At 42.8% G+C, this 221,028-nt stretch overlaps 2 protein-coding genes and 1 long non-coding RNA gene across 7 annotated transcripts; 1 reads left to right on the top strand and 2 right to left on the bottom strand.

The window, feature by feature from the left end:
• Positions 1 to 7,529: 7,529 nt before the first annotated feature.
• ttll2 (tubulin tyrosine ligase-like family, member 2) lies at positions 7,530 to 23,635 on the bottom strand. Of its 2 annotated transcripts, none has more exons than XM_048536393.2 (3): positions 23,532 to 23,635; positions 15,462 to 15,630; positions 7,530 to 9,949 (listed from the first exon to the last, which is right to left on the bottom strand). In XM_048536393.2, exon 3 carries the CDS (start codon positions 9,924 to 9,926, stop codon positions 7,995 to 7,997), a length of 1,932 nt encoding a protein of 643 aa, XP_048392350.1. In that variant the 5' UTR covers positions 9,927 to 9,949; positions 15,462 to 15,630; positions 23,532 to 23,635; the 3' UTR covers positions 7,530 to 7,994. The 2 variants fall into 2 exon arrangements, with proteins under 2 accessions (XP_048392350.1, XP_048392349.1); XM_048536392.2 differs by having other exon boundaries at positions 15,494 to 15,630.
• Positions 23,636 to 23,671: 36 nt separating this feature from the next.
• LOC132210008 (uncharacterized) lies at positions 23,672 to 130,815 on the top strand. Its single transcript, XR_009446134.1, has 3 exons — positions 23,672 to 23,730; positions 129,322 to 129,364; positions 130,517 to 130,815. It is a non-coding gene; the product is annotated as an uncharacterized LOC132210008 (long non-coding RNA).
• On the bottom strand, positions 48,867 to 197,786 carry unc93a (unc-93 homolog A). Of its 4 annotated transcripts, XM_059648434.1 has the most exons (9): positions 197,551 to 197,654; positions 161,914 to 162,049; positions 140,422 to 140,603; positions 128,964 to 129,193; positions 126,160 to 126,294; positions 96,867 to 97,078; positions 67,316 to 67,451; positions 63,565 to 63,696; positions 48,867 to 51,502 (listed from the first exon to the last, which is right to left on the bottom strand). In XM_059648434.1, the coding sequence occupies exons 3-9, from the start codon at positions 140,526 to 140,528 to the stop codon at positions 51,150 to 51,152; spliced, it is 1,305 nt and encodes a 434-aa protein (XP_059504417.1). In that variant the 5' UTR covers positions 140,529 to 140,603; positions 161,914 to 162,049; positions 197,551 to 197,654; the 3' UTR covers positions 48,867 to 51,149. The 4 variants fall into 4 exon arrangements, with proteins under 4 accessions (XP_059504417.1, XP_048391484.1, XP_059504418.1 ...); XM_048535527.2 differs by lacking the exon at positions 161,914 to 162,049 and having other exon boundaries at positions 197,551 to 197,786; XM_059648435.1 differs by lacking the exons at positions 161,914 to 162,049; positions 197,551 to 197,654 and adding an exon at positions 140,789 to 141,912.
• Between the last annotated feature and the right edge of the window lie 23,242 nt (positions 197,787 to 221,028).

Here is a 221,028-nt window from a genome sequence, read left to right as displayed (position 1 = left end):
GGTCAAGGAGGCGGAGATGAAGCCAGTAAAGGTGAACGTAAGTAGAGAGTTGGAATGGGGGTTGGTCAGTGAGGAGAGGGGGTTGCGGGTAGGTGGAAGGGAAGACGGACAGGTCAAGGAGGCTGGGACGAGGGGGCAGACTGGTCTTGGGATGAGGTTGATGGTGGGGAAATTTTGAAGCTCGTAAAGTCCACATTGAGACCTTTGGGTTATAGGGTTCCCAGGCGGAATATGAGATGCTGTTCTTCCAGTTTTTGGGTGGCATCCTTGTGACACTGGAGGAGGCCCAGGATGGACATGTCCTCTAGGGAGTGGGAGGGGAAGTTGAAGTGGTTCACGACTGGGAGGTGTTGTTTGTTGTGAACCGAGTTTAGGTGCTCCACAAAGCAGTCTCTGAGCCTCCGCTTGGTCTCCCTGATGTAGAGGATGCCACATCAGGAACAGTGGACACAATAGACGACATTAACGGATGTGCAGGTGAACATCTGTTGAATGTGGAAGGTTTTCTTGGGGCCTGGGATAGAGGTGAGGGGGGCGGTGACGGGGCAGGTGTAAAATCTCCTGCAGTTGCAGGGAAAGGTGCTGGAGGTGATGTGAGGAGGCTTAGCAGGGATGCAAGTAAGAGCTCTTTAATTCTCTTTCTGTCTAGACTGAAGGCAGTGGCATGCTCCTCTTGCAGGATATGGGAGATCAGGGAGACTTCCAGGGTCCCTGGTGGCTGCACCTGTGAGAAGTGCACCCTGTTGCAGCTCCTGACAGACTGCACTAGGAAACTGGAGCTGGAGCTGTGTCCATTCACGAACGTCCGGGGTGCAGAGAACATTATTGATAAGAGCTAGAGTAAAGTGGTCACTCCCAAGGTGCAGGCTGCAGGTGACAGCCAGAAGAGGTAAAGGGGGAAGGCAGATAGTGCAGGATTCCCTCATGGTCATTCCCTTCCATAACGGATATACTGCTTTGGATACTGTTGGTGGTGGGGAATGACCTTTCAGAGGCTAGCAGCAGCAGTCAGGTCAGTGGCATTAAGATTGGCTCAAAGGCTAGGAGAGAAAGTGTGCAATCAGGCAGAGCGATACTGAAAGGAGACTCAAATATGAAGGGGACAGACAGGAGATTCTGTGGCTTCAGAAGGGGCACCAGGATGGTGTGTTGCCTCCCAGGTGCCAGGGTCAAGGATGTCTCTGAGCGGTTGCAGAACATTCTGAAGGGGGAGGGTGAGCAGCTAGATGTCATTTCTGCTGTGACTCCTGAATTATCCCCAGAAGCTCCTGCCATTGCTGCTCCACTGTTTTCCCTGCCAGGATTCCCTTCGAATCTAATCTGTACTGCTCCTCCGCCAATCTTTGCAATTACCTTCACTCAATTGTAATATTATTACATCAGATTCCAACTTGTCCTACTCAAACACTGAAGGGTGAACGCTGTGATATTGTGATCACAACCCCCTAGCAATTATTTCACTTAAGCTCCCTAGTCAAGTCTTCTTTGTTACACACAGCAAATCCAGAATTGCCTATTCCCTCACAGACTCTATCACAAGGTTCTCCAAAATAAAACCAACTCACAGACAGTCCATAAATTCTTCTTCTTGTGTTCTGCTATCGACCTGATTTTCCTGGACCACCTGCATATTGAAGTCCTCCATGATTATTATAATCCTGCAGATTTAATGAAACCATTTGGGGATTCACAGTATGTCAGCCAAGGAGCTGCCCAGAGATCTGTCAAAGGTTCAGTCACTCATCAGTCAGAGCTTGACTACATGTCAATTTAGTAAGTGGTTTCACCTGATAAAGGAGGGCTCGAACCTTTTACCCAGATATTCCTCCCTCTTGTGACAGGCGAAAGGCAGGGAACAGAGTCAGAACTTAATTAAACAACCCTTCTTTATTTCATAGTTAAGAAGTTGTGGAGCTGGGCGAACACAGCAGGTCAGGCAGCATCAGAGGAGCAGGAAAGCCCGCTGTGTTCATCCAGCTCCACACCTTGTTATCTCAGACTCCAGCATTGGCAGTTCCTTCTTTGCTTCAATTGTTTAAGGACTCATACTCAATATAAAACATACATTCTTTGCAATATTTACTTCTTACTTTTATCGAACAAACTCACTTCATTTAACTTCACTTTACCTTCCTTTACTTAATTCACATGAACCCTAATGTTAACTTTACAAGTTTGGCTTGAAACAAATATGACCCCAATTTGAGTGAAGGGCCAACTTTGCTCTCTGTGTAGGTTTCATGGTTCTTTTGCCTTCTCTGAATGTATCTTCAGGGCACATGCTTCTCAAATGTCGGTCTCAAAAGCCTCTGAGAAAATCCTTTGTTCTGCTAACTTATCTCAAAATGTGCTTGGTTTCCAGAAAGTTCTCTGGCACTCAGCCAATGGAATTCACTGGTAAACAACTCCCAAATATTTACACCAACTCTAAACAGTGATATTCTATGCTCCATATAAGATATGGTGCCAGTATGTCCATTGATGCCATGTTACTGGCCTTATTTGGTCAACACTGGAAACTGCAGGTCACAACATGTCCTGACTGCAGTTTAACTGACGTCAGTTTAAACTAGCTTGACCAAAATTCCTAACATGCTTGATTGTAGCTCTTAACCATTTCTATTGCTGGCCACCAGACCACAGTGGGTAACAGCCAGTCCTGGAAGTCAGCTCACTGAAAATCATGTGGGATCATTGGGGCCACTATGTGGTAAGGAAACTGTGGAATTCAATAATGAGGATTGGTGGAAGCTTGCCAGAATGCTGAGGATGTAATAATTGTGACAGGAGGCAACTCACACATAATGGTATGAGACTATGGTGCTCTGGGGACATGATTTACTGCAAAGAGGGTTATCATCAATGCTCACTGCCACCCTGGACCTGACAGCTGGGCAGTGCATTACAATGGATGCTATGCTAAGCTGCAAAATTCGGACTTAGTTGGCAATGTTGAGAGATGAAGCCATAAATAAAAGAATATAGGGTTAGAAGATATGGAATGTCAGAACTGATGGGGTCAGCAGGGAGTGCAAGGAAGAAAGGAATTTGAAGGTTTGGAAGATCCCAAGAATACCAGGTTGAGCCTATAATTCACTGTGCCAAGCGTGATCTGCATTTTCTTCGATCCTCAACCATACGTAATGGAAATATAAAATGGCTGTGACCAGGCCCAGTGTGGATGGAGTGAGTTTTTTTTTCCAGTTTGAGTATATGTGCTCTGAATGCATGCAATATGAGGCCCTTCAAGAAATAGTTGCATTTGTCAGGCACTTAATTCAGGCTGAAGTCAAGTGTAATCACAGTACCCTGCTTGTAAAATGCATTCAGTACCCACTGTGAGGGATACAAATCCTGGCCACAAGCTTGACCATGTCATTGATCATTACAGATTGATCACAGCCACCCGTGTAAAGCACAAGTAAATACAGGTGTTAGCAAAAGTGCCACCTGTAGGTTATAAGACATAAAGACAACTCAAGATCTCAGTCTGCACAAGGGCACAAAGCTGATTACCTGCCACCTTGAACTATTTGAAATATATTGAAGTATTTGCCAACATACTCTAACATGCATTTCTGTCTTTTTTGAGTGGGGTGAAAGTGGGAAAAAAGATACCAGTAATCCCATTACATTTATAATCTCCTACTATATTTGCTTCACATGGCTTGTGCTATTTTCATCAAAGTAGGGTTCACTATTTCAAAGAGGCATTCCATGGACTTCCTCATGTAGTCCCCTATGTCTCATTGTATCAAGGACATTGCAAAACTGTAATTTGTGTGTGATGCGAACAATACTGAGAACCTGCTTTACTTCTGACAATCCCCACAAATGTTCATTGGAGTCATGAATAATGGAGCCAGCCACAACAGGGATCATCAACTGCAGTGCTATGAAAACACAGAGAAATCGAGGAGCATGGGATACTCCAGCAAGCCTAAGACGTGCACCAATCTCCAGTGACAGATGAATTGGTTCCACAAGAAGTTAAAGCTGAATGGCTGCCCCTAAACATGGAAGAGAAGAAGGAGGCCTGGAACCTATCATCCTTGATGCCATTTCTTTTAGATGAATGAGGTACGTTCCCTTGGCAGACTGTGAATATCCTATACATTGTCACAGAAGTATACCATCTGTGGCAGTGGAACTAAAGTTCTGAAAGAGTGGGTGGCCATCCTAGCCTGGTGACTATCAAGGTCACAGCTGCACTAAAACGTTATATGATTGATGTTTCCAAGGATCCACTGGAGATCTGTGTGGGATCTCTCAATCCTCAATCCACAGATCTGCTGCTGATTCAGTTTGTGCCAGATCATACATTATCTTGTTTTCATGTGATGAGGTCAGTGCTGCAGCCCAGACAGTAGGCCTTACCCAACTTCCCCCATGTGTCATGGACTGTACACACTTCATGTTGAGAGTGTCATGGTGGTCAATAGAACAAAGTTCCATTTTGTAAATAAAAGATGAAAGAACTGCGATGCTGAATAAGGGTCACCAGACCCAAAATGTTAACTCTGATTTTTTCTTCACGGATGCTGCCAGACCTGCTGAGCTTTTCCAGCAACTTCTGTTTTTGTTTCATTTTGTTACTGTAAAGTCATTGGTGATCATTGATACCACATCTTAGAGGTTTGTGCCAGGTACCCTGGAAGCTGCCATGATGCCTAAGTCCTTGAGAATACTCATTTTCACATGTAATTTCAAGAACTGGATGTTGTACAAGGATCATCATTGGAAAATAAGAGCTAACTTCAGTAAACACAGCTGATGATCCTTATGGAGACCTTGAAATCAACTGTTGTTAAAATACAGCCCATTCTTCCACAATGGATCACTCTGGGAAAATGTTGGGGGAGTTGGGGAGGGGTGCAGGTGGTTTCCAGTGTACTGCATAATCTTGTATGCTGTGCTCTGCACACCTTGAACTCATAAGGAGAGATGGGTGCTGATGAGCTGGAAATGTGGCAGTCGTCTTCTGACAAGGAAAATGATGCCATTTCCAAAGGGAACATTGCCTTCGCCATGATAAAATTCTCCAGTATTAGGCACTAAAAAAGAGCAAACCACAAAGGACGTGGAATCATAGAGCATGGAAACAGACCCTCCGGTCTAACCAATCCATGACGAACATAATCCCAAACTATTCTAGTTCCATATGTCTGCTTCTGGCTCATATCCCTCCAAACCTTTTGTATTCATGTACTTATCCACACGCCTTTTAAATGTTGTAATTGAACCCACTCCATCATTTCCTCTGGAAGTTCATTCCACACGCAAATCACCTCTGTGTAAAAAAACTTGACCCTCATGTCTTTTTTAAATCTCTCTCATGCTTAAAATGTACCCCCTAAGTCTAGATATACCGCACCCAAGGGAAAAGACAACTACCATTAACTCTATCTATAACCTTCATTATTTTATAATCTTTTCTATCAGGTCATCTCTCAACCTCCTACACTCCAGTGAAAAAAGTCCCAGTTTATCCACCCTTTCTTTATATCTCAAACCTTCTGTACCTGGCAATATCCTGGTAAATCTCTACTGAACCCTCTCCAGCTTAATAATATCCTTCCTATAACTGGACGAATAGAACTCGGCACAGTATTCCAAAAGAGGCCTCACTGATGTCCTGTATAATCTCAATATAACTTCCCAACTCCTATAATCAAAGGACTGAACAAGGAAGGCAAGCATGCCAAATGCCCTTTTAACCGCCCTGTCTATATGCAAAGCAAACTTCAACAAATTACGTACATGCACCCCTTGCTCTCTCTGTTCTACGACACTACCCAAGGCTCCATCATTAATTGCATAAGTCTTACACTTGTTTGTTGTAACAGAATGCAATACCTCACATTTATCCAGACTGCTATTTTTCAGTCCATTGACCCATTTGATCAATGTCTCTTTGTAATCTTAGAAAACATTCCTCACTGTCTACTATGCAACCAATTTTAGTATTCTCCGCAAACTTACTAACCATGAATTGCATAATCTCATCCAAATCATTTACATCATAGATTCCCTACAGTGCGGAAACAGGCCCTTAGCATGGCCAATCCACCTAACCTGCACATCTTTGGACTGTGGGAGGAAACCAGAATACCCAGAGGAAATCCACACAGACACAGGGAGAATGTGCAAACTCCACACAGTTGCCCAAGGGTGGAATAGAACCCGGGTCCCTGGTGCTGTGAGGCAGCAGTGCTAACCACTGAGCCACCATGCCATCCCAATTATACAAATGATAAACCAAAGAGAATACAGAACCAATCCCTGTGGAACACCACTAGTGACAGGTCTCCAATCTAAAAAGCAACACGCCAACACCACTCTGTCTCCTGCTGTTAAGCCAACTATATATCCAATTAGCAAGTTCATCCTGAATCCCACGTGACCTAACATTACTAATTAGTCTACCATGCGGAACCTTGAAAGCTTTACTGAAGTATGTGTGTATATACTAGCACGCACACAAACACACAAGCAAGCACACAAGCAGCCATGTGCACATGTATACACAGTAACACAACCATGCACATAGATATGCATGCATACAGCAACAGACATAAACACACACACACAGCCATACATACACAAAGCTGTACAAGTACATATCTATTGTGGCCTTGTGTGAGATCTCTCAATCTTCAACCTGCTAGGTGTATCAAAAGCGGTTACGGGTGCAACTTGAGCTAGATCACACTACTTCATCACATTTTCCTGTGACAAGATCAATGCCTCAGTCTAGCAGCTGGCTTTACTGACATAGTTGAATTTTGCAGGTACACGGGGCTATAGATTATACACCCAGAGAGGCCCATCTCATGATGTAAGTGTCATCAATAGAAAAGGATTCTTTTCTGTTAATGTCCAAAGTTATTTATGATCTGAATACTACATCATAGAAGTCTGCACCAGGAACCCTGGAAACCTGTATCCTTGAGAATATTCCTGTTCATAAAAACTCTCACAATGTGCCACATATCCTTGCATGCTGTCTTGCTCAACTGGAGGGCAAGTGGATCTGATAGGTGCTGAGGAACTGGGAATGCTGCAACAGTTTTGAGAGAAGCAAGATAAATATACTGAGGAGGAATATCATTTTCATAGATGCGAACACTGCGCAGAGTTGGCACAACAAGCCAGACAGAACTTAATTGACACTCAGATCCAATAGATCAGAGTTGGGTTCATGGCCTGTAAATTTTTTGTTGTTCAAAAACAAGCATTTCCTGTTTAGATCCAGAAACAGATGCAGTTTTTTTTGGTTCTATCTTAGGTTTTCTTGTTGTTTAAAAGAGAGAACCTGATGCATTAACGAAGTCTGGTGTGATAACGAACCTTTTGTGGCACTGTAGGTCATTGTATTAAGGACAGCTTGCATCTCAAAAGATATTTTGAATATGTAGGAACATTAGCTCATCAAACTGAAGGATATCAGTGTATGTTCATTTTTTCATTCTCCCATAGTCCAAATGAATACAGGCATGCAATATAGAGAATTATTGTAGGTTATTTTATTTAATAAAATTCATTAACCACTCCTGAGAGCTGTTGTAAGAAATGAGTCATACAGCCAAAGTTAGACAAGCAGTGAAGCAGATTAAAGGTTGGATTTCCACTAATTTACTGCAATAACAATCAGAAAATGCTCATAAAGTGCATTATATTACATTAATTGTAAATAAGCAGAACATTATTATTCCACTTACTGCATAGCACAATAGCCATCTCCTGTTAACAACTATCATGTAGTACTGTGTGAAACTAAAATTTGTTTCTATCACTTGTGGTAACTGGTTCAATAGCACCCAACGGGTAGTTCGGTTTCCAGATAAAAATAAATTAAACCAATACGTGTAAACTATTTTTAATGAAAAATCATAAATAAGTTATCCCAAGAACTCTAATTCCATTTGTGAAGAATTTAATATCTTCATTTATAAAATTAAAGTAACTAAGGTTAAAACAAAAAGTTCAATTATTTAATTTTGAAAGCAGCATTCACTGATCAACGGAGGATTCCGTGGACCCCACAGAAAAGAACCAAAACATTCTTTTCTATTAGAAAAGCCAAACAGATGGGGCTCGCTTTTTCTTCTTGCACTCTTTGGTTGCTGTAATATCTTCAGCATCTTCTGCAATTCCTGCATTATTATCCTTATGTTTATCAGGTCCCGAGAAGCCTTTAATGTTATTTCGTTAAAAGGAAACGTCAGTATAAAGTCACCAATGCGGCTCATAGGCTTCTTATCAACTTCTGAAAGACTGTACTGAGGAAAAGATGCTAGTTTGTATCTTTGGAGATCAACAGAAGGAAACCTCGGGCCTATTTTACGAAAATACCCAGCAGACTGTCCAGATTTTGCTTCTAGCAACATTATTCTGCCCATCTGTGTATGTAAATAACTTCTGTTCATCTTTTCCCTCATCTGTGAAGTCAATGTTTTCTTTGGCAGTGATCTAGTGGGCTTCACATTCTTTGTGCATTCCTTAGCGTTCAAGCAACAGACAGACACAGCACCACTAGAACCATACACCTTCTTGATATTTTTCCCAGAATCTTCCCCAGTGGAATGTGGCATATGAGAGAACTGCTGTTTGTTGGTGCAGGATGATTTGTTCTCTTCTTCTACTTTCTGGGAATCCATCTCTTGGTCTTCACTTTGGTTGTACCCATTAGATTGACTACAACTTTTACGATAGACTAATAGAGAATTATTTTGAGTACTGGACCAAATTTCTTTTGCTTTTTTAGAACTGTTGGAGTGAAGAGGCAGTACATTTCCAAATGAGTTAGTCACATAAAAAGAAGGATGGCTCCGAGAAAGTATATTATATTGCCAGGGACTTGGGTAACCACGTTGGCGCAATCTATCAACCTCTTTATAATTCAGCAGATCAATGAGGTCATATAAAAGCCCTTTCTTCACTATTACATCAGCATTACAGTCTACCATTAGTGCTGGACTATAATTTACTTCTAAAAGCCATGGCTTTATGTTGTCATCTATTAGGATATCAAAACCAAATAGTTCAAGACAGTTAGGAGGGGATGGAATGGAGGGAGTAATTGTTAACAAAGTCATTGTCACAATATTGCTTATTCTCTGCCACATGAGTGGTTCATTTATATTAAGACTGTGCAAAAAAGCACGGAATTGACTCATTGTCCATTTGCAACCAGAACCAACCCGTTCTTTATCCACCGTGTAAGAAGGTCCAAATCTATTGATGCTGGTATTTGTCAAATGAGCATACACATTATCTAAAGACGCAAGATTATATTTTTCTGTCCCAAATCGCACCAGACCTTCTTGATAAATATAAACCATCAATGGACAGAAACTAGTGACACAAACATAGACTCGTAAGTCAAATTTGTAACCAGAGATGAGAAGAGGGTTGCTGATATATTTTTGTACTATAACAGAACAGCTGTAAGTCAAATCTTTAATATCTTGAAATATAAATATTCCTCTACCACGAGAGAGATCAACAGGCTTGCATATCCAGTATCCAAGCTTTCCACCATTTGCCTTCTTGTCTTTCGTATACTCAGCGACAAATTTGGTATAATCATTGGGGAGAATGAAAGCTATAGGGCTAAAGTTATATGTTGTAGAGCCATAAACCCCTGACATACGTTTTAAGTTACGAGCAAGATTGTCTTTTCGAGTTATACCCATGATTTTTGGGTAGTGGATCAATCTTTGCCAAGGCATAATGTTTTCATAGTCCGCATTAGAAAAACCAGATCGCCAATACAAGTTCCAATCATTTTCATCCTGTTCTTCCTCATTAAATTCCACCCAACCACGCTCAAGGAGAACATGACGCACAATTTCAGGTGTGCCTTCATGGAGACGAAAGACCAATGACTTGGTTAGGTCTTCTGATCCAGATTGATACGACATGATTCAATGCAAATGTTACTGTCCTTTAAAAGCAGAAATACAGAGAGGAAAAGAAGAGAGATTAATAATTCTATCTTATATTACAATATGATGTCAAGTACACTGCTGAATCTAAACAAAGTCAATTTATATTGGGCAAGTGAATTTGAAAACTTAACTTAAAACAATATTCCAATCTAGTCAATAATTAAGCACATATCTCACTAATTACAGTGGAATAAGTGCATTAAATTGATGTACCTCCAGCATTCCATTTCTGAAGGTGCAGATTTTAGAATTTGTCTAAAAATGTGAAGACTGAGTATAAAGAAATAATTTGGATGTGCACATATTGGGTATGGTTATTAAGCTTGTAGGTGATACAAAAATTGGATAATGGAGAAGATTACCTCAGAGTACAACGGAACCTTGATCAGATGGGCCAATGAGTGGCAGTTAGAGTTTAATTTAGACTAATGTGAGGTGTTGCATTTTGGTAAGGCAAATCAGGATAGGGCAAGGAGTGTTGCTGAACAAAGAGACTGTGGAGTACAGCTTCATAGTTCCGCAAAAGTGGAGTCACAAGCAGACAGGGTAATGAAGATGATATTTTGTATGCTTGCATTTATTGATCAGTGCACAGAGAATAGGAGTTGGGATGTCATGTTCCAGCTGTACAGAATATTGGTTAGGTCACTGTTGGAATACTCATTCAGTTTTGGTCTCCCTGTTATAGGAAAGATGTTGTGAAACATGAAAGGGTTCAGAAAAAAAATTAAAGATGTTGCTGGGGTGAGAGAGTTTGAGCTATTGGGAGAGGCTAAATAGGCTGGGGTTATTTTCCCTAGACAGTCAGAGGTTGAAGGGGGACCTCATTGAGGCTTATAAAATCATGAGAGGCATAGATAGAATGAATAGTCAAGGTCTTTTTCCCCAGTGCAGGGAAGTCTAAAACCAGATGGCATAGGTTTACAGGTGAGAGGGAAAAGATTTATAAAATAACCTAAGCAGCAACCTTTTTATGCAAAGGATGGTACATGTATGGAATAAGCTGCCAGACAAAGTGGAGTATGCTGGTACAATTGCAACATAAAAGGCATCTGGATGGGTACATACAAAGGAAGGGTTTAAAAGGGATATGGGCCAAATGGGACTAGATTAATTTAGGATATTTAGTCACCAGTTGGACGAAAGAGTCTGTTTCTGTGCTGTACATCTGACTCTAGAGTCTGAATTCTGGTGGCACTATTGGGTGTTGTGTTGTGTTTATGAACAGAGTTACCACCCTCATACAGGATTGGTAAGTACCATAGGTTCAAGTTACTTGAAAATCAAGATCAATTTACTTAACAGAAAATGATAACTTGCATGTATAAAGCAACTATGTACTTATCTTTAGCTGTGTATGTTTTTGATTGGATTCCTTACAGCTATTGGTCATGGATGTCATTCTCATTTTTGGGTCACTAACATACTCAACTCAAAGCAGTGACAATGGAATGTGTAGCTGGCTCCCTGCCCTCACCTTGTGGTTGAGGGAGGCCATAATACCTCCAAAAACGACAAACTACTGCCTACCAATTGATTTGGAAGATATTATAAAATGCAAGAAGCCTTTCAGTGAATCCATCCACTTTTACACTATTTTCTGAATGAGAAGAATAATATAAACAAAAATAAAGAGCTACATTTTAAAGATTTACACTTACATCTGACCTTAGCACAATTCATATTCTGGTTTTGCGACCATCCACTTGATTCTTAGTTTTTTTTTTACATAAAATCAGGTCTTGAAGTTCCTAGCTGAAAGTTGAGCCAATGACCTACAGTTTTCAATCACTGTCAGTATCTCATGGGAAAAGTCAGTTACATACATGTTGGCAGATGCAAATCTCAAAATTGGAGTTGTGCTTGGCTGCTCAAATTATGAAAAGCCAAGTTTGACAGAATACTGGAGCACCAGACTGAAACAACAGGAGATAAGCAACAAAACACTGAGTTAACTGTCAGAAAGCTGGAAAGGCTGGTGTTGCCCCCAAATTTTGCAGATTAACCCCATCCCTTCAAGAAAGTTAGAGTTGAAAATGCAGAAGAACTTCTCCAAGAGGAATGAGATGAAAAGATGATGAGATTGATTTCAATGATTGTGTAGGATATACAACACAGAAACAGGCCAGTCAGCCCAATGTATCAATGTGGACCTCTATGCTTTACTTGATCCTCCCATCTTTCCTCATCTACAACTCCAAATGTAACCATCTATTCGCTTCAACATCAAATGAGTTCCCAGTTCCCATATAAATTTGCTTTAAAAGCATCCAGGGAGGGGGAGGAGGAGGAGGAAGAGAGACAGAGACAGAGACAGAGACACAGAGACATGTTCCACACCCTTGCCACTTTTTCTGTAAAATGGTTTCTTCCCAAATTGCCTGTAGGATTTCTTGATTACCTTATATTGATGAACTCTAGATATGTTCTTCCTAACAATTAGAACCTTCCTCTCTGCATTCACTCTCCAAAAGCCTTTCATAATTTTGTAGGCTTCTGTTTGATCACCTCTTAGCCTTCTATTTTCAAGAAAAAAGATACACGGCCTGTCGATCCTTTTCTGATATGCATACCCATATATTTTTGGCACTGTCCTTGTAAATCCTCTGTCTCAGCTCTGCAGTTGCTCTATATCCTTGTCATATGGTGATCAAAGCTGTACAGTACTGTAAAGTATGATCTAATTAAGTTTTGATACAGATTTAGTACAACTTCATTACATTTCAATTCAATCCTTCTAGAAATAAAGCCTAGTACTTGTTCTTTTCATGGCCTTGCTAAACTGTACTGCAACTTTTACTGATGTGTAACTGTACACCTAGATTCCTCTGTTCTTCTATCCCACCTAGAATTGTACCTTTCAAATGCTATTTAATCTTCTGATTCTTCCTTCCAAAACAATGTTGAACTTTATTTACAAACTATTTGTATATTCTGCAAGTTCATTAACGTCCCCTGTAATTTGTTGTAGTCCTCTTCAGAACTGACCACTACTCTCCTCGCCAGAAACTGGTATCATGTACAAATTTAGAAATTTTTCTTTGATTCCACAGTCCAAATCATTCATGTAAATTGTGAACAATTGTGATCCCAGCACTACTGCTGTGGGTGAACATTTCTCACCTTTTGTTACTCTGAATAACTTTCCTTAATCTCACTCTCAACTTTGTGTCTTCAGGCCTCCTAGTAATCCATTCTGCAACTTCTCATCTGACTCCAAAGTCAGTGATTTTTATTCATCACTACATTCATTTTCAAAATCTGGATTCACTACATTTACTGCAGTACTGGTTTCAGCTATCACTGCTAATACTGAAAATAAAAATCAAATGAAATCAATCAAGTTTTGCCAAAATTTATACTAACTATTCATTATTATTCTTGTTTCTATAGATGTTCTACTATTCTTTCCATGAGTAAGAGTACCACATTTCTCCTTACCACTGACGCCAAGAGGATGTCTATAATTCTCTGGACATAGAACGTAGAACAGTACTGCACAATACAGGCCCATCGACCCACGATATTGTGCCGACCTATTATTCTACAAAGATCAATCTACCCTGCATTTTACTATCCTCCATGTGCCTTTCCGCGAGTCGCTTAAGTGTCTCTAAAGTATCTGACTCTACTGCCGCTGCCGGCAGCACATTTCACATGCCCACCACTCTCTGAAGAACCTACCTCTGACATCTCCCCTACTATTCCTTCCTCCAATCACCTTAAAATTATGCCCCCTGGTTAATAGTCAATTCCACCCTGGGAAAACATCTGACTATCCACTCTATCTATGCCTCTCATCATCTCATTCAAGTCATCTCTCATCATTCCTCGCTCCAATGAGAAAAGCCCTAGTTCGCTTAACCTTTCCTCATAAGACCTGCCCTCTGGTCCAGGTACCATCCTGGTAAATCTCCTCTGCACCCTCTCCAAAGCTTCCACATCTTTCCCATAAATGAGGTGACCAGAACTGGACACAATATACCAAGTGTGGTCTAACTGGAATTTTATAGAGCTGCAGCATAACCTCACTGTTCTTAAACTCAATACCCCTGCCAATGAAAGCCAGTATGCCTTCTTTACAACCCTATTAACTTGGGTAGCAACTTTGAGGGATCTAAGGATGTGGACCCCAAGATCCCTCGGTTCCTCCACACTGCTGAGAATCCTGCCATTAACCCTGTATTCTGCATTCAAATTTGACCTTCCAAAATGAATCACTTCACATATTGTTCCCTTTCTTAAATGTAGCGGTTGCAATGGCTTTCACCCAGTCTGTTCATACTACAGCGTCAAATGAATTATTAAATATCAGTAGTAACTCCTCTGTTGAAAATTCTTCAGGTTGCCTTAAATTATGTGGCTCTAATTCATTCAGTCCAGGTGTTTTACCATCGGAACTTGTTTAACTTAGTCAATACATCCTCTTATTTTTATTTAAACGCACTGTTCTCCACCTCAACTAATTTTGTCCCCACTTGGAATATCTTCCAAATATTGAAGTTAACTTTAATATTTTTGTCATCTCACTATTGTTATTTATGACATTATCTTGTTTCTCCCTTAATGGTCCTATTCCCAACAGAGCATTTTTATAAAAATATTTACCTATTTTATATTTGTTGATCATTTGTATTCGTTTTTCTTCTTTGTCTTCCTAATTTTTGATTTTCAGCTGTATGTATTTATACCACAATACTAGAGGGAAGCACTCCCTGCACATGGTCTGATGCAGAGAGAGTCTGGGGGTTGGAGTTTTGCAAAACTGGAAGGAGACTGAACCTGTCTAAACATGACAAGTCGGTCCCAATTCCAGCATTCCCATCCTATTTCCAGCATCCCAATTCTCTATGGAACGGGATGAGGGCAGGCTTCATTGTGAGGGTACACATCTCTTTGACCACTCATGGCCCCATTGTCTGGATTCAGGAACCTTTTGAAAGGGAAGTGAAAACCATTTTACCATTCCACAATGGTTCCTCAGTGCCAACTCATATCCATATATCACCACAGCTTCTTTCAGTCCCCATGACAACGCTCAACCTGTCAACTCGCCATGCCAACTCATGGTCCTTCCATGTCCATTCACTCGTGCACAACCAACAGGCCTATAGTAACAATGGCATGTGTGGACCTGCTCAGAAAAAAAACTATATCATATATTCACAAATTGTGTTTTGAAAAAGAACTGCTGATTTTTTAACCCTATTAAAAAAGGGTCAATTAATGAAATCACTTAAGTATCAATAACGAAAGCTATCAACATAACATTAACAAAACAGATCACGAAAAGATAACTCATGACTTCAGTGACGTTTGTCAATCATGTTCTCTGCACCTAGGTAAACCTGCTAACAAGGTACTTTTGTAAGTGTTGAAGCTCCTAACAAAGCCTTACAATGTGTGCCAGACTTCAATTAGATTTTGTATATTAGTTCAATGCCACCTATAAGGCATCCCTCAACTGCCAGTCTTCATCATCCACTTAATCTTACAAAAGAAACTTACAGCCAGTGTCCACAAGATGTTGCACTACTCACAAGGTGTTTGCTTCACCGAGAAACAGGGCAAGGAGTTCTGGTTTCGAATTCCATTCTCGTAGCTAGGCGTCCAGTATCAGTGGTGCAGTGCTGGTACCAAGTCGATTGCACCATGACTATACAGTCATTACACAGCCCTGTGAAGTAGCACAAACCACAAATTTTCATGCCATTTTCTGTTTCGTTTATTCTAGCATATTTGGTTACACATTGTTGGTTTACGTAACCCTTTGCTATGGACTGATCCCATGAATGAGAGGGAATCATCAGGAGCTGTCAGAAGAAGTTGATGGTGATAATAATGAAGGGGAAGAAATACAACAGAGAATATTGGTCTCTTCCCCACTCCATTTACTACCAGGAAATATTTGTCCTAGCTTTTACATGCCTACCTAACCCAACTTTCTGCATCCATTTTGCTACTATAATGGATCCAAATCCATTATTACCATTTCCATTATACCATAATTACTTTTGACCCTGCTGTCCAGACATTTTACCTTTTTGATACCTTTTCACAAATCTCCATCCGTATCACAGGCCATCAATTGCTGAAACCCTGATCCACGTGACTTTCAAACTTGGCTATCCCCAATGTCTCCTGTCTAGTTTCCCATCTCAACACAAATTCATCTTAAATTCTACTACCAAATTTTTAAAATTTCCACCATATTTGCTTCCACTCATCATATTTATATTGTCTGTATCGGCTCCCAGTCCACCAACCGGTGTTTAAACCTTGCTAGGATCTTGACAATAGCCTGCCTCTATAAACCTTTCCTGGTTTACAATCCTCTGGTACATGTCTTTGCGTCCCACCACTGGCATACTCCAAACTCCAGAATTTTCTCCATAAATATCTTGAAGTTAAAATGTAAAAATTTTTGATTTCTCATTTGGTACATTCCTCAAAACACTCTCTATATAACCAAGCTATCAACAAGGATGAACTTTATTCCATACTCCAGTAGGCATGACATGGCAAATGGGTAAGGAATCTAAAATTGGGCAGAATACCATGGACATTATTCCTTGCACTGGTTTAGCAATTTCTTCAGTAGTGGCTGAAGGTCAATGCCAACTATCACAATGTGTAGCTTTTGTTAGGATGTGATTACAAATCCTCTCAGAATAGCAGTGTCCCCTTAAGATTTTCTTCCAACTCTACCAATTTTCCTTGCCTTCTGCTTGTCCACCCTCCTCATTGACCCCTGCTACTGTGACCTGGTAATACTTGCCACCCCATCCAAGTCATGTCAGCAATTAGCACCAATGGCAATCTCCAGCAGGGAGCCACCTCAACCTGGTGACACTGCTGGCGTGAGAAAGCAGTCAGGTGTTTGATTGGTGAGTAGCTCTGACATCTGACACACTCCCAGAAGTTGATGAAAGGCCTGGTTTGATCTAATTAACTGTCCACTGGCTATGAAATGGTTGCAGGGCAAGCCTCTAGAGGGACCTGTTTGCCCTCAGTTGGTATGGTATATGGTTGAATAGGGATCCCCAATGGAACCTAAAATTTCACTCAACATTTCCTTCCTTTAGTGTCAATTATACCTTAGTTGAATATGCTGCCAAGTTATTTCAGTGTCAATCATGAAGACTGATGCAAAGTATTTATTCAACTCTTCTGCCATTTCCTAGTTCCTCATTATTATTTCTGCAGCCTCATTCTCTTTGGAGTCTATGTTAACTTTGGTTTCTGTCGTTTTAAAAAATATTTAAAGAAACACTTGCTATCCTTGTTGATATTGCTTACAAGTTTATGCTCAAGGTGTATCTGCTCCCTCTTCATTTTTTTGGTTGTCTTTTACTGATTTTGAGAACATTCCCAATCCTCTGGCTTACCATTAATCTATGACACATTGTATGTTTCTTCTTTAAATTTCCATAGTTAACCATGGTTGGCTTATCACAAGGAAAGGCAGGAAAACGGAGTTGAGGATTATCAGATCCATCATGATCTCATTGAATGGCAGTATAGCTTCAATGGGCTGAATGGCATATTGCTGTTCGCTATTAATAATAGTGAGCTAACAGGTTTGCAGTTCTCAGTTTTCTCTCCCTCCTTTCTTAAATAGTGAGGTTATCCTGGCTATTCTTCAGTTTGCAGGATTCGATAGAATTTTTAAAGATGACCACCAATGAATCCACTGATTAAGAGATTCAACTGAACTGCGTTATCTGTATCTAAAATAGGCAACTGCATACTAACTAATGCATTTAGTTTTGAGCACTACCTCTTCATAAATACCATTATTTTCCATAAGTCTCTTGTTTTACTGGGAAATTTTCTGTATTTCCCCCGTAAACACTGACACAAAGTTATTGTTTAATTTTTCACCAGTTCCCTGTTCTCACTACAAATTCTCCCACCTTCATCTGTAATGGACCCACATTTGACTTTGCTAATGTTTTCACATACCAGAAATGCTTTTGGTATGCCTTTATGTTAGTCATGAGTTTACATTCATATTCACTTTTTTGCTTTATCAGTTTGTGGCCATTTGTTGCTGAATTAGAAATTGTTCCCACTCCTTGGGCTTTTTGTAGCAATCTTATAAGCCACTTCTTTTGATCAGATGAAATCTTTAACTTCTTTTTGTTAGCCACAGTTGATTCACCTTTCCTGTCTAAATACTAGAGAAATGTATATTCATTGTTGATCACATAACACTTCCTCACATATTAGCCATTGCTTGTCTATCAAATTCTGGACACAGGAAACAGAATTATGATCCTAATATGACCCAGAATTAACTTATCATTTCCAAATAGAATGTCGAACTTGATCATTTTGTAGTAACTATTTTCCTAATGTGACCTTAACTGCAAATTATAATTGGTCCTTCTTACATGATACTAAAATCTTCCTCCACTTTTGTTTCTTAACACAATTCTGCTTTCTGATCCTATGTAGTACTTGCTTTCATTTTTTCTGCTTTCTACTTTATTTTTCTATTTTCTGTTACCCATTATGCGTCTCTGCTCCCAGCTCCCTTGTAGGTTCTCACTTCCTGTAAATCTTGCTTAAACCCTCACCAACAGAACTAGAAAATCACCCTGTGAGGATGTCAGTCTTATGCCTGCCAAGGTAGGACCTGTTCATTTTATACAGATCCCACCTGCTTCAGATCTAGTCCCAATACTTCAGAAATCCTGTGCCCTCCTCAGTAAACAATTTCCCAGGTATGCATTCAATTGTTCAATCTTTCTGTTCCTGAGCACACTAGCATATAGAACTGGGAGTTGGAATGGTCTGCAGCAGCTCCAAGACACCTGTAGGATTGAGGTTTCTTTTCAATAATTAAGTATTTTGACATAAGAAAGTCAGGAATCAAAACTATATTTTGTTGAATTAAGGACATTCTGAAGTAGTTTTTCCCAGTAGTGAAGAAAGCCAGGTGAAAAGTAAGGTCAGTAGTTTTCTGGTTGCTATTTTATGACACAGGTAATACATACAAAGGCAAACATACCAGAATATTTTGAGAGAAAACATATTTACTCAAAGGCACAGCTGTGTTATAAAGCATAATTCAAGGTAAGTGATACATCTAAGTATATTAGTTTGTGTGATTATTTTGAGCTTTAATTTGTTTTCAGCATCGACAATGTTGTGGGGTCATATGGTTCATGTAGCCAAAGGACATTTTCTCCAAAAGCTCTGATTTAGATGTGTCAATTGCGACATTTAGGATGATAGTTAATCACTGGGCAGTGACACTACATATTTTAAGGAAATGCATTAATGGCTCCCTGATACACTTATCTTGGTACAGAACTATTGAATTACTAAACAAAGAAAGGCAGGTTGTTATAAAAAAGGATAATTACATAAAATGATTTGCACATGAAAAGAACGAATGAGGAGACAGGAGGAAATGGCATCAATAAGATAATTATTGCTTTTAAAGAAACCCATCCCAGAATTTAGGCATGGACCACCTAGCAAATTCAAGACTGATCAAAAACTATTCATGTACAAATAAGCTAATTATAGCTCAAGATACCTCTGATCATCCCCAGGGGTGTTGTCCCTAGTAAGGCAGGGGTTTTAATGGTGCAGTGCACAGGAAGGAAGAGCAAACATAGAACATTAATGCAAGGAGCAATGGTAGTAAATTCAGCCCTTCGAGCCTGCTCTGCCATTTGTATGATCATGGCTGATCTCATCTTGGCCACTCTATAACCCCTCATTACAATTCAAAAATCTGTCAATATCCCAGCATCCACTGCACTACAGAGTAGTGAATTCCACAGATTCACGACTTTGAAAAAGGTGATTTCTCCTCATTGTTCGGGCGGCACGGTGGCTTAGTGGTTAGCACTGCTGCCTCATAGTGCAAGGGGCACAGCAACTGTCCGTATAGAGTTTGCACATTCTCCCCTGTCTGCGTGGGTTTGCTCCTTTTTCCTCCCACAGTCCAAAGATGTGCAGGGCAGGGGGATTGGCCATGCTAAATTGCCCATAGTGTCCATAGATGTTTAAGTTAGGTGGGTTAGACATGGGGAAATGCAGGATTAAGGGGAATGAGTCAGGGTGGGATGGTCTTCAGAAGGGCGGTGTGGACTTGTTCTGCCAAATAGCCTGTACTCACTGTAGGGATTCCACGATTCTATGATTTGTTTTAAATCGGTTATCCCTTATCCTAAAACAATGACTTTTTGTTCTACATTGCCCCACAGAGGAATGAGGAAACATCTTTTCTATGTCTATTTTGTTAATGTCCTCTAGCATTTTACATACCTCAACTATATCTCCTCTTTCTTGTAAACTCAGACAGTACAGGCCTAAACTTCTTAGTCTCATCTCTAATAAGGTAAACCATTCATCTCTGGAATTAATCCAGTGAACTTTGTCTGAACAGCCTCCTAGAAGTAAGGGAACCAAGATTGTATGCAATACTCCAGATGTGGTCTCACTAATGTCTTGTACAACTGGAGCAATAATTCCCTAATTTTATATTTTATCCTTTAGCAACAAATACCAAAATTCCACTTTCCTTCCTTATTACCTGCTATAGCTTCTTATTAGTTTTCTGCAATTCACATACAAACGTACCTAGATCCCTCTGCGCCACAGCACTCTGAAGTTTCTCTCTGTTTAGATAGAAAGTTCTAACAAACTTGTGCCCAGTTAAATCAAAATTGTGAACTGGTATCCCAAAGCAGATAGGCTGACAACTATTGCTTTTATCATTTCTACTGTACTTATGAAAAACTTAAATTCTGCAAATTCACAAAAAATATCTGTATATGACATGGATATGATGATCAACAGGAACGAATAAATTTTGGATTGGCTCTGTGAAAATTCAGTCTTTGATTGTAATTAACCTAGGTTTGACAATGAAAGTCAAAATGCACCCCAAAATCGCAAACATCTGCAACCCTCACACTACAGAGTCAACCCACCAAACTGAAGTCATGTCTTTGGCCTCAGAGACACCTCTGATCTCCTATCAAATCCCCAATCACTACTGCCCTTACTCTTTCTTATCTCATATGGAGCTGAACAATACACAAGGCTATGGATATGGCTCTTGTTGCACACCCTTGAGCATCCATTGTTGTTACCAGCATCTAAAATGGAAAATCTGCTAGTAAGCCAGATTGTCTCACTGGGCTCTTGAGCTCCCTTTCTGGTTCTCGTAGCCCATCTGCGTGCACCTGTAGTAATGACCACCTCACTGAACCTGCTAGCTACATAGTTCTGACTCACAGATGCACCATAGCAACACTAGCAATTGTCCAAGTTCCAAAACCCAGGGCTCAAGGTCTTGCAGCTGGTGACAAGTCCTTCAGTTGTATTTGTGAAGGAACATGGTCTGTCCTCAAATTTCTACATACTATAGAGGGCACATTCAATCAGATTGCCCTACCAAATACCTCAATTTAGAAACTCCTTATTGTTAGTAGAATTACTTACCAGTTGTTCATCAGTGTCTTCCCTTATCAAAAGTAAGAACAAAATACTGGAGACAAAAAAAGTTGTCAAAAAAGAGCAGCTCCTTCAATGAACTCCCTAATTCACCAAACTGCCAGCTTCACTCTGCTCAGCTGCACTCCGCAATAAGAGTTTAGATCACCAGAAGGGGAATGACCTTTTAGAAAAGGCATACAAACACAAGAAAGTCACTAAATTGGCCATTTAGTTTGCTGACCACTGTTATGCAGGAACTGCTGACAGGTCCTGATCCAGAAGTGAATTTCCTTATAGATGATAATGTACTTCTGTTTTCTGATTTAATTCCAGGAAAGTCCTAATTTACGAAGTTGTGGCCATTCATCCTCCCAGACAATGACAGATGGGCTCATGGACAGGGAGCAAGAATATTGCCTCAAGTCAAAATGATCTGCTAGATGCCATAATAGGGTACCAGAAAGAGTAGGAGAAAAATGTTAAATGTCCATGGATAAAAATTAAAATGATTAAAATGTCAAATATAAAATGAGATATCATAAAGGAAATTGAGATGACATGTAGATCAAGGGCTAGTTATATATCTTTACTCCAAGTATAGCTACTGAACAGATGCAAAAGGAATAATGTCACGGTTTCATACCGACTGGAACTGCAGCCCGTGTCTGTAAGGCATTCTGTTGAATTCCCCCAAGTCCACTCCTTTTTTTTTTAAACATGCTGCTCAACAGCAAAATCAACTTAAAGTTTCTCAGGTTTCACAGGTACACTAAACACGAAGTTTTACCTGTCAAACACCCCATCAATTCTGCCACTGTCTCTAATTGACTGCTCATTTGACAGCGATGTAGGGCGATGAGGCAATGACATTAGAGGTCAAGTTGGGAATATTACATTTTGCAGTATTTGGAGGATTGGTAAGGTAGCCAGTATAAGGGTAAACATTTATTCCTCTTTCCTAGGGAGGAATTTCCCTTCTAGTTGAATTCTGGTCAGTGACAGGCTGAAAGCCAACTACCCTGATCAGCAGATGAGAATTGTGCAGCTTTTGCAGGGGCTTCTAAGCTGGTATTCCAGCAGCTCATCATAGCAGTCTTGCGACAGCATTTTTTTTTTAATCCAGTCTCAGGAGCCATGAATTGAACTAAAGGAGACTTTGTCTTAATGTTTTAAAAATCTATGCCTTCTGTTGTTAACATGGGCATTGTGGTATTGCAACCTAAACACTTTTCACTGTTTTTGTTTTTTTAAAAAGTACGTGACAATAAATGGCCATTCTATTCTATGACTGGCTTGCCCAATAATATCACCAGTAGAAACAATCTGGCTAAATATATACATGCAAAGGACAATGACAATGCTTTGCAACCTATGGTCCAATGTGACCCCATTTTGATTTGCCATCACCATCTCAAAGGAAATTAGGGATCAGCAACAAAAGCTGGCCTTGCTACAGATGTTCAGATTCCATGAACAACAACAAATACAAAATACATATTGAAAATGGATGACTCCAGACATCAAAAATATCACACAGTCTCCGCTCCTTACCACCACTTGCCCATCCTGCCATAAGCACCTCCCATTGCCAACACACATTACCAACCCTCACCACTTGCACCCACCCAAAGCTGCCATACATCCCTTGTCCCGTTGCCTCCACACACTCCATTATCCCACCACTGCCATGCATCCCTTCCATTTGACCCCATTTGCAGCCACTCCCCACTCCGCCTCAACTTCCATCGGTGTGGTCGCTTAGACCATCTTCCTTCAACCTCCAATAAACCCCTTCTTCAACACTCTCCCCCAAACAGCCCTCCCCCCTCTCTTCACCTAAGCCCCTCTCCCTTTTATTCCACCCATGCCACAATGCAAAGCTCAACTATACTCTGTGTAACTCCGAATGTTCCCACCTGCTCTCACTACCACATACTCTCGCATCCCCTTCACAGCATGTCCCCCACATCCTCCCCCCAACCCCTCCCTCCTTCCCTTAGTCCCAGCGGCTCCGGCTGACTGTCGCCTCACTCCCTACCTCATTACCCTCCTCTTCACTCTCTCCCAGGGCTGGGCACACACCGAACTCTCCTACCCCCTTGAGCCGTCACTCACCTTATACCGGTTCCTCCGTCACCGTTACTCGCAGTCGGTAACTCGGTCGCTGTTCTAAACTGTCTTTACGGTCGCTAGGCAACAGCGTGCGTCTAAGGTCATCACAGTAGCTTTAGCGTCACTTCCTGCGTTCCGGACGGTGGAGAGAGTATTGCTTCGGGGTCAAAGATCAGGGAGAGGATCTAGGTGGACTTGTCCGGTAACCAGCTTCAGTCTTATTTTCTATCTATTAACATGTGGTCTGGGATTTCAAACAAGGAAGCGACCATTTTAAAAACTAATCCTTTGCTCGTTTCCGTCTTAAATGGGAAGCTATTACTTAATACTCTGCTCCCTAATTCTAGATTCTCCCAAATTAGGGCATCTCCTATCAGTATTTATCCTATGGAACCTTGTGATTAATAATCACCTGTCATTCTTCTGAACTCCAGTGAATATAAGCTCAACCGTTCCTCACATGCCAACATTGCTCATCAACCGGGCGAACTTTTTCTGAACTTCGAATGCAATGTCTCTGTCCCGAAATAAAGAGACCAAAAACCTTCATATTTTTACCCTCTGTCTCAACGTGTAGAAAGAATTAGTTACATTGCATTGGCTATCTCATACTTGTTATAGTGTAGCCATTGTTCTAATCTAGGAAATGTAATAATCACTTTGATTTTGCTAACAGGCTGAGTACAATGTGATATTCACCAGAAAGCTTGCTTTATTGTGATGTGATAATGGGAACTGCAGATGCTGGAGAATCCAAGATATCAAAGTGTGGAGCTGGATGAACACAGCAGGCCAAGCAGCATCTCAGGAGCACAAAGGCTGACGTTTCGGGCCTAGACCCTTCATCAGAGATGTTCATTTAGCCCTAGTGAACTGGAGTCATTGAGAACGAGTGAGAAAATTCTCCATTGGTTGGTATCATATTTAGCACAAAGGACAAAATGGTTGTGACTGCTGGAGGTCAGAATATTTCAAATCGAGGATTTCTTTAGGGTAGTGTCCAAGGCCCAACCATTTTCAGTTGTTTCATCAATTACATTCCCACCATCATAAGGTCACAAGTAGGAATGTTTGCTGATAATTGTGCAACGTTCACATTTTGCAGTTCTTTAGATACTGAAGCAACCTGTGTCGAAATGCGGGACAATCCGGACAGTATTTAAGATTGGGTTAACAAGTGGCAAGTAATATTCATGCCATAGGCTATCTGTGCTTTGCAGGCTTTGACCAGTTTCTGTGTACATTTGAGATAACAAAGTGTGAAGCTGGATGAACACAGCAGGCTAAGCCGCATCTCAGGAGCACAAAAGCTGACGTTTCGGACCTAGACCCTTCAGAGAGAGGGGAATGGGGAGAGGGTTCTGGAATAAATGGGGAGAGGTGGGAGGTGGACCGAAGACGGAGAGGAAATAAGATAGCTGGAGAGGAGACTATAGGTGTGGAGGTAGGGAGGGGATAGGTCAGTCCAGGGAAGATGGACAGGTCAAGGAGGCGGGATGAGGTAGTAGGTAGGAAATGGAGGTGCGGCTTGAGGTGGGAGGAAGGGATGGGTGAGAGGAAGAACAGGTTAGGGAAGCGGAGACAGGCTGGGCTGGTTTTGGGAATCAGTGGGGGGAGGGGATGTGCTGGGCTGGTTTTGGGATGCAGTGGGGGAAAGGGGGATTTTGAAGCTTGTGAAGTCCACATTGATACCATTGGGCTGCAGGGTTCCTGAGCAGAATATGAGTTGTTGTTCTTGCAACCTTTGGGTGGCATCATTGTGGCACTGCAGGAGGCCCATGATGGACATGTCGTCTGAGGAATGGGAGGGGGAGTTAAAATGGTTCGCGACTGGGAGGTGTAGTTGTTTATTGCGAACCGAACAGAGGTGTTCTGCAAAGCGGTCCCCAATGTAGAGGAAGCCACACCGGGTGCAATGGATACAGTATACCACATTGGCAGATGTGCAGGTGAATATCTGCTTAATATGGAACGTCATTTTGGGGCCTGGGATGGGGGTGAGGGAGGAGGTGTGGGGACAATATCTTCTGTGTAAATTTGGTTTACTTGAATACTACTGAGACAAACAAAAGGATCAGAGTCAATTTGCAATTCAATACAATTTTATTCACAAAATACACTAAAGACACAAAAGGGGCCCTCGAAAACCCTGCTCCTGCTTTTAAAATGCCTAATTCTTACAAATAATTACTCTGGCTGCCAGACCAGAACTAGGTATTACTCATGCAGTTAAACTTGGCCAGGCTGCATAGTCAGCTCTGATGAACTCAATGAAGGTTGGTCTTGCACACAGTTGTCTTCTCTCTCTCTCTCTCTCTCTCTCTCTCTCTCTCTCTCTCTGTCTTCAATGAGCTCCGTGGCTGGGCCAGGTTGAGTCTTCACTGAGGGATTAGCTGCCCAGTGTCCCTTCTTCTCCCTCCCTACTGTATCCTTCCAGGATATTCTCTGGCCCTCAGCCAATTGATCTTCCAGGTCAACGTCATAGCATCCAATGGGATTCTGATGTCACATGAGGAAGACGCTGGGGCGACTCTTCATCTTCTGATACGTCAAGTGCTCGTCACCCTCCCTATACACGGTCATGACTGGAACCCAGGACTCCAGTGAGTCTGCTTGTCAAACTCCAATACACAAACCAGCTTTGTTTTTCAGGGCAGGTTGAGGCTTTTCCTTGCCTGTCCTTGTCTTGTGTGGATGCTTTGTGCTTGACCTGTCCTGAAAATCCCATCAAGCCTGCCAGCTGAAAGGTTGCGCAGCCTGGTTTCAGGCCTAGATGATCAAGCCATGGCTGTCCAGTCGCAGTCCCTCAACTTGATCCAAATGAACATCAGCAGAGTCATACAGCTCTGATCTTGATCTTCCACCAGGCAGCACCTGGGTCCCAGGCTGAAATGGTCAGCAAATGAAAATTTAAAAATAAATCAGAGCAAATAAATACAAAAAAGAACAACCAGTCATTTCCACAGGCTTAAATAAAATTCTTCCAGAGTGAAAATGCTATCTACATACCTCTCTGTGGAGACTTCAATTGAAGGGCCTCATCCATGTCAGATATCTGATATATGCAAAAATTCATAGGTCAAATGATAGCTTGCATTTCCATATGAAATCCAAACCAAGATGTTCTACCACTGGGTAGAGGGTGATTAATATGGCCAGATGAAGGCAGGTAGTATTACTCACCGCAAATCTTAATGGATGGTTTCCAACCTCACCTGTACATGTGCCATGAGTTCACATAGGGTCTTTTTGGGGTGCACCTGGACCATCAATATCACAGGGTTGTATAAGAACTCCGGTGTCCCATTAGGACTTGATGTGGTAGCCTCTGACCTTGCTTTCTACCGGGGGTCACTCCGCACTCTTCCATTTGATGCCACATTCACATTTTGGTGAGGCCTGATATTGTTATGCCGTAGGGTCTGTGTCTGCATGGGGATAGGGTTGGAAAGGTCTCTGGCATCCGCTCTGGAGTTACCACTGATAGTGTCATGGGTCCCTCTAGTGGCATGGTGAGATATCTCTGATTTTCTGCCTGCGCTTGTGGATGCGGTGTTCTGCACTCTGGCATAATTGCCTATTTGGCTATAGTTGTAGTACACTCCCCCTCCCCCCACGCCCGCCACCATGGCAGTTGGTCCCAACTTTTCCCTGCTTGGGTGTATAGGGGCGGTACATCTCAGTTGCCCTCCTCCATTTCCAACTCCCCCTTCATTTCTCCATACTGGACTTATCACATTCATCTTTCTAGCCTTGTGGGATTTGCTCCTTTCTGGACCAGGATGCCTTCTTGGAGCAGGATATTGTTGAAGACTTTAAGAACTATTCAGATCAGCCTCCTGCACCACTTGAACAGTATTACGATTTAGGTACCAGGGAAACGCAGGCCTTTTCAATCTTGAGGTGCTTTACGTGTTGGTAGGTTTCTTCTAGTTTTGTGTGCTTAACAATCACGAAGGCGTCATTTACTCCTGGACTTCTTTTCCCACATGCTGAACATTCTCCAGTGTACCCACACCTTCATGTGTGTTTTGGGTCAAGATTATTGCAAGTCTTCCTCCTTTTTTGTCGTAGCTTGTGAGACTACGGTCCTAAACCATTTGGCCCTATTCCATCTTAAGAGCTGGGTTCTGTCCAACCACCTGAAGACAGCAGTGAACTGCAGCCATAATCACCTGGTCAATGTGGTGGGTATTCTCCTTTCTTTTACTGGCACTTGTTTAGTTCATCTACGGGGTCCCCTCTATTGTGATCGACTGCAATTAAATTTGTGGTTTTCGTGTCCTTGAGTTTGCCTCTGCCCAATTTTTGTGGATGGGGCAAAGCAGAGAAGACTGTGAGGCTCAAGCATATTAATATTAGCTTGATTTCCTTGGGGCTGTTCGAAGGAATTCTCTATTGATAGGAGTTGCCAAAGAATGTATAGGGGTTCAAGGTGGTTTTGAAAGCAGGGTATTTTTTTGGCTATCTCTGCCGGTTATGCTACAGTGAATTATATGCTGTCGGTGACATTTTGGTGACTGGTGGTTAGTATGTCCATTGGGATGGAACGGCTCCATTGTTTTCATTGGATTTGGGTTCTTGGGGTAGGAGAAACAGCTGGGCATGCTGAGGGTACTGAAGCTGTTAGGAGACCCCAACCCTGATGGTTCTCAGTGTACCAATAGATTTCTTCCTCTGTTTCCCAGTCAGTCATTGTTTGGCTCTTTTCTTCCCTGTGGCCCTGCAGATGCTCATAATCCATTTTCAGACTTTAATCTGTCAGTCTCATGTTAGCATTTCCAAATGGTCTTTAATGTGGACCTAGTCTCTTGTTTTACTTGCTTAGAGCTGTAAGTACAGACTGAAAATCCCTATCTTTCTCACTAGCTGAGTCATTACATTGTGGATTGCATTTTGATCCCTAATCAGATGCTGTTCCCCATGGTAGGCCATTTTTCTCTGGGCCTGAAACTGTCCCATGATCAGCAAATTTGCCTGATTCCTCAATTACAGCTCTTGAATTTTGGCTTGCATTTGATTGATTCTGTTCTTTACATTCTCTAGCTCTCATTTAAGTTTAATATTGTCAATTTCTTTGTGTTTCACTTGTTCCATGCAGCTGGCTATCACTATAGCTTTACTTAATTTAGGGACATGCCTGTCTAAGTCTTTCTGCGGCCCTCCCAACAACTTTGACCTTCAGACCCCAGGACTGATACTAACATAGCACACCCAATTCTGCCAAATTGGGCCACTTCCTGTTCAAATGCTTCCTCTCACTGAGTGATCTGTCATTGCTCTGCTCTCCTATTCCTTTGGGTTCATCCAATGAGTTGGGAAGAGGCCAAGATAGGGGAAGGAATTGGGAATAGGGGATGGCATTTTTGTAGGAAGGTGGGTGGGAGGAAGTGTATTCTAGGTAGCCGTGGGAGTCGGTGGGCTTGAAATGGATATCGGTTTCTAGGTGGTTGCCTGAGGCCAATTCCTTCGCCTCTGCCGCATCTGCTCTCAGAATAAGGCATTCCACTCCTGTATACCTCAGAAGTCCTTGGTTTTCAAGGACCACAATCCCCACCCCCCCCCCCCCCCCCCCACCGCAGCCCTCGACTGTGCCTCCTGCATTTCCTGCAACTCATCCCTCACACTCCCTCCCCGCAATAACCACCAAAAGAGAATCCCCCTCCTCCTCACGTGCCACCCCACCGACCTCCAGATCCAACGCATCATTCTCCGACACTTCCGCCATCTGCTATCTGACCCCACCACCAAAGACATTTTTTCCTCCCCACACTTGTCTGCTTTCCACAGGGACCACTCTCTCCGTGACTCTCTTGTCCACTCCACACTCCCCTCCGACCCCACAACACCCGGCACTTTCCCCTGCAACCGCAGGAAGTGCTACACCTGCTCCTATACCTCCTCATTCACCCCCATCTGAGGCCTCAAGAAGACTTTCCACATAAAGAAGATGTTCACCTGCACGTCTCCCAATGTGGTATACTGCATCTGCTGTACCTGTTGTGGCCTCCTCTACATCAGGGAAACCAAGCAGAGGCTTGGGGACTGCTTTGCAGAACACCTACACTCAGTTCGCAATAAACAAGTGACCTCTCGGTCGCGAACCATTTCAACTCCCCCTTCCACTCCTTAGACGACATGTCCATGCTGGGCCTCCTGCAGTGCCACAACAATGCCACCCGAAGGTTACAGGAACAGCAACTCATATTACACTTGGGAACCCTGCAGTCCAATGGTATCAAAGTGGATTTCACAAGCTTCAAAATCTCCCCTCCCTCTACTGCATCCCAAAACCAGCCCAGCACGTCTATGCCTCCTTAACCTGTTCTTCCTCTCATCTGTCCCCTCCTCCCACATCAAGCTACACCCTCATTTCCTTCCTATTAACCTCATCCTGCCCCCTTGACCTGTACGTCCTCCCCAGACTGACCTAACCCCTCCCTACCTCACCAACTACACTTACCTCTACTGGCTCCATCCCCGCCTCTTTAACTTGTCTGTCTCCTCTCCACGTATCTTCTTCTCTATCCATCTTCGATCTGCCTCACCCTCTCTCCCTATTTATTTCAGAACCCACCCCTTCCCCCATTTCTGATGAAGGGTCTAGGCCCAATACGTCAGCTTTTGTGCTCCTAAGATGCTGCTTGACCTGCTGTGTTCATCCAATTCTACATTTTGTTATCTGAAAAGACACCAATGTTGTCCATGCTTTGAAAGCTTTGCCACCTTTCTATGTAAACCCGTTCACCTCGGGTACTCTGCTTATGAGATGAACTAAAGTGTCAGAGATATCTTGCAATTCAATGCAGTTTTATTCACAAAGTGCACTAAAGACGCAAAAAGGAGTGTATGTCCGACTATTATCTACAAACCTGCTCCTTCGCTATAAAACTCCTGATTCTTACATTAACTTCTGTACCACTTGCAACATTAAGTTACAATTTGCTGCAATCCTTATCTAAACTACGACCGGCTACCAGACTAGGACTGAGTATTACACGTGCAGTTAAACATGGCTAGGCTGTATAGGCTCTAATGAACTAAGCGAGGTCAGTCTTGCACATGGTCATCTTCTCTCTGTGTCCAAGCTCTGCTGCCGAGACAAGTCGAGTCTTCACTGATTCTCTAATAAGAGAGAGTCTAAGTATGGCCCCTTGATATTCAGTGGCATTATCATTGCTGATTCCCTCTTTATCAACATTCTGAGGCATACCATTGACCAGAAACTGAACTATATAATGAAACTGTAAATGCTATGGCTACAAATGCAGGTCAGAGCTGAGGAGTCCATAAGGCCATTCGGTCCATTGAGCTTGCCATCATGTCTTTCAATGAGATTATGGCTGATCTGATGATCTTCAATTCCCCTTTCCTATTTTTTCCACATAACCTTCAATTCTACTACTGATTAAAAATCTGTCTATCTCAGCTTTGAATATACTTAGTGACCTGCAGTAAAGAATTCCACAGATTCACTACACTCTGAGAGAATATATTCCTCTTCATTTCTGTGTGAAATGTGTGATCTTTCTTCTGTTTCAATAAAGTCACCACACGTTCTTCAAATTCGAATCAATCCTACCGACTCAGCCTCTGCTGACAAGAAAGTCCCTTCATACTTGGTATCAGCCTACTGAACCTTTTCTAGACTGCCTCCAATGTCAGAATATCTTTCCATAGATAAGTAGCTGAAAAAGTTCACAGTATCCCAGCTGTGATCTGACCCGGGCATTGCATAGTTGTATTTCTCTACTCCCTATTTTCATAGTCCATTTCCTTTGAAATAAAGGCCAACATTCCATTTGCTTTCTGTATTTCCCTGCAACAAATACAGTGTCCTTGGTTTTATTAATTGGAGCATATCATATAAGAGCAAGTATGTGACGTTGAACTTTTACAACCTATAATGGGCAGTTCTTGAAGGCTTAGAAAATAGAAAAGTTATAGTTATAAGTATTTCTGCCTTTATCTGACTGAACTCTAAAGGTGACCTGATCCACATGGAACAATGCATCTTGAAAAACTACTTAAGTAATCTGAGATAACAACATGTAGAGCTAGATGAACACAGCAAGCCAAGCAGCATCAGAGGAGCAGGAAAGCTGACGTTTCGGGCTTAGACCCTAGGGCCGAAATGTCAGATTTCCTGTTCTTCTGATGCTGCTTGGCCTGCTTTGTTCATTCAACTCTACACCTTGTTATCTCAGATTCTCCAGCATCTGCAGTTCCAACTCTCTCTGAAACACTTAAGTAATCTGTCCAGTTTTGTTATTTTCTTTTATTTATCCCTTAGCTTTGTTGTCTACCTTTTGTGTAAGTGGGATTGGAAACAAAGGTTTTTGGGTTTATAGCATAGACCAATTAGATTACCTTTTTAACATTTTACTCTGCTGAAGTTACTATATTATTAATAAATTGCTATTAGTTGCAATTGCTAATAGTTTAATATACAAATGGTGTCTGGTTAAGAACCAATTGAGTCCATTTTGAGTATCTTCGAAGGTTTTAATTTTACTGTGTCGCAAATACAGAAGTAGAAGGACTGGTTTGGTTCACCTGTCTGTCTCCTTGTCATAACAGTAGTGATGTTCTTTTGAAGACATAATGGGCTGAATGGTCTCCGTTTGTACCATAACTATTCTGTAATTCTGTGTATGATCCACCATCTGACTCACCTGAGCTCAACCTTTGTCTACGAGGCACAAGTCAAAAATGCGATGGAATACTTTCTACTTGCTTGGTTGGTAAAAGGATTCTGGGTAATCCAAGATGGAAGATGGGAGAAAATTGTGACTGTGAGAACTGCTCCTTTTTTTTTGAAGGTTTTTTCAATGTTGGAACTGATTTGCTTGATTTCTTGGAGCTGTGAATAGTGTTTTATAAACTGATGTATTGTTTTGGAACTGGAAAAAAATCAAAACAATGCTACAGTAAAACAAAGGAGGGAGCAGAGACCATGTGGGAGGTGAAAAAAAAGGAATGAACCCACACAGCCGACTTTCAGTACACAGCCTGTGCTGTTTAGTTTCAGGTATCTCTGGACATTGGTGTTCGCCTAAGGGAAAAAACAAACAGTGAAATTCACAACCAGTCTTGGAGAAACTCAGTATCAGGAGTTCCTCACAGAGGGGAACAGCTAAGTGTTTTTTTCTTTAACTCTGACTGTACTATTCTTTTTGTAAATCCATAATTCTGAGTAGGGTCAATTTTTTTATTATGGTTTATTAAGGTACACTTCTAGATTAAACTTTCTAACTATAAAACAGTTATCAAGTTACCCTAGAGCAGTGTTTCTAGAGCAGTAAGACTGTGCTATTTCCTAGGTCTGTACATTGTTCAGGTGCGAAGATGGCTTGTAGTAGAGTGTTGCATTCTTCCTGTTGGATGTGGGAGATCAGGGCGAATTTCGGTGTTACTGATGATTCTGTCTGCAGGAAGTGTGTTTGGTTGTGAATCCTATTGGATCGTACGGATAGGTTGGACAGTTAGAGGCAATGAGGAACTTACAGGGGCTAGGGAGTGTGATGAATGGCAGTTTCAGAAAAGTAGAAAAACTACAGACACAGTTGAGTAGATGGATTATCTCTAGGAAAGGTAGGATGGGTAAGCAGTGTTGATAGACTCTCACGGGATGGTAGCAATGACAGCCAAGTTTCTGGTACCAAAACTGGTTCTACTGTAATGAGGGGTATGCCAGTTTACAAGCAATCAATTGTGATCGGGGGCTGTCTAATCAGAGGCAGAGACAGATGTTTCTGTGGCCGGCAAAGAGATAACAAAATAGTTGGTTGCCTCATGGGTGCCAGGGTCAAGGGTGTCTCAGAGAGGGCGCAGAATATTCTCAAAGGGGAGAGAGACCAGCAGAAATCTATTGTACGCATTGGAACCATTGACATAGGAAGGAAAAAGATAAAGTTCAGAGGAGAGAATATAGGAAATTAGGCAGAAGGTTAAAAAATAGGTCCTCGAGGGTAATAATGTCTCGATTACTCCCAGTGCCACGTGCTAGTGAGAGTAGGAATAAGAGGATAGAGCAGATGAGCGCCTGGCTGAGGAGCTGGTGCAGTGGAGAAGAATACATGCTTTTGGATCATTGGACTCTCTCCTCAGGCAGCAGTGACCTGTATAAGAAGGATGAGTTGCACCTGAATTGGAAGGGGACTAATATACTGGTGGGGAGATTTGCTAGTGTCATCCAGGAGGATTTAAATAAGTAAGGGGTGGGGCCCAGAGAGATAGAGAGCAAGGAGATCAGTCTGAGGCTGATGTAGTTGGGAAAAGTAGCAAGTCAAATAGTCAAGGCAAGCAGGAACATGGCAGAGAACGAGGTGGGACTGATAAATTAAACTGCATTTATTTTGATGCAAGAAGCCTGACAAGTAAGGCATATGAACATTGGGCATGGTTCGGAATGTGGAACTGGGATATTACATAGCTATTACAGATGGATGGACAGGACTGGTAGCTTAATGTTCCGGGGTATAGATCAATAGGGGGGGGGTGGGCAAGAGAGGAGCGGGAGTGGCATTTTTGATTAGAGATAACATTACGGCTATACTTAGGGAGGACATTGCAGGGAGTATGTTCAGTGGAGTTGTTTGGGTAGAACTGAGAAATAAGAAAGGGATGGTCACCTTATTGGGATTGTACTATAGATATCCCAGTCGTCAGCAGGAAATTGAGAGGCAAATTTATAAGTAGATCTCAGTTATCTATAAGAATAATAGGGTGGTAATGGTAGAGGAATTTAACCTTCCAAACATAGACTGGCTCTGTCATAATGTTAAGGGATCAGATGGAGACAAATTTGTTAAGTGGTTTCAAGAAGAGTTTCTGATTCAGTATGTGGATGTACCTACTAGAGGAAGGGCAAAACTTGACATACTTTTGGGAAACAAGGCAAGTGACTGAGGTGTCAGGTGGGGAGCACTGTGCGGCAAGCAATCGTAATTCTATTACTTTCAAAATAGTGATGGAAAAGGATAAACCAGATCTAAAAGTTAAAGTTCTAAATTGGAGGACGGCCAATTTTGACAATATTAGGCCAGAACATTGAAAAGCTGATTGGGAACAGATATTCGCAGGTAAAGGGATGGCTGGAAAATGGGAAGACTTCAGAAATGAGATAACAAGAGTCCAGGGACTGTATGTCCCCATTAGGGTGAAAGGCAAGGGTGGAAGATGTAGCGAATGCTGGATGATGAGGCAAATTGTGGTTTTGGTCAAGAAAAAGGAGGAAGCACATGTCAGGTATAGGCAGCTGGGATCAAGTGAATCCTAAAGGAGTATAAGGGCAGTGTAAGTATAGCTAAGAGGGCAAAAAGGAGACATGAGATAGTTTTGGAAAATAGGGCTAAGGAAAATCCAAAGGTTTTCTAAAAATACATTAAGGACAAAAGAGTAACTAGGAAGAGAACAGGGCCCCTTAAGGATCAGCAAGGCTGCTCAGGCTAGGAACTGCAGGAGATGGGTGAGATATTTTGTATTTTGCATCAGTGTTTACTGTGGTCAAGGATATGGAACTTGAGGAAATGCGATATCTTGAAAAATGTCCATATAACAGAGGAGGAGGTGGTTAAAATGCATAAACATGGATAAATCCCTGGGACCAAAGCAGGTGTATGGTCAAACTTTGTAGGAAGCTGGGAAAGTGATTGCTAGGTCCCTTGCTGAGATATTTGTATCATCAATACTCACGGATGAGGTGAGAGTTGACATTGCCTAATATGGTACCAATATTTAAGAAAGGCAGTATGGAAAGGCTGGGAACTATAGTCTGGTGAGCCTGACATTAATGGTGGGGGAGTTCCTTTATTCATTAATGGGATGTGGGCATTGCTGACTATGCAGCACTTATTGCCTATTCCTAATTGTCCAGAGGGCAATTCAGAGTCAACCATATTGCTGTGGGTCTGGAGTCACATGTAGGCCAGACCAGGTGAAGATGGCAGTTTCTTTCCCTAAAGGTCAGTAGTAAACCAGGTGGGTTTTTCCAACAATTGACAATGGATTCATGGTCACCATTAGGTAAGGAACCATGGGAAATGGGTGAGATAGTAAATGACGATTTTGCAAAAGTGTTTACTGTGAACAAGGATGTGGAAGCTGGAGAACATGGGGAAATGCGATATCTTGAAAAATGTCCATATTACAGAGGAGGAGCTGCTTAAAAGGCATAAATGTGGATAAATTCCGGGACCAGATTGTTGTGGAAGGGATTGTGAAGGACAGGATTTATTTGGAAAGGCAAGGACTGATTAGGGATAGTAAACAGGAGGAATTGTGTCTCACTAACTTGATTGAGTTTTTTGAAGAAGTGATGAAGAGGATTGATGAAGGCAGGGTAGCAGACATCATCTATATAGACTTTGGTAAGGTGTTCAGTAAGGTTCTGCATGGTAGGCTGGTTAACAAGTTTAGATCGTATGGAATACAAGGAGAACTAGCTATTTGGATATAAAATTGGCAAGAAGGTAGGAGACAAAGGGTGGTGGTGGAAAGTTGGTTTTTGGACTGGAGGCCCGTGACCAACCGTGTGCCACAGGGATCGGTGCTGGATCCACTGCTTTTTGTAATTTATATAAATGATCTCGATGTGAATATAGAAGATATGGTTAGTAACTTTGCAAATGACACCAAAATTCATGGTATAGTGGATAGCGAAGAAGGTTACCTCGGAGTATAATGGGACCTTGATCAGATGGACCAATGGGCTGAGGTGTGGTAGATGGAGCTTAAGCTAGATAAATGTGAGGTGCTGCATTTTGGGAGGGCAAATCAGGGCAGGACTTATATAGTTAATGGAAAGGTCCTGGGGAGTGTTGCAGAATAGAGACCTTGGAGTGCAGGTTCATATTTTCTTGAAAGTAGAGTCGCAGGTAGACACATAATGAAGAAGGTGTTTGGTATGCTTGCCTTCATTCATCAGTGCATTGAGTATAGGAGTTGGGAAGTCACGTTGTAGCTGTGCAGGACATTGGTTAGGCCACTTTTGGAAAAACACGTTCAATTCTCATCTCCCTGCTAACAGAAAAATGTCATTAAACTTGAAAGGGTTACAAGGATGGTGCAAGGGTTGGAGGGTTTGAACTGTTAGGAGAGGCTGAATAGGCTGAAGCTACTTTCCCTGGAGTAGGCTGAGGGGTGACCTTATATAGGTTTATAAAATCATGAGGGGCATGGATAAGGTGAATACTCAAGGTCTTTTCCCTGGGGTAGGGGAGTCCAAAACTAGAGGGCATAGGTTTAAGGTGAGAGGGGAAAGTTTAAAAGGTACTTCAGGGGTAACCTTTTCATACAGAACGTGTGCGTGTATGGAGTAAACTGACTGTGGAAGTTGTGGAGGCTGGTACAATGACAATATTTAAAAGGCACCTGGATGAGTATATGAATAAGAAGGATTTACAGGGGTATGGACCAAATGCTGGTGAGTGAGACTACGTTAATTTAGGATATCTGGTCGGCATGAACAAGTTGAACCAAAGGATCTATTTCTGTGCTGTCTGTCTCTATGACTCTCTGAATCTATGAGTGCAGCTGAAACAATATTCATGTAGCTTGACAACTTCCAGGACAAAGACCACATCCAAAAATATTCACTCATTCCAGTACTATCGTATAGTAACAAAAGTGTTCCATCCACATGATGTACTGCAGTAGTTCACCAAGGCTCCTTAGACAGAACTTTCCAAACCCATGACCTCCACCATCTAGAAGGACAAAGGCAGCAAATGCATTACCACTTACAAGTTCCCCTCCAAACCACTTGCATCCCGACCTGAAAAATGTATCACTGTTCCTCCGCTGGCACTGAGTGCAAATCCTGGAATTCCCTCCCTAACAGCATTGTGCATGTGCCTGTACCAAATGGACTGCAAGGGTTCAGAGTAATGAGAGATAGGCAATATATGGTAGCCTAGCCAGCAAAACTACATCTGATGAATGAATAAAATAAGCATTAGCCAGAACACTGAGGATACATTTCCTGCTAAATGTAGGGTTTTTTTTATATCCACGCAGGCAGGAAGATAAGCTGCAGTTTCGAGTCACCTGAAAGATGACACCTTCAACAATGCAGTACTCCTTCAGCATTGGTGATAATGGGAACTGCAGATGCTGGAGAATCCAAGACAATAAAATGTCAGGCTGGATGAACACAGCAGGCCCAGCAGCATCTCAGGAGCACAAAAGCTGACGTTTCGGGCCTAGACCCTTCATCAGAGAGGGGGATTGGGTGAGGGTTCTGGAATAAATAGGGAGAGAGGGGGAGGCGGACCGAAGATGGAGAGAAAAGAAGATAGGCGGAGAGGAGAGTATAGGTGGGGGGGTAGGGAGGGGATAGGTCAGTCCAGGGAAGACGGACAGGTCAAGGAGGTGGGATGAGCTTAGTAGGTAGGAGATGGAGGCGCGGCGTGGGTTGGGAGGAAGGGATAGGTGAGAGGAAGAACAGGTTAGGGAGGCAGAGACAGGCAGGACTGGTTTTGGGATGCAGTGGGTGGAGGGGAAGAGCTGGGCTGGCTGTGTGGTGCAGTGGGGCGAGGGGACGAACTGGGCTGGTTTTGGGATGCGGTGGGGGAAGGGGAGATTTTGAAGCTGGTGAAGTCCACATTGATACCATTGGGCTGCAGGGTTCCCAAGCCCAGCTCATATTCCTCACCTTCCTGGACCTCTCAGTCTCCATCTCAGGCAACCAGCTTGTAACTGATGTCCATTTCAAGCCCACCGACTCCCACAGCTACCTAGAATACACCTCCTCCCACCCACTCTCCTGCAAAAATTCCATCCCCTATTTCCAATTCCTCCGCCTCCGCCGTATCTGCTCCCACGATGAGGCATTCCACTCCCGCACATCCCAGATGTCCAAGTTCTTCAAGGACCGCAACTTTGCCCCCACAGTGGTCGAGAACACCCTTGACCGCGTTTCCCGCAACACATCCCTCACACCCCGCCCCCGCCACAACCGCCCAAAGAGGATCCCCCTCGTTCTCACACACCACCCCAACAACCTCCGGATCCAACGCATCATCCTCCGACACTTCCGACATCTACAATCCGACCCCACCACCCAAGACATTTTTCCATCCCCACCCTTGTCTGCTTTCTGGAGAGACCACTCTCTCCGTGACTCCCTTGTTTGCTCCACACTGCCCTCCAACCCCACCACACCCAGCACCTTCCCCTGCAACCGCAGGAAATGCTACACTTGCCCCCACATCTCCTCCCTCACCCCTATCCCAGGCCCCAAGATGACTTTCCATATTCAGCAGAGGTTCACCTGCACATCTGCCAATGTGGTATACTGTATCCATTGTACCCGGTGTGGCTTCCTCTACATTGGGGAAACCAAGCGGAGGCTTGGGGACCGCTTTGCAGAACACCTCCGCTCGGTTCGCAATAAACAACTGCACCTCCCAGTCGCGAACCATTTCCACTTCCCCTCCCATTCTTTAGATGACATGTCCATCATAGGCCTCCTGCAGTGCCACAATGATGCCACCCGAAGGTTGCAGGAACAGCAACTCATATTCCGCTCAGGAACCCTGCAGCCCAATGGTATCAATGTGGACTTCACCAGCTTCAAAATCTCCCCTTCCCCCACTGCATCCCAAAGCCAGCCCAGTTTGTCCCCTCCCCCCACTGCACCACACAACCAGTCCAGCCTGTCTCTGCCTCCCTAACCTGTTCTTCCTTTCACCCATCCCTTCCTCCCACCCCAAGCTGCACCTCCATCTCCTACCTACTAACCTCATCCCACCTCCTTGACCTGTCCATCTTCCCCGGACTGACCTATCCCCTCCCTACCTCCCCACCTATGCTCTCCTCTCCACCTATCTTCTTTTCTCTCCATCTTCGGTCTGCTTCCCCCTCTCTCCCTATTTATTCCAGAACCCTCACCCCATCCCCCTCTCTGATGAAGGGGCTAGGCCCAAAATGTCAGCTTTTGTGCTCCTGAGATGCTGCTGGGCCTGCTGTGTTCATCCAGCTTCACGTTTTATTATCTCCTTCAGTCTTGCACAGAATTGTCAGGCTTGAGGTTTACATCAGAGTGGGACTTGAACTTGGAACCTTGTGATTTAAAAGCATGCTTGCTGCCAGCTGAACAACTCATGGAAAAAATGAGATAAATTAAATTTGCGTCCACTTTAATGATTGGTTGACAGGTTTGTAAACATTTTCCATGGGTGAGTTTCTGGAAGAGTAAAATTGAGCCACATGGTCTCTTATAGTTATCTTGTGATGCGTTATCATCTTGAAACTTACAAAGGAGAGATTTAGTCCTGAAGTAGACGTGGCCGCCATGAAGGTATACAGATTAGTTAAGATCAGTATTGCTCTCAAGACCACAGGAATTGGTGATTTTTGCATATATTTAAAAATCTTTAACTTTTGTGCCAACTTTGGAAATAGCAAGACTTGATTTCCAGCACACTGCCCAGTAAGGTGGACACAAGGAGAAAACATTTACATAAATGTTCCTAATGTGCCTAAGTGAATGATTTTTATGTCTGTGCTTGATAACAGCGATTCAGGTATCACTTTATTTTGTACAACCTTAGTGGTTATACATCTTTGCTTCTGAGAATTGTATTGATTCAACCTTCAACACTGTCCATTTAATTGTTCTTTCTAATCAGGGCAGCCAAAGGACTGGTAGATATTAGGATGTCTTTGGAGTTTAACTGATTATTGTCCACTTCACTTAGGAAAATAAATTTGAAGTAATAAGCAAACCAATGTTTCCTAGTCATATACCATGGTTTGATCTGATCAAAACATTTTTCTATGTGCCTGTCACCCAGTATCTGATTGTTTTTGATGGCAGTCAAGTATTCTTATATTGTGATTTGATAGGAAACTCACAACTGTAGCACTAGTGATATCCCTGGATGATTGATTGTTACTTTTTAGATTCTCTCATAACACAACTTGTTTTGCCTGGACTACTTGGAAATTCTGTACAAATTCAATGTTGAGTATAGCTCATCCCACATTTCATTAATTTGATTAGTTAATCAACTGATTAATTTCAATTGTACCCAATTAACTTCATCATGTTCCCATCAAACTTTCTTCCAGGCTGATGTACCTGTTGTTTATTACTTCAAATTTATTTTCCTAAGTGAAGTGGACAATAATCAGTTAAACTCCAAAGACATCCTAATATCTACCAGTCCTTTGGCTGCCCTGATTAGAAAGAACAATTAAATGGACAGTGTTGAAGGTTGAGTCAATACAATTCTCAGAAGCAAAGACGTATAACCACTAAGGTTGTACAAAATAAAGTGATACCTGAATCGCTGTTATCAAGCAAACAATCAAACTTTCTTCCAGGCTGATGTACCTGTTGTAGCTTGTGGTCCTTTACATTGTCCCAAATTAGACAAAGAATGGTGTTTGCTGGCTTTTTGTTGTTACAGAAGATCAGCAGTTCTGGCAGCATGTGTGAAGAGAAAGCAGAAGTAATATTTCAAGTCCAGTGACCCTTCTTCAGAACTGCTTTTCCAGCATCTCTTTCTATAATGTCCTTGTAATTTGTTGAAACATTTAACAGAATATCAGATAGGCTGTTGGTATTTAAATGGTTGGCATTTTGAACATCAACAGGATAATTTTATTAATCTCACTATATTGATTCCAATGATTACAGATTACAACTACCATAAACCGTTCTCAAGATGTTTGGCTGCCTCAGCAAAAGACTTATTCTCTCAGCCTGTCCTTTACTATTTTCATTTGATTAAAGTTTTTGTCATTATATTTTCCGTAGAGGCACAGTTTCTGTGCTACATCTGTCATCCTCCTTCCATGAAGCCCCGACTCCAGACTCACCTTTGTGCCTTGATCAAAAGTGTCATCAGTTCAGATCGTATGTTTTAGTGTTATACCAACTACTTCTTGTTTCATAGGGTATGCTCATTATTCTGGTGTGGTCAGTGAAGTATTCCAGGATGAAACAGTACAGCTGCAAGATCCCAAGGACACAAATATTGTACCTTCTAATTGATTTGGGCATGCTGCATGAGTCTTTTTGGTGACTCTAATTGCAAAGTTCAAGAAAGTAGTTTTAAACCCTTCTAACTACAAGGTCCTTTTTTGTTGGTTGTAAATCAATTGCACAATAACTGAGTTACAGCTTTTGCTATTTATGAAGGTTGCAGGCTGGTTCCAAGAAGCTCTGATTGCTTCATACAAGGATTAGCTGGAAGGCAAAGTACTAAGCTAATGGTAAGATTCTTAGTAGTGAAGATGAGCAGAGAGATCTCGGTGTCCATGTACACAGATCCTTGAAAGTTGCCACCCAGGTTGACAGGGCTGTTAAGAAGGCATACAGTGTTTTAGCTTTTATTAATAGAGGGATCGAATTCCGGAACCAAACTAAGTGAAGCTGTGCAAAACTCTGGTGCGGCCGCACTTGGAGTATTGTGTACAGTTCTGGTCACCGCATTATAAGAAGGATGTGGAAGCTTTGGAAAGGGTGCAGAGGAGATTTACTAGGATGTTGCCTGGTATGGAGGGAAGGTCTTACGAGGAAAGGCTGAGGGACTTGAGGCTGTTTTCATTAGAGAGAAAAAGGTTGAGAGGTGACTTAATTGAAACAAATAAAATAATCAGAGGGTTAGATAGGGTGGATAGGGAGAGCCTTTTTCCTAGGATGGTGACGGCGAGCACGAGGGGGCATAGCTTTAAATTGAGGGGTGAAAGATATAGGACAGATGTCAGAGGTAGTTTCTTTACTCAGAGAGTAGTAAGGGAATGGAACGCTTTGCCTGCAACGGTAGTAGATTCGCCACTTTTAGGTACATTTAAGTTGTCATTAGGTAAGCATATGGAGGTACATGAAATAGTGTAGGTTAGATGGGCTTGAGATCGGTATGACAAGTCGGCACAACATCGAGGGCCGAAGGGCCTGTACTGTGCTGTAATGTTCTATGTTCTGTGTTCTACATACCTGTAGGAAACGTGCAATGGCACCAAAGCCTATACTGATCTGGCGGCCTGGCTTTCTGGTTATATTCTGAAGTGCATGAAGGCTGTGGCTATTTTAAATAACACATTGATGATCCCTCTGATGTGTCACTGTCTTTGAGATGTCACCTGTTCCCTGTGGATTCTTGAATGCAGTACTTGTGAAGAAGCTGCACACCACCCTGGAGGAGAGCACTTTGATAGGAAGCTTAGTTCACTAACTGCCTCTTTAGATGTACTGAACTGGCTTTGACATTGTCTTTTTGTCATCTGCAGATAGTGTAAGATTGCATGGCATTTTTCATTGCTGCACTGATTTCTGGTTGCCTTCATCTTGACTAGCCGCAACATTTGTTGTTACCATTGCTCTTTGGATCTCTGGAAGCTGTTCTATCTGACGCAGTGTTATCCTTTCTCTTCGAAGCTCCACTGTGGAAAAGACCTAATTCAGTGGCAGAAAATGAAAAGAGGACTGAAATCTAAGGATGAAGATGAGGATGAGGATAGGTTGACTAGAAGGGACATTCAAGAAAGCATGATGCAGCAAAACACTGTCGAGCATGAGAAGCTAAGGAGAACTTAATTGAAACCCATATCCTGAATGAGCTGGATTTGAGCATTAAAAAATTCTCTAACCTTCAGTTAGTTACCGGCAAGCTTCCCTACTTAGTGTAAAGGACATGTGGATTTTGTTAGTTTTGCTGTGATCTTCTTTGTTACTAAATAAGTGTTTTGTTATCCATCTGATTGTATGCTTTCGGCAATCCTACTCTCAAGTATCTTCTTATTACTGATCTGAGTAACTATTAGAGAAAAAATAGTAGTCAGTAAGACAGTGCAATTAACATCACTTGGCGCTAAGGTTAGGTAGCACTTAAGGCTTTAGCATGTGCTTTCTGAGAATTGTGCAGTGAAGTCTGTCATAATATGCAGCAGATTGAGAAGATCCTGAGACATCTCCTTTTGACTTTTCCCTCTCACAACAAGAGGGGTCACGCTGTACTGCAGCCAACTCAAGATTTTTCTTCTCATATATCATGAGGAATTTTATGTCCACTACTTCCCTACTGGTCTTGGCCCACTTGGCCAGGTGTTGGGACCATCTTTTCTGCAATGAGTTGAAGGGGGAGGAATTGAGTATGATGGGTGTCGATGAAAGAGCTGACATAAGCAGGAGAGTTGGGGAGATATCCCCAGCAAGTGAATGGGAAGCTCAGAGGGGAGATAGGCTAATACTTCGGGAGGTTGAAGTGGATGAGTGCCAGTGAGTTGGCATAAGCATGCAATGGTAATAGTTGTTATCCTTGAGCTTTGGAGCGAGCACGTGCAGTGGTAAAGTTAGGGTGACCGGTGCCACTGTAAGTGTGAGGTAGCAGGAAGAAGGTAGAATGGCAATCACCTTGTGGTGCACAGAAGATCATTCACTTCTTACAATGCTGTGCATTGTTTTACCTGGGACGTAGCTTTGACCTGGGCTACCATTCTGGTCCAGGCTGACTTGGTGTAGTAGCATGGCTCATTTTGTGAGAAACAGCACTGTCCTCTTCTCCGCCACCCTGTTCACCAGCACCTGCAAGCTTCTGATCGTAGAGTGGGGTGCCTGATTCCCTTTATATTTGTTCATGGGATGCATGTGTTGCTGGTTAGGTCAGCATTTATTTTCAGTTCCTAATTGCCCTTGAAACTGTGGTGCAGAGCTGCTTTCTTGAACTGTTGCAGTCCTTGGGGTGTAGGGATGTTTTGGTAATGTCAGGACGGGAGTTCCAGGATTCTGACCCGTTAGCAGTGAAGGAATAGTGATACAGTTCCAAATGAGGATTGAATGTGATTTGGAGGGGATCTTCCTCATGATGATGTTCCCAATCATCTGTTGCCGTTGTTCCTTTAAACACAGGAACATAGAAAATAGGAACACAAGTAGGCCATTCAGTCCTTCAAGCATGCTCCACTATTCAATATGATCATGGCTGATCATCAATTCAGTAACCTGTTCTCACTTTTGCCCCATACCATTGCTCCCTTTAGCCCTCAGAGCTATATCTATCTGCTTCTTAGATCATAGATCATAGAATTTATACAGTATGGAAACAGGCCCTTTGGTCCAACCAGTCCACACCGAACCTCAAAGCATCCCACCGAGACCCACCCCATTATAACCCACCTAATCAACACACGTGCCTCAACCGCATTCAGTGGCAGAGGATTCCGCAGGCTCAGCAGTTGCTGGGGGAAGAATTTTTCCTCCCTCAGTCTTAAATGGTCTACCCATATCTTGAAATGGAGGCCACTTGTTTGGAAATTGGAGCTTTCAGACATGCCTTGATAAGTTACTGCAGTGCACTTCTTAAGATTGTACACAATGCTGCTACTATGCAACAGTGGTGAAGAGAATGAATGTTGAATATGGTGTATGGATGTCAATCAAACCAACTGCTTTGTGCTAGATGGCGTCAAGCTTGGTGAGTACTGTGGCTGCACTTAACTAAGCAAGTCAGGAGTATTCTATCAAAGTCCTGATTTGTGCCTCATAAATAATGAACCAGCATTGAGGAAGCAGGAGATAAGTTACTTGCCACAGAATTCCGAGCCACTGACCTGCTTGTGTAGGTATGGTATTTACATAGCTGATCAAGTTCAGTTTCCTGTCAATGGTAACCACTCCCTCCACCCCACCCCCACCACCACCAGCACTGAATGTTGTTAGTGGAAGATTTGTGATGGTAAAGTTATTATATGTCAAAGAACCATGGTTAGATTTTCAGTTGTTGAAGTTTGACATCTGTGCTGCTGGGAACGTCAGGAGAAGGCCAAGATGGAGCATTCACTCAAAACTTCTGGCTAAAATTGGATGCAGATACTTCAGTCTTGTCTTGTGCACTGATGCACTGAACTGCTCCTTTGATGAGGATCAAGGTATTTATGGAGCTTTCATGTCTCGTTAGTTGTTTAATTGTCCACCATCATTCTCAATGGGATGAATAATTCAATGGCAAAGCTTGCCCAAAAAGCTGAATTTGTATTTGCTCCAATTTGTATTTTTATGTTGGTCTGATCCTGTGCTCCCTCCAAGCGTTGTTCAAATGGAGTAGTATTTCATCATCAGATTGGGGGTGTGTGGTAAATCGTAGTTACGTTGGGTCAGAAGTCCATGTTAGGGACTATCAAGGTGATCCCTTTCCCAATTGCAATATTCTGCTACCTCTGACAGGAGGACTTCAATAGGATGATGACTAGTGGTGTCTGCAACATCGTTGTGAGATCACATAGCCCTCTCTACTGCATGCTGTTTCTGCTGTTTGCATATGAGTTATCTATTGCTATAGCTTCACCACAACAAAATAAAGAAAGGTAGAGATTGACACCTCATTTTTTTTTAGGTACACTCGGTGCTGTTCCTGGTGTGTTCTCCACACTCTTTATTGAATGGGTCGGTGCTCTAACTTGATGCTGATGGTAGGGTGGAGGATATGTCAGGTGATAAGATTACAGATTGTGGTTTAAGTTTGATTCTATTGTTAGTGATTATCCACATTGTCTCATAGATGCCTCGTTTTAAGTTGCTAGATCTGTTTTAAGTTTGTACTATTTAGAATGGTGGTAGTGCCACATAATACCATGAAAGGGATCCTCAATGTGAAGCTGGCACTTTTTCTCAAAAAGGACTTTACAGTGGTCACTCCTACTATACTGTCATAGACTAACATGTCTGCAACAGGTCAATTTGTCTCAAGTAAGTTTTTCTTACTTGTTGGTTCCCTCAATGCCTGCTGCAGACTGTGCAGCAGCCATGCCCTTAAGGACTTGGCTTGTACAGGTAGTAGTAGTGCCACCACGCCACTGTTGGTAAGGGACATTGAAGTCCTCCCACCCAGAGTATATTCTGTGCTACGGCCACCCACCATGCTCTCTCCAAGCATTGTTCAATATGGAGTTATATTTCATCATCAGGTTGGGGGGAGGTGCAGTAAGTGCTAATCCGCAAGAGGTTACCTTGCCCATGTTTGTCCTAATTACATGGAACCTTAAGTCAATGTTAAGGACTCCCAGGGTGAACCCTTCCAAATTGCATTCCAATGTTCTGCTACCTCTGGTGGGAGGACTTCAGTGGGATAGTGACCAGTGGTGTCTGCAACATTGTCTGTAAGGTATTATTCTATCAGTATGTCTATGTCTATGTCAGCTATTGCTCTGAAACAGCTCTTCCAAGTTTGCCACATGCTCTCAAATATTGGTCAGGAAGATTTTGTGGGCAACTTGGCTGAGTTTGCCATTGTAGCTTCTGGTGTCTAAGTTGATCCAGATGGTTTATTTGGTTTAATTCCTTTTTCTTGGGCTTTGTTACAATTTGATATAACTGAATGACTTGCCAGGACATCATAACAGGCAGTCAAGAAGCAAACATATTGCTCTGGATCTGGCTTCACATAAGGTGCTTTGGGAGTGAGATCCCTCAAACTGGAACAAAGACTCAGGAGGCAGACAGCAACCAGGCACCTTGCGGACTTTTATTCAAACAAAATCTGATTATTGTAGGGAGAGGACCAAAGGATCTGCCCTGAATCTGGCATCGACATGAGAACACAATCATTCTCTTAAATTGCAACTCAGATCAGAAGAGAGATCAATGTCACACTCTAATTTTTATGGAAAAAACAGTATTTTCATACATTTTGTGTTGGTTCCTGTGCCCTCGCCTTCCACTCTTTGGGACCAGGCCTTAAAACACCTGATCAATGATGGACATTCCTATAAACAACCCCAGGTTCCCTCAGGTTTTCATGATATTTAATAATCATTGTAATCTCTAGGCCTTGGGATCTTTTAATGTTGTATTCCAAAGTTACTGGCTGCCCTCCTATGCGCATATCTCTGATTTGCTTATGTCTAAGCACTGCTTGAATTCTGTTGTTCGTTGTACTTGCTATCTTTATCAAATTCCATTACCGTCTTTTATATTGTAAAAAGTTGATTGTTATAAAATTTGAAGACATCTCTAATGTTTTCCGAGTTTTATAAAGTTTTACGTTGAAATCTATCTGTGATTATTTTTTTAAAAATCTTTAACTAGAACCTGTTATTATTGTAAATAATTTCAAAGAAGCAGCTAATTTCTGCAAGATAACTTTAGCTGCTGCTTTTATAGCTGTCAACATCCTTCCCTTAATGAGGCTGGAATTAATTACTTGTAGTTTAATGATCCTTCAAAGTTTCTTTTTACGCATGTGTTTGTTACAAATCTATGAACTGTTCATCCTTGAATATCTCTTGTAACTTGTTGTTTAGATAAGGCTCCCTTTTGCCTCAGAATAACCCCTTCTCAAAGGCACTGTTGTTTTGCTAAAATGCTGAAGCAGTCTTTTAAATTCTAGCCATTTTGTGTCTCTTAAAACAGGCAGCTCCAACAGCCACCAGCAGCTGCAAAGTTTTATTCAATCTGTAACATCATGGCTATGTAAGGTAACAATGGCAGAGTTCCTTCCCTAAAAGGGTTTAGTGAATTAGATGGATTTTCAAGATAATTGACATTGGTTACATTGAAGCCATTAGGCTAGTTTAGTTTCAAACTCCAGATTTTATTGAATTCAAATTTCATGACTCAAATCCACATGCTGAGAATATTAGCCATGAGTTCTGTGTAACTAGTTTTGTGACTTTAGCACAATGCCAGTGCCAGATCATTTATGATGGTTGAGCACCACATTATGGAGGGTAATTCCTTGCTTACATCTTCTGAAGTGATGTGTGACTAGGCTCCAAATGTAGTGGCAGCAGCATAAGTGCCAAAAGGTACTGAATCCCTGAGAAGGCAGTTACATGATAAGGTGAAGAAAGGAAGATGATTCCTCTGGTTCTGGATTCTACAACCAGATGGCACTATTTAAAATGAATGGCAACTTAATTTGAAGACAATTTTTTTTATGCAGAGGCGTGTGATCATTTGGAATTCTCTATCACAGAGGGGTGTGGAAACTTGGTCTTTGAGTGTGTGTAAGGGAGAGATTGATAGATTCTTTGATTACTAGTGGCCTACAGAGTTATTGGAATTGAGTTGGTAAAAGCATCAGTTATGGTTGTATTGAATGGCAGGACATACTTGATGGGCTGAATGGCCCACACCTGTTCCTGTTGTGTGAGCCATGGTGGACTGGGCACCATGAATCTCACTCATGAAGCACTTTAATTAAAAATGAGAAAGTTCGGCCCCATGTACTTGTCCAATAGCAATCATAAATATCAGTATTTTTAAATATAAACAATTTTATAAGAATGGCAAAAGTTTATTTAATTTACTTTAATATGTCAGAAACATGTACATATTTTAAGTTGAAACAAAATCTGAAATAAAGAAGGATTTCGATAAGTACAGCTCTTTTCACAATTAGAGCATCCCAAAATACTTTACAGTCAATAAAGTACTGTTTTGAAATGTAACCAACCTTGTGCAAGAGCAACCAATTTATGCACTGCTGCAAGGTAATAACGACAAGATAATGTTTTGGTGATGTTGAGAGATAAATATTGGCCAGAACTTCAAGGATAGTTGCCCTGCCCTTTCTTTGAAATAATGCAGTGTAAGGATAGTACCACTTGGGAGGTCAAACAGGGTCTACAGTTTAACATCTCATCTGAAAGCTTCCCACTGTCAATGAATTTATGTTGAAGTCTCTGACATGGAGCTAGAACATATCAGCCTCTTATTCCAAGGCTAGCATGCAATGAACTGTGCCACAAACACAATAATGTAATGCCGTTGGGTTTAGAGCTTTTGGTCCCTCCCATCAGCAAATAAATCACTGTGGATTAACTGATCCAACATGAACCACATTGACACTAGAGTATTTGGAATTATCAAACTTCACCAAATATAAAAATTTCTTCATCAGACTCATCAACATCAATTTGTAACTCATTACTGCAGTTAGGAGTAACAAATGCTCACTTACCATGATAAATTGTTATAAACAGCAAGTTATTCCCCCAACTCCTCACCACCTCTCTCCCTATCTCTCCCTCAACTTTGGTGTTACTGTATCACCTTTAACAGGCTTTGCAGGTAAATTAATCAATTAGAACACGGGTGATTTGCTGCTGGTATTAATAGATTAAAAATGGGTGATTAGGTGGTGGGGAAAAAAGAAGTTCAGTTGTATGTGATAATACTTTCAGATAGAAAAGAAATAGATAGAAAGTCTCTCTTAATCTTTCCCAAATATTTCCACTGCAGCTCAGGTTATGGAGCAGTTAAAAAGTTGAAAATAACATCTTTTTGGCATTTTCACTTTTTATTTTACCTTTCTATGTTTTAGCAACAGAACTCCTCTGTGTCCTGTAATAATCTAAATGGCACTGATAATGGACACAAAATGAGTAACTGATTAAAGTATCATGCATAATTTATTAAATTTGACAAACTTAATATGGTAAAATTTATTCAACTAAGTGCACAGTACATGTTTTAGAATATTTCACCTATTGTTAAGAACACTGTTGCCTGTTCGTTATGTCCTTGTCGGTGTAACCTTCTTAAATAATGATAAAACACCAGAATTCAACTATAGAAACATTCCTTCTTTTGGCTTTGAAATCGATCCATTCCTGTTATTTCCACAAACCTCTACACCTGCTATTTAAGCAAGGGTATTTTGCATATATTTCAATCTAGCTAGCACCTGCAATTCACAGTGTATCTTAACCCAAATACTTAATGAACTCTGTCTTGAGTTTAAAATACATATCCTGATTTGCAAATCTGTACATGGAATTGCCTTTTCCTAGCTATGCATCCTTCTTCAAACCCATGTGCTGTGTGCACTCCATTCTGCGATCCATGGTAGAAGTTTCAGCCATTTTGCAATCACGTGTAGAATTTACATCTAGTTTTGCCATCATTTTTCCAAGCTCAAAGCATTCTGTCAGAGCTACCCTTTCAATTTTGGTTTTTAGTCATCTTGTCCCTTCTCCAGGTATTAAACAGTGCACAAATTAACACAGGTGCCTTTAATCAAATACTCCAGTAAATTTACTCTCACCCTTACGACAAATGTTTGTTTAGGGTCTAGCATAAGATCTTGTTTTTGATACAGAAGAAAATAGTATTACCATTTAAACAGGAATTGGAGAAATTTATTTCAGGTTACAAGCACTGCCATCACCATGAGCACGATAATAGGAATTTGTAGACTAATTTCCAAGGTAAAAGTACTAACATACCTTAGGATATTCAACAAGTTGTGGTTATGCATCAAAAGTGATAGTTATTTAAAGACCCTGAATGGGCTGTTGCAGTATAAGTTGCTGCAAATGTTTTTGTGACTTAGAGATTTGACATTTTCCTCAACACATTTACTTATGTTACTGAACTAGGTAAGAGTTTCAAAAAATAGCTGAAATATCCTATGAACTAAAGTCTATTTTATTCCAATTCATGGATCTACTAATGTTACAAATCAGTTACATTATCTAATTCTGTTAAATATATAATATTATAGAATACAATCTTGGTCATTATAAATTTAACACAATGTTTAGAAAATTACATTGAAGTGAATTGTAAAAAAACAATATTTTGAAGTGTATAGTTGATCTTTAGAAGAATGTAGATGCTGAAGCACCAAACAGAATGCTACTCATATAACTGCCTCAAAAATTTTGTTTTTAGGTTTCAGCATTATTTTCATCAACAGATTTTACATCAGTGGTTTCCGTTTCTTCTTTTCCTTCCTCTTCCAGTTCATTTGGCTTCTCTTTCGTTGTTTTTAGATGCTCGCCACGTAAAATTTGTGAAATTGTGTGAGGATTTTCACTGCCATGCTGAACATATTCAATATATTCTACAGTTCCATACATTATCATGCCTAATAACAGAACTACCACCAAGATAATGAGTTTGATTTCTATACACAAGAAGTTTGCATAAGCAAACGCTGTAACAAATCCCACAGATTCCCACAGTCGGTAGTTAGCAAATGCTGCCTCTTTGTTGTTCAGAAATAGGACTCCATAAAGAGCTTGAAGGAGAAAAAAAACAATTATTAAGTCAAATATCTGTCTTCATCCTGTGAAATTATTTCAAACTCATCTTATTTGGAAATTGAAAAGCTGCAAGGGAAATGTCAAGGTTCTACATTTTAGGGGAAAATAAGCAATGGGCCAGAAAGAGAGAATTAAGAATAACAAATGTTATTGACTAGTTGGCTTTAGGGAATATGAGAAAATTTCAAAACTGAAGACACTTTATCTAAATGCAGACGACATTTACAATGTATTACGTGGATTAGCACCCTGAAGACGAAGATGAACAGAGAGTGGTCATGTTGTGCATCCAACAAGATCGGCAGAAAGAGAGACGTAATCTTGCAGGCAGTGTTTAGAAAGCCAGAAAGGAAACCAATAAATAAGACCTCAAAAGGTAGTAAAAATGCAGATGGACTTCAACTAAACAAAGCCAAGACCAATGACAATTCAGGACAAATTTCTACTGCCATTGGGGAGGGTTTAAACGAACTTGGCAGGGTTGTAGGAGCCAGTAGTGATACTACATAAGAAAACTAAGGTGAACAGAGAATTAGGAGACAAAGATAACATTAAACTACGAAATACTAAAGTATGAAGGAGGCAGAGATAGCACCTCTGTAAGAAATAATAAGGAATCAGACATCAGAGTATAAGGGAAAGTAAATAAATTAGGCTTACTGTGCATGCATGTGAGTGCATGGGGTCTAATAAATAAAATGTGAGTAACAAGACTAGATAGTTAATTTGGACATTTAATCTGGCAACAACAGAAAACTTGTTTGAAGAAGAGCATTTCTGAGGACTAAATAGTCCTGGATACAAAATGCCAGATTTTCACAGTGGAAACAGGAAGCGTGAGGTGAAAAAAGGTTCCAACTTGGCAGACCCATTTCCTGTAAAACTGCTGCCGTTCACAATATTTTTGGTCTGGGGTGACAGGCAAGTGATAATGTACTACATGCTGAAGGTGGCAAAGGAGGCAGGTGGATAGTAAGATGCCTGCCTCTATTTACAGGAATATTGGCATGGTTGTAATGATAAATATTAGATTCTCAAATCCTCAACACTTAATCTCCTTTGCCCGTCCAATCTACAGATGTCCACTTCATACATAATCAATGACCCATTGGCATGACTGGCAAGTTTCTCAAATAATAGTTAAATTGACACAGTAAGGAGAAACTTTGAAAAGTTCCTTTTGAAAATATGGATTAATTTACAATCTTCAAAAGTGTTGATCAACCATAGCCATTCAGGATATTAATGTCAGAAAGTATACTTCACTTCAGACTTCATAGAATCCTGACAGCGTGCTTGCAGGCCATTCAGTTCCATTGAGTCCACACTGACCTTTTGAAGAGCATCCTACCCACATCTGTACATATTCTTGTAGCACTGCAATTTTTCGTGGCTAATCCACCTAATCTACATATCACTGGACTGTGAAACTTGAACACCCGGAGGAAACCCACACAGACATGGGGAAAATATGCAAACTCTGCACAGACAGTTGCCCAAAGCTGAGAACAAATGTGGGTCCCTGACAATGTAAGGCAGCAGTGGTAACCAATGTGCAAATAAACATATATCAAGTGGAAAAAAAAACTCTTGCAAGAAACAGCAGATTATTATAAGAAACAGAGAAATGAATCAAACAAAGCTTTCCCATTTCTATTCAGTTGCATAAAGATTCTTCGCTAAGATATAAGTTGATTAGCTATTCTTAGAACTAAGGTAGGCCTTCATAATGAGCCCATCTGGTAGAAAAGCAGGATCAGCAGATATTATTCTGGATGCCTAGCTGAGCTCAATGACTGTCTATTAGACATCAGTTCTACCCAGAAATGTTTATACAGCTGCAAAGAAAGTGAAATCTTTATAGACAATAGGTGCTGGAGTAGGCCATTCGGCCCTTCAAGCCAGCACCATCATTCATTATGATCATGGCTGATCATCCAGAATCAATTTGTTTATTTGATATCACTTTTATCTGGTAGTAGCTTGCTGCTTTGAGGAGTTTTGCATCTATCCTTACCAAGGAAGAGGTGCTGCCATGGTGAAACAGGAAGCAATTCAGACATAGCAGGAACTGCAGATGCTGGAGAATCTGAGATAACAAGGTGTAGAGCTGGATGAACACAGCAGGCCAAGCAGCTGGAGGAAAGCTGACGTTTTGGGCCTAGACCCTTCAGAAATGGGGGAGGGGAAAGGGGTTCTGAAATAAATAGAGGGGAAGGTGGATAGAAGATGGATAGAGGAGAAGACAGGTGGAGAGGAGACAGACAGGTCAAAGAGGTGGGGTTGGAGGCAGTAAAGCTGAGTGTAGGTGGGGAGTTAGAGAGTGGATAGGTCAAGGGGGCAGGATAGGCTAGTAGGTAGAGATGGGGCTGGGGCTTGAGGTGGGAGGAAGGACAGGTTAGGGAGGTGGTGACAAGCTGGGCTGGTTTTGGGATGCGGTAAGGGGAGCAGAGATTTGAAGCTTGTGAAATCCACATTGATACCATTGGGCTGCACAGTTCCCAAGCAAAATATAAGATGCTATTCCTGCAACCATCGGGTGGCATCATTGTGGCATTGCAGGAGGCCCAGGATGGACATGTCGCCTGAGGAATGGGAGGGGGAGTTGAAATGGTTCGTGACTGGGAGGTGTAGTTGTTTGTTGTGAACCGAGCATAGGTGTTCCACAAAGCGGTCCCCAAGCCTCCGCTTGGTTTCCCTGATGTACAGGAGGCCACTGTGGGAACAGCTGACACAGTATACCACATTAGCAGATGTGCAGGTGAACATCTGTTTGATGTGGAAAGTCTTCTTGCGGCCGGGTGAGAGGGGAGGTGTGGGGGCAGGTGTAGCACTTTGTGCGGTTGCAGGGAAAATTGCTGGGTGTAGCGGGGCTGGAGAAGTGTTTGGAGCAGACAAGGGAGTCACGGAGAGAGTGGTCCCTCTGGAAAATAGGTAAGAGTGGGGAGGGAAAAATGTCTTTGGTAGTGCGGTCAGATTGCTGATAGCAGAAGTGTTGGAGGATGATGCATTGGATCGGGAGGTTGGTGGGGTGGTACAAGAGGTTGAGGGGGATTCTGTTTTGGTTCTTATCACGTGTAGAGGGTGTGAGGGATGACTTGCAGGAAATGCGGGAGGCACGGTCAAGGGGGCATTCTCAACCACTGAGGGGGTGAAGTTGCGGTCCTTGAAAAACAAGGACATCTGAGATGTTCAGGAGTGAAATGCCTCATCCTGGGAGCAAATGCACTGGAGATGAAGGAATTGGGAATAGAGGATGGCATTTCTGCAGGAAGGTGGGTGTGAGGATGTGTATTCTAGGTAGCTTACAGAGTCGATGGGCTTGAAATGGATATCGGTTTCCAGGTGGTTGCCAGAGATGGAAACAGAGAGGTCCAGGAAGGAGAGAGAGGTATCAAAGATGGTCTAGGTGAACTTAAAGTTGGGGTGGAAGGTGTTGGTGAAGTGGATGAACTGTTTGAGTTCCTTGTGGGAGCATGAGGTATATGCTGATACAGCCATCAACGTAACAGAGAAAGAGATGGGGTTTAGGGCCAGTGTCGGTATGGAAGAGGGATTGTTCCATGTAATCTACAAAGAGGCAGGCATAGCTTGGGCCCATGCGGGTACCCATGGCCACCCCCTTTGTCTGAAGGAAGTGGGAGGAATTGGAAGATAAGTTGTTGGTGTGGAGTTCGGCTAAGTGGACAAGGGTGTCAGTGGAAGGGGAACTGGTCAGGCCTGTGGGACAGGAAGAAGCAGAGGGCCTTTAGGCCATCTGCATGGAGAATGCAGGTGTATAGGGATTGGATGTCCATGGTAAAGATGAAGTGTTGGGGATTAGGGAATCTGAAGTTTTGGAGGAGGAGAAGGGCGTGGGTGTTGTCACGGACATGGGTAGGGAGCTCCTGGACTAAGGGGGAGAAAGTGGAATCGAGATAAGTTCAGTGGGGCAGGAGCAGGCAGTGACAATGGGTCGACCAGGACAGTCAGATTTGTGGATTTTTGGAAGAAGATAGAAGCGGGCAGTGTGAGGTTGGGGAATGATGAGGTTGGAGGCTGTGGGTGGGAGGTCACCTGAGGTGATGAGGTTGTGGACGGTTTAGGAGATGATGGTTTGGTGGTCAGGGGATGGGGTCATGATCAAGGGGACAGTAGGAGGAGGTGTCAGAGAGTTGGCGCCTGGCCTCAGCGATGTAGAGGACACTGCGCCATACTACGACTGTGCCTCCCTTGTCCATGGGTTTTATGGTGAGGTTGGGACTGGAGCGGAGGGCTGCACGTTCTGTGGGGGAGATGTTGGATTAAGTGAGAGGTGTGGAGAGGTTGAGGCTATTGATGTCACGACGGCAATTGGAGATGAAAAGATCGAAGGAGGGTGGGAGATGAAGAGGTCGAGGGGTAGTGTCCAGGAGGAGGAGGTGGGAGAAGGGTTCAGTAGATGGAGAGTTAGGCTCAAAGAAGTAAGTGCAGAGGTGGAGGCGGTGGAAAAACTGTTCAATGTCCAAGTGTGAGCGGTATTCATTGATGTTTGGGTGGAGGGGGCAAAGGTAAGCCCTTTACTGAGGACTGACCATTCATCCTCAGTAATGGGGAGGTTTGGGGGCTGGTTAAGGCTGGGTGCTACAGTCTCCTCTGGAGCTGCTGGCTGTGAAGGTGGTGGGTGGCATGATGTTGGCGGTGGGTGGACTTGAGTCTGCATTGGCGGTTTGATGAGAGATAGTAGGAACTGCCGATGATGGAGAATCTGAAGTAATAAGGTGTAGAGCTGGATGAACACAGCAGGCCAAGTAGTAACAGAGGAGCAGGAAAGCTGATGTTTCGGGCCCAGGCCCTTCTTCAGAAATCGGGGAGTGGAAGGAGATTCTGAAATAAATAGGGAGAGACAGGGAGGTAGATAGAAGATGGATAAAGGAGAAGATAGGTGGAGAGGAGACAGACAGGTCAAAGAGGTGGGATTGGAGCTGGTAAAGGTGAGTGTAGGTTGGGAATCGGGGGGGGGGATAGGTCAGACCAGGGAGGACCGACAGGTCAAGGAGGTGGGGATGAGACATGTGGGTAGGAGATGGCGGTGGGACTTGAGGTAGGAGGAGGGGAGGAAGGACAGGTTAGGGAGGCGAGGACGAGCTGTGCTGGCTTTGGGGTGCGGTGGGGGAGGAGAGATTTTGAAGCTTGTGAAATCCACTCTGATACCATTGGGCTGCAGGGTTCCCAAGCGAAATATGAGGTGCTGTTACTTCTGGTGGCATCATTGTGGAAATGCAGCAGGCCCCAGATAGATGTGTCATCCAAGGAAGTAGAAGGGGGAGGTGAAATGGTACACGACTGGGAGGTGCAGTTGTTTGTTGCGAACCAAGTGTAGGTGTTCCACAAAGCAGTCCCAAGTCTCCACTTGGTTTCCCAAATGTAGAGGAGGCCACAATAGGAACAGCAGATACAGTATACCACATTAGCAGATGTGCAGGTGAACATCTGTTTGATGTGGAAAGTCTTCTTGGGGCCTGGGATGGGGGTGAGGGGAGAGGGGCAGGTGTAGCACTTGCTGCGGTTGCAGGGAAAAGTGCCGGGGGTGGTGGGGCTGGAGGGGAGTGCAGAGCGGACAAGGGAGTCCCGGAGAGAGTGGTCCCTCCAGAAACCAGTAAGGGTGAGGAGGGAAAAATATCTTTGGTTAGTGGGGTCAGATTGCAGATGGCAGAAGTGTCGCAGGATGATGTATTTGATTCGCAGTTTGTGGGGTGGTATGTGAGGACGAGGAGGATTCTGTTTTGTTGTTTTTGTGGGTAGGGGGTGTGAGGGATGAGTTGCAGGAAATGCGAGAGACACGGTCAAACGTGTTTTTGACCACTGTGGAGTGTAAGTTGTGGTCCTTGAAAAATGAGGACCTCTGGGATATCTGGGTTTGGAATGTCTCAGCTTGGGTGGAGGTGAAGGAATTGGGAATATGGGGATGGCCTTTTTGCAGGAAGGTCGGTAAGAGGAGGTGTGGGAATTGGTAGGCTTGAAATGGATATCGGTTTCCAGCTAGATGCCAGAGATGGAGACAGAGAGGTCCAGGAAGGAAAGAGAGGTATCCGAGATGGTCCACATGAACTTAAGGTTCGGGTAGAAGGTGTTAGTGAAGTGGATGAACTGTTCCAGCTCCTCGTGGGAGGAAGGGGATGTAACGGAGGAAGAGATTTGACATTGGGCCAGTGTAGCTTTCGAAGAGGGATTGTTCCACCTATCCTACAAAGAGGCAGATGTAGCTCGGGCCCATGTGGGTACCCGTGGCCACCCCCTTTGTCTGTAGGATGTGGGTGGAATTGAAAGAGAAGTTGTTAAGGGTGAGGACGAGTTCAGCTAAGCAGATGAGGGTGTCAGTGGAGGAGGACTGGTGGTGCCTGTGGGACAGGAAGAAGCGGAGGGCCTTTAGGCCATCTGCATGGGGAATGCAGGTGTACAAGGACTGGAGGTCCATGGTAAAGATGAGGTGTCAGGGACCAGGGAATCTGAAGTTTTGGAGGAGATGGAGGGTGTGGGTGGTGTCACGGACATTAGTGGGGAGGTCCTGGACCAAGGGGAAGAAAATGGATTCGAGATATGTGGAGATAAGTTCAGTGGGGCAGGAGCAGGCAGAGACAATGGGTCGACCAGGCAGTCAGGTTTGCGGATTTTGGGAAGGAGGTAGAAACATGCAGTGCGGGGCTGGGGACTGATGAGGTTGGAGGCTGTGGGTGGGAGGCCACCTGAAGTGATGAGATTGTGGATGGTTTGGGAGATGATGTTTTGGTCCTCGGGGATGGAGTCACGATCAAGGGGGTGGTAGGAGAAGGTGTCAGAGAGCTGGCGCCTGGCCTTAGAGATGTAGAGGTCAGTGCGCCATACTACACTGGGCCTCCCTTGTCCGTGGGTTTTATGGTGAGGTAGGGTTTGGAGTGGAGGGCTGCATGTTCTGTGGAGGAGAGGTTGGAATGGGTGAGAGGAATGGAGAGGTTGAGGCGCTCGATGTTGCGATGGCAATTGGAAATGAAGAGGTCAAGGAAGGGTCGGAGGCCTTGGAGTGGTGTTCTGGAGGAGGGGGTTTGTTGGAGTTTCAAAATCCCCCCTCCCTTGACCACCTCCCAAAACTAGCCCAGCTCGTTCCCGCCTCCCTAACCATTTCTCCCACCTCAAGCCCCACCCCCATCTTCTACCCACTAACCTCATCCCACCTCTTGACCTGTCTGTCCTCCCTCGACCGACATTTCCCCTCCCTAACTCCCCACCTACATTCACCTTTATTGGCTCCAACCCCGTCTCTTTGACCTGTCTGTCCCCTCTCCACCTCTCTCTCTTTATTTCCATACCTCCTCTCCATTATCCATCTTCTATCTGCCTCCCCCTCTCTCCCTATTTATTTCAGAATCCCTTTCCCCTTCCCCATTTCTGAAGAAGGGTCTCAAACCGAAATGTCAGCCTTTCTGCTCCTCTGATGCTGCTTAACCTGCTGTGTTCATCCAGCTCTACACCTTGTTATCTATAGCTGAACTGATGAAGAGGTTTTGAATTGTTTGTCTGTACTTAAAGCTGATAAAGTACTTGTACTGATGAGATGCACCCAAGGAGAGTAAGGAGAATGGCAAGGGAAATTGTCAAGGTGCCATAACTTTTGAGTTTCCTTAGACTCAGCGTTACTGCCAGAGAACTAGAGAATTGCATTTTCAAAAGAGGATAATAACAGTCCAAGGAATAATTGTCCATTCAATTCACCCTCATGAGCACTGCAGTGGCTGGGAAGGTTCTATTGATTAAATTGGGATTAAAATTAATACAGTAGTCACTTGGGTGAATAGGGATTAATTAAAGAAAGCCAACACATATTTGTCAAGGCTTCCGTGATGCCATGCTTGAAAGTATGATTGAGGCAAGTTCATTTGAGGCATTTAAGGGGGAATTGAACTGTAATCTGAAAAGAACGAATGTGCAGGGCTACTTGAAGAAGACTGGGGAGTAGCACTGGAGAGCTTGCTCCTTCAGAGAGCTAATGCAGTAACAATGGGTGTAATGGCCTCTTTCTCTACTGTACTATATCTGTGATTTGATGACTATTAAATGGAAGTTAGCCCTGTCTTCGGTCTTCCAAGGCTTCTGGAGTGTTTCCATGATAGGTTCCCTGTAAGGTCCAAGTTGATGCCAGCATTCACATTTAATGAAAAGTCTTTGCAGAAAAGGAAAAACCAGAGCTAGAATCTGAATTCTAAATCCATCCAGAAAGAGGAGATCAAAAGGACAATCAAAAGATAGCCCTGCAGTTTAGAAATTATTTGCTGTGTGAACTTCTCCAATGTGAGATGTATTTATCCTAGTTCTCTTAGCTAACCATAGATGTCTGTACAGAAGTCACAGCAGAGATGAGCAATCATGTGAACCAGGAGCAAGATGGGTTCAGTATAGAGAGAGGATGAATTGCCAACTTCAAACCCTAAGAGTGAGACTGTCTGAGTGAGTTGAACAAATGATGTGCAAACATTGGATATCAGGGTGGAGGCTACAAAGGCGTCACTCAATTTACATGGGATTAGATGGGCATTGATAGGTACATTGTTCCTCTTCATCGACTGGCTTAGGTGTAAAAGATGCACGTGGGTCACAGACATTTGTATCTCACTCTCTACCTCATGCATTTCCCATGGCAATCTTCATAGAGAGACATATAGATTTAGCTACCTTAATGGGGCCAGTGACAGCCCAGTGATAAATGGTTCTTCTCAATGCCACCTGGAGCAAAGCAAACTGTTCCCTTGTATTTACAAAGGAAAAGAATGCTCAATAGATGGTTGAGCGTAAAGACTGGTGGAGAAATGCACTCAGTCCATGTTCTCAATGAGATCAGCATGGAAAGTGAGGCGGATTAGTGTTTTACTTTCAACTCTGTAACAGTAGTGTACGGCACCTGCAGACTGAAGCAGTGCATTCCATATTAATGGGACCAGTTGTCTGCATTTTTCCTCGTGAATGCAACAGGGACTTGAGATGACCCACTTATACAGTATTTTGTATCTTCTCTCAGAATGAAAACGTATACTTCTCAGAGACGCACAGCATCACATCTCTCTCCATTGCATACATTGATGAATTGACTCCGGTTCATGCTCTTTTGAGCATCTCATAGGACACAGTTATAGATGGCTATGACAGTCAAAATTATAGACTGTTGGAGGATGGTTGGAGGTCAGGTCCATGCTGTGTACCAGGCTGATGAAGGGAGTTTGGTCACAACTATACAAAACCTATTGGAGATGCACAAAAAAGCAGGGGCTCAAGATGTGGAGCTACCATAGCAACATGGCTGGTGAAGCAATCCATTCAGACCATGACCTTATGTGACAGGTAGATGAATGCTTTACTTCATCCATGGAGAATTTGGTGATCTTAATCCAACAGACTATTCAGTGCATGTTTGGCATCAACACAAACCTGTAGATTATTACTGACTGAAGCAGTGGGACAATGGAAGATGAATAGTACCTTTTGTCAGCCCTCCAGGAAAACCTCCATTGATAAGAAGCAGGGAGACAAAGGAGTGAGAAGATGCAGCTGTCACAGTTGAGAGTTCCTCTCAAGACACCCTAAGGATTGCTAGGAGATTCCAATTCCCTCTGCCAATGACCCAAAGTCCTCTAGCGGCAATGTCCTCAGAATAGGCTCTTGTAGTATCTCAGGTATCCTCTAGTTGCTCTGAGCCCTCCAGGTCTGCTGCTTTTAACAAATGCCATGGTCAAAGAATGAGGGGCGTGGAAATCAACGATGTGACTATAAATCATCTGCAGACTCTGGGGATGCACTTCATTGCACCATTGGAAATATTTTAAAAAGGAATCTGGCTGGCACTGGTGTTTATATTGTCGGTTAAAAGTCTATCTAATGACCAGTGTAGATGGGTGTTGTGGTTGGAATCCAAATGGAATACCCGTTGTAGCAGACGCTGAAGGAATTGTCCAGGAAGTTGAAGATTTTGCTAGACAATTCCCAGAGACCTGGAAGTCTCTTAAAACAGAGAATTCAAGACATTTCTGATGAAATCAAGTAAATAATTGCTCAGGAAGAGTTATACTATTAAATACATAATCTTAACTCCTGAGTAACTATTCAGTTGACCACATACTTAGCTCTCACAACCCCAATTTCATCTCTCTCCAACCTTAAACCCTCTGACCCTGCCCTGATGCCCCTCGCTCTCCACCCAGAATGCTATTCTATTCCAGATCCACTCCCCTACCTCTGGACCTAATAACTCCTTCCACCACTTCGAAATTACCACCTCCAAACTTCCCCCTCTCCAGATCCACTCTCTCAGCTATCAATGTGGTATGCTACTCATCTGTTTCCTCCTCCTGGCACTTCACCTTTAACCAACATGCCATTTTATCCATCTGGCACCTTACCCTCCTATCTATTTGGCATCCAGCACATGGCATCCTACTCTCTACCCAGTTGCACCCTACTTTCTGACACACTATCCTACCCACCTAGCACCCCAATTACACTTGTACACTCTTACTTTACATATTTATTGTTTGATGACAGCTATCAAAGTAGCTAATTGTGATTCTGGACCTTTGAATGCTAGAATAAAGCTGCACATACTGCAATGTGAAAAAACTGTCAAGCTCAAACAATAGCACCTCATGGTTTAACTGGGCACTCAAGAGCCTTCTGGACTGAATATTCAGCTCAATGGTTTTAGATCATGAAGTCTTGCAATTTTATTCTCTTTTTCCTTGTTTGTTTTCTTTAATTTTGATTCTCCTTTCATACTTTTCCTTTATGTTCAGATGCTAGCTCTTCAGGATTCTGTCAATCATAATTTTTCCAGATAAAAGGTCTAGTGCTTCCTTATTTGTCACTATGGCCTTGCATAGTAAAACTCTGTTTCACTTCATACTGTTCATCTTATTCAGAAGTTTCTCTTTGTTCTTTCATTTGCTTAATACCTATTAACATTTCTAAAATTCTGAAGAAAGGTCACATAAATGAAATGTTGGGTGAAGTTAATGGCCGTGATGATGACTTTATTCATTGGCTGGGAAGTCGCAAACAGACCCTAGCATGTGTGTCTTTGTGGCTGTAAGTCTTTGGAGGCAGAGTGTGGTCAGTCAGTCAGAAAAGAGAAACGTGGCAGTAGGCCCAGTATGAGAACCAGCACCGGAAACTGACAGAAAAAATAATTGGAACGGCTTGTCATCAAGGCTAGTCTAGCACAAGACAGGGTGGTTTAAGTGGAGAGGACAGGGGAATGTTCCCTGTTGTTCAGGAATGGTCCTTACTGCCAATAGGGTCCACCATGTGGTATAACGTAGGATAAGGCTTTGCTTGGCTACTTTCCTGACCCTGACTTAACTGGCTGAGTCAGAAATATTGGGTCAAGCTCTATATCCCACATCTCTCACCTGATTAAACAGGCACCCTCAACACTTCGTTGAGTGGTGAGTATAACATTTAGCTCCCAGATTTGAATGCCACAAAAGGTTCTCTTGAAATATGAGCAGAGGATGCCCACTGAATCATTGACCTTTCTCAAGCACCACCATTCAGAATCAGAAAAATACCTTATCATGAAGGATGTTTGTCAATTATAATTGATCACTGCAGTGTGAATGTCTGATTGCAGCAAAATTAAAGCTTCCACCAAAATAAGCATGTAACAAACTATAATGGCCAGTTACAACTCGTGTTTCCATGTTTGCGGAAGACAGAAAGATAGACAAACAGATGTGCCCCATCTGCGGCATGACTCCAGATGGACCAGAGGTGATGGAGCTGACTAGTTGGCAGCTGCACAGCTCATTTTGTTGATGTTGAGTGGGTGTGGTGCACTGAAACAGTGAGTACACTAATGTGAACAGTGATTATTATATATATTTCTTTAACATTTCCAACTGATGAAAGCTTAAGTTGTATTGCCTATGGTGGGAAAATGGAAAACAATCTACTCCATTAACTTTCTTATAGTGTTGCCACAGTTATTTAGACACAATATTAAAATAAAGATCTATAAATAACAATTATATTATCTTGTCAGTTATTATTATCAACATACCATTAGTCTGTGTCTGCCAAATAGCATCAGCCATTCCCCAAAGAGAAGGGAACACAAAAAACACTGGCATTTGTTCTGGTCGTGGATTCCATAAAAACAATGCCATTATTGATGCAAGGTTTGTGATGGTTGCTATGACATGAAATAAATAAATACGGTTCCATATTATTGTACAAAGCTTGCAGTTAATCTTCTTAGCACATTATACTGGGCTTGCAACTATATGCCATAATGTGTACCAAGCCATAACTTACTCTACTTTTAAAATGCTTCAACATTGTCAAAAGAGCTGAACAACTAATAATCATAGTTTAACACCCCCTTTAAAATCAAAGCTAATCCTTCAAATGCACTCGCCTCATACTGCAATTTCACATGTGGAATCACAGATAACATCACAGGTAACTATCGGCACCAAAAATAGTGCAAATCCATGATAGAAAAGGACGGACACACTGTCCTTGCTTCTTGCCGTCCTCTGCATATCAGCCTCCTATTGTTGCTTCCTTCTGCACCACACTTTTTACCACTCCCTATCATTTACCTCACTCTGTTAGCTGCTCCTTCATATTCTTTACAGAGTCCTTCACAGAGTCAGAGAACTGTTCGTGTATTGAGTGAGGCCACTTAGCCCATCATGTCTGCACAAGCCCTCTCTGATTGACCATTAGGATGTTCCCATGTCTTTGCCTGGAAACCTGCAAACTATTTCAATTCAAAACATCATCTAATGTCTTCTTCTATGTCTTGGTTGAAGCTGCCTCCACCACACTTTCAGGCACTACATTCCAGATGTTAATTGCATTCTGTTTCAACAAAAATTTTCTTCCATTACATTTACCAGTTTTGCAGAAAATGCCTGTTGATCTATTTTATCTGCAGCAGTTTCCTCCATTCTATTTACCTCTTCGACTTTGCCTCACTCTGTCTAAGGTTGTCTTCACTGTTCTCTCCCATCTCCTCTCATCTCAGTCATCTGCTAGCTACATTGTTCTCATCCTGTAATGAAAGGAGCTGCAGTGAGAGTTGGGGAGAAGTGGGAGGAAACAGTGAAGTGAGCAGGGGAACCAGGAGAAAAGGGAGCAGTGGAATATATGACTGATAAGAAGCCACAAATTAAATTTAATGGAGGGATGTGTGGAGTGATTCACTTCAGTAGAAACAACTCAAAGGGACAACATAAAATAAAACGTGTAATTCTAAAGGGGCTGCAAGAGCAGAGGAACCTGGTGTAAATGTGTATAAGTCATTGAATGTGGCAGGACAGACCGAAAAAATGATTACTATAGCATACAATACCCTAGCTTTACAAGTAAGGGCATAGAGTATAAGTGCATGGAGTTAATGTATAAGACACTAGTTTGCTCATAACTGGAGTACTGTATTCTGGTTCTGAATACCACAACTTAGGCAGAATGTGAAAAGCTTGAAGATAGTGCAGAAAAGATTCAAAAGAATCATTCTTGGAATTATTTTATTTTATTTATTATGAGGGTGAGGAGCCGAGGCTACATGGATAAACTGGAGAAGTCAGGCGTGCTTTACTTGAAGAGAAAATTGAGAGAAGATTTGATGAGGATATTCAAAACCAAATTGGATGTGGCCAAAATAAATTGGGAAGTACTATCCACACTGATAATAAAAGCAAAAGTGATGTGAGGAAAAAATGAGTGGCAACAAGAGGTTTGGATCTAGAACATGTTGCCTGAGAATATGGAGAAGGTAGGTTCAACTGAGGCATTTAAGAGAGAATTGGATTGCCATCATAAAAGAAGAATGTGAAGTGCTATGTGGAAAAGACTGGGAGGTAGCACTAGGTAAATCATTCCTTCAAGAGCTGCAGCAGATAAAATAGATCAACTGGCCATTTTCTGCAAAACAGGTAAATGTGATGTAAGAATATTTTTGTTGAAACAGAATGCAATTAGCATCTGGAACGTACTGACTAGCAGTGTGGTGGAGGCAGCTTCAAATCAAGACATAGAAGAAGACATTAGATGATGGTTTGAATAGAAATAGTTTGCAGGTTTCCAGGCAAAGACATGGGAATGTCCTAATGGTCAATCAGAGAGCTCGTGCAGACATGATGGGCTAAGCGGCCTCATGCAATACAGTAACAAGTCTCTGACTGTGATTGTAATTTTAACTAAGATCTGTTCCAATGCTACACTGATTTTGAAGACTTGGAACTCGGATAATTTCAAGTCGACCTGTTTAGAGATGTTATTACACACCTCTGGAGCACGTAGAACTTAAACCTGGACCTCCTAATGGTAGGGACACTACCACTGCGCCACAGGAACCCACTGGGATCTCATAGATACTTTCCTGATCAACCTGCTCAGAGACATTACACACCTGTAGAGAAGGTAGGTCTCCTTGCTCAGAAGTAGAAGCATTACCAATGCATCACAAAAACCCTATCTGGGAATTGAGATTTTTTTTTGTCAACTTGTTACTACACATCTTTGGAGCAGACAAGACTTGAACCCAGATCTCTTTCATCAGAGATAGGGACATCACCACCTTACCACAGGAGCTTCTTGGGAACGCAGGTATTTTTATTCAGCGCATTCAGCTGTATTATGATACATCTCATGGAAAGTTTTTTACGCAGAGAGTTGTGGGTGTCTGGAACGTATTGCCAGCGGAGGTGGTAGAGGTGGGCACGATAACGTCATTTCAGATGTATCTACACGATAACGTCATTTCAGATGTATCTAGACAGGTACATGAATGGGCAGGGAGCAGAGGGATATAGATCCTTGGAAAAGAGGTGACAGGTTTAGATAGAGGATCTGGATCAGCGCAGGCTTGGAGGGCCAAAGGGCCTGTTTCTATGCTGTCATTTTTTTTGTTCTTTGTTCTGCTTATGTTCCCACAATTTCTGAGTGTTTTTAAAATGTAAAAACTTATTCCTTTGTGTCCAGTGCTATGGTGCTTTTGGCTGCCTTTACAACATTTATGCTAAAGCCGTGTAGGTGTATTTGTGGATTGATGATGAGGACCACAAAAAAAAAGCACCATGAGAAAAAGCATAATCCATAACATTGCTGTCATGTGGACCCAACACTTCACAACCTATTAGACGAAAAGAAGTCTTGCAGAAGGAGGAGTAGCATGAAGGCAAGCAAAAACGGGTATGGCATCAATCATCAGTTTCCTTTCTTCTAAAGAACAGTTTACTGAAGATTGCATCATTTGCGTCATTCCTTTCATCTTACAATACTCTGCTCTAGAAGCTGGGTCACGTTGCAATAATAGGCCTATTATGGTTTGCAGCAGCATGTTAAAATAATAGTAAAGTGAAGGCAAGACTACACTGAAAGATTATAAGACGACAGTATGAATAGTAATTATCAGGATTGTTTAACTGTAGCTGTTTTGTGGGTGAGAGGAATGATCCAGTTGATGTAATCTTCATTAAACTGTCCTTTGTCAGTTAGGACTTGGTGATTAATGTCACTCCTGCTCCTTCTCTTGCTGGATTTTTTTGTCTGCCCAGACGGTTTTAAATGCTACTCCCTCATGATAGTGATGTTGCAGAACCTCCTCCCTTTCATTCCAGATGCTTTTTCTCAAAGTCTTTGTCCTCAAACAGGGAAGACAAACATAATTTCAGTAGCTACGTGCAACAACCAGGTAATCTTTGCTGTTTGTTTCTTAGTAATATCTGACTTAGCTTATAAAACAGACTCAAACATTCCTATGAGTTTTGTCACCTTAAGATTTAAAATACAACTGAACTCACCAAAGGCAAACAGTGGCATTCGCCCAGTATATTTTGACATTTTTCCAAATATCACAGAGAAAATGGAATTTGAAGCACCAAAACAGATCATGACATAACCAACAAATTGTATTCCAATTGTACAAGTGACATATGCCTGTGGATAGAAAATAAAGAATGAGTATCCATTAAGCCTACATGTTTTAGTATCCTGTCAATCAGAGAAAATTCCTTTTCACTCCACCTTTGTTTCCAACTCCCATAAATTTATCAATATGTCACAATATTACCTCCATGTCTTTCATTTCTGGAAAATTGTGGTTAAACACACCTTCAATTTATTCACTTATTTTTTTCAATATTCTATAGCAAAATCCATCAGGTTCATGATGTTTGCATATATTATATCCCTTACCTTCACTATTAAAAAAAAATTTAAATCCATTAAGTTCATCCCAGTTCATACTGGTTTTTGAGTGAAGGGCTTATTATATGACTGTGCATCTGATCTAGGTAACATTGATAGTACTGCAAATGACATGCTGCCTGCTTATCAGCATCATTATCATACGCAGTCAACTGGGACATTCTGAGTGCAGTACGTACTTCACTAGTATGAGTTTCAGCTCTGCATTTCATAAAGGCAACTCACAAATTTTAAAAGTGAGGTGCATTCTGGTTGTAGCAGCTAGTGGAAGTATTTGAAGATATGTTAAAGAGAAGGAATAAACATTGTAATGGAGCAGAAGACAGATGATTACCAAGTTCTCAGATGTAATGTTGGTGGTCTTAACATTTCCACAGTGCGATGGGATCGACAAGGCATATATTGTAAATGAAATAGTAGTAGGTAGTCACAAAGTTTAATATAAGGAGCCGGGCTCTGAGTATTTGGCTACAGTGCAGTAAAAACTATAGTGTCCTCATGAGTGACTAAAAGTCAGGGAATGCATCTTCAAATACCATCTTCTATCTCCTACATCAGCAATCATCACATGACTCTGTGCTTCACACCCTACCAGATACTCCTCAGCAAACAAGACTTATGCTTAACATTTTGATGTTACAGTTCACTCTCACACTGTTAACAATGATACTAATTTCACACCCACATCTTGCAGCTTCCATATATTGCCAGGTAATCAGCAATGACAGCACGTTATTCAAACACATTGAAACAAACTCACTGATGCTTTTCCCTTCTGTTATGGGACAAAGTTACACATAACACTAACAGTGTAGCAAGTCAGCATCACTGTGAAGCAAATTAGGAGGAATATTCAGTGAATCAGCATTGTCACAGTCATCTTTGTCTTTCAATTGGACATAAAAGCAGAACATACTAGAAAAACTCAGCAGGTCTGGCAGCATCTATAGACACAAAGCTCAGTTCTGAAGAAGGGTCACTGGACCCAAAATATTAACACTGGTTCCTCTCCACAGTTGCTGCCAGACCTGCCGTGTTTTGTCCAGCAATTTCTATTATGGGTTTTGAGTTCCAACGTTCAGTGAACCTTCTTCATAACTTCTTCTTTCAATTGGACAATTAGTTTAAATCAGAAGATGTCATGACTACTGAAGAATACAGTTAAGAAATTCACCTTTAAACTACTTAACATCCGAATTAAATCGAGTAGAGTTGAGATGGCTGAGTAGGTGATGTGTTGACAGCAATAAGTGTGAGAGTATGCTACTGGACAATTCATAAGGGAGAATAGGGAAATGACAGATAATTTAAACTAGTATTTTCTATCAGTTTTCACTGTTGCGAACACAATGGACATCCCAAAGATAACACATAAGCAAGATTATTCAAGAAGAGAGGAGGGATAAACCAGGAAGCTGACCTCAGTGGTGGACAGACTATTGGAAACAATTCTGTGGGACAGAATTAATCAGCACTTGGAAAGGCAGGGATTAACCACAAATGATCAGCATGGGGGTTTTTTAAAGGGAGACTAAATCTAAACAATATGATTAAACTTTTTGAAGACGTGACCAGGTGTGTAGATGAGGGCAATACATTTGATGTGATATACTTAGATTTCAGCAAGGTTTTTTGTAAGGTCACGACGAGAAAGTGATAGCAAAGGTCAGAGCCCATGAATCCAAGGAAATTTGGTGAATTGGATCCAGAATTGACTGAGTGGAAAGAAGCAGAAGGTGATAAGCAAGGAGTGCCTTTGTATCTGGAAACCTGTGTCCAATAGGGTTCCACAGGGATCGGTGTTGGCACCCTTGCTATTTGTGGCATATATAAATAATTTAGATATGAATGTAGGAGGGATGATCAGTACATTTGCGATAACTCTGAAATTTGTACAGTGGTAAATAATGAGGAGGACAGTCTCAGATCATAGGGCAATATAGACGGGTTGGTCAGATGAGTCAATCAGTGGCAAAAGGAATTCAATCATGGATAAGTATGAGGTGATGCACTTGGGTAGAACAAATGATGATGAACATTAGGAGCCGGGTAAACGCCAAGGATGAAAGGGAACTCAGTGTGCATACTGAATGGACTCTTAAAGTGCTGGGGCAGTTAGATGAAATGGTGAAGAAGGCACATGGGATACCTGCCTTTATTGGCTGAGACATTCAGTTTAAGAGCAAGGAGGTTATGCTGGAACTTGGTTAGGCTACGGCTAGAGTGCAGTTACAGAATTCATATTATGGGAGGGATGTCATTGCACGAGAGAAGGTGCAGAGGAGATATATCAGGATGTTGCTTGGGCAGGAGAGGTTTAGTTATGAAAAGGGATTGGATAGATGGGTTCGTTTTCTTGAAGCAGAGGACACTGACGGGCCTCATGATTTAGATGTATGAAATTATGAGGAGCATAGATAGGGTAGACTGGAAGAAACTTGTTCCCTTGGTGAAGGTCAATGATGAGGAGGTATAGATTTAAGGTAAGCAGCAGCAGATTCGGAGGGGATATAAGGAAAATCTTTTACCTCCGGAGATTAGTGGGAATTTCCTGTCTATAAGACTGGTAGGGCCAGAAACCCTCATAATATTCCTATAGTATTTAGATGTGCACTTGCGATGCCAATGCATACAACACTGTGGGATAAGTGCTGGAAAATTGGATTAGAATACTTGAGTATTTTGTATTTAACTGGGACAGACTTATGGGATGGCAGGCCTTCTTCTGTAATGTAGACTTCTAAGGTAAAAATGAGACGGAAGTTCTTGTAGCAGTATTTATCACGACAGTCAAAGTATATAACAAATTAATGGGACTAATAATAGACAGGTCACCAGGATCTGATGGCCCTTAGCCAATGGGACGTGACTGAAGAGATAGTGGAGGAATTAGTCAAAAAATTCCAAAATTCTCTGGAAAATGGAAAGGTTCCAACAGCTTGGACAACTACTAGTGTGATGCCTTTGTTTGAGAATGGTGGGAGACAGAAAGCAGAAAATTATAGGCCATTTAACCAAATATAGATTCATATAGTTGTATAGCACAGAAACAGACCTTTCAGTCCCATCGTCCATGCTGACCAAATATTTTGCTAAGTATTCAGTCCTATTTGCCAACTTTTAGCCCATATCCTTTTAATCCTTCCTATTAATTCATTTGTTCAGTGGCGTGAGTCAGGAGAGAGCGTGAGGAAAGTGAGCTTTTCAGTTTAAAAAACTTACCTCATGAGTCTGCAGCCTCCATTTGTTCAATGGCGGGAGTCGGGAGAGAGCATGAATGGATTGCTGGGAAAGTAAAATCATATATTCTGGCAGTGGCAGAATTTTTTTTTCTGAAGAAGGGTCGAGGCCTGAAACGTCAGCCTTCCTGCTCCTCTGATGCTGCTTGGCCTGCTGTGTTCATCCAGTTCTACACCTTGTTCTCTCAGATTCTCCAGCATCTGCAGTTCCTACTCACTCTGTCTACAGAGTCAGTTTCGGTTGAGATCAGGAACAAGAAGGGAGCAGTTACTTTGGTTTTTTTTTTACAGACTCCCTAATAGTTGCAGAGAAGTGAAGGAGCGGATTGGGAGGCAGATACTGGAAAGATGCAGAAGTTACAGGGTTGTAGTCTTGGGTGACTTCAACTTTCCAAATGTTGATTGGAAACTTTTTAGTTGTAATAGTTTAGATGGAACAGATTTTGTCCAGTGTGTTCAGGAAGGACTCCTGACACAGTGTAGAGATAGACCAGCACGAGGAGAGGCCACTTTGCATTTGGTGTTGAACCGAGCAAGGGGTTAGACCTGTTGGTAGGAGAGCATTTTGGAAGTAGCGATCATAACTCTGTTACTTTTACAATAGTCATGGAAAAGGATAGGTACATACAGCAGGGTCAGGTTTATAATTGGGGGAAGGGTAATTCCAATTCTGTTCGGCAAGAACTGGATAACATAAAATGGGAACAGATGCTGTCAGGGAAGAGCGCTATAGAAATGTGGAGATTGTTACAGGAATGCATGCTGTGTGTGCTCGAAATGTTTGTCCCTAGCAGGCAGGGAAGATGCGGTTCAGTGAGGGAGCCTTGGTTCTCGAGAGGTCGAACAACTGGTTAAGAGAAGAAGGATGCTGATAAAAGATTTAGGAAATAAGGATCGGAAAAGGGTCTAGAGGGAAACAAGTTAGCCACAAATGCACTGAAGAAAGGGCTTCAGAGAACTACAAGGGGGCATGAAAAAACCTTGGCAGATAGGATTGAGGAAAACCCCTAGGCTTTTTATATGTACGTGAGGAATAAGAGAATGACCAGAGAAAGGGCAGGGCTGATCAAGGATTGTAAAGGGAATTTGTGTACGGAGCCTAAAGAGGTAGGCAAGGTCTTTAATTAATACTTTCTTTGGTATTCACAACTAAGAGGGACCTAGTTGTAGGGGAGGACAGTGTGAAGGTAGGCTGGCAGTGGTGGATGTTAATAAGGAAGATGTACTGGGAGTTTTGAGGAGCTTGAAGATAGATAAGTCCCCCGGGCCTGATGAGATTTATCCAAGGATTCTATGGGAAATAAGGTAAGAGATTGCAGGGCCTTTGGTGATGATCTTTTTGTCCTCATTGTCCACAGGTATAGTGCTGGAAGATTGGAGAGTGGCAAACATCATTCCCTTGTTCAAAAAAGGGAATAGGGATAACCTCAGAAATTACAGGCCAGTTTGTCTTACTTCAGTGGTGGTCAAATTATTGGATAGGGCTATGAGAGTTAGGATTAATGATCACTTGGATAGGCACAGTTTGATTCATGATAGTCAGCATAGATTTGTGACAGGCAGATCATGCCTCACAAACCTTACTGAATTCTTTGAAGAGGTGACCAAACATGTGGATGAAGGTAGGGTAGTGGATATAGTGTACATGGATTTAAGTAAAGCGTTTGATAAGGTTCATCATGGTAGGCTCATGCAGAAAGTAAAGAGGCATGGGAGGGGTAAATGTGGCAGATTGTTTCTGAATCTAAAGGGTGGTATTGGAAGGAAAATCTTCAACATGGTGCTCAGTTATGAGTGGTGTACCACAAGGATCTGTTCTGCGTCCTCTTCTATTTGTAATTATTGTAAATGATTTGGATGTAGGAGTGGAAGGGTAGATTAGTAAGTTTGCAGACCATACAAAGGTGAGTCGAGTTGTGGATAGTCTGGAGGGCTATTCTAGGTTACAAAGGGACATTGATAGGATGCAGAGCTGGGCTGAGAAGTGGTAGATGGAGTTTAACCCTGAAAAGTGTGAGGTGATTCATTTTGGAAGGACAAACTTGAAAGCAGAATATAGGGTTAATGGAAAGATTCTTGGCAGTGTGGAGGAGCAGAGGGATTTTGGGATTCATGTCCACAGTTCCCTGAAAGCTGCTACCCAGGTGGATAGAGTTGTTAAGAAGGTGTAAGGTGTGTTTAGCTTTTATTACTAGAGGGATTGGGTTCAAGAGCCGTGAAGTTATGCTCCAGCTATACAAAAGCCTGGTTTGGCCACAGCTGGAGTATTGTGTCCAATTCTGATACCTCATTACAGGAAAGATGTGGAAGTGTTGGAAAAGGTGCAGAGGAGATTTACCAGGATGTTGCCTGGAATGGAGGGAAGGTCTTACGAGGAAAGGTTGACAGAGCTAGGGCTTTTCTCTTTAGAACGACGAAGTATGAGCGGTGACTTAATAGGAGTTGTACAAAATGATCAGAGGTACGGATAGAGTAGACAGCCAGAGACTTTTTCTGAGGCTGGGGGTAGCTATTACGAGGGGACATGGTTTTAAACAGAGTGGAGGTAGATATTATGGAGACGTCAGAGATAGGTTCTTTACTCAGAGAGTGGTCACGGCGTGGAATGCATTGCCAGAGAGGGTAGTGGAGTCAGCCTCATTAAGGGCATTCAAGCAGGTATTAGAGAGGCATTTGGATGATATTATAAGGTAGGGGTGGAGATTAGATAGAACTTAGGTTTAGGGTAAAAGTTCAGCACAGGGGCAGCACGCTGGCTCAGTGGTTAGCACCGCAGCCTCACAGCGCCAGGGACCCGGTTCGATTCCAGCCTCAGTTAACTGTCTGTGCAGAGTTTGCACATTCTCCCCGTGTCTGCGTGGGTTTCCTCCGGGTGCTCCAGTTTCCTCCCACAGTCCAAAGATGTGCAGGCTAGGTGGATCGGCCATGCTAAATTGCCTGTAGTGTTCAGGGGTATGTGGGTTCTCAGGGGATGGGTCTGGGTGGGATGCTCCAAGGGGCGGTGTGGATTTGTTGGACCGAAGGGCCTGTTCCCACACTGTAGGGAATCTAATCTAATCTAAACAACAGTGGGCCGAGGGGCCTGTACTGTGCTGCACTGATCTATGTTCATGTACCCATGCAGATGCCTTTTAATTGTTGCAATTGTACCAGCCTCTACCACTTTTGCTGGCAGCTCATTCCATACAAACACCACCCTCTTCATGAAAATGTTGCCTTTATGCCCCTTTTATATGTTTCCCCTCTCACTTTAAGCCTACACCTTCAGGTTTTAGACTTCCCTCCTAGGGAAAAAGGCCTTAGCTCTTTACCCTATGCATGAATCCATAGAATACTTATAGTGTGGAAACAGGCCCTTTGGTCCAACAAGTCCACACTGACCCTCTGGACATTCGACCCAGACCCATTACCCTATACATAGAACATAGAACATAGAACAGTACAGCACAGAACAGGCCCTTCAGCCCACAATGTTGTGCCGACCATTGATCCGCATGGATGCACCCTCAAATTTCTGTGACCATATGCATGTCCAGCAGTCTCTTAAATGACCCCAATGACCTTGCTTCCACAACTGCTGCTGGCAACGCATTCCATGCTCTCACAACTCTCTGCGTAAAGAACCTGCCTCTGACATCCCCTCTATACTTTCCACCAACCAGCTTAAAACTATGACCCCTCGTGCTAGCCATTTCTGCCCTGGGAAATAGTCTCTGGCTATCGACTCTATCTATGCCTCTCATTATCTTGTATACCTCAATTAGGTCCCCTCTCCTCCTCCTTTTCTCCAATGAAAAGAGACCGAGCTCAGTCAACCTCTCTTCATAAGATAAGCCCTCCAGTCCAGGCAGCATCCTGGTAAACCTCCTCTGAACCCTCTCCAAAGCATCCACATCTTTCCTATAATAGGGCGCCCAGAACTGGACGCAGTATTCCAAGTGCGGTCTAACCAAAGTTTTATAGAGCTGCAACAAGATCTCACGACTCTTAAACTCAATCCCCCTGTTAATGAAAGCCAAAACACCATATGCTTTCTTAACAACCCTGTCCACTTGGGTGGCCATTTTAAGGGATCTATGTATCTGCACACCAAGATCCCTCTGTTCCTCCACGCTGCCAAGAATCCTATCCTTAATCCTGTACTCAGCTTTCAAATTCGACCTTCCAAAATGCATCACCTCGCATTTATCCAGGTTGAACTCCATCTGCCACCTCTCAGCCCATCTCTGCATCCTGTCAATGTCCCGCTGCAGCCTACAACAGCCCTCTACACTGTCAACGACACCTCCGACCTTTGTGTCGTCTGCAAACTTGCTGACCCATCCTTCAATTCCCTCGTCCAAGTCATTAATAAAAATTACAAACAGTAGAGGCCCAAGGACAGAGCCCTGTGGAACCCCACTCACCACTGACTTCCAGGCAGAATATTTTCCTTCTACTACCACACGCTGTCTTCTGTTGGCCAGCCAATTCTGTATCCAAGCAGCTAAGTTCATCCCTGAGCACTATGGGAAATTTAGCATAGCCAATCCACCTAGCCTGCACATCTTTGGATTGTGGGAGGAAACCAGAGAAAACCACACAGACACAGGGAGAACATGCAAACTCCAGACAGACAGTTGCCTGAGGGGGAATTGAACCCAGGCCCCTGGTACTGCGAGGCAGCAAGCTAACCACTGAGCCACCGTGGCAGCTTCATGACTTTAGAAAACTATACAAGGCCTCAGTCTTCGACACACCAGGGAAAATTGCCCCAGCCTATCAGGGTATCCCTATAACTCAAACCCTCCAACCCCAGGAACATTCTTGCAAGTCTTTTTTGAACCCTTTCAAGTTCCCTTCCAATAACGTATTTCCAATAGCACAAAGACTAGAATAGGATGCAGTATTCCAAAAGTAGCCTAATCAATGTCCCAAACAGCTGTAACAAGACATCCCAACTCCTAAATCCAATGCACTGAACAATAAAGGCAACTGCACCAAATGCCTTCTTCACCACCCTGTCTACCTGTGACTCCACCTTCAAGGAACTATGAACCTGCACCCCAAGGTCTCTTTGTTTGGCAACACTCCCCAGGTCCCTGCCGTTAAGTATATATGTCCTGCCCTGAGTTGCCTTACTAAAATGCAACACCTCACATTTATCTAAATTAAATTCCTTCCAGTCCTTGGCCCATTGGCCTATCTGATCATGGTCCCATTGCACTCTCAGATAACCTTTTTCACTGCCCACTACACCTCCAATTTGGTGTCATCTGGAAATTTACTAACCCATCCTCCTGTCTTCACATTCAAATCATTTATATAAATGACAAAAAGCAGTGGACCCAGCAACGATCCTTGCGGCACACTGCTGGTCACAGGCCTCCTCCAGTCTGAAAAACAAGCCTCCGCCACAACCTTCTGTCTCCTACCTTCAGTCAATTTTGTATCTAAACAGCTAGCTCTCCCTAGTTTCCATGTGATCTAATTTTGCTAACCAGTCTACCATGTGGAACCTTGTCGAATGTCTTGCTGAAGTCCATGCAGAAAACATTCATAATTCTCCCTTCATCAATCTTTTGTCACTTCTTCAAAAAAACTCAAAACATCTGTCCTTGGAAAATATTAGATCTATCGTTAGAGTCTATTATTAAGGAAGAAATAATAGGACATTTAGAAAAGCTTAATGCAATCAAAAGAGTCAGCATGGTTTTGTGAAAGGTATGTCGTTTTTGAGGATATTTCAAGTGGAATTGATAAAATGGAATTGGTAGATGTAGTGTATTTGGGCTTTTGTAAGGCATTTGATAAGGTACCACATAAAAAGTCATTACAAAAGTTAGGAGCTCATGGCATTGGAGGAAATGTGTTAGCATGGTTAACATACAGACAACAGAGTCTGAATTAATAATTGAGTACAACAAGGAGCCATCCTCAGGCCTCAATTAATGACTTGGAGGAGGAGGGTGTAATGAATCCAAATGTGCTGACAATTCAAAAATAGATGGGGGGCATGTTGTTATGGGAACATAAAGAATCTATAAGGGGGTAAAGAAGGGTTGAGTGAGTGCGCAAAACTTGGCTGATGGATCTTTTTGTAAGTCATGCACTTTATGAAAAATCAAAAGGTAAACCATTATTTAAATGGAGAGAGGCTCCAAAAAAGGTACAGCACAGAAAGTTCTGGATGTTCTTATGCATTAAATATAAAATTAGCATGCAGATACAGCAAGTAATTTAGAAGGCAAATGGACATATGGCCTTAATTGCTAGGAGGTTAGAGTTTTAAAACATTCTTGATACATTTATTTTGGGTGTTGGTGAGACCAAATCTGTGTACTGATTTTGTTCTCACATTTAAAAAGAATGTACTGGCATTGGAGGCAGTTCAGAAGGGATTCACCAGGCTGACTTCTAGGTTGAAGGGGTTGACTTATGAAGATCATTCTATGGATTAAACTATTGTTCAATCGAGTTTAAAGAATGAGGGGTAATTTTTTTTATATTCACTCAGAGAACATGAGCACTGCTGGCTGGCTAGCATTTATTAGCCATCCTCATTGCCCTCGAAAAGGTGGTAGAGAGCTACCTTCTTGAACTGTTGAAAGTCATGTCCTGTAAGTTCACCCACAACACCCTTTGGGAGGGAAATTCAGGATTTGACTGAGCGACAGTGAAGGAATGGTAATATATTTCCAGGTCAGGATGGTAAGTGATTTGGAGGGAAATTAGCAGGTGGTGGTTTCCCATGTTTCTGCTGCCATTGTCCTTCCGGACAGAAGTGGTCCTAGGTTTGTGAGGTGCTGTCGAAGGATTTTTGTTGAATTTCTGCAATGCATCTTGCAGAAAATACAACACTACTGCTACTCAGCGTTGGTGTTCGAGGACGTGGATGTGATGCCAATCAGGCAGGCTGCTTTTTTCCTGGATGGTGTCAAGCTTCTTGAATGTTGTTGAAGCTGCACACATCAAGGCAAGTGGGGAGTAACACATTACACTCCTGACTTGTGCCTTATAGACGGCTGTCAGGCTTTAGGGAATCAGGAGGTGAGTTACTCACCATAATATTCCTAGCCTCTGATCTGCTCTTGTGGCCATTGTATTTATGTGGCAAGTCAAGCTGAGTTTCTGGTCAATGGCAACCCCCAGGATGTTGATAGCGAAGGTAACACCATTGAATGTGGTGATTAGATTGTTTCTTATTGGAGATGGTACAACAATGCCGTGGCCTTAAGAGATGTATTTTGTCCTGGGTTTTAAGGCAGAGGTACTGAACTGACTGGTGCAGTTCCATAAAGTAAATAGTTTGGGAGGCCTTTGGGTTTTTTTTAAAGTTGGAACAAAAGACACAACGTGGATGGGAGTGGCCAGCTCTCTCAGACTAGGATTTATAGTTTTTAGTTTTTAGCTTTGAGATTCAGCATCAGTTGCCATTGGAGTCCCTTCAAGGTTGGAAGCTACAGTAAATGTGCCCCGGCTGCTACTCTCCCTAAGTTTTGTCTTGATGTTTTTCCTTTTGGATTGCTGAGGTTACCTGTGAGACAAATCTATTTTCTGAATTTTGCAAATGGGTGTGTATGTGATGTTACTACATTGGACCAGTCAATTAGTAATATTTACCGTACCTATTATCTTGTTAAGTTTTCCAATAAAGTTGTTATTCTAAGTTCTTCTTTTGTTTTAACTATAGTGTTTGAAAAGACTTTTTTGCTTAACGTTGAGTAGTTTGACCAATCAAATTGCATGTGGAATACAGCACCTTTAAAATGGGAAAAAGTTGGGGTCGAGGCTACCTTCTTAATATATTTTGAGCTGTTCTGGTCTGGTCCATAATAAATTAGGAGCTCTTGTGGGGATCAAAATCTATAATTCCACTTTGGATTTCAGGTTATTGGAGAGTTTTGCAGAAAGTGAGTTTCCGGAAAGTTTTCCAAATTGGCAAACAAGTTAGGGTTGGGTTTTTTCTGTGTTGGTGAAGAAAGGGGAGACAGTTGTGGCAATCGTGCAGCATTTACAATTGCCAGAAATACCATCAGAATCTTTTGAAATAGCTGAAATTCAATTGAACATAAAGCAGCTTGAACTTGAAAAGGAAATGAAACAGTTTGAATTACAATTAAAAACAGACACAAAAGAAAAGGAGAGGAAATCCCAAACAGAAGATAAAGAGAAAGAGAGAAGAAAGTGCCAAATCTCCTTGAAGAATTTACTTGTGAGGGTAAGTTTTACTCACATATGCTAGGAGGTGCAAGTAAAGAAGTTAAAATTTTATGAGATACGGGAGCATGTCAGTCGTTGATGGTGAGAAATGAGGTGATATGTAATTTGGAACGAGTATTGTCAGAAAAAGCGGTGATACATTGAATTCATGGGAGACATCAAGTGTTCCATTATATAAAGTGAGGTTGGACAGTTGGTTAGAGGCTGAAAGGTGAAGTGCTGTGAGGAGTACTAGAGAAACACTCAGTTCTAGGAATACAATTTGCCTTTGTTAATGATATAGTTGGATCAAAGGTGGGAGTAATATTTAATATATTTGAAAAGCCAGTAGTAAGTCAGTCATCTGAGGTATTATAGGAAGCATATCCTTGGATTTTTCCTGAGTCTGTGATAACAAGGTCACAAAGCCACAGGTTGAAGCAGGAGGAGAAATCAAAGAATAAAGAAAAGGAAATTGAAGTATAATTAACAGAGACCACGTTTGATTAAATGACTGAGAACAAGCAAGAACACGTGGAAGACAAAGTGGATATTTTCAGTTCAGAGAAATTAACTGAATTACTACAGCAAGAGAAACTAAAGCACCTGTATCAAAAGTGTACACAGAAGAATCTGAGTGTATCCTAGAATGTTACTATCTTAAAACCAAAGTCTTGATGAGGAAATGGAAACCATCACACATTCAGGCTGGTGAGAAATGGGCAGAAGCTCATCAAGTTGTATTATTAGTAGGTTACAGAAAGGAGGTGTTGCGGGTAGCACATGAATTACCAGCAGGAGATCATTTGGGTGTAAGGAAAACTCAAGCCAAATTACAAAAACATTTTCACTGGCCTGGACTGCGTAAGAATGAGGTTGAATTTTTCCTGGCATGTCATACATGTCAAGTAATTGGAAAACCTCAAGCAGCAATAAAAGCCAGCACCCCTTAATATCCATTCCCACATTTGAGGAACGTTTTACAGGGAACTTAATTGATTGCATAGAACCCCTACCTAAAAGAAAAAGTGGAAATCAGCATTTGTTGACCATCTACTAGATTTCCAGAGGCTAGTCTATTACGTAGTATCATGGCTAAAAGCATTGTAGAAGTTACTCAAATTTTATGCTAGATACAGATTACCCACAGAGATACAATCAGATCAAAAGTCAAATTTTACATCAAAATTATTCAAGGAAGTTATGGAAAGCTTAGGAATAAAATAATTCAAATCCATGCACACCAGCTAAAATTGCTGGGAGCATTAGAATGGTGGCATCAAACTTTAAAGACCATGTTGAGGGATTATAGTCAAGACTATCCAGAGGATTGGGATAAGGGAATTCCATTTGTGCTTTTTGCAGTTAGGGAACAACTGAAACATATAAAACACCGAGGAGGTGCTAAGACTTCCCATAACTGAGTAGCACAAAATGGCCAATGGCTGCCCATAACTGAACATCACAAAATGGCTGACAGTTGTCTATGGCTAATGCTGGCAGTAACATTTACACAAGGTTGCTGAATGTGCATAATATTTGATTAACGTGATTTCCATAAGTAGAAGAATAGCAGCTCTGTAAGACATAGATAATAACATTTAACATTTGATTCAACTAATGCATAAGTAACAATTGCAGCTCAAGGTTGTAGCTGACACATAAGCATGGATTAGTTGTTTAATCAATAATTATAGATATAAATTCCAAATTAATTATAGAAAAGCATTAAAGGAAAAGATTCAAACTATAGACAGTAAAAGCAACTCCCTTTATCATTACAGGGAGGAATAGATACAGAGATCATTGGAATGTGGATTGAATGAACACATTATGACACAACTTGTTAGCTATAGGATTCTAACATCAGGTGTAACCGCATAACTTTTTTGGAACTGGTCAAAAATCAATATTCTTTTGTATTTCCTGTAATGAGAAATCTAAAAGATCCTTAAGTAGTAGGCAAGTATCTAATTAATTGGCAGTTAACATGGTGCAGCTGGCAAATATTAAATGAAAACGTATCCATTGTCAAAAGCCTCAAGAAAGGAGATAAGAGTCTGGAAAACATCATGAAGGACCAGGGATGGACCACAAGCCTGTCCGTCTCTTGGTCGTTTTGTTGAAGCAAGTTTAAATTGTATAAGATGCTATACTGGAGAGCCAATTACAGAGGGATAATTCAGCTTCACTGACCAATAGTAAGCAATGCGAAGATAACAAAGTGTGGAGCTGGATGAACACAGCAGGCCAAGCAGCATCTCAGGAGCACAAAAGCTGATGTTTCGGGCCTAGACCCTTCATCAGGGGTTGTGTGCACTCTAAGTTTAAACTGTAAAAGTTAAGCCTTTCTGAAGCTTTTCGTGTGCCTTTTTGCTGTGCTATATCTGACGGGTAAATCGCAATAAAGATAACCCTAATCCGCCTTGTGACTCGGGCTCTCATTGAAAATATGAGATCTGACAGGGGGCTTGACAGGGTAGACGTGTTGATGCTGCCAGTATTTCAAACAATGGTATATTGTTACAGAATAAGGGGACATTAATTTGAAACTGAGAGGCAACTAGGCTGTCCTCCTAGAGACGAGTGAATGTCTGGAATTCTGACCTCCAAATAATTGCAGAGACTCAATTACTTGAAGTATTTAATGAAGCAGTAGATAGAATTTTGAAATATCAGGGAGTTGAAGGCTATGCTGAGCTGGCACAAAATTAAAGTTGAGGCCTGGAACAGATCAGCCAGGATCCGATTGAAGGGCAAGGCAGGCTTGAGGGCCCTGATCACCACCTCCTATTTCGTATGCTGGACAAGAGATGGCAGTGAGATTAGGCATGAGACAAGCACATCTCATCTCCTGAGCATCTTGGAATAGACAATGTTGTGAATGAAATAAACAATTCAAATGACCCCAAATGTTCACTGCTACCTAAACTTCAAGATTGCTGGACCTATTGAGAGTGCTATCGCAACATCTTACATCACCAGAGGAAATCTCAATACATTTTACAGCTGGTGAAGTAGTTTTGAAATGTGGTCACTTCCCTATTGTAGGAAATAACATAGTAAATTTATGTGCAGCGTGATGTAACAGCTGTGATGATCAGATATTCTGAAATTAGCAATTACCATGGGCAACAGGTAGGAGCTTATAGAAAGATGGCCCATGATCAGGCTGCAAATTGAGGGAGTCAGTTGTTGGCGGCGATCATGGTCTGTACATGGGTTTGTGGAGTACTGGCTATGGTTATAGATTGCTGACCGCAAGTTTGCTAATCTTGCAGGGTTTAAAGAGGGTGAAACTGGCAGAAGTGAGACAACTGGAATTCCGTGCAATTGGTGGCTCAGTGGTCAGCACTGCAGCCTCACAGCACCAGGGACCCAGGTTCGATTCCAGCCTTGGGCGACCGTCTGTGCGGAGTTTGCACATTCTCCCCATGTCACCGTGCGTTTCCTGTGGGTGCTTCGGTTTCCTCCCACAGTCCAAAGATGTGCAGGCTAGGTGGATTGGCCATGCTAAATTGCCCATAATGTTCAGGGGTGTGTGGGTCAAAGGGGGATGGGGATGGGTCTGGGTGGGATGCTTCAAAGGGCAGCGTGGACTTGTTGGGCTGAAGGGCCTGTTTCCACACTGTAGGGAATCTAATCTAAATGTGAGGTTAACTACCTTGAACCAAAAATGTATAGAACAGGGTAATTCTGAATTTCTAGGTGGAGTACTTACTAGTGCAGTTGGGAAGGGTTTAAACTAAAATGGCAGGACGTTGAAAACCAATGCAGAGAGATAGAAGAGAGGGAAACCAGGGCTAAAACAAAAGTCAGAACAGGAAATAAGAAAATGTGACAGGTCGAGAATTCAAGGCCTAAATCAAATAGAGTCACAGTACAAAATAATAGGTGCGGGTCTAATGATGTTAAAAAGTCAAGCCTTAAAAGGACATTTGCAGTAAAGTGGATGATTTAGTCATGCAAACAGTTATAAACAATATAATATAGTTGGGGTATGGAGAATTGGCTGCATGGTCACCAGGGATAGAAACTGATTATTCAAAGTTATTCAGTTTTAGGAAGGACAAGAAAAATAGAAAAGAATGTCGGGTAGCATTGCTGATTACATAGGAAATCATCACGATAGCGATGAAGGTTATTAGTTCTGAAGGAATGGAGCCTACATGTGTAGAATGTAACATCACCAAAGTTTAATAGTGGGGTCTGTATATACACCCCTAAACTATAGCAGTAATAGATGTAAGTTTGCTCGCTGAGCTGGAATAGGAATGAACCTCCGGTGAAGCGCTGATGTTCTGACCTGCTTTCTATTCATCTGTTTAGGTTTCCTCGGGTTGGTGATGTCATTCCTGACATCACCAACACAGGAAGTGACATCACCAACGCAAGGAAACCTAAACAGATAAATAGAAAGCGGGTCATAACACCAATGCTTCATCGGACACTCACTGTTGATGTTCCCCAGAATGGTGACGAAACATCTGGGAACAAACCTTCAAGATCAGTGAACCAGCTTACATCTGGAACACAATAAAGACCCACTCTCTTGTGGACCGAGAGGAGGGGGGGAGTGCTGTCTTGGAGGTGAAGGGAGGACGTCGGGTTGGCTGTGCGCCCTTGCGACCAGTGGATCTTAATGCTGGCTTCGGCCTAACGCTGGTTCAGGGGAGCAGCCAACCTGCAATGATGGCTGTGGCAAGTGCTCGTGCCCCAGGTCAGGGGGTCCGGAACACCATCCGCGTGTCCGTAAAGAAGGTGGATGAAGGTGCACCTGTGGACCGCACCTTCTTCGTGAAGAGGGTCCTGTTGGACTGTTGTGGGTTCGCTGCTGCGGACATTTACTGCCTGCAGGATTTCCCCGGAGGAGGTTTTTACGATGTGACCTTCAGGAGTGCCAAGCTTTGCAAGCGCTTCCTGGAGTTTTCAAGGAGAAAGGAGGTGAGGGCTCCCTCTCTGTATTGACCGCTGTCCCGCTGTTTGTGATGCCAGCACAGAGGAACCGTATGGTGACTGTACACATGTACAACCCGCATGTGCCAGCAGTTGATGTCCTGACCTTCCTCGGAAGGCACGTGAAGGTGGAAGGGGACCTAACTGACATCATGGACCCCTTTGGCATCTGGACGAGTAAGAGGCAGGTCAGGTGACGCTGAGGATGGGCGCGGATGGGAATGTCGTACACCCACCGTCCAGCTTTGCGATCGGCGGGAGCAAGGGCTACCTGACCTATGCAGGGCAACCTAAAGTCTGCCATGCCTGTGGTAGGTCAGGTCACGTGGCGGCCGACTGCAAAGCCACCATCTGCAGGAACTGCAGGGAGGAGGGACACCGTGCAAAGGATTGCCCACAAGAAAAAAGCTGCAACCTTTGCGGGGAAGTGGGCCACCTCTATAGGGCATGCCCGCAGCGGGGGACCACCTACGCCCAGGTCGCCGGCAGGGGCAATGCGGGGCCAGACCCCCACGGAGGAGAGGAAGGCACCAGGGCCCAGCAAGGACCCCACTGATGTGCAGGAGGGCCAAGTCGTGCAGGAGGGCCCAGCCCCGCAGGATGGGCCCGAGGCCAGTAAAGCACCCCTGCAGGCTCCGCTCCCCCCGGACAACTCGGAGTCAATGGAGGCGGCGACAGGCGACCCGGGGGAGTGGACAATGGTCCGGAAAGCGAGGAGGAAGGCGCGTCGACGGGCCCAGGAACCGCAACCATCAGGTGGGAAGAGGCAGCTACAGGGGGACTATTAGAGCTCAGCTGATGAGGGGGATTTCGGAGAGGGCCCGCCCGAAGCAGAAATTAAAGATCTCAAGGGAGAAGGAAAGCAGCACCCCACTTCCAGGTGATGGGAGGCGTCCTGAGGCTCCCTCCGACACCCAGTCAAGTGCTGCTGGGGCACTGGAGGGCCCCCCGGAATTTCCAGGCGGGAAGAAGGAAACAGCGCGTCCCCAGCCTGACCCGGAGCCGGACCCTCCTGCCTCCGCACCCCTGATGGGGGGATGCCACCCGGAAGGCAGCACGGACGGTTTCCTGAGCCCGGAGAGCATCCAGGAGTTAGCCCGGGCAATGGGCATGAAGTGACAGATGGAGGGGCTGGACCCTGGACTTGGGGAGGGTACTGCGGTCACTGCCCACAATGGGGGTACGAGTTGCGAGCAATAATGTGCGCAGTGTCAGGTCCACCGCAAGATGTGTATCCACGTTGGCCTACCTGACCACCATCAACGCGGACCTCCTGTTTCTGCAGGAGTGCAGGATACTGCACCTCGGCAAGTACGGGAAATGGTCCGGCGCCTGGACCTGAGGGCCTTCGATCTGGTTAGGGGGTAACGACTGTCGCTCCTCGGGCCTGGCTATTCTGCTGCAGCGGCGCGACTTCACCATCTCTCAAGTTCAGGAGGTAGTGGGGGAGCACATCCTAGTGGCTGACGTCACCTACAGGGACGCTCCCCTGAGGCTAATCAACGTGTACGCCCCAGCGGTACAGTGAGTGGTTGGCCGTCCTGCAGCGGCTTCCACCCCTGCTGGCTACGTCCAGGCCGGTCATCCTGGGCGGAGACTTCAACTGCATCATCGATGCAGATGGAAGATCCGGCGCGGGGACAGCGGGTGGGGGGAGTCAACTGGACATCACGTCCAGATTCCTGATGGGCACGGTGAAGGATGCCAAGCTGCTCGACGTCTTCAGCACCCCTGTAGACGGAGCGCAGCGGAGATACACCTGGTCGCTGCCAGACGGGTCTATTTGCTCAAGGATAGACTTCCTGTTTGCGTCATGGGCGTTCTCGGTCAGGTCCACCGGAGTCGAGCCGGTGTTCTTCTCTGACCACTGCCTCCTGCTGGCCGACTGTCACTTACAGGACGACCAGCCGGCCGGCAAGGGGACTTGGAAGCTCAACATGGCTCTGTTGACCCCAGAGAACGTCGAGGAGCTTAAGAGGGAGTACGCTGGTTGGAGAACCGTGAAACCCCTCTTTCAGTCTCCGGGCGACTGGTGGGAGACAGTGAAGGAAAACATCAAGAGGTTCTTTGTCCTCAAGGGTGTTCGGAAGGCGAGAGAGAGGTGGGGAAAGCTGTCGCGACATCAGAAAAGGGTGCAGAACCTGCTCCTTCTGCAGTTGATGGGGGTCGATGTCACGGAGGACCTCTGCAAGGTGAGGGGTCAGCAAGCCTCGCTCTTCGCCGCGGAGGCCTCCACGATAATCTTCCAGTCCAGGGTCCGCTCCGTGGTGCAGGACAAGACGTGCTCGCGTTTCTTCTTTCAGAAAGTGCATAAAGAGAGCTCTGTGTTTAGCCGGCTGAAGGAGGACGACGGCTCGGTGACGTCGTCTCGGCCCGACATTTGAGGATCAGCAGGTCCTTCTATGCCGGACTGTACGACACGAAGCCCACGCTCAGCACGGCCTCCAAGTTGTTCCTGTTGTCTATCACGGAGGTCTTAGAGGACGGTACGAGGGAGTGGCTGGACCGGTCGATATCCCTGGAGGAGCTGACCAGAGCCTTCAAGTCCTTGGAGAGGAATAGGACTCCCGGGAGTGACGGCTTACCGGTCGAGCTGTATTCCGCTCTGTGGGACCTGGTCGGCCAGGACCTGCTAGAGGTATACGATAGTGCGCTTCGGGCAGGGGAAATGTGCAAGTCCATGAGGAAGGGCATCGTCACCCTCATTTTACAAGAGGAAGGGGGAGAGGGAAGAAATTAAGAATTGGCGTCCCATTTCACTATTGAACGTGGACTACAAAATCCTGGCCAAGGTCATAGCCAACCGGGTCAGGTCTGTCCTGGAGTCGGTGATTCACCCTGACCAAACCTGTGCTGTGCCGGGCAGGAAGATCGCTCAGAGCCTCGCGCTCATCAGGGATACGATCGCCTACATACAGGACAGGCGGGTGGACACCCGCCTCGTCAGCCTGGACCAGGAGAAGGCCTTTGACAGGGTCTCTCATGCTTACATGAGGGACGTCCTCTCCACATTGGGGTTCGGGGAGGGCATCCGCAATTGGATCTGGTTGCTCTACACCAAATCGTTAGCGCAGTCTTGATCAACGGGTGGGAATCGGACAGTTTTCCTGTCAGATCTGGAGTCAGGCAGGGCTGCCCGCTCTCTCCTGCCTTGTTCGTGTGCTGTGTGGAGCCCTTCGCCGCATCCATCAGGAAGGACGTGAGCCTGAGGGGCGTGACTATCCCAGGCAGCGGAGGCCTTCAGGTCAAGACATCCCTGTACATGGACGATGTCGCCGTCTTCTGCACCAATCGTCAGTCGGTGAGTAGACTATTGGACATCTGCGGCCAGTTTGAACTGGCCTCGGGTGCCAAAGTCAATAGGGGTAAGAGCGAGGTCATGTTCTTCGGGAACTGGGACGACCGCTCCTTCATCCCCTTCACCGTCAGGACAGACTACCTCAAGGTGCTGGGTGTTTGGTTTGGTGGGTCTGGGGCGTGCACTAAGACTTGGGGGGAGCGTATCACCAAATTGAAGCAGAAGCTGGGCAGGTGGATGCTCCGGTCCCTCTCCATCACGGGTAAGAACCTGGTTGTCAGGTGCGAGGGGCTTTTGGTACTGTTGTATGTGGCGCAGGCCTGGCCTATTCCCTGGACCTGCACCGCTGTGGTCACCCGGGCCATCTTCCACTTCATTTGGGGGTCAAGGATGGACTGGGTCCGCAGGGACACCATGTACAAAGACCTGGAAAATGGGGGAAAGGACGTACCGAACGCCACCCACGCCCTGATGGCTACCTTTGTGTCCGGCTGCATCAAGCTGTGCGTAGATCCTCAGTACGCAAACACCAAGTGTCACTACTTACTGAGGTTCTACCTGTCCCCAGTGTTGCAAAGGATGGGCCTGGTCTCATTGCCGCGGAACGCTCCGAGTAGTTGGACCGTCTCGTACCACGTGTCCTTTGGGGAGAAATGTTTGAAAGGAAACACCTTTGACCACAAGGCCGTCAGGCAGTGGTCAGCACGTAGTATTCTCGAGACCCTTCGGGAGAAGGAGGGGGTGAATCCCGTCATGTGGTTCCCCACGCAAACTGCCAAAGTCGTTTGACAGAATGCTTCATCGCCAGAACTTTCAAACAAGCACAAGGACATTGCTTGGCTGGTGGTGAGAGGGGTGAGATCCTTTATGCATGCCCAGAATCTCTGCGCCACCGCACACTGCCCTCGAGGCGGCTGCCGGGGGGACGAGACTGTCTATCACCTCCTTCTGGATTGTGCCTATGCGCAGGAGGTCTGGAGGGGGATGCAGTGGTATTTGTCGAGGTTCGTCCCGAGCAGCTCCGTGACATGGGACTCCGTGCTCTACGGGCTGTTTCCCGGGACGCACACCAAGACCAACATCAACTGTGCCTGGAGGACCATCAATGCGGTGAAAGATGCTCTTTGGTCTTCCCACAACTTGCTGGTCTGCCAGTTGAAAGAACTGACCCCGACCGAGTGTTGCAGACTGGCGCACTCCAAGGTCCAGGACTACGTGCTGAGGGACGCGCTAAAGCTTGGGGCAGCCGCCGCCAAGGCACAGTAGGGAAAGACCATGGTATGAAACCTCTCGTCCAGAATAGAAAAAAGGGCCCTATCTGGTAACTGGGCCGAGCTGGCGCCTTCCCCAACTGGTCAGGGGGCCAACAGGGACTGTGCGGGGAGACGCCTGCCGGGGTATTTTCTTTGTTTTTTTTTCTTTGTTTTGTTTTTTCCTTTAGTTGGTGTACGTACCCCCGGAGCGGCTTGCATGACTGGGTAGGTGTATAAATGTTTTATTTTTTGTACATTCCATGAATAAAGTATTTTTTTTCAAATTTAAAAAAGTGTTGAAACGTCTGAAAACGAACCTTCCAGCTTAGCGCGCAAACTTACATAGAGAACCTCAACCTGAGCTACGAATCTTCTCAAAACTCACTATAGCAGTAACGTTGGGGGAAGGCATTAAACAGGAAATCAGACATCTAAGCAATAAAGGTACAGCTGTAATTATGGACAACTTTAATCTGCATAAAGGTAACAAAGTGTGGAGCTGGATGAACACAGCAGGCCAAGCAGCATCTCAGGAGCACAAAAGCTGACATTTCGGGCCTAGACCCTTCATCATCATCCCTCTCTGATGAAGGGTCTAGGCCCAAAACGTCAGCTTTTGTGCTCCTGAGATGCTGCTTGGCCTGCTGTGTTCATCCAGCTCCACACTTTGTTATCTTGGATTCTCCAGCATCTGCAGTTCCCATTATCACTGATACAATTTTAATCTGCATAAAGATTGGGCAAATCAAATCAGCTAAAATATCATAGAGGAGGAGGGAGTAGGTATGAGATAGTTTTCTGGATCAATATTCTGAGGAACCAAATGGAGAACAAACCATAAGAGACTGGGAACTGTGTAATGAGAAAGAAATAAGTGTGCATGACTCGTGGGGAAGAGTGACCATTAAATGATAGAGTTCTTCATTAAAATGGAGAGTGACATGGTTGATTCTGAGACTAAAGTCCTGGATCTAATTAAAGGAAATTATGTTGATATGAGGTGCAAATTGGCTATGAGAAATTGGGGAATGTTCCTTCAAGGGACGGTGAATAAGTGATGACAAACATTTTAAGGATACATGGAGGAGCTACAACAATTGTTCATTTCTATCTGGCACAAAAATAAAACAGTAAAGGGAAAGTATTAGATCCAGCACAAGGGCATACAAATTGGCCAAACTAAAACGCAGCTGAGGATTAGAAATAGTTCAGATTTCAGCTAAGGATGATGAAGGGATTGATGAAGGGGGTGGGGTGGGGGAAGTGGCGTAAAGAGTAAACGTGCAGAAAATATAGGTCATTTACAATCAGAAATAAATAGATGGTAGACAATTAAATACATTATCTTCATTCTGTCTTCCTAAAGGATACCACAAATAACATTTCAAAAATATTGGAGAACACAGGGAAAAACTGAAGGAAATCAACAGGGATATCATGAAGGGAAAATGATGGGATTGAAGGCCTATTAATCCCCAGTTCTGAAGATGGGTCACCAGACCCAAAACGTGAACTCTGTTTTCTCCTCCACAGATGCTGCCTGACCTGCTGAGCTTTTCCAGCGCTTTGTTTTTGTTCCTGATTTACAGTATCCGCACTTCTTTTGGTTTCTATTAATCCTGATGGTCATATATTCTACTCCTAGAGTACTTAAAAAAGTGGCCCTAGAAATAGATGCATTGGTGGTCATCTTTCAAGATTCTATAAACTTTTCAACAGTTCCTATAGATTGGAGAGCAGTTAATGCAACCCTCTATTTTAAACAAAGGATGGTTCAGAGAAAACCAGGAATCATGTTTGGCTAGCCTGACATCAATCATGCAGAAAACACACAAAGCTATTATAAAAGATTCAACAGGAAAACAGTGACAGGTTCAGATAGAGTCAGTGTGGATTTAAGAAAATGTAAATCACACTTGACAAATCAACTGGAATTTATTGAGGATATAACTAGTAGAGTTAAGAGGGAGCCAGTGGATGTGGTTTACCTCAACTTTCAGAAGGCTTTTAATAGGGCCCATTTAAGAGATTAGGATGTAAAATTAAAGCACATGAGTTGGGGGTAGCATACTGACATAGCAGACAGGAAACAAGGAAGAGGAAATATACAGAGACAGTAGGAACTGCCATTGCTGGAGAATCTGAGATAACACAGTGTGAAGCTGGATGAACACAACAGGCCAAGCAACATCAGAGGAGCAGGAATGTTTGACATTTTGGGTGGGGACCCTTCTTCAGGAAATATACAGCTCATTTTTCAAAAGGCAGGCATTGAATAATTGGGTACTGCAGGGATCAATGCTTGGACCCCAGCTATTCATAATATAAATTAATGATTTAGATGAGGGAACTAAATACATTTTCAAGCTTGCAGATGATACAAAGCTGAGAGGGAGAATGTGCTATGAGGTGAATGCAGAGATGCTTCAGTGTGATTGGGATAAGTTGAGTGAGGGTGCAAATAGAACATAGAAACATAGAACATAGAACAGTACAGCACAGAACAGGCCCTTCAGCCCACAATGTTGTGCCGACCATTGATCCTCATGTATGCACCCTCAAATTTCTGTGACCATATACATGTCCAGCAGTCTCTTAAATGACCCCAATGACCTTGCTTCCATAACTGCTGCTGGCAACGCATTCCATGCTCTCACAACTCTCTGCGTAAAGAACCTGCCTCTGACATCCCCTCTATACTTTCCACCAACCAGCTTAAAACTATGACCCCTCGTGCTAGCCATTTCTGCCCTGGGAAATAGTCTCTGGCTATCAACTCTATCTATGCCTCTCATTATCTTGTATACCTCAATTAGGTCCCCTCTCCTCCTCCTTTTCTCCAATGAAAAGAGACCGAGCTCAGTCAACCTCTCTTCATAAGATAAGCCCTCCAGTCCAGGCAGCATCCTGGTAAACCTCCTCTGAACCCTCTCCAAAGCATCCACATCTTTCCTATAATAGGGCGCCCAGAACTGGACGCAGTATTCCAAGTGCGGTCTAACCAAAGTTTTATAGAGCTGCAACAAGATCTCACGACTCTTAAACTCAATCCCCCTGTTAATGAAAGCCAAAACACCATATGCTTTCTTAACAACCCTGTCCACTTGGGTGGCCATTTTAAGGGATCTATGTATCTGCACACCAAGATCCCTCTGTTCCTCCACGCTGCCAAGAATCCTATCCTTAATCCTGTACTCAGCTTTCAAATTCGACCTTCCAAAATGCATCACCTCGCATTTATCCAGGTTGAACTCCATCTGCCACCTCTCAGCCCATCTCTGCATCCTGTCAATGTCCCGCTGCAGCCTACAACAGCCCTCTACACTGTCAACGACACCTCCGACCTTTGTGTCGTCTGCAAACTTGCTGACCCATCCTTCAATTCCCTCATCCAAGTCATTAATAAAAATTACAAACAGTAGAGGCCCAAGGACAGAGCCCTGTGGAACTCCACTCACCACTGACTTCCAGGCAGAATATTTTCCTTCTACTACCACTCGCTGTCTTCTGTTGGCCAGCCAATTCTGTATCCAAGCAGCTAAGTTCCCCTGTATCCCATTCCTCCTGACCTTCTGAATGAGCCTACCATGGGGAACCTTATCAAATGCCTTACTGAAGTCCATATACACCACATCCACAGCTCGACCCTCATCAACTTTTCTAGTCACATGGCAGAGATTCATTTTTTTGACAATCCTCCCAATAACCTACCCATACCTTGTTTGCCTCCAAACATATTATCTCAGATTTGAATTTGTTTGACAATTTGGTGAGCCTCTGACCAGCCCACTGATATCTTCCTACAGTATGCAGCTTCCTTCCGCACTATTAATAAGTAAATTTTCAGGTCATCTCAGAATTTCTTAATCATTCACATTTAAGTCGAAATCATCGGTATATGCCAATTTATATCTTCCCTTTAAAAATATGTTCTGACTGCCCTTCATTAAACCATGATTCACAAAATGATGATTTATACCACCCCTCAAAAATTTTCTCCAATAATTTTTTCATTACCGAGATTAAATTGATTGGGCGAGAATTGCTTCTTTTGTTCCTTTCTAATTTTTTTTAAATCAATAGTGCAACATTAGCAGCCCTTCAGTTCTTTGATACCATGGCTGTCATTAAAGATAATAGAAAATGATAGTTAGGGCCTCAACTCTTTATTCCCTTGGTGACTTGTGATACATTTTAGCTGGGTCCAGAGATTTATCCATCTTCAAGGACAGTAAATACCTTATTATTTCCTCCCTCACTATGTTTATCCCATCCAACATTTCACACCACCTCCAATAAAGCGTAACATGAAAGCAAACTTAGCTCAACTGTCCTGAAATTAGTTTGCTTTAGGGTTCACATGAGCCTGTCTGCCTCATCAAACTACTGGCTTGGCGTCTTCCTGTCTTTGAGCAACCTCTTGGCCCACCTCTGGATCCATGTGTTCCTCATCCAAGTAGACCTCTTGCTCCTGAATCTTTTCCTCACCCAAGACATTTCCCCTTCATCAAGTGAGGTTGTGGATGCAGCACATGACCATGATATGGGAAACTCTCTCTGGTTTATGTTACAAAGCAATAGCAGACCAGTCCAGACATTGGAACGTCATTTTGAGCAATCATATTGCTTGCTCAATTAAAACCTTTCAGCAGCCTTGTGCTGCATTGTCAGTTTGGAAATTCTGACAGGTATCATCAGCTATGTCTTGAAGGATACTCCTTGTCACCCATCAACCCATCCACATATAACAACCTCCTGGCTACGCAGAGATCCACAATATTTGTCCAGTGCAGTCAGGTGATCTGGACAATAATGAGGTGGAATCTTTTCTATTGACAAACACAGCTGGTTGCTGCTAGCATGCTCTGCCAGTAATATGGATACAATTGATTGCACTTTGTATCTATGGGATTCCTGCTACGTCAGCAAAGAAGCCTGCCTGACTTTCTGGCTACGTGATTCTCTTCATCCAAGGGAAGTGCCCAAATTGTGCACTTTAGCAAATAAAATATCAGCCATTTCCGGGATACATTTATAAAAGGCTGACTATGAAATTTCACACAGGTGTTCAATATCAAACCAGTGGAGGGCCACTATTACCTGCAAGGTTTCTGCCATTCTGCTGTTAGTTTCAGGCAATCTATGAAGACCATAGTTTATTGCATATCATTCTCTTTGGGATTTGCCCTGAAAGCCTGCTTCATGATGCTGGTCGAAAGTTCTACACCTAGCAATGTTCCCTATCTAGTTTGCTCCCCATCTAGCATCATACACCATGGACAGCTTCAACTTGAGTGGCTTGTGATCAAACCTTTCTTTCATCTGGTAGGAAATTCCAGATGGGATTCAGAGCTTGCAGTTCTTGTTACAGTCAGCCTACTCCAATGGGACATCTTATGGATTGAATGTACTTCTGTTCCTCCATAGCTGTGTGCAGACATTAGACAATGGTGATCAGGCCACAATGTACTGTGGCTCCATGACTTCATGGGATCTGGTTGGAATGTTATGCCATGCATTCTGGAGATATGCTGGTTAATTGGGAATTAAATCCAGCTGAGTATAATTCCCTACCCAGTGAAGTCATGATTAATGGGGTCCTCCTTCAGTTGGCCAGAAATTCTAATCTGTAACACTGGCCACCTAAAATACTTGCTGTCTTAGCCTTTTCAAAGGCAAAAGAGATTTTGGAGAACTGGTTCAAGTTGGTGAGGTTTTGTTTCTCTGCTTAACTTGCTGGGGAAGCACACCATAAACTGAACTCTGCTATTCCTGGAGTCGTACTGAAAGTTGAGTCTTTTCCTTAAGTATGTGTGGTATCCCAATTTACCTGACTTTCAGACCAAGTTGATAGAAAGCAAGGACTGGGTGCCTGTACTCACGGAAAACCATTATTTATTGTAAGTAATTAGACTATTGCTACAGGTGAAACGATATAAACCATTGGGATGTAACACTTAAATTAAAAAGCTTTAATCCCCCCTACACATTTACACAGACAAACAAACATGGAAAATAGATTATTGGTGGTGGTAAGAAAACTGGAAAGTCAGTTCAGTGGCCTTTGCTCCCCTGTTGAAATGCCCCTTCTTTGCCTGGCCAAACCCCTGGTTATTCAGATGTCCTTCTCCTGATGTTTTTACAAGTTTTAAAGAAGTACAGAGGACTTAATTCACTTAGAAGATGTAGTTATTGTAATGAAGTCAGACAGCTGGACATCATAGAATATGAGTTCCTGATTGGAGCTGTTAATCTGGTCCAAGCAAGAAGGCCTAGCACTGACACTCTGGTGCTTGACTCTGGATGAGTGCAAATAAAGCATGACTTGATGACAGGATACCGGGCTCTCTGGATTTATTTCAGAACAAGTCTCTGATTTCTCAACCTAGAAGTCACGGCTCACAGTAACTGCTGTGCGAAATGTAACTTTTCTTTGACTGCAAAGAACAGGCAATTTCTGGTCTGAGTAAAAGTAACTACAAACAATGATCCTGCAGATGAAAGACTTACCACATGAGGATTGGTTGAGGATTATGAGAGTGTACTTGATGGAGTTTAAAAGGATGAAGGGGCATGTCATTGAAATTTACAGAATACTGAGAGTCCTGGATAGAGTGGACGTAGAGAAGATGTTTCCACTAGGACCTGATGGCGCAGCCTCGGAGTGAACGTATGATGCTTTAGAACTGAGATACAGTGGAATTTCATCAGCCAGAGGGTAGTTAATCTGTAGCACTCATTGCCGTAGAAGGCTGTGGAGGCCAAATCATTGACTGTCTTTAAGACAGAGGTGGATAAGTTCTTGCCTGTAAGGTTTACATAGAGAAGGCAGGAGAATGGGGTTGAGAAACCCACCAACCATAATCGAATAATGGAGCAAATGCATGCACTGAATGGCCTACTTGTGCTCCTATATCTTATGATCTTATGGCTAGAAGAAGATTTACACGCTTCTTTTCCTCTCTCTCTCTCTCTCTCTCTCTCTCTGTAACTTGTTTCTGGCTCTAGATTGCTCAGCCATCCAAGACCCAATCATACAGTTGTTGGCAAACAAAAGGTATCCATCATTGATAACTGTCACTAGCCCACAGACCAGTCAACGTATTGTTGCTAACAAGAGCTACATCAGTACACACCCTTGGCTCCAGATTGTCTGCAATCTGAACTACAGACTCTTAATTGTTCAAGCAGTTGTCTACAATGCCTGCCACTCTTCAAATAACTTTTAAACAAGTCGTTCTCATTTATTTCTAAAACCAAAAACATAAAAAAGTTCTTACAATTCAAATAATAATTTTCAACACTTCCTGTCATCCACTATGTTTCTCCTGTTCTTTACCTCCCTGAATAATTTTATAATACCCATCATACCCTTAAAACCTGCATCCATCCACCATTTCAGCCAGTTCCTGTCAAGCGATTATAAGTTTGCCTTTGAACCCAGAGTAATCCACATCCCAACATCTCCCTAACCACTTTACCCTCTCACTGATTAAGGCCATTGCATCATTACGTCCTTTGACTCCCTGCACGCTGTCATGAGTCCATATGATTCATGATAATGATTTCCCAGCTTACTATGTTCCAACTTCCCCCATAACTGTGACCATATGCTCTGTGATCTAACACTACAACACATGTCACTGTATATCAGTTTTTGCAGCAAATCTGTCTCCCTGTGATTTCCCCATTTCAGTAATGGCTCCAAACCCTCTAAGGCACAAAATAAATTGTTATGTGGTCCATTCTTCCAAACCTGGATAGACAGTGCTCCATTTTCGTGAACAGACACGCTCCTAACCTTTGCTGCACTGATTCTCCCTCCCCTTGGCTGTTTCAGCTTTAACATGTCCTTCAGCTAACATTTTCCTGCCTTCCCTTAGTCACTTGGCATCTAATATGCTCTTCAGCCACAGACTGCCTTCCTCCCTGAGCTAATTGAACTTTAATATATTTTACCAACAGCCTGCCTTCCTCCCTTTCACCTGTACCTGGAAGATTTTCAACACAATTCAAGGCAACGATCACTGAAGGCTGCATTTATGTAAGGGCAAAGCAGTAAGTACTTAATCTAACATTCTGGAAGAAGGGAAGGTCGCCAATGCATGTTTGTTATATAGTATATGAGATAATGGCTTTCTTGATTAGACAAAATTGGGAAGGATGAGGTCATGACTTTGTCATAGAGGATCATCTTCAATGCTTTCAGTATTCTTACCTTTGTATAATCTCCAGCAAGGAAGCCTTGTTCAAACCCACTGTACATTGTCATGACAATGAGTAGACATTGACGCTTGTCCTTTAGTTGCGTAAAGGTAGCCACTAAGACAGCCAAAACTTTTATTTCCTTCTGTTTGAAATCCTGCACTTCCTTTTTATCGAGGTGATCCAGAAAGAAAGCAACAAGAAGTACTCCTCCTATACCAATACCTACAGCAAGGATAAAGCAGTATTAGAACAAGCAGTTGGGTAACCAAGGATGCTTCTCTCCAGAACTTTGTAAACGTTTCTGAGCATAGACTGGATTGAATCTTACAGGGTTTTCTTTGGGGAAGGGACAACTGTGCAGAGTTTTTTGCCATAAGGCCTCAGGAAGTTCTCTTATCATATCTTACCAAATTTAATTCTTTAACTACCTGCCCAACCTCTGCGGCATTCCTTTCATCTGATTCTACCTAAATCTTATCATGCATGCTTCCAGGAAATCCCAAAATTGACTGACATCCAGATCTGTCTTGGACAGTTCTTGATGTTTTCCAGGTCATGGGAAAAACAAAGGAAATTTGTCACCACGCTTTGCGGGCAGGGTCCTGGAGGTCCTGGTTAATAGGTTGGTACAGAGGTGGCTGTGACACTAAGCCATACCAGCCCAGTCCAAGGTTGCCACTCAGAACAGTGCAGTCTCAACCATCCGGAGGAATAAGCAGCAATGTAGAAGGTCAGTGACCTTCTCCACTTACCAATCTAAGTGCCAAAATCTACTGTCCAGTACCTCAGTTCTTTTTCTTCATTGCTACACCTAACTCCCACTGATGCTCATGGTCTATCACACTCACAACTGCCTGCAAAATCTTCCGTCATTCATTTGCACAACCTAAGTCCTGAAAGCACTAATCCTACACACCCTCTGCACTGGCTACTTACTTGCTCAAGACATCTTCCCACTACATCAAAATTAACAGTTATGTCATCCACTATCAACTCCCTAGTACTTTCTTTTTTCTCATTTCAGTTGTGAAATTGCCCACAAAAGGGTAAAATAATCAAGATTGGTCTACCCAACATTAGGTTTCTTATCTCTAAGTTGGAGTGCAACCTGACTGACCACTAAACAGCTGACTGATCATGTTGAATCCCCTGTACCAGTTTTGGAATCTGTCCTTGACTTACTGAGACAGGACCCCCTCCGTTGATTTGACTGAGGCCTGTTGACAATCATGATAAACGTCTGGGCTTTGAGTCTATGCTGAACAGCACAGGAGTATAAAAATACTGAGAGCCTAGGATCTTGGTCAGAGATACAAACAAACAGGCAAGAAATGCAGCCCCATCCAGCCCATGAACTGGTGGATATCACTAAGCACACACTGGTCCTTGCAGCAACTTGTAGTGGCAGCCTTGAACTTCAGGCACAATATTGTAAGTGAATCAAAAATGTCCCACAAGGGTTCTTTCAGGCTGAGACATGTTTGATGCTAATTTCCATTATGTGGAATAACTGTGGCCCGTGCCAATGAAGTGAGATATTGGTGCTCGGTGGCAAACGTGGAGGTCCTTTACAGCATGCAGCAAGCTGAAGTTGCCAGGGATCCACTCTGAATTCTACATTGAGAATTTTTGACATCTATGTTGTTTGATGTGTTTGGTATGATAAGAAGCTGAATATTAGTGAGGCGAGTTGTCGTATTAGTAAAGCATTTAACAAGGCCTAAAGCCCCTTAATTCATAATTTGGGAAATGTTTGGAGGCATTGTGCAGAGTTGAGCTGTTAAAAGGCCTGCCTCACTGCTGTGCGACGTTATCTCAGTTATAATAAAAACAGAAAGGTCTCCAGTTCTCATGTTTCGCACTCCTTGACTTTCTGTGAACCCCATACCCCATCCATGTTAACTTATGCCCCTCAACCACCTCTGTTGACCCTCATGACCCACCACGTCCAGCTATGCTCTCCACTCCTCATGACTTCCATGCCAGTCTATATCCCACACCAACTCCGTCAAGACCCTAGCAAATCTCCATGGTCCCTCAAGTGCCCCATGTGAGACTTTGGCACTTGGATGTCCTTTCTGCTGCCATATGGATACAGAAGCTATGAAACTCTACAATGATAAGTGATACGCATAAAGAAAGCTTTTAAAAAAGAAAAAGTAATCCATTAAAATATTCTGTTACAGACACAGATGAAAGAGAACTGAATCTCCTGTTCCCTTCCTTTATTGTCTGTAGACACTTTTTCTTTGAAAAGGGATTTAACCTTGAAGTGTATGGTCACTTTGAATAACCAACAACAGGTTCTCATGGGTTAAGCAGACAGGGTTATTTGTTCACACATTCACCTGAAAATGTAAGGCTACATCAGTCACTTGCCTTTTTTTGTGTGAGAAAATGGTTAAAGAGACTAGTCTACTTATTTAATTATAAACCAAAGAGTAGTTCATAATTCACATGATTTAGCTTATATTGGGAAAGAAAGGTGTTTTCACTTAGGAGTAGTCTAGTTGGATTCAATTTCTGGAGCTATATATCAGGATTATCTTGAAGAGAAGGATTTTCCGCAGGTCAGTTAGTTTCATGTAGTCATTAATAGTAGGCTATTGGTAAACTTTAAAAGGGAAAGGCTTGGAGATATTAGGATGGTAGTATCTAGTTTGAGATTGGTCACATATTCAATTTCTATTATTCTCCACACAGAATGAGTTGACATGCTACACAATGCAAGATGAATGGCAGTCATTTACACTTACTTGTGATTTAACTTTTCTACCAATAGCCCTTTTGTTAACTTGCGCATTCCAAAATCACCGAGTCTAGGAATTGATAGATTTTGAGTTTTAGTTGTGTTCACATATAGAAGGTGTGAATTCCACCAATGGTTTTGTATTGGTATGTCCATCTAAGGGTAGAACTCCACCCATGGTCATTTAATTCTGAAGTTCCCATAGTCTTGTCACACTCTTGAGTCTGTACAGACCTTGCAAAGTATTTGATCCTCAGCAGCCTTCTTAGCATTTTTAATATAATAAAATGTGAGGCTGGATGAACACAGCAGGCCAAGCAGCATCTCAGGAGCACAAAAGTTGACGTTTCGGGCCTAGACCCTTCATCAGAGAGAGGCCTCTCTGATGAAGGGTCTAGGCCCGAAACGTCAGCTTTTGTGCTCCTGAGATGCTGCTTGGCCTGCTGTGTTCATCCAGCCTCACATTTTATTATCTTGGAATTCTCCAGCATCTGCAGTTCCCATTATCTCTCTTAGCATTTTTAATGTCCATTTTCAAAAGAAAAATGCAATTTTAGAAAATGTTATACGGTATACAGTCCACAATGAAAGTTAGGAATATGACACGTTTATGGTTATTACAATATAGATGATTTAATATCATTATACAGAGCAAATGTTCAAAATTTCCTGATGATATCAAAGAATTAGGCAGCCATTCGGCCTATCATGTCTGCTCTGTCATTCAATCATGGCTGATACGTTTCTCAACCCCATTCTCCTGCCTGCTCCTGTGACCCTTGATCCCCTACTAATCAAGGACCCATCTTTCTATGTCTTAAAGCACTCAATAACATGACTTTTGCAGCCCTTTGCAGAAATGGTTTCCACAGATTAACCATCCTCTGGCTGAAGAAATTTCTCATCATCTCAGTTCTAAAGAATTGTTCCTTCATTCTGAAGCTGTGCCCTCAGGTCCTAGTCTCTCCTATTAATGGAAACATCTCTACATCCACTGTATCCAGGTCTGTTAGTGCTGTGTAAGTTTCAATCAGATCCATCCTCATCTTTCTAAACTCCATCAAGTCGGACCCAGAGTCCTCAACTGCTCCTCATATGACAAGTTTTTCATCCCTGGGATCATTCTTGTATACCTGCTCTAGACCCCCTCCAATACCATTAAATCCTTCCTTAAATACAGGGCCCAAAACCACTTACAATATTACAGATGTGCTCTGATGACAGCCTCATCATGTACAGCTTCAGCAATACACCCCTGCTCTTGTGTTCTAGCCTTCTTGAAATTAATGCCAACATTTCATGGGCTTTTATTATATTTAGCAGTGTCCTGTGTCAAATACCTTCTGGAGATTCAAACTGATCATGTTCACTGACTGTCCCTTGTTTAACTTGTTCATTACCTCCTCAAAGACTTCTAACAGATTTGTCAGGCATGAACTCCCCTTGACAAAGCTGTGCTGACTCTGTCCTATTTTACCATGCACTTCCAAGTATTCCACAATCTGATCCTTAATAACGGACTCTAAAATCTTACCAACAACCAAGATCAAGCCAACCAATCTATAGGTTCCTGTGTTCTGCCTCCCTCTCAAACAGGAATGTTACATAGGTCATTTTCCAGTCCTTTGGGACCTTTCCTGACTCCAGTGATTCCTGAAAGATCACCACCAATGCCTCTGAAATCTCCTCAGTTATCTCCTTCAGAAGTAGGGGTGGCATGGTGGGTCAGTGGTTAGCACTGCTGCCCCACAGCATCAGGGACCCAGGTTCAATTCCACCCTCAGGTGATTGTCTGTGCAGAGTTTGTGCATTCTCCCTGTATCTGCATGGATTTCCTCCGGGTGCTCCGGTTTCCTCCCACAGTCCAAAGATGTGCATGTTAGGTGGATTGGCCATGTTAAATTGTCGTAGTGTTCAGGGATGTGTACAAGTCTGGGTACATCCCATCTGATCCAGGCAATTAATCCACTTTCAGCTTCTCAGCACCATCTCCTTAGTGATAGCCACTACTCTCATCTCTGGCCAATGACTCTCTTGATGTTCTGGTAGGATGCTGGTGTCCTGCACTGTAAAGACTGAAACGAAGTGCCTATTCAGTTCCACCACCATTTTTTGGGTGCCCATTACTTCTTCAGCCTCATTTTCCACCTGTCCAGTGTCAATGCTTACCTATCTCTTACGTTTTAGATATCTACATAAGCTCTTGAAATCTTCTTTTGTATTACTAGCTAGCCTATTTTTATATTTAATCTTTCCGCCCTTATTGCTTTTTTAGTTATCTTCTATTGGTTTTTAAAGGCTTCCCAATACTCTGTCTTGCTACTAATCTGCACCACATCATATGCTTTTTATTTTGCTTCAGTGCTATCCCTGACTTCCCTTGACAGCATGGTTGCCTTGTCCTTTCCTTAATATGATTTTTTCTTCCTTCAGATGAGTTCCTGCTGCCATTGTTGCTCCACTATCTTCCCTGAATGGCTCCTCTTCTAAACAATTTTGGCAAGCTCCTCCTTCATGTCTGTGTAGTTACCTATACTTAATTGTAATACTATTACATCTGATTCCACCTTCTCCCTCTCAAACTGCAGGGTGAATTCTACCATATTATGGTCACTGCTCCCAAGGGGTTCTTTCACCTTAACCTCCACAATCAAGTCTCCCTTATTACATATCAGTAAATATAGAATTGTATGTTGTCTACGGGGCTCCGTCACAAGCTGCTCTGAAAAACCATCTCATAGACATTCCATAAATTATTTTTTGGCATCTGCTATCAACCTCATTTTCCCAGTCCAACTGCATATTGAAATACCCCATGATTGTTGTATTATTGCCTTTCTTACATATTTTTTCTATTTCCTGAGTTATTTTCTGCCCCATATCCTGATTGCTGCTGGGAGGCCTGTACATAACCCCTCTCAGGGTATTTTTCCCTTTGCATTTCCTCAACTCTACCCACACAAATTCTATGTCTTCCGATTCTATATCGCTTCTTACTATTGATTTAATTTAATTTCTTACTACCAAGACAAACCCTCCCTCTCTGCCCAAATGCCTGAACTTTCAATAGGATGTGTTGATTACAACAAGGAGGAAATTATGCTGGATCTCTTTAAAACTCTGGTTAGGCTATGACTAGAGTATTGCCATCATGTTCAGGTCACCACACTTCAGGAAAGATACGAGGGTCTCTGAGGCGGTAGACAAGAGATTTATAAAGTTGTTTCGGAGAATTTTGCCTACAAGGTTAGATCAGAAAAGCCAGTGCTCCTTGAAAAATAAAGCTTTAGAGGATATCTGATAGAGTAGTCAAAGATAATAATGAGTTTAGATGAGTTTAGTTTCTATTAAATAATCATAAGGAGGTTGATGGAAATTGAAGAAATCAATAATTTTAAAAGGAAATTGTGTATACATGAGGAAAATAAACATGCAAAGCCACAGGAATAGTGTGAGATGGAACTAACACTACTTCTCTACATAAACATATTTGACAGGCCAAATGGCCTCTTTCATTGTTGTAATGACTTTTTTTTGGAATAAATTTCCAAATAACTTTGGAGGAACGCTAGAGACAGATTTGTTGTTGATATGCAAACATGGTCCTCTCTCTGGGCAATTTTTGAAGAGGCTGGTTTAGGGGGGCGGTGACAGGAAGAAGCAGAGGCCAGGACGTTTTGTAACTTGAACACCTCTCTGTGCAGCACCATCTCCCTACTCTTTCAAATGTGAAACATAGATTAATGTTTTGAATGTGATTAAAGGTAAATATAAGGGTATGAAGGCAGAGCTAGTTCAAGTGAACAGAGGAACTAACTTTACAGATATGACAGTGGAAATGTAGTGGCCAGCTTTTAAGGAGATGTTCAATATCTGGAGCAAAGATTTCTCACAATGAGAAAGATTATTTGAAAAGGGTGCACCATGAATGGCTGAATAAGTAAATTAAGGCTAATATCAAACTGAATGAAACAGTGCACAAATCTTCAAAGATTGGAATTTGGTCAATAACTTGGTCAGATTTTAAGAACCAACAAAGAATGATCAACAAAAAAAAAGTAAAAATAGTGTATGAGAAGAAGCTAGCAGTAATAAAACAGATTGTAGTAGTTTCCATGTGTATTTAAATAGGAAAGGTCAAGGGTCATGGAGCTTCTGCAGAACATTCTGAAAGGTGACAGTAAACAGCCAGAAGTCATGGTCTATGTTAGGACCAATGCGGAAGTTAATCTTGGTCATCTAGAGAACGAAACCATGGAATTGATAAATGGAAGACAAGAAAATGGTAGCGACTCTGAACAGGTATTCTGTATGCCTATCTTCAATGTGGAAGACTCAGAAAAATTCCCAAAGATATTTTAAAATGAAATGGCAAACAGAATGAAAGAACGTAAAACAATGACAATCATCACGGAAATGGTGTTTGGAAAATTATAACGTATAAAGCTGACAAGTCTCTAGGGCCAGATGATCCCTATTGTACAGTCTTAAGAGAAGTGGCTACTGAGATAAATGTAATGATTGCTGGTAGGTCAGTCAGCTGGAGATCATAAAATCCTGATTGGGCTGTTAATCTGGTCCAACCAGGATTCCTTGGCTGTCATATAAGAAAGGTGAGTGTCAGAAATACTGACAGTTTGATATCTCACTCTGTACTATAGTCAAAAGCTAGTCATGTGTAAATAAAGAGTCATGTGGTGTTGGGATATTGGCCTCTGTGGAGTTATTTCAAAAGGTGATGACAGTAAAGCATAATCCTGAAGAAAATCACTTGAAACAGTTGTCTTTGAGTTAAGGTAAGCGTTTCTTACATCATGCCTTTGTTGGCAATCATGGCTCATTCAACCCTGCTGTCCAGGACTGGGTCAAGTATTTGGAAAGAATGCATTTTTCTTCTGGCAAATAAAATTAAGGCAAATACAAAACAATGAGTATTCTTCCATCAGCCTGTGGAACTGTAGCTTTTTCTGTCATTAGGAGCCTAACTTTCCCTGAGGCACCAGCTATTAAAACCTTTTCGAGCCCGAGGGGGCATAGCTTTAAATTGAGGGGTGAAAGATATAGGACAGATGTCAGAGGTAGTTTCTTTACTCAGAGAGTAGTAAGGGAATGGAATGCTTTGCTTGCAACGGTAGTAGATTCGGCAACTTTAAGTCATCATTGGATGAGCATATGGACGTACATGGAATAGTGTAGGTTAGATGGCTTCAGGTCGGTACGACAGGTTGGCACAACATCGAGGGCCGAAGGGCCTGTACTGTGCTGTTATGTTCTATGACTGACATAGTTAAGGAATATTGCAATCCCAAGCTCTTTCTAATTCTGAGATGCTATTGCTTTTACTTGGCAATTGAAGAACCAGGGAAATCTGTATCAGGATTTTTGACTAGGTTACTAAGACTGGCAGAAGCATGTGAATTTGGTTTAAGCCTTAGAGATGTTGGTATATGGGATTAATGATGTAACTATGTATTCATTTTTGTGAGGAGAGCGAGAGAGCCAGACAGAGAGCACCAGGAGGCTGCTGGGATGGTAACTGTTTTTGCCACTTTAAAAAGCTTACCTCAAGTGGGCAGTGGCTGAACCTGAGACACTACATGCATAGTGTCTCCCACCTGCCCTCCTCTAACCAAAAAAAACTTGATGGTGTATAGATAAGGTAAGGCTTTTTCTATTTCACCTTTCTTTATATATATATTGTGTGATTGCCAACAACTTTTTGCTTCCTTTTTCATTTATCTAAGTTAAGTTTAATAATGTCAGCAGACCTCACACCTGTGTTGTGCTCATCTTGCTCAATGTGGGAGCTCAGGGACAGGGCTGATGTCCCCGACTCCTTCACGTGCAAAAAGTGTGTCCAGCTGCAGCTCTTGTTAGACCGCATGATGGCTCTGAAGCTGCGGATGGACTCACTTTGGTGCATATGTGATGCTGAGGGGGTTGTGGATTGCATGTTTAGCAATTTGGTCACACTGCAGATTAGGACTGCTGAGGGAAATAGCGAATGGGTGACCAAAAGGCAGAGGAAGGCAGCGCAGGTATCCCCTGCGGTCATCTCCCTCCAAAACAGGTATTCTGTTTTAGATACTGTTGAGGGAGATGGCTCACCAGAGGAAGGCAGCAGTAGCCAGGTTCATGGTACCATGGCTGGCTCTGCTGTACAAAAGTGTGGGAAAAGAGTGGAAGGGCGATAGTCATTGGGGATTCAATTGTAAGGGGAGTAGATAGGCGGTTCTGCGGTCGAAAATGTGACTCCCGAATGGTATGTTGCCTCCCAGGTGCATGGGTCAGGGATGTTTCCGATCAGCTGCAGAACATTCTGAAGGGGAAGGGCGACCAGCCAGTTGTCATGGTGCATATAGGCACCAACGATATAGGCAGAGAACAGGATGAGGTCTTGTAAGCAGAATTTAGGGAGTTAGGAGCCAAGTTTAAAAAGTAGGACCTCGAAGGTAGTAATCTCAGGATTGCTACCAGTGCCACATGCTAGTCAGTGCAGAAATGAAAGAATAGCTAGGATGAATGCGTGGCTTGAGAGATGGTGTAGGAGGGAGGGGTTCAGATTTTTGGGACATTGGAACTGGTTCTGGGGAAGGTGGGACTATTACAAGTTGGATGGTCTACACCTGAACTGGACTGGAACCAATGTCCTCGGGGGTGTTTTGCTAATGCTGTGGGGGAGGGTTTAAACTAATGTGGCAGGGGAATGGGATCCAAATATTGGACAGGAAAAGAGGTAAACGAAAGCCTGTAGGGAACTAGATAAGTCAGTGTGACTAAAGGGAATAGTAGTCGGGGAGCAGATGATGAACACGAAGGGACAGGTGGTCTGAGGTGCATTTGTTTTCATGCGAGAAGTGTAGTAGATAAGGCAGATGAGCTTAGGGCTTGGATCGGTACCTGGAGGTATGATGTTATTGCTATTACTGATACTTGGTTGAGCGAAGGGCATGATTGGCAACTAGTTGTCCCAGGATATCGATGCGTCAGGTGGGATAGAGAGGGAGGTAAAAGGGGTGGAGGAGTTGCAGTAATGGTCAAAGACAATATCACAGCCGCACTGAAGGAGGGCCCCATGGAGGACTCAAGCAGTGAGGCAATATGGCTAGAACTCAGAAATAGGAAGGATGCAGTAACAATGTTGGGGCTGTACTACAGGCCTCCCAACAGTGAGCATGAGATAGAGGTACAAATATATAAATAGCTAATGGAAAGGTGTAGGAGAAACAGGGTGGTGGTGATGGGAGATTTTAATTTTCCCAACATTGACGGGGATTCACTCAGTGTTAGGGGTCAAGACGGAGCAGAATTTGTAAGGTGTGTCCAGGAGGGTTTTCTAGAGCAGTATGTATGTAGTCCAACTCGGCAAGGGGCCATACTGGACCTGGTGCTGGGAAATGAAGCTGGCCACTGGTCATATTACAGTAGGGGACTAATTTGGAAATAGCAACCACAATTGGATACAGAATTGGCTGGCCAACAGAAGACAGCGAGTGGTAGTAGAAGGAAAATATTCTGCCTGGAAGTCAGTGGTGAGTGGTGTTCCACAGGGCTCTGTCCTTGGGCCGCTACTGTTTGTAATTTTTATTAATGACTTGGATGAGGGGATTGAAGGATGGGTCAGCAAGTTTGCAGACGACACAAAGGTCGGAGGTGTCGTTGACAGTATAGAGGGCTGTTGTAGGCTAGAGCGGGACATTGACAGGATGCAGAGATGGGCTGAGAGGTGGCAGATGGAGTTCAACCTGGATAAATGCGAGGTGATGCATTTTGGAAGGTCGAATTTGAAAGCTGAGTACAGGATTAAGAATAGGATTCTTGGCAGTGTGGAGGAACAGAGGGATCTTGGTGTGCAGATACACAGATCCCTTAAAATGGCCACCCAAGTGGACAGGGTTGTTAAGAAAGCATATGGTGTTTTGGCTTTCATTAACAGGGGGATTGAGTTTAAGAGTCGTGAGATCTTGTTGCAGCTCTATAAAACTTTGGTTAGACCGCACTTGGAATACTGCGTCCAGTTCTGGGCGCCCTATTATAGGAAAGATGTGGATGCTTTGGAGAGGGTTCAGAGGAGGTTTACCAGGATGCTGCCTGGACTGGAGGGCTTATCTTACAAAGAGAGGTTGACTGAGCTCGGTCTCTTTTCATTGGAGAAAAGGAGGAGGAGAGGGGACCTAATTGAGGTATACAAGATAATGAGAAGCATAGATAGAGTTGATAGCCAGAGACTATTTCCCAGGGCAGAAATGGCTAGCACAAGGGGTCATAGTTTTAAGCTGGTTGGAGGAAAGTATAGAGGGGATGTCAGAGGCAGGTTCTTTACACCGAGTTGGAGAGCATGGAATGCGTTGCCAGCAGCAGTTGTGGAAGCAAGGTCATTGGGGTCATTTACGAGACTGCTGGACATGTATATGGTCACAGAAATTTGAGGGTGCATACATGAGGATCAATGGTCGGCACAACATTGTGGGCTGAAGGGCCTGTTCTGTGCTGTACTGTTCTATGTTCTATTTCTGTAAGCTTTTTACAATACTCATGGACAAGGATAGGAGTGGTCCTAAAGGAAGAGTACTAAACTGGGGGAAGGCTGACTATACCAAGATTCTGCAGGATCTGAGGAATGTAGATTGGGAGAAACTGTTTGAAGGTAAATCCACATTTGATATGTGGGAGGCTTTTAAGGGAAGGTTGATTAGCGTGCAGGAGAGATATGTTCCTGTGAAAATGAGGAATAGAAAAGGTAAGATTAAGGAACCATGGATGACAGGTGAAATTGTGAGACTAGCCAAGAGAAAAAAGGAAGCATACATGAGGTCTAGGTGACTGAAGACAAGATGAAGCTTTGCAAGAATATTGGAAATGTAGACTGAATCTGAAACAAGGGATTGAGGGCAAAGAGAAGACATGAGATGTTGCTGGCAAACATGCTTAAGGAAAATCCCAAAGCCTTTTATTCATAAAGAACAAGAGGATAACTAGAGAGGATTGGCCCACTTAAGGACAAAGAAGGAAAGTTATGCGCTGAGTCAGAAAATGGGTGACATTCTTAACAAGTACTTTGCATCGGTATGCACCAAGGAAAGGGACATGACAGATGTTGAGTTTAGGGATAGATGTTTGCTTACTCTAGGTCAAATTGACATAAGGAGGAAGTGTTGGGTATTCTAAAAGACATTAAGGTGGCTAAGTCCCCAGGTCCGGATGGGATCTATCCCAGGTTAATGAGGGACGCGAGAAAGGAAATAGCCGCGGCCTTAACAGATATCTTTGCAGCATCCTTAGACACGGGTGAGGTCCCAGAGGACTGGAGACTTGCTAACGTTGTCCCCTTGTTTAAGAAGGGCAGCAGGGATAATCCAGGTAATTATCGACTGGTGAGCCTGACATCAGTGGTAGGGAAGCTACTGGGAAGATACTGAAGGATAGGATCTATTCCCATTTGGAAGAAAATGGGCTTATCAGTGATAGGCAACATGGCTTTGTGTAGGGAAGGTCATGTCTTACCAGCTTAATAGAATTCTTTGAGGACGTGACAATATTGATTGAGCGAAAGGCTGCAGATGTCACATACATGGACTTCAGTAGGGCGTTTGATAAGGTTCCCCATGGCAGGCTGATGAGAAAGTGAAGTCACATGGGGTCCAGGGTGTGCTAGATGGATTAAAAAAACTGGCTAGGCAACAGGAGACAGAGGGTAGTAGTAGAAGGGAGTTTCTCAAATTGGAGACCCTGTGACCAGTGGTGTTCTACATGGATCTGTGCTGGGACCACTGTTTGTGATATATGTAAATGATCTGGAGGAAGGTATAGGTGGTCTGATCAGCAAGTTTGCTGATGACACGAAGATTGGTGGAGTAGCTGATAGTGAAGGGGACTGTCAGAGAACAGCAGAATATAGATAGACTGGAGAGTTGGGCAGATAAATGGCAGATGGAGTTCAATCCGGGCAAATGCGAGGTGATGCATTTTTGAAGATCAAATTCAAGGGTGCACTATACAGTAAATGGAAAAGTCCTAGGGAAAACTGATGAACAGAGAGATCTGGGTGTTCAGGTCAATTGTTCCCTTAAGGTGACAACGCAGGTCAATAGGGTGGTCAAAAAGGCATATAGCATGCTTTCCTTCATTGGGCAGGGTATTGAGTACAAGAGTTGGCAGGTCATGTTGCAGTTGTATAGGACTTTGGTTCGGCCACATTTGGAGTACTGTGTGCAGTTCTGGTTGCCACACTATCAAAAGGATGTGGATGCTTTGGAGAGGGTCAAAGGAGGTTCACCAAGATGTTGCCTGGTATGGAGGGTGCTAGCTATGAAGAGGTGTTGAGTAGATTAGGATTTCTTTCATTAGAAAGACGGAGATTGAGGGGGGACCTGATTTGAGGTCTACAAAATCATGAGGGGTATAGACCGGGTGGATAGCAAGAAGCTTTTTCCCAGTAATTTCCCAATTACTAGGGGTCATGAGTTCAAAGTGAGAGGAAGAAAGTTCTTTATACAGAGGGTGGTGGGTGCCTGGAATGCATTGCCAGCGGAGGTGGTAGATGCGGGCACGTTAGCGTCTTTTAAGATATATTTGGACAGGTACATGGATGGGCAGGGAGCAAATGGACACACTGTTAGGAAATAGATGACAGGTTAGACAGAGGATCTTGATCAGTGCAGGCTTGGAGGGCCGAGGGGCCTGTTCCTGTGCTGTAGGTTTCTTTGTTCTTTGTAAAAACACCTGCTGGCTGAAGCCCAACTAAATTACAAACAGGTGCTAAAACAGGCTTTATAATTGGAAAATGTGGCAAATGGAGCATATGAGTTACAGGGTATTCTGATGAGAGTGGACATCCTTGCCAGTCCTACTGAGCTTGTAGAACACCACTTGCATGTAGGCAATTTCACAGCCTCATTTGGGACATATTCTTATCAGTGACTCTAAGTCAGTCCACAGTAAAACCCCAAAACAAAGCAATCTTGAGCCAAACAGTTAAAATTTTCTTCAGGGCCCTGGCTGGCAAACCATTGTAGCTGTTGCCAGAACACAGGTGCAAGAAACCAAACAGGGTCCTACTACATTCTCTCCCATTCTCTAGATGACATGTCCGTCATGGGCCTCCTGCAGTGCCACAATGATGCCACCCGAAGGTTGCAGGAACAGCAACTCATATTCCGCCTGGGAACCCTGCAGCCTAATGGTATCAATGTGGACTTCACCAGTTTCAAAATCTCCCCTTCCCCTACTGCATCCCTAAACCAGCCCAGTTCGTCCCCTCCCCCCACTGCACCACACAACCAGCCCAGCTCTTCCCCCCCACCCACTGCATCCCAAAACCAGTCCAACCTGTCTCTACCTCCCTAACCGGTTCTTCCTCTCACCCATCCCTTCCTCCCACCCCAAGCCGCACCCCCATCTACCTACTAACCTCAACCCACCTCCCTGACGTGTCCGTCTTCCCTGGACTGACCTATCCCCTCCCTACCTCCCCACCTATACTCTCTCCACCTATCTTCTTTTCTCTCCATCTTCGGTCCGCCTCCTCCTCTCTCCCTATTTATTCCAGTTCCCTCTCCCCATCCCCCTCTCTGATGAAGGGTCTAGGCCCGAAACGTCAGCTTTTGTGCTCCTGAGATGCTGCTTGGCCTGCTGTGTTCATCCAGCCTCACATTTTATTATCTTGGAATTCTCCAGCATCTGCAGTTCCCATTATCTCAGGGTCCTACTACAGCTAAGTTGAGTAAGATAGCTCATGGGCCAGTATCTAGGAGTGGGCAAACCCTGTAACCATGTTCACCTATATCTGATTTGGAACAGTTAAATTGCCTGACAACATCCAAATCAGAACCAATCAAGAGAAGCATCTGGTCATCCAGTTCTAATGGAGATTTATAGTGGAACAGTCTTATCAGTGACTGCAGAACAAGTTTTTAATAAAATTCGCTCTGGACTCGAGCCCTTAACTTTACACAAGACCTCAGCTAGGCTGAGAACTTATATTGGGGAACCTTCACAGATTAAGGGTACAACTTTGGTTTTAGTCTCTTGTCATTCAGTTACCAGAAATTGTAGTAAAAAACATCTTACACCCAAGCTTAATAGGGCAAAATTGGTTGAAGGCAATTCACCCAAATTGGCTCAACATTTTTCAATTAGAAAATGGCTGCCTGAGTGAAAACCTTAATTAAATACTCAGAAGTCTTCCAGGAAGATCTAGGGGTGATCAGAAGAGCCAAGGCCACCTTGCATGTTGACCAGGAAGCAACTCCACAATTCTGAAAGGCCTGTCAAGTGTTATTTGTGATTGCAGACTTGCTTGCCAAGCCAGTGTGTTAGATTTGTAGACGTTTCATCACCCTGCTAGGTAACATTGTCAGTGTGTCTCCAGTGAAGCTTCTCAAATCTTCACAAACTTTAAACAGTGTCATTTGCATTATGGACAAAAGAAATGAGAAGCCCGATGGGTCACTTCACCTTTGCAAGGATTTTAAACAAACAGTAAAACATTTTTCGCAGCTGGATAGAAGTTGGATGGATTACATTGGAACAGGAATAGAACCAACAAATCATAGGGAGGTTTACAGATTGCCAGGGAAATAGGATCCTGACAAGTAGGTCAAAGGGTAGAGAAGTTGAGATGGAATTAGAAATTAAAACACTGAGCCTGGAAGGTACAGAAAACATAGGATAACCAAGAGAGAATTGAGCTTAGCAGGGGTCAATGGAATAGATTTTCATACAACGAGTCTGAGAAATAAGACAAACGAGTTGAAGGCACATATAGGTGCATGGGAATATGATATCAAATCTATCACCGGGCATGAATGAAAGATGGGCAAGACTGACAGCTCAAGATTCTTGGTTGTAGAGTATTCTGGTGAGATAGATAGAGTGGAGATATGAAGGAGAGGCTTGCAATATTGATCAAGGAGTCAGTATAGCAATGTGGAAGGATCATAATATGACACTACATGGCTCGGGGTTTAAAAACTCAAAAGGTGCAGATACACTGAGTGTGTAGTAATAGATTGCCAAACAGCTGGACAAATACCAAATACCCAATACCTTGGAAAGAGAATTTGTAGGCAAAACTGGCAAGGGGTGCTGTCCTTCATGAAGCTGGACGTGAACCACGCTTCTTGCAATTGTGTTTAGACCAGGATTCCCAGAAGTATGCTACAATTAATACCCACAAAGGCCTGTACCAATAATTTGAGATTGTCATTTGGTGCATGGTCAGCCTGTTCAATTTTTTTCAAGCAGACAATGGAGAATATAGTAAGGTCTGAGGTCATCATTTACCTATATGATCCCTTGATAACAGGGAAAACCAATAACGAACACTCAGAACTTGGATACAGTACTGAGGCATTTTTTTCAAAGGAAACCTTACAGCGAAGGGAAAAATTTGTGTTCCAGGCCCCGCAAGCGACCTTCTCAGGCAACTGAGTCAACAATACTGGGCTTCACAATTTGGATGAGTCTTTGATATTTAAATTTTCTGAACATGCTCCCAGTCACAGCTAACAATATCAGACTTTAGACATGAAAGGATCTAGTCCTTTCCAAACTGAAACAACTGGCAATAATGGGAAAAACCAAATGGCCATCACAACTAGAATTCAAACCTTTTGGAGCCGGAGAGACCAGCTCACCGTAGAGGATGGCATTGTTATGGGGATCAAGAATGACTGTCCTGAACAAAGGTCACCATCAGATACTGGCTGAACTCCACTGGAGCCATCCAGAGGTCTTCAAAATGAAGATGTTGGTGAGAAGTCATGTCTGGTGGTCAAGCTTGGGGCCATGTACCATTTGGTGAGGCACTGAGCGAAGTGTCAAAAAGGACAAATTACCACCAGTGGCTCCACTGTATCCATGGGAATAGCTAAATAAACACTGGACTCGGCTGCACATTGACAACGCAGGTCCTTTCATGGGTTCAATGTATCAGGATTTTTGACTAAGTTAGGAAGACTGGCAGAAGCATATGGATTTGGTTTAACTCTTAATGAGATGTTGGTATATGGGATTAACAATGCAACTATGTTTAAACACCTGGCTGACACCCAACTGAATTACAAACAGGTGCTACAACTGGCTTTATAATTGGAAAATGTGGCAAGTGGAGCATACGAGTTGCAGTGTATTCTGCTGGAAGTGGACATCCTTGCCAGTCCTACTGAGCTTGTGGAACACCACTTGCATGTAGGCAATTTCACAGGCTCATCGTAGATGACCATTCAAAATGCTGGGAGTGTCTAGTGTTCATTCATCAAACTTTGGGGCAACAATAGAAAAACTGTGGGCATCTTTTCCAATACACAATCCCATAAATGCTGGTCACAGATAATGGACCATTGTTTACCAGCAGGAAATTTGAATATTTCATTGAGTCAAATGGGATTTGACATGTAAGGACAGCTCTATACCACCTATCATCCAATGGCCTGGCAGAAAGAGCAGCCCAAACTTTGAAGTTTAGATTGAAGGAATAGCTTTCAGGCTTGGTAGATACCAAGCTGTCACAGTTCTTGTTTGATTATAGGACCACCCCACATGCAACTTCAGGGATAACACTGGCAGAGTTACTCAGGGTAGAAGACGCTACCCCAGGTTAATCTCATCTTCCCACACCTGGTGGGGAGGGTGAAATGGTATCAGGAACTCCAATGTCAGGTACAAGACTTCTAAGTGAGAGAGAGAGAGTTTGATACAGGGACAAAGTTTGGTGTTTTTCTCTTTTTTAAAAAAAAATTGAAGTTGTCTGCGTGGGTAAGAGGCATGGTTGACGGAAAGTCAGTGAAATATAAAGTTTGGGTTGGTGCAATGGTCTTGAATGAGCATGTGGACTGCATGAAAGCCACAAATTTGTAAACTATGCAGGAGCAAAGTGCGCCCTGCCCCTCAGAACATTTGGAAATGTTGCCAGAACCTGTGGATTCACCCTTGCCTTCAAGTTCTTGATTCGTCTTCCTCTGAATCAGTCATGGACATGACGGAAGTAGCCACTTCAATGCCTTTGCTGGCAGAAGAAGAGTGAAATTCTACTGAGGTACTCCTGACACAAGAGGCAAGCTTCCATGTGTTACAAGCCACCTGTGCAGATGCCACGTTGGAGGAACCTGACCTGGTGCTAAAACAGGCAATGGGTCTCTCCAACAAAAAAGGACTGGTCTATGAGCGCGGACTCAAAGCAAGGGATGTTGTGATTCTAATGAAGTCAGTTAGTTGGACCTCACAGAATGTTTCCTAATTGTTAATCTGATCCAATCAGGGTGGCCTGCCTTACAGGTAAAAAGGGTGAGTGTCAGAGATATTAACACTTGGTGCTTCACTCTGGAATGAAGCAGTATTGTAGTCAAAGATCGTTTACACATGAACAAAGGGTGACTTGGTTATGGGATATTGGACTCTTTGGAGTTATTTCAACTAGGTTCTGGAAAGGTCCCATGGATTGGAAAAAAATTAATGTAACTTCTGAGGAGGCAGTGGGATAATGGTAGTATTACTAGAGTAGTAGTAAGAGACATGGGAAAGCTGGGAATCCTAAGAAAGGCAGTTAATATCATCAAGAGGAATGGGAGACGTGAGACAGCTGCAAAAATTCTAGCAGCAGACTTGTGTTGGGACGTGGAAGCAGAGTTAATGTGGTTAAAAGGAGCAGAGAGAACAGAGGTCCCAGAAACTGACAGACTTAGAAACAACAGCAATGATGTTTAAAAGGAACAGCGAGAGTAAAGAGGTCTCTGGGGTCAGACAGACTGGCAGCAGACTTGCGTGAGATTTGGGAGCAGTATTAGCTAGGGTTAAAGGAGCAATGAAAGGAGGATGGTCCCAGCTACAGATAAACCAGTAATGGAGTTGCTTTTATAAAACTGAAGTGTGAAATCACAAGAGAGCAAATAGGTGACTTGGTAGGTATTATTTTCATGCCTCTAGCGACTGGATATTGATTTAAGACCACAAGTACAGTTTTAAAAACTGTACACAGCTAATTAATATTTTTGAACATAAACTTTTTTGCTGGATAGAGTTGAGGTGATCTGGTGGTAGTCTGCCATAAGCAAGCATAAGATTTTTCTAGTCTATACTGGAGTAAGGGTAAAATAAAAGTAAACATTCATTGTATTAAGAAAAAAATCTGGAGCTCAAGCCCATGATCTGCAGAAACAGAAGCATGGAAGGGCAGTAATGACAGGGAATTTGTTAGTGAAGGGGGAGGGGGGGGGGGGGGGAAGAAAACCAGAGCTTCTGCAGTCTTGAATATGATGCCAGGATGATATCTTGCCTCCTAGGTGCTAATGTCAAGAACATCATGATGCACCTGCAGAGAATTCTGAAGGGTGAGAGCGAACAGCTAGAAGTTGTGGTCCATGTTAGGATCATTTGACAGGAAGGGGAAAAAAAAAGGTTCTGCAAGCAGACTTTAGGAAGTGAATGAGGAAATTGAAAAGAAGGCCTTCAAAAATAGTAATCTGTGGATTACACCTGATACCATACTGTAGTGAGTACAGAAACAGAACGATAGGCAGATGAGTGTGTGGCTGGAGATTCCTGAGAACATTAGACCATTTTTGGAATAGATGCCTCTTAAAGAAGTTGGATGGGTTACATTGGAACAGGAATAGAACCAACAAATCACAGGGAGGTTTACAGATTGCCAGGGAAATGGGATCCTGACAAATATGTCAAAGGATAGAGCAGTTGAGATGGAATTAGAAATTAAAACACTGTGAGCCTGGAAGGTACAGAAAACATAGGATAAACAAGAATGAATTGAGCTTAGCAGGGGTCAATGGAATAGATTTTCATACGAGTCTGAGAAATAAGACAAACGAGTTGAAGGCACATATAGGTGCATGGGAATATGATATCAAATCTATCACCAGGCATGAATGAAAGATGGGCAAGACTGACAGCTCAAGATTCTTGGTTGTAGAGTATTCTGGTGAGGATAGATAGAGTGGAGATATGAAGGAGAGGCTTGTAATATTGATGAAGGAATCAGTATAGCAATGGGGAAGGATGATATCGTGGAAGGATCATATGACACCACATGGCTTGGGGTAAAAACTCAAAAGGTGCAGATACACTGAGTGTCTATTATAGACTGCCAAACAGCCAGGAAGAAATAGAAGATCAAACATATAATTAAATGTTGTAAGGAAGGGCTGGATGGCCTCTATCTGCACTGTAGGGTTCTATGATTCTGTAAATACTGAGATTGTAACAGTAGGGAATTTTAACTACCTAAATATTAATAGGGCTGATTTTGTTGTGCAAGGTGGGGAGGCATAAAATTCTAAAGAAATCCAGGCAAACATTTTTAGCCAATAAGTAGAAAGCCCAACCAGGGACAGGCAGTTCTTGACTTGATCAAAATAAGCTTTGGCAGATAGAAAGCAGGAGTATTTTAGAGATAGTGACTATAACTGTTAGATTTAGGATAGTTATGGAGAAGTATAATGATGGGTCAAGATTAAAGGTTCTAAACTGGGGAAAAGCTAATTTACTATGCATATGTGCATATGCAATATGACTTGTGAGTCCAAGCCTGGATATTGTTCAAGTGTCAAGCAATATTCATGCGCGCAAATGCAGGTAATGATCATCTCCAATAAGAATCAGTCTAACCACTACCTCTTAACATTTAATGGTGTTATTGTCACTCAATCCTCCATTATCAACACTGTGGGAGTTGCCATTGACTAAAAACTCAACTGGACTCATAGATAAATACAATGGCTATAAAAGCAGGTCAGAGGCTAGGAATGCTGTTGTAAGTAATTCCCTCTTGATTCCTAAAGCCTGTCCATCATCTATAAGGCACATGTCAGGAGAGTCATGGAACACTCCCCACTTGTCTAGATGAGTGCAGCTCTAACAAAACTCAAAGCTTGACACAGGTCAAAGACACTTGATTGGCACCTGATCCACAAATATCTACTCCCGCCATCATTGATGCTCAGGACCAAACATGTCTACCCTAGGTACAAGATATACTGCCAAAATTTTCTGAAGATTCTTAGACCACTGATTCAAAACTCACAACCACTTCCATCTAGAAGGACAAGTGCAGCAGATGCAAGTTCCCCTCCAAGCCACTCACCATCCTAACTTGGAAATATATCACAGTCCAAATTCAACATTCTGGACCTCCCTCCCTCTTAGCACTGTGGCTCTAGCTACAGCACATGGACTGCAGCCATTCAAGAAGTCAGCTCATCTCCACATTTTCAAGAGCAACCATGATGTGCAATCAATGTTGGCCAGTCAATGATACCCAGGTCCTGTGAGTGAATGGTGGGGGGGGGGAAAAAAAGTTGAGGAGAGGGCCCAAAACAGAGGAGGAGTTCTGGAGATTCAGATATTCTCACCTTTAGTGCAGTGAACAACTGGGAGTAGAAGATCATGACTGTTCCTGCATTGATAGGAAGACAAAAAAATGTTGCCAGAAGCCAATAAGGAACATTGTGGTCTGCTCTTCTCCAGTTTGAAGGCAGTGTCATACATACATTGATTCACATAAGGGACTATCCATCTTCACCAACTATTCCTTTTCTTCTTCACTACAAATACCAGCGGGCAACTTAAGCGGACAAAGCATGAGATACGTAATCTCCCAATACGCCAACTCCGCAGCAACAGCATCACTACTACCTCAGAGGCTGATGTCTCTGAAATCACAGAGGAGGCACTGGCATGGCTTTTATCTGCACCCACCACCAAGACAGACATTTCAGCTTGATAGATTCACCATCCAGTGTTATCTCAGGATTACAGTTTGGTGGGCACATTACAGACAAGAGTCAAAAGATGGTGGAGAAAGCAATGCCCAAGGTCTCTGACATTTAGATGACTGCTGGAAACCAGGCACCTCTGAGCCCATGTGAACGATGGGACTATAAGCCATCAGTGACAAGGTGAACATGCTGAGATAGGTAGAGGAACATGGGACAAGTTGGCTGCGCCATGAATTGGTGGTGGCAGTAACCTTGGAGAGCCAGCTGCTGGATATATGCTCAGACCTGTGCTATCACTATATTCATAGGTACACAGCATCAATGGTACAAAAATGGCACCTTTGTCTCACTACAGGTGCACCTTCATCTCAAGGGGGCACCAGCAAGGACCAGAGGAATCCAGGCAGGTTCAGCTTAGGTCACTCAATGAGTGCTCTGCCTTTCCACTTTCCCTATTTCTGTAATCCCATTTCTTGTAGCAAATCAGGGCGAGGAGACTACACCCGTACCCAGGCAAAAGAGAACTGGTTTAAAGGCAGGAATTAAACAGTGATCCAAATATTTTGAAACTATTTTATAAGTTTGAAAAATAACAATTTTGCTGATATTGAGTTCACATGATTTTCTTCTGTTCATTGTTATGACTTTTCCTGACCTCATACCACAATTCATGAAGTGTGTGGAAGAAAAAGACCAATATGGAAGGATGTCAAGAGACACAAATTGCATGGTTGATGTTCTGTGCCCGCTTACATCTGCAGATAAAGCTGAGGTTATCTTTATCTTACTAATGGATACATCTCTTCCGAAAGTAGGCTGTAACAGCAAACCATAGTTTAAAGTTAAAGTCACCATAGTCCCAGAGGACCATAGGGCTGCTGTCTCATTAGAGATGATTGGTAGGGAGCCTATGACCAGGGAGTGAGTAACTGACATATGATTCTGTTGGACGAAACACAGGAAATAATAGCAGAAGTAGGTAATTTGGCCACTTGAGCCCGCTCTGCCGTTCAATTAGATCACATTTCATATTCTAACTCCAGGCCACTTTTTCACACTATTTCTATATCCTCATATATCTTTAATGAATACAAATCTATCCACTTCTGTCTTACACATACTCAGACTGAGACTCCACAATCCTTTGGAGGGCAATTCCACAGATCTATCAGCATCTATTGAAAGAAAACATCATTCTAGTCCCAAATGCTCTACTCTTATTCTGAGACGGTGACCTATGATTCTAGAACTCCCAGCCAGGAAAGCATCCTTTTTGAATCTACCCTCCTGAGCCCTTTAGGATTTTTGCATGCTTCAATGAAATCACTTCTTCTTCTAAACCCTTGAGAATGGATGCTTAGTTTCTCAGTCTCTCCTCACACAACAACCCTGCCATCCCAAAGATTAGTCTGGTGAATTCTCATTAGAGCCCTTGTATGACAAGTATATCTTTCCTTTAGATAAGGAAACTAGAACTGGTATGTCAGGAGCACAAAAGCTGACGTTTCGGGCCTAGACCCTTCATCAGAGAGGGGGATGGGGAGAGGGTTCTGTAATAAATAAGGAGGGGGAGGCGGACCGAAGATGAATAGAGAAGATAGATGGAGAGGAGAGTATAGGTGGGGAGGGGATAGGTCAGTCCGGGGAGGACGGACAGGTCAAGGAGGCGGGATGAGGTTAGTAGGTGGGAAATGGAGGTGCGGCTTGAGGTGGGAGGAGGGGATAGGAGAAAGGAAGAACAGATTAGGGAGGCGAGGATGAGCTGGGCTGGTCTTGGGAAGCAGTGGGGGGAAGGGGAGATTTTGAAGCTTGTGAAGTCCACATTGATACCATTGGGCTGCAGGGTTCCCAAGAATATTCCGCTTTGATACCATTGGGCTGCAGGGTTCCCAAGAATATTCCGCTTGGGAACCCTGCAGCCCAATGGTATCAATGTGGACTTCACAAGCTTCAAAATCTCCCCTTCCCCCACTGCATCCCAAAACCAGCCCAGCTTGTCCCTGCCTCCCTAACCTGTTCTTCCTCTCACCTATCCCCTCCTCCCACCTGAAGCCGCACCTCCATTTCCCACCTACTAACCTCATCCTGCCTCCTTGACCTGTCCATCCTCCCCCCTCCCCACCTATACTCTCCTCTCCCCCTAACTTCTCGTCTATCCATCTTTGGTCTGCCTCCCTCTGTCTCCCTGTTTATTTCAGAACCCTCGCCCCATCCCCCTCGCTGATGAAGGGTCTCGGCCTGAAACGTCAGCTTTTTTGCTCCTGTGATGCTGCTTGGCCTGCTGTGTTCATCCAGTTTCACACTTTGTTATCTTGAATTCTCCAGCATCTACAGTTCCCATTATCTCTAGAACTGGTATGCATCAGTTATAGATAACAGTGTGGGACTGGAGGAACACAGCAGGCCAGGCAGCATCAGAGGAACAGAAAAGTTGACGTTTTGGGTCGGGACCCTTTTTCAGAAAATGTGAAGAAGGGTCCCGACCAGAAACATTAACTTTTTGCTCCTCTGATGCTGCCTGGCCTGCTGAGTTCCTCCAGCTCCAAACTATGTTATCTCTGACTCCAGCATCGGCATTTCTGACTATCTTCATATCAGTTACGGTTTCACCAAGGCCTATACAATTGCAGCATGATGTCTTTATTCAAATCCTCTTGCAATAAAGGCTAACTGACTATCTGCCTTCCTAATTGCTTGTTGTACCTGCATGTTAGCTTCCAGTAATTTATGAGCAAAGGTAGCCAAGTACCTTTGAGCATCAACACTACTGAATCTCTCACTATTTAAGAAATACACTGCATTTCTGTTTTCCATACCATAGTTGATCATTTTGCACTTTCACGCACTGTATTCTACCTTCCATGTTCTTGCCCAGCCTTTCTAAATATTCTTGCAGCCTTTTTCTACTCATGTCACAATTCATATTCCTACCTAGTTCTGCATCATCAGAAAACTTGGAAATATTACATTTGGTCCCCCATCCAAACGCGGATCGTGAATGGCTGGAGATTAAATTCTACTGCTAGCAACTGATTATCGCCCTGAAAATGACCCCCTTATTCCCACTGTTTTCTAATAAATAAACTGACTTGGAATCCATGCCAATATATTTACCCCAGTCCTATATAAGTGTACTCTTGCCAAGTAACCTACTGTATGGGACCTTATCAAAAGTCTTCTTAAAATCGAAAAGCACTATATCCATGAGTTCTTCCATATCAATCCTGCTAGTTACATTGTCAAAAATTCTAGCAGGTTGCTCAAAGATGCTTCCTGAAAATTATTCCATTCACAGTGTAGATAAAATCATAGGAACAATAGGATAGTCTGAATGACCTCTTCTGCCAAGATGACATGACTGCTGCAGGTTTTGATATATTCAACTGTCAATAAGTTGGAGAGATGCATTGTCCATAGCATGTGCATTGCCGCTTCATTTTTCAGTCACCTGCACTGTCAGTCTTGATGAAAGCATTCAAGCTGCTAAGATCATCCTTGAGACTTTTAGAAATGTTGTCCCACTAATATCCTAGCATCAAATTAATCTGTATCTCTAAATATTATTTAAATGCAATTTTCCACTCCCAATATCATTATATGTCCTAGACATATCAATTACCACAAATAGATCCATAGAGAATGCAAATAGATAATACCAAAAGGCTGTATTATTTTCAAGTTCCCATTCTGCTACCATTTCCATGTGCTCTGAACCATTTAAAACTGGCTCCTAATTATAGATGGAAATTTTCTCTAATATCTTTACTTCCCTCCCCTTTCTTAGTTTGACCTGTCCTACAAAGTTGAAAAACATGCACAAATTCATCATCCTGAATGATAAACTGTTCGATGGTTTTAAAAATACTAAAATATATTATACAGAGTTATGTTTTGATTTTACTATTGGAAAAGCAATTGGTAGTTATTTGTACAATTTATCATTTATGCAATTGATCTGCTTCTGCCCCTCAAAATGCACATGGACACAAAACATCCCTTTTCTTAAAAGCAAACATATCTGACATAAATAACTAGCTTTTCCACTTAATTTTTGTGAATAATTGAACAGATCCTTTTATATACTATACTTAAAGACATACATTGTATTAACTCACTAAACAATTACTTTGGAAAATAACACTGATGCTGTTTGGATTGCAGTCTACTTTCATCCCACAGAGACACATCTCTGACAAACTTTGTCTTGTTTTATTGAAAATTCTGAGATCTTTGAGTAAAACCATGAACAAGATATTAAAAGTCTCAAATGACAACTTTATAGTTAAATCTCATTATACTTTATGAGATGGATTTATTGACTGATTATTGATGATTACTGTATTTCTAGCCCTGGGATCAAAAGCATATGACAGGTAGGTTTCCTGTGCTTAGCCAAGTAATTGAGCAGATCCTGGAAGTTAAAAGTTGCTGTAGCAAGTCTTCAGGACCTACAGAAGGACCTAAGGAAGTGAACCACTGAAATGCCTGAAAAGACTATAACCAAAGTTTTTGATGCTGTAGTGCAATGACTGTAACCAGACCAGCCAGGTGGACCTTACAGAATATGAGTTCACTGATTGTGGTTGTTAATCTGGGAGCCCTGTCTGATAGATAAAAATAGGAGTGTCAGATATCACGCTTACTCTGGGAGTTGACTCTGACAAGGCTGCACCAGAGTCAAAAACTTTCCACGTGTAAGTAAAGGATGATTGGTGACACGACACTGACATCTGTGGAGTTATTTCGTGTGGCATGGTCATCCTCTGCTCACAGCATAGTACATTGGTTCCCAACCTTTTCAGTATCAAGACAAAATAACGCAAATAATTGCGTGGCACACACACTTTTTCAGGTGAATTGATTGCTCACAAACACCACATTTACTTGTATTTGCTACAATTATTAAAGACGTTTGCACCATGGTACATCCAGCGAGCTAAAGTAGGATCAAAAAGCACTAATGTTTCAAATCCACCAGAAAAAAAACCACCTTCCAATGGGAGCAGACACACTTTCAAAACTCAACTATTTGTCAACTTCTCTCTATGATGAAACATTCAGGTAAGAGGCAAAAGGCATTTCCTGTCCATGAAAATCCAAAGGCTAGATAGTTGTCATTACACTGTCTCTGAACAGTTCTCACTCTTTTATACTTTGGGTTCAGATGTTTCATTGACTGTATTACTGGAGGCATCACCTCTTTTGACAAGAAATGTATCCATGTCTTCTTCGTATCAATTCTAAGACTTATATTACTGGCTTAACTAATAAGAGATTCTCAAAATATTCACCTTAAAATCCATACAGAAGTGAAAATTTATCCAGGCAGGCAGGCAGACAGGCCAGTTCAACCATGTTTCAACAATTACATGCCTGTTTACTGCGCATGCACAGTTTCTTCTCATCTCAGAGGTATGACCCTCAATTATCTTGCATGCTGAGACCAAAAGCAAGCTGCATAAGCAGATATTCCATCTTTCACGTGTGCATAGTGCTGAATCTCAACTCCTACAGGGTATCAGAGATAATGGGAACTGCAGATGCTGGAGAATCCAAGATAACAAAGTGTGAAGGTGGATGAACACAGCAGGCCAAGCAGCATCTCAGGAGCACAAAAGCTGACGTTTCAGACCTAGACCCTTCATCAGAGAGCCTCTGGTGAAGGGTCTAGGCCCAAAACGTCAGCTTTTGTGCTCCTGAGATGCTGCTTGGCTTGCTGTGTTCATCCACCTTCACACTTTGTTATGCTACAGGGTATCAGGGGTCTGAGCAAACTGGCACCACTTTTACAAAACTTTCAGCACACTTCTCATCTTGCTGCAGCACACCAGTTTCAAGCACTTGGTACAGTGAACTTGTCACAGGAAGAAAAAGAGTTTAGGACAGTACCTTTCCAGATTAACACAGTACGATATTGGACTTGCACTTTTGGACTGTTATGGTTCAGAGACAAGCTGCATGCAGCCCTCCAACATGAATTCAGCGTAACACTTTGTATGCAATGGAGATAAGTGAATACAATTTGGAAGGACAACAAGGCTCTTCCAATAGTCCTGTTATTGAAAGAACAGGTAACAGGGAGAGCATGATGTATAGTGATAAGCAATCAAGAGAAATGATTTATTTGGGGAGAATAATTGAAAAACAGCTGTGTACAAACCTGCAGCCTTCTTTGACATTGTTGTGAAGATGGTAGATGCTCCTGCACTTTCTGGCTTAACATTCGTGTTGCCATATTTTACACAAAAACTTAAAATTTTGGTGGTAGCCTCCAGCTTTCCCTTTAAGGCTCTGTGTAGTCCTTGCCTCACTACCCATAGTCAACTTGGCACCAGATTTCAAAGCAGTCCAGTTTAGAAAAGAAAGCTAAGGCAGCCTTTAGCTACTCAGCACGTACAAATGGGGAGCTTATTTATTTTATGAGAAATAGATGCCTCTTTTTTGACCTTGACTAATATGGTCACTACACCTGAGGAAGAAGCAGATCTCTTAAAGCTACTGTTTTCAAATTAACCTGTTGGGCAATAACCTAGTGTTGTTTGATTTTTGACCAGTCCAACACCATCACCTCCACATCATTTACTAATATGGCAAAGATGCAATATTGCTGTGTTATGTTCATGTATGCTGTTGGATGGTAGAACCAACACACTTCATAAATATGGAACTTGGGTGCTGTGGTTTTGCCTTTGTTATTCCATTTCAACCAAGTACAAAAAAATCCTTGATAACAAAGTGTGAAGCTGGATGAACACAGCAGGCCAAGCAGCATCTCAGGAGCACAGTGCTCCTGAGATGCTGCTTGGCCTGCAGTGTTCATCCAGCTTCACACTTTGTCATCTTGGATTCTCCAGCATCTGCAGTTCCCATTATCTCTGATACAAAAAAAATCCTTCATGGATCTATGCATTAAATCTAAAAGGTTGTAACAGCAATTTATATTAATTTCTACTGACTCCTACATGAATGAAATAAAATAAATATTAAATGAAGTGACATTACAACACAGATCTTCAATGTAGTCTTCATCAAATAGATGCAAGCAAATTTGTAACTTTGTTATGTTATCAGCAGACAAAATTTTATTTCCTATTCACATTACAGTGATACCTACAAAAGTAGCACTTTGAAAGGCAGAGTGCTAATGTAAACAAAGTAGTATGTAGACTTCTGGAAGCAATTAATTGCTGCTGTATTCTTTTATTCTGCCATATTATTTCAGCTAGTATTGGGCAGTGTCTTAGCTCACAATTCAGGTAATCAATTTTCATATTACTATTAATTCTCTCTAACAGTGAATAATGGGTCAAGAATAAGTAAAACTGAAGAATCCACACGGTATGAATTAAAATAAGCAGAACTTTAAGTTAAACGTATATTCCATTCCCTCCACATACTCTTGCCCAAGCTCAATACCTCATCGCCTTCCTTTGGTGCTTTCCTTTGCCATGCAGAGGCGTAATACCTGCCTTTTTACCCCCTCTTCTCTAAAAGCCCACAAACATTCCTTTCAAATGAAGCAGCCATTTACCTATACATCTTCCTATTTAATTCACTGCATTCACTTCTCACAATGTTATCTCCTCCATTTTGCAGAGACCAAAACAAACAGGATAACAGCTTTACAGAACACCACAATCATGACCTTAATTTTCCTGTCGCTTGGCATCTGATTGCATTACTTTGCATGAGAAAGAATTAAATTGCAGTCAAAATATTTACTCTTTGTTTTTTCTCTAGATGATGCTGAACCTGCTGAGTTGTTTCCAGCATTGCTGCTTTTGACGTTTACATTATTAGGCATACTGCAAATAATTGTTACTTACCGGTGTAAATAGCTGAGAGTGTGTGGATCACAGCCATTGAATGGTGGACAGATGTGACATTTTGAGAGACTTTTGAATCATGTTGTGGACAATTGTTAGGTCCGCAGTATGCTAAAATCTCATCAGTGATGTTAGCTGAAAGCCAAAGAATGTGTGTTACAAGATCGTACGGTAACAAACTGAATTATTTCTGCAGGATTCCAATTTGCGTAATCATAATTTCATTAATTTACATATTAATAAAGGATTATCAGTATTTTTGCATACACTCATGATGCAACCTACCTAAATACAAATGCATTTACAATTCATACATAACAGTGAAATAGATTTTGTAATATAAATATTATCTTAAGGGATTTACATTCATAATTTTTGCAATATAACATTACCATCTGAATATAATTAAACCTATTAATTTTTATTTGTTGACTCAGGGGACACGGCATTTCTGACTGGCCAGTATTTATTGTCTGTCCCGAGCTGCCCTTGAGAAGGTGGTGTTGTGTTGTCTCTTGAACTGCTGCAGTCTATGTGCCGCAGGTTGATCCAAAATGCCTTTGGAGGGGACCGAGTGATAGTGATGGAACAGCAATGTATTACCAAGTAAAGCAAGTGAATCGCTAGGAGGAGAACTTGCAGGTGGTGGTGTTTTATTGCCTTTTCTGCTGCCCTCGTCCTCCTAGATGGTCATGAGTTTGTAAGGTGCTGTCTAAGGACATTTGGTGAATTTCTGCAGTGCATCTTGTAGATAACACACACTGCTGCTACTTAGCATCGGTGGGGGGGGGGCCATGGACGCCAATCAAGCAGACCCTTTCATCCTGGATGGTGTCAAGCTTCTAGAATTCTGTTGGAGCTGCAAGTGGGGAGTTTTTGGTCACAGTCTTGACTCGTGCCTGTGTTTGGGGACAGGCTTTGGGGAGACAGAACATGAGTTACTCGCTGCACCCTTCCGATCTTTGATGTGGACTTGTAGCCATTGTGTCTGTATGGCAAGTCCAGGTGATTTTCTGGTGAATAATAATCCCAGAATGTTGACAATGGGGGACTCAGTGGTGGTAATGTCATTGAATGTCAAAGGACAGTAATTAGACTCTTACTGGACATGGTCATTGTGTGACATTTGTGTGGTGGGAATGTTACTTGCCAATCGTCAATCTAAACCTGGATATTATCCAGATCTTGTTGCAGTTGAACATGGACTGCTTCATTCTCTAAGGAGTCAATTATATAATATAAGGAGTTAAATATTGCGCAATCATCAGTGAACATCCCTCATTCTGACCTCATGGAGTCATATAGCATGGAAAACACACCCCTCAGTCCAACTAGGGGTTGGACCATAATCCGCCTCCACCACTTCCTCTGGCAGCTCGTTCCATATAGGCATCACCATCTGCATGAAAATATTACCCCTCAGGTCCTTTTTAATTTTTTCTCCTCTCACCTTGAATCTAACCCCTCTAGCTTTGGACACCCCTAACCTAAAAGAAAGACCTTGGGTAGTCACTCTATCCATGCCCCTCATGATTTTATAAACCTGAATAAGATCACCACTCAGACTCAGACGCTCCAGGGAAAATAGCCTATTCAGACTCTCCCTAGAAGTCCAACCCTCCAATCCCAGCAACATCCTTGTAAATCTTTTCCACACCCTCTCAAGTTTAACAACATCTTTCTTAGAGGAAAGTGATCATAATTGTACACAGTATCTTGAAAATGGCCTCGCCAATGTCCTATACAGCTGCAAAATCACTTCCCAACTCTAAAATTCAATGTTATGACCAATGAAGGCACTGACATGTTTACCCATGACTCCACTTTCAAGAGCTACGCACCTGCAACCCTGGGTCTCTTTGTTCGGCCACACACCCCAGGGCCCTACCATTAACTGTGTAAGTCCTGCAGGCATAATGTGGACTTTGCATTTGACGCAACAATGTAGAAGGACTTAAAACAAGTGAGCATGCATATGCATTTGCCCTGCAGTTCTGGAGTCAGCAGACAATGTCTTACTCTGAGGTGATGAATGAATTCTGTCAGATTACATAGTACCAAGTCTAGTACAACCTGCTCAGAGATAATGGGAACTGCAGATGCTGGAGAATCCATGCTGTTTGGCCTGCTGTGTTCATCCAGCTTCACACTTAGTTATCTAGTACAACCTGCTGTCTGGTTGGTTGCAAAACATGCTGCCCTAAAAAACCATCTCAAAAGCATTCTATGAACTCCTCATCAAGGCTACTAATATCAATCTGATTTTCCAGTCTGCTGAAAAGGCGGTGAGGTGCAGGGCATGGATTGCTTTGAGTTAACATTAAGGACTAGCAGGGCCATGGGAGTGGCTATAAAGGCAAGGTGGGTATGAGGGATTATGAGGAATGGGTACAGTAATGAGGTTCCTGGGCTGGCAGAGATGGACATAAACAATGGGTGCAGGAGTGAAGGGTTGTGAGCTGGATGCATGTTTTATGTTTTATTCTTTATGTTAAGATTTTGGACAGTATAGGAGCTTATGTCCATATCTGGCATCCTCTCACTACCTCAAGGTTTTCCCACCCCAAATTCTTTTATAGTCTGTGAGCCAAGGTCAATCTGAAATGCAAGCAGCTGTTTTTAAAAATCAGGTTAGTGGAGCCATGAATTCTCCTGACTGCACAACTGACCTTTGAACAAAACACTAAGCCTTAATCTACGTAATTATCAATGCAACAAAGTAATTAAGTATATTTTCTAAAGAGAAAAAGTAGAAGAGATAACAATGCGTCTTGTATTGTAGAATTTCCAAACAGGTGTCTTACCTTTTTTGGAACTGTATTGAAATATTAATGAAGACAACAGATTACCCCAAACAGCAGATGACTGGAATACAAGGAAGAATATCCCAAAGTAGTGGTTTACTACGTTTTCTCCAATCTTACTATGTTTTTTTGCAAATTGATAACCACAAATGGTAAGATAGGTACATTTAGCAGACCAAAGTGGCGCTCCTCCTGTACCAAGAATTATTGCAGTGGGAATTAGTGTATACCTATGAAAAACAATATCTTCGTTACAACTACAGGATTAATCATTGATATCCAATTCATTGCACCATTTTAATAATTCACATCAGGGATTGATTAACTGATATGATTTATCCAATTTTTATTTTACCAGATTTAAAAGCTTGGAACAGCATATTCTGCATTTATGCAAACTAGTAGGTTCTTGTTATGTTTTTTTACATCATTTTACAAGTAGTGAATATTACAACAGAGTAAATTTATTTAATAGAGCTGATCATAATTATTAATATCTCATGCAACACATATTTGGATGATCCATTTCGATATCTTTCATTTACTGTAGATACAAGTGCAATTCCACTGTGATTGGGCTAATACAAGAGCAATTTTCAGACAAATATTGTATATGACAAAGTTACACATGATGGTCACATCAATGGAGTGCATCAGTGTTGATGTACTTACTAAGTCTAACCAACATTTCTTAATTTTGAGAATACTTAAATTACTTCCTAAAATTGTGATTTATATTTTCGAGGATCATAGTTCCACTATTAATTTAACCTTTGTGCCACAGCCAGATTAATTTATCTTTATTACTGTTGTGATTTTGAGTATGTTTAAAATGACAAGCTAGGGAAACCTAAAGATAATTAGGAACTGCCAGCAATCTAAAGATTCATTCACAGAGCAAGATTATCATAACAAATTTATATCCAGAAACCTAAACCTTCTACTCAAGAAGGATGATGTGTCGCCATGGGAGGTGTCCTCATTTACCTATCATTGAGCAACCTTTTATGACCATTTTAGCCCTCATATTTCACCTATGCTAAGAAGAATTGGTGTTAAGAATCAAGTTTAGGCACTTTGATGAAGCGCACTCTTAGGCAAAAGTGGATTGTTTTAATTAATTTTGCACCTATAACAAAATACAGTACAAATTGACATTGTACTAAATCATTTATGGAGGTTAGAAATTTCGCAATTATTTGCTGCTGAAAGATTCATTGAAGTAATGATGAGAGGCAAACATGTATTGTCATTTATAAAGTGGATAATGGATTCAGAAAAGGCAGTTTCTTTGAAATATAGCATGATGAAGATAAGACTGGTGTTTAAGACAAGCTACGTCGCTTGAAAGATTAAGTCTTAAATTATAAGAAATTATCTCATGTCTTTCGTAGCAATTATTGAGAAAATGCAGGTCAAATGCTCTTCTTCATTTAGTTTTGACTCCAGTGAGGTTTAGGCCTCTCTGACAATTCCAAATAAGTCATATTTTTAACGGAAAAAGTCTACGCATGAAGGGACCGAAAACGTTAACACTGTTTTTTCCTTCACAGATGCTGCCAGACCTGCCAAGCTTTTCCAGCAAATTTGTTTTTGTTTTTGATTTACAGCATCCACAGTTCTTTCAGTTTTTACAATAAGACAGCTTAACTATCCGCCATTGCATCTATAACATTCACTCCCTCCACAATTGGCACATCATAGTAGGAGTTCTTAACCATCTATAAGATGCACTGCAGAAATTCACCAAGGCTGCTTACAGAACATCTTTCAAATATCCTTCACTGTCACTTGGTCAAGGCCCTGGAACTCCCTAACAGCACGGTGTGTGGACCTACACAAAATAGGCTGTAGCAGTTCAAGAAGTAAGGTTACCATCACCTTCCCAAGGGGAACTAGGGATGGGCAGTAAATTAGTGGCCTGCTCAGCCAGCCAACCCCAGTGCTCTGAATGAATGAAAAGAAACTCCAGTTTTATCGCCTCTTTTTAAGTGAGCAAAGTCTTTTACATGTTGGAAATTTAGTTTCCTCCCTTCTTTCCTGTCCTTTTTATTTTTTTGTTGTTGTTACACTGCCGTACTGGATAGTACTTATGATTTGTTACTTAGATAATTAATTAATCAGGTGATTTTATAGTGGATCTTTCAAAATAAAACATCAGTAATTATCGGAGTGGTGCAGTAGAATTGTGGTAGACCAATAACGAAAGGTCAATCAATCAAAGCCACCTTTGCATTTAAATGTAAAAAGTGCAGTGTTTTCTTTAACACTATTTTTATTTCGTTCCCTCCCTTGTTTTGCCACCTTTTCGAATTTTGTTATTCCTACACTGCCCATGTAGGCAAAATTAGTTGTTTGTTCTTTATCAATTGGATAATTTGACAAATTGGTGGAGGCATTCAAAAAGAGGATTGGGTACCTTTAAAAAATACATTTTGGGTGTTTTGTTTAATTGATTGTTGGTTATTTAATTTAAAAGAATTTTTTTTTAAACACAGGAATTGTCCCTCTTCCCATCGGGACCCTGGAGTGGAGAGTGTTGTCCGCATCAATTCCTTACAGCCATAAATTAATGTGATTCACAGCCTCACAGGCCAACTATTTATTCATGGTGCTGTGGTGTCCACAGACCATGTGTTTATAGGCTGTGGAAGATTACACCTCCTTCATCTGTATTTTTTTTTAAAGTTATTCTTTCAGTTGCAGTCTTAATCTTGTCCAATTGTCTTTAGATACAGCACATGGTGCCCACTGGTATCCTTTAAACTTTTCAGGATAGGTGGGGGTAAATGACTTGGTGAATTAAGAGACCAGAGAACAAGTCATGTTCAATTCCAAAAGGAAGGTCCACAATTTGGCATGGGCATGCATGCTCGCTGTGTTGTATGACTCGTTGTTTATAATAAAAGTTGCTGTTACTATCTGAAATAAAACCAGAGGCCAGTGTCACATTGGCAAGTCACCCTTTACTTACACATGCATAGTACTGAGTTTAAGTACTCAGTTTAACGGTGGCATGGTGGCACAGTGGTTAGCACTGCTGCCTCACAGCGCCAGGGGCCTGCGTTTAATTCCAGCCTTGGCTGACTGTCTGTGTGGAGTTTGTACTTTCTTCCTGTGTCTGCGTGGGTTTCCTCCCTCAGTCCAAAGATGTGCAGGTTAGGTGGACTGGCTATGCTAAATTGCCTGCAGTGTTCAGGGAGGTGTAGATGAGGGGGATGGGACTGAGGGTCAGTGTAACTTGTTGGGTTAAAGGGTCTGTTTTCACGCTGTAGGGATACTATACTATGATATTTGACACTGGTTCAGCTTCCATAGAGCCTCTGACACTCCTGTTTATATATCTCTCTCTCTCTCTCTGTATGCTGCCAATCAGTTCTCTATCCATGTAACTTATTACACCCAATGTTGGTCACTTTAATGTTTTGTAACAGATCTCTTTTGTGGGACTTTATCAAATGCCATCTAAAGTCTATGTAAACCACACTCACTGGCTCCCCCTTACCAACTGCAAGGGAACTTGAGACAAAATTGACAGAAACAACTTCTGTCCAACTTTCTATTATTTTACTTGCCCTGATTATGTATTAGAAATACACCAAAAATGGCAATGAAATTATTCTTCCACCTCATAACACACTATCACTGATTCTCATCTCACCAACCATGTAATGCTTTTTCTTTTAATATTGTAATCTCCATCAATTATCGAGTTTTTTGAGGATGTGACTAGAAAGGTTGATGAGGGTCGAGCTGTGGATGTGGTGTATATGGACTTCAGTAAGGCATTTGATAAGGTTCCCCATGGTAGGCTCATTCAGAAGGTCAGGAGGAATGGGATACAGGGGAACTTAGCTGCTTGGATACAGAATTGGCTGGCCAACAGAAGACAGCGAGTGGTAGTAGAAGGAAAATATTCTGCCTGGAAGTCAGTGGTGAGTGGAGTTCCACAGGGCTCTGTCCTTGGGCCTCTACTGTTTGTAATTTTTATTAATGACTTGGACGAGGGAATTGAAGGATGGGTCAGCAAGTTTGCAGATGACACAAAGGTCGGAGGTGTCGTTGACAGTGTAGAGGGCTGTTGTAGGCTGCAGCGGGACATTGACAGGATGCAGAGATGGGCTGAGAGGTGGCAGATGGAGTTCAACCTGGATAAATGCGAGGTGATGCATTTTGGAAGGTCGAATTTGAAAGCTGAGTACAGGATTAAGGATAGGATTCTTGGCAGCGTGGAGGAACAGAGGGATCTTGGTGTGCAGATACATAGATCCCTTAAAATGGCCACCCAAGTGGACAGGGTTGTTAAGAAAGCATATGGTGTTTTGGCTTTCATTAACAGGGGGATTGAGTTTAAGAGTCGTGAGATCTTGTTGCAGCTCTATAAAACTTTGGTTAGACCGCACTTGGAATACTGCGTCCAGTTCTGGGCGCCCTATTATAGGAAAGATGTGGATGCTTTGGAGAGGGTTCAGAGGAGGTTTACCAGGATGCTGCCTGGACTGGAGGGCTTATCTTATGAAGAGAGGTTGACTGAGCTCGGTCTCTTTTCATTGGAGAAAAGGAGGAGGAGAGGGGACCTAATTGAGGTATACAAGATAATGAGAGGCATAGATAGAGTTGATAGCCAGAGACTATTTCCCAGGGCAGAAATGGCTAGCACGAGGGGTCATAGTTTTAAGCTGGTTGGTGGAAAGTATCGAGGGGATGTCAGAGGCAGGTTCTTTACGCAGAGAGTTGTGAGAGCATGGAATGCGTTGCCAGCAGCAGTTGTGGAAGCAAGGTCATTGGGGTCATTTAAGAGACTGCTGGACATGTATATGGTCACAGAAATTTGAGGGTGCATACATGAGGATCAATGGTCGGCACAACATTGTGGGCTGAAGGGCCTGTTCTGTGCTGTACTGTTCTATGTTCTATGTTCTAATTACCATTAAACCCCATCTCTCTTCATTTGATTCTATCAACTACCTCTAACATGATCTCTTCCTACCTACCATCTCTAATACAGTCTGTCTCCTGTGTCAATTTCAGTGAACGATATCAGTCTATTTCTTTTGATTATGTAACTAAATTATTCAATCTGTTTACTCTCTTCAATTGCTCAATGAGATCTGTTGCAACTGTTTTATTCTGTGGCTTGATTTGATGCACTTTAACTTATTCTTACCTCTGCTATTCTCTGCTCACAGTTTCTTCAGTTTCAGAATATATACTTTATGAATCAAAATAGAACAGATAAAATTGTAGTTATGCACTGATGTTTTTGGCAAGCTTTGAAATGTACATGTATTTGTTGGATAGATAAACTGATGGTGTCTGCCTAATGATTTTCTGCACGCCTCTTTCACTTTGGTAACCTTGAAGAATATTCTGTAACTACATGCCTCTTCCCTCCTGCCATGTGATGTTGTGCAGAATGTAGCACAGTGTGACTAGTCTCACTTGAGCATACTGACAGGTTTAGCCAAACACCTCAAGTGATCTTCAAAGTTCCCTTGACTTGCTCCATCACCCTTCTGCAGTCTGATAACATTTGAATATTGCTTGTGTGCCTCAATCCACAGATTTTTCAATGACATCATCAGCCATTTCCAGGTAGAAAATTGTGAAAATTAACTTAAGTTCCTATAAGGCTGACATGAAAAACTATAATAGGAATACAGAAATAATAAATGCATTTAAGTAATATTTCGGATCGGTCTTCAGAAGAGGAAATCCAAATATTCAAATCAGAAATAACTGAATAGTAATGAAAAGTAATCCAATCAGGTTTGTGTGAACTGCAAATGCTGGAGAATCTGAGACAACAAGGTGTAGAGCTGGATGAACACAGCAGGCCAAGCAGCATCAGAGGAGCAGGAAGACTGATGTTTCAGGCCTAGACCCTTCTTCAGAAATGGGGGAGAGAAAGGGGGTTCTGAAATAAATAGGGAGAGATGGGGAGGCGGATAGAAGATGGATAGAGGAGAAAACAGAGAGAGGGGGATGGAGCCAGTAAAGGTGAGTGTAAGTGGGCAGGTAGGGAGGAGATAGGTCAGACTAGGGAGGTCGGACAGGTCAAGAGGGCGGGATGAAGTTTGTAGGTAGGAAATGGGGTTGGGGCTTGAGGTGATGGATGGGGATAGGTGGGAAGAAGGACAGGTTAGGGAGACGGGGACCAGCTGGACAGATTTTGGATGCGGTAGGGGGAAAGAGGAGATTTTGAAGCTTGTGAAATCCACATTGATACCATTGGGACGCAGGGATCCCAAGTGGGATATGAGTTGCCGTTCCTGCAAGGGGGATTCTGTTTTGGTTGTTATTGCAGGGATGCCGTGTGAGGGATGAGTTGAGGGAAATGCGGGAGACACCATCACAGGCGTTCTCAACCACTGAGTGGGGGAAGCTACGGTCCTTGAAAAACGAGGACATCTGAGATTTTCGGGAGTAGAATACCTCATCCTGAGAGCAGATGCGGTGGAGGCGAAGGAATTGGAAATAGGGGATGGCATTTTTGAAGGAATGTGGGTGGAAGTAGGTGCATTCTAGGTAGCTGTGGAAGTCAGTAGGCTTGAAATGGATATCAGTTTCTAGGTGGTTACCAGACATGGAGACAGAGAGGTCCAGGAAGGAGAGAGAGGTATTAGTGATGGTCCAGGTAAACTTAAGGATGGGGTGGAAGGTGTTGGTGAAGTGGATGAACTGTTCGAGCTCCTCATGGGAGCATGAGGCAGTGCCGATACAGTCATCAATGTAACGGAGGAACAGGTGATGTTTAGAGCCAGTGTAGGTGCAGAAGAGGGATTGTTCCATGTAACGTGCAAAGAGGCAGGCATAGCTTGGACCCATGCAGGTACCCATGGCCACCCCCTTTGTCTGTAGGGCGTGGGAGGAATTGAAAGAGAAGTTGTTGTGGGTGAGGACGAGTTCAACTAAGCGGATGAGGGTGTCAGTGGAGGGGGACTGGTCGGGTCTGCGGGACAGGAACAAGCAGAGGGCCTTTAGGCCATCTATATGGGGAATGCAGGTGTATAGTGACTGGATGTCCATGGTAAAGATGAAGTGTTGGGGACTGGGGAATTTAAAGATCTGGAGGAGGTGAAGGGCATGGATGGTGTTATGGACATAGGGAGGGAGTTCCTGGATTAAGAGGGAGAAAATGAACTCCATTTAGGTGGACTCCATTTAGGTGGAGATACGTTCGGTGAGGCAGGAGCAGGCGGAGACAATGGGTCATCCAGGGCAGTCAGGTTTGTGGATTTTGGGAAGGAGATAGAAGTGGGCGGTGCGGGGTTGGGGAGCGATGAGGTTGGAGGCTGTGGCTGGGGGGGGTCACCTGAAGTGATGAGATTGTGAATGGTTTGGGAGACGATGGTTTGGTGTTCGGGGTGGGGTCATGATCAAGGGGGTGGTAGGAGGTGGTGGTGTTGGGGAGTTAGCGTCTGGCCTCGGCGACGTAGAGGTCAGTGTGCCATACTACAACTTCGCCTCCCTTGTCCGTCGGTTTGATGGTGCGGTTGGGATTGGAACGGAGGCAGCGGAGGGTGAACATTCTGCAGGGGAAGAGGTTGGAGTGGGTGAGAGGGGTGGAGAGTTTGAGGCGATTGATGTCACGACAGCAGTTGGAGATGAAGAGGTCGAGGGCGGGCAGGAGGCCTTGGGGTGGTGTCCAGTATGAGGGGGTGCGTTGAGGTGGGAGAAAGGGCCAGTAGCGGGAGGGTTAGGCTCACCATCATTTCCCTCATTTCCCGCAACTCATCCCTCACAGCCCCTCCCCGCAATAAAAACCAGAACAGAATCCCCTCGTCCTCACATACCACCCCACCAACCACTGGATCCAACCCATCATCTTCTGACACTTTTGCCATCTGCAATCCGACCCCACCACCAAAGACATTTTCCCTCCCCACCCTTGTCTGCCTCCCAGAGGGACCACTCTCTCCGTGACTCCCTTGTCCGCTCCACACACCCCTTCAGCCCCACCACACTTGGCACTTTTCCCTGCAACTGCAGGAAGTGCTACACCTGCCCCTACGCCTCCTCCATCACCTCCATCCCAGTTCCCAAGACGACTGTCCCCATCAAGGAGATATTTACCTGCACATCTGCTAATGTGGTATACTGCATCCGCTGTTCCTAATGTGACCTCCTCTACATCAGGGAAACCAAGCGGAGGCCTGGGGACCGCTTTGCAGAACACCTACGCTCGGTTCGCACTAAACAACTGCACCTGCCAGTTGCGAACCATTTCAACTCCCCCTCCCATTCCGCAGACGACATGTCCATCCTGGGCCTCCTGCAGTGCCACAACAATGCTACCCAAAGGTTACAGGAACAGCAACTCATATTCCTGTAGCCTAATGGTATCAATGTGGACTTCACAAGCTTCAAAATCTTCCCTCCCCCACCTCACGCCAAAACCTACCCAGCTCATCCCCGCCTCCCTAACCTGTCCTTCCTCCCACCTATCCCCTCCTCCCACTTCAAGCCCCTTGCCCATCTCCTACCTACAAACTTCATCCCGCCCCCTTGACCTGTCCGTACTCCCTGGAATGACCTAACTCCTCACCTACACTCACTTTTACTGGCTCCATCCCCAACTCTTTGACCGGTCTGTCTTCTCTCCACCTATCTTCTCCTCTATCCATCTTCTATCCACCTCCCCCCTCTCCCTATTTATTTCAGAACCCCCTTCCCCTCCCCCATTTCTGAAGAAGGGCCTAGGCCCAAAATATCGACTTTCCTGCTCCTATGATGCTGCTTGGCCTGCTGTGTTCATCCAGCTCTACACCTTGTTATCTCTGTATATTCCAATCACTGGCTTTGATTTAACTCTTTGCTGGTTCGTATGATTTGTTAGAATGTTCACCGAGTGACCTACTTGATTCCATGTGATCACACTGTTGCTCCCTACTGATTAGAGAGTGGTGAATAGGTTTCTTTGTGACTTCTCCATTCCTAATTCCCCAGGAATTCAAGGCATTCTAAAAGATTGAACATTCAAGGTACTGTAGGCTTGATGGGAAAAAAAATCCTTCGGAAGGAATAGGATGGTGAATTAGACAACTAGAATTTAGCTTCAATTTACCAGCAAAGTGCGTACTGAAACCCCTGAACATTAGCACTATGAACAAACTTTTTCAGACAAGCAAGCAAGAAAGTAGTGGTGAATAATTAATTGGTATAATTCCCAGTCATGGCTTCAGCATCTCAACTGCCATTTTCTTTTCACTTTGCTTTCACTAGTGAGTTCAAGAAGGCCTGGGAAACCTGTACAGCTAAACTCCAAAGCCCAGATTAAAATTGCTGTAATTAGCCAATTAGCATTTTAAAATTGATAACCTGCTTCTCATGATGCCATTATTTGTACTCAGCCTTATGCACTGAAGTTGTGTGGAAGTGGTAGGGTTCCAGTTGGATTCCTAATGGGCTTGCATATTTTGCCCACAAATCCACAAACTCATGCATTTTAAAATTCTTTCCCTTACAGTTCAATCCCTTCTTGTTAATGCAGCTGGTTGCAATGATTTAAGGACACAAAAGTCCCATGAGTGCAATCCATTATTCCATGACCCTTGGGTATTTCTCCCACTTATAAAACTACAGTTATCCATCCTACAATTTTCACTTGTCCAGGGAAAATCAGATTAAACAAATTGTTCCAACAAACAATGTAACTCTGGCCTGCATGTTTGCGAGTAGTGACAGATGTCTGCAATGCATTTCCGTTCCTGCCTGACAGTTCTTCTGAAAACAGTGAAAATCTCCTAATGAATCACAGAATCATAAAAGAGAATCATAGAATTCATAATACAATATCAATAGCTGGTGTCTCAGGACTCGAATCAGACTACAGATAGTTAATATAAATGAAGATGATGTTATGCTTGTTGATGTCCAATCTCCTTCACACCTGTCTCATTATGGGAAGGGAAGGGTGGAACACTGTTCAGGCCAATCAATATCATTAAACGTTTTTTAAAAGCATATCTCTGATAAAAATTTGTATTTTCCGGGGGGCATTCAGCAGCAGTATGCTTCAGACCAGTTTAGGGCAGAGGCATGATCCACGTCAATGACTGGTGCTGGAGACAAGAAAAGTTTTGTAAAGTAACTATAGTGTTTATCACAGGCAAAAGGGCTACATCAGTATATAATATTATTAAAAGCTACATCAGTCATCACAAGTCATGAAAAGAGTCAGCATTATGAAGTTTAGCACTCTTGATATCACTTGACTGTGGAACTGTGAGCAAGGTTGTTTGGTGTCCACATGAACACCAGGAAAGGTTACAGCTGGAATTAAATATTGCAGCCTCAGGAGGTGAGACCATTGAAGATGGAGAGTAGCAGTTTGTACAGGAAGGGCATAGCACTGAGCATTAAGAGTCTTGCTAGAAGGTGGGAATGAGTGATACAAAGGAGAAAAGGATCCATGGGTAGGAACAAGAACATTTATAGATGACAGGGAAGCTGACCTAACTCCTTTTTCCCACTACTATCCAGATCCTTTTATCCTCTTAGTACATAAGGAAGAGAAGAGAGCTGAAGGTGCAAAGAAAAAATGCACAGCAATCAATAGTTAAAATAAAATGAAATTATCTGACAGACAAGTATTTCTGTAAATCTTTACAAAGGACCTGACAGGCTTTAGATAAATATATCCCATTTGCTTAGCATTTATTAATTCTGGTTAGTATTTTGTACAAACAAGATGGTGATTGAACATGAGAGTTGGAAACCGAAACATATGACCTCATCATTTTATTAACATCTGCTGATTTTAATTCAGAAGCTTAATAACACAATAAAATGGGACAAGTGTGAAACTGATCAAAGAGGGGCTTCTGTAGTTCAGTGGTAATATCCCTACTTCTGAGCCAAGGAGCACAGGTTTAAGTCCAACCTACTCCAGCGTGTGTAATAACATCTTGGAACATGTTTGTTAGTAAAGTGTATAAAAATTGAACTATGACCTGACTCTTACCACCACATGTTTGCAAACAATTCAAACTTGTGTGTCATTAAACTTGCTGTGCCTGGTATCTGGACACATCAATCTAAACATCAACAGGAACTAGTTACATAGACTTGGGAGGAAAGGGTTCCCTGCAACATTAATGTTTTGATTCTTTCCATTCTGCTTAACCAACTGTATTGAATCCAATTTGGGTAGGATGCACCCGCTAGCAAGCTATTAGACCAGGTAGGTTTGACCTAAAAATCCAAGGGGAGGGGACAGGATCCAAATCTGTACTCTGGACAACAATCTGATCTTGGAGCAAGGCTTTTTATTCTTGAACCCAGCAGGCAGGAATGGTCCAATCCCTGAATTTGGAGAGGTGAGTTCAATTTTAAACTATGGGTGCTTTTTATTTGGCAAGTATTAGCCTGATGGTAGGAGATTGGTGGCCCAGGTGGAATAATTCCAGCAAATCAATCAAAACATTAGTAAAAAGGTTAGATTACATATCATTACCAGCTAGGATAAAAATTGCCGATTGAAAATGTAACGTAGCAGCACATGGAGATAACAATGGTCCATTTACAACCAAGATACTTTATCATCAGCGGTGGAAGAAACATTGAAGACAGGATAAGAGCTGCATAGATGACACTTAAAGAGGCCAAGCCAAGACCTTGATCACTGTTCAAACTGCTCTGTAAAACAGTAATAAAACAAGAGGTGAGATAAATCACATGATGTAAATTACAAAGATTCAGGCACTACTAAAAATAAATAAAAGTAGTAGATTTGTTCATTTGCTTAAAGAAAACACAGTTCCACAAAAACAGCAGTGAGTCTGTCATGTCTGCTTTACCAAAAAAATTTGGAACAGACTTACCAAATACGTTGGTTCCTCTTCTGAGAAGCAGCATTCATCAAGGTCGCCAATCAACACAACTCAACAGTTCTTGCCGGACCTTCCAAACCGGCTTCTCCAGAAATGTGGACAGTGTGTCTCCCCGAGTGCTTCATCACATTGAAGGAAAGTCAAGGGATGTCAGGCCATGCCTCTGATCCCTTTTCACAGCAGTATCTGCCATATGGTAAGTTTAAGTGTCCAGTCTGAATATTAGTGAATGTTAAGTGAGTGAATGGTTGGGTCGGTGGTTGTTGTAAGTGAATAGGTACGTAGGTGGTAGGTGGGTAGGGTAATGGATCAGGTAGTGGGTTGATAAAATGGTAAATGAGTATGGTTGGAAAGTTAGTGAAGTGCCAAATGTGCTGGGTGGTGGCAACTGAGTGCAATTGCAAGGTGGGTAACAATGGCAGCTGAGTAGGATGGTAGGTGAACTGGATGGCACATGCGAGCTGGGTAGTTAGGTAAGCTGGCAGGTGGGTATGTGTTTGGGGATAGTCAGACGAGGAGCAGTAGGAAAATATCAAGTGGTTGGGTTTAGTGAGGTCTGGTCAGGGATTAGGCAAATGGTCAGCAAGAGCATTTGGATAACAATCTGGCAAGGGTGAATGGGGGATTGGTAGGGAATTATTAGTAGTCAGGGTGTTGGGATATCAATGAGGGGTTGTCAGGTGAGGGCTGGGCTCAATATGAGTGGTTGGGAGGTCAATTTTGTAGTTATCCAGGAGCTGGTGTGGGTTTTAATGTCTAACATTTCCTGAGTGACTAATCAGTTAAGATTTCAGGGACACAGTGCAAGATAATAATCTCACCGGGCTAGTAATGCTCAGCCACAAGCTAGTGTTCTGGGGCATGAGTATTCAGTCCACCATGGCTGGTAATGAAGTCTGAATTTGTTGAAAATCTGGTATAAAAATCTGGCCTAATTGCAACCATTGGACTGCTGTTGATTGTCATAAAAAATAATTTGGATCACTCTCGTCTTTTAGAGAGGAAAATCTACCAAGCTTTCTTGATCTGGTTTAAGTCTGACTCCAGACCCACAGCAATGTGGTTTATTCCAAACTGGTTTCTACGCAATTAAGAACAGACAGTAAATACTGACCTAGCCAGTGATGCCTTCTTCACACAAATTAATTATAAATAGTAATTCAGAACTGTACTAGGTCTCCAACCTGGACTCGGAGTCAGAAAATCTTGCAGAGGCTCCCAGGAAGAAGGGGAATTGCACAGGGGAAGTCACTTTTTTTTCATGTCACTTTTTGAAATGGTTGGTCACCCCAGTTGGCAGAGGGTCACATATTAATTCAAAGTTTGGCAAATATGATGGGCACATCAGACAAGCTGGCATCAGCACTAACAAAACATGTCAACATTTTGGTTTCTGCTAATGAGACCACGACAAGTTATAGAACGTGCAAACAGCAATTCTCTCATGAATGTGGGGCTAAATGCTTTAGGGTAGAGTTATTCAAAAGAAAAAGCCATGTATTCACAAATTGGTGAATTATACAATTATCTGAATGATATTTGAAATAATTCTGGGTTCTAACCTGACAAATATATAGAACAGCACCAGATGAAATAAACACTTTAACTCCTCATTAAGGAACCAACTATAGTTTGGTTCTAGCGGCCAGATTTGAGGGGTCAAGCTGACTCCAAATTATTTACAAATGGGACAGGAGGGTGCTGCTGATCCTGGGATATCTGCCCAATTCCCAGTGTTGGTGATTTTCTTGTGATAGCTGTCTAGGTACAAAGCTTGCAATTTGCATTCCCATTCCAATTAGCTCTTTGACAAAAGGTAAGCATCTGTTCAGTCCTCAACAATTTACATTAAATATGGCTATCTTCTCCATGGCTTAGGAGCCACAAACAATGGTCTGGATTTCAGAACATTTTGAAAGGTTAGCTATCCATACTTGCTTGTCCCTTCCTTTCTCTCTACATGGCCTCCATCGTTATCATGCTCCTTCCATGTCCCTATAACCATAATGCCTACATAAAGGAGCAATGAGCACTTGCAGAAATGTGGAACAAACAAACAAGCCATCATGCAATTCCAACTAGGTGAATGGAAATGTAGCTTTATAAGAACCGAAATACACAAATCAATTCCTAATCCTGTTGCGCAATTTACTGAGATCAAAGATGGCCTATATCTGTAACCTCATTGCTTAATTTTGATCCACAGCCCTTGATACCATTAACTAAACATACCTGTCAGTCTCAGACTGCAAAATTTCAATTGACCTAACATTCATAGCCACACAGAGAAAATTCCACACCCAAATCACCATGGGTTGGATTCAATGGCAGACAGCAGGGATCCTGGCCACTGTTATTTAAAGAACTGGTGAGAACTCCACCCCACCACTTTTTGGAAATTCTGCTACCTAAACTGCAGCTTAGGCACAGTAGCACAATCTCCCCTGAATCAAGAGCTCTAGGGTTGCACGACCTGTCCTTGAGAGCTGGTGGCCAGTCATACTGGAAGCATTGATTGATGCCTGTGTAATACCTACCCGAGACCTAGATTCATTACCAGATCCAAGCCACAGGTAAGATACCTGGAGGTAGAGGGTTGGCATAATGGGCAGGGTGGTGTTCTCAAGTATTTCCCTCTACAGTGCAAGACTGCTCAATCTGGAACTGTGTGCATTTGAACATAAGATTTACAGGTATCTTGTCTTTAGAGTGCTTTAAATCATGAAGATTCTTTGTTACAAATAATCAGCAAAGAAGGAAAACGTTTCCAGTATCGGAAGTAATGGTAGGATTCAACTTTAAGATGAATAGCAAAAAGTGAAGTTGTGATTTTGTTTTACATGCAGAGTTGTTATGAATTGGAATGGCCACCGGAAGGGCTGGTAGAAGCAAATTCAATGATACCTTGTGAAAATTAATAGGATAAATCATTTAAAAGCACAGGTTAGTAGAGCTATTGAGAAAGACCAATGGAATGGGACCGATGGATAGCATTTCAAAGAGTAATGATACGACAAAAGATTAGAGAAGTTCTAAAATCTGACAAAGGAGGGCCAGAAAATAATTGAGGGAAAAAGTAAACTCTCAGAGTTCAGCAGGTAATATATAAAAGATAGAAGAGCTTCTTTAGCTATGCAAAAGGGAAGAAAGAAGTCAAAGTGAACATAAGTCCCTTAGAGAATGTAGCTGGGGAATTAATAATGAGAATAATAAATGAGTTAAGTAAATACTTTGCATCATTCTTCATGTTGGAACATACAAGTAGCATTCCAAAAATACTAAATAATCAAGAGGCCAAATTGATGAGGAAATAAACAAAATAACTATCACAGGAGTAAAATTAGTTGAAAAAGGGGCTGAAAGCTGATAAGTCATTTGGTGCTGACAGGTTTATACTAGGGTATTAAAAGAAGTAGCTACAGAGATAGTGGATGCACTGGTGGAAATCTTTTGAAGACTGGATTCTTCAAGAATCCCACTGGATTGGAAAACTGACAACAGAGTCATACAGCTGTACAGAATGGAAACAGATCCTTCCGTCCAACGCTTCCATGCTGACTAGATATCCTAAATTATCTAGTTCCAATTGCCAGCATTTGGCCCAATCCCTTTAAAACCTTTGTTTTCACATACTCATCCAGGTGCTTTTTAAATGTAATTGTACTAGCTTCCATCAGTTCCTCTGACAGCTCACTCCACATACGCACCACCCTCAGTGTACAGAAGTTACCCCTTAGATCCCTTTTAAATCTTTCCTCTCTCATCTTAAACCTAGGCCCTCTAGTTTTGGACTCCTCCACCCTGGGGAAGAGACCTTGGCTATTCACCCCATCCAAGCCACTCACGATTTTATAAACCTCTATACGGTCAGCCCTCAGCCTTCGACACTTTGGGGAAATTAGCCCCAGCCTATTCAGATTCTCTCCACAGGTTAAACCCTCCAACCCTGGCGACATCCTTCTTTCTAAATCCTTCCAAGTTTTGCAACATTGTTCTTATAGCAGGGAGATCAGAATTGAATGCAGTATTCCAAAAGTGGCCTAACCTATGTACTGTACAGTGACAACAAGACTTCCCAAATCCTATACTCAATGCACTGACGAACAAAGGCAAGTATACCAAATGCATTCTTCACCACCCTGTCTATCTGAGACTCACTTTCAAGGAATTAAACCTGCACTCCCAAGTCTTTTTGTTCAGCAACACTCCCCAGAACCTTACCATCAAGGGTATAAGTTCTGCCCCAGTTGTACCGATTATGAAGCCTGATGGGTCAGATTGCCTTTGTGGCGATTTCAAACAAATGGTATTTCGCAGCTGGATAAATACTCAATCCTTCTCAAAGAGGACTTGTGTGCAAAACTGGTAAAGGGGAACTATCCTTCACAAAGTTGGACTTGAGCCAATTGTGATGAGATGAGTATTCCCAGATGTATGCTACAATTAATAACCGTAAGGTTTGTACCAATATAGGATACTATCTTTTAAGGTATCATCTGCCTGTATCATTTCCAGCGGGTGATGGAGAACATTTACAAAGTCTACCCCAAGTCCACATTTACCTGGATAACATGCCAATAACTGGGAAGACTAATAACGAGCATTTAGAGAACTTGGTAATAGTGCTTAAAGGTTTCTCCAGGCATGCTTATGCCTTAACAGCGGAAAAATATGTGTTCCAGGCACCTCAAGTGATCTACTTGGGCTGTAGAGTCAACAACACCAGGTTAGATCTGTTGGAAGATAAAACGAGGGCAATCAGATGTGCCTTTGCTCCCACATTTGTATCAAAACTCAAACATAACTTAGCCTCTTTGCACCCTCACATCTGCTATTGAAAAAGGGTCATTCTTGGAAATAGTTTTGTAGCCAAGATGTAGCCTTTAGGGAAGTGAAGAAGCAGCTATCGTTGACTAAGGTGCTGGCACACTACGATCCCAAGCGAGATGTGGTGCTGACATACAATGCCTCCCCATATAGTATCAGGGTAGTTTTTGCTCAACAGTAGCCCAGTGCAGAAGAACTCCTGGTAGCGTATGCTTCCCAGATTTTGGCTGATGCCAAATAAAGAAATGCCCAGATAGAGAAGGAAGTTTTTGCAGTCATCTTTAGTGCAAGTTCCACCAATACCTTTATGGATATAAGTCTGTAATAATAATGGACCACAAACCCCCGCCAGGGCTACTTAAAGAGGACAGAACCCTGCCACCCATTGCTTCAGGTCAAATTCTGCAGTACACTCTTATTCTGAGTGCATACAATTACAAGTCGGAACATCATCTTGGAGGCCAAGTAGTAAATGCAGATGCCTTGAGCCACCTCTCACCAGTGGATACACCACCAGTGGTGCTGTCATTAGAAGAGTCCATTCTGGTTTTAAACTTTCTGGGCACCTTTCTTGCCACTGCTAGCAATATGAGACTGTGGACACAAAAACCCCCTCCTAACCAGACTAAAACTGATGGTTGTGATGAGGGAATAAAAAAGCCATCACAACCAGGATTGAAACCTTTCTGCACCTGCAAGACCAGATCACCGTAGAGGAGGCATATTATTATGGGGAGCAAGAGTGGTTGTCCTGAGCAAAGGTCACTGACGGATACTGGCTGAACTTCACCAGCATTATCCAGAGGTTTTGAAAATGAAGATATTGGTGAGACGTTGTGTCTGCTGGCCAGGATTGGATGCCGACACAGCTGCATTAGTGTGACAATGACCAAAGTGTCAACAAGGTCAACAATTGCTGCCAGCATCTCCCCCACATTTGTGGGAATAGCCAGATTAATCCTGGACTCAGTTACACGCAAAGAACGTGGGTCCTTTCATGGTCTATGTTTCTAGTAACAGTGGACACCTATTCAAAGTAATAGGCCGTGCATAGAGTTTATTCGTCATTGACGGAAATGACAATTGAAAAATTGCAAGCACCTTTTGCAATACATGAACTCCCAGAGGTGTTGTCACCAAACATAGGCCACCATTACCAGCAGCGAATTCAAGATTTTGCTAAACTTGAATGGCATCTGGCATGTAAGGACTGCTGCATACCAACCATTGTCCAATGGTCTGACAGATTGTACAGTCCAAACTTTGAATGCGTGTAAAGAAACAGACTACAGCTTCACTCAATACCACACTGTCTCGAGTTTTGTTCAATTATAGAAATGCCTCTCATGCAACTACAGGTACAGCTCCCAGCACAGTTGCTAATGGGGAGACTAACCCACATTAGGGTAGACTGTGTGTAAAAAATGGCATCAGGATTGCCAATACCAGACACTAAACTCCTCCTAGGGAGAGAGGCATCTTACTTCAGGAGATGAAATTTGGTGTCAAAACCACAGGAATAGCACTGCATGGGTCAGAGGCATGGTCAACACAAGGCCAACCCCAGTAACATGCAAAGATAAGGGAGGAGAGGTGGTCCTGTACAAGCAGGTGGACTATATCAAAACTGCAACTTCGAAATCAAGGCAGGAGCAAAACAGAACCCGGCCCCTCAGAACATCCGGCAAGGCTGCCATAACCCATGGGGTCTCCCTCTCCACTTAGTTAAGAAACCTCTGAGGATGAGATGGACACAACGGATGTTATAGCCTCAACGATGTTACTGCCTGAAGATGAATTTCAGCCGAGATGGTCTGGATGCAAGAGGCAAGCTATGGTCAGAGTATCGGAGGCAGAATTGACTCAGATATTGACACGGAATTGACACTGACTCCCACAGCCACCTAGAATACACCTTCTCCCACCACCTTCCTGCAAAAATGCCGTATATTCCAATTTCCAAAATGCATTCTATAAGCTACTTAACAAGATATCAGTACACTGCGTTGTGATACTAGCATAGATAGATGATTGGCAAACAAACTAAAAAATGATGGTAAGGAAAAGGAGTGTACTTTCAAGGTGGCAACTTGTAACTAGTGGAGTGCCTCTGGGATAACAGCTGTTGTTTCAGCTATCAGTTATTTATGATATATATTGAAGACTTGCGTGACAGAAGTGAACGTACCATTACCAAGATTGGAGATGACAAAAATAGGTGGAAAGGTAAGTGGTCAGGCTGATATATAATGAGCTTCCTGGAGGATGCAGACAGATTAAATGAGTGGACAAATACTTGGGAAATAGAATATAATTTGAATAACTATAAGGTTTTGCACTCTTGCAGGAAAAATATAAAAGTTGACTGTTACTTAAATTGAGAAAGACTGCAGAAGCTATAGTACAGTAGGACATGGGAATCCTTGAGCATAAATCATAAATGGCTAGCATACAAATTTGGTAGGTAATAAGAAAATTAAACTGAATGTCAGCCTGAATTTCAAAGGAATCAGAGCATAATACTGGAGATAATGGGAACTGCAGATGCTGGAGAATTCCAAGATAATAAAATGTGAGGCTGGATGAACACAGCAGGCCAAGCAGCATCTCAGGAGCACAAAAGCTGACGTTTTGGGCCTAGACCCTTCATTAGAGAGCTCTCTGATGAAGGGTCTAGGCCCGAAACGTCAGCTTTTGTGCTCCTGAGATGCTGCTTGGCCTGCTGTGTTCATCCAGCCTCACAGTTTATTATCAGAGCATAATACTGGACAGCTAAAACTATAAAATGCATTAGTTTGACTGTAGCTAGAACATTGTGAATAATTTTGGTCATCTTATTCCAAGGAAAGATATATTGGCAGTGGAGTTAATCCACAAACGATTCACTAGGTTGATCCTAGCCATGGAGGCATTTTCTTATATAAGAGATCAAGTAGGTGCAGCTCGTACTCATTGGAGCTTAGAAGAATAGGAGGACACCTTATTGAAACATATAAGTTTCTTTGGGGCTTGACAGGGTAGATGTGAAGAGGTTGTATCCCCTTGTGGGAAAGTCCAGAACTACAGGGGATAATGAGTTAGGGATCGTACATTTAGGACAGAAACGAGTAGGAATTTCCTTTCTCAGAGGAAAATGAATTTGTGAAGTTCTTTACCACAGAGGACTATACAGGCTGAGCTGTCAAGTATAGTCAAGCATGTCAAGCACGGTGTGTTGCCTGCCCAGTGCCAGGGTAAGGGATATCTCTGACCAGCTTGAAAGGATATTGGACAGGTAGAGGGAGGATCCAGTTGTTGTGGTCCACATTGGAACAAACAACATAGGCAAGACTAGGAAAGAGGACTTGTTCAGGGATTAATCGGGAGCTAGGAATAAAACTAAAGAGCAGGTCCTCAAGGGTTATAATCTCTGGATCATTGCCTGAGCCATGTGCAAATATGCATTGGGACACAAGAATGAGGGATGTAAACACATGGCTAAAAGAGTGTTATGGGAAAGAGAGGTTCCTTTTTGTGGGGCACTGGCATCAGTATTAGAACAGGAAGGATCTGTACAGTTGAGACAGTCTCCACCTGAACCGAGCTAGGACTGATGTTGTACCAAAAAGTGTAAATAGGCTGGTCAATAGGATGGCGGGGAAGGGTTAAACTTTCCTCAGTGGGGAACAAAGCAGCAAGCTAACATCTGGAGGGGTGGATTCCACTGAGTGGAAAAATATGAAAAAATGATGGGAAGAGAATTCAGGAGAGGTTATTTAAGTCTCTAGCACAGACAAAAATAGGACAGAGTGTTTGGAAAGGATTAGGAATCAAACTTAAAGCTCATTGGATAAACGAATGATAGTGAGAAGAGGGATGGTTAATACAGGACTGGAGGTGTTATATGTGAATGTATGCAGTATAAGGAAGAAGGTAAGCGAGCTTGTGATGCAGATTGAAATTGGCAGATTATGACGTGGTGGGCATCACAGAGACATGGTTACAAGAGGATCAGGATTGGGGCGGAATATCCAAAAGATATACATCTTATCGAAAAGATGGGCAGGTGTGCAGAGGGGCTGGGGTTGCCCTATTAGTAAGAAATGAAATTAAAGCAATAGTAAGAAATGAAGCAGGGTCAGATGGTATAGAATCTGCGTGGGTAGAGTTGAGGGACCGCAGAAGTAAAAAAAAACATAGTTGGGGTTGTGTAGAGGCCCCTAAACTGTAGTCAGGACCTGGGAGGCAAGATACACCAGGAGATAGAAAGGATGTGTAAAAAAGGCAAAGTTACAATGATCATGGGGGATTTCAGTATGCAGATGGACTGTGAAAATCAGGTTCGTAGTGGATTGCAAGAAAAGGAATTTTTGTAATGTCTATGAGATGGCTTTTTGAACAGCTTGTGGTGGAGCTCACTAGGGAACAGGCAATACTCGATTTAGTGTTGTGCAATGAGGTAGGCTTGATAGGGGAGCTTAAGGTGAAGGAACACTTAGGAGGCAGTGATCATAATATGATTGAATTTACTCCGCAATTAGAGAGAGAGAGAAGATAGAATAAGAGGTAACGGTATTACAGCCGAATAAAGGCAACTACTGAGGCAGGAGGGAGGAGCTGAGCAGAATTGACTGGGAGAAAAGCCTAGCAGGAAAAACAGTGGAACAGCAATGGCAGGAGTTTCTAGGAGACACAGCAATAATTCATCCTCAGGAACAAGAAGCATGGTTCAGGGACAATGAGGCAACCATGGCTGACTAGGGAAGTCAGGGAAAGCAAAACAGAAAGCGTATAATGTGGCAAAGGGCAGTGGGAAACGAGAGGACTGGGAAGCTTAAAAAGACTAACAGAGGGCAACAAAAAAGAAGGATGGAAGGAGAAGATTAAATATGAGGATAAGCTATCCAGTAATATAAAGAAGGGCTGTAGGACAATCTTTAGATATATAAAGGGCAAAAGAGAGGCAAAAGTTGACATTGGACCACTGGAAAATGACACTGGAGAGATGTAGTGCAGAACAAGGAAATGGCTGAGGAACTGAATAATTACTTTGTATCAGTCTTCACGGTGGAAGACACGAGTAATATCCCAAAAATTCGAGAGTCGGGGACAGAGCTGAGTACGGTGGCCATCACCAAGGAGAAGGTGTTAGAAAAGCTGAATGGCCTGAAGCTGCATAGATAAATCACTAGGACCAGATAGACTACACCCCAGAATTTTTAAGGAGATAGCTGAAGAGATAATAGAGGCATTAGTGGTGATCTTTCAGGAATCGTTAGAGTTAGGGAGGGTCCAGAGGACTGGAAAATTGCTAAAGTGATACCCCAGTTTAAAAAGGGAGTAAGGTAAAAGACTGAAAATTACATATTGATTAGCCTAACCTCAGTCATGGGTGAGATTTTAGAGTCCATTGTGAAATATGAGATTTCTGAATACCTGGAAGTGCATGGTAAAAAAAGGGCAAAGTCAGCACAGTTTCATCAAGGGGAGTTCATGCCTAACAAATCTGTTTGTTTTTTGCTCAAAAAATTCTGTCAGGTTAGACCAAGGAGAGCCAATCTATCCTGGACTTCAAGAAGGCCTTTGACAAGGTACTGCACAGGAGGCCGCTGAGTAAGATAAAGGCCCATGGTGTTAGAAGCAAGGTACTAGCATGGATAGAAGATTGGCTGTCTGGCAGAAAGCTGTGACTGGAGTTAAAGGGTCTTTCTCAAGATGGCAGCCACAAGGGTCAATGTTGGGACCACAACTTTTTACTTTATACATTAATGATCTAGATGAAGGAATGGAGAGCATTCTGGCTAAGTTTGCAGATGATACAAAGATAGGTAGAGAGACAGGTTGCATTGAGGATGTGGGGAGGCTGAAGAAGGATTTGGACAGGTTAGGAGAGTGGGCAAAAAAGTGGCAAATGGAGTACAGTGTGGGAAAGTATGAGGTCATGCACTTTGATAAGAAGAACAGAGGTACAGACTATGTGCTAAATGGGGAGAAAATTCAGAAGTCTGAAATGCAAAGAGACTTGGGAGTTCTGGTTCAGGATTTTCTCAAGGAAAACTTGCAGGTTGAGTCAGTAGTTAAGAAGGCAAATACAAATGCAAATTTGGCATTTATTTTGAGAGGATTTGAATATAAAAGTAGGGATGTGCTTCTGAAGCTCTGTAAGGCTCTGTTCAGGCCACTTTTGACGTATTATAAGAGTTTTGGGCCTCATATCTCGGGAAAGATGTACTGGTCCTGGAGCAGGTTCAGACGAAGTTCACAAAAATGGTCCCAGGAATGAAAAGTTTAACATTCAAGGAAGGTTTGAAGACTCTGGATCTATACTCAATGGAGTTTAGAAGAATGAGGGGTTTGTAATTGAAATTTACAGAATACTGAATGGCATTGGCACAGTGGATGTCGGGGAAGATGTTTCCATTGGTAGAAGAGACTACGACCCAAGGGCATAGGCTTAGGGTAAAGGGAAGGCCTTTTAGAAGAGAGATAAAGAGAAACTTCTTTAGCCAGAGAGTGGTGAATCTATGGAATTCACTGCCATGGAAGGCTGTGGACACCAGGTCATTGGAGTATATTTAGGATGGAGATAGTTAGGTTCTTATTTGTCAAGGTGATCAAGGGTTATAGGGAGAAAGTGGGAGAATGGGATTGAGAAACTTATCAGCCATGATTGAATGACGGAGCAGACTCAACAAGCTGAATGGCCTAAGTTCTGCTCCTATGTCTTATGGTCTTTTGGTCTTATATTCAAAGCAGATATTGATTTTTAGTTCAGAAAGGGAAGAAAGGGTTGTGGGAAACAAGCAGGAAAGTTCAGTTCAGGCTTATTAGATCAGTCATGATCTCATCGAACGTTGGGAGAGATTCAATGGACCGAATGGCCTGCTTCTGCCATGTCTTATAGTCTAACCCTATCATAATCTTGAACATTTAGAGCTAGGAAATAAATTTAAAAGCTGGATCTCAAAGGCAGTCATCTGAAAAATAGTAATCTTTGGATTACTCCCAGTGATACATCTTTGTGAGATCACAAATATGTGAACAAACCAGATAATATATTTGGAGAGATGGTATACAAGACAGTGATTTAGATTACTAAGTCACTGGAACCGATTCTGGCAATGATAGGGCTTTAAAAACATGGACAGGTTGCACACAAACAACACAGGGACCTATATCCCTGCAAAAGCATACTCTAGTAAAGTGGAGGAGAGTGGCAGGGATAGAAACCTGAGTGGCAAACACAAAATAGGGAAACAAAGATAAAAATGAAAAATAGGAAGTACAAAGCAAAAAAACGGAAGACAGCATGAACAGGAGCTAGCAGCAGATAGAGGCACAAGACAAAAAACATGTAAAAATGGTTAAAAAAAAACTAAAAAGGTACCATGTATTTGAACACATGGAGCATTCATAGTAACGTAGACAAGCTAACAGATCAAATAATTTTGAATGAGCATGATATGATTGTTATTACAGACACATAGCTGCAGGTTAGAAACTGAACAACCAATGGAATTCAATATTTAAGGATGACAGGAAAAAAAAGGTGGAGTGGGTTGTTAGTAAAGGGTAATATCAGTGCAATGGTGATAAAGGATACTTACATAGAAAATCTAGACATTAAGATCAGTTTGAGTGGAACTAAGACATAACAAGGAAAGAAAAACATTAGTGGTGTTGTATATAGGTCTGCAACTGTAGAGATAAGGCCTTAAACAGGACATTAGAGAAGGTGCTAGAGTAATTTTAATCAAATACCATAAGAATTAGGAACACGAGTAGGCCATTCAGCCTCTCCAGCCTGCTCCACCATTCGTGAGGATCACGGCTGATTTGGCACTACTCACATCCACTCGCCTGCCATTCCCCATAATCCTCAAATTTCAGACTGATCAAGAATGTATCTTAACCTCAAATACACACAGTTCTCAATGGTAAGAAGTCCCAAAACTTCCAACTTTTCAAGGAAGAAATTCCTTGTCAATTTGGTCCTAAATTGGCACCCCTTTATTCTGAGGCTATGCATTCTGGTCCTAGACACACCCAGGAGAGGAAACATCCTCAGCATTTGCCCTGTGAAGCTTCTTAAGAATCCTGTATGCTTCAGTGAGATCACTTCTCATTATTCTGAATTCCAGTGAGTAGAATATCAACACGTCTAACCTTTCCTCATAAGGCAATGACCTCACACCAGGGACCGTCCTAGTGAACCTTTGCTGAATTGCCTCCACTGAAATAATATCTTTCTGAAATAAGGAAACCAATACTGCTAACATACTCCAGATGTGGTCTCAGCAGCACTTAGATCGGTATTGGATGGCGTGATAGCTCAGTGGTTAGCACTGCTGCCTCACAGGGACGCAGGGTCGATTCCAAACTTAGCAGACTGTCCATGTGGAGTTTGCATGTTCTCCCCATGTCTATGTGGGTTTCCTCCCATAGCCCAAAGATGTTCACGTTAGGTGGATTGGCCATACTAAATTGTATACACTGCTAGCTGGATTAGCAAGGAAAATGCTGGGTTACAGAGATGGCGCAGTGGGGTGGAGTAGGGGTGGGGGGGTGCAACAGTGGCTAAGCAATTAGCACTGCTGCCTCACAGCACTAGGGACCTGGCATCTCTCTGGATGGAATTTACGCATTTTCCCAGTGCCTGCATGAGTTTCCTCCAGGTGCTCCATTTTCCTTCCAAGTCCAAAGATGCACAGGCTAGCTGGATTAGACATGGAAAATGCAGGGCTACAGAGATAGGGTGGGGGTGGGTATGGTTGGAATAGCCTTTGGAGTATTGATGTAGATTCAGTTGGCTGAATGGCCTGCTTCCACACTGTAGGGTTTCCATAATTCTATGATTGTACAGTTGCAGCAAGACCTATCTACTTTTATACTCCAACACCCTTGAAATCACAGTTAACATTGCCTCAGCCTTCAAGATTACCTGCTGCACCTACATGCTCACTACAAAAAGCCCTAGCCAAATCACATTAGCATATTAGTGACCTTTTCTCAGTCAAGGCGGTGAAACCCAATGAGGGAACAATGTGAGAAAGGATTTATTAATAACTATATTGTGCAGGGTTCTTTAGGGCAGTGTGACCATAGCAGGTGTAATCCTGGATCATAAATCTAAACAAAGAAAACTAAAAAGTTATGAGAAGTGTATTGGCTATAATACATGGGGGAATTTCAATAAGAGACACAATGGTGCATTTCTTTCTGGCACAAAAGCATACAGGAAAAGTGTGTCATCCATGGTTAACAAAATAAGAACAGGATTAGATTGAAATAGGAGTTATATAAAAGTTACTAGAAGAAATAGCCTGAGGATAGGGGACAGATTAGTATTCAACAGAGGGTGAAGAGTAAAAATGGAAAACTGAGTATGAGATAAACTGGTGGGTACATAAAAGCAGACTGTGAAAGCTTCTGCGAGTATATAAAAAGAAAACAATAAAGTAAAGAAAAATGTAAACTCTTCAAAATTCAAGTGGGTAATGGACAACAAAGGAATGGACACAGAATTAAACAACTATTTTAGATAACAAGGTGTAGAGCTGGATGAACACAGCAGGCCAAGCAGCATCAGAGAAGCAGGAAAACTGATGTTTCGGGGAAGGGAAGGGGGTACTGAAATAAATAGAGAGTTGGGGGGGGGGGAGGCAGATAAAAGATGGATAAAGGAGAAGATAAGTGGAGAGGAGACAGACAGGTCAAAGAGGCAGGGATGGAGCCTGTAAAGGTGAGTGTAGGTGGGGAGTTAGGGAGGAGATAGGTCAGTCCAGGGAGGATGGACAGGTCATGGGGATGGGATGAGGTTAGTAGGTAGGAGATGCATGTGGGGCTTGAGGTGGGAGGGATAGGCGGGAGGAAGGACAGGTTAGGGAGGTGGGGACAAGCTGGGCTGGTTTTCGGATGTGGTTGGGAGGGGAGACTTTGAAGCTTGTGAAGTCCACATTGATACCACTGGGCTGCACAGTTCCCAAGCAAAATGTTATTGGTCCCCAAACCTTTGCAGAACACCTACGCTTGGTTTGCTCTAAACAACTGCACCTCCCAGTCGCAAACTATTTCAACTCCCCCTACCATTCCTCAGACGACATGTCCATCCTGGGTCCCCTGCAGTGCCACAACGATGCCACCCGAAGGTTGCAGAAACAGCAACTCATATTCCGCTTGGGAACCCTACAGCCCAATGGTATCAATGTGAACTTCACAATCTCCCCTCCCCCTACCGCATCCTAAAACTAGCCCAGCTCGTCCCCACCTCCCTAACCTGTCCCTCCTCCCACCTCAAGCCCCACCCCATCTCCTACCTACTAACCTCATCCTGTCCCCTTGACTTGTCCGCCCTCCCTGGACTGACCCATCCCCTCCCTAACTTCCCACCTATACTCACCTTTACTGGCTCCATCCCCGCCTCTTTGACCTGTCTGTCTCTTCTCCATCTATCTTCTCCTTTGTCCATCTATCAGCCTCCCCCATCTCCCTATTTATTTCAGAACCCCCTTCCCCTCCCCCATTTCTGAAGAAGGGTCTAGGCCCAAAACTTCACCTTTCCTGCTCTCTAATGCTGCTTGGCCTGCTGTGTTCATTCAGCTCTACAACTTGTTATCTCAGAGTCTCCAGCATCTGCAGTTCCTACTATCTCTGAAACAATTATTTTAGTTGTGTTACAGAATAAGACATAAATATCTTCCCAGATATGCAATGGGAATCAAGAGCCTAGGAGGAAAAAGGAATTGAAAGGAATTATATCAGTAAAAAAAATATGCTGGGGACATCAATGAGACCAAAATTTGATAAATCCCCAGAGCCTGATAATCTGCATCCCATAATACTAAGGGAGTTGGCCATGGAAATAATGGATTCCTACGTTGTCATCTTCCAAAATTCAGTGTATTCTGGCCTGATAGTGCAATTTACATCTGTCACCATGAAATTTATTTTTAAAAATGAGGGTGGAAGAAAACAGGGAATTACAGACTGGTTAGTTAACCTAACATCAGTGGTACAGAAAATGTTAGCGTTTGTAATTTTTTTAAAAAAAAACTTTAGTATAAGGGCAGCACAGTAGCTGTGGTTAGCGCTGCTGCCTAATAGCACCAGGGACCTGGGTCCAATTCCACCCTCGGGCGACTGTCTGTGTAGAATTTGCACGTGCACCGTCTGTCTGTAGTGGTGACCTCCGGCTGCTCCAATTTCTTCCCACAGTCTAAACCAGCGCAGGTTAGGTGGATTGCCCATACTAAAGTGCCCACAGTATCCAGGGATGTACAGGCTAGTTGGGTTGGCAATGGAAAATGCATGTTACAGGGATGGGGTGAGTCTGGATGTTCTTCAGAGGGTAGGGGTACACTTGAAGGGCCACATGGCCTGCTTCCACACTGTAGAGATTCTATTCTATGACGTAAGAGGTGTGAGAGCAGAACACTTGGAAAGTAACAACAGGATTAGACAACATTAACATTGATTTATGAAAGGGAAACCAGGTTTAAATTTGCTCCAATACCCACATCCGTACTGAAGCTTAGGTCTTTCCTCGGATTGTTGAATCATTATGGAAAGTTCATGCATAACCTGGGTTTCATCCTGGTACCCTTACATCTGCCACTGAAAAACGGTCAGCCTGGGAAATGGTTTCATAGCCAAGACATAGCCTTTAGGAAGGGAAGAAGCCACCATCATTGTCTAAGGCATTGGCACACTATGATCCCAAGGGAGATGTAGCGCTGACATGTGATGCCTCCCCATACATTATCGGGGCAGCTGTGGCTCACAGATGGGTCAATGGAAAAGGGTGCCCAATAGCATTCGCTTCCCAGACTTTGGTTGATGAAGTGTGCAAATACGTCCAGAAAGAGGAAGAAGGTTTGGCGGTCATCTTTAGTGTCAGAAAGTTCTACCAACACCTTTACAAATGTAAAATTTGTAACTAACAGATCACGAACTCCTGCTAGGGTTATTCAAAGAGGACAAGGCCATGCTACCCATAACTTCAGATCAAATTCAGCAGTGGGCTCTTATTCTAAGTACAAACAATTACAGGTTGAAACACTGTCTGGTAAGCAAATGTTAAGTAGCAAATGTAGCTGCTTTGAGCTTCCTCTGACTGGCACATACACCACCAGCGGTGTTGCCACTGGAAGAGTCCGCTTTGGTTTCAGACTTTCTCAACTCCCTTCCGATCACTGCTGACAATACGAGACTGTGGACACAAAGACATCTGGTCCTGGCAAAACTAAAACAGCTGGTGGTGATGGGGGGAGATAAAAGGACCATCACACCAGAACTGAAACCTTTGTGGACCTGGCGAGACCAGATTATTGTAGAGGACAGCATTTTATTTATGGGAGGAAAGAGTGATTGTCCTGAGCAAAGGTCACTGCCGGATATTGACTGCACTCCAGCAGGTTATCCAGGAATGTCCAACATGAAGATGTTGGCAAGAAGTTATGTATGGTGGCTTTGGATTATATGGATACAACATAGCTGCATTGGTGGGCAGTGCTCAAATGCCAACAAGGACAAAAATTACTGCCAACAGCTCCCCCACATTTATGGAAATGGCTGAGCTGGTCTCAGTTACACATTGACTACGCCAGCCATTTCATGGGTTCAACATTCTTAGTTAGTTTTGACGCCCACTCAAAATGGTTGGGCATGCATAGTGTTCATTTGTCAAACATGGGGACACCGATAGTAACACTGCTAGCATCTTTTGCAATATATAAACTCCCAGGCAATAGGCCATCATTTACCAGCAGTGAATTCAAGTATTTCCTAAAGTCGAATGGCATTCGGCACATTAGGACAGCTCCACACCATTCATCAGTCGATGGTCTGGTGGAAAGAGCAGTCCAACTTTGAAAGCAGATTTAAAGAAACAGCCTACAGCTTCACTTGATAACAAACTGTCTTGTTTCCTATTTGGTTATTGGACCACCCTCCATGCAGCTACAGGGGCAGCTCTAGTGGAGTTGCTAATGGGGAAAATACTCCATACCAGGTTAATTCTGATCATCCTGGACCTGAGGTGAAGTAAAATGGCATTAGAAATGCCAATGTTAGACACAAGACTCCTCTAAGCAAGAGAGACAGTTTACTTCATGGGATTAAGTTTTGTGCCAAAACCATGGAAAAGACCTTGCACAAGTAAGAGGCAAGGTTGATGTGAAGTCAGTTGCCATTTCTGGGAAAGCATGAGGACTACAGGAAAGCTGCAAACTCACAAATAGAGCAGGAGTAAAACATACTCAAACCCTGAGAACAACTGGAAAGCCTGTAGGACCCTGTGAGTTCACCCCCCTAGCGCTGAATAAACCTCAGAGTCTGAGAATGACATGGTGAATGTTGTAGCCTCAATGCCTTTACTATCAGAAGAAGAGAAAGAATGAATTTTCACTAAGACTCCTGGTGCAAGAGGCAGGTTATGGTCCAGTACACGCTGCCCATATCCAAGGCTGAGTCAGAGGATCTGGACTCCGTGCGAAAACTCCCCAGAATAGCCTACAAGATAAACAGCAGGCCTGTATCCCTGGACTTAGAGGGAGAGGAATGTAGTGACTGTGACAAGGTCAGCCAGGTGGACCTCATTATAGACCTCAATTGGGGCGGCACGGTGGCTCAGCGGTTAGCACTGCAGCCTCACAGTGCCAGGGACCCGGGTTCAATTCCAGCCTCAGGCAACTGTCGATGTGGAGTTTGCACATTCTCCCCATGTCTGTGTGGGTTTCCTCCGGGTGCTCTGGTTTCCTCCCACAGTCCAAAGATATGCAGGTTAGGTGGATCGGCCATGCTAAATTTCCTGTAGTGTTTAGGGGTGTGTGGGTTGTAGAGGGATGGTTCAGGTTGAATGCTCCAAGCAGAGGTGTGGACTTGTTGGGCTGAAGGGCCTGTTTCCACACTGTAGGGAAGCTAATCTAATCTAATCTAATCACAAAAAACTAGCATTCAAGTTCAGCACTTAATAAGGAAGTCATGTGGAATATTGGCCTTTATTTGAAAGGGTAATAGAGTGCAAAAGTAGGAAGATTTTGCTAAAACTATACAAGCCACTAGTCAGACCACAGCTGGAATACCGTGAACAATATCTATGGGAAGATACTAGCATTAGAAGCAGACCAGAAAAGGTTCACTAGGCTGATACCAGGTATGGAGGGACACAGTCTTATGAGGAGAGGCCGAGTAGGTTGGTCCTATGCTCATTGGAATATTAAACAATGAGAGGCGACCTTATTGAAAGCATACAAGATTTTTTCGTTCCAGACATAACACAGTGTGGAGCTGGGGCGACACAGCAGCTGACGCTTTCCTACTCCTCTGATGCTGCCTGGCCTCCAACAAGAACTTCCCTCATTGTGAACTTGGGCTTTTCAACATTGATAGTGCTGCTTTGCAGGAGGCTCAAAGAGTAGGTGAAAGGCAGCTGAGGGTAAAGATGGCGATTGCACCTTCTGCTGGAGAAGAAAAACTCAAGGATCAGCCCAGGACACTGGAACTGAGTTGGCTACCAACAATGACTTGATCTTTGGAGCTCAGTGTTGGCATCAACGATCATTTGGTGATTCTTGTACAATCTGCCAAGAAACAGAAGACAATGTTGTGCCTCCTGTGCTCCAACTTTAATGCAATAGATCAATCCAAGGAAGACTTGTACTATATCACATTCACCAGTATCCTGAGGGTAAGATTATCCTCCATGGAGACCACGAATTCTGGAAAGAAACCATAGGAAAGGAAGAAAGGAGTCAGGCAGGAGATTGGGGTCATTGATTATAAGCAGCACACTGGTTACCATGAAGGGACAATGCCACCAGAGTGACATGTACACTTGATATACCTTGGGGAGGAAAACTGACGTCAGCTTTCCTGCTCCTCTTATGCTGCCTGGCTTGCTGTGTTCCTCCAGCTCCACATTGTGCTATCTCTGACTCCAGCATCAGCAGTTCTTACTGTCGCCCTATTCCAGATGGCTTTTTTGCTCACTATCCATGAGGATTCATATATTGCACATTCCAAGTTTGAGTTTTACTCTTGTTTTCAGACAGCAGGTAAATGATGCAGCTGGATGTGATTGTAGCTGTGATTCCAAATGGAAGTCACTTGTATATGAATACAGGCTGTCCCTGTATTGCAAGATAATAAAATGTGAGGCTGGATGAACACAGCAGGCCAAGCAGCATCTCAGGAGCACAAAAGCTGACGTTTCGGGCCTTGACCCTTCATCAGAGAGGGGGATGGGGGGAGGGAACTGGAATAAATAGGGAGAGAGGGGGAGGCGGACCGAAGATGGAGAGTAAAGAAGATAGGTGGAGAGGGTGTAGGTGGGGAGGTAGGGAGGGGATAGGTCAGTCCAGGGAAGACGGACAGGTCAAGGAGGTGGGATGAGGTTAGTAGGTAGCTGAGGGCTACCTCCCTACCTCCCTACCTCCCCACCTACACCCTCTCCACCTATCTTCTTTACTCTCCATCTTCGGTCCCCCAGCTACCTACTAACCTCATCCCACCTCCTTGACCTGTCCGTCTTCCCTGGACTGACCTATCCCCTCCCTACCTCCCCACCTACACCCTCTCCACCTATCTTCTTTACTCTCCATCTTCGGTCCGCCTCCCCCTCTCTCCCTATTTATTCCAGTTCCCTCCCCCCATCCCCCTCTCTGATGAAGGGTCAAGGCCCGAAACGTCAGCTTTTGTGCTCCTGAGATGCTGCTTGGCCTGCTGTGTTCATCCAGCCTCACATTTTATTATCTTGGAATCTCCAGCATCTGCAGTTCCCATTATCTCTGTCCCTGTATTGCAAATGGGTTCCACTCTGGAGTCCATTGTTAAGTCAATTTGAACGCATGTCAGAACCAAATGCAGGACAATGTAAAGCATCTGTTCTTAAGTACAGGAAATGTCTGTATGTCGGATCTTTGAAATTATACCCTCTACAGCATTACGATCATAAATATAAGTCAAATGTTCATAAACCAGGGACCCCCTACAGTCTGCCGTATGTCACGGTCATCAAATATATCTTTGATATCAACATTCATCTGGAGATAGGCTTGACTAAGATCAATAAAACAAAGAACTGCGAATGCTGGAAATCTGAAATAAAAGCAGGAACTGCTGGTGAAATTCAGCAGGCAACATCAATGGAGAGAAAACTAAGTTAATGTTTTCATTCCAGTGACTATTTTTTTTGTCAGAACAGTTTCAGATCAATTTTACTAAAAAAGGTGGCCTCCAACTAGTCTAGCAAATAGGTCATCGATTAAAAGCAAATGACACGGTGCAGCGCATAGTACTGGTATAATACAGACCTTTAAATCACCACAGATGCGTACCAATCCATCTTTCTTCTTAACTGGAATGACGGAAGTGGTTCAATCACTCACATTTGCAGGTTCAAAGCCTCCTGTCTTGACCAATGTCTCTAGTTCTGCCTTAACCTTTGGTCTGAATGCATAAGGCACTGATTTAGTCTTGCAATATTTTGTTTGATTCACATTTGCAATTTTTAATTTAACAGAGATCTTTTCCCACTCTTCCACAGAACGCAATTGAAAATAAGACATGTTTTACAGAATTTATGATAGGCCAGTCTCGGAATCAGACAAACAATTTACTTCAACCCAGTTGAGTTTGATTTTGTGCAATCATGTTCTTCCCCATAAAGACGGAAAATTTTCTTTGATACCGTGCTAAGAATAAATAATTTCAGAGCATCGTATAGCACAGAAGCAGATTGTTTGATCCTTCAATTCATGCTGATCAAGTTTTCCAAACTAAACTAGTCCCATTTGCCCCATTTGGCCAATATGTCTATTAACCTTTTCTGTTTATGTGCCTGTCCATACGTCTTTTAAATGTTGTAATTGTACCTGCATCTACCACTTCCTCTGGTAAGTTCATTCCATACACACCCCACTCTGTGTGAAGAAGTTTCCTTTAAATCTTTCTCCTCTTACCTTAAACCTATGCCCTCTAATTATGAAGTCCCCTACCCTAGAGAAAAAAAAGGCCTTTACTATTCACTTTATCTACGCCGCTCATGATTTTATAAATCTCTATAAAAGGTCACCCCTCGATCTCCTATGCTCCAGGGAAAAAGTCCCAGCCTATCCTTATAACTCAAACTTTCAGTCCGAGTAATACCCTTGTAAATCTTTTCTGTACCCTTTCCAGTTTAATAATATCCTTCCTACAGCAAGGCAACTAGAATTGTACGCAGTACTCTAAAAGTGGCGTCAATGTCCTGTACAGCCACAACATGACATCTCAATTCCTTTACTCAGTGGTCTGTGCTATAAATGCAAGCAAGCCAAATGCCTTCACCACTCTATCTTGTCACACCACTTTCAAGGAATGCTAGGTCTCTCTGCTTGACAACACTCCACAAGGTTCTACCATTTACTGTGCAAGTTCTGCCCTGGTTTGGCTTACCAAATTGCAACACCTTGCATTTTTCTGAATTAAACTCCATCTGCCACTCCTCAGCCCACTGGTCCAGCTGATCAAGATCCCATTGTAATCTTAGATAACCTTCTTCATTGCCTACTATACCACCAATTTTGGTGTCATCTGCAAACTCATTAACCACGCTTCCTATATTCTCATCCAAATTGTTTATATAAATGACAAACAGTGGACCCAGCGCCGATTCCGGTGGAACATCTCTGGTCATACACCTCCAGTCCAAAAAACAACCCTCTACCATCACCCTCTATCTCCTATCACCTAGCCAATCCTGTATCCAGTTGGCTAGCTCACCCTAGATCTCATGTGAACTAACTTTACTAACCAATCTAACCATGCGTAAGTGATAATGGGAACTGCAGATGCTGGAGAATCCAAGATAATAAAATGTGAGGCTGGATGAACACAGCAGGCCAAGCAGCATCTCAGGGGCACAAAAGCTGACGTTTTGGGCCTAGACCCTTCATCAGACAGGGGGATGGGGTGAGGGTTCTGGAATAAATAGGGAGAGAGGGGGAGGCGGACCGAAGATGGAGAGAAAAGAAGATAGGTAGAGAGAGTATAGGTGGGGAGGTAGGGAGGGGATAGGTCAGTCCAGGGAAGATGGACAGGTCAAGGAGGTGGGATGAGGTTAGTAGGTAGATGGGGGTGCGGCTTGGGGTGGGAGGAAGGGATGGGTGAGAGGAAGAACAGGTTAGGGAGGCAGAGACAGGTTGGACTGGTTTTGGGATGCAGTGGGTGGAGGGGGAGAGCTGGGCTGGTTGTGTGGTGCAGTGGGGGGAGGGGACGAACTGGGCTGGTTTAGGGATGCGGCGGGGGGGGAAGGCGAGATTTTAAAGCTGGTGAAGTCCACATTGATACCATTGGGCTGCAGGGTTCCCAAGCGGAATAGGAGTTGCTGTTCCTGCAACCTTCGGGTGGCATCATTGTGGCACTGCAGGAGGCCCATGATGGACATGTCATGCGTAACCTTGTCAAACATTAGATCCATGTAGACAACATCTACCATTCCACATTAATCTATCTTCTTGTTGATATCTTCAAAAAACTCAATCAGGTTTGTGAGATACGTACAAAACCATGCTGACTATTCCTAATCAGCCCTTGCCTCTCCAAATGCATGTAAATTCTGTCTCTCATTATCCCAGTATCCCCTCTAACAATTTACCGAACACTGATGTTAGACTCAACAGTCTATAGTTGTTTGGCTGTTCTTTGTAGCCTCTTAAATAAAGGTACATATTAGCTACGCTTCAGGCTTCTGGCACCTCACCCAAGGCGATCGATGATATAAATCTCTCTGCTAGGGGGCCTGCAATTTCTTCCCTAGCTTCCCGCAATGTCCTAGGATACACTTGTTCAGGTCCCATGGATTTATGCACAGACTTTAATCCACAAAACTTCAAACTGACTGAATAACTCAACATTGGTATTGATGCAACTCCATAAAGGCACCACTTTGCCTGAGTATATTCTTAATACAACTTTTTAAGGTTGTCATGCAATAAGACTCAACGGATACATACTTTGGAGATATCAATGCAACTGCCACTCCAATGTCCACCATTGTTCCTACTGGCTTGTCATTCAATAACTGAGCAACCCAATATCAATTGATATTGCCAAAAAATGAGCGGTATGTTTAATAACAAAACTATGTGATCGGATTTCATATTGACACTGCATAGGACATTGCTGAATCCGTTTTAGAATACTGCATATAATTCTAGTCACCCTCAAAAAGGAAAGATGTTAAATTTGAGAGGATGCAGAAAAGATTTACAAGGATGCTGCCGGGCCTGGAGGGTTTGCTTGAAATGGGAAAGCTCAATAGCCCTGTGAGTTTTTTTTCCCCCTGGAAAGTTAGAGGCTGAGGGATGAACTTAAAGGTTTAGACAATCATGAGAGGTCTGGATATGGTGAACAGCTAAAGATCCTTTTCCTAGGCTGAGTGAATCCAAAACTAGAGGGCATAGGTTTAAGTTGAAAGGAGAAACACTTAAAAAGGACCTGAGGGATAACTTTCACGCAAAGAGTAGTGTATGTATGGAATGAGCAGCCAGAGAAAGTGGTGGAAGCTGGTACAAGTACAACATTTGAAAGGCATCTGGGTGGGTATATAAACAGGAAGGGTTTATGGACTCCCAAACTATTCACAACCTCATCACCTCAGGTGACCTCACACCCACAGCCGCCTACCTCATTGTTCCCCAACCCCATACTGTGTGCTTCTATCTCCTTCCCAAAATCCATAAACCTGCCTGCCCTGGTCGACCCATTGTCTCCGCCTGCTCATGTCCCACCGAACTCCTCTCCACCTACCTGGACTCCATTTTCTCCCCCATGGTCCAGGAACTCCCTACCTACGTCCGCGACACCACACACACCCTCTACCTCCTCCAAAGCTTCCAATTCCACAGTCCTCACCTCATTTTCACCATGGATGTCCAGTCCCTATACACCTGCATTCCCGATACAGGTGGCCTAAAGGCCCTCCACTTCTTCCTGTCCCACAGACCCGACCAGTCCCCCTCCACCGACACCCTCATCTGCCTAACCAAACTCGTCCTCACCCTCAACGACTTCTCCTTCAATTCCTCCCATTTCCTACAGACAAAGGGGGTGGCCATGGGTACCTGCATGGGCCCAAGCTATGCCCGCCTCTTTGTAGGTTACGTGGAACAGTCCCTCTTCCGCACCTACACTGGCCCTAAATCCCATCTCTTCCTCCGTTACATTGATGACTGTATTGGCACCGCCTTGTGCTCCCAAGAGGAGCTTGGAACAGTTCATCCACTTCACCAACACCTTCCACCCCAACCCCAAGTTCACCTGGACCTCTCTGTCTCCATCTCAGGCAACCACCTAGAAACCGATGTCTATTTCAAGCCCACCGCCTCCCACAGCTACTTGGAATACAACTCCTCCAACCCACCTTCCTGCAAAAATTCCATCCCCTATTCCCAATTCCTTTGCCTCCGCCGCATCTGCTCCCAGAATGAGGCATTCCACTCCCGTACATCCCAGATGTCCTCGTTCTTCAAGACCCGCAACATCCCCCCCACGGTGGTCGAGAACACCCTTGACTGTGTCTCCCACATTTCCCGCAATGCATCCCTCACACCCCGCCCCAGCAATAGCTGCCAAAGGAGAATCCCCCTCGTCCTCACATTCCACCCTACAAACCTCTGGATACAACGCATCATCCTCCGACACTTCTGCCATCTACAATCTGACCCCACCACTAAAGACATTTTTTTCCATCCACATCTTTGTCTGCCTTCCAGAGAGACCACTGTCTCCATGATTCCCTTGTCCACTCCACACTCCTCTCCAACCCCACCACACCCGGCACTTACCCCTGCAACCGCAGGAAGTGCTATACCTGTCCCCACACCCCCTCCGTCACCCCCATCCCAGGCCCCAAGATGACTTTCCACATCAAGATGTTCACCTGCACATCAGCCAATGTGGTATACTGCACCCACTGTACCCGGCACGGCTTCCTCTACACTGGGGAAACCAAGTGGAGGCTTGGGGACCACTTAGCGGAACACCTATGCTCAGTTCACAATAAACAACTGCACCACCCAGTCGCAAACCATTTTAACTCTCCCTCCCATTCCTTAGATGACATGTCCCTCCTGGGTCTCCTGAGTGCCATAATGACGCCACCCGTAGGTTGCAGGAACAACAACTCATATTCCGCTTGGGAATCCTGTAGCCCAAAGGTATCAACGTGGCTTTCACCAGCTTCAAAATCTCCCCTCCCCCCACTGCATCCCATAACCAGCCCGGCTCATCCCCACCTCCCTAACCTGTTATTCCTCTCACCCATCCGCTCCTCCCACGTCAAGCCACACATCCATTTCCTATCTACTAAACTCATCCCGCCCCCTTGACCTGTCTGTCCTCCCTGGACTGACCTATCCCCTCCCTACCTATACTCTCCTCTGCACCTACCTTCTCCTCTATCCATCTTCGGTCCGCCTCCCTCTCTCTCCCTATTTATTTCAGAATCCTTTCCCCATCCGCCTTTTCTGACGAAGGGTCTAGGACGAAATGTCAGCTTTTGTGCTCCTGAGATGCTGCTTGGCCTGCTGTGTTCATCCAGCTCCACACTTTGTTATCTCGGATTCTCCAGCATCTGCAGTTCCCATTATCTCTGGGTCTATTTCAGTGATGTGTGCCGTTCGTTATATTTTTGTCCAGTCTCCTGTTGTCCATAATCTTTATTGTTTCTTTCAATTTGACATTATCTTTAACATTCCTTGTTAACCACAGATTGTGTGTCAGTCCTTTGGAATTTTTCTTACTCTTTGGAATGTATTTATTCTCAGTATTCTGAAATGTCCCTGAAATGTCTGTCACTGCATCTCTATCGCCTATCCTTCAATCTAATTTGCTGGAACATTCTAGTCAACTCATATTTCATGCCCTCATATATGCCCTTGTTTAACTTGTAAAATATAGTTTTAGACCCACTCCTCTTTCCTTCACATTGAATGGAAAATTCAAAAATATTATGGTTGCTGCTCTCTAGTGTCACCTTCACTAAGTAATTCTATTTCATTGTAAAATATAGATTTTGCATAGTCTGCTCTTGGAATACCTCCTGAATGTGTTCTTGTAAGAAACTAACTTGTAACTCTTTATCTTTTCAATCTTTGATTTGATTTGATTTATTATCGTTGTGTGTGCCTGAGTACAGTGAAAAGTTCTGTCTTTCATGCAGTACAGGCAGATCATACCATACAAGGCCATACAGATCATAGGGTGATTGAACAAAGTGAGGCATACAAATTTACTGCTGCACAGGTGTACAAAAAGAAAGATCGATCAACATTAGATTTGAAATTTGAGAAGTCCATTCAGCAGTCTAATTACAGCAGGAAAGAAACTGTTCTTGAATCTGTTGGTATGTGTGTTTCAGCTTTTGTAACTTGCTTGACGGAAGAGGTTGGAACAGATTATAACTAGGGTGGGAGGAATCTTTGATTATATTGGGAGTCTTCCCACAGCATGAGAAGTGTAGATGGAGTCAATGGGTGGGAGGTTAGCTTGTGTTCATAACTTGCAGCAATTTCTTGTGATCCTGGACAGAGCAGTTGCACAAACTGTGATGCATCCAGATAAAATGCTTTCTATGGTGCATCTATAAACGTTCGTGAGGGTCCTTACAGACATGCCAAATTTCTTAGCCTCCTGAGACAGAAGAGGCACTTTTGCATCTTCTAGATCGTCGCATCAATCTGGGTGTTCTAGATTGCTGGTCACCAAGAATGAAACAGCCCATGATTATTGCCATGACTTTCTGATAAGCTCCTTTATTTCTTCTTTTATTCTCCATCCTACCACAGGTTTACCACTTGAAGGTCTGCGCATCACTTCTAAAAAAAAAGTGACTTCTTGCCTTTATCACATTTCCTTTCTACACATACTGATTCTACATCTTGGTTTCCTGAATTTAGGATGCAGGGTGTCATTTCTGTACCTTGCCAAAGCAGCACTGTGTGAGCTGTTACTGACTTTTGCAAAAAAAAGCATATAACTTTCAGGGGTAAGCAGCAAAAGATTGATGATGTAGCAAGGTACTCAAAGTATAGGCCAGAACAAGGAACACAGAAGGGTCCCTACCTGAAACGTCAGCTTTCCTGCTCCTCTGATACTGCTTGGCCTGTTCTGTTCCCCTAGCTCCACACTGTTATCTTTGACTCCAGTATCAGCAGTTCTTACTACCTCACACATCATTGAAAGTCTGTTTCACTAGGAATATGCAGCCCTGTTCACGGAAAGTGCTAACAGTACTTAGTGAAAGGAAAGCAGTTCACCAACAGCGGCCTCTCAGGCTTGTTTCCAAACAGATGGTTGGGACTCATGGCTTTACCTGATCTTTTGCTGCAGTGGGAATGGTGAAAGCATGCCTCCGGCCCCAACTTGGTTGAACCCATGTCTGAACACAGCTGAGACTTGCAAACTGCACCCTGGAAAACACACTGCCCTCTAGGAGTCATAGATGTGTTACAAAAGTAAGTTTGGATGTATACTTGCATTTAAAACTCGGGAACGGGCCTAACTTGTATCTTTCCTGGGAGTAAGTTCCAGGCTGTGGCTTTACAAGCTTGTCCAATAATCTGAAATGGGTTTAGTACAATTGATAAACTAACAAACAATTTCAGATGTTGAGTCAAACTCATAAGATGGCTCATTTACGCTTGCTAAAGTAATTTACATTCACATTGAGGCAGCTGTTCTCCACAAATAACAGAAAAAGATTCAAGCCTAAAGATTACTTGTATGGCTGAAAGTAAGAGGTACTGATAATCTTCTATTGCTTACACCATGCCAACATCTTGGCCAGAGTTAACTTGTGCTCCTAACGTATGATTGTTTGAAGTTTGACACGGTTGCCTTTGTCCTAATGAGTGTGACATGTAAGGCTTCATCAACGTCTCAATTTCCAGCAATAGTTCTGAATTTATTTCAGTACACTGCTCCCTATGTAGCCAGTCGAGATACTTTTTATGCAAGCAATCTGCTGCTAACCTATTTTTCCACTGATGACAATTTTGAATCTATATTAGTGCTCATCTTTCAGTAGCCATTTTGTGAACTCTCACATAGAAGCTTAGCTGTTGAGCTTCTTTCGTTGCTAGATTCATCAAGACTAAGTCTAAATTCCTTTCCATCAGTAAATCACTTCTGGAATGCTTCACATCATAAACCACACACCAGTGTAACTCTGATGACATCACTGAAGTTCTCTCAGATTGCACAGGATTTTGCCAACTTCTATAAAATCACTATGAACTGTAAAGGTAGATTCACCATCAGGCTGGTTGCATTTGTGGAATCTGAACCTTTCAGCTATCACTAGTGTGACATGGTGTGAAGCTGGATGAACACAGCTGGTCAAGCAGCAGAGGAGCAGAAAAGTTGACGTTTTGGGTCGAGACCCCTCTTCTTTCACCTGTCTGTCTCCTCTCACCCTATCTTCTCCTTTATCCATCTTCTATCCACCTCCCCCTCTCTCCCTATTTATTTCAGAATCTCTTTCCCCTCCCCCATTTCTGAAGAAGGGTCTCGACCCAAAATGTCAACTTTCCTGCTCCTCTGATGCTGCTTGGCCTGCTGTGTTCATCCAGCTTCACACCATGTTACCTCAGCTTCTCCAGCATCGGCAGTTCCTAACATCTCTTTCAGCTATCACTAATGGCTTTAATAAAAATAGTTCTGTAGGATTTCTTATATTTCTTCATATATTTTGGAATTCAGCTTCTGTGACAAAACCAGATTTATCAGGAAATTCAAAAATTCACCCCCTCCAATTCCCCCATAATGCTCAGGAACACAGATGCTTATACCTTTGTTAACTTGAATAAAATAATGGAATCACTGAGTGGATATTCCAGCTCTCTACTTTCATCACACAGTTCCACAGGGCCAAAATTTCTTTCCATTTATTTTTTTAAACACTAAGGCCTGTGTAACACAATGTACCCCAAAAATTGTATCATTATCTTGTTTCTTCTTGTCTAAAACAAGTATTCCTGAGGTAGCCTTTTGTTTTTACTTCTGAGACTACATCCTTAATTCAAAATGTTTTCCTCTAAGTATGGTACTTATTACTCAGTGTTCCTTCAGGGTGAAACATGTGGCAAGGTTTATTCAGCACTGTTCATCCTTTTCCCCCCAGGTGAATTACATTTTCATCCCCTTGTTAACTGTATGTGCTTTTATGCATCAAATGGGGTATTTTGACTTCTTTTCATCAAAGACCCTAAATTATCTGCAGTTAGGCCCATGATTGTTTCCTTTCCCCTAATGAGTGCATTGACCCAGTGGATCTTGAAGTAGTTTTATTTTTGTTGTCAGTTTTCTTATGTTACATTTCACAAAAGGACCAGGAGGCCAAAGCGTTCAACAACAGCAGGAACTTTATTACAGAAGTGTACAGACCACAGGCACAAGGTTAGACTAAGCTGTCTCCCTCCAAAATGACCAATGATGTAATGTGTCTTAAACTGACTGTTTGCCATACTCATCAAATACACTACAGAGATCTGTGATGCTAGGGATCTCAAGAGGTGGGCAAGATGGATCACCCATTCAGCACTTCAGGCCAATGATGACTGCAAGCGCTTCTGCTTTGTATTTTGCACTGCTGTGTTGGTTCCCCAATCATTTATAATGGAAATATTTGTGAAGCTTTATCCTCCTGTTGTTGGATGTGGCAGGTTGACTTGTTCATTGTGGGATCGCTTAGTTCTGACTATCCCATGCCCTCAGGCAGTTTAGTATAGCTGCTTCCCTTTATTATAACACCAGGTAACACCTCATTTTTAGGAATGCCTGGTGCTGTTCCACACATGCCCTCCTGAACTCTTCATTGAGCCAAGTTTGAAATCTTGGCTTGCCGTTAATGGTGAAATGGAGGATATATCAAACGATGAGGTTACAGATCACGGTTGAATACAATTCTGCTGCCACAGGTAGCTCAGTGTCTTATGCATATACAGTTTTAAAGTGCAAGATTTGTTTGAAATCTATTCAATTTAGCTTGGTGGGAGCCCCGCAGAACACAACGGAAGGTATCCTTAGGGTGGAATTGAGACTTGGTCACAAAAAAAAGACAAGACAGTCATTCCGACCAATATTGGCATGAACAGATGCATCCATGACAGCAACTATTGTTGGGTTAGGACATGCTTTCTAATCTAACGGTAAGTAAATGTTTGCAAAAGTCTTTAAAGATTGGTTCTATTTCTATCCTTCAGTAACTGCTTTTGTGGTGTGTAACATTTTTCCCATAACAGAATCTCTCTCTTTAATGCCAGGTCCTAAACTTAGCCTCAGCTTATTGGTTGGACTCACACAGCTATCAGAAGTGATGATTTCCAAGTCACACACCAGAAACTTCAGCACATATTCCAGGCTGATATTTCAGTGCAGAACTGAAGGAGTGCTGCATGATCAAAGATCTATTAGATGAAATGTTAAACCAATCCCCTGCCTGCTTTCTCAGGAGGACATAAAACAGCCCACGGCATAACTTCCATCATTCAGTGTCACTTAAACATGACAGTATTGCTTTTCTGAAAAAACAATGAATGCACTTCAGTAAGTATTTCATTGATTATGAAGCACTTCGGGGTGTCCTGAAGTCATGAAATACATTATCATTAATGACTTGCCCAAAAATGGGCAATATATTTCTGCATTGGATCACACAACCCTACAGTGTCACAGGAGAAAAGAAATAACAGTGCACACTGTTCTACAAATTTTGTCCATTTGAAAGCAAAATCTTTGCAAGGGAGAAATTTCATTAGAGCATCTATCACTATGAATAACAAAAACTAAATGCCTGCAAGGGAAGACCACTGAGCACAAAGTTGCATACAAACATACAAAATAACAGCATAAGTAGAACATTTGGTCTATCCAGCCTTCTCCACTATTCAATGTGATCATGGTTGTGTCACAGAATAAATGTCATTAGACTAGCGGTCTGGTTTTAAACCCAGGTTAAAGCTCGGGGAGCAGGGGTTCAAATCCACCACGGCAAATGGTGACATTTGAATTGATTTTAAAAATAAGATCATTTCAAATTTTCATTTCCTATCAACCTAATAATTCTTAATATCCCTGCCTAACAAGCATCTATTCACCACTACCCTTAAAATATTTCATGACCCTGTCTCTGCTACCTCCTAAGGCACAGAATTTCAAACTCAGAGATAAAGAAAATTTTCTCATGTCTGTTCTGAAAGGATGACCCTTAATGTTAAAACGGTGCTCCTCATTCCTGTCCTTTCCCTGGTCAAGATCAATCAGGTCACCACTTAGTCTTCTACACACCCGTGGAAATATACCTAGACTATCTCAGTTTATCTGAGTAAGATAACCTGTTCATTCAATCCACCTCACTTCTACCAATTTAGTAAACATCTTCTGAGACCTCCAATGTATATACATTATTTCTCAAATAAGGAACCAAAATGATAAGAGTATTCTAGATGTGGTCTCATCAATATCCAGTTTAACTGAAGAAAACATCCTTATTTTTGTATTCAATTCCCCTCATAATAAAGGATAGCATTCTATTAACTTCCTTGATTACAAGTGGTACGTGCATACTAACTTTTGTGACTCATGCATCTAAACACCTAAAGCCCTCTACACCATGGAAGTCTGCAGTCATTCTCCATTTAAGGAACAGTCTGCTTTTTATCCTTCCCACCAAGATGAACAAATTCACATTTTCCCACAATACACCCCATCTTGCTGATTTTTTTTCCCTACTTACTCTTTTTATCTAATTTTCTTGTGGATTCTTCACATATTATTTTCCCACCTAATCTGTGGATTTAGCTACAATGCCTTTACTCCTCTCATCTAAGTCATTGATTTAAATTTTAGAGAGAGGTCTTAGCACAGACCTCTGCAGGATTCCACTCATCACATCCTGCCAATAGTCAAATGAACATGTATGCATACTTTTGGCTATCCCATTCAATCTCTTATCCATGGTAATATGTTACCCTCACACTATGGGCTTTTATTTTCCACAATAACTTTTGATGTGGCACCTTATCAAATTATAATCCAAGTACACTACAGGTACAAGGTCCCCTTTAGCCACAGCACATGCCACTCTCTCAGAGAGCTTAAATAAATCAGTTAATCACAATTTTCCTTTAATAAAACTAAGTGTATTGTCATAATGTTTTGACTGATTGATTCTAACACCTTCACAACCATAGACGTCAAAGTAACTGGTTGATAGCTTCCTGTTTATTGGTCTCCCTCCCTTCTTGAATAAAAGGGTTGTATTTACTACTTTCCAGTCTAATTGATCCTTTCCTGAATGAAGGGAATTTTGGAAAATTAACACCAATGAATCCATTACCTCCTTAACAATCTCTTAAGACTCTAGGATGAAGTCCACCTGAACCCGGAGACTTGTCAGCCCATAGTTGTATTAGTTGTTTAGCACCACTTCCTTTGCGATTATAATTTAGCTAAACTCATCAGTCTTAGAACTCCTGATTTCTATCTATTATGGGATTTGTTTTTGTACCTTGTATACTGAAGAGAGGAGCAAAGTATTTGCTCACTTCATCTGCCACTATCCTTATTATCCACTATTAACTCCCCATCCCAGTTCTCAAGAAGGCTAACATTCAGTGCATAGTTTTCTTTTCCTTTTTAAATACTGGTAGAAACTTTCATGATCCATTTTTACAATCCTAGCTAGCTTCCTCCTAAACTCTAATTTCCTCTTCCCATTTAAACTTTTCATAATTCTTTGCCATTCTTTATACTCTGGTCAATTATCTGAAAACTTTCCCAGTTCTGCCTATGTCAATAGACAATAGGTGCTGGATTAGGCCGTTCGGCCCTTTGGGCCAGCACCACCATTCATTATGATCATGGCTGATCATCCACAATCAGTATCCTGTTCCTGCCTTATCCCCATAACCCTTGATTCCACTATCTTTAAGAGTTCTACCTATCTCTTTCTTGAAAGTATCCAGAGAGTTGGTCTCCACTGCTTTCCGGGGCAGAACATTCCATATATCCACCACTCTCTGGGTGAAGAAGTTTTTCCTCAACTCTGTTCTAAATGGCCTACCCCTTATTTTTAAACTGTGTCCTCTGGTTCTGGACTCACCCATCAGCGGAAACATGCTTCCTGCCTCCAGCGTGTCCAATCCCTTAATAATCTTATACGCCTCAATCAGATCCTCTCTCATCCTTCTAAACTCAAGTGTATACAAGCCCAGTCGTTCCAATCTTTCAACGTATGATAGTCCTGCCATTCCGGGAATTGACCTCGTGAACCTACACTGCACTCCCTCAATAGCAAGAATGTCCTTCCTCAAATTTGGAGACCAAAACTGCACACAATAGTCCAGGTGTGGTCTCACCAGGGCCCTGTAGAGCTACAGCAGGACCTCTTTGCTCCTATACTCAATTCCTCCTGTTATGAAGGCCAGCATGCTATTAGCTTTCTTCACTGCCTGCAGTACCTGCATGCTTGCTTTCATTGACTGATGTACAGGAACACCTAGATCTCGTTGTACTTCCCCTTTCCCTAACTTGACTCCATTGAGATAGTAACCTGCCTTCCTGTCCTTGCCAAAGTGGATAACCACATATTTAACCACATTAAACTGCATCTGCCCTGCATCCGTCCACTCACCTAGCCTGTCCAAGTCACCCTGTATTTTCAAAACATCCTCCGCACATTTCACCTGCCACCCAGCTTTGTGTCATCAGCAAATTTACTAATATTACTTTTAATGCCCTCGTCTATATCATTAAATGTATATCGTAAACAGCTGCGGTCCCTGCACTTAACCTTGTGGTACCCCACTGGTCACCGCCTGACATTCCGAAAGGGACCCGTTTATCACTACTCTTTGTTTCCTGTCAGCCAGCCAATTTTCAATCCAAGTCAGTATTTTGCCCCCAGTACCATGTGCCCTAATTTTGTTCACCAATCTCCAATGTGGGACTTTATCAAAGGCTTTCTGAAAGTCCAGGTACACTACATCCACTGGTTCTCCCTTGTCAATCTTCATAGATACATCCTCAAAAAATTCCAGAAGATTAGTCAAGCACAATTTTCCCCTTTGTAAATCCATGCTGACTCTGACCTATTCTGTTACTGCTATCCAAATGAGTCATAATTTCATCTTTTATAATTGACTCCAGCATCTTTCCCATCACTGACGTCAGGCTCACCGGTCTATAATTTTCTGTTTTCTCTCTCCCTCCTTTCTTGAAAAGTGGGACAACATTAACCACCCTCCAGTCTGCAGGAACTGATCCTGAATCTATAGAACATTAGAAAATGATTACCAATGCGTCCACGATTTCTAGAGCCACCTCCTTAAGTACCCTGGGATGCAGACCATCAGGTCCCGGGGACTTATCTGCCTTCAGACCCAACAGTCTATCCAACACCATTTCCTGCCTAATATGAATTCCTTTCAGTCCGTCCATTACCCTAGGTCCTTCAGCCACTATTGCATCTGGGAAATTGCTTGTGTCATCCATAGTGAAGACAGATCCAAAGTACCTTCTCAACTCTTCTGCCATTTCCTTGTCCCCCATAATAAATTCACCCGTTTCTGACTTCAAAGGGCCCAATATTAGTCTTAACCATTTTTTTTTCTTTTTACATACCTAAAAAAGCTTTTACTATCCTCCTTTTTATTTTTGGCCAGTTTTCCTTCATAACTCATTTTTTCTCTGTGTATTGCCTTTTTAGTTATCCACTGTTGCTCTTTAAAAGCTTCCCAGTCCTCGTCCACTGTCATCCCTACTAGGGTATTGTACCATTGAACTTTGGCCAGCTCCTTCGTCATAGCTCCATAGTTCCCTTTATTCAACTGCAATACTGACATTTCAGATTCTCCTTCTCCCTCTCAAACTGCAGGTTAAAAACTTATATTATGGTCACTACCTCCTAATGGCTCCTTTACTTTGAGGTCCCTAATCAAATCCGGTTCATTGCACAACACCAGATCCAGAATTGCCTCCTCCCTAATAGGCTCCAGTACAAGCTGTTCTAAGAATCCATCTCGGAGGCACTCCACAAACTCCCTTTCTTGGGGTTCAGTACCATCCTGATTCTCCCAGTCTACCCGCATGTTGAAATCTCCCATAACAACTGTAGTGATACCTTTGCGACAGGCCAATTTCAACTCTTGATTTAACTTTCACCCTACATCCTGACTACTGTTTGAGGGCCTGTAGATAACTCCCATTAGGGTCTTTCTACCCTTAGGATTTCTCAGCTCCATCCTGACTCACATCTCCTGATTCTATGTCCCCCCTCGCAAGGGACTGAATATCATTCCTCACCAACAGGGCCACCCCACCCCCTCTGGCTTTTCGATAGCACGTATAGCCTTGAATATTCATTTCACAGGCCCTATCCAATTGAAGCCACGTCTCAGTTATCCCCACAACATCGTACTTGCAAATTTCCAACTGAGCCTCAAGCTCATCCACCTTATTTCTTATGCTTCGTGCATTCATATATAATATTTTTAATTTGTTTGTCCCCTCACCCTTCCTATCAATCCCTATTTCACTTGGCTATACTGTACGATCCCTTCTTGAGTTTTCTGTTCCGTTAATTCTGTTGTCTTTCTTAACTTCTCTTATTCTCACTTTCCCTTTAACTTCATTCTTAAATTTCCAGTTTGGCCCCTCCCCCCAACTACTTAGTTTAAACACACCTGTGTTGCAGTGGCAAACCTGCCTGCCAGAATGCTGGTCCCCCACCTATTAAGATGCAAACCGTCCCTCTTGAACAATTTATCCTTACCTCAAAACATACCCCAGTGATCCAAGAATTTAAATCCTTGCTTCCGGCACCAGTCCCTCAACCACACGTTCAAGTCCATTATCTCCCTGTTCCTGCCCTCTCCAGCCCAAGGAACTGGAAGCAAACCGGAGATAACCACCCTCAAAGTCCTGCTTTTCAGCCTTTTTCCAAGTTCTCTGAAGTCCTGCTGTAGAATGCCCCTCCTTTTCTTCCCGACATCATTAGTGCCGATATACACCACCACCTCTGGCTCTTCACTTTCGTCCTTGAGCATTCCCTGCACTCTATCAGTGACTTCCTAGATCCTGGCACCAGGAAGGCAACATACCATCCTCAAATCCCGCCTGTTGCTGCAGAAACCCCTGTCAGTCCCTCTCACAATGGAGTCCCCTATTACCACAGCTCTCCGTGATGTCTGACTCCTCGGCTCTGCCTCTACACCAATTTTTGACTCGCAGACCTGTCCACCTCTCGGACTGGCAGTGTCGTCTGTCTCGACAGTTTCCAAGAGAGTCAACCTGTTTACAATAGATGCTTCCCCTGGGGTTTCTTGTACTTCATTCACGTCTTCCTTCCTCATTGACATTTCCCTTCTCTCTTCTGGTATCCCTCGGTGTAATGACTTCGCTGAAGGTCCTGTCCAGAAAATTCTCGTTCTCTCGGATGAGCCTGAGGTCATCTAGTTCTTTCTTCAGTGTTGCAACAACCTCCTTCAAAAGCTGAATGTATACACACTTTCCACAGCTATAGGAGCCAGAAGCATCAGTGTCCCTGACCTCTCACACAGCACACTGAATCAGCTTGGCAGTCATGTCTTCACCTCTTCAACAGTGGCGTAATCTCCTCACTGAGCCTCTTCACTGCAAGTCATTGGTACTAACATGGAATACAACCACTGGATCCTCCCTCTCCCGTCTCTAAGTAGCTGTAGGTGAAGAGGTAATAGTGGTAATGAGCTGATAATACAGAGAGAGAGGCTAATGCTTCGAGGCCAGAGTGCAAATCCCACTTTAGCTGTTTACGTCCAATGAACAAAGTTTGAAATTAAAATAAGTTTCAATGATAATAAACATGTTGCATTTTGGGCGGTATAGTGGCTCAGTGGTTAGCACTGCAGCCTCACGGCACCAGGGACCCGGGTTCAATTCTAGCCTCGGGCAACTGTGTGGAGTTTGCACATTCTCCCCGTGTCTGTGTGGGTTTCCTCTGGGTGCTCCGGTTTCCTCGCACTGACCAAAGATGTGCAGGCTAGGTGGATCGGCCATGCTAAATTGCCTGTAGTGTTCAGGGGTGTGTGGGTTATAGGGGGATGGGTCTGGGTGGGATGCACCAAGGGGTGGTGAGGGTCTTTTGGGCTGAAGGGCCTGTTTCCGCACTGTAGGGAATCTATTCTAATCACTAGAGACGTGTTTTGTTGCTCCCCTTCATCCGCCATCCTTTCTGCCCAAGTGCCCAGTGTCTTTGCCCACTACTGAAAACCACTTTTTCTGCTAAACTCCTCTCTTTAGTGCTAATGTCTCTTTTCACCAGAGTCTATTCCCACCTTCCATTTTTACTCTTTGAGTATGTAGTGCCACCTTTGGGCCTTCTTCATTTGTTCTTCTCCGCATTGTCTATCCTCAGCGATAAAAGTCCCTCTGCTCCTTGCACCCACTCTCCATTCTTACCTTTAAAACACTTTGTCCCTTCAATACTGGAAATTCTTTCTCCTGCTCCTCATTTCCTTCCCCCAAAACCTGTCCTCAGCAAACACTGAAGTTCAGCTTCCACTACCAGCAATAACTTTTGACACTAGATAGAGCCAGTCACTTCAAAACCAGATGTCTGGTGAGTATAATTTTGTTTTACATTTATACTATATATTTTTTATGTTTAATTTTTAAAAGTTAAGTCATTTACCAACGTATGAATTTAGAAAAGTATAATACCTGTGTTTCATTATATACAACATTTTTGTTCTGGCAGCAAAGATCCTAAAGAACGCAATTGTATTGATTTATTAAGACCTAACTTGTTTGTATAGGAAAATACAATTCATTTCACATTGTTTAATTTCCAAGTAGAATTTTTCAGGACACAACTACATTAAGAAAGGAACCAATATTCCTGGCATTGAACACTGTACTTAATAGATAGTGGGTGAATGGCTACAAAGGATACGTGATAATGGGGAGGGGCTTTGGGGTTGGTGTGGGAGAATGAGGGATGATAGCAAGAATAAGAATAACATGGAGTACTGGCCAATATCCTAGTACAGAGACAAGGGTAATCTAGCTAGTATACCTTGGCAATCACATTTCTTTGATCTTGCCTTGGAAGTCAGGACGTCCAAAATTTGACTGCCCACATGAGACAATGGCGGGCGAGGGGTGGGGGTGGTGGTGTTTTTGAGAGGACGGTTGCATAGTATGGCAAAATGATGATAAGGACTCACTTTGGTTTTTCTGAGGAGAATTGTGAAATAGAAAAAGGGGAAGGACGGAAAAAGTATTGTTGCTAAGACATGTGACTGGGGAATTGATTAATTGTACTAGCCTGTCTACCTGACTAAGGAACAAGTTTGTGCATATAAGAATGACCCCCCTCTAGAGTGAACGGAGACCATCACTGTGCAATACGCCACGTATAGATGGACTTTGTAGAGTGATCCTCCACATATATAAGCGCTTGCTTAAATAACTGTTACTGCAAGTTACCTGCCTGTTGATGCCGTGCATTTGTTTCAAGCTTAAAAAGCACTCAAATTGACAATTTTGCAATGAGGATGGGATACCAATATATACAGAGGTCCTAAGAGGACTGAGTAAGTGATCGACCTTGTGCCGGTAACATGAGACAGGCGGGTCCACAAGGTAAGATTTGCCTTGACCTCTCACATTAACCTAACATTCGGTCGACGCCTCATCCCAGTGGTCTCTGTATTGACAGTCTCTCAACATGATTTATACGCTTGGGCATTCATAGACCTTAAATCCGGGGTAGGGGGAAATGCGTTCAGCGGGAGTTGCATTCAGCAGAGTTGCCTTAAAAGACCAGGAGATTTGAGTCCCCTGACAGCGGGTAAAGTGAGAAAAAAATTCAGTAGGTTAGCAGGTTAGACGGGTTAGTATAAGACTGGTAAAGTAGAATAAGTGTTCAGCTAAAGGTATGGGGCAAGTATAGGTATAGGGTAAGACCATAAGACATAGGAGTGGAAGTAAGGCCATTAGGCCCATGAAGTCCACTCCACCATTTAATCAAAGCTGATGGGCATTTCAAATCCACTTCCCTGCACTCTCACCGTAGCCCTTGATTCCACGTGAGATCAAGAATTTATCAATCCCTGCCTGGAAGACATTTAATGTCCCGGCCTCCAGGTAAGTATAGGTATAGGATAAGTATAGGATAATTGCAGTGTCTGTCTGTCTCAACCACCCTGCCTTAGACCGGTTGTGAAGAGGGGAAATCCCCCATGCGGAGGTCAGGATCCTGAAGTGGGTGTTGAGACCAAGGACACAGGTGTAGTATATAGAAATAAGTAAAAAGTAAAAGCACTAAAATGGAACAAACTTTGGACAAATCTGGCACTGGAGCTCCCCTACATCGAACGTGCCGAGATAATCCTGAGGATGAGGAGCAGTTCAGACGTCTGTCGGCATGCCTTAATAACAAACTAGGAAAAGATATTTGGCCATTAGGGGTAACTTGGAATATAGGTAAATGTATAAAGGCAGAAGAAGCAATTTGGAAACGCAATGCAGGGACTAAATGGAAAACTTTAATATCCACGTGGAGAAAGACTGTGGAGGAAATAACCAACAAACCTAAACTGGCGAGTTGGGAAAATATTGCACGTCATAGAGGGATTAGCGTTTGTAATCATGCAGGAAATCCCAAATCTTGGGAGATACTGAAGAGACAGTGTGAGGATTATGATATGAATCGGGAAAGGGAACAGAGGTTAAGAAAGGAAAAGCAGAGTAAAGAATTTGGAATGAAGCATCAGGCTGAATTACCATACGGAAATAAAAAGGAGGTACCTCCTGACAGGTCTGGCCTGACCATATTATTTCAGGATAATGACACTGATGAACAAGGGGGGGATTGGCGAGGGTCACCCAATGCCCCATCATAACAACCATACCAACCCATATACCATAACCCTGGTGTCAGTGCACCCCCACAGTCCCGGGGCCAGCAGCCCTTACCCCCACCCTATTCTCAGCCACCTTCCACACTCCTACAACCTGCCCCAGTTCCTGCTCCGTCTACCCAGCCCATTCCACATGGAAATGTTACCCACCCCGCTGACCAGAAATAGACTTCAGAAGGTTTTAACGATCCAGTCGCCTTCAGGACCCGATCAAAGACCCAGAAAAAAAAACGAGAGACTGACTCTTTTGAGGCGCATGGGAACAGAAAGACATCTTATAATACTGCCACAGACAGTAGTAGTGGGAATGACGAGCCTCAGTATTATGATTCCAAGAATGAAGAAAGAACAAGGGAGGTTTTAGAGGGATTGGTCGATCCCGGTGGCCCATACCAAAGGGGAAGAGGAAAGAGTTCCCGAAAACGCAGACAGAGACAGTTCCCTAATCGAACCGTCCCTAACCCAAATCCCGGACAAGCGGATCAGGTCACTATACAGGTCTACTCTCCTTGGAAACCCCAAGAGATGTGCTTAATTATGTCTCACGCCCCAAACTGAAAGACGAGTCCAGAAGATTTTATTGATTATGCTACAAGAATGATTCAGATGTATCAAGCCACACTGCAAGATCTTTTTAGTCTATGCTGTATGGTACTAACCCCAAGTGAAGGAGCTAGATGGAAGATCCATTTGAGAGGACATAATGATTGGGAAGCCTTTCCTCATGCAGTGCCCCAGCCATGAAACCAAATTCAGGAAATTAGAAAGACCCTCCAGCAAACCCTACAACAACCTGTGAATGTCACTAAGGTTCTAGAGTGTAAGCCAAAGCCAAAGGAAGAGGGCTCATACTATTGCGACCGCTTCTGCTCCAGATATGCTACTCATGCAGATGATGCTGCTTACAATGCAAGGAATTCTTCACCTCAGTTTAACACTCTGTTATTGCAATGTATCCCGGAAACCGTGGCCACCGCTATCCAAACTAATAATATAGATTGGCCAGATACTACCCGTCCGCAGATGAGAAGGGCTTTAACCAATTATTGGAATTGTATCAAGGAGTTCAAGCCCACCAAAGTTAAATATGAGATGGTACAGCATCCTCCTCGCCAGCCCCGACATACAGGCTCATATCGCCCTATGGCGGACCCTGGGCCATTTAGAAGATACCATACGGAACACCAGTATTGCATTCCGGGACGGGTTGATAGATACGGCCACGGATATATTACTCATCCAAATGGCCCAAATACCCCTTTATATGGCCCATCCCACCCAACACGGGGTGCTTTAATTGTGGTGGTCGGGGCCACTGGTGGCGGTGCTGCCCGCAGAATCAATTTCAAGGAAGGCCCCCCTGGGAAAAGACAACCTTTTCCCACCAGTAATCCCTTTTCAGCATGACTAACTCCTCTTTCAAATTTAGCAGTTTTGACCAGAGACCCTGAAGATGAACGATAATACATTTGACTGTTAAAGGACATGATGTCCCCTTTATGATTGATACTGGGGCCACAGCATCAACACTGGACACTTCTGGTGTGCGACAGCACGGATTTAATCTCTCTCCCGCCTCTGTGTGCCTTACTGGTCTAACTGGGCAAGAAAGGCAGTATACCCTGACAGAACCAGTGTGTCCAATTTGGCCCTCATATCTGTTTGGCTCAATTTGCCCAAACTCCTGATTTAGGGATTAATCTCAGGGAGAGATGATTTGTATTCCCTCCATGTCAAAGTTTTTTGCCTCAACGAAGGCATCGTTATTAAGAATGATGCAATCAAGAGGCAATTTTGGACTCACTGTTCCCCCCACTGGTGGGCGGTTGACTTGAAACCAGAAGATTTTACTCCTCTCTTACAGACCCCTGACCCCATGTAACCCTTTGCTCTGATCCTACTGCAAGCTCCACTGAGTTGCTGGCTACGTTTGCCCCTTTCCTAGGATCGACTGTCTGTTACTATTATAGGATGCATTAATGGTAGAGAGGGGTCAGCTCTCCTGACGTCCCCTTCCACCTCTGGCACTAATCAGGCTTGGTGTCTCCCCACATCACCTCGTCTGTTAATGCAGGATATAAGGCAAAGGCCTTGGGATTTTTAGCCCACCGCCTAAAGCAGCAGTCAGACCTTAGTGCCACTAATAGACCACAACAACCACCTGAAGGAAGTTTAACTTATTTCTCCAATCCCTACACTGTGCAGGCCCACTCTGCCACCACCAGCCCCAACGTGACCCCTCGGAAGAACCTTTCCCTGACCTTTGGTTGGCCTCTAAGCATGAAGTTGGATGCCCCTCTGTAGAGCCTATAAGGATCCAGATAATTCCAGGGGCAAACCTGCCTTTGACACCCCAATATCCCCTAAGAGCGGAGGCTATAGAAGGGATATCAACCTTGATAGAGTCGTTCCTCCAACAAGGCATTCTAGTTCCCTGCCAGTCACCCTGTAACACCCCTATTTTACCTGTCCCAAAAACAGGGACGCTCGGAATGGAGGTTAGTGCAGGATCTTAGACAGATCAACAAAATAGTCCAGCCGTTACACCCCATTGTGCCCAACCCTACAACGATTCTTAACAATATTCCCGCTGGCACTTGTGTTTTCACCCTGCTTGACTCGCAGCGTGCTTTCTTTGCTATCCCGTTAGCTGAAGATTCGCAATATCTATTTGCCTTCACTTTTAAGGGCCAGCAATACACCTGGACATGCCTCCCCCAGGGATTTCTCCATTCACCAACTTTATTTTCCTAGGTATTGCATCAACAGCTCCAGGAGCTACGACTCCTGGACGGTTCTACCAATGTCCAATATGTTGACGACTTGATCCTTGCTAGCCCTTCAGAATCTGCTAACATTGCTGATACTAACCATCTCTTGAACGGTCTCCACTTGTGGGGATATGTTATCCCAGCGGCTAAGGTTACGCGCACCCAGCGACAAGTAAAGATCCTGGGAACATTGATCAGCGCTTCCGACAGACAGCTGACCCCCGAGCGCATTGCACCTATCTTATCGATACCTTTGCCTTCAAATCCAAAGCAGATGCGTGCCTTTTTAGGTTTAGTTAACTATTGCCGACAGTGGGTCCCGAACGTAACATTGCTCTCCAAACAGTTAACCCCTTTGGCCTCCAGCAAGGCTGCAAATACCTGCACCCTGTCAGAGGAACAACAGTCAGCTTTTACGGAATTAAAAAGGGCCCTTGCCAGTGCACCAGCACTGGAGAGACCCCTGTATGACAGGCCGTTCCAGTTATATGCCAGTATCTTGGGGGACTGTGCATCTGCTGTCTTGACCCAAGTCCATGGGAATCGCAAACAACCAGCGGAATACTACTCGATTCGCCTTGACCCAGTAGCCATGGGACTCCCGCCCGGCTCACAAGTTCTCCCTGCTATTTACTCCCTTGTAAACGCCGCTTCTAATATTATGCTCCAACAACCCCAGACTGTTTGTCACCGGTATTGTAGCCCTCCTGACTTCCCATCAAACTCAGCATCTCACACAGGCACGCCTGAGCCATTAGGAGGCAGCTCTCCTTAATAATCCCCCTTTGACCTTCTCTTACTGTTCCACTATAAACCCTTTCTGAGTAGCCCACCTGAAGAGCTTAAAGGAACCCCCTCCCCTATGATTGCCTTGTGCGCAATCATTTTCTGACCTCCCCTCTACTGGACCTTTCAGATCCCCCATTGCCGATGCCAGATCTTATACTCTTTGTAGATGGTAGTTCTTCAATATCACCTTCAGGAGTTCCCCTATCAGGCTATGCTGTTGTGGATCACACAACCAAGTTAGAATCAGCCTCTTTTGATCCTCCTGTTTCCGCCCAGAAAGCAGAACTTTTTTCCTTAACACGAGCCTGTATCTTAGCCACCGGGAAATCGGCTAACATATACACTGACTCAAGCCATGCCTTTGGCGTGGCCCATGATTTTGGCCAGCTTTGGTCCCAACGAGGGTTCCTCACCTCCTCGGGATCGCCCACTCAATATATGTCCAATATCTTCTCAAATCCATCCTCCTCCCCAAGCAATTGGCCATAATCAGATGTGCTGCCCATGTACTAGACGATACAGGTGTCAGTAAGGGCAATGCTAGAGCTGATCAAGCTGCCAAAGAAGCTGCAACAGCTTGCAATTCTATTGTGTCCTCGCTGAACTGGCAGGCTTTAAATCGTTCACCTGCCTTGAAAATAACGGGCATGCCAGACATTGTCATGGTGCAGCGTTCACAGGGGGACGCCCCTGACTTGGAAAAACGAATATGGGAGATGCATGGGTGTTCGCACTCTGCATCAAAAGGCCTCTGGGTCACTCCAGTTGGCCAAGTGTGTGTACCTGATGTTTTGTTGCCATTGCTTATTGACTGTTTTCATACTGATACCCACCTCGGCAAGGAGGGAATGAGTAATATCATGCTATGCACCTGGTGGCACACTCGATTGGCTGAGGCAACCCAAACGCGTGTCCAATCACGTTTAACATGACAGAAGAATAATACTGGCCAAGGAGTGCGGTGCGTAGCAGGGAAAACCTCCTTGCCAGGTGGTCCATTTGAGTGTATTCAGTTTGAATTTATTGAATTGCCGCATGTACGTTGTTGTACTGTCTTGTTATTGTTGATGTATTTAGTAGATGGATTAAGGCCTTTCCAACCACTAATAAAGTCTTGACAGTGGTAAAACTACTACTGGTAGAAATCATGCCAAGGTTCGGGGTGCCTCGACAGATTAGTTCAGACAATGGCCCCCACTTTGTAGGGAAGATCAACGGAGAGCTGTGAGGTACTGCATATCCAGCAGCAATTTTATTGCGCTTACCACTCTCAAGTAGAAGGAATAGTGGGAAGGGCAAATGGAACCCTTAAGACTAAATTGACTAAATTAATGTCCGAGACCGGTCTCATTTGGCTAAAAGCCCTGTCTTTATACCACATGAGAATAACCCACCATTTAACTACAGGTTTATTGGCCGCAGAGATAATTTATGGCCGACCTAATAGGACCCCTTGGGACGCTGACACAAGCCAACCTACCCAGTTAGACCTGAATATCATGGGAGAGGAAATGAAAATATACTTGCAGCAGCTAACCTCGTCTTTAAAGTTTCTCCATTCACAGGTAAAGAACGCCTTCAGGCCATGACTACAAGCGACGGATCAAGGCTCAGACAACCAGAAGGAATCTCCCAGACTGTAAATGGGGGACCTCGTGTTGATCAAGGACTGGGACCACCCCAAGCTTAGGCCAAGGTGGAAAGGGCCATTCCAGATACTCCTGCAGACACCAACGGCAGTCAAAGTTCAGGGACAGAGCCGCTGGATTCATCCGAGTGATTGTAAACGATGGCCCCCGCAGAAGGACTAAAGACTGCTATTGGACTTTCCATTGTCATGGCCGCCTCTATGACATTAGGCCTAGAGGAGAATTTGTTTTATAAGACTCATATCCATTTATATGGAAACCGCACTGTATGCTACCCGCTGGCTCCATCAGTTGAGGCCTTGTTTGTAGCCACCCCTGGATGGTCCCCCTTTGACCTATACACAACTGACGCCCCCCGTGTAAGCCAAACTAGTGCATACCGACGAGGTATTCACAGGAGATGTGTAGAACTGACAAACTCAAACAGGATACAGTCCCCCAATTGTACAGGAACTCAGGGAAAGAACGGCACAACATGTTCGAACCCACTAAGTTACCCGCTCTGCTTCTCAGGACAGTGATGGGGATATGCATTCGCTCTAGAGCCCAAGAACACCTCGTGTGTGCAGATGCAGTGCTCCCGCCAACATTGCCAAGTGAACAAAGGCCTGTTTACGTGCACTTACAATGAGCAAAGATGTCTTAACATAGCTGCTGGTAAACAGTTTATTTGTGGACAGTGCAATGGGGCATGTGTTAATTCAGCCACCTGGACGTATCCATTTGATACCTACCAACTGGTGGGGTCAGGTGGAGACTCCAGCCAGCCGGGGAACTGGTGGCACAAACAGTTCATGCTGAAAAATAATCAGGACGTCAAATGCTATCAAGCCAAGAAAGGCTTTGTGTTCCTCCTTAATGGGATGTACACAACAGCCACACTGACCCTTCCAGTACTCTTTGCAGTTGGCACTATCGGACCACTTACTGTCCCATGCCCCCAGCGAGGACATATCCGTAGGGAGATAGTGACCTGAGCCATTAGCGAACAATTCTGTGCAGATTGGGAGGACCCGGTAACATTGGGGTCTTCACTTGGCTACGGGATCCTCGGGGCCCTGTCTCTGGGGGGAGCAGTGGGAGTCATTAGTGCCAAGAATAGAAACTACCTTATATGTGGATTAACCGTCCTGGGAAACAACACTGTAGCAGGACTGGAAGCTGTTAATAAGGAGCTGTCAGAACTAAGACTATACACACAACAGACGAGTTATGCTGTGGATTATCAGTTGGCTCAACAAGGGAGAGTATATACTATAGTGGGAGACAAATGCATCACCCACGTTACGGTCGAATTGTATAACATAACCATTCCATTCAGTCTATTAAGAAGCAACTAGATGATTTCAGGCCAGGTCCTAGAAAAGGAGATGGCTGGTTAGGGTGGCTACTGGGAGGATCCTATCTACTGCATTGGCTTGTAATTCTTGTTGTTATAATCATTGTATGTTGTGTGTCGATAACTTGCTTAAATACTGGCTGTAAGATTCTTATGAGTAAGCTGGCTGCACCTTTTCAGCTCCCGTCTGATTAGTTATCATGAAATGATAAAAGGAGGGAACGATCTAATGTGGTGGGGGGGGGGGGGGGGGGGGGTTGAGAGGACGTTGCATAACGTGGCAAAATGATGATAGGGACTCCCTTTGGTTTTTCTGAGAATTGTGAAATAGAAAGGGGGAAGGACGGAAAAAGTATTGTTGCTAAGACATGTGACTGGGGAATTGACTAATTGTACTAGCCTGTCTACGTGACTAAGGAACAAGTTTGAGCATATAAGAATGACCCCCGTTAGAGTGAATGGAGAGCATCACTGCACAATACGCCACGTATAGATGGACTTTGTAGAGTGATCCTCCATGTGTGTAAGCACTTACTTAAATGTTACTGCAAGTTACCTGGCTGTTGATGCCGTGCATTTGTTTCAAGCGTAAAAAAGAACTCAAATTGACTCACATCTCCAGGAAATAAAAATATAGTGGGTTTGGGCAGAGGTAATAGGCCTGGTTAATGAAGTTCAGAAGTGGTCTAATTCACATCCAACGGCCCAAGTCCACCACAAAAATACAGCCCAATGTTTTGGTTGATTGTTGAGTGTCAATCAATTAGACCGCTTTTCTTCAGATGGTGTCAATTTTCTTGATTGCTTTTGAGGCTGTATTCAACCAGGATAGTGCATCACACATTATTCCATTACACTCCTGCTTGTATCTTGCAAATATTTCAGTCCTGTCTTTTGAACTGATATGCTGGGAATGCTTGTGTCACCTCCTCCACAAGATAGTCATTTTAATCAACCTGACAAGACATTATATGATACAACTCTAGGCAGATGGGACCAGCCCTGGGCTTTCTGGCCCAAAGGTACCACAAGAATCCTTTCAGTTGGTTGTTAAATTGTTCACCATCATTCAGGATTACAGAGCTTTGATCTAATCTAATGCTTCCACGCATGGCTCCATCTATTGTATGGTGAGTATGTAGACAGTCCTGTGCTGCAGTTTCGCCACGGCTTTACCCCTCATTTTTACCATGTGTGGTGCACACTGAACCAGAGTTACGCCTTAGGTTGGTGATAATGGTACAATAAGGAATATGCTGGGTCATGACATCACAGGCTGTGCTCAAGTACAATACTGCTGGGCATGGCCAATTTTGAGGAATTAAATTCTGAATTTATTCTAATTAGCAGAACTGTTGTGCCACACAACACAATGCAAGGTATGTGAAGAAGCAACTTTGTTTTCACAAGGACAGTGTTGTGATTATTCCTATGAAGGGCAAATGCATCTGTAACAGATTGAAAAGGACAAAGATTAAGTAGGATTTCCTCTCTTTTTGGTTTGTTCATAACCTACTACAGACTCAATCAGGCAGATTTGTCCTTCAAGATTCAACTAACTCGGTCAGAAGTGGCTACAAAGCCAATGTTAGTAATCAGGCATTGAAGACACAATCCAGAATAAATATGCACCCTTACTATTTTTGTCACAATTAGTGCTTAATATTGAGTAGCACTAATTTATCATCTGAAAGAGGGACATTTCATTGCCTGATCTGATGCCATGAAACTTCATTGAATATGCCTACTTCCTCCTGATTGTTATCATGACAACAGATCAGAATCCCAAAGTACAATGGGCATTTTTAAGTCCAAAATTTGTTTTTTTAGAAGTGGACTATCGTAGACAAAAAAAAAACTGCAATTGTTAGTCCTGAGTGCAACTCAGGGAATGTTGTCCCTGTAGAGTACCAGGGAAACTTCGGAGACACAGAGATACAGCAGGAAGCAATAATGAGGGGGCCATGTTCCCCCTCTTAGCAGCAATCCACCTCAGCAAACTTTTCTGTGTTTTGTCCCTCTTGGAATATATTGTAAAAAGGGTTTTAAAAAATGAAATGCCATCCTAGTCTGTATATGTCATTGGAAGTATGTGTGATGGTGGAAGGAGATATGCTAGTAGAAGGAGGCATTTGTGTGATGTTACCTCGGTTCCAGTGTTATTATGCTGTGGAGATTACAATCAAAGAACCACTCACTAGTCATCCCTGTATAGCAGGTACAATGTCTTGATCATTCCAAATGCTGGAAGCCAAATAGCCAACACAATAGTCAAAACAAAACAAGACAACAGAAAGACTCTAATACTGAGGGCCACCATCCAACCACCAAGAAAAGGAGACAAAAGGATTGCAACCAACTAGCAAAGTCAAAAATCCCAAACCAGAGACTTTTCAACTATGAACATGCCACTATTTATCATTCATGAACCTCCCATAAAGATTGATGCATATATCTTTTAACTTTTTAAATTCTTATTCCTAATGTCTATGTGTGTGTTTAAAAAATGAATAAATATTGGATGCTGGAAATCAAGAACTAAAAAACAAATTGCTGGCAAAACTCAGCACATCTGGCAGCATCTGTGGAGAGAAAACAGAGTGAAAATTTCAGGTCCAGTGACCCTTTATCAGAAGTAATTATAGCTAGGAAAAGATTGGGGTATATGCCATTAGTGGTCCAAATTAGCAACTATTGATTCCCCAGGCCAACTTTTACTGATTCCTTTGGCAGTTAGCAACTGTTTCACTCGCTCTCTGGACTTCATTTCTACCTAATGTTCACTCCACTCCCTCCCCCCTCCCCAATCTTCAGCATATATTCCAACCTTTTCCTAACTGCAATCAGTTCTGAAGAAGGGTCACTGGATCTTAAATATTAATGCTGCTTTCTCTGTATAGATGCCGACAGGCCTGCTGAATTTTCCCAGTAATTCCTATTTTTGATTTTCTTTGTATGTTTGTTCTTTTATTCTTTCTTTTCACTTTTAGTAAATAATAAACTCATTCTTTGTTAATTCAAAACTGCCCGGCTAAGTCGGCCCCTTTAAAACATAACTTCGTTAGGTTCAGAAACAAGTCATTCAGAAGGGATGGATCCTTTTTTGTCATGACTAACTGTAGAGACTGGTGAATAAATAAAAGGGAGCCATTTACCTTCCTCACCCAGGTGTTTTACAATTTGGGGTATCCAGCTAGAGCCGTAATAGATTGGGGGGCCTCATTCATGGTCTGGTGAATGCTAATTTGCTGAATTCCTTTGAACAAGAGAACAATGTACAAGATGCAACTACTTCGTTATTTTAGTAAGTAGAGTGGTCTCCGAGAATAGAATTCTTTTTCTGGCCCGGATTTTTAACCTGTTTTGTGCCTCACATTGAAAATTACATGACTTCATTGCACAAAGCATCATCAATGCTTGAGATAGGCTGAATATTTCCTCACCATCATTATCTTTATATTTGTAAATTTTGCTGACCCTTGAAGTCCCAGTTGGATCAACACAGAATGCAGAGTAAAGAATCCATCATGTTCAAAAAGATATAATAGGTGAATCACCAACAAATGCTGAACCCTAACAGAGGAACAAACACCAAATATTGATAAAGTGAAGTTACCACTGGCCTCACAGCAAGTATGCAGAGATAGTTGAGAGCTAGAGCACAGTCTGAAGATAGCAGAGGCTGAAAGGCCAGAGCGCATATTGCTGGCTAAACATTGCTTTAAACAGACAAAAATTAGTTCTGTGATGTGGCACATTCTCCACTCCTACAAATAACAAATGGTTTAAAGTAGAGTTCAGTGTTGCTGTGTAGAATTTACCTATATTGTTTATTATTACAATTCCTCTAGTAAGTTCATTTGTTATTTATTTTTCAGTTTTGATTCGGTATTTTAGAACATAGAACATAGAACATAGAACAGTACAGCACAGAACAGGCCCTTCAGCCCACAATGTTGTGCCGACCATTGATCCTCATGTATGCACCCTCAAATTTCTGTGACCATATACATGTCCAGCAGTCTCTTAAATGACCCCAATGACCTTGCTTCCACAACTGCTGCTGGCAACGCATTCCATGCTCTCACAACTCTCTGCGTAAAGAACCTGCCTCTGACATCCCCTCTATACTTTCCACCAACCAGCTTAAAACTATGACCCCTCGTGCTAGCCATTTCTGCCCTGGGAAATAGTCTCTGGCTATCAACTCTATCTATGCCTCTCATTATCTTGTATACCTCAATTAGGTCCCCTCTCCTCCTCCTTTTCTCCAATGAAAAGAGACCGAGCTCAGTCAACCTCTCTTCATAAGATAAGCCCTCCAGTCCAGGCAGCATCCTGGTAAACCTCCTCTGAACCCTCTCCAAAGCATTCACATCTTTCCTATAATAGGGCGCCCAGAACTGGACGCAGTATTCCAAGTGCGGTCTAACCAAAGTTTTATAGAGCTGCAACAAGATCTCACGACTCTTAAAACTCAATCCCCCTGTTAATGAAAGCCAAAACACCATATGCTTTCTTAACAACCCTGTCCACTTGGGTGGCCATTTTAAGGGATCTATGTATCTGCACACCAAGATCCCTCTGTTCCTCCACGCGGCCAAGAATCCTATCGTTAATCCTGTACTCAGCTTTCAAATTCGACCTTCCAAAATGCATCACCTCGCATTTATCCAGGTTGAACTCCATCTGCCACCTCTCAGCCCATCTCTGCATCCTGTCAATGTCCCGCTGCAGCCTACAACAGCCCTCTACACTGTCAACGACACCTCCGACCTTTGTGTCGTCTGCAAACTTGCTGACCCATCCTTCAATCCCCTCATCCAAGTCATTAATAAAAATTACAAACAGTAGAGGCCCAAGGACAGAGCCCTGTGGAACCCCACTCACCACTGACTTCCAGGCAGAATATTTTCCTTCTACTATCACTCGCTGTCTTCTGTTGGCCAGCCAATTCTGTATCCAAGCAGCTAAGTTCCCCTGTATCCCATTCCTCCTGAACCGCTGGAGTTCATTTTGGTATAGATGCACCCATAGTGCCATTAGGGAGGCAGTTCTAGAATTTTGAGACAGTGAAGTGAAGGAATGGTTATATAATTTCAATACAGGAAAATATATGGCTTGGAGAGGAACTTGCAGGCAATGACGGTGTTCCCATGTATCTATTTTTCCTTTTAGATGGTAGTAGTTGTAGGTTTGAAGGTGATGTGTAAGGATTGTTGGTGTTTGTGTAGTGTTTATTACAATTGGATGTGTGTGTATGTGTGTGAGAGAGTATTGGGCTGGATCCGAGCCACAGTTCATTAGCCTCCCAACAGTCTCCATGTACCCTGGCAAATGAAGACTGTCCTCTTAATTGTAATAGGTAGCTTGTTGGCTGCACCCATGAAAGAGGCACTGTCTTTTAGCTGCAGGTGAAGAGGTTGGAAGGTGAAGGACAGTGCCTGTAAACTAGTGGAGTGAATACACCAATGGGAATACGGGACAATTTGTGTCATGACATGGGGATGAGTTGTCCTCGACTTATTGATGCATGTTTAAGCTACCTGAGTAAGTCTGTATGTCCTTCTATGTCGTTTATCAAGCCTCCATTTTTGTGGGTACGTGCAGTTGGAATTGCTGTTGCTCATTGGTTCTGGTTTAGGGAAGAGAGATAAAGTAGTCCTTATTGTTGTAGACTGACGAGGCCTTTATTTACTGCCCATCCTTCTTGTACTTCTTCCAATTACTATTTTATTGTAGGTTTTACAGCTTAAATTATCTGAGACTTGATGGTGTGCTTTTTATGGGTATACTAAATGAACAATGAACTTTGTTAATTTGTCATTAATTCAACAAAAAAGCTTTCCTACTACTCTGATGTTGCTTGGTCTGCTGTGCTCATCCAGCTGTACACCTTGTTATCTCAGATTCTCCACCATCTGCAGTTCCTACTATATCTGAAACAATTTTTAGGTTATCTTTCCTCTGAATTACAAAGTGTTTTATGTGACGGAATTTCTTTATGAAAAATATTATCATAAATGTTACCTCACTTAAACAATGCCACTTTTAGGGATATCAAATTGCTATACCTGGAAGTTAACAATCAAATTATTTTTCAATTAAATGTATGCAATTTCTGTGGATTTCAGCATGACAAGCAGCCTTTTCTTTACTACTTCATGAGATCTAAGTGTCACTGACAATGATAGTATTTTTTGCTTCATCCAAATTGAACATGGGAAAGTGGTAATGAGCTAGGAAGGTTGTAATGAGCTGCTTTCTTGAATTACTGCAGTCCATCTGGTGTAGGTACAACTGCAATATCCTTAGGGAATTCAAAGATTTTGATTCACCAACAGCGAAGGAGCAACGAAATAGTTCCAAGTCAAGACGGTGTGTAGATTCGAGAGAATCACAGGTTCTTATTCATCTGCTGCACATAGATGTGGTAGAACAGACAAGTTCTATCACCATGCCACCTTCATGCTGCCAATGTCCAACCCTCCCACATATTCTTTATATCCTACAAACCTTAGAAGTCATGCAGTAGCATTGACAATAAGTTGAAAACCATTGGGAAAAAATATTAACTATCCACTACAACCCTAAATATTAAACATACTATTAATGATGCAGAGGATTAAAAAACCTATTTCAACGCAAATTAAAAATTGCAATACTTTAAGTGTTATTATTAGGTTTGTAATTAAACAGGAAGTCATGTCAAAGGATCGTTCTACTGCTAAAACCTTTAAAAGATTCAATCATTCTTGGATCAATAAGCTACCCGTTGAGGTGAAGCTTTTAACAGATTCTGAAACTCAAACAGGCATTCATTATGGCAAAAACTATTATAGCAAAATCTTCCAGCAACATTGCTTGAAAATGACTGAACAGAAAGGCCATTTCAAACCAGAGTGCATGATAATCAGTAACAGATGCTGTAATTTTTCAAAATCAATTTTCAAGACCAGGGGTTTTTCTGAAAAAACAGCCAGAGCTATCAGTCTGTTTAAATCACAGCACAAAATATCACAGCAGAGAACAACAAAGGTTTATCTTCATGAGTGATGGCACTTCTGACAGTTGAAAAAAGTACTGTAATCCATGGGAACAATTACATGATGCTGGCTAATATAATGGTCCCAATGATGAATCAAAGCATTAGAACACATCTAGATTTCAAAAAAAGCTTCTGAACATTTTAAACTCATTTTTCTCACTAATTTATTTTTGGGATATGCATTGTGACAAATGAATTGCTAATCAGGATTTCAGCTCATGATATGGACAATAGCTGGTAGAACTCGAAATCATTCTTTTCAAAGAAATGTGTAATTAAGAATTTATCTATAAGGCGGCCTGATGTGTCACTGTGATATTACATTTTGCAATGTGGAACCAGGTTGTTTCAGACTAATCTGTAAAGTTTGCATGTACAGGCTTATTGCTATTTCAACTTTGATTCCAATAGTTTCAGTGACACCACAGGCTTATTGCTATTTCATTTGAAAGAATTCTCCACTAGAAAAAGTAAAATTTAACGACTTTTATGGCACATTCAACAGTATGCACAAATTCCACTCTTCCACTGAGAATACTTGATAAAACTTACCCCTCCTATGTCCATAGTATAAACCCACACATCATCATATCCTTTGATCACCGGAAATATTTCTGAACTATCCTAGCTTCTACTTTATGAAATAAAGCTTATGTATTCCCATTTATAAGAAAAACAGAAATTCCGAAGAACGGTCACTGGACCCGAAATATTGACTGCTTTCTCTCCACCTATGTTGCCAGACCTTTAATTTCTATTTTTGTTTCAAGTTTCCAGCATCCACAGGTATTTGTATTATGGCTGTTTTAGAATACTGTTTGCAGAAGCAATTTTTGTGACTCCCTCCCTCAACGGAACAACAGGAGGATAAAAAAAATTATGTAAGGTAGATTGGGGATTCTCAAAGGCAAAGTAGTGAGAGAATGGAATTTTCACATGCTATTCAATGCGCAATGCGAAAGTTAACAAAGTGTGGAGCTGGATGAACACAGCAGGCCAAGCAGCATCTTAGAAGCACAAAAGCTGACGTTTCGGGCCTAGGCCCTTCATGAGAAAAGGGGGATGGGGAGATGATTCTGAAATAAATAGGGAGAGGGTGGAGACAGACTGAAGATGGATAGAGGAGAATATGCTGGGGAGGAGATAGGTCAGTCCGGGGAGGACGGACAGGTCAAGGGGGCGGGATGAGGTTAGTAGGTAGGAAATGGAGGTGCGGCTTGAGGTGGGAGGAGGGAGATAGGTGAGAGGAAGAACAGGTTAGGCAGGCTGGGACAAGCTGGGCTGGTTTTGGGATGCAATAGGGGGAGGGAAGATTTTGAAGCTGGTGAAATCCACATTGATACCTGGGCCTCCTCCGGTATCATAATGATGCCACCCACAGGTTGCAGGAACAGCACCTCATATTCCACTTAGGAACCCTGCAGCCGAATGGTATCAATGTGGATTTCACCAGCTTCAAAATCTCCCCTCCCCACCACTGCATCGCAAAACCAGCCCAGCTCGTCCCAGCCTACCTAACCTGTTCTTCCTCTCACCTATCCCCTCCTCCCACTTCAAGCCACACCTCCATTTCCTACCTACTAACCTCATCCCGCCCCTTAACCTGTCCATCCTCCCCAGACTGATCTATCCCCTCCCCGCCTATCTTCTCCTCTATCCATCTTCAGTCCGCCTCCCCCTCTCCCTATTTATTTCAGGATCTTCTCCCCATCCCCCTTTTCTGATGAAGGGTCTAGGCCTGAAACGTCCGCTTTTGTGCTCCTAAGATGCTGCTTGGCCTGCGGTGTTCATCCAGCTCCATCCACACTTTGTTATCTTGGATTCTCCAGCATCTGCAGTTCCCATTATCTCTGATGCGAAAGTTAAATTTTTTTTATAGCTGAATTCTCTTAAAATGAAATAAAAGCCTGTGGTTTCACTCAAAACTGAAATTTATCGGAATCAAACTGGAAGTAGCAATAAGCGTGTACATACAAACTTTACAGTTTAATCTGAAACAACCTGGGTTCCACCTTGCAAAATGTACTCCCGCAGTGACACATCAGGGAGCCTTACATGTGATTCCTTAATTACACGTTTCTTTGTAAACGATTCGAGTTGTTCCAGCTATTGTCCGTATCAATAGGTGAAACCGCTATCAGCAATTCATTTGTCAATATGCATATCCCAATAATAAATGATCAGATACTTTGCAGTGAAAGAATATAACTTTAGGGATGTTAAAAATAATCTGAGGTCAGTGACGGGGACTGAATTTGGTGTAAGCGTGTCGTTTGATGTACCTCGACCGAAATGTCGAATCAAAATAGTAGATTACAATGAAGTAAATACGGAATATTAATCTATTTTAAAGTTCCATATTGCAAATTATATTGAAACGTTTTGTTTACTGTACTGGAAATTCACCTGTATACTCTGAAGTCCTCCAAAAGCAGTAAACAGCAACAAAAACCCGAAGCTGACGATTAAAACATTCTTTGTGGTTCTTTCGATTTTCAACATCATGTTGGTTAAAACCACTCAACAACTGACGACGACAGTTAAGAGGAAAATAAAAAAGTCTGACCACGCCAACGTGTCAAAAGCAGTGAAAGATTCAGGATGCGTCCTTCCAGTTACCTTTTTTTTCTCTGGAACCACCTTTTTTTTATATATGTTTATGTTAGGTGACTAAAGTTCACGCGCTTAACATAGTTTTTAAAAAAACACGTGACAGAGCGTCAGTGAGTTGAAACAATTTACTGCTCCGCGTGGAGACGCTCGAGTCGGAGTTTGCAGAGATTTTCTTCGAACACGGGGTGATGATGCAATGACATTCCCCACCCAAAGCCGTTGTAAATTCACGGGCGGGAGGATAAGGTGGGATCAGGGTTTAGTGCTAGATTAGTGATGTACCAACAAGAAGGTGTGAGGCAGTCAAGACAACAATGTGAAAGGGGCCTTCGTCCTGCTGTCGAGCTAAACTGTATGTAGCACCTTGACGATAGACCATCATAGATCATAGAATCCCTACACCGTGGAAACAGGTCCTTCCTCCCAACCAGTCTACCTCGAACCATCCCACCCTGCTAATCTACACGTCCCTGAATACTACGGGCAATTTAGCAAGGCCAATCCACCTAGCCTGCTCATCTTTGGACTGCAGGAGGAAACTGCAGCACCCAGAAGAAACCCATACAGACACAGGAAGAATGTGCAAACCCCACACAGACAATCACCCAAGGGTGAACTTAACCGGGGTCCCTGATGCTATGAGGCAGTAGTGCTAACCACTGGGCCACTATGCTGCCAATGTCAAAGTGGACCTGTATGTTGACACCCTTTGAATCAAACAACGGTGAAAAGGCACAATCATACTGTGGGACACCACTGAGATTCAGAACAGTTGGGCAGGGGGAGTCAGTACACTTTCGAGAGTTCCTCAAAGAAGCATTCTCTGCCAGGCAAAGTGTAAGCACCCAAGTTGCACTTTCTGAGATCTATGCTTTCCAATTTGCCAAATACCCCTGCAAACATTCCTCTGTGCTGTCTGTGCAGAGTTATATATTGTTTCTTGGTTTTTCATTTTAGCTTTCTACCGTAACACGACAGTTGTGTTCTTGTGCGATCTCACGCTGTAGAAGATTGCGCTATTTAAATATCATGATACTGTGCAGTAGAATGTTCGTGTTAACTAAACAGTATTTACTTATTCATCAATGGCGTTACAGCCAACTCCGTTGGCGAATACCTGTACTGAATGGAACCTCTTCCATACCTCCTTGAAGAATTGTGAATGAATTCAACTCCAAACAACAACCCATTCAGTAATCCTACTGGACTCAGATGTGTACAGCGCTGAAACCGACCCTTTAGTTCAACTCGTCCTTGATGACCAGACTTCTTAAATTAATCTAGACCCATTTGCCAGCATTTGGCCCATATCTACTAACTCCTTCCTGTTCATACACCCTTTTAAGTGTTCTAATTGTAAGAGCCTTTAACACTTCCTCTGGGGAGCTCATTCCATACACTCGCCACCCTCTGCTTGAAAAAGTTACCTCTTAGGTCCCTTTTATATCTTTCCCCTCTCAACTTAAACTGATGACCTCTCTTTTTGGACTCCCCTACTTTGCGGGGAAAAACTTTGGCTATTCACCCCATCTCATGATTTTATAAACCTCTATGTGAAGGTCACCCCTCAGTCTCCAGGGAAAATAGCCCCACCCTATTCAGCCTCTCCCTATATATCAAGTCTTCCAATCCTGGCAGCATTCTTGTAAATCTTTTCTGCACCCTTTCAAATTTACAGCATCTCTCCTATAGCAGGAAGGCCAGAATTGAGCATCCCATTCCAAAAGTAGACTAACCAATATCCTGTACAGCCATAACGTGACATCCTATTATCACAGAATCCCTACAGTGTGGCAAGTGTCAATACAACCCATTTAGTGTCGCAACACTCCAAAAAGCATCTTACGCAGACACAGCCTCCCCACCCTATCCACATAACTCCACATTTACCACAGCTAATCCGGCTAGCCTGCGCTTCCACAGGGCAATTTAGCATGTCCAATCCACCTGACCTGTACAATTTGGACTGTGAGAGAAAACACATGCAGACATGGAAAGAATGTGCAAACTCCACGCAGACAGTCATCCAAGGCTAGAATCAAATCTGGCCATCAACAGGCCAAGGCAGTAAACCATGGAGCAGCTCATTGTTCCTGACTATCTACCCCTCTTTTGTGGTGATGTCCATGCTTGGGTGTCCCTAGAGAGGGAGCATGCAATGTTCACCAGCATGGTGGAAATCTTTAGAAACCGGCTGGTACCACAGGGGCTGGGGTGCATCATCACCCGAGATGATGTTATTTTAATTCAGTAAGTTTCTATTTTGTTTTGTCAGTTTCTGTTTGTTAATTTGTGTTTGATTTTGATGCAGTGTCCCAGCAGAGTCTGCTTTATTATTATTAGTTTCAACTTCCTTTTTTCCGAAAAAGTCAAGGGAGCTTTACTCTGCATTGACTTTGCTCTGTACTCTGCTGTCCCTGGCCCAGGAGTGTTTGATGGGGATAGTGTCGGGAAAGCTTTACTTTCAATTTAAAGTGTAGAGGTAGCTTTACTTTATGTTTAATGGTTCCAAGATGGTGGCAGAGTAGCAAGATCATGTGCAGACTCTTGCCTGGGTATCATCCACTCCCATCTGCTTTCTTTGTTTTTTCTTCTTTTTCTTTACTTTTTTCTTTTGTTTTTCTTTTCTATGCAGATTAGTCAATGGCATCGGCAGCAGTCTCTTCAAGAAGGTGACACCAGCAAGGCCACATCCAGGAGGAGGGTGGCCAGACCGGGACTCTTGGCACATCATCTGTTTGGCCTGGCAGCAGAGCCAGGGACTCATGGTTGCAGTAGGCCCAGAACAGGGACTCTTGGTTGCGGTTGGCCTAGAACAGGGACTCGTGGTGTTGGCGAGGTGGCAGTGGCAGAATGGTATGTCCAGAATGGCAACTCCTGGTCATCAAGGCAGCAGCAGAGCCAGAGACTCCTGGCTGTGGTTGTAGTAGACCTGGAACGGGGACTATCAGCAAGGCAGCTGCAGACCGTGGGCTCAGTGTGGGACTGGGCATTGACGAGATGAGCCCAGCGGTGAAGAGTTGTACCTAAAATGTGACAACCCTTACATCAGTAGTTCTGGTCAGATGTCAGTGAGGTGGTGGAAGAGGATTGGTGTCGTAGATGTCTGAGTCAGCAATAACTGCAGATGCTGGAGTCAGAGATAACAAAGTGTGGAGCAGGAGGAACACAGCAGGCCAAACAGCATCAGAGGAACTGGAAAGCTATCATTTCTGAAGAAGGGTCCTGACCCAAAATGACAGCTTTCCTGTTCCTCTGATGCTGCTTGGCCTGCTGTGTTCCTCCAGTTGCACACTTTGTAGATGCTGATTTAAATCTTTTTACACTTTTTTTATTATCAAACTATTCAAAAATGCCACTGGATTATGGTAATGGGTGAAGCTTTTCACTGTATTTTACTATATTATTCATTGTAAAACACAAGTGACAATAAATAAGTCTTTCATTCTAAACCCATTATATCCCTGTCCTGGGAATGTTTGATAGGGCCAGTGTTGGGATGTTATACTTTCAGTTTAAAAAGAATAGAGACAGCTTTACTCTGTATACTTTACTTTTTATGTTCCTTTCAGGAGCTGCTGGCAGCAGGAGCCGGAGGGAGGAGCCTATACTGGGGAAATTTACAATCGAGTGCAGGATTTCAGTTCAGACCCGTACCTTTAAGGAGGAGCCATCAGCCTCCCACATTGGGGGAGCATCCTGCTGATGTCGTAGAGGAAAAGAGGATGCAAGTTTCTGATTGGTCAATGCTAGTTTGTGGTAACCCGTTCATTCTCTTGGTGCTACAGGTGAAAGAATCTCATTATAGTAGAGGTTTAAGTGTGACTCAGCCTTTCGAAAGGGTGAATGCAGTTAGCTCATCTGGTTGGTACGGGGAGTTCAGATAATGAGTAAGTCGCAGTGGGAGCTATTTGTTAGAAAATAGTAGCTACTTTTTAGATTGTTAATTAAAATTTAATTCATAAACTAACAACCAGTAGAGTGTTAGTCATGTCAGTTTGTAGGGTTTTGTGTTCCACCTGTGAGATGTGGTCACTCATGGACACTAAGAGCATCCCTGATAATGACATCTGCAAGATGTGTACTCAGCTTCAGCTGCTCACGAAACAAATGGATCAGCTTGAGCGGCAGTTGGAGACACTAGGGAGCACACAAATGCTGGAGAGTGTCTTAGAGAGAAATTATAGAAACGTGGTTACACCCAAGGTGTGGAAAAATAGATAGGTGACCATTAGACAGGGGATGCAGTCAGTGCAGGAGTCCCTGCAGCTGTATCTCTGTTGAAGAAATCTTCTGTTTTAGATATTGCTGAGGGGGATGGCCCATCAGTTGACAGCAGCAGCCAGAGCTGTGGCACCACTGCTGGCCCTGCTGTACAGAGGGTACAGACAAAGCATAGTAGAGCAATAGTAATTGGAGATTCAATAGTAGGGGCACAGATAGGCACTTCTATGGTCACGAGAGAGGATCCAGGATGGTATGTTGCCTCCCTGGTGCTAGGGTCATGGACATCTCTGAGCAGGTACAGAGTACCCTGAAATGGGAGGGTAAACAGAACAAAGTCATTATCCACTTGGCACAAATGACAAATGTAGGAAGAGTGACACGTCCTGCAGCAACAGTTCTGACGGTTAGGTAGTAAGCTAAAAATCATGGGGCGTATAGATAGAGTTAATGGTTGGCATCTTTTCCCTAGGATGGGAGATTTCAGGACGAGGGGGCACATTTTTAAGATGAGATAATAGAGATTTAAAAAAAGACTTCAGGGGCAATTTTTTTTTTACACAGAAGGTGTGGTTCACTTGTAGAATGACCTTCCTGAGGAAGTTGTGGATGTGGATACAGTTACACCGTTTAAAAGGCAGTTAGATAAATACATGAATAAAAAGGATTTGGAGGGATATGGGCTAGGAACAGGCAGATGGGACTAATTTAGTTTGGGATTATATTTGGCATTGACTAGTTGAACCAAAAGGTCTGTTTCTATGCTGTATGACTCATTGAATCTATAAGTAGAGGCTTAGACTGTTTTTGCTTCATTGCAAGAAGTATAACAGGTAAAACAGATGAACTTAGAGCCTGGATTAATGCATACAGTTATAATGTTGTTGCTATCACAGAGACATGGTTGAAAGAGGGACAGAATTGGCAGCTTAATATTCCTGGATATCAATGTTTGAGATGAGACAGCGGAGGAAGCAAAAGAGCTGGAGGAGTTGGGTTAGAGAGCATATCACATCCATAGTGAGGGAGAATACCTCGGAGGGATCTTGCGGCAAGGCAAAATGGTAGAGCCCAGGAATAGGAAGGGTGCAATGACAATGCTGGGATTGTACTACAGACTGTCCCAGCTGCCAGTGGGAGATTGAGAAAGAGATATCTAGTCAGATTCTGGAAAGATGTGAAAATAAGAGTGTTGTTGTTTGTGGGAACTTCCCCAATATTGAAAAGGTCTCTGTTAGTGCTAGGATTGGATGGGAAGCAATTTGTTAAGTGTGTCCAGGATGGTTCTTTGAAACAGTATGTGGACAGTCTAACAAAAAGATGGGGCCATATCGGACCTGGTATGAAAGGTGATTAAAGTTTCAGTGGGGAAACATTTTGGAAATAATGAGCATAATTCCAAAGCTTGCAGATACCTATGGATAAGGATGAATGCACTTCGAATAAAGTTTTAAATCTGGGGAAGGCCAACGTTAACCAAACTAGGCAAGAATTGAATAATTAGATGAGATGCTGCTTGGCCTGCTGTGTTCATCCAGCTCTACATTTTGTTAGAGATAATGGGAACTGCAGATGCTGGAGATTCCAAGATAATAAAATGTGAGGCTGGATGAACACAGCAGGCCAAGCAGCATCTCAGGAGCACAAAAGCTGACGTTTCGGGCCTAGACCCTTCATCAGAGGGTGATGAAGGGTCTAGGCCCGAAACGTCAGCTTTTGTGCTCCTGAGATGCTGCTTGGCCTGCTGTGTTCATCCAGCCTCACATTTTATTATCTACATTTTGTTATCTTGGATTGGGTGAAGCTGTTTGAGGGTAAATCCATATCTGACGTGGAAGTTTTTTTAAAAAACTGGTTGATTAGCCTACAGGAAAAGCATGTTCCTGTGAAAATGAAAGACAGGAATGGTAGAATTTCAGAGCCTTGCATGATTGAGATTATCAGTTTAGTTAACAAAAGGAAGCATATCTAATGTATAGGCAACTAAAAACAGACAAAATCCTTGAAGAATATAGAGAAAGTAGGGAGGAACTCAAATGGGATGTTAGGAAGGCTAAAAGGGATCATGAAATGTATTTGGCTAGCTGGGTTTAGGAGAATCCCAAGGCATTTTATACTATATTAGGAGCAAGCAGGTAGCTGGGGAAAGAGTCGGCCTACTCAAGGATAAAGGAGAAAGGTTAGGTGTGGAACCAGAGGAAATGGGTGAGATCCTTAAAGTGTATTTTACATTGGTATTCACCAAAGAGAGGGACATGAGTGATATTGAGGATAGGGAAAGGTGTGCGAATACTCTTGGGGAAGCCAGCATAATGAAGGAGGAAACGGTGGGCGTCTTGAAATGCATTAACATAGACAAGACCCCCGGGGCCAGAAATGTTTCCAGGAATGTGTGGATTTTAGTGGAAATTTGTGCATAATTTCAGTTATGATAGCTATTTACCAAATTTGTTATCAACCTTGATCTGAAAGTCAGGTAAATTGGGTACTATGCACATGTATTTTTTAAAAAGACATTATCTAGCAACAGTGGGCAGTCACATTTTCTAGCTATGACTTGATTGACTGCAGAATGTAACTGAGGCATTTTTCAATCCAAATAGCATCATTCACCATTAGTATAACTTATTTAGCGTAGCAAACGTGAAAATTCCTTTAGCTCTTGATGTTAATAGCACTTCCCAGTACTTCTTCAATAGATCAGTTTTAAAAAGGAATGATATACTGCCATCACTATCAATGCAATCTTCTGATTGTGGAATTGGGTACAAATCTATTTTTGTGACCACATTCACCCTTCTCTAATTTATATAAAGTCTAGTTCAACCATTCAGTCCAGAAACCAACAGTTGGCGAATTCTAGCTGCTTTGACTAGATTCAACCAAGTGATTCTCTGGCATGTAATGAATTTCTATTTCTACCTAAGCTTGTTTTTCAGCCTCAATTGATAAGTATATTTTATTGGTTCTGACTCTCCTGAGTCTGCCTGTCATGGTAATGTAGTACATCCACATGTATCTCTGCAAATTATATCATGCATTGTCAATAGTCTTAGAAGATCCTTCTGTTGTCTAAATCTAAATATGAAAACACGGTATCTAACTGTTCCAATATTTCCATGTCAGCCAGTCAAATCACAGGAAATTTGAGAACCATCTGCCTCTCCTTCTGTCTCACGTTATCTTCATTACTTTTGACTACTCTTACCACCTGAAATACTTGTTCCTCCGCATCTGCTTCCCCACAGTAGTACCTTTGCAGCACATTTATAGGTATACCGGTTATTTTTCCTATGTCAGGAATATTTATCGAATAAGTCATCTTATAAATCCTTCTAGCTACTTTATATGGACCACTAAATATTGCTTCCAAAGGTAACAATACTACTACTTAGTCTCCCTCTTGAAACTTTCTAATTGCTGAACGTTTATCTCCCCTATTCATTTATTTTCACCTGTCACACTTTTAAATATTCTTGTCCTTTCCTGCATACCGCTGTGAATCTTTCGTAGAAATATAGATATGAAATTCAACATTGGGGATTTGTCTTTCTCATTTTAGAACTTTTTCCTAATCAATTTTTATGGACCTCTAATCTCATGATTATAAACCAAACTCAAATGGAAAAGTTCCAGTAGATTCATTTGGAGATACTCTGGTAGGATATAATTTTAAAAATTGAATCCTTTGTCCCAATCCAGTGGGTATTCATGATAGTACACCTTAAACATGATTTTGAAATTCCGATGGTATATCTCCATAGTTTCCTGTGTTTGTGCATGACACACAGTTGACTTCAATTGTTTTGATTGATTTGACTTATTGTCACGTGTACCAAAATACAGTGAAAAGCTTTGTTTACAAGCGGTAGAGGCAGATCACAGCAAGCAAAGGATGTACAGATCAAAAAGACTTAGGCATACAGGTTACATTGTGGGTTGCATTATTTGAGGCTAGAGTCCATTCAACAATCTGATAACAGCTGGAAAGAAGCTGTTCCTTAACCTGCTTTTGTGTGTGGTCAGGCTTCTGTATCTTCTGCCTGACCGAAGGGGTTGTAGGAGTCATTACCAGGGTTCAATGGGTCTTTGATGATGTTGGCCACCTTTCCATGGCAGTGAGCTGTGTAAGTAGAGTAAACGGATGGAGGGCTGGTTTCCGTGATTGCCTGGGCCACCTTCTGTAGTTTCTTACGGTCCTGGGCAGAGTATGCAACCAGGCAGTATGCATTCAATGGTGCATCTGTAGAAGTTGGTGAGGGACCTTATGAACATGCCAAATTTCCTGAGACATCTGAGAAAGAAGAGGCATTGTTGCACCTACTTGACTGTCACATTTACGTGGGAAGCCCAGGACAGGTCATCAGTTATTGTCACTCTGAGGAACTTGATGCTCTTCACTCTCTCAACCTTAGTTCCATTGAGGTAGATGGCAGCGTGTACTCCTCCTTTCTTTCTGAAGTTGATGATCAGTTCTTTAGTTTTGACAATTTTTAGAGACAGATTGTTTTCATTGCCCCACGTCACCAAGCCCTCTACCTTCCTTCTGTATTTTGACTCTTCGTTTTTAGGCATCTGTTCCACTACGGTGGTGCCATCAGCAAACTTGTAGATGGCATCCATTTGGAATTTGACAATGCAGTCATAAGTGTACAGGGAGTACAGAAGGGGGCTGACAACGCTCCAGTGTTGAGTGTTATTGTGGAGGAGGTGCAGTTACCTGTCCCCATTGATTGCAGCCTATGGATCTGAAAGCTGAGGATCCAGTTGCAGACGGCAGAGCCGAGACCAAGGTCACACAGTTTTGGAGTCAGCCTGGAAGGGATAATGGTGTTGAAGGCAGAGCTGTGGTTAACAAACACGAGTCGGACCAGGGTGTCTTTGTTGTCCAGATGTTCCAGGGATATAACATCTTCTGTGAACCTGTTAAGTCGATGGGCAATTTGTAGGGGATTGAGACAGGGTGGGAGACTGGAGTTAATGTTGGCCCTGAGCAGCCTCTCAAATCACTTCTTGATTATTGAAGTCAGAGCTATTGGACAGTAATTATTAAGGCACACAGCGTGTGTTTTCTTGGGTATGGGGATGATGGCAGTTTCCTTGAAGCAGGTGGGGACTTTGGCTTGTCGGAGGGAGAGGTTGAAGATGTCAGTGAATACCTCTGCCAGTTGGTCCACACAGGATCTGAGTGCTCAACCGGGAACACCATCCAAGTCCATTGCTTTCCTTGGGCTGACTCCCCAGGAACACTGATCTGACTTCTGAAGCTGTGACAGAGGGAACAGGTATGCCTGGGGCTGGCGGGGTAGGCATCATCACACTGGTGGTATTCTGCTCAAACCAAGCATAGAAAGCATTGAGTGTGTCATTGTCTACTATCTTACACTTAACACTTTATGTCCAAACTGTTAATAATTTCCTGGAAAATTTTAGAATACACTTAGAACTTGATCTGTCTTTTTTCCATCTGCAGACCTCTCAGGATATCTCCATTTCCTCATCAAAACGCCATGTTTCATATAATAACACCATGGACTCCCTGCAGCCACTGCCTCAATATGAGCTGTTTCTAGCGAGTTTTGAGAAGATTTGTAGCTCAGGTTGAGGTTCTGGATGTGAGTTTGCTCGCTGAGCTGGAAGATTCGTTTTCAGACGTTTCGTCACCATTCTAGGTAACATCATTAGTGAGCCTCCGGTGAAGCACTGGTGTTATATCCCGCTTTCTATTTATAGATAGAAAGCGGGACGTAACACCAGTGCTTCACCAGAGGCTCACTGATGATGTTACCTAGAATGGTGACAAAACGTCTGAAAACGAACCTTCCAGCTCAGCAAGCAAACTCACCTCCATGAGCTGTTTCTATTAACTCCCTCTGGATCTGCTTCCTGAGCATTGTTTCACAAAGACACACCAAATACTACTTTTGAATTATACTCATTCTTAAGTAGAGTTTCAGCCACCCCAAAATTTGTTTGCAGTATTACTGTGACCTCTGACGATGAACTTTGTTTAGACATTGCTTTAGTCACCATACATAAGACCATAAGACATAGGAGTGGAAGTAAGGCCATTTGGCCCATCAGGTCCACTCCACCATTTAAATCATGGCTGATGGGCATTTCAACTCCACTTCCCTGCACTCTCCCCATAGCCCTTGATTCCTTGTGAGATCAAGAATTTGTCGATCTCTGCCTTGAAGGCATCCAACGTCCTGGTCTCCACTGCAGTCACTGGCAATGAATTCCACAGGCCCACCATTCACTGGCTGAAGAAATGTCTTCCCATTTCCGTTTTAAATTTACCCCCTCTAATTCTATTGCTGTGCCCATGGGTCCTAGTCTCCCCGCCTAACAGAAGCAACTTCCTAGCGTCCACCCTTTCTAAGCCATGATACAAAAATACCAGAAAGTTGTTTCTGCAACAGTTCTATTACTTTAGTCTCCACGGGACTTTCCATGATTTTTGGCAAAGTTACGACTTTCACTCTTGTCAAATCATTCTCCAGTAGAAATCAACTCCATCACAAGTAAATTCTTAAGTACCACAAGTGCAGATGACAAATTGCACTCCATTTGGACTTTGTAAAATGGAACAGGATATACTTCAGCTATTCCTCCCATTTTCTAACACTTTGGCTTTCAATTAAATCACTGAGGGGGAAACTATATCATTCTCCAGCAAGAGGGTTTTAGTACACTCCTCCCCCATAAATCTTGGAATCATCAAGGGCTTAGATTTTTTTTAAAAGATAAAGAGGTTATCTTCTCTTTCAATTAAAAACCCTTTGTATCACTCATTTACCCCATGTACTACTTTTGCACTCACTACAGTGTCTACTTTCTGTCTTTTATTTGTACTTAAAGCTGCAATCTGATCTGTTGCCTTTTTCTTCTGACCTTCTTTACAGATTAATTCCTATCAGCTCCAGTAAGTCCCATGGACCTCCCTTTCAATTTCCAGCCTTCCGAATGAATGTGTCCCATCTTATTACAATGGAAACACCTTGGCTTCTGATTTTCATTTCCACCCTCAGAACCTTCCCTTCTGATCTGACGAGTACACTTTAGGGAATTCCAAAGATTTTTTTTAAAGAAAATATGTACAGTACCCCAACTTATTTGACTTTCAGACCAAGGTTGATAGAAATCATGGTCAGCTTTCTGTACTGCACAAGAATTATTACTTTTTATAAGTAATTAGATTGTAATGGTAGGTGAACAGATATAAGCCATTGGCATTTACCACAAATTGTTGAAAATCTAATACCCTTAAAAACTTCCCATTACACACGCACAAACAAATAAATAAATAGGGGAATTATTGGTAGAGGTAGAGAAATCTGGTAAGTCTGGTCAATGGACGTTACTTCCCAATTCCAATGTTCCTTCTTTGGCTAGCCAAACCCTTAGTGTTTAATTGTTTTTTGCTACATGCTTCCAGTGGTTTTTAAGAGGCATAAACTGGTTGATTAACTTGTAAAATGACTCTGGTTTATCATTTTAACAGTCACAGCTCACTGCAACTGCTGCAGGGAAGTTAACTAGTCTTATTCAAGTGTATCAGAGATAGTAGGAACTGCAGATGCTGGAGAATCTGAGATAAAAAGGTGTAGAGCTGGCTGAACACAGCAGACCAAGCAGCATCAGAGGAGCAGGAAGGCTGAAGTTTGGGGCCTAGACACTTCTTCAGGAAAAGCTGCACAGAACAGGCAGCTTCTCCAGGGCAAAACATCAAACAAAGTACAGGGATAGACCACTCAGCCTTTCGAGCCTGCTGTGTCACTTACTAAGATTAATATTGACCTGATTTTAACCTCAACTCTACATTCCTGTACACCCTTAGTGATCTTCCATCCCCTTGATAATCAAGAATCTATCTACCTTTGCTGTAAAAGTATCTAAAAGTTCTGCACCCATTGTCTTTTGAGGAAAGGAATTCAAAGTATTTATAACCCTCTGAGAGAAAAAAAGTTTCCTCATCTCTGTCTTAAATTGGCAAACCCTTATTTTTAAACTATGTTAATAAAATGTGAGGCTGGATGAACACAGCAGGCCAAGCAGCATCTCAGGAGCACAAAAGCTGACGTTTCGGGCCTAGACCCTTCATCAGAGAGGGGGATGGGGTGAGGGTTCTAGAATAAATAGGGAGAGAGGGGGAGGCGGACCGAAGATGGAGAGAAAAGAAGATAGGTGGAGACAGTATAGGTGGGGAGGTAGGGAGGGGATAGGTCAGTCCAGAGAAGACGGACAGGTCAAGGAGGTGGGATGAGGTTAGTAGGTAGATGGGGGTGCGGCTTGGGGTGGGAGGAAGGGATGGGTGAGACTATGTCCCTAGTTCTAGATTCTCCCACAAGAGGAAATATCCTGTTGTTGTGGATCAGACCAAACCTCCTCAAAATGTATTAAGAATGTAACCTCTAAACCCTAACTTTTTCTTATTTTAAAGATAAATATCAGGTGCTGTGTTCCAGATGCAGTTTGGTTGGTCAAACTACTCGACGTTAAACAAAACACAATTTATTCAAACAGTTATAGTTAAAATATAACAAAAGAAGGAAGAACTTGAATAACAACTCAATTGGAAACTTAACAGAATAATAGATACAGTAACTATTATTAATTAAATGATCCAAAATAGTAACATCCCATAAACACAGCATTAAAAACCAAAAGAACTGTGGATGCTCTAAATCAGAACAAAAACAGAACTGTTCAGCAATGAGGAAGAGTCACCAGACCCAAAATGTTAACTTTGATTTATCTTCATAGTTGCTACCAAACCTGCTGAGTTTTTCCAACAACTTCTCTTTTTGATCCCATAAATACACCCGTGGCAAAAAGGCAAATTCAGAAAAACAGATTGTCTCACATTGCATTTCTCCAATCCAGGAGGAAAAAAAAACCTAAAGGCAATTCTGAGAGAGAAGAGTGTACCAGCTGGGAGAGATTCACTACACTCTAACCCAGCTGAGACCCCAGTAACAACTGCTGAAAGCTAACTAAAATCTTGGATCTGTGAGAGCTTGATCACACCTACTCAGGCTGCTTCTATTGTTCCAACTTTTTAAAAACCCCAAAGTCTCACAAGTTATTTATGTTCTCATAGACTGCTTGATAGCTTTCCCCCCAATCTCTGTCTAAAAGAAACCAGGTCAAAACACATCTCTTAAAGCCACAGCATTGTCACACTGTTGACACCCATTCAATTCCCATCCTGTCCTTTTACATTTCAGTTAAGTCACTCTGACACTTCTAAACTCCAGAGGGTACAGGTCTAGCTTGTATACCCTTTATCTCTAAGTCAATATGCTCATTCCAGGTATAAGTCTAATAAACCTCTCAACTGCCTCTGCCACATTAGCATCCTTTCCATACGTATGGCGACCAGTATTGTACACATCACTCCAGATGCAATCTCATCAATGCCTCCTACAATAGAAGCATAATCTCCCTATTCCTGTCCTCACATTAAACATAACATCAATTAGCTTTCCTTATTCCCTACGTGCTGTACCTGTAAATTAACAATCTGAAATTCATGAACTAGGACACCCAGATCTCTCTGCAACTCAGACCTCTGCAACCTTCCACTATTTAAATAATATGCTTTTTATCCTTTCTGCCAAAATGAAAAAATCATACTTTCCCACAAAGTACTGCATTTGCCAGATCTTTGTCCATTACTTAACATATCTGTATCTCTTTGTTGGCTTCTCATGTCCTCTTTCTTTGTGTCATCAGCAAATTTAGCTATCATACCTCCATTCCCTTCACCCAAATCATATTTTGAAAAGGGTTGAGGCCCTAGCACTGGTCTTTGTTGCATACCACTCATGATGTCCTGCCAGTCTGACAAAGACCCATAGTTCCTACTCTCAGCTTCCTATTTGTCTATGCCAATAGTCAACCCCTACATCATGAGGTTTTATTTTCTCCAATAACCTTTGATTTGGCACCTTAACAGGAATAATACTGGTTGGTTTTTATCTACAACACGAGCTACTACTTCAAAGAACTCCAATAAGTTAGTTAAACATGATTTGTTTTTAGTATTATTTGATTTATTGTTGTCACAGATACTTAGGGACAGTGAAAAGTTCGTTTTGCCTTTGACAAAATCATGTTGACATAGTCTGATTACCTTGAACTTATCCAAGTGCCCTATTATAACGTCCTTAATAATAGCTTCTTACGCTTACTCTTTGATGTTAAGCTAACTGACCTGTAGTTTCCCACTTTCTATTTCCCTCCCCTTTCGAATAAAGGAGTTACATCAACTTTTGTTCAATCTAAAGGAACCTTCCTTGAATCTACAGAATTTTGGAAAAATAAAAACAATACATTAATTATCTCAGTACCTGTTTATTTTAACACCCGAGGATAAAATTATCAGGACTTGTCTGATGACTTGTCAACTTACAGCTCCAACAATTTACGCAGTACTACTTCCCTGGTAATTGTATATTTTTGAGTTCCTGTCTCACATTCATTTTCCAATTTGCAGCTATTTCCAGGAAGTTACTTGTATCATTTTCTATTGAAAACTGATGTAAACTGAATGTTCAATTTGTCTGCCATCTCTTTATTCTCCATTACTAATTCCTCAGACTCATTTTCTGTAGGACCAATAGTTAACTTGTCAGCTCATTTCTTTTTCAAATATCCATCTGTTTTTATATTTTTATCTAACTTTCTCTTGCACTCTAATTTTTCACACTTTTAATATTTCTTTGCTGTTTTTATATTCTGTCCAGTCTTCTGACCTGCCACCTCAATTTGCACAATTATATATCTTTCCTTTGAATTTGATATTATCTTTGACTTTTCTTAAATTAATGTGGTTGGCAAATCTATCCCTGAGAACTTTTCTAATTTGTTGGAATGTGCTTATTCTGACATTTCTGGAATATCCCCATAAGTGTTTGCCACTGCATTTCAATTTACATATCCCTTAAAATAAATTGCCAGTTTACTTTTGGTTGCCCTGCTTTCATGTACTTACAATCATCTTTGTTTAAATTTGAAATAGTAATCCTGGATCCACACTTCTGTTCCTGATATAAAATTTAATCATGTATGTTCATCGCCACCCAGGGGTACTTTCACTGTAAGGTCAATAATTAATCATATATGATTAATGAAAACCAGGTCAAGTTCCTCCTCTACGCTGCTTTTTCCCTTCTGATTTTTCTAATCATTTTGTAGGCTAAACTCCCACCTGATAATTTCTGTACCCTTCTGACGAACTGCCATGATCTCTACCTTACTCTAATCCCTACTCTGATGAAGGGCCTAGGCCCGAAACGTCAGCTTTTGTGCTCCTGAGATGCTGCTTGGCATGCTGTGTTCATCCAGCTTCACACTTTGTTTTCTATGATCTCTACCTTGATATCCTGACCTGCCATACGATTGCTATTAGATGGCCTGTACACAACTCCCACAGGTGACCTCTTGCCTTATCATTTCTCATATCTACCCAGATTGCTTCTATATTCTGATTTCATGAACTTAGATCATCCTCCTCGATTGTGCTACTATCATCTTTAATTAACAGAGCTACTTTCCGATCTTCTCCTAGCTTCTCATCCTTCGTAAATATCAGTATCATTAAATATACAGGTCCTAGTTTGGATTATCCCACAGCCATGTTTTAGTGATGGCCACTCGATTGTACTTATTTATCTCAATTAAATACAAGTTAATCTGCTTGGTTTTGAAAGCTGTGGGCATTGTGATTCAGTACCTTAAATTTTGCTGTCTTATTATTTTTGTAACCATTAGCCTTTCCTGCTGATTTGATCTTCGATCTGTTATCTCGGTTCATTCCTGTAATTGTCTGTTTGTAGTTTTCCACTTTAATTCTTTCCTTTGTTGCATCTTCCCCAATCTTTGATTCACCACAACTTCCTATATTGGAACAATTGCATACATTTGTACATCTTTCTCACTCTGTGTCTGTGACTCTGCAACTTGTTTCAAGTTCCAACTTTAGTTAGCTGAAAACCAATCAGCTTCACTTGTAAATAACTCCCCAGCTCTCGATCATCTGCACATTCCAGGAACCCACAGCTACACATACAGAATTCACAAAATTCCTTGCTGTGAAATTATGCAGCCATCCTGGTAAATTCCTGTTTATGAATAAAGTTCCTTCTTGTTGCAATCCACACTATATAAAGGCCCAGAAAGAAAAAGACATGGTCATAGAATCATAGAGATGGTCAACGTGGAAACAGACCATTCGGTCCAACCCGTCCATGCCGACCAGAAATCCTAAATAAATCTAGTCCCATTTGCCAGTATTCAGCTCATAGATTCGCCAACTTTAGGTACACTTAAGTCGTCATTGGATAAGCATATGGACGTACATAGAATAGTGTAGGTTAGATGGGCTTCAGATCGGTATGACAGGTCGGCTCAACATCGAGGGCCGAAGGGCCTGTACTGTGCTGTAATGTTCAATGTTCTATATCTCTCCAAACCCTTCCTATTCGTATACCCATTCAGATGTCTTTTTAATGTTATCATCGTACCAGCCTCCACCACTTCCTCTAGCAGCTCATTCAAGACATGCACCACCCTCTATTTGAAAAATTTGCTGCTTAGATACTTATTAAATCTTTCCCTTCTCACCTTAAACCTGTGCCCTCTAGTTTTAGACTCCCAACCCCATGGAAAAGGTCTTGTCTTCTACCCTATTCATGCCCCTCATTACTTTATAAACCTCTATAACGTCACCCCTCAGCCTCCGACACACCAGGGAAAATTGCCAGAGACTATTCAGACTCTCCCTACATCTTAAACCCCGCAACCCTGGCAACATCCTTGTAAATCTTTTCTGAACCATTTCAAGTTTCACAACATTCTTCCCATAGAAGGGAGACCAGAATTGCATGCAATTCTCCAAAAATGGCCAATCTAATGTCCTGTAGAGCTGCAACATGACCTCCCAACTCCTATACTCAATGCACTGACCAATGAAGGCAAGCATACCAAACACCTTCTTCACCATCCTATCTACCTGTGACTCCACCCTTAAGAAACAATGAACCTGCACTCCAAGGTCAGGTTCAGCAACACTCCCCAGGACCTTATTGTTAAATATATAAGCTCTGCCATGATTTGCCTTTCCAAAACACAGCACCTCACATTTGTCTAAATTAAAGTCCACCAGCCACTCCTCAGCCCATTGGCCCATCTGACCAAGACCCTGTTGTAGTCTAAGGTAAACCTCTTTGCTGTGCACTACACTTCTAATTTTGGTGTCATCTGCAAACTTACTAACCACACTGGAGCATGTCCAACGGAGATTCACATGGATGATCCCTGGATGAACGGCTAAGGGTCCTGGGATTGTATTCATTAGAGTTTATAAGGTTGAGGGGAGTTCTAATAGAAACTTACAAGATAGTGTATGACTTAGAAAGGGTGTTCGCTGGGAAGTTGTTTCCGTTAGGCGGGGAGACTAGGATCCATTGGCACAGCCTTAGAATTAGAGGGGGTAAATTTAAAACGGAAATGGGGAGACATTTCTTCAGCCAGTGAATGGTGGACTTGTGGAATTCATTGCCATGGAGTGCCGTGGAGGCCAGGATGTTAAATGCCTTCAAGGCAGAGATCGATAAATTCTTGCTGTCATAAGGAATCAAGGGCTACGGGGAGAGTGCAGGGAAGTGGAGTTGAAATGCCCATCAGCCATGATTTAAATGGCGGAGTGGGCTCGATGGGCCTAATGGCCTTACTTCCACTCCTATGTCTTATGGTCTTATACCTCCTATGTTCATATCCAAATCATTTATATAAATGAAGAAAAGCAATTTGCTGAATCTGCTGGCAAAAAAGTTTTAAAGACTTGGGTAAACTAAAATGTCATATTTAGATGCTAACTGGCAAGGCTAAGTGTGTTTTAAATGCAGTAATTTATCATAGGGTTCAGCGCTGAAAAGATAAATTAACATTAAATTGTAAAGCATTATGTAAATAATTACATGCGATGATAACTTTTTCTAGTGGATAAGTTCCTTTATATTCAACACTATTGAGAATATTAATAGAATATCAGAACACTACATTTGAGTTTTACATTGAAATAAAGTTTAGACCTCTTGTGAGCCTTTGAAAATAAGTGAACATATGCTTGACTTCTGGATTGAAGCTAGATATTTAGAATCTTTGAAAGAAAAGGGCAATGGTTGAAAGCCTTGTCAGCTAACTTCAAGTACCATATTATGGACATGTTGGGAACTGTGGGCATTGTTTATTCAAATAACTCAATGGAATTTCACTTTGAATGACATGTGCGATTTCTAAATCCCAATCATGATTTAGTTCAGCAGAGGCTGCTTACACAGCCGTAGAGGTAACTGTGTGCTTTGTTTGCTCAATCGTTTTTGAGCAGGTAATGAGGTTAAATGTTTTAAAGCCATTTGTAAAGGACTCATTATTTTGTCAGATTGTTCAGTTCTTGAAAGGACTGTGTTTATTTCAGGAGAAGTTTCAATGACTGTGTTTGATTACCAATTTTATGAGTATAAAAGTAGAACAAACGATCAATAAGAGTTTTAATTTTGTATGAGCATTTCAAACTCTTTCTGGCGTCATTATAGGGCTCATGAGTTCTAGTTGAATAATAATACAAATTGGGGGATAACACTAATTGAATGGAATGGACAGGCCAGCAGTCTTTTCTGTAGAAGACACTAATAGCATTCCAAAATTACTAAAGAATCAAGAAGTAAAAGGAGAGGAAATAAATACAATAATTGTCACTGAAGAAAAAGTATAAATAGACGATTGGTTAACCAATAGTAGACAGAAAGTTGGGATAAAGGGGACATTTTCAGGATGACAATCTTTAACTAGTTGCGTGACATGGATCAGTGCTGAGCCGTAATTATTTACACTGTTAATGAACTGGATGAGGGAAGTGAACGTACTAAAGTCGAAGTTGTGGATAACACAGGCATTGATGGGATAGCAAGTGCTAAGGATGACGCAAAGAGAAAGGTTAAGACAAAAACTTAGCAGATGAAATATAATGTGGGAAAATATGAGGCTATGCACTTTGACAGGAGGAGTAGACAAGCTAAATATTATTTAAATGAAGAAAGAATGTAGAAATCTGAGCAGGAGAGTTGATGTTTCTGGCCTCAAGAAGGGTCTAGGCCCGAAACATCAGCTTTTGTGCTCCTGAGATGCTGCTTGGCCTGCTGTGTTCATCCAGCTTCACACTTTGTTATCTTGGATTCTCCAACATCTGCATTTCACATTATCTCCCTAAATTAAAATTGGGTGTAACTGATCTCTTTGAATTGAGGCAGTCGGGAAATTGCCTGACCTTTTTTACCAAAATTCAAAAATTTATTCAAAAAACTGTACACAAATACATTTCTACTTAAATATTACCGGACCCACAAAGAAATTCAATTTGTGTAATTGTAATAGTCTGCATATGTAACGATTACATTCAGCATCAGGTATGTAACCTGCGGCAAAACATTTCAAACTACAGTATGTGCAATGGGATTGAAGTTCTTTATACTATATGTTTCACTCTTCCAATAAGCATTATTACATTTTTAATACTCTTCATTCATAGTATACTTTTTGTGAGTCACGTAGCCCAAGAGATGGTATGGCTGAAAGGCCTTAGTGACCTAATGCTATTGCACTTCTGCGGTGGTTGCCCTAAGTTTCAATATGTCACTCAGCATGCAGTCTTGGATCTTGAGCTCTGCTAGTCGACAAAAGGCAAACAAGGACACCTTCTTGCACTGCAAGACAAGCATATTTCAGACAGAGTAAAGAGCAACATGCAGTAAGTTGATGATTTTCCATGTACAATTGATGCTTGCCTCGGTGTGTATCCCTTGGATTAGGGTGGCATAGTGGCTCAGTGGTTAGCACTGCTGCCTCAAAGTTCCAGGGACCTGGGTTCACTTCCACCCTTGGGCAACTGTCTGTGTGGAGTTTATACATTCTCCTTGTGTCTGTTTGGGTTTCCTCTAGGTGCTCTTCTATCCTCCCACAGTCCAAAAATGTGCAGGCTGGGTGGATTGACCAGGCTAAATTGCCCATAATGTTCAGGGATATGTCAATTAAGCAGGTTATAGGGGGATGGGTCTGAGTAGGATGTTCTGAGGGTCACTGTGGACTTGTTAGACCAAAGGGCCTGTTTCCACACAGTAAGGATTCTGTGTTCTAGAGCAGAGTCTTAGGACACAGAGATGGTTAGGATGAACCTCAACAAAAACCAATGAATCTCCTTAGGACCCTCTTCACAAAGGTATAAGAAGATGGGCAACAGTTTCTTCCCTAACGTAGTGACCTTGAGAGCAATATGTGGGGGGCTGAGACTTCAGATGCATAGGAAGAATTTGCTTGCAAGGTTCATTTCACCATGAGTCAAGTTATGTCTTGGCTCTTGTTTGTAAGTTCTATGGAGGAGGCATTCTGCCAAATGGCTTTGGCCGACCATTCAGGTAACCATCTAACAGGATTTACCATCACCTTTTGCCATAGGGCCTCAAGGCTCATGCATGATTGACTTATGGTCAAAGATGGCTTTCACATAAACCTCTCCATAAGTGACAGGCTGTACGACACGGTCCAACTACTTAGAACATTAAGTGGCTGAGTGATCAGACCCGTGCTTCATCAAGCTAAGGACAGACAAAATTTCCAAGTTAATATCTGTATGAAGAGAAACCTCAGAGTGCTTCACTGCAGAGGGATCTGGGGGTCATCATGTTTTAATCACAGAAAGCCGATAGGCAGGTATGACAGGTTATCAGGAAGGCAAATAGAATTTTGGAATCAATTGCTAAAGGAATATGTACATAAATAGTGAACTGTTGCTGCAACTGTATCAAAGCATTAGTGAGACCATATCTGGTATGCTCTGTACAGTTTTGCTTGCCTTGACAATTGATGTAGTTGCATTGAAGGCAGTTCAGAGGGGATTCACGAGATTGGTTTCAGGGGTGAAGGGTTCGCCTTATGAAGAGAGATTGAACAATTATGCCTGTACTCACTGGAGTTTAGAAACACGAGAGGTGATCTAATTGAGGTATATAAAATACTAAAGAAGACGACAGAGTAGACACAGAGAGGATGTTTCCTCATTTGGGATCATCTAGAACAAGATCATGGTTTTTGGGTGGCATGGCTTTCGGTTTGCAGCGCCAGGGACCCAGGTTTGATACCACCCACGGGTAACTGTCTGTGTGGAGCTTGCACATTCTCCCCGTGTCTGCATGAGTTTCCTCCAGGTCCTCCGATTTCTTCCCACAGTCCAAAGATGCACAGAATAGGCGGATTGGCCATACTAAATTGCCTGTGGTGCCCAGGTTTTAGGTGGGTTAAACATGGGGATATGCCAGGGTAGGAGAATGAGTCAGGGTGGGATGCTCTTTGGAGAAGTGGTGTAGACTTGTTGGGCTGAATGGCCCGTTTCCACACTGTAGGGATTATATGATTCTATTAGAAGTAGTTGATTTAAATCTGAGATAAGGGGAAATTATTTCTCTCAAAGGGTCATGATTCTGAAATTCACTACTCCAGCATGCAGTGGATGCTGGGATATTGAGTAAATTTAAACAGCAGATAGATTTTTAATTAGTAACAGCTTGAAGGTTTATGAGGACTCGACAAGAAAATGGAGTTGAAGCCAAGGTGAGATCAGCCATGGCCAGATTGAATGGTGGAACAGGCTCAAGGGGTTTAATTACATACTTCTGCTCCTAGTTCTTATGTTTTTCTATGTTCTTGTGTTCATATAGTAACACTTATAGTTTGTATACTAAGGTTCTATACATAGCTTGATACAGCTGCACAAAAGGGGCCATCAGGATGGGAATGATGGTGGGTATGTTTTCTTCCCCCTTTATCTAGATGTCCCTGCCAACGCAGTCCATTTTCCATTTTCCAGAAAGTGGAAGATGGTTCAGGTGATCACCATGGGGAATGGGGAATGAGGATTGGGCCAGACCTGTCCCATATACGGCAATACCAAGAGTACCTCGCACCTGTTAGCCAAGTTCTTCCCCATAATGATAGGAAATAACAACTCCCACCAGCCCAGCATTTTGTCAGATTATGGCTATTCACTCCTTCCAGATTTTTGCACATGCCCAAACCCTTTTAAATCATATCCCCAGTAACATCAGCTATTCTGACCTGATAGTGAAGAGCAATCAGGAGTAACAGCCCAATCGCCAAAGAACATGGCCATGCTGTTGTCTTGATTTACATTGGCTCCTAACGCTAGTTCAAAGTGGTTGCAGATGCTAACCAGTTTGCATACCAACAGTGAATCTGAGCAGAATATGGTGATATTGTCCATGCACAATAGAGCAGCTTTAGCACAAAGGGAAGCTTTGGCATTAGCACCTCCACTCCCTGGGCTTGCCACCTCTTATGCCCACATCTTTCCTGATGGAGTTCACAAAAAATGTTATACAACACATGAACAGGAAGAGGGAGAGAATGTATTCCTGCCTATTTCCAGATTTGATCAGAAAGCTTCCTATTTCCCACGCATTAGCTACTGATATTTATGTAGACCAACTGTATCCAAATGCAGATTTCCTTTCCAAACCTAATTTTGGAGAGCACAGAATTGTTTTGTTTACATGATATAGTGAGATTGGTCACCAATTTCTAATTTTTTCCCTTTTGCTTGTGTGGAGAGTCGTAATGGCTCTCCTCATGGATTTGGACATTCTTGCCCACCAGTGACATATTCTCATACACTTCTGTTAAGTTCCACAAAACTGAACAAAATAAATCAAAGAATTGCTGATGCTGGAAATCAGAAGCAGAAACAGAATGAAAATCTCAGCAGTTCTCGCAGCATCTGTGGAGAGGAATCATAGTTAATATTTTGGGTTCAGTGATTTTTTCTTCAGAAATGATTGTAGCTAGGAAAACATTGGAATATATGCTGATGATGTGGGGGGTGGAGTAAATGATAAAGAGAAGAGTAGTTGGACAAACAAAGGAATAGCTAAAGGTCAGCCTGAAAGAATCAGTATCTGTTAATGGGGA

This window comes from Stegostoma tigrinum, chromosome 9, assembly GCF_030684315.1.
Source record: "Stegostoma tigrinum isolate sSteTig4 chromosome 9, sSteTig4.hap1, whole genome shotgun sequence".
Lineage (NCBI taxonomy): Eukaryota > Metazoa > Chordata > Chondrichthyes > Orectolobiformes > Stegostomatidae > Stegostoma > Stegostoma tigrinum.
The sequence above is the reverse complement of the archived record's forward strand: the minus strand, read 5'-3'. Positions and strand labels throughout refer to the sequence as shown.

What these genes read in the sequence shown, in the direction of transcription:
- ttll2 (XM_048536393.2), bottom strand. Translation starts at nt 9,926, where the DNA reads ATGTCGTATCAATCTGGATCAGAAGACCTAACCAAGTCATTGGTCTTT.
- unc93a (XM_048535527.2), bottom strand. Translation starts at nt 197,649, where the DNA reads ATGATGTTGAAAATCGAAAGAACCACAAAGAATGTTTTAATCGTCAGC. An exon ending in GGCAATTTTTATCCTAGCTG is followed by an intron (nt 129,194 to 140,421) that starts GTAATGATATGT and finishes TGTTTTTCATAG; the next exon opens with GTATACACTAATTCCCACTG. An exon ending in ACTCTCAGCTATTTACACCG is followed by an intron (nt 97,079 to 126,159) that starts GTAAGTAACAAT and finishes TCCTTGCTGTAG; the next exon opens with GTATTGGTATAGGAGGAGTA.